The sequence below is a fragment of the Sciurus carolinensis genome, chromosome 15 (genome assembly GCF_902686445.1).
Source record: "Sciurus carolinensis chromosome 15, mSciCar1.2, whole genome shotgun sequence".
In the NCBI taxonomy this organism is placed as follows: domain Eukaryota; kingdom Metazoa; phylum Chordata; class Mammalia; order Rodentia; family Sciuridae; genus Sciurus; species Sciurus carolinensis.
The window spans coordinates 651,242-858,534 of record NC_062227.1 but is presented as its reverse complement, the minus strand read 5'-3'; the positions used below and the strand labels follow the sequence as shown (position 1 = coordinate 858,534).

At 54.6% G+C, this 207,293-nt stretch overlaps 2 protein-coding genes across 3 annotated transcripts; both read right to left on the bottom strand.

The window, feature by feature from the left end:
• Nucleotides 1-23,221: 23,221 nt before the first annotated feature.
• On the bottom strand, nt 23,222-25,511 carry Txndc2 (thioredoxin domain containing 2). The gene is made up of 2 exons (XM_047526770.1): nt 24,785-25,511; nt 23,222-24,507 (listed from the first exon to the last, which is right to left on the bottom strand). Exons 1-2 carry the CDS (start codon nt 24,867-24,869, stop codon nt 23,222-23,224), a joined length of 1,371 nt encoding a protein of 456 aa, XP_047382726.1. The 5' UTR covers nt 24,870-25,511.
• Nucleotides 25,512-39,854: 14,343 nt separating this feature from the next.
• Nucleotides 39,855-144,564, bottom strand: Rab31 (RAB31, member RAS oncogene family). Of its 2 annotated transcripts, none has more exons than XM_047526670.1 (7): nt 144,377-144,549; nt 96,623-96,702; nt 89,984-90,065; nt 71,815-71,886; nt 70,434-70,540; nt 52,004-52,113; nt 39,855-41,829 (listed from the first exon to the last, which is right to left on the bottom strand). In XM_047526670.1, the coding sequence occupies exons 1-7, from the start codon at nt 144,413-144,415 to the stop codon at nt 41,732-41,734; spliced, it is 588 nt and encodes a 195-aa protein (XP_047382626.1). In that variant the 5' UTR covers nt 144,416-144,549; the 3' UTR covers nt 39,855-41,731. The 2 variants fall into 2 exon arrangements, with proteins under 2 accessions (XP_047382626.1, XP_047382625.1); XM_047526669.1 differs by lacking the exon at nt 39,855-41,829 and adding an exon at nt 50,287-50,844 and having other exon boundaries at nt 144,377-144,564.
• Nucleotides 144,565-207,293: the final 62,729 nt, after the last annotated feature.

The window sequence follows — 207,293 nt, the reverse complement described above, 5'->3', positions numbered from 1 at the left end:
TTTTATTCACAAAGTTTATTTTCAAATGTCAGTTCTAAAGGAAAAATACAAAAATTGTACACTTATTAAAGCGGGGTCTCTGGTTTGTTTTTGAAGGTTCCGGGTGACGGTCAGACCAGAGGAGGATTTCCCGCAGGCTTAACTATGCATTGGCAACCCTGAAAGTCCTCACGAACTCCTGCTTTGCCTGCCCGGGAACTCTCTTCCCCGGAAGGCTAGCCCTAGTTAGACGGGCCCCTCCGCCCGCTGAAGAGACACCTCTCTTGCCAGGAAGCATTTGGGGATCCTGGGCACAAACTGCCAATTGGCAGGATAGCATGGGAGGATGTTCCCAGTCACTCCTGAGACCGTGGCTTAATGGGAAGCCTGAACTGGATAGATTGCGGTATCCAGGCTATATATCCTTAAGAAACCTCTGCCGTTGAAGTCATTTGCCATTGGAATAAACTGTTTTTCTCTTCACGTTATTGCTCCAAGGATCTTATACGTATAGTCTCAAGGTCTGTAAGAATTTACATAACTGATGTTCTAAGAATACGAAACAGGGCTGGGGTTGTGGCTCAGTGGTAGAGCGCTTGCCTAGCATATATGAGGCTCCAGTTTTGATTCTCAACACTACATATAAATAAATAAATAAGGGTCCATCAACAACTTAAAAAAAAAATACATGGAACATCTTGGAATTAACCCCCATTACTATTTTAGGACATTGCAGTAATATGAGTCAGAGTCCTGAATTATCTACCCCTCATCAAATAGTGCACTGTTTAAGTGGTTTGTGCTTTGGTAATTATTAATACCTTTCTTCTAGAAGTACAAGAATTTTACAAACACCACACATCACTCAGAACAACTTTTATAACAGTTTGCAAGGGTTGCTTTTGTCAAATACAGAAATGAAAACTAGAGTATTTCATGTTAGTAACAGACCAAACCATAGGAGAAAAGTGCCCAATTTTACATTCTGTTCATTTTTGCTGTTCCCACAATAAAATGACACCCCACACTGATCAAGGCAATAATTTTAAATGTGACACATGGGAGTTAATATTCATTCTGTTTGCTCTTTTCAGATTATTAATGCAACACAGTTCTCAAAAACCTGTATATATATGTATACATATATGCATTGAAGTATATATTATACATGTACACACATGCACACACATGTATATGCTTTTAAGCTTATTTCTCTAGCTATATTTTCATAAGTCTAAGAGGTATGAAGTCCTTGACATTTCAACTTGTTGAAATCACTAAGAGTATCACCATTGGTAGACAATCTTTTATGAGTTTGGCTACATTTTAAGGAAAAAATTTTAGTACAGTGATATCAACATATACCCATCTTCTTCCCTATAGTTAAACAAGTTAAGCTTTGCTGTACAAATGCGGTATAATTATGAATTTTTGAGCAATTCTGAGTAGTTCCTTCCAATGGGCATTTCAGTGGGCATACTTCCAATAAATATTGAGGCAGTCCCAAAACAACTTGGGTCTGAACCACTGAGTTCAACTCCTACTTCCCCCTGTGTGATCTTAGCAGTTTACTTCACCTCTCTGTACCTGTTTCAAGTCCTAAAATGAGAATAATCACAATGCCTACATCCTAGTTTCTTACAAGGATTAAAAGTTAGCCGCACATGAAGGGTTTGGGGTAGTGCCTGGGTTCAGCACTGTTATCTTATTAGTGTTAACTCTTTAATTTTTGCTGTGCACCTGGCACTTGGCAGCTTCTGGTGACTGGTGATAAGACATGGCTCCTGCCCTTACAGGCTCACATTCAAGCCAGAAGGACAAATGCGCAATTCCAACCACGATTATTTGATTTGAATTGTGATAAATACTAGGAACAAGTCTAGGGTGGCAAAAGAGTGGTGGTAAGTGAGCTGAGGTTTGGAGACGTCACCTCTGGAAGTGACAGGAAGTCCATTCTGAAGGATTCCTGGACATCCCAGGCAAAGGACTGTGTAAGGACCCCACTGGACCCAGGAAGGCTTGTTCTGAATCACGGAAGAAAGTCCCGTGGGTCCTGGGAATAGGCGAGAAAGCAGTACCAGGAGTTAAGGCTGAAAGTCAAGTTCTGCACATGGTTGAAAGCCATCTTAAGAATCTGGGTTTTTATCATTAGAAGATAGGAGACCACCGAGGGGTTTAGACAACAGAGCCGCATGAGCGTCTTTCAAAGGCCTCTTGGCTACCATGTGGAGATTGGGTTAGCGCAAGGGAGCTCTTGGCATCACTGCTGTGATTCAGAGGACGGTGTTGGTGGCTGGCGCTGGGCAGATACGGTGGGGTTGGATACAAATTTGGATAGATTTGGGAGATCTTTCAGTGGTGGAATCAATGGCCAATCAGTTATTGATTAGATTGGGGGAGCGAAAGTGAGGTGGTGGGGTTCACTGCCCCTCCTCTGGCTTGTGCAGGTGGGCAGGTGACGACGCCACCCACGGGGAGCACACTGAGGGAGGACAAGGCTCGGATGTGGGTGCAGCGAAGGGAGGACGGGAGGCTAGCTGGATGTCCATGAGAAACGCTGCGTAAGTGACAGATGTCCTAGCTGGAGTTCAGAGGAAGGCCATAGTGCAGGCGAGTGCCATCATCTAAGACAAGTGAAGAGAGCTGTCCTGATTCTTAGGAAACTGCAACTTTTGAATATCACATTGAGTCTCAGTGGCTCAGAAGGCAGGAGGATCATGAGTTCAAAGCCAGCCTGAGCATCTTAGCCAGGCCCTCAGTTGCTGAGCGAGACCCTATCTCTAAATAAAATATAAAAGGGTTAGGGATGTGGCTCAGTGGTCAAGCATTCAATTCCCAATACAAAAGAAAGAAAGAAAGGAGAGGAGAGAGAGAGAGAGAAAGAAAGAAAGAAAGAAGAAAGAAAGAGAAGAAAAAAAAAGAAAGAAAGAAAGAAAGAAGAAAGAAAGAAAGAAAGAAAGAAAGAAAGAAAGAAAGAGAAAGAAAGAAAGAAAGAAAAAAAAAAAGAAAGAAAGAAAGAAAGATTGCAATTAATAGAGTAAGTTAGCCTGGGTGGGAGAGGTGTGGCCAGGGAGATAGAAAAGTCAGAAGGACATGGCAAATACTGTGGATGGCCCAGTTCTCCTCTTCCCACTGCCTCCGGGAGGCCTTCTGTGTTGCAGAAGCCGACTGCTTTGCAGCTGGGATTCTGCTCGTGAAATAGGTGGAGATACGCTCGTGTGACATTTGGAATTGGAATGCTTGGAGGCCAGCGTTCTGTCCCTTCCAGCTATTTCCCTGCTGGGCCAAGAGCTTTCTTGAGGCTTTCTCAGCGACATTCCAGGCTCATTTACTAGCTTCCTGGATGCCAAGAGGCAATTAGTGCAGGTTCAACAGAAGCTGTAACCCGGGAAGCAGTGGCCCCAGCTTCACGATTTCTGGATCAAAGGTAAGGGGTGTGTCCTAAAGGTAAGGGGTGTGTCCTAAAGGTAAGAGGTGTATCCTAAAGTCACCAGTTCCAGGGCAGCCTCAGGTGGGAGCCCTGGCTAGGCAGCTCGGTCTTGACCTGACAGCCGTTCTTAGAGAACCTGCTCTGGACCCTGTTCCTCCAGCCCTGCTGACCATTTTGTGAGCACTCGTAAGTGTCCTTGGCTGGTTTAGGCCAGTGGTCCTGCCCTCTGAAACTCTAGTTTTCCATTCCCACTGAAGCCACCTGCTCCTTCCATTGAAAGGATCTGAGCACCCGTAGGTGACCAGACTCTGCAGCTGAGTCTTTTCTCCCACCTCTACCATCGTTCTTAAAGACAACTCAACCAGAAGAAGCCAAAAGATGCCTCTGAACACCAAGTCCTCATCTGACGCCTCGCCTGGCTGCTCCCATCTCTGCACAGGTTTCTTTGCACAGCTCAAGGACACCTGGAGTAGTTGTAGACCTAGCAGTGCTTGGCATACAGTCAGCTTCTTTCTTTTTTCTGGTTCTGTTTTGTTTGTTTGTTTGTTTGTTGTACTGGGAAGTGAACCTAGGGGCGCTTTACCACGGAGCCACATCCCCAGCCCTTTTTCTTTTTTATTTTGAAACAGGGCCTCTCAAAGTTTGCTGAGGGTCTCACTGAGTTGCCAAGGCTGGCTTTGCACTTGTGACCCTCCTGCCTCAGCCTCCTGGGATTACAGGCGTGCACTACTGCACCCAGCTAGTAAGCTCTTAATAAATGATTGATAAATGTCTCACAAAATTTGATTTCTATTTGAAAGATACTTTGTTAGACACTTAATTCCTTGACCAGATATTGATAAAAAATCATTTGGTATTTGTCCTTTGAGCTGTAATTTGCTAATCATTTAAATCTACAATCGAATTATGTCTCCTTAATAAAATGCTTCTTAAACAGAAGACAATTTTCCAGTATTTTCTGAAAATAATGAGGCGTTTTTAAACTACTACTGGGTGAAAGTGGAGTCAGTGATCTGTTTGGGCCCGACCAGACCCAGCCTCCATGATGCAGGCTGGGGGAGATGCAGAGACTGGTACCTAGTTCAGTCCTGAAGGAGCTGATGATCTAAATGAACTCGAGTAAGCATGATCCAACATGTGAGCTGTTCTAAGAGAAGGAAGGTAAAAGAACTGTGGAAGAATGAACACAGCAGTGATTAACTTAGGAGAGCCGGGAAGCCACAACCCCCGACCATTTCAGGATCGTTTATGTCTGGATACACACACAGGGAGATACGCTCACACTCAGACAAAAAACCTTTTCTAAGATTTCCTACAAATGCATTTAACTTCTTTTCCTTGAGGTTTTTTTTGGTTAAGAATAAACTTGTTTGAGGTTCCTAGCAGAGTTATTCACAGTGTCATGGAAGCAACCCAGTGCCATCCTCAGATGAGCAGATAAACAAGACCAGCCATACACACAACGGACAGTACTCAGCGTGAAGAGGAAGGAAGTTCTACCTTTCAACACGGACGAACCTGGAGGATGTGCTAAGCGAAATTAGGCAGCTGCAAAAAGACCAGCATGAGTCCATCCAGAGGCAGCTGCCACAGCCCGGCCACAGTGCCTGTCGGGGAGGGTGGGCGGGTTCTGACGGGTGCAGAGCTCAGTTTGTTCTGGGGCCTGGCTGCACAGCAGTGTGAGCGTGCTTGACACCGGTGCCCTGTGCACCTACACGCAGTCCGGGTGGTACTAGGATGCTGTGTGCATTGTCCCACAATAGAAGGACAAACCTGTTTAGGGCAGTGGTCAATCATCCGGTGCTGAAGGAGGCCCTTGCTCTCTCCTTCCAGCTTCCAGCTCTTCCTACCTCACTTGGCTGAGTGGTCTTGAGCAACAGCCTAGGGATCCAGAGTCCAGGGCCCGCTCAGACCTGGGTTCAACCTGTCAGTGAAACTTGTGCCTGCCGAGTGGTTGGGAAGTTACGTGGGGTGACTTCCTAATGCCCGAGCGCAGTGCTTCTCCTGTCAAAGTGCTCACTGAGCGCTGGTGGCTTGCCTTTCCTTCCTCACTCGTGGGCAGGCATGTACATCTGCTTTTGTCTCCCCTCGGAGACGCCCAGGCTGGTTAATTCATAAAGAAAGGGGTAACTGGGCTCGTGGGGTTCCGGAGGATGAGAAGTCCAAGACCAGGCCACGGGATATGGTAAGGGCCTGACTCACTGTGGTGGAGAGCAGAAGGGGAGTGGGCACCTGCAGAGACAGCAGCTGGTGCTGCTCCCACCAACAGCCCCTCCACCCTGAGGGCCCCACCTAGACGGAGGCCGGACCCCAGGCCCATGGGCCCCTCCCTGCACCCCTCTCCCCACCTGGCCCCGTCCCTCCCCAGGACTCCACCTCCCAACGCTGCCACAGTGAGGGATTCAGGCCCCGGCAGATGGACTTTTGGGAGCCACCGTGAGAGGGCAAGCTTCCTCAGGACAGAAGGGCCTTCCCTTTAGGCGCCGTTAATCGACACTAGTGTGTCACAGAAATCTGGACTACCATTTCTTAAGTATATTTAGTGAATTCTTAGTTGTTAGTTTGAGAACAGGAGTGTGGATCCATCGGTGGATTCTTTTTTTACTTTACAAATGAATACACACATAGCCCTAAACCAGAGGTTCAGGCCTAGGGGTCAAATGGAGGTGTGACCCTTAAACAGGAAGACTCCCACCACCACCACCCCCCCCCCGCCCTCCCCGGCAGGAGGCCAGCTCTTCAGTCTGAACTGGGAGAGGTGGGCAGCAGGGCGTCCTGGTTCACTCAAGCCCACCGCAGGGTGTGTGGCATGCGAGCTGGCACCACAGATGAGCTGAGACGGGCAAAGCGGGCCTTGCTGCCGCCCATGGCACTCCCGGCCTGAGGCGCCTCAGCCGCGTCTTCAGTGTTGGGAGCTTGAAGACGCCCGGTGAGCTGCTCCTCAGGCCGAGCCTTTCTCTGGAATTGGAGAACTCTGGGCAGATGCTGAGGGCAGGCCTCTTGACTCACCAGACTCTACTTCCTCAGAGGTGAGGAGGGTCTGGAACCCTTGGACACGGCCCTGCGTCCTGCAGATTCTGTTCCCTCTCGGCTCCCTTTACGTGACTGACTTGCTGACAGCACGCCTTTCTGGCAGAGAGGAAAGATCAGTGTAAGGAGCAAATTAACACGTGACATTTTGTGTGCTGTGCATTCTGTAAAACGTGACTTATAAAATAACTTGAGTGCTGGGTGCTGTGATGCTGTAGTGATGGACTGTTACCCCAAGATAAGACCGACATCGCCCCAAGTAAGACAGACGTGGGTCTGACTCCTCCTAACCAAGACCAGGGGGCAGAGTTCGATAAGAAAGGATTTATAAGGACTCATGACTGAGCCTTGTCCAGTCTCCAGCTGACATCGATAATGCCAGTGCTGCACCAAGCCTGGAGGAGACTCACTGACTTGCTCCTGTTGGCCTGCTGGAACATCCCTTGTCCAGACTGTGACCAGGACGCTCCTGTGGAGGTGACCTCGGAGCTGCCTCGCCCTCGTCTTCCACGACAGCGGACCTGCCTCGAGTGCATCCTGCCTAAGACGTCTCTGCCCAGCCTGCAGGCCGGGACCGCCCTCCTTCGCCTTCCAACCATCCTCGCCAATCAGGCCTCAGGCTGGAGGGAACTCCCCAGCGAGATATCCTGAGCTGTCTTCTTGACTGACCTCCGGGAGTCGCTGCCCGTCGACTCAAGACACGTCACACAGGAGTGGACCTCAGGAATGGGTCTCAGTAAGGAGTGAGTCTTGCTTACTCGGGGCTTATAGTATCCCAATTTAGTGATTAAGTAATGTGTGATTTTGGTGTGATTAGAGTTAAGATAATTATAATACTTGTGTGATTAGCACCAAATAAAAGCCAATTGATTTGGACCAAAATTATTCTCACAACTATACCACCAATGCTGCCCGAGGACCAAAATTATTCTCATTGACTCCTCCTTGCTGCTAGTAACAATCAGGCAGGACTCGGGACACCGATCTTTAAGGACAGCACCGGTCCTCGCCGCCACCGAGTTCCTGTTTCCATGCTCTCAACTGCTTGCACTGCTGCCACGGAGAAAACAGCACTGTGCCTGTTTCAGACAGACAGACAGACAGACAGACCCACCAGACCTGCCCCGAGCCCAGTTTCCCCACCAAGGGAGAGAGAGAGATGCACACCATTTGGACAAGTGAATTGAGCACATGGAAATGGTCACTGGAGCTGTTCCTATTTGTAATCAGGTCAATAGCTGGTAGAATCGCAGGTTTCGTGCTAGGAATGAAGTCACCATTCAGATACAAGTCATGGGCTGAAATGCCAGGAATCAGGCTTTCGGTTTCTGTAGCTACTTGTAAAGTACCACTTGGATAATCTGTGGCTTATCTCACATCAGTCTTACCAGCATGATTCCATTTCAGAAGAAGTAGGTGAAGCTGAAATTAGATCATGCCCTGCCCAGCAGACTTAGTACCCATGCAGTTTTGGAAATTAATATATAAATTCCAAAGCCGTTTGGCAATGTAGCCGACAATATCTACTCCTGGGTTATACGTCGCCTTTGAGAAATCTTGGAGCTAGAACCGAGTGCCTCTGTAACCCTGAGGTGGAATAACCCGTCTGCAGAGGACGCTATTCCTACTGCCTTTATTAAAGTGACCAGTGATTAGCCCGGGACGGCGACTGGATGCGAACCCGTGACAGCAGGGACCTCACACGCGCTTCCAGGTCCCCGGCATCTAGAGCGAGGCCTGGGGTGCGGGAGGCCCTCGACGTGTCTTCACTGTTTTCAATTTTTACTTCAAAATAATGTTAGACACATGGAAAAGTCACCAAGAGAAAGAGGAGGGTGCCGTCCTAGGCTTCCTCCAGCTTCTGCTGAAGTCGGCCTCACACAGCCGTGGGCCGGACCTCGGAAACCAGGACGCCACTCATCCGGCACCACCAGTGGGTCTGGGGAGCGCCTCACCTGGTCCAGGACACCGCGCAGGCACAGAGCTGTCCTCTCCCGCTCTGCGCTGCTCTCCGATGGCTCCTCACGTCTCATCTTTCCTGGCCTCGGGACTTTTGTAGATGTCAGAGTGATTCTGTACGTTCAGGGCCTATCGGAGGTCGTCTGAGTGTTGGGCAAGGACACCTCGGCAGTGAGGTGGGCTCCGAGGGTGTCCTGTGAGGGGCACCTGCTGCCACTTTACTCCTGGTGGTAACTCGATCATGAGGTGAGGGCGGGCTCTGCCAGGCCTCTCCACTGTTACTGTTTTCCCCTTGGGCACCAATGTCCTGTGGCAAGACAGGTGGAGACGATGCAGATAAGCTGTTTCTCATCAGCCCCCCGGTCAGTGAGTCTTGCCTGCAACATTGTTACCGAGGTGTTTGCCCCTCATCTGTGCTCCTTAATTGGAAACAACTCTCCTTCCTCCCTCATTTCTGTTTTTATTCACTTATTCATTCATGGAAACACAGACTCGTGGCTATTTATGATGTTGCCCGCTTCTCCCACTTTGGCCACTGGAAGTCCTTCAGGTTGACTGCAGGGGGCTCCCAGTGTGCCTCCATTGTATTTTTGCACACATATTTACCTCAGGGCACCACAAGCATTTCAGGAGCCTCCTGCATTTTCCTTGCTATGTCCTCAAGGCCCTGGTTCCTTTCCTCAGATAAGGTATTTAGAAACCAAAATCTGGCCAGTAGGTGTGCTCATTGCCACTGGCGTGTCTTTGCCCTTTTGGTGGAAAAAGCTTGGATACAATGCATACCGAAACATGCCTGCACACACGTGTCCATCTGTCTACATGTTAAAAACCCAGCGTCATGCTGGGAACTCCCACCTGAACCCAACGTCACACCGTTCATCCCGACCTTCCTCCCTTCCCTGTTTGTCACTCCTAGGTCCAATGAGGACCTGCTCACATCACTCTCAGTAACTCTACTCACTTGCTCAGTCGTAATACACATAGGAAGAAGTTCCAGGATGGCTGCCTCCTTCCTCTGTGGAAATCGCACATACTGACTGAGTAGCGTGTCCCATCCAGTTGGTCTTGTGTCCTGGGCACACCGTTGAAATACGTTCCCCAGTTGCTTTGGCCAGTGCTTCTCTTCGTTTGTGATACGGCTCAGGCTTGCTGCTTCTTGACTCCGTGGCCCCTCCCGACTCTTCTGTTTGCTTGGGGGGTGTGAGCATTGGCCTGGCTGGGAGTGGACACTGGCAGGGCTCTGAGAGTCCCCACAGCCAGCTTCCCCAGGGAGACACCTCCCATTCCTATTACCCTATTCTCAGCAATACTTTGTCCCCTGTTCCCACCCAACACCTGTAGGAGCTCAATCTCCTTTGTTTCGTGTTTACCCCTCTTATATTTTCTTGCCACAGATGAGCAGATGTATGCATGCTTTCTTACACTAGCCTCATTTTTCTTGAAAGGTAGAACTTCATACTCTTTCTTCACCTTGCTGCTTTCACTTAATACATATCCTGGAAATCACCATGTCAATTCATGGAGTGCTTCCCTGTTCTTTTTTCATATCTGCATAGTACTCCATGGTGTGGATGCTATTCAACTGCTTTTCTGTGTATGGCCATTTAGGTTATTTCCCATTTTACAATTAACAGCCAATGATTAGGCTGTCCAAACCCTGGTCACCCACACAGCTGCCCAGTGTCCTGCCTCTAACTCACACCCATGGTCACATGGAGGGTTCTGTACAGCCAGCAGTAAGAAGAGGAGAGAGCACAGGTTTGGTTAGCAGAGGGGTCTCTGCAATATGCAGATGCAAGATGAAGATGCTCTGGTCTCTTAGAACCCGGGTACTGCAAGGCTCCGTGTGGAGCAGTGAACAACCTTGCGGGTGTGTTATTTTCCTACTGTTTGGGCATCTCTGCAGGACAGATTCCTGGAGGTGGGATTCCTAGGCTGAACGGTGAGCGTCTGTGAGCTCCGGGCACTCGTAAATCCCCTTCCCTGTGCTTTGCTTTGTCTCCCCCAAAACTGTGTGTTTCCAAGTCTGCCCTTCAAAACAAGGATGTTTTCCATTCTCCTCTCAGTCGTCCCTCCATGAACGCTCAATAGTTTCAACCTGGAGTGGCCCGTCCTCTGGCCTGGATCCACATCACTTTGGGCCCCGTGGTAGCTGCCTCATCTCTTTCCTTGCTGTTCTCTGCAGCGGCCCTGGCTCACCCTGTTGGGAACGCTGCCCTCGTGCTGCTGGCCTGTGGCACCGTGTTTCCCCTCTTTGGCAGCGGGTGCGAGAGCAAGACGGATCCGCTAAGTTGGAGGCGGGATCTCCACACACCTCTGAGCAGCGGGCTCAAACACTACTCCTGAATGGCAGGTCCCTGAATCTCCTCAATCCTGCCAAGACTCCCAGAACACTGGCCGCCTCTGGCTTGTCCTGCCCCAGGAGGGTGCTGTCATCAGTGACCTTGGTCACTGACCCTTGACGGGAGGTCTGGACGCCTGCATACTATGTTGTGCCCAAGGGTGGAAAAGTTCACCAGGCCTTGGAGCAGAGTGGTAAACGGATGCCACATGGAAACAGACGGTTTCTCTTTGGAATAGAAAGAAACACATGTGCCAAGTCATTGGCCACGTTAAGATGTGCCCGAGGCCTTATTAGTGTTCTGCAGCAGATTGTAATGATGCCGTTGGGCAGCTGCGATGGCACTACCACCCGGGAGAGTGTGGTGCTCCAGCATCCAGGGCCTGCACTCGCGGACCAGCAAGCCAGTGGAGACGCGACCGCAAGGATCCTTCAGGGCCCTCTGAGAGGTGCCCATCTGGTGATGCAACTTAGTCCCTCTGCCGACAGTCCTTGAAAAGTCTGGGCATTCCAGGTGAATGCTACAGTGCCTTTGGGGCCATCCTGGGGGACCACGGCAGTATTAACTGACCACAGAGCTGTGGGACCCTCCCTCCAGGGACTTGGCCATCTCTTTAGTTAACAAGCTCTGAATGTGAAGATCGGCCCTGGCCCAGAACCCAGCAACGGCTCAAGGAGCCTCAGCCTCCTACCCCTCTCTCTGAACACGGTTTCACCTCTCCAGGGCAAGGTTCCAGGTCAGCTCTCACCGTGATTCTTAGAGATGCCCAGTGCTCAGATGCCACCTTGCAAGCTCTTATATTCTTAAGCGTTTGCTTCAGACCTCCATGACCCCAAAAGGCAAGGAAATTTCCCCACCAGCGAGCTAGTCACCAGACACCAGCAAGCAGACACTAGCTGGGGTGCTGTGACTCAGTTCTGACACCACCTGGTGACAGTGTCAGTCCCCACAGGTGGAGAGCTCAGTCCCTCAAACTGCCCCCCACCAGGCGGCAAACCCCAGCTGTCTTGCCTGGCTTCTGACAGAGCAGCTATACATCAGGGTTCCCATGACCCCTCTTGGGTGCAGTTAATTCGCTTAAGCAGCTCACAGAACCCAGGGAAGCACTGACGTTCACTGGTTTATAATAAAGGATATTGCAAAGGATCAGAGGAAGCACGTGGCAGTGAGGTGTGGTCCAGGGCCCTGCCCTTCGGAAACGTCCCTGTGCCCAGCTGTCCGGAAGTGCTCTGAACCCTCTCCTTCCGGGCTTGTGGAGACTTCGCTGCGTGGGCGCCGTTGCTGATAGACTGGTTGGGGGGCCAGCAAGGCCTGCCTGGTCAGTCCTCAGCAGCCCTTCTCGTGCGTATGGGGCGAGAAGCCTGGGGTGAGGAGGGTCTTGTGACCCGCTATCCGAGCCCCGCTGGCCTGCCTGGCGGGGAGCCGAGGGCCGGGAGCCGGTGGACACCCGCGCGTGTTACCCACTCTGCCTGAAAGCCAGTGTGCGCATGCGCCCAGCACACCCCATCCGCAGAGGGCCGGGCGGCCGCGCTGCCAAGGGGCACTCAGAACCGAGGCGGGGAGGCCAGGAGGCCCGGCTCTGCTCCACGCTGGCCCATTCACCTCGGTGGTCCCGGGTCACGTCCTCCTCCGCTGCCCGAAGCTCTTGCCATCACCTCAACCCGCCCTCCTCTCTCCACGCCCAGCAAACAGTTTTGGACTTTCAGACTCACTGATTGGCGCCCCCACTTCTGCAGCCGCCTCCTGGTTTCCTGTGTCTCCTTTTCTGTTTTCTTTTTCTTCTTTTTTGGGGGGGTAGGGGGAAGGGGATTGAATCCAGGGTCACCTATCCACTGAGCCGCATCCCCAGCACTTTTTATATACTTTTTTAGAGACAGTGTCTTGTTAAGTTGCTCAGAGCCTCCTTAAGTTGCAGAAGCTGCTTTGAACTTGCGATCCTCCTGCCTCAGCCTCCCGAGTTGCTGGGATGACAGGTGTGCACTACTGCACCAGGTGCAACTGCCTCTTGATTCCAAAATAATTCCTGGGATTACAGGTGTGGGCCACCATGGCCGCACTCTGTCTTCCTCTTGCTGCTTCTCTTTGGGCACAGCTGGCTGCCACAGGAGAGACCTCCCATCCTCCAAACCCCAGCTCAGCCGTGGCCCTGTTCACTTGACCTGTTGGGGAGGAGTCTAATCTCCACCCAAGGAGACAAACTAGGCATGTCAAGATCTTGGCTTAAGCAAGTCAGTAAAGTATAAGAGTCCTAAGAATTAGAAATTAATTTATTCACATGAATTCAAATTAGGACTTTCAGTGCAGGTGCACCTGCTCTCAGTTCCCCAGGGGATGGCCTGGGGGCTGCACTCATAGCAGCTACTCAGGCGGTGGGCAGGGCCCACTGCTACCCATCGGGCTTCCTCACCTGCAACTGGCCGTGCTGCCTTCAGTCTGGACCACCAACAATCCCGCACAGCATCTGAGCCACAGGGGAGAAATCCTGCTTTTTTTTTTTATTATTATTATTATTTTTTTAAGCACATAAGGAAAGAACAAGACCAGAGTGGCCTGAGGAAGCTGGCAGCTGTAGGCAACCCACGGGACTGTCGACTTCCTTTCAGCATTTTTATGCTGGACATGCACACACACTATATGAAAGTGGCAATCCAAAATAGAGTTGGATTGCAATGTGAATTCATAGATACATTTTAAAAAATCTCAGAGGCTAGGACGAATACAATCCGCTGTAAGGTAAATGTGTTCTTTTTCCTACCAAGTTCAGCAAATGCTTGTACAGGCTCTGAGTCTGTGAGTGAGCCCTTTACTTTCCTGTGCTTATTTCATAGATAGGGTTTGGCTTGAGTCAGTTCAACTCTGACAGAGTCCTGCCTAAATTTCTTAACCTCAGCTCGTTCCTGTTTCATTCGTAATTAAAGTTGGCATTTAAAAAAAAAAAAAAGAAGGAAGGAAGGAAAGGGAGGGAGGATCTTTATTCTATGAGTAAGTTCAAACTCATAGGGGGAGATCAAATTAATTAGGGAATGAACGCAGGGGCAGATCCTAGGATCCACTCATGTCGCATGCCAGTGATCAGCAAGGCAGCTCCACAGGCCAGCCATCGTCACGGCTGTGACTTGGCAGGAGTCTGTGAGGCCTTCTCTGGGTGGCAGCCACACCTGCCCTTTGTAGACAAGAATCATTAGCTAACTGGAGACTTCCTCCTCTCTCTTGCTGAGGTCAGCAATAGCTCCTGATGTCTGAGTCATTAGACTCGAGTTTAGCTTTGCCTTGGGAACAGCAAGGCTCTGCGGCTGTCCTGGGGCGCAGGAGACAGAAGCAGCTGACCTTCTCAAGACTCGCAGAACGAGTGTCTCCAGAGACCACTGGCCTTCGAGTAGGGGTTGGAAGAAGGCACCCGGAACAGCAGGGACCTCTCAGAGGAGAGCAGCCCTGCTCTTCCCCGCTCTTCCCTACGCCAGAGCTCACTCTGAAAACTGTCGTCTTACCTAAAACGCACTCCACCCGCGAGTTCCCATGGCACGCTTCTAGCCGGCGCGCAGTACCATCACCTTTTCTCCTGGTGTTCACACGAACCCTTTCTCCACTCCAATCCCTATCTGTCATGACCAACCGTAACTTCTTTGCAGTTACCAATTCCTACGGGCGACATTTTAGTTTTCAAAGACTTCCCCGTGTTTCTGTTATGGAATTTGAAAATCCCGAGTTCCCAGCCCTTCAAGCCACAGCCTTGGTGTTCCCAACCTCGCTGCCGGGAGCTGACATTTGCCACCGTTGTGCTGGCGCCTCCTGCCACAGTGTTGGAGGGCCTCGTGGGCAAAGTGCTAGGTTGTCCCTGGTTTGCACCCTACCTTCCCTTTGCACCTTTGGGTCACCTTGCTTTTTAGTTAATTTCCATCTCCATAGAATGTAGGCCGTTGTGCTTCACAGTTCCCTCACAAGCTCCAGGAAGCAAACAAATAAAATAATAAATAAAATAAATAAAAGTCACAGTAGAATCCTAAGCAACAATATACTATAGCTCCCAAGTGTTTGCCGAATACAATTACTTGAAAGGAACACTTCTGCCTCAACGAGACAGGCAGAACGGTTTGAACACGGCGGAAGCAGCAGCAGCAGCAGTCTGTGGAACCCTGCTGTCGAGTCCAGTGGGTCCTGTTGAGTTTCAAGAGCAGCGTCAGAGCAGACCCACTGCCCACTCACCCTGCCTGCAGCCTCTGCGCCTGGGCTCCTCCTGGAGGTTCACCACACGCTGGGCTCGGTTTGCCTCTTGCAAGTGTGGTGGGGCTGAGGTGGTGGAACCTTTTCATGGAAGGTGGATAGGTCGTCTGCACACGGCACTGGGGTGCAGAATGAGCTGGTTCTCAGGGGAGCAGGCTGTTGTGACAGCAGGGTCGCCCCTGTGCTTGGCCCTTCTAAGTGAGGCTGTTCCTCTTTCTGCCCCTTTATCGTGCTCTGATAGGGCCTGAACAGATGATGCTCCCCGATTTTAGACTCCTAGTCTCTAAAACTGTGAGCAAAAAAAAAAAAACCTCTTTCCTTTAGGAAATAGCCAGTGTTGGGTGTTCTCTTGGAGCAACACCAAACAGACTGACATGATGTTTCAGATTCCCCTGTGAGTCATAAACACACACCACTTTCAGTGGAAGTCACTTGTAGTTGTAAGATAATGTATCATTTGAATAAGGTATAATTATTTAGTTCCAAGGCTATACAGTCACAGACTCAAGGAAATAAGATTGGATCAAAGTATAATGAGAAGTTTGTCTTAAAAGGAATTTGAGGGGCTTGGCTGTGGCTTGGTGGTAGAGTGCTTGCCTAGCACGTGTGAGGCCCTGGATTCGATCCTCAGCACCACAAAAAAATAAACAAATAAAATAAACGTGTCCATCTACAACTAAAAATATTTTTTAAGAACTTAAAAGGAATTTGATAGATACGCAGCCTCTGAATGGGTTTGGTTTTCCGCTGTGACTTCTAAGTGGGGAGAGGTTGACTCTGACTGCATCGTTCGTGTGGCCTCTGATCTAAGGCAGTGAGGTGCACAGGCCATTTCCTGAGATCAATATGCTTGTGTGCACGGCTGCTCTTCCTCCCCCTTCCCACAGCAATCCCTTGGCTCCTATGGCTTTGCAGGGCTGACGGGGCTCCATGCATGCTGGGGTGACCAAGCCTGGCCAATGCAAGGTCTCAGCTCCCGGAACACACGGGGGCTCAGGGATGGGCACAGGTCTGGCCGACGTGAGTCTGTCCTGGAAGTTCTGCTGGGGTTGGGGTTGCTGTTGTTTGTGGTGCTGGGGACCCAACCCAGGGCCTTGCCTGTGCAAGGCCAGCACCTGCCCCTGGCTGGACCCCAGGCCTCAGGCTCACTTTTTTCCTGCAATCACAGAAGCTACCAACAATAACATCAGCAGCAGCAGCTGCAGAGGGGCAGGGCACGTCGGGTCCTGCTGGGGCGAGTCCCTGCATCCGGGTGAATCTGTCCATCTCCGTGGACTCTCCACCCCCACGTCCTCTGGAGCGGTTCACGCTGGGTTTCTGCACGACCAAAGCTTGGCAAACCACCCACCACATGACACCTGTGAGCACGCAGTCCACCTCCACGCAGGGGAACCGCGCTTGACTGGCCTCCATTCCTGGGCCATTTACAGCCCGAGGCAACAAGCACAGAGCCTCTGGCTGATGTCACCCTGGGAGGCCTGGCCTGAGCCCCTGGCCCTCGTCCACCACGCTCGGGCCCTGGCTCCAGTCTGCTGTGTGAGGCCTTCTCAGCAGTTGCGTCTATCCCCCGGCCGTGTCTCTTCAGTCAGAGTCTCCAAAGCACTCCGTTAGGTTTTTTTTTTTTTTTTCTTTTCATTATGTAAATAAGCAGAAAAAAAACAACAAAATCAGAATTGAAAAAAAATCCATACACACAACCAATCATAGTATTTTATGCCTTTGGTCCAATTTAAATTAAACAGGGGTGGTTCTGATTTAGCATTTGGACCTGCTGCTTCTTTTCCTGCCCCTCTTCTCCCACTTCCCTCCCTCCTCTGAGCATCGCCAGACAGGATGGAGGTCCTCTGTCTGGGACGGGAAGCTCCCAACTGCCCAGACCCCGGAGAGCCAGGCGACAGCTCTGGCCCCTGCTCCAGGACACAGCACGAGCTGGAGTCAGAGCAACATGACCAGCGACCAGCCATGCTCTGACCCTGGTGGGCACGCTGACAAACGGGGGTGGGGACGAGGCCAGGACCCCACTCGTCATGGGAGCAGCAGGCTTGCTGGAGGCCGCCCCGAGGAGGAAGGGCACGGCTCGGAGCATCTCTCTCGTCTTACCCAGAAGCCTCTCTCGAGGACCTAGAGCCGTGTCCAAGAATGTTGTCTTCACAAGATTAAGCCCTGCATCCCCCAGATGCAGGTGGCCTGGTCTCCCCAGCCCTGTGTCCTTTCCCTGCTGTGACCCTGAAGCCCCGCCCCTTCAAAACCACCCGAATCAGAGTGGAGTTCAGTTCCCTCCCCGACCGCTGGGTATGTTTAAACAATGTCCTCATTTCTACCTGCTGTGGGAGGACATGCTGTCCTGTAAGAGTGACCCTCAGGTACATAGGACTTCAAATCTCAAGATGGCTGGAACCTTGGATTTAGGACCAGGGGAAATGGGATTGCAATCAAGAGTAAGGGATGCTGACCATGAAATTATAACAGGACTAAAAGACCAAAACCCCTGAAAGACACCACTGTATCCCATCAAGACTCAGGACATCACCAGACCCATGGACTCTCTGAAGCCTGGGAGAACCCTCCTGGCTGCCCTGCCAGGGCAGACCAGGCATGTGCCCCCGTCTCCTTGCTGGTGAGGCTTCGATAAAGCTTTCTTCTTGCAGAAGCTGGTATAGCCATAGTCTTGGCTTCTGGGCATGATGAGCAGCAAGCCTTGCTCATGTCAAGGATGAGGAGGAGTCTGACTGGACAGCAGCACAGCAGTCCTGCAGAGTCGGGCAGCTGGGAGGGTGTTCTACAGGAGCCAGCTCCTCCTGGCTCAGCCCTGTCGCAGTCCGAGTGTGGACCCAGGCTGCAGGGAGTCCTGGAGGCTGTGGAGCGTCCCCTGGCAATGGTATTCCAAACTGAGGGACTTATGCTGCGAAGGTGACCAGTGCCAGGTGTGTCCACCGGCTTTCCATTGCTTTGACCAAACACCTGAAGCAGTCAGCTCGGGAAGAGGAAAGGCTTATTGGGCTCAGTTGCAGTCCATGGTGCTTGGCTCCTTGCTTTTGGGCCTGTGGAAAGGCAGCATGTCGTGGCAGGAGGACACGGCAGGGTGAACCGCTCCCCTCACAGCAGCCAGGAAGCAGAGAGAGAGACGGGGAGGGGCTAGGGTCCCGATGTGCCCCTGGAGAGCACAGCCAGGACCTGGCTTCCTCCCGCCAGGCCCACCTCCTGAAGTCTCCACGCCTCCCAGCAGCCCCGGGCTGGGACCCGACCTTCAACCCCCAGGCCCGTGTAGGACACTCCAGATCCAAACCGTGGCGTGAGGAAAGGCTCTGGTGGGTGGGACTGTGGGCTTCAGGAGCGTGTGGAGGTGAGAAAGGCGGTGCCTTCCCAGAGACCAGTGCAGCAGGCAGCCTGGTAGGAGCGGCCCCTGCCCTGCTCGCCAGCCCTCTGCACCCTGGGCGAGGCCCAGGCTCCACCCCATCAATGCTGAGTCAGAGTCCAGTCCAGAGGCTTACATCTGAGTTTTTTTTAAAAAATTGGGAATGCTTAATACAATTCCTGGACCACGTGGTGTGTTCAGCGCCCCGTACCCTCATGGGGGAGCAGAAAAGAACTCAACACCCCTTCCCATCCAGTGCAAGGAGCCGCATGAAATGAACGAGCTGCTGTGCATCCTGGGGTGGCACAGCCTGGTGATTGGCCCATGAGTCTCTGGGACTCCTCCCAGGATGGCGGATCCCTTGGTGAAGGATCCCAGCCTCTCGGCCATCAGAGGCCTTGAGCGTCATGGTGTCCAGCTCATGTGTCAGGGCCTCTGCTCCAGGAGGCCACGGCCACTCTGGCGCCATCCCCTTGGCCAACAGAGCAGCCTGGCCCTCACCTTGAGGCCGACTCCACAGTAGCCCGACAGTTTCCTGGGACAGCCCCTCTTACTTGGGAAGCAGCGTCGGCATGAGCACTTCAGCCGAGCCCGAGGGACCGCGGTGCAGCCTCTGAGCCCATCGTCAGCAGCAAAGGGGGAAGGGTGCGCCCCAGTTCACGTCGAAGCCCACCCCGGCACCTCGCAGTGGACTCTGCTCGCAGAGGCCCTTAAAGATTCGACTCAGTGGCCACGAGGCTGCCCCAGCCCAATGGTGTTGGTGTCAGAGGAGGGAGTAGAGAGACGGGTGCCCGGGCACGGAGGGGTGACCACGTGGGGACAGAGCACCCGCGGCTCTGAGCCAGGCAGTGAGGCTCACAACCAGACCATGTGTCTGATCACAGACTTCTAGGCCTGGACCCATGAGAAGTGACCGTCTGGCAGAGGAGCAGCCATCCTGTGGTGGACGGTCAGCAGCCTGAGCAGACCACGCACCAGCCGGGCTGCAGGGTTACCGGCACCTCCTCTGCCGTCCGAGCTCCAGGTGCTCCTCAGCACCATGCCGGTGGCTCTTCCCGTGTCCCCTCTATCCAGATCTAATGTTTGCCTTTCCCTGTTTATTCTGTTGACAAAAAACTTTCCTGTTTCCTGGGAATGTGTACTTCCTTTAAGAGGAGCAGCCTGTATCTTGCTTACTCTTCTAGGAAACAATTCTATTTTTCTTACCAATTTGTAAAAGTACTCTCTGTAGTAAATACTTAAAATCCTACGCCATTCATCTGGCAAATATTCTATTTTTTGTTTTGTTTCGTTTGCTTGTGTCCTGTTAATTTTGTTATGGAAAAGTCTAATTTTTTTTGTATGTTTAAATTTATTTCTTCAGTAATATTGGTGCTTAGAAAAATCTTTTTTTAAATCAGATACATGTTTAACTGTTCTTTTGTCTACTTTTTATGATTCCATATTTTATTTTTCATCCTTAATTCAACATCTCTCTATTTTTGTTCTGGCATGAGAATGGATAGAAACTGGTTTTTCCCCTCAAATATCCAAGTCTCACCACATAATTTTTTAAAAAGCTACTCACACTCCATCGAATTGAAATCTTTCCTTTTTCGTATATTCCTGCTACATGTCATGTTTTGCTTTTCTCTTTTGTCCATCATTAATACCACTGTCTTAGAACCATTGTGCCCATTCTCCTCCTTCCTTCTCATTTAAGCCTCCTCTGGCCCATGGTAACTGATTATTGAATACTTTGTCAAGTTCTCCCAAACAGCCCATGAGGGCCAGGTGTGGTGGCACATGCCTGTAATCCCAGTGACTTGGGAGGCTGAACCAGGAGGATCGCAAGTTCAGGGCCAGCCTCATCTACTTAGTGAGGCCCTATGTAACTTAGCGAGACCCTGCCTCAAAATAAAAAATACAAAGGGTTGGGGATGTGACTCAATGGTATGGAGTCCTTGGGTTCAATCCCCAGTACCCCAGTACCAAAAAAAAAAAAGAAGAGAAAAACCAAGCAACCCTTTGAGAGCCTGGTTGTGTTTCTCAGTCCACTGACAAAATGGAAAGATTCAGCATGTTCAGTCTTCCTCTTCCCTGAGGACAGGGAAGTTTTATCCCTTGGACCTGCTTGCCGAACACCTCAAGGGGCTGTTGCTGGATGGTCTTGTCGCCTGAAAACGCTGCCTTCCTGCATGGCGATTCCCAGTTTCCTGTTGGTGAATCGTATCAAAGTGGAGTTTTCTCGTTGATCCTAGCAGGTTCTCCATTGACCCTTAAGGCTGTCATTAGATGGCTGCCATTCATAGGCAATGTGATTTCTGGAATCTTCCTCGTCATTGAGAATGCTCCTTGTCTCTCCTGAATGTAAATGTCAGAGGTGACAAGTGAGGCTGGTTGACTGCTTCTCACTCCAGGTCTCTTTCCTGCTCAGCAAAATAGAACATCATGCTTAAGCTTTTTGCGAGAGCAGAGCTCTGACCAGCTGCTCATCAACTCTCGTGCACGCAGGAAGTTGTCCACGGCAGGCTGTGAAGGGCAGAGGTCAGGTCAGGTCTCATTCCTAACTGCTCCGTGGGCCGGCCACACACTGACCTGGTGCTGTCTTGGCCCCCAGAATTGCCCTCCCAGTTGCTCTCCTTGACTGACAAATTAAGACTATTCCTAAATCACCTCTCCATTGCGATTTTTGACATCACCTAAATGCTATAAAGATATCAATAAAAATGAGTTTGATACTAGGGTTCCAGAAAGTCATTGCTTGGTGTAAGTCAATGGTGTCTATTTGGGGGTCCCTGATCCTTCAGGTTACATGGTTTAAAGGTGTGGGCTCACTAAGAGGTCAGAGAGGACTATGGTAGCCTGAGTGGGACAAACTCCTGAAGGTCTGGGCCCGTGTGTCTGAGCTGATAGAAACATAAGAAAGCGGGTCTTCTTTGAGGGGAAACAGGAATAAATCAGAGTGCAAAGTCAGAGGACGTTCCCTCCCCAGAAAGAGAGCAGACAGGATGCGGTCTCCAGCAGCCAGAGGCCATTTACGTGACCATACGGAAGCTGCGCTTGGACCCCTGAATCTGGAATCCTCCCCCTGAGAAGAGCTTTGCCATCATGGGTTTCCCTTTTCCTTAAGATTAGGGCCAGGAATGGTCAGGTAACCACGGTTCTGGATGGATTATCAAGCACATCCTCCACCGTTCCATGTTTCACACTGAAGGACTCAGGTGAGAAATTTCATCCAGGAATCTAGTCAAGGAAAAACTGGACTCCTCATCCACCTTCCGAAGCTGGCTGGTTCCAGGTAATGACATCTGGGTACTATTGAACGTGTCTTCTTTCCCGATGGTCAAGAAGCGCAGAACAAAGTGTCCCTCAATCCGAGCAGTTACACCAGCCCTCAGGTGGACACAGTATTCATTTAATGGTTCTCATCTCCTCTTACTAGTTCATTGGCCTTATCTTTAGCACTATTTGAAGATCATTCCAAATCTTTTTTGGAACAAAGACCAAGTGTCAAGGGCATTGGTTTCCCGTTAGGGGACAGCTGTTAGTGAAGTGCAGGAGGCCTAACCCTGAGGTGTCTCTGCGGTGCACGGCCAGGCAATGGGTAGCACCACTGGACTCTTCCTCAGAGGTTGGCACCCAGCTGGTTAAACGAAGAAGCCCACAGCTCTGTGACCGAGGCCGGGTGCAGGTCCCCTCCAGGAGGGAGCTGCCCCTCAGTCCCCAGGATTAGCTCGGTAAAGCAAGCCTCTGATTGCCAGATCTGTGCATTTTTCAAGAAAAGTTAAACATTTAGATTTTAAAGGAAATCCTGATCTTTAAGATGTTGGCAACAAAGTCATATTTTTTAAAAAATATGTGGAGCAGCAGAAAAGAGAACAGTGGCTGCTGGGCGGGGCAAGGAGAAACGGGGTGACCCGGGACAGAGCTCAGTTTCGCAAGGTAAGGCCACTGGCCCGCAGTGGACGGCGTGGTGTCCGCCACCTGGGACTTGGCTAAGAGGGCAGATCTCGGGTCAGTGTTACAGAAAAGAGCAAAAAGCAAAGAAACCCACAGCAGCCTCTGGAGGTGTCAGGTGTCAGGACAAGGCTGGCCAGACTTGCCAGCTGCCCATGTTCTACGTGAGCAGCTCCTGGTAGTCAGTCATACCTCGATGAAGCTGTTTAAAAAAATTACCAGTCACTCGGGGCCCAGCCGCCACCTGTGCTCCAGACCTGGGCCTTTGGGCTTGGAGACACCTGGGAGTGGAAATCAGGAACCAGTAACCAGGGAGACAAGGCAGGAACTTTGCCACCAGGGCATTGATGTCATAGTGACACGGAGGGTTAGGGAACTTAAGACTCTGAGAAACCTGAAGTTTTGAGTTCTGTCTCAGATTTTTAAGCATGGATTAGTAAAAAGAGCCCGGGCCTGAAATCTGGAAGCAGCCTAAGTCTGCGGGCAGCTCCGCGGCAGTCTCAGCATGAGACATGTGACCACCTAAGACATCTGAGTCTTTTAAACTCTGTATTTCCAAAAGCATTTTATCAGAATCCCCAAAGGTATGTGAGTTCATGAGAAAGATCTTTCCTCTTGCCTTTCAGTCGTATTCTTGTACCGAAGAGTTATCTACGTTTTCAATGTTGCTGCAAAAAGTGAGCAGAATTTTGAAAGGCAAATTGGAAGAATAAAACTGGGATTGAAAACGAGGGGACAGGGGGACTCTGGCTGTCCACCTGCGAGACTTCTCTTTTCACCCTCCCCCCCCAGCAGCAGAAGCAGTGGGTGTGCGTCGATGCTTTGAGCTTTGGAAGGCGTGACATTCGTGACTTAGAAGCAGTGCCATTCGGACATACGCTTTGGTTACACCTGGTCTTTTTTTGTCAATAAAACACAACAAAACCACAAGCCGCCAACTCTTTACAGTGTTCCTGAAATATAGGGTCACTTTAATTCTGCGATGGTTGCCTCCAGTCTTTCTATAAGAGCACCACTGAACTCGCCCACCTTCTCTGCTTTCTTATAAAACTGGAAGGTCGGGAGAGAGAAGACCTCGCACTCTTTCACCAGTTCCTCGCAGATGTCTATGTCCACCTCCAGGAACAACACGTCCTTGTGCTTCAGCGACAGGGCATGGAAGAGCGGCCGGATGCCCCTGCAAGGCCCACACCACATGGCCGAGAACTCCACCACCACCAGCTGCTCCCCGGCCGTCGTGAGCGCCTCCCGGAAGTCCTCCGGGCTCAAGATCTCTTTGACCAAGTCCACGTGCAGGAGCTCCTGTGCCTGCTCCTCTAGCTCCAGGGTTTCGCCTTCCACGAGCAGGATGGGCTGCTCCTCTGGGGACACGGGGACGTCACCCTCTTTGGGCTGCATGGTCTCCTCTGAAGACTTGGGGACACTGCCCACCCTGGGCTGCATGGTCTCCTCTGCAGACTTGGGGACACTGCCCGCCCTGGGCTGCATGGTCTCCTCTGCAGACTTGGGGACACTGCCCGCCCTGGGCTGCATGGTCTCCTCTGCAGACTTGGGGACACTGCCCGCCCTGGGCTGCATGGTCTCCTCTGCAGACTTGGGGACACTGCCCGCCCTGGGCTGCATGGTCTCCTCTGAAGACTTGGGGACACTGCCCGCCCTGGGCTGCATGGTCTCCTCTGCAGACTTGGGGACACTGTCCACCCTGGGCTGCATGACTTCATTTAAGGTCTTGGGGGCCTTTCCCACCCTGGCCTGGATGGCTACATTTAAGGACTTGGGGACAGTGCCCACCCTGGCCTGGATGGCTTCGTCTAGGGACTTGGGGGAGTCTCCCTTCTTGGACTGTGTGCTCTTCTCCAAGGTCTTCACACTGCTGCCCTGCTGGGACTCTGGGCTGATGGCTGAACTCTTGGGGGTGTTCCTGTGTTTGAGCTGCATAGCTTTTGCCAAGAGCTTGGGGGCGCTGCCCTGCTTGGGCTGGACCGGGTCTGCCGGGGACTTGGGAACGTTCCCCTGTTTGGGGGGCACAGTTTTTGCTGTGGTCTTGGAGACAGTGCCCTGAACAGACTCGGGGGGGTTTGCTGAGAACTTGGGGAGGTCACTGCCCTGCTGCAGGACCTGAGACCTCTCTGAGGGCAGGTGGAGTGTGTTGCTGACCACAGGGACAAAGGTCTTCTCTTTGGCCTGGACTGTGTTCAAGAACTCTGGGACCAGAAGAGTCACCTTGTTGGTCAAAACCTGTAAGGGTCTTTCTGAACAAAAAAAGCAGAACATTAAATTAAAATGTCAGAGAAGAAATAATAGCGTTTTGACCGTCTGCCCTAAGAAGGCCAGAGTGTTCTCAGAGGTCCAAGTGCGGCCTGCTGACTGAGGTGTGATTCAGTGACATCAGTCAACAGAAAGCCAAGCGGCATGTGACCACTGACCTCTTACACACTTCTTTTGTTTTAGTGACCACTCTCTCTTGGTTCAACACTGCCACCTCCTCCCCAGTCCCCGAGTCCCCGGGCAGCCCTCTGTCCCCCTTACCTGTGGCGGCATCTTCAGTGGCTTCCTCTGGGTTGTCCAGTCTCATTTGTGGTTCTTCTGAGGCTCTGGTGGGAACACTTTCCATTTCCAGCTCCTGTCCACACCCTCTCCTGACCCTTCACGTGGCCTTTCCCCCACCTATCCAAGCGAGCATCGAAATGCGAGGGGCCACCTCTGCTCAGGCAGCATTCTACCGTTGGTTTTCCCACTCAGGTTCCCCACAGTGACAACCAAGAGCTCCCTGTCGGCTGGCGCGCAGGGCTGGGCCCTGTAGCAGGCCACTGAGGTAAGTACCATTATGATCAGCACTTTACAAAGGAGGGAACAGCCTTGCAGCACGTGGCTTGCTCAAGGTCACAGACCTAGGGTGGAGGGCAAGTTCCAAGTCCACACTCTGAACTATGACTCAGGGCTACTCACTGCCCAACGTCCTGTCCAGTGTGGGTGGTGTGAATCAACTTTCCTAAGATCTCTGTCCAGGATTGTCCAACTTCAGTTTTCCCTTTATGACTCACCCGTTGTATTAACCTGTTTTTCTGTTACTATAACAAAATACCTGAGGTGGGGTATTTTATAAAGAAAAGAGATTCATCTGGCTCACCGTTTTGGGGGCTCAAGGGTGTGATGCCCATCAGCTCAGCTCTGGTAAGAGCCCCATGGTGGATGGCATCACAATGGTAGGGGCACAGGCAAGAGGGAGAAGCCCATGGTGGGCAGGAAGCCAGAGCAGGAGGAGGAGCCAGAGTTGCTCTTTGGTGACAACTGTCTCACGAGAACTAACGCGGGGTCCCAGGAGAGCTGCCTTGCTCTTCTGCAGGCAGCACCTCAATGGCCAACCAACTCCCACGGGCTCTGTTTGGGAGGACACCACCACGCTGGGCCAAGCTTCCGACCCAAGAGCCTTTGGAGGACAAGCCACATCCAAGGCACAGCAGCACCCGTGGCTGTGGCCAGCGTGTTGCCTCATGGTCATGTGAGGCTGTTCCAGGTGCACACGGCAGACACAGCCTTCCCTGCTCCCGCTCCACCCGTCCCGCCGGCACCCTCCTGGCAGGCACGTCCCAGGTGCCGACCTCCCACCTCCCCGGGAAGGCACAGCCCCGTGGGAGGGCTGGTCTGCTCCCCAGTGCAGACTGCCGTCCATGCTCCCTCGGGTGTGGCTCTTGCACCCGTTCAAGCTGTTCCCCCGCACTCCGCACACACGCCCAGGCCAAGGGGACACGCGGCGAGGGGATTCTGCTATCTCAACATGCGCTTTGCGCAGATCCTCATCTCCCTCAGAAATGCAGAGGGCAGTCCAGATTGCCTACGGAGCTTCAAGACACCTGGTGGCCGTGGCCCAACCTCTGAGCTTCCACAGCGTCCTACGTTCTGTCCAGGTGGAACGGAGGCAGGGAGGCCTCGGCCTCCACAGTCTCACGTTTCCTGACGACACTGATCCTTTCTGGGGAAGAGCTCCTGCTTCCATCGGCCTCCTCACACCACCCAGCAGAGCTTTCCGCGCCCCCTGGGGAGCCCTGGGCGAAGAACTGTGGGCCTTTCTGAAGTGATGCTTTGAGGGACAAGAAGACATCTTCCCCCCGGAAAGCAACGCGCTTCCACAGCGATAGGCCCCCTCGCTGCTCGGGACGATTTCTAAGCAGAGGAGGGGATCGACGGCAAACTGTTCCTCTTCAGTGTCAGGAGAGAAGACCCAGACAGGGTTCCGGGAGATTCCGCACCTGTCACCTTCCTGTGACGACAGGGAGATGATCAACTCATCCACCTCGAGAGACAGGCTCGTCCTGCTCAGTTCTGGAAGTTTCAGGCGAGGGTCCGTGGCCTGTTGCTTTTGGACCTGTGCTGAGACAGAACACCGGGGCAGGAGCAAGTGGCTCACCTCAGGGCAGCCAGAAAGCAGAGACAGCAAGGGGACAGGGTGGCAGGACTCCATGGTACCAGGGAACCTGGGCGAGGCCCCGCCTCTTAAAGGAGCCACCACTTCCCAACAGTGTTACAGGTGGGATCCAGGCCTTTCACACACGGGCCTTTGGGGGACACTTACCCACAGCAGAGCAACCTCGTGAGTAGATTTTGTCGGTGTGAAAAAGGACAAAGGGCTGGGGTCAGCTCAGTGGCAGAGCTCTCGCCTAAATGCACAGGGCCGGGGTTCAGTTCCCCGCGCCACAGGGAAACAAGGCGGGTTGGGCAGGGTCCTTGAACTTTGATCCTTGCTACATGAATCTGGCTCCTTGAACCCTGTTTGGAACAGGGTCCCACCTCCAGGGAGGGCAAAGACCATAACAGAAGTGATCCCTAAGCAGGAAGCAGAAAGACAGCTGTGTCCCCGCCTCTCCTCCCCAGGTTGAGACGGCGGCAGGTGCTGGTAGGCGCACTTGGAAGACCTCCCAGCAGTCCCCACCGAACTGCCCATGGCAGGGGGCATCTGCCTCGTGCTGCACCTGGAAGGCCGGGAGCCCACATCCACGCCAGCAGAGGAGGGGACTCAGAGCCAGGGCAGCCTGCTGAAGGCGGGCAGGAGCTGGGGGACCCTGCACGCATCAGGGTGGGCCGAGGTGACACCTGGAGGAAGAACAGGGCCGCAGTCAGAGGCGAGGCCCAGATCCCAGCTCCACTCGTGAGGAGTAGCAGCCGCTACTGCCCTTGACGGGATGGTGGTCCTTGTCCTTCTCAATCTGGGGGCTGTGGAAGACCAGCAGCTTCTCGTGGGAGACCAGCAAGAGGCTGGGTCCTGGGCTCCCCCACTCTATGGGGAAAGGGAGGAGCCCTATGCTGCCACCATGGAAAAGTGTTCTCGAAGCTGAAATTCCACCCACGGGCACGTTTAGCTCAGGGTCCCTGCTCCTCCCCATCCCTCCCCGACTCCATGAGAGAAGGCCCCGAGAAGAGCTGATCCGTCTTAGAAAAAGCGTAAGCTAGGTTTCACCTGCACGTCTCTTGACGGTGGAGAAGTCTGCTCCATCGCACGTCACATGTCCCGCGAGCTGGCGGCAGTTCAGGTCTATTGCAACCACCTTCGTTCTTCCTTCTGCAACTCAAACAGAGTCTGAGCAACTGGAAATACTGATGCTCTGAATAACGTTCTTTCTACTTCTCAGAACGTGCACGTTTTCCTTCAGCAAAAGCATGTCTCCCAATGACCCAAAGCCCACGCGTCAGTCAGAAACGACAAGCCCTTTTAGGGCTAGGGTGCTTTAGGCAGTCATGCTAGAGAGGCCCCACCTGGGCCATGTGTTCAGGGATGAGCCCTGGAGTGCTGTGAGCTGCCAGCTTGGGGACAGCAGGAGGGCAGGCCAGCAGAGGGGAGCCGGCCAGGCCTCCAGGCCCTCCTGGATCAGAGCTAGAAATGAACCCGGGAGCCGCGCCCCGGCCCACAGGAAGGGGGCACAGGCAGGTGGTGGCCTCTTCTGGAGCAGGGTCACCTGTGGTGGACCTGGTTTCCACCGGGGCCCAGCTGCACGGGAGTCAAGGCAGGGTGGCTCCGTGTTCCCAGCCCTTGTGGCACAGAGAGACACAGGAGAAGGAGGCGGGATCCAGCCCGAGGGGAAACGGGTCTCCGCCATACCAAGGACAGCACAGGCCGGTTTTCAACACGATCCGCTGGCCTAAATTGTGGGTTCTATCATTCCAGATAGAATATGCATCCCTAAGAGGAATCAGGAAACAGACAAGCAGAGAGAAAGCCACGTCCCCCGTGGGGCCACCTTCAGGGTGACGGCTTTTCGGTCGTGCATGGCGCCAGCACCCCCTGTCGTCTTTCTACGTACGTATAGGTATTTTGAAACCAGATGATCGCCCCCAAAGGGATGCTGTTCTTGTCATCTTGTCCACTCGGTATGTTCTGTGCCCCTGCTGGCGAGGGTGCCTAGCCCCTGAGACCAAGGTCGGGAGGGCAAGGAGGCCGCCTTCCTCTCTCAGTTCTCCCCGCGCCCTGAGGCTTCCTCCTGGGCCTCACGCAGAGCGGTCAGTGTTAACCTGGTCCCGGGCTTTTATCCTGAAGCGGGGCTCGCGCTTCAGCCTGCCCCCCGACTCCCGGGCCTCTCCCTTAGTGCTTCAGCCTGCCCCCCAACTCCCCGGCCTTTCTCTTACGGCCAACAGCGCTGGCCGGGGCCCTGCGGAGGTCACGGAGCGCTCTCCACTCGCGTGGACACACCTGCGGATCGGCCTTTCACATCTTCTCCATTTTCTTCTTAGGAGGGATTTCTGAAAACGAAATCCTTTGATCAACTGGTAGACCTCTTAAAGCCTCTGGGTAGACATGGCCCACGTGCTTTCAAGCGAGGCTGGTGCCATTTATAAACACCCACAGGGTGCTAAGTGCAGTTTGAGGGAGGTGGTGTCTCAGTCCGTATTCCCTCAGTCGAGGTGGTCTGTGTCCCGTGTCAGTCCGGCCTCCTCTGTGCATCTCCACGCCGGGGCCTCCGCTGGACGGTTCTGGAGGGGCACGTCCATGTTGATCTCCTTACTGTGCCTGATTAATCATGATTCCCTGTGGCTGCCCGTGGCATAGTTCCCTCTCACCGTGTCTTTTAATTTTCTTGATGGCACTTGGGGGGCCAGATATAGGTGCTTTAGTTATTATGTGGTTAAATCCACCCATTTTCTCTGACAGATTTCGCTCCTGGAGACAGATCCGTGTACCAACTCCTGATTCCGAGAATGTCTCTCCACAGCGCCCGCCATTCACAACACCAGTCATGAAAGTCACAGTGCCAACACTTGCCAGGGTCCACGTCAATGGGGAAATGATTTAAAATGGAGTCAGTCTGCGAATCATTCCTTTTTCTTACCGTATTGAAAATGTATGTGTTAAAGAGATGTATACCACTTAGGGCTTGATTATTATTATTACAGGTACCAAAGCACCCAAGAATTTCCTGTGGAATAATAAAAATATTTTTCTATACAGATTCAGACTCTTTGGGTTCTTAATGGATGGGCAATGGGCAGGGAAACTTAATGAACAGCCCATGATAATGAACAAGCCCACTTAATGAACAAGTGTCATTCAGCACGGGACGTCTTGCGGGACATTCTAAGGAGAGCCCTGCTGGAAGTCGTGCTGCCGTTGGAGGCTGGAAGCCAGACTCTCGCCGCCCGCCCTCTGGACTAGTTAGGGCCTGTCTGGAGCAGGAGGCGTGGCCCCTGGACAAAGTCCTAGGTCCTAGGTCACTCAGGAGAGTGGACGGTCCTCCTGAGGACCAGGACAGAGCTGGGAGCTTGGTGTCACCAGCGGCAAGGAGGAGTCAATGAGAGTAAATTTGGTCCAAAATCAATCGGCTTTGATTTGATGCTGATCACACAACTGTTATAGTTATTCTAACTTAGTCACTCCATGTCACACACAACTTAATCACTAAATTATCATAAGCCCCGAATAAGCAAGACCCACTCCTTACTGAGCCCCGTTCCTAAGGTCCAGCCCTGTGTGACGGGTCTTGAGTCGAAGGGCAGCGGCTCCCAGAGGTCAGTCAGGAAGACAGCTCAGGAGATCTCGCTGGGGAGCTCCCGCCCTCCAGCCAGAGTCCTGATGGGCGAGGACGGTTGGACGGCGAAGGAGGGCGGCAAGGTCACGGCAGGCAGGCCGGGCGGAGACGTCTCAGGCAGGATGCACACGGGCAGCTCCGTGGTCACTTCCACAGGAACGTCTCGGCCACGGGCAGGATGATGGGTGGTCCATCAAGCAACGAGCAAGTCAGTGAGTCCCATTCAGGCTGGGCACAACACTGGTGGTCACTGGTGTAAAACAGGGACTGGAGCTAGGCTCATCCTGAGTCCTTTTAAACCCTTTTTATCAGACCCTGCCAGCCGGTCTTGATCCGAGGGAAGTTATCTTACTCAGGGTCAGTTGCACATGTCTCCAAGTTGGGGCAACGTCAATCTTATCTTGGGGCAACACCACATCATTACCTCATCACAGCACAGAGCACTCAAGTTACTTTTTGCAAGTCACACAGCACACAGAATGTCACACATTCAATTTTGCTCCTTACACGTGGTCCCGCTCCGACCGTGGCCGGCCTCCAGGATGACGTTTAAACCCTCCCGTGTGATCACCGTGTGAAACTCTGAGCTGCTCTGTAAGGTGCGGGTGAGTGGAGAGTCATCTTGGCGACAGAGGCTTGAGGCCCGGCCTCCGCTCAGCTTAAGGACCTGCTCTCTGCCCAGGCGACTGATGCCCACCTTCAGAGGGAAGCGGGACAGGTGGCCGAACTGACTGGGGTGCCCCAGGGAGGGGTTCGACCCACGCGGAGCAGAGCAGAGCGGGCGGCAGGCCCACAGATCTCTCGGCCCTTCGGTGGGGGATGGTGTCCAGCGTGGGCAGGCCGAGCCTGCTGGGAAGGCCAGGCGCGTCTTCACCCTCAGGGAGCGTGGCCTTCGGCGGGCACCCGACCCATGGACAGAGGCGGGGGCCACGCTGCAGAGAGGGACCCGCCCAGGCGTTTAGGCGCAGCCTTCCGCACCTCAGAGCGGCTTGGGGAAAGGTCTTCGTAGGCAGCCAGGACGGTGACCTCCACCTCGACCCCGAGGGAAGAAACGAGAGAGGCAGAAACTGCTCCCAGGAGACTCCCAGACCAGCCGTGCCGGGTGCCAGACCCGAACACGGCAGCCCACAGGTCTTGGCCCGGCCGCAGCCCACACCGACCCCGCCACGCCCCGGCCCCACTCGAGCTCCAGGGTCAGCAGCCCAGCCTGGAAACACCTGACGCCGTGGAGACGCACACCACGCAACTGAAGGGCGGTCATGCGGCTCTCGCTTCTTTTCTGACCCTCCATGGCAAGACCTGATGATCCCTGGGGTCTTGTGCTACCAACACGACTGCAGAGAACAAGAGCAGACTCACCTTGTTCAGTGCAAAACCTGTACCACCTGACGTGTGCTATTTGACCTTGGCTGCCCAACTCCGGGACACTTGGAGAGGGCAAGTCTCTTTGTGTTGCCTCTGGAGCCAGCTGGCACCAGGCCAGGCAGGCACAGTGGGGGTGGGCTTCCTATGGGGCAGGGCCCCCCCGCCGTCCAGGGACGGGGTGCGGGGGAGGCTGGGGTCCACCAGGGCTCACAGGGCTGGGATCGGCTCCACTTGCAGTGGGGTGTCACGGTCGGGGCTGAGAGACCGACATCACTCTATGTCTTGTCTGAGCCCAGGGAACCTGCCTTGGCCCTGTCCACTGTCACAGCCGACTGTCACAGATTGGGTAAGCTACAAAGGGCGCTCCTCTCACGGCTCTGGAGGTCTGAATTCCAACGGCACAGCACCGGCATCCGGAGGGCCTTTGCTCCAAAGGGGTGGGCAAGAGGAGAAGAGCAAGAGATGCCAGTTTAGCTGGGTACCATGGCACACGCCTGGAATCCCAGTGGCTTGAGAGGCTGAGGCAGGAGGATCACGAGTTCAAAGCCAGCCTCAGCAACTTGGTGAGGCCAGCCTCAGCAACTCAGTGAGACTCTGTCCCTAAATAAAGAATAAAAAGGCTGGGGATGTGGCTCAGTGGTTAAGCACCCCTGGGTTCAATCCCTGGTACGAGAGAGAGAGAGAGAGAGGGAGAGAGAGAGAGGGAGAGAGAGATGGGGGCCCACCAGGAGGCCAGAGGAGTTGGAGATGAAGGCTCTGTCTGAGGCTTCTCGAGTGTGAAGGAGAGCTGGCTCCGTGCTGGTGGGACTTGCAGAGGACTTACCCATGTGTTGCTTGCAGCAGGGGACAGTGCAGGGGGTTGAGGACGGGAGCTTTGGCACTTGGGCACGTGCCTAGAAATGAGTCAGAATTCTTCCCCAAGGTGGGGGAAGGAGAGCGCAGGCACGCACTGGTCAGCTTCTGCCACTGTCAGTCTGCCCAAGCGGTCAGCTCACGAGGAGCGGGGCTTACTGTGGCTCGGCGCTGGAGGCTCTGGTCCCGAGTGGCCCACTGCTGCTGGGGAGCAGGGAGGAGCACCCAGTGGAGCAAAGCCTCACCTCAGGGCCAGGAAGTGGGAAAGCGGAGAGAGGCGGGGTCCCCTGCCCCCTCACGGACACACCCTCCAAACTCCCACCACCTCCCAGTGCCCGGCAGAGACCAAACTGCAGCACGTTCTAGGGACTTTCAGATCCAACTGAAGCAAGATGCGTGCAAGACCCGGGAGAGCCCAAGGCAGGGGGAGCAGAGAAGGTCCCACTGACAGGCCGCCCGGCCCACCCGGGGGCACCAGCCTGGGCACCGGGTTCTCAGAAGCACATGCAGGGCCTCAGGCCCTACAGGGTTGCCGCGTGAGCAACCAGGTCAGTTAAGAATCCAGGCAGGGCTGAGCCATGGGCCAGGGATACCAAGGAGGCCGTGGGCAGCCTGGCCATGCAGTCCAGCTGTCACGCAGGGGGCGGGGGTGGACGGTGGTGGGGTCACCACTCTCTGTGGGTGGGTGGCTCAGTGCTCCCCAGTGGGACCCTCCGCCCTCCTCCCAAGGGGTGAGAACGTCTGAAGGAGGGTGGCCCTCGGCCAGGACGCGGCTTGCCCTACTTTCTCGCTGCGAGAAATTGAGAACACCACGTGAGCTCCAGGATCCTTCCTGACGAACAGGAGCAACTGCGCTCCCTTCTCAGATTTGTCTCCTGAACAAAATGAGATCGTTCACGGGGACCTTTCAGTGAACCTGACTCTCCTCTGCAGCAGTCACAGTGAGAATAAAGGGGGTGCCGCAGAAGACGGCCTCTGTCGTTTGGCCTCTCGCACAAGGTGCTTGACCCCACGCCGCAGGGTCCTCATCTGTAAAGTGGAGATGGTAAGAGGATCGACCTCCCAGGAAGGGTGTGCGGTTGAGGCCCTGGGGCTGCCTGCCGCTACCCACCAGGTGGCCCTTCCTATGCACTCGCTCACTCCAGCACCAGGGCCCGGGGACACCGCGCACGGTACGCAATGTCTTGGGGGAAGGTGTTTTGACTTCAGAATTTTTGCTCAGATTTTACAAAAATAATATATCTATCCCAGAACGTTGCAGCCCAGCTGAGGGAGGACCCTCTAATCCAACAGAGTATTCTCAGCCAAATCGCCAACCTACCACCCCTGGTTGGAGAGACAGCAACGGCACATGGCGGCAACACACCCATCCAGGTTTGGTTCTGCTACCAAGGATCCCTGCTGAACGTGGAAAACACCCTTCTATTTGAAGAACCTTTTGATTCCAGAAATGTGGATACGTGCACATGAGGATGGTTATCCATAGCTCGCGTATAAGGAAACAGGCTCAGGGAGGTTACCTGCTAAAGTCCCCACAGCCAGCACACCGCGGTCGGGAGCCAGACTTAACTGGTCGGACTCCGGACTTCTTTCTTTTCTTTTTTTTTTTTTTTTTAATGTTTTTTAGTTGTTGAGGGACCTTTATTTTATTTATTTTTATGCTAAGGATGGAACCCAGGGCCTCACATACGCCAGGCAAGCGCTCTGCCACTGAGCCCCAGCCCCAGTCCTGACTCTGGATTTAACCTCTATCCTGCATTGTCTCCCTAAGAAAGAAAAAGAAAGAGAAGAAGAAGAAGAAAGCGGCAAGTGAGAACACAGGAGCAGAGACGCCTCCCAGCTCCAGGGCAAGGGCCGAGGTCTACGTCATCATCATGGCCACCAAGTTCTCTGTCATTCCACTTCATCTGTATGTCAACCCTGCAAGGTGGCACAGTGTCTATTTGCTGGAGGAAACAGACGGAGAGAGACCAAGTAACTTGCTCAGGATCACAGAGGAGTAAGGACAGGTGGGGGGATGGATGGGTGGGAAGATGGGTGAATGGATGGGTGGGTGGGAAGGTGGGTGAATGGATGGGTGGGTGGGAAGGTGGGTGGATGGATGGGTGGGTGGGTGGGAAGGTGGATGAATGGATAGGTGGGTGGGAAGGTAGATGGATGGATGGGTGGGTGGGTGGGAAGGTGAGTGGATGGATGGGTGGGTGGGTGGGAAGGTGGGTGGGTGGATGGATGGACGGGTGGAGGCTGGGTGGGTGGATGAATGGATGGATGGGTGGGTGGGAAGGCAGATGGATGGATGGGTGGGTGGGTGGGAAGATGGGTGGATGAATGGATGGATGGGTGGGTGGGAAGGTGGGAGGATGAATGGATGGACAGGTGGAGGCTGGGTGGGTGGATGAATGGATGGATGGGTGGGTGGGAAGGCGGATGGATGGATGGATGGGTGGGTGGGAAGGTGGATGGATGGATGAGTGGGTGGGAAGGTGGATGGATGGGTGGATGGGTGGGAAGGTGGATGGATGGATGAGTGGGTGGGAAGGTGGATGGATGGATGAGTGGGTGGGAAGGTGGATGGATGGATGGGTGGGTGGGTGGGAAGGGGGATAGATGGATGGGTGGGTGGGTGGGTGGGTGGGAAGGTGGATGGATGGATGGATGGGTGGGTGGGTGGGAAGGTGGGTGGATAGATGGGTGGATGGGTGGGAAGGTGGATGGATGGATGGATGGGTGGGTGGGTGGGAAGGGGGATAGATGGATGGGTGGGTGGGTGGGTGGGAAGTGGGAAGGTGGGTGGATAGATGGGTGGGTGGGTGGGAAGGTGGATGGATGGATGGGTGGGTGGGTGGGAAGGGGGATAGATGGGTGGGTGGGAAGTGGGAAGGTGGGTGGATAGATGGGTGGGTGGGTGGGAAGGTGGATGGATGGATGGGTGGGTGGGTGGGAAGGGGGATAGATGGATGGGTGGGTGGGAAGTGGGAAGGTGGGTGGATAGATGGGTGGGTGGGTGGGAAGGTGGATGGATGGATGGGTGGGTGGGTGGGAAGGGGGATAGATGGATGGGTGGGTGGGTGGGAAGGTGGGTGGATAGATGGGTGGGTGGGTGGGAAGGTGGATGGATGGATGGGTGGGTGGGTGGGAAGGGGGATAGATGGATGGGTGGGTGGGTGGGAAGTGGGAAGGTGGGTGGATAGATGGGTGGGTGGGTGGGAAGGTGGATGGATTGATGGGTGGTTGGGTGGGTGGGAAGGGGGATAGATGGATGGGTGGGTGGGTGGGAAGGTGGGTGGATAGATGGGTGGGTGGGTGGGTGGGAAGGTGGATGAATGGGTGGATGGGTGGGAAGGGGGATGGATGGATGGGTGGGTGGATGATGGGAAGGGGGTCAGATGGATGGGTGGGTGGGTGGGTGGGAAGGTGGATGGATGGATGGGTGGGTGGGTGGGTGGGAAGGGGGATAGATGGATGGGTGGGTGGGTGGGAAGGGGGACAGATGGATGGGTGGGTGGGTGGGTAGGTGGGAAGGTGGATGGATGGGTGGATGGGTGGGAAGGGGGATGGATGGATGGGTGGGTGGGTGGGTGGGAAGGTGGATGGATGGATGGGTGGGTGGGTAGGAAGGGGGATGGATGGATGGGTGGGTGGGAAGGTGGGTGGATGGATGGGTGGGTGGGTGCAGGCTGGGTGGGTAAATGGGTGAATGGGTGAATGGGTGTGTCGGTGAGTGAATGACTTTGCAAAGATAGCTGCCGCAGGTGCTTACCCCCAAGAACTCCTGAGTCTCTTGACCCTCTCCCTGACATATCCCCCACCTTGCCAGATAAGTTCTGCTTTGCTCCTAACAACACAATACGGCAGAGTGGGTAATTTATAAGGCAAAGAGGTTTATTTCAGCTCACGTTCTGGCCTGTGGTCCAGGACCCACGTCTGGTGATGAGCTTCTTGCTGGCTGAGGCCTGAGGTGGTGCAGGGCACCAGGTGGGGAGAACAGACTCTTGGCATCTGTGTGCTCTCGCTCTCTCATAGAAAGCCATCAGCTCAATCATGAGGGTCTTCCCTGGTGACCTTATCTAATCCTAGCCACTTCTCAAAGGCCCCACCTCCGAAACACCTCTACATACCATGATAGGTTGCAGTTTCGCCTTCTAACTACCTCCCAATGGGGATTAAATTCCAACAGGAGTCTTGGAGTGGACAAGTTGCATTTGAACTACAGCCCCGTATGTCCCGGTTTGCCGGGGACTGTGCCACTGACTCCAGCTTAGTGTAACCAGCACTCATACTCTGGAGTGCCCCAGCATGGAGGAAGAGGTGTGCGCGTGCGCAGAGAACTCCCGGCATGGAGGAAGAGGTGTGTGCGTGCGCAGAGAACTCCCGGCATGGAGGAAGAGGTGTGCGCGTGCGCAGAGAACTGCAGGACTCGAGGGACCCCAGGAGGCTGCCTGAGGTCACGCTGCCTCTCCCCAGCCAGACTCGGGAGGGGCCCTGGAGACAATGGAAGAGCTCGTAGCTGGTCAGGCTGCAGAAGGCAGGCCTGGGTCCAGCTCCACCGCCTCCCGAGGGGTCGTGCCCTGGAGTCCGCAGGGGAGCAGGGCTGCTGGCAGAGCGCACCTGGGACAGCCCCTCCCAAGTCATCTCCAAGGCCCCAGAGAGACCCTAACCTGCACCCCAGATCCCTCACCTGCTGAGTAGAGTGGGACAGAGACCATGGGGATCCAGTGCCCAAGGACCAACGTGGGCATGGGGGCCAGTAGCTACCACCGGAGAGGAGGAGTCAGCTCGGCAGAGCTGGGCACATCCATAGAACTTCTGGAAACTTCCGCACACCCTTCCCCCAACCCAGGGAGAAACGGTGCAGGTTAAATCCAAACGACTGCTAAAGCCTAAGTGCTTACGCCCCTGGAGGCCCCTGGAGGTCCCTGGAGGCCCCTGCAGGAAGCAGTGAGGAGGTTCATCTTTCTGCATCAGACAGGCCTGCCACACTGCGGGGCCACGCAAACGACCGAGGCTCCTGCCTGCCCCAGCGAGTGGGCACCTCAATCCCAGCCAGGCTAAGTCTCTGGACAGTGGGCTGCAGCCCCCAGGCCACTCAGCCAGGCCGGCCCATCCCAAACGCCTGCCCAGTTTTATGCCAACTTCAGTTTTGTGTCTCTGCTTTATGCCAACTTCAGTTTAGCATTCTGTAGCAACAGACGATATCCACCTCACACACACACATATTTGGAAGTAGCTCCTGGAAACAGCAGAGAATCTGGGTTGAAGGACGCGACCCTTTCAACTGTGTCAGGTCTGGAGTGACAAACCATTCCCGAGAGCGTGCCCACGTGGGAGGTGGCCCATTTTCAGTACCTGCCAACACAGGGGTCATCTTGTGTTTTTCACGGGAGTGAGGGGAGAAGGAGGATCCCAGGTACAGAAAGCCAGTCCAACAGCTGTCCTGCAGGAGTCCAGCAACCTGAGGGAAGCCAGCCCAGGAGGACACAAACGCTCACTGGAGGACCCGATGGAAACTCCCTCCTGGCCCTGCCGGCAGGGCCTGCTCTCTGGACAATACTTGGCTGCGCAGGAAACACTGCAGACTGTTCAGAGGCCCCAGGAGGCTGAAGGACTGCCGCCGAGCCAGCCCTGAGCGGGCCCTTCTCCTCCAGGCCCCGCTGCCCACTGTCCTGTGACCACATAGCTTCAGGGAGGTCCCCAGCCTCCCGGACACCAGGCCCTATTAAATGCCCCCAATGGGGTGGGGTAAAGCGCTTCTGAGGGAGGCAGGAGAGGCGAATCTGCAGGACGCCACTGACCAAGGAGGTGGCTGCCCGCTGGCTGGTGGAGCCTCATCCCACAGATGAAAAGCTGGCACAAATGGGACACCACTCAGCAAAGGCCAGGAGGGCAGCCTCCTCAGAGACCAGGGCCCCGGGTCTCTGCTGGACCTGGTGGTTTCTTTCTTTCTTTTTCTTTTCTTTTGGTACCAGGGATTAACTGAACCCACTGAGCCACGTCCCCAGCTCCTTTTTTGTATTTTATTAGCGACAGGGTCTTGCCGAGTTGCTTAGAGCCTCACTAAGTTGCTGAGGCTGGCTTTGAACTCGCGATCCTCCTGCCTCGGCCTCTGGAGCCGCTGGGATGACAGGTGTGCCCCACTGCGCCCAGCAGCATTTGTTTGGTGCCACGTTGGAAGTAGATTCCTAGCACGTGCCTGGCAGCGCGTGGAATGCGGGGAACAAGAGGCTGGAGCTCAGCCTGCTCCCGTCTAACCGTGCATGAAGCCATGCCTGGAGATCAGGAGGCCCCCGAGGGCAGCTGTGAGCTGGTGGATGGGCAGGGGGCGCCCGGGCAAGGGGACCTGCACCTCTGCAATCCACTGGGACAGCAAGTCAGTGACTATACGTACGGAATATTCCTAGCAGGTTAAAGTCGGCCCATCCTTCCTGGTTTCTATCTCCATACTCCTACCTCTTTGGGAAAAATCGTTACAGAAGAACCTAGATAAGGCACACAGCTCGACTCTGGGTGCTGTCAGCATGTCCTGCTGGCGTTCACATCATGAGACAGATAAAGATGGCCAACAGCTCAACGCCCTGGGTCCTCCCGATCCTGTTCACCTCCCTGTCTGTACTGTGAAGCTGGTGCTGTTCCTTCCCATTCTTCTTCTCTTTCACACACACACACACACCCCTTCATAAAAGGTATATACCTCACTATTTTGTGCAGGTCAAGAGGCATTTGCACCTTAACTTTCTTTACTCACTCAGCCAGGGCTTGCTGCCCAGGGTGTGCACTGCACAGCCCGAGGCCTGTTAGGCGGAACACACAGAAGCGGCTCCCTGGATGTGCAGGATGAAGCCTGTCCTCCAGGCCTGCTTCTGGGAGGCATTACAGACGCCGCGCTCGTTTTAGTTCTCCCCGAGCTGCCGCCTGGTGACTCGACCCTTCCCGCAGCTGAAGACTACATTTTGCTCTCGCGAACGTCATCGTCACTCGGACGGTACACCCGTCTCTCTGGGGAATCACCACTCTTTGTTCAGAGTTGACCCCGTTTTCAAAAACCCGTCCTACTGACCATTACAAGAAGAGAAGGACTCCTTGGTAAACTTAGAACATTTATTAGTACGAATCAGTGTGTTAGATCCAAAAGGAACAGCGCAGGTTGGGCCCTGCGGGAGACGCTCCACTGCGGGTGCGCAAGGCGCTCGGCCGCCGCAGACGCCGGAACTGGGTCCAGCCCAGACGAGGAAGCCCTTGAGGAAAGAGCAGGCGAGGCGCCTGCAGTCAGGGCGCTGCCCTGGAGCGCGGCCTCACGGTGAGGGCGGGCAGAGCGGCCCTGGTGCCTGTCAGGCCCGTGCAGTCAGGGCCTCTGTCACTGGCTGGCCCCAGCCCCGCCCCCAGTCCTGGACCTCATCCAAGCCCCCAGCACGTGGGCACTGCCCCTGCTGCCGGTGAAAACCGAGGTCCCAGGCTTTCAGTCCGCAAGGTCAGCACCCCAGTGGCCGTCTTTAACCATCTGTGGAAGTCCACTCTACCCACATAACTCTGTGGCCATCGACTGTCCCTGGGGACGATCCCTCTGAGAGTCAGTGCCAGCCTTACAGCACCCCAGCTGTGAGCCAAGCCCAGCAAGGGGACGTGAAGGTGCTGGCACAACCAGCACCTAGTGCTACTTGCACCCAGGCACACAGCCCCGCCTGCGGGAGAGAGCAGGAAGGAGCCAGGCCCAGAGCAGGGGCAGGGGACAGCGTCTCCCACGAGCCAGTCGCGGGACAGGGAGCGAAGGTGATCTCCAGCCTTTCCTCGTCCTGTGGTGAGGCTCACTGACGAGGGCAGCCCGGCAGTGGGAAGGGTGACCACGTCCAGCAGAGCGCTCCAAGGCCTCCGGGCCTGGTGGCACACTTTGGCGGTCCCACAGCACGGCTCGTGCCGAGTCACAGCTCCCAGGCGTCAGCCCAGACCTCCTTTCCGACCTTCCCAAGGTCGGGCACCACGGGAGGTCTGCTGGCCTTTGAATGTTCAGGGCACAGAAGACCTGCTGCCCGTGCCAGCTCCCAGCAGCATGGCCCCCGGGGCACGGCTGTCCTGGTCCTGCCTCCCGATACAAGCCTGCCAGGAAACCAGCTGCTTCCTGATTCCAAGGTTCTACAGAGATGGGGTGGTAACGGGATTTGAATGTTCAAGGAAAACAGCTCTAGATCCTTTCCACGCTTCCTCTCCCTTTGCTTCCTTTGGACCCAGATCTCTTTAACCTCCTGGAAAGGAGGCCTTCAGGGCCTGTCCCCAGCTCATGGGCACTCTGGCTGACTGGGTGGTCCCGCTACCTTCCTCCCCTCGCCTGCAGCATTTAAAATGCCTTCTCTGATCTTGGAGCTTTGGGGTCTAGGATTTAAAGGTGGCAATACTTCCTTTGGCTGGCTTGGCTGTAACTCATGATTAGTGGCTATTATTAGACGTTTGTCCTACAATTTGGATTCCAATGCCCTCCAGCTAGTGCCCCCTAGACATGATCCAGAACATATTCTCTTGAGGAAATATCTGGGCACTCAATGTCTGCAAGAGAGCAGGGACATAGGCCGGGTGGTCCCCAGGGTGACACCTACACCCTCCCTCTGTTCACGTGGTGAGGACTTCACTGACTTTCAAACGGGCCTTCCAAACCTAATTCACAATCTGGTCTGATTTTGTTTCCAAAACAGGAAAATGTTCATGCCTTAGATCAAGAGAGTCCATGACACTCGCTCACACCTCCTTCTCTACAGTAGCTCACTCCCAGCTTCAGTGGTGGTCCCCTTAACTCCTCTGGTTTCCTTCAGAAAACTCATAAATGAAGGCTCGCTTCTACAGCCAGCTGAAACCTACCTCCTACAGTGACTCTGCCCTTCGGAGGAGGCCAGGGCACTGCAGAGGTTCCCCGACTCTGGCTAGGTGACACAGGAAATCAGGTAACGGTACTTCCAGACTTGGGGACAAATCCAAGATCTTTCTCATGTCATTAACCAAAAGGCAACTGTACCTATCGCCTAATAAGTATGGTCCCTCCTGCGAGCGTTTCATGCTCCCCAGGCCGCGCCGTGGTGGGCGGTGGGTGTGCCGAGTTTCCCATTCCCCTTTCAGGGCCATCTCCCGCCCGCTCCTGCGGGTCTTCCAGGTGCGAGGCTGCGGGTGCAGTTCTCCGAGCGCGGTGCCGGCCCCGGAGAGTGGGGTCCCCGGCAGGCACCGCGCGTGCCCCCGCTTCCTCGGCACGGGGTGCAGGGGCCTCTGGTCAGCAGCACCGCCGGCCCCCTTGCGCAGATGGCTTGACCAGCTTGATGGCCCCGCTGTTCCCGTTCTCGTGCGGCTCCAAGGGTGGGATCTGGCGGCCTGGAAGAGAGGAGGCCGAGGTTGAGCTCGCCCTCCCAGCCGCCCTGCACCCCGCAGCCTGCCCGCCCCGGCTCTGCACGTGAGGCGAGTCCACGGTCAGGGAGTCTGGGACAGCTGCCGGCAGCTCCCGACCTGCGGCCGTCCTGGGAGTGGGAGGACCTGCCCTGGGGAGGCGCTCCCGGCACCCGGGCCCCCGCGCCCCACTCCAGCTTCTAGGACCCACTTCCACAGTGACAGGGAGCGCCGCCTCCTCCGTCCTTCCTGCTTCTCAAAACAGAAATGGCCAGGAGCTGCCATCCCCGGGAGCCCTGCACTAAGACCTGGCCTGTCCCCTCCGCCCCCCACCCAGCTGCCCAGGCGCTCCTCATGGGAAGCCTCACATCTGCTTGATTCAGCCCAGAAATTAACCAGAATAAAGAGGGGGCGGGGGAGGGGGAGGGGGAGGGAGAGGGGGAGGGGGAAGGGAGGGGGAGGGGGAGGGTGGGGAGGGGGGAAGGGAGGGGCAGGGGAGGGGGAGTGGGAGGGGGAGGGGAGGGCGGGTCCTCTGGGGCCGCCATGCCACGGGAGCGAGCTGACGCCTCCCGGACCTGGGCTCCTGGTTCTGCCCTGGGCCGGGTGATGTGTGTGGATCCATCTCTAAACACCCGCGTTTGGTTTGTTTTTTTTAAGGCCTGAAACCTGGAAATCGACACCTTGGGACACCACAGAGCTGCCACCGGCTTTCACAGGTGCCGCTCGCGCCTGGCCCTGGGAGGCTGGTGCCACGGCCATTGTCACCACCACTTTGCTGGGCCCAGGGAGCCCGGTGACCCGCGAGGATCGCCAGGGAGAAGTGGCGCAGGTGGACTCTGACCAGCCTCCCCTCGACTTCCCCAAGGAGGCCAGGCCCTGAGCTCCCCGGGGAGCCTCCTTTACTCTCCTTTTCTGTCACCAGACACAGGCATGGATCACTGGCCTGAGAGGAGGATCCTGGAAAGGCAGCCTGTGGTATATTCCCGACTCAGTCGCCAGGACCTGAGGAGGGAGGAAATGGCTCCAGCAGGCCTAGACACAAGCAGATGCTCCCTGCGGACCCTGGAGAGGGCAGGCCGGGCAGGGACGCCCCGCAGCACGGGGACTGGGGCGCCCACCCTTCCAGGCTGCTGCTGTCCAGGCGTTGGCCTCTCCGGTTAGGTGGAGGTCTTCGTCTGACTGATGGGTGTCAGGAGTTGAAAACTGAGTGTCCATGACATTAAAATCAACACCCGCGATGACAGCGAGTTCACGTGCCGGCTGTCACCCTCTCCTTCCCACCTCTGGTGTCCTTCCCAAGGGGACAGAGAGCAGCCACACGTGGGGTGCAGGGTCCCACAGGCCCCTTTCTCCAGATGGGCTGAGCTGGCTTGGGGGACGCGATCCAAGCAGCCACCAAGCCTGGTTTCTAGAGGCGCCAGGGCCTTGCACCTTTGGATGAGCCAAGGTCTCACTCCTGAAGGTAAAGTCCAGGTGTCCCCGGCTCCCAGGGGAGGAGTCCAAGACCCCCAGTGGATGCCCGGGGCGGCAGACAGCACAGCACGCGCCTTACACCAGGCTTCGGGCTGCGGTGGCTCTGTGGTAGAGTGCCCGCCGGCACGCAGGGGACCGGGCTCCAAGCCCAGCACCACAGGAAAAGAAAAAGATACATACTATTTTTTCATAGCAATACATACATCCCAACGATGAGGTCTGACTGTAACTCAGACCCAGTAAGACACTAATTATAATAATGAATGATAATTAGACCAATTCCAACCACATACTGCGTTAAAGGGTATTAAAACTTGTGAGTTGCTTTAGAATGTTCCACTTCATATCTTCTGATGGCAGTTGACACGGGCGCCTAAGACCGGGCGCCTGAGGCGGGTCTGCTGTGGGTCTCCAGAGCACAAGCGTGGCTTTCTTCCTGGGACTTGGTTTTCCTCCTTGGGTAGAAGTTCTGAGATTAAGCAGCCAGTGTTCCCGTGGGTGAACCTGGGCCAGTTACTTAGTCTCTGAGCCAGAACAAGAGCCAGTGCCGGCCCTGCGGGCTGCATGCTCCCTGGGGACGGGAGGAGCCCAGGCTCCTGGTCTCTGCCTGGGGGAAACGCCTAGTGCCCGGCCCAGAGCCGTCCTCAGGGATCAGCGCATAGGATGGGACCACCTGTTCTCCTGCAGAACATGCAGCCTGTGATGAGCAGACACTTCAGAGTGAACGAGTGGAAAGGAAGCGTTTCCCCTTTCAGGCAGGACAGAGGAGAACCAGCAGCAGCCAAGAGGCCAGTCTCTCCAGAAGAGGAGGATGCAAACGATGCTGTGGCACACTGTGGCTCCACCACGGGTCCCAGGGACCAACAGAAGACAGCTCTGGAGAGTGGCATGGCCTTCCACCATGGCAAGCCCAAGGAATGCTGATCATGCAGGCACGCGGCAAGCGCCAAGATGCACAAACAGCTGGAAGGCTCCATTTGGACGTTTCCTGCCTTGGACAATGTCCTCCAGCAGGCAACCTCCAAAACAAGTTGTTCTTGGACATAAATCCAGGTCAGAGTGTTTAACACGGTTTGTGATGGGTGAGAGTCTGCTGGGAGAGGTCCAAGACTTCTTTGAAGTCCAGCTGCCCTGACAGTTAACAGTCTAGAGAAAAAGCAGGTTTCATAACAGCATGCTCAGGAATACAAGATGTGAAACAAACCCATGCCTATCAATTTCCTCGTGGCTCTCACCTGAGGGGAAAACAAAGTCTGTGCCCAGCAGCAGTGGACCCTGCCCTAGGGGTGGCCCAGCATTCTGGGTCAGAGCCCAAGTCCTCCCCGTGGCTTGCTGCTCCAGTCCTCTCCTTCCTTCCTGCCCGGCATCGGCTGGCTGGGCCTGCTTGTTTGGTTAGCTGTGCTGCCATTTGTGTATCGCTTCCATTCTTTTTTTTTTTTTTGCGGTGCGGGGGATTGAAATCGCTTCCATTCTTGATCCTGATTTTCCGAGTCACCCAGATCAGTAAACTGGTCTGGTTTTCCAGGACTTGGCGTACTTACTCTTGACAATGACCTGCACGTCTCTCCAGTTAGAGGGGGGCCTCTGGATGCTGCAGGGGCTCATGGTCATAGGTCACCAGGGGCCACACAGGACATGCGGTTACTCCCTGCATCCCCGGTGGCCACGGGGAAGACCTGCACATCAGGGTGAAGAGCCTGGATGTTCCACAAGGGACCAGAACGGGTGGGGAGGCAGGAGGTGTATTTGGAACAGAGCCCTGGAGAGAGTCCAGGCCTGGACGGCGAGCGCTGTGGGAAGAGTGTGGCGTGGAAGGAGGAAGAAGGCAGAGAAACCTCAGGGAGACGCTTAGAAGCGTCCCCAGCACTGAAGTCAAAGCCCTGGGCGGCTGCAGGAACGGCCACGCCTCGGGAGGAGCAAGGGGCGCCGTCTGGGCTCTGCCCCAGGTGCCTGCTGGAGGGTCTCCGGCTACCTTAAGATCCCCAGGTCCCCGCGGCTCCACTGCACCTTCCCTCTCCTTTCCTTCCTTCCTTCTTAACTGATAAGACTTTTTTTCCTAAAGCAATTTTAAAAAACTTGCAGGAAACAAAATTGAAAAATAGGTTCCCATATACCTCCTCCCCTCCTCACGCCCTGTTCTCCAGGGTGTGCCGTCTTGCACGGGTGTGGCACGGGTGTGGCACGGGCGTGGGACGTTGGTCAGTGCAGCCACAATGAACACGGTGCTGCCTGACTAATGCCCGGCCTGCACAGGGGTCTTCCGGTTGGATACGCCAGGGGCTCTGACGGACACTTGGCGATGCGGGTCCACCGTTACGATGTCGCACAGGACAGGTCATGGCCCTGACATCCCCTCCGCCCCACACAGAGCGAGGCAGCCACTGACCTTCCCACTGTCCCCAGTTCTGCCTTTTCCAGAACGTCACACACTTGGAATTGTCTACATGTAGCCTCTTCAGATCCACTTCTTTCCCTGAGTAAAACGCATTTACGATTTTTCTGCATCACGTGATCGCTCACTTCTTTTTATCCATGAATAATATTCCACTGTCTGGATGTATCCTTTCCATTTTCTAACAATTAAAAGTCAAAAGAAAAAAATACCCAACTGAAAAAGGAAAAAATTGAGAAAAATTAGAAGCTGTGTGTGTGGGGGTGGTGGCACACGTTCCAGAACTGGGAATGCTGAGGTGGGAGGATGTCTTGGGCCCAGGAGTTTGAGACAAGCCCGTACAGCACAGCAAGACCCATCTCAGAAAAAAGGAATTAAAAACCGCTGCTCTTCCAAAGACTGCTGGGGAGAAAATGTTTGAAAAACAGGTATCTGACAAATAGCATACACCCAAAATACATGAATAATCTTCAGAACTCAACAATAAGACAACCCATGAGTCAGCAGTTTCCTGTTCTTGAGATGTGGTCTCACCATGCTGCCCAGGCTGGTCTTGAACCACCAGCTCAAGTGGCCCTTGTGCCTGGGCGTCCGAGTGGCTGGGATGGCAGGTGTGTGGCACCATTACTGGCTCCCAATGGCAAGATTTGAAGGGCACTTCAAAATCATCCAGATCACAAACAGGCCCATGAGAAGACACTCAACGTTGCTGGTCTTCAGGAAAACGCCAACTGAAGTCACGTTGAGGTACCACCCTGCCGCCCACCCCTGGTTTCTCTCTCTCTCTCTCTCTCTCTTTTGGCTCTGAGGACTGAACCCAGGGGCACTTAACCACTGAGCCACATCCCCAGCCCTTTTTCTTCTTTATTTTGAGACAGGGTCTCGCTGAGTTGCTGAGGTCAGCCTTGGATCCTCCTGCCTCGGCCTCCTAAGCCGCTGGGAACAAGCCTGCACCACCCTGCCTGGTACTACCGCCGGCATCTTAAGGCGCGACCTTCCCAGAGGGCGGGAGTCCTGGGGGACCTACTAGACGTTCTCACCCGGAGCAGATGGCAGGCCACCAGGGCAACACACAAGCTGCTTCGTGCCTCTCCTCTTCCACACGGCGATGCACCTTTTTAGGTCAGTAAGCAGAGATTCCCATCATCGCTGCTAATCGCTCGATTACGCTGGCGGACGATGCGGTGGACGAGGATTTTTAAAATACGATTTCCCAGCCTGGGGACCTTCAGCCACGCCCCGTCCTCCCGTCGTGGGTGTGGCCATGACCGTGGTGTGTGTGAGACGTGACCCAGCTGAGAGCGCGTGACAGCCCTCTGCAGCCTCCCTCGGGCAGGACAGGGACGGCAGCAGTGCCCATGCACAGGGCCAGGTGCACAGCAGCAGCCGTCACAGCCGCCAGTGCCCCTCGGGCCCACCACTCCCGGGCCTCCGCGCACGGCGCTGGACTCTGCCGGCCGACAGTCAGGCCGGGCCGGCTGCCCCTGCTCTGCTCGTCAGCAGTCCCTAGCAGCCGCGTGATGACCACGGGCAACGCCTTCCCGCTGGGCTGTGTGTGCTGGTCACCCAGAGGTGACGGAAGGACACGGAGGGCACTTTCACCTCTGCACGAGCTGCATCTGGACAAGATGCCCTCTGGACAGGGGCCATGAGAACCTGCGGATGCCGGTGTCCCTGAGGTCACCCTGACGAGAAGGGACAGTGACCGCAGCACGGTTCCCAGGCCTGAACAAGATCTTCTTTCGAGCTGCTGCTAAGACAGGCCCGTCCAGAGTCTTCGCATCCCATCTGTGCAGAGCCTAAATGGCCTCGTTTGAGGACATTCCCGTGACGGCAGGGACTGCACTGGTATTTCTGGCAGCAAAGCTGGATGGTCCTTGTCCTTTCCTTGCCCCTTGCCTGCTGAGCATGCCTTCGCCAGCAGCTTGCTGCTCTTATAAAATGTGCAGACGATTTTTTGTTTTGGTTTGGTTTTTGTATGGGATGGAACCCAGGGGTGCTTAACCGCTGAGCCACATCCCCAGCCCTTTTTAAAATTTTATTTAGAGACGGGGTTCTGCTAAGTTGCTTAGGCCCTTGATAAGTTGCTGAGGCTGGCTTTGAACTCATGATCCTCCTGCCTCAGCCTCCAGAGCAGCTGGGATTGTGGGCGTGCACCATCGTACTGGCTTGTTTTGCTTTTAATTTTCTTTAATGTGCTGGGTAAGGTGGTGCCTGTGACCCCAGCGCTCGGGAGGCTGAGGCAGGAAGATTGCAAGTTCCAGGTCAGCTTTCCTTGATTTATCAAGGCCCTGTCCCAAAATTCAAAGAAAGAGGGGGAAGCTGGGGTGTGGCTCAGTGGCCAAGTGTCCCTGGGTTCAATCCCCATACTGCAAAAATTCTCCTGCTCTAAACCACAGGTGACCCCCTGGGGGGTTTAAACCTCCAGCACTCCCTGCAACACCAAGGCCCATGACGGCTGCCCTGTGAGCCTCTGCTTCTGGTCTTGCATATTAACCCCTATTCTAACTTTCCTAAACCAATACAATGTTTCTAACTGTGTTGATCACAGAACACAAACAGGCACTTCTTAACTGTTCTCAACCTCGTCAGTCGCAGTCCCGTCTCCAGGGCAAGCTGCAGGAGGCTGTGCTGTCCTCTCCTCCACCGTCCTCTCCTCCACCGCCACGAGGGTATCAACCAGAGCAAAGGCCCCCCCACCCGACGTCCTTCTGCAGGCCTGGGCTCCAGCTTGCTCCGCCCTCAGGGAGAGTTCAAACACATGTATTCAGGGTGAATGAATTACTGAGCTGCCCAGAATCCAGAACCGTGTCTACCAGGCTCACAACAATCTGGTCCCCAAGATTGTGTCCCTGTGCCAACCTTCCTCATGCCAGGAGACAGAACCCCGGGTGAGTCTCGGCCTTCCCTGTCCCAGGACCCACCTCCAACCTGCTCCCCAGGGTTCCTGGTTCTTCCAGAAGATTCCTGAATTCTGCCTCTCCCCTCCATCCCTCCAGACGCATCCCAATGGGCTGAGCCTCCTCCACTCTCCTCTGGCTGAAGTGTCATCTTTTTTTTGTACCCATTATTTTTTTGGAGGGGGGGATTGAACCCAGGGGTGCTTAGCAACTGAGTCACAACCCCGGCCCTTTTTATTTTTTATTTTGGGACAGGGTCTTGCTAAGTCGCTTAAGACCTTGCTAAGTTGAGGCTGGTTTTGAACTCTCGATCCTCTTGCCTTGAGTTTAAAAACTCAAGTGTACATTGTTTTCTTGGTAAAGAATTTTTCTTTTTACATTTTAACTCACAGAAGAACCTTCGGTAGTCCAATTCAAGGTGCAGGAACCTAAGAAAGGAGACTGGACAAGGCCTGGGAAGAAATGGTGGGAGAGAACCAGCTGCACAGAGGTGGAGCAGGTCTGAACCCGGACCTGGAAAGCGCGAGGAAGAGCGCTGGCCAGAGCGGCGAGACAGGACGAGGGAACGGGACAGCTCCCAGGGGCAGCTGGGGTCTCCAGGAAGCCACGCGCCTGTCAAACCAGGTCCAGGTAGAAAACGCCCTAGCTGGTGTGCGTGGACGCCCCGGGAACAGGAAGGAGAGGCGCTTGCCTCTTCGTCTGCGCCAGCGTGAGTTGATTTCGCATAGGCTGGCCATCTTCCAGAGCTCTCACGGTTACGACCAGCTCTCAATTTCTACCCCGTCTCTCCTCCCAGGCACCACTGTCTCTGGAATGTTGCTTTGGGAGCACAGGCATCAGCACCATTAATCCTGTCTTAAGTCCAGGGAGGAGCACAAGCCACACGAGCAGGACCAGGAAGAGGGAAGTAAATAGAAAGCCCGCTGCAGTGTTTCAGGTGCGCTTGCAATTAGACTATAAAACCCACCATGAAGAAATTCACCTGACGGAGTAAAAGGTACACGGAAGACTCCAGAGCTTACAAGAATAGGGAGGCAGGTGGGGAGACAAGAAGAACGGACAGGGACAGACAGACGGATGGGCAGACAGGCAGGTGAACAGAGGTGGATGGGTAAGTAGGGATGGATGGATAGAGACGGAAGGAGGTGACAGAGATGAAGAGGTAGAAATGGATAGATGGATAGAGATAGGTACAGAAAAATGGATGGGGAGACATAGAAATGGACGGAGATGGGAGGATAGACAGAAGGATGGAGAGAGATGGATGAGATGGATGAATATATGGATAAAGAGAAGTAGAGATAGATGGATAGGAAGGGTGGTAGAGAAACCCGGATGGACAGGATGTGTCGTGGACTGTGTACCTGCCAGCTGTTAAGGCTGTTAAAGTCTAATGACATAGAAACAAGTAATTGTCTGTTTGGCAAGGAAGATGATGAGACACAGGTATTCAATGGCTTACACAGGACTCAATTACTTTGAAGCCATAATTACCCAGTGCCTCAAGCAAAGCTTTTCTATTCCTAGATGAAGCAGACCACCAGGATCCGAGGGGTTAGTACTCAAAGTCTCACCACCATGAGCCCCCGGCTTCACACACGGGAACGGATGTGTACCGCCCGAACCACACCAAAGAACCTTGCAAGTCAGGAGAGTAACGCTTGCTGCTCAGGTTCGATGACTTTAGCGATGACTTTCACGAATCTCAGAAAGTCACCAAGCTCCTGCAGAAATCTCAAGGTGAATTCAAGGTGCACAAAGCCCGGTGCTTCCGCGGCTGGGCAGTGCTGTCTGCCCTCTGAGCCGCAGAGCTCCCGCTGGGGAGAAGATAAGAGCTGTGCAAATGGCAGGTGCTAACGTCCCAGCTGTGGTCATGGAGTAGCACCACCCAGAAAGCAAAACGCTGAACAGCTGAATACCCCAGAAGAGCCCAAGGTCACCAGGGAGGGAGCAGGTGGCTCTTGGGGAAACTCCGGGATGTCGCCTGGAGGGACACGCGCGCAGAGCACCGTCCCACTGCCCATCAGGAGACAGAGCGTGAGCCTGGGGCTTCCAGCACTCCATGCAGCCTCTGCACACGGCTCAACCGTGCGGGTCAATGAGCCGGAAAGTCGTTTCTCGGCTGAGTGTGGAGGGCACCTTCTGAGGTCAGGCGGGGAGGCAGCGGCTGCAGCCGTGGCTCAGGGGCACTCTTCCGCAAGTGGCAGGAACGTGGGTCAACCATCTCCAGTGACTTCTCTGTGAAGCCAAGGCAAGCAAACAGAAGCTCCCTTGCTGTGTGTCCTCAGTGGCTAAAGTCCTGCGTCCAAATCAGTAAAACAGAAATCTCACTGGTTCAGGGGGCCTGGGCCCCTCTCTGCCTTAGAGAGCCGGCCTCAGAGGAGAGGGCTGGTGCGGGGCTTCCCTCTGAGACTCCTGGCACCGAGATGCCTGAGGCCGGCTGCCAACCGTTCAGGGACGGCTTTCCCTAGCGAGGGCCTGCACGCTGCATTCCCATAAGCAGGCCTGCCCAGCCTCCCTGCTCACACCGCTGACCTCCCCAGGCCGGTGCCCAGCCCACTGTGGGCAGAACGGAGGGTTTCTGAGGCAAACCTGCCACTGTGGACCTGCGGGTGAGAACGTCAGTGGGGAGCTGCTCTTGGAGAAGTCATCCCTGGGAAACTGTCACAAAGACAGGGAAGCATGATGTGACCCACCCTGGGCACCCAGCCTGGACCGTCACCTCCTGGGAATCGGCGAATCAGAAGCGGAGAACATCTTTACAAAGTGACCCTCTGCTCCTTCCCAGTTTCTGGTCACATGGGATGGAGATGCTATTTTTTGTGGGCAATCAATAGGCAAAAGAAGGTCCCCTTAGTTTGTCTGCCTGGCATCGGTGGGTTTAGCCGGGAACTGGAGCTCTATGATCTCACAGTTCTCTATCTCATCGTTCCTTCCTTAAAGGTGCCAACATAAAATGCCATCCAATGCACAACTTTATGGTTATTATTTCTTTAAATATTTTTAGCTGTCGATAGACCTTTATTTTTATTTATTTTTATATGCAGTGCTGAGACTTGAACCCAGTGACTCACACATGCTAGGTGAGTGCTCTACCACTGAGCCACAGCCCCAGCCCGAATGCATGATTTTAAGTTAATTTGCATTTGACTTTGGAAACAGGACTACTTCCTTTGAATTCACAAAACGCAGATGAACAGGTGAAGATGGAAACAGAACCGAGAAGCCCAGCAGAGGCGGCTGCTAACAGGTGGCCAGCAGTGGGCCATGCGCACAGCATCAGATCCGCTCATGCAGGGCAGAGGTGCTGCCTCGGAGCTCTAGAGCCGCACCCTCTGGTTCCTCCAGCATGGGCGCATGCGCAGCACAAACCCCAAACCCGGTTCCAGGTACTTACTGATTCCTTGAAAGAGCTCCTCGATGTTAATGGCGTTCTTCGCGCTCGTCTCCACCACGATAGCACCTATGGATTCAGCATATTCCTTAGCATCCTTCAGGGGAACCTCCCTGGAAGAGGGCAAACCCAGAGAAAATGAATGCTCATTTGTAAAACACAGGTAACCCTAAGAGGCCAAAGGAACAGCTCAAGCGGAAACAGCTCCTTGATTTTCCTACAGAGTAACAATCGCTGAACAAGTGTTGCAAGCCTGACGCAGGAAGTCAAAGCCAGGTTCCTGGGATGGTGGAGGCAGAGAGGCACGTTTGAACCAGGGCTCCTTGTCCCCAGCCGATCAAGCTCCGGGCAGGCAAAAGGGTTGAGAGTGTGGCAGTGTACGTGCCAGCCTTCAGAGCCAGGGCTGCGCTGTGGTTTGAATGTCGGTCCCCTGAAAAACTCATGCTGAAATTCAGGTGCCATTGTAACAGTATTAAGAGGCAAGAACTTCATGACGAGATTAGGCCATGGGGCTCCACCCTGACGGGCGGGATTAATGCCTTTGTAAGAGGGTGAGTTTGGGCCCCTTTGCCTCTTGGACCTTCCACCTGTGAAAAGGAAGTATCTCACTAAGGGGACGAAGCATTCAGGGCACCATCTGAAACCAGACCTGCTGGTTCCTGATGGGGAACTTCCTGGGCTCCAGACCTGTGAACCACTGGGTTGTCCCATGCCCAGGCCTGCGGCATGCTGTTACAGCAGCATGACACTGCCCAGCGCAGGCTGGCCTCGGAGTCTGTGCATGCATGTGGCTTGCGGCTCATCTCACACAGTCGTCCCTCCCTGTCCACAAGTTCTGAGTCCACGAATTCCACCAGCTGCTGCGGATCCTGGACATCTGAACACACAAGAGATTCCCCTCGACGAGGCCGCGGCCTAGAGATGCCTCAGAGCGTGCGGGGGAACGTGTGCAGGTTCTTTGCAAATGTAGGAATGTGAGCACCCGCAGATTCTGGTAACCTTGGGGAGTCCTAGAGCCCAGGGGATCGCAAGGGACAACTGTATCATCTTGCACAAGCCAGAGAAACTATGTTGCACGAACTGAGAATGCGCAAGTGAAAACGGTTGTAGCCACCATGTGTAGGGCACCTCTGGACCTTTGCCTTTCAAAGGCAGTTCCTGTAAAGGTTTTAGGACATGAACTCCATCTACTTGAACAACCTAAAAAAAACATCAGATGCTTTCAATGTGAAGATACTGCTGTGGACCCCAAAATAAAAGGACAGAATTTTGTTCGCTTATTGGCTTGGTGATTTATTGAGCAGCTGTTGTGCCAGGCCCTCTTCCAGGGGCCGGGGACAACACTGGACCCTGCCTTCTGCAGCCCGCCTCTTAGAGCAAAGACAGACCAAACACCTCCCTAGGCTGGGGTTGTGGCTCAGTGGCAGTGCTTACTCAGCACGGGTGGGGCACTGGGCTGGATCCTCAGCACCTAGGGAATTAACGAATGAATTAACTAAAGGTTCATCAACAACTAAAAAAAATATTTTAAGAAGAGCAGAGGCACAGAAAGTGGGGTCTTTTGATCAGGGGAACTTGGGGAGAAGCCCTAAAGGTCACATTACGTGTGACCAAGACAGCTGAGCAGGAGGCAGGTGGGAGTCTGCCGGGGGGCAGAGCCACCTCCCAGCCACCGTCAAAGGGCCCTGCACCTGACTCTGCTGTGCCACGGTGGCTTCGTGGGTGAACTCTCTGGTGTCCGAATGGACAAAGTTCTGGGTGGCTGGTGCTGTGGAGAGGGAGGTTCCGGGGTCGTGGATGATGGCCATCCCGGCTCGTCTCAGACCCCGTGACCTCTGAAGAACAGGAGGTGACCGGGCAGCTCCAGAAAAGCAGGGGCACGAAATGGACCAGGGGGAGGCGAGACGCATCTGGAAGCTCTCCTGAGGCTGGAGGTGAGAGGTGGTACAGCTGACCAGAAGGACAGCTCTGGGAAAGGGAGACGGGCAGTCGCCAAGCCGGAAGTGGGCGGGGGCCAGGAGCCCTGCCCCTCTCTCCCCAGCACCTCAAAGATGGTTTCTGCTGGTTTACCAAGTTCCCCAGAGGCGTCCACGCAGACACTCAAATTCCTACGAACCCAAAGCATACGAGACGAGAACTTTCCAGAGAAGGGCCGCAGAGTCCGCCATGTTACCAGCAGCTGTCCTGAGACTGCAGACCAAGGAAGACGGGCCTTCCGAGTGGGTCTGTGGGATCCGTACCTCCCCACCTTGCTCTCTGAAGACACTGTGGAAAAGTCCTCCTGCACCCCGCCTCTTCATCATGTCCCTCCGCCAGTCCCAGGCCCATCTCCTGGGCTATTCCTGAGTTTTGTGGTGGCCTGACTTTCACAGCTTGGCATCTTACCTTGTTTTTAAAATGTCTTGTGGAAGTCTTATCAAACCAGAGACAGGTGGGGCTCCCTCTGCCCAAGTGCCCGGTGGATGGCCCCAGATGTCCCCACAGCTGTCCCTGGGCGGGGAGCCCTGGTGAAGGAGAAAGCCCCAGAGGACACGGGGAGGAACGACTCCCACCAGCCTCCCTCCGCTCCCCTGCCAGGGCCCAGGGTGAACACTGAGACCCCACGCGATGCCCCTCCTGAGGTCGCTAGCCAGGCCAGGGCGGATTCTTTCATGGTCCCCAACGCCAGATGCTGGAATGGAGAGGTGGGAGAAGGGCAGGCGTCTTCCATGTCTACATTGGCTCTCCAGAGATGCACGACTTTCCCCAAAGACAGGCTGCAGAGAGGGAGAGGCGGCCTCACCTAGGTCCCTCGGATCTGCCTGGGGCCGGCCAGCCCTGTAACACAGCCACACTGCCGACGCTGTTCTTTCCGTCAGCACCGACCCAGAATACGGGGCTCAACAGACTCGCAAACCGCCAGTACCCCAGGCTCAGGGAGGAGTGGGCAAGAGGGAGCTCACCCAGTGTCCACTGGGTCCAGTGCGGGCTGAGCGGAGCTCAGCGGCAGAGGGCTTGCACGGCACGTGCCAGACCCTGCTTCCAGGCCCGGTACTTAAACAACAAAACCGAATTCAGTCTGGCCTCAGGATCCCTCCCAAAGCATTTGACGCTGGGGCTCCAGCCTCTCCACGGTGTGAATGCCGCCTGCCTTGAGGAGGGAGGACAGTGGCTGGGTCTCCATCACACAGTGCTCCTGCAAGGCAGACGGGAGCTGTGGCCGAGGAGCAGACCCGCCTCACTTCCTGGTCCCTGGGGAGCACGAGGGGCCTTGCTGTGGGCCCAGCATCGGGAGCCACCTCAGTCCAACCTGCCATGTGTCTTGGGCATTGCAAACCAAGCCCAAGAAGATCTGCGAAACCCGAGTCCTTGGTATTGTCTGTGGCTTCGTTTTTGTTGGTGGCTTCCTGCGGTGTGGGGTTCAACACCTGGGCTCACAGATGCTGGCCGTACCACTGCACGTCGCCAGGCCATAATTCTGGCTTTTAAAGAACAGGCGGCTACTCAAAGAGTCGGGGGGGTCAGTGAGAGTCCCTCCTTTACAACCGAGTGGAGTCTGTCCGGATGCGTCCACTCCTACGGAACAGCACAAGCGCGGGCTATCTTTGGCCTGGTTTCCTGGTACAGAAAACTCACCTATAACTGGTGAGTTTCCCGAGTGACAGGACTGTCTTGTCATTTCCAGAGAGCCCCAATCGGCCAGACCAAAATTTCTGATAACAAGGGGACCCCCTAACAGCTGTAGAATGGGTTGGTGGCCAGAGAAACCAGCCGCAGTTAGAGGGTCCCGGCCCCAACCTGCGGGGCTGTAGATTTAATCACTCACGGCCAAGTAAAGAAGACTCAGCAAAGACCAAGTCGGAGGAGGTCACAGGAGCCCTCAGTTTGAAGCCTGCTGGGCAGTGTGTGTGCCTGGGTAATTCCCAGGGCTTGCAGTTCCAGTCTGAAACGGGCCATCGTGGGACTGAGCCCTCAGTCTGAAAGGTCTGCCTGGCCCTGGGCCCTCGTGCTGGGATGAAGTCAGAGGGCGAGCGAGGTGTTGGAGAGGAACGTGCGGCCAAGGTCTAGAGGGAGGGCCCTGGAAGGTGAGGCGTCCTCAGGAAGGATCAGCCACAGGCAGGGGCTCCTTCCCCCGCATCCAGGAGGAGCCACCCACGGACCCCAGGGTGCAAGTCACACGACTGCCTTTCTGAAGTTGGTACTTCAGGGGGCTGTGGTATCCAGTGGACTCTTGGTCACTTTTTTCAACAAACACTGAGTATCTGCTTTATGTTGGGCATTGCGCTAGACACCAAAGTAGGTAAACTGACACCAGGCAAGCCAGCGTGTGACCACAGCTAGTCGAATTTGACGTTAAAGGTTGATTTCACACTTTCTAGACCACATCACAGACAGAAATCACCAAGGAGCGTTACCACGACTAGCTGGGAAAAACGGACTCTCCAGATCCAACCCTCTTTCCAGAGTTAATCACGTTCTGCAGGACCCTTGTCTGTCTGCACTGCCTGGGGATTCTGTTCTGACGATCTGACGTCACGTTCTCCCTCTCAAAGCAGATGAGGTCTGCAGGCCAGGCAGGAGGAGGGTTCAGGATGGAGGCCGGGTTTGGCACCAGGGCCCGTGGGGGCCAGGCAGGGCTGGAGAGGTGGAGACCCAGGCGAAGCTCTAGTCCCATCAGCAGGGAAGGCTCAATGCAAGGTCCACCACAGAAACTAGTCTGGGATGGAGCCGAGAGCAGGCGGTAGCCAGTGAAAGCAACGTGGGCCATGGCCGAGGACAAGGACAGCCTCCACAATGGACGCTGCCCAGTGGAACATCCTATGGCCACAGGTCGGATCACTTCTTTTCTATGTCTGGACACACCTCCCTCTTGAACTGGCCGATCTATTCATCTGGACCTGAGGGGCAGATGGACGGCACAGATGGAACCTGTCAAAGCCGAGGACCGCCTTTCGCCTGCTGTGGACACAGACTGGTTGAGAAGCAGCAGGCAGCCCTGGGAGAGGTGGGGACCTCCAGCCTCTCTCTCCCAGAAGAACACAACTCCAAATCCTGACCCACAATATTTAGGCTGTCTGTGTCACAAATGTTCTGGTCTACCCGATATATGGTGGTACACAGGGCTCCTGGTCAGAAGCTTGTTTACAGAAGCAGAGTGTGATAAGGGGAAGAACCGGCTCTGCTTACAAGGCCTTTGATCAAACTCCAGCCTTGGGCTGGAGCCTCCACAGGGCCATTTACACTTCAAAGGGGAGTTGCCAGACTCCCGGGGGAAATTATCTACAATCCAAAAGGCGAGAGCCTGGTGAGCCAGGCTTCCTGGGGCAAGGCTGAGAGAGCGGAGGGAACTTACCCAAGTGCACAGCACCAAATCACTGGGCACTTCTGAAAATCATGATTAAACATTTAAGACAATGTGTCTTCTGCAGCCGTGCGACTACGCACAATCCTGAGGAAATAAGCTAATGTGACAGGACTCTGCTGTGACTTCCTAAAGGTCTTAATGGATATTCCGATGGGTACTTTGGCACGGGCATAAGTTCTAGGTTGTCACTGCACACCCACAGACTGCGGATTTCCCACCACCTCATCCTCTTCCGCCTCCCCTCGTGCGCCCCTTGACGCTGGGAGATGGACCTGCGTGTCCTCCTGCAAGCCCAGCCTCCGCTGCCCAGCCTCTGCCACTGCTTCCGCCTCAGCGCCCACCCTCTTCATTCCCACACAGGTTTCCTGAGCTGCCTCCACCTGCTCCCCCATCCTCCAGCAATCCACTGTCCAGATGCCCAAAATCCATCAGGGTTCCTGTGAAGAGGGTCCGTCAGTGTCTCCTGACGGCCTTGGAGTCCACCCTGGTGTCCCACCTTTCCTCTGTCCAGCCCAAAGCGGCAGCTATTCCAGACAGACAGACAGACAGACATGCCCAGGTCTGGTGCTGGGGCTGGCACGGCCTTCCTCCACCTGCCTGTCCCGGTGACTTTCCACTGGGCCTCCTGGAGAGCGAGGCCCCGCTCCCCCACTCCAGAGTCACGCTCTGCCCGCTGGTCCTTAACGGCACGAGCACACTGCTGTGGTAACACAGTGGGTGCCATGTCACCACCTCTGAGCCCCTGTTCCCAAGCAGGTGGCATGTCGAAGGCCAGGACCATGGCTCTTGGTGCCCTGGATCCTCACAAGGCGACCAGGAAACACCTACTGAATGGTGACGACTCACCCCAAGTCACATGGACTGGAAGGGACCATGCACGCTTGCAGGGAGGAGTGGTCAGTGCAGAGAATGTCAACTGGACAGTCCCACCATGCAGCTACCTGCCCCTCTAGATGGGCCAGGAGGGAGGCTGTGGGTGCAGGCGGCAGAGGCGGCTCCTCTCACGCCCAGCTCTGTGTCAGTGGAGTCCGGTCCTGGAGACAGGTAGAGGTGGAGGCCCGGAGCTGGTCACCTGCACTCTGAGGCTTCTCGGCAGGGGAGGAGGGCAGGACACGACATTCCTGTGGGATCCAGCATTTCTGACAGGCCTGTGCTGCCCACAGGGGTCCTTGTGCCCTGCATGGGTCACCTGCAGCGAGCAGCTAACACATTCTGAACGCTGGCCAGCTCAGGTCTCCACGGTCCTGCTGCACCATGGCAGGGAGGAAGGAAGCCCGGGGCCGCAGGAAGAGTTCCTGAAGTCGGCCAGGGGGCATCAGCTCGCTGGGTTACGGAGAGTCAGCAGCGTCCCCCAGGGCCCCTTGGGAGGGCTCGGGCCCACCGCGCTCCTGCACGCCATCCACCAGAGGCCCGCCGGGTGTCCAGCCCCGGTGTGGGGTCAGACGCCTCCACAGCGACCTGAGGCGGGAGGCAGACAGGCTCAGGCACCAGGTGCCGCCCCTGGAAGGTCACTCTCGCCCCGAGCAGCCTGCACTGGTTCCCGCGGCGGGTGAGTATGACAACTCCAAGTGCCAGGAGAGCGGATGTGGCGAGATCCCGCGGCAGCGCTGCCCTGCGCACAGAGGAGCGCCCAGCAGCGGCAAGCGTGTGGCGGCACCTCCTGCAGGAGCTGAAGGGCAGAGGAGACCTGCAGGTGGAGGAGGATGGAGGGGCTGGTGGGCTCTGGGTCCAGCCTCCACTGGGCCGGGGTGGGCTCAGGCTCGGTCCGCGTTCCTCAGACGCACGGGGGCAGGAGCTGCCAGCCAGCGCGCCCAGCACGCCGGGGGCCACGAACGGCCCCAAGAAGCAGCAGCATCCATGTCACCACCTTTTCTTGATGAGAAGCTCTGAAGTCCATTGGCAGCGACTGCATTGCGGGTGGCCGCCTCCTCTAGCACCCCTGCTCCGGCCCTGGAGGCCTGTGGGGTGCGCTCCTGACTCATCCACAGGTGCCCTCTGCCCAGCGAGCCGTTTGCCGGGTGTTGTCCCCTCCGTTCAGCTTGTCCTGCCCCCGGGCTTGTTCCCCGTTGTCGGGCTTCACCACGTCCCTCGCTGGCTTCTGCGTCCTGGGTCGGAGGTCAGGATGCGCAGTCTCCCGCTCCCAAGATCAGCATGTCCTCTCCAACTCTGATGGTTTCCTTATTTTACATCTGAATCTTTGTTCCATCTTGGATTCATCTTCTCTGAGTTTTTGCCGACGACCAGCTAATTATCCCGACGTTACTGATCACTCCTGCCTTACACTGATCCCAGGTATCGTCTGTGCCATAATCTGACTCCTTATCTGTTTCTCCCCATGTCTCGGTCCCCTGGGCTGTTTGCCAACCCTTCTGTCCAGTTCTGTCCAGCCTGGGCAGCACTGTTGATTGTTTTATTGCTGAATCTGATGGGGTAAGTTCCCCATCGACACCGTTTTTGGTTTTCTACGTGAATTGGAAGATCATTCTGTAAAACCTCTTTCACAAAGGTTATCTTTGTTATTTGGTGGATATATTAGTGGATTCACAGATTAATCAGAGCAAATTAACATTTTTACACTACTCCATCACTCTATCCAAGGACGAGGTACACATTTTCACTGAAGTCTTCTTTTATGTCCTATAGTAAAGTTTTACATATTTAGATCTGACTCATTCCTTGCTAAATTCATTCCTAAGATTTACAAGTCTCCAAAAACCCTTAACTCATATATATGCCAAAAGTTGATCATTGGGGGCTGGGGAGATAGCTCAGCTGGTAGAGTGCTTGCCTCGCAATCACAAGGCCCTGAGTTCGATCCCCAGTACTGCAAAAAATAAAAAATAAAAATAAAAATAAAAAAAAAGTTGATCATTGGGTCTTACAAATGTGTATTCCTAATATAATGAAGAGCTTAATCTCTACTTTTCTTCAGATTGGTTCGTGTATAGGTAAAGAGCAGACGCTCTCTTCTGTCATTCAGAGGATCATCTTGGTTTTACTAATCCAGTCAACAATGAAGGAAATTCCCATGAACACGGCGACCGCACACAGAGTAGCCAAGATGGAATGTTCACCAGGAGGCAGGCCAGAGCAGGCAGCGGGGCTTCACTGGGTGGCAGAGCCTCATGACACCAGAGCTGGTGGGAGACTAACTGCAGCTAACTGCTTCTGCTGAGGTGCTCCAGGTTCCTTGGAGCAGTGGGAAAGTCAGACACCTTAGTTACAAACCAAAACACCTTGACACTAAGAAGAAGGAGATGGATGGAGGAAGACTAGGACCCCTGTAGTCCTCCCGGACTCGGTCCTCTAGATAGCCTAGGGCCTCGTTTCCAAAGCAAGCCCGCTGACCACCCGCTCAGTGGTCATCCAGAGCTTGCGAGGCATGAAGGTCCTGTGCCCCAGACGTCTCAGGGGCAAGCCCCACAAACCTGCATTTCAGCAGCTCCCAATCGGCTTCCCACCAAGGGGGTGCACTGCAAAACACAGGGTCTGAGGGTCCACGCTCTACCCAACTACCAACCGGACACTGAAGCCAGGCGTTTGGACCTCGGTATCAAGGTGACTCTACGCAGGACATAAGAAGATACCCACTGCTCGGTCCCATTTTGCAGGGAAAAGAATAATGGAACAAAGCTCGTGAGCTTTCCCAAGACAATTCTGGTGGTTCCCAGCATGTGTATCACACTTCCAAAATTCCAAATCGGCAACAGCCATGCAGCTTACATTCCGCCACACTCCTGCAACATAACACTGAATGCCTCACTTAGACCTTCCCCTAAGCCGGGTGCGATGGCACACGCCTGTGATCCCAGCAGCTCTGGAGGCTGAGGCTGGAGGATTGCGAGTTCAAAGCCAACCTCAGCAACAGCGAGGTGCTAAGCAACTCAATGAGACCCTGTCTCTAAATAAAATACAAAAAATAAGGCTGAGGATGTGGCTCAGTGGGCTAGTGGCCCCGAGTTCGATCCCTGGTACCAAATCAAAACAAAACTTCCCCTCCCCTATATGTTTACTCTCTCCCAATCACAGTCCTATTCCAGGGCCAAGTCTAAAAGACCAACTGAGCGGTCATGAGTAACAGAGCAGCAGTGAGCAGAGACAGCTAAGTGTCCAGCGGAACCTTCCTGTCGAAACCATCCACCAGTTTAAGGTATTCCAGCCCGAGGCATCGGGAGTCTGTCAGACTTTCCGTCAAGGTCGAGTGGAGGGAGGGAGGGTGCCAGGTTCAGAGGCCGCGAGGGCCACACACAGGTCCTCCCAGCCTTCCCTCCCCAGCACCCACCACGTGAACAGAGTTCCTTACGCTTCCACCAGCTCGTACCGTCCCTAAATATGCAAAACGTGCATGTAACTAACACAGGGACGAGGCAACAAGAACAACCCAGCCTCTGTAAAAATGGCAGTCCTTACGCACATGAACTGGTTTAGCCCTCAGGTGAAATGACAACCGAAATAATTTTCTTTTAAAGATCCAAGGTAATTACCACCTTCACAGGAAAGGTCTGACTGGACATTGATCCGCTTCAGTGATCTGAGCCCTTCCGTGGAAGCACCTGTCCTGGGGAAGAAGGTCTGTTCCCACGGGGCTGCCCGGCTTAACACCGCGTCAGGGGCTGCTAATCACCTGGGGCCAAGTCCTGGTGTCAAGTTCAAGTAGGCAGAGTCAGGTTCCTGGCCACAGGCTTATGTGGGTTGTTTCTCATGGAAAACACCAGGCTCTGGAATCCAAGGATGATTCCATGAGCAGAAAATGTGGGTTTTCTTGGGGGGGTCTTGGCCATATCTTGGCATCTTAAGACCCTTTCTCCAGAGAGAAGTTCAGCTGGTCCAGAAGAGGCCCAAGAACCAGTGGAAAGAGCGGTGAGTCCCAAATTCTCCCAGCAGGATCAACCCAGCTGCTGTTTTCCCTCTTGGGAGCTTGGGGATTATTCTTGGTCATGGATCCTGTTTGTGCTTTATTTCTTACGAGAGGCAAGACCGCACGAAGGTCAAGATCGCAGGCTCTGGGGCGCATGACGGGGATTTGAAGCTGGGCCCCCTTTGTCAGCTGCTCTGCACTTGGTTTCCTTGTGGATGACACAGCAGCACAGGAGCGACCTCCTCGAATCCAAAGCAGTGGTGGACACAGCTCGGCGCACCGCATCCGGGCAGGCGGGAGGGGGTGCTCTCTGGGCACCAGGCACACCCTGACCGCCCAGCCCTGCGGCCACACGGGCTCATGGAGAAAGCGCTGTGTGTCATGACGCTCCAGACTGTGGTCACTTGTGACCTGCACCGACTGGCACCTTCCAGCATTTGGAACACATCAGGTTTTTATTACCCAGCATCTCAAATTCTGTTCTTTGGTTTGCATAATTAATAATAAAAAAAAAACTCCTACGTCCATTTTTTGGCCCGCTCTCAAGACTGGAATACATTTTGGAGTCATGTGAAAGCAGTCGAATTTATATTTTCAGCAAAAAATGTGTATTTCCAAGCATGTTTTTAATCTGTTAAAAATGTCAGCGTTACTTAAAATCGTGGAGCCACCGAGGAGCCGCCTGGTGCGGCTGCCTGCTGGCGTGCCCTGGGGAGCTGAGCAGGAGCAGGGCACCCTCGTCTTCTGCGCAGGAAACGCACGAGCTGCAGAGTTCAAGAACCCAAGCGGCCCGCGCAGCCCGCCGCAAGACTGGTAAGCGGTCTCACATCTCCAACCAGCGGTGCTTCCTGAAGTGCCGTGATGAGGAGGCCCAAGGCCATCACGGGCTCTGGGTGAAGGAGAAGCAGGGGCAGGAGCCCTCCTGCCCAGCACACGGGGTCGCTGGACACAAAGTCCCTCTGCCCTTCCCGTCTTTCCCAGGCATGTGGCCAGCGAGGTAGTGACCCTCCCTATCTCATGTACCTCCAGGCTTCCTCCCTAAGCTGCCTCCTTCTAGCCAGGGGTGGTGGTGCATGCCTGCAATCCCAGAGACTCTGGAGGCTGAGGCAGGAGGATGGCAAGTTGGAGGCCAGCCTCAGCAACTTAGCAATGCCCTGTCTCAACATAAAGAATAAAAAGGACTGGGGATGTAGCTCAGTGGCAGAGCACTCCGGGTTCAATCCCAGTACACCAACAACAATAAAACCCGAAAAACTTCCTCCTTCCTAGAATCTCCTCCTTCCCCACTGATCCTCAGCCGGCCTCTGACCCGAGTGGCCCGCCATCACCCCACGGGTGCCATGTCGCTTGCCATGGCCTCACCTGTGACACACCTGCCCAGGGTGCTCGTCACTCACACCCGCTTGACGTGTCACCCGCAGTCTGTCCACACTCTCGAGGAGTCCGGACCCCCTGCCTGAGTCCCTGTCCTCGCTGGACGGCACCGAGCCCCCGGGAGCATGGCGAGTGCAGCGACGCAGGCTCGAGGCCCTTCCCTGGCGCCTCCTGGCTGCCGCACAGAGGTGAAGTTCTCCCCGCAGCGGTGCCGCCAACAGCCACGGGAACGGGTCTGCCCACGAAAGACTGAGGGCTGGTGGACCCAGTCCCTCCCTCGACCTCTACCCTCCGAGGCCTGGGGTGGGTCGCAGCCTCTGCTCCAGGACAGGCTCCACTGCTGGCGGCAGTGGGCAGGGCTCCCGTTAGTGCTCCAGTGACTCCAGTGCTGTTGCAGGTCCTATAGACCTCCGCTCGCCTCAGGAGGACCCCCGTTCCCAGCCCAAGGCTGCTGGGAGGCCTCCCCATGGCCGCCTGCCAGTCAGGACACACCAGGCCCACCCCTGCCAGCAGCCTCTCCTGACCCTCCCTCGTCCCCGCTTCATCCACAGCCCGAAGCTGCGGAAGGAGGCAGTGCCGCAGACCTGAGCGTGGGGAGCCGCTCAGAGGGGCATCACTGACGAAGGCCAGTGCCCAGGAGGGCCCACCGGAGTCCAGGGGCCTGCGCACAGTGCAGACTCGAGGAGACGGGGCCAAGCCGGGGGCACCCACTGGGCCTGCTGGGAGGGCCGGGCGGCAGCTTCCCTGGGAGGTGGCTGACCACAGCACCAAGGGTGAGCTTGCTCACAGAGGTGGCCCTGCCCCCAGAGCACGGCCCCGGGGCCATTCTGCTTAGGGCTCAGGGAGGGAGGGGCTGCCTGGTCATGGAGAAGGCGAGGATGTTCCCTGAAGTACCTGCAGCCCCTCTCAGGGAAGCGGGGCAGCCTGGTGACCCCAATCCTGGGCCTGCGCCAAAGGCAGCCCCGGGTGTCAGGCTGCAGCAGGCTGGGCCGCACACTGAGGACGCAGGACAGCCAGCCACCTCAGGTTCCGAGGCCAGCCGCGTGAGACCCACCAGGGGAGGGCGGGCAGCTGGGACTGCCTCTCGGGACCGGTGACGGCGCAGTGTGCTGGCCCCGGACCTGGGGGCACGAGAGAGACCAGGCGGGTGTGCCTGCGGCCAGAGCCCCCGGCAGAGCTGGGGTAGATGTGAGGCCCTCACACGACTGGCCCCGTCTGCGGACCCTTGTAAAAGGATCACTAAAAAAGGGCCTCGCTGCCCGCCTCCCTCCTGTGAGTGACGACCTCTGGAGCCAGATCCTGGAACTGCTAGCAAGCGCCCTGCGGGTCTCCAAGGTAACAAGACTCCTGACGCCAGGGAGGCAGGGGACCGACTTCCTCTCTGTCAACACTCGACTGCCCTCCTTGCTGCCGGGCCCAGGATGAGGCTGTGCAGCCTCCAGCCTGCTCCCCAGCCTTTCTGAGGTTCCTCTTCCATCAGGACCCCGGGCCAAGCCGCCAGCGTGGAGCCGCAGCAACCTGCCCGTGACTCTGCCCCCCCGTCGGCTCCTCCAGCCAACCTGGCCAGGCCAGCGGCCGCCTGCGTCTCTCCCTTCTGGTGGTCCAGGTTCTGCGTGGCCAGTGCAGCTGGGTTCCCTTCAGAGCTGGTGTGTCCTCGAATGTCCCCAACTTTGCAATCCTTGCCCCTGCCTTGGCTGACGGTGGGGAGAAGGAAGTCGCCCGGTCCCACGCGCTCAGCCCTGGGAGGGAGGCCGGAGTTCCCCAGGAGAGTCGCCGGGCGGGGGCGGCAGGAGGAAGGGCAGGGAGCCTCGGACACCTGCTCCGCACACGGGGGCCGTCTTCTCCGCCTCGGACGCAGGGCGGGGACACATCGGTCCAGTTCCACAAACGTTGAGCAGGGGCAGTTTCTTCAGGGCTGTTCAGGACAGGTCAGGAAAGCCTCTCACCAAGGTGGGAAGCATAAAGAGTCAAACCCAAGCTGAAGCCCTGAGTCCACCTAGCCAGATGCCCCTCAAGGGCTGCCGCGGGGAGGGGTGGGTGGACATCAGAAACCCGAGTGCTGCCCAACATGATACCACAAGTGAAGAATTCAACACGTAAAATGGATGAGGTGCACAGGGGTCCCGCCCCAGGATACAGCTTTCAGTCCATGCAAACCTCCCAAATTCTGAAATCCAACCACTTCTGGTCCCAAGCATTCTGAACAGAGGAGACTTCACCTGCACTGTCTTCTGGGACGTGCACAGACAGGACGCACCCTGAGTCCTGGACGGGCATCTCCGCTGTGGGCAGCCCGGTTCAGAGGCCATTCCACTTCTGTTCCAGCTTTCTCTGAAACCGTGCCAGGCAGAGTTCCTCCCACCAACTGACACACTTATGCAACCAAAGCCTGCCAGAGGGGAGCCGTGATACACGCGCATGTGCGCGCGCGCACATACACAACACGCACACACGCACACGCACATACACACACACCTCTGCAGCCGCCAGTGAAAATTACTGTTTTCTGGGAATTACAGGAGAGCAAAGTATTTGGGGATTAGAGGAAAAGAAGGTCAAGCTCTGAATGAGGTCTGAGGAGGTTTAGGGACTTGGCTAACTCCCCAGAACAATCCATGCCACCGGGCGGGCGGGTCGGGGTGGGCTGGCCATTGCTGGATTCTCCTGCCATGCGAAGGTGCAAACAGGCAGAGGCCCACTAGGCTCACAGGCCTTATCATTTACTGGAATATTCCCGTCTCACCAGAGACACACACACGGGGGGGCAGAGACTGACTCAGTGGGCTTCCTGTTGCCTGGAGAGGAGGCTTTTGTTGTTGTTGCTGTTGGGTTTTTTGTTTGTTTTGCAGTGCTGAGGATCAAACCCAGGGCCTCACCCATGCTAAGCATGCACTCAACCACGGAGCCACAGCCCCTGCTCCTGGATGGGAGGTTTTTTGTTTTTTGTTTTTGTTTTTGTTTTTTGGTATCAGGGATTGAACTCAGGGGCACTTGAGCACAAAGTCACATCCGCAGCCCTATTCTGTATTTTATTTAGAGACAGGTCTGAGTTGCTTAGCACCTCACCATTGTTGAGGCTGGCTCTCAATTTTTGATCCTCCTGTCTCAGTCTCCTGAGCCACTGGGCTTACAGGCGTGCACCACTGCACCCAGCCTGGATTGAAGTTTTTAATAACGTTATCCTGCGTTTCTTGGGCACACTGGGTGTTGAGCATGATTAATCACTTGGCTCAGTATGTTTACAAAACTTCAGGCAAAGAGAACCTCTTTGTAACTTGTGCTGTATGTGTGATGTATATACAATGTGTTTGCATAGACATGTCACATAAACCAACATTCTAACATTTATCATTTCATCTAAATGAACTTTTTATCCGTTGAATTTTTAGTAAGATAATATGGATGCACATGCAGCCATCAAAAATAATACCAAGGAATTCCCTCCACACTTGGCTCAGTTTCCAACATGGTCACATTCTGCAAAACCACAGTGGGACATCACAAAGACACCAGCACTGGCACCCCGTCTCGTTCTGTCTGCCCAGGTGTCACCTGGGCAGGTGCATGTTTTTGGTGTCGGGTCTTTGACCTTAGATCATGAAGATTTTCTCTTAGGAGTTCTTCTGGAAGTTTTATGATTTTGCATTAAGATCCATGAGCTGTAAGGGTGGCACCTGTTCTCATTTTGCCTGTGAAGTCAAGCTACTTTCCGGTGGGGACAGGCTCTCCTGCCTCCCTCCACCCGTCTCCTCTACCTCTCTGTCAGACTCAGCTGAGCACAGCTGTGTGGCTTTACCTCCAGGTTTCTGCTCTGTCCTGTGACCTACGAGCTGCGTACACAGTCTTGGTGGCTCTTGGCTACCACAGTGCACCTGGCTAAGGGACAGCAGGGTCCTCCGCTGTATGTCCCCTGCCTCGGAGCTCAGCTATTTTGGTGCCTGCGACTGAACCAACAGGCATGATGCTCTCTGTGGGCGATGAGAAGGTTCTAGAATCAGATATGCTGATGACTGTACAACTCTGTGAGTACTAACACTTATTGAACAGTGCTCTTAGGCAGAATTTTATGAATTTTGTGGTTTGTGAGCTATTTCAATAACGCTTATTGTTTACAAATTTTAAAGGTAATAGGATCAAACCAGACTTTCTCAAGGACCTAATCAGAGGTTGAAGGAGAATCACAGAGCGATTTCCTTGCCGCAGGAGCCAAAAACAAATGCCATCTAAAATGGTTTTGTGCCTGAGGAAAGGTCTATACTCTGCACGGACCCATAACCGGGAGACCTGGTGGAAGGATACTGACCGGGGAACCAGGGCCGTGGGTCAGAGGCCCTGATGTCACCTCTGGAGGCAGGAGCTGGTGGCCCTGGGTCATTCCCGCAGGGATGTGGGTTGTGCGGTTATCTCCAGTCGGGAGTGAGACGGGGGTCACGTCAGCTAGGGATCCTGACAATGGCACACGCCGGAATCGCTGGGCACCCATCAGAGTGCCCGCAGAGGAGGGCGAGGTGCCCTCCACCTGAGCGGGGAGTGTCCACCGTGCTGGTGGCCAGGCCAACATGTGCTGAGGAGCTGCCCTGTGACAGACCCCCTCCCGTGGCCGCAGGTGCAGCACTCTTGAAACAGAGGATGCCGGGCCGGGCACTCTGGAGACAGGCTGGACCTCCTGGCCACCAGAGGCAAAGGCAGCCCTGTTTTGCCATGGATGCCAGTCAAGTCCTGAACTGGGTTTCAGGTGGATTTCACTTCTGTATCACCAGGAGTCCTCACCAATGCCCTTCCAAGGGAAATCGCATCCGCTGGAACCCTAGTCCTGGATCCCCCGCACCATCGGGGTGGGTCTGCTCCAGGCCGGGTCAGACCACAGGCCACCCAGTGAAGGCCAACTGTCCAGCCCACTCCCTCTGCAGGGTGGGGTGGGGCCCGGGGTTCCAGAAGAAGTGAAGACGAGACGTCTGAATGCAGTCCGGGGGTTAAGGGTTTGTCCAACCCCGGAAAACAGAGGACTCAGCGGTCTTTACAGCTGCAATTCTAAACAAACCAGACGCAACCTGATGTAAAGCTTCTGAAACCCCAAAGCAGCAGAGTGACATGTCAGATGCCATGATACAGACTTATGCGAGGTCCGTTTTCACTGCGTATTTAACTCTGGTTTGGTCAAATTTGGATTAGCAAAACCAGAAGCCTGAAGTAGCCATCCCTGTGAAAATCAACTATTGGGGTCCCTGAGATTAAATCAGGAATGGAGACGAGGAAGTCCAACACAGCAGACCACCCCCATCAGTGGTCCAGTTGCTCAGTCAACTGGGCTCAAAACCATTAAGAGGAAAATCCCAGGGAAAAGCAGTTTACGTTTGGAGTAACTTTCATCACGGTTACGACTTGCATTCATTGCCGGTCATTGTTACTAGTCTTTACTGCGTCCGACAGTATAGAAACTTGGCCGTAGGGATGGACAGGCAGGAAAACGGGGTCTGGAACTGTTTGCAGCTTCAGGCGCCCTCAGAAGGCTGTGGGAGGGCTATTGCACGTCCTTCCTTTTTCTTAATGTAGTTTTTAGCTGTCAGAGGACCTTTATCTTATCTGTCTATACGTGGTGCTGAGAACTGAACCCAGGGCCTCACGTGCTGGGCGAGCACCCCACCACTGAGCCACAGCCCCACCCACGTCCCTTCTTGATAACATTCGTTTAATGCTTGCCGGGCCAGATACAGCCGTCTCCAAACACCCCACCCACGTGGACCGGGGCCCTGCACCCCTCGTGTGCTCTGGTGTGGCTGTGGCTGCGTGTGTCCTGGGGCACGGTCCATGGCACGGGGGTGCTGAGCTGTGGGACCTTTCAGAGTCGGCAGTGCCCCTGGCGAGGGTCAGTACACTCGCTGCCCTCCAGCTGGTTCCTACAGGAATGGGTTGTTATGCAGACGGGAACTGGCTCTCAGATCAGGGTGGCTTCCTGTCTCACCAAGTGATGCCTTCTGCATGCAGCTGGCTCCCCTTTATTTCTCCGGCATGTTATGAAGCAGAGGGGGACACTTGCCGGGACAACACTGTCGCGTTCTTGAACCTCCAGACAAAGCTAAAAGAGCCTCTTCTCTTTACAGAATACCCAGCCTCAGGTGTGCTGACACAGTAAGCACCAGGTAAAGGAAGCTGCAAGACCCCACTGTCTTGCAGGGTGCTATCGCTTAAAAATACTCCTACAAAATGCATCGGCGTCAGACCTTAGAACAAGACAGCGACGCTCTAGCAGACTGTATCCTCGGGTTAAAATCTGCACCTAAAACAGGCATGGATGTCACGAAGAATTCAAATGGTCATTTCCACGTGAAAGTGTGGCTAAAATTGTTAGTAGTGGGAATGAGAATAATAACGGGAAGAATAGTAATAAAAAATCGACAAAGATACGTGGAGCCAGGCACGCAACTGTGCTGCATGTGGATTGGATTTTTTTTGTGATTTTTAAACATTTTTTGTACTAGGGATTGAACTCAGGGGTGCTGAACCACCGAGCCACCTCCCCAGCCCTGTTTATGTTTTATTTAGAGCCAGGGTCTCACTCAGTTGCTTAGGACCTTGCCTAGTTGCAGAGGCTGGCCTCGAACTTGTGATCCTCCTGCCTCAGCCTTCTGAGTTGCTGGGATTACAGGCGAGCACCACCACACCCGGCACAGATAGGACATCCCTCACTTCCCGGCGGTCAGATCTGCATTAATTCCCTGGATTTCTCTCTGGTCACGCTGACCACCACGGGGGCGTGGCCATCCACTAAGTCGTCACTCGGAGAGCGCAAACAACACAAAGCCCAGCCTCCTCACCCAGACAGGGTGCAGGGGGCGCCACCCCCACAGATGTCTCACCTGATGTCCGAGAGGTCGCACTTGTTCCCGGCGATGGCCACCACGATGTGTTCTGGGCCGTGTTCCTTCAGTTCCTTCACCCATTTCTTCAGCGTATGGAATGAGTCCTAGACCAAAGCACAGGTCAGTGGTGAGAAGACCGGTCCACGTAAGAGCTGGCCAAGCGGAAACCCAACCCCCGAAACCTAAGGAGACCAACATTTTCAAGAAACTCACATGGTTAACATTGGCCGAGCGATTCCTAAGTAATCTATAAAAGCTTCCTTTCTCCAAAAGTAAAACCTGGTTACATTACAAAAATCACCGCAGCTATTTTTTTCCCTATAAATAGCATAAATGTCAAACTCTAAAGGCTGGGAGGTGGCTGGTGGTAGGGCTTGCCTCGTGGTGTGAGGCCTTGCGTTCCACCTCAGTGCCAAAGACAAAAGGTGGCCCTGACTCCCTGCGAGCAGGGGTCACAGGGCTGAGTGAGGGACCCTTCCGGAGGAGTCCCATGTGCCCGTGCCTTTACCACCATCCCCCAGGACACAGGAGAGGGCCAGGAACTCAGGACAGTAGAGCGCCACTAAGCCAAGGGCCATGTGGGCTGAGTCGCACTTCCAGTGGTCGGGAAATAAGCCACTGCAGCTAATTGCCCACGAATACCCTGCCTCGAAAGTACCCCTGAATTACGTATCCACCGGCCCCCGTCTGTGGGGGATGCGCTCCAGGACCCTCAGGGGGTGCAGGAGAGCAAGGCAGTCCCAAATCTCGATATTTACCTGTTTTTTCCTACGCCCACATATATATGATAAACTCTGATCCATAAACTAGGCACAGTAAGAGATCAAGGATAAACAAAATGGAATAATCACAACCATGTACTGTAATGGAAGTTATTTAAAACCTAGGGAATGACCTTCTGGAATTCTCCACTTAATATTTTTTGACGGCAGTTGACCTCAGGTAACTGAAACTGGAGGCCAGGATGAACAGCTGGACACAAACACGGCACGTCCACCTGTGTGCACCCGTGCCCTTGGCACTAAAAGGAGCAAAATCGAAACGCTGCCCGAAAATAAGTCCTCAGTACTTAATGAAACATGCAGAACTTAAAATAATCTTCCTTTTCTTAAAATCTAACATTCTGGAGACAGTATCAGCAGACAACATCTGGAGACAGTATCTACAAAGGGACAGTCCATTATTCAGAAAGGAACGTTCACTGGGGTTTTGTCGGCAGGTAAATCTGAGATGCTTCGCTCCTGAGAGAGCTCCTTATCCTTGATCCTTATCCAGCCTCCCGCAGGCTCCTGGCAAGACTCAACAGAGACAGCTCTGCTGGGGTCCCTAAGACCAGGGCGTCACCACAGGGCCCCTGGTCCTGAGGAGGCGCTCTTACCTGTTTGGTGATGTCGTACACGATGACAGCAGCTGCCGACCCTCGGTAGTACATGGGAGCCAGGGAGTGGAACTGCAGAAGAGCAAGTGGGCGTTACGTGGATCAAACGTCAGAGTGCTCGTCCAGCTGCGTCCCTGCGGGGTCTGCAGATCCCCCGAGGGCGCTTCCGGGCTCCTGTGAAATCATGAACTTTCCTCCTCCCACCCCCACGCAGATGCTTGTGGTGTCTGGACCATGAAATCTCCAGTTTCACGGGGAATGTTGCCGTCCTGTGAACTGCTGCTCTCTGCTCCATGTCGCTGACCTCACACAACTGGCCCAGGGCAATCCCCTTGGATCACACGGCAGCAAGAAAAAGATGTGTCCCCAGCAGAGGGAAAAGAAGGCTGGAGAGACGGCTGGACCCTAGCGGGGCCGGTGGTCAGGGCGGCCCGAGCAGGGTCCCTGGAGCTGGCACTGTCCACCCTGGCACGCTGGGCCTGTGTGCCTCCCTGAGAGGTCAGGCGCGCTGCAGTGAGGACATCAGCAAGGCCAGCTCACTGGTTCACAGTCCTCCATCCCAGGGAGGAGAGGCCGACTGTTCTCAGAAGGCATACCCCGGGCGCATGCGTGGGGAGAAGTGGCTATTTTTTTTTAATTTGCAAATATCTCGGAAAGGTTTTGGAAGTCAGTCATAGAAAGCGAGTTGGAAAGAGAAGCGCGCACAAGACACACGTGGAGCGAAAACCACAGAAGAGGAGCGCGCAGTGGCCACGGTCAGTTCACACACGTTCCAGCCACAGAAGTGAAGTAAAAGCCACGCGGTGCTTACTCGTATATTAAACGTGAAGGGACACTGCCAGGTCGGTGCGCACGGGACGGGGACGGGAAGTGCTCTCACACAGCCCGGCAATGTTCCTCAGACCACAGCCTCAGGGAGGATGGACACTGTCCAGCCAGGTGGCCGCACAGACGTGCCCAGGGTGTGTGCAGGAGCAGCCCCAAGGAGCTTCCAGGGAGGGGTGCAGCTCTGCGCCATGTCCTGGCCTGAATGTCCACACCCCCCAACACACACACGGAACCCTGGCTCCCCATCCACGGCACCTGGGAGACCCGGGGGCTGGAGCAGCCCTGGGGACACCCAGGAGGGGGCCAGTGGCCTCCAATGAGGAGGCAGAGACCAGGCCTCCCTCCCCCTACCACGTGGGCTGCAGCTGTGCCTGACCAGAGGGCGCCTTGCCAGCCACCGCATCCGCCCACACCTCTCCCCAGCCTCCAGAGCCCTGAGGATGAACACTTGTCACGTAAGCCACAGGTCTGGGGCATGTCGTTACAGCCGCCAGCGCTGACGAAGACGCACGCGTACCACAGGAGGTTCCACACTGCCCCGCCGCTGGGGAGACGCAGTCTCGGCAGCACGTGGACAAGCCTTGGGGAGCGTGTGCAGTGACCCCTGCTCCCCCAGACCTGCCAGTGGGTTCCCAGCGACCTCCACCTGTTCCCAACAGACGTGGTGGAGTCTAAATTTCCTCAACAATTGCAAGTAAAAATGGGTTTTGAAGGGAGGGAGTGGGAGGAAAGGAAGGGAGGAGGGTCCCGAAGCTCTGCGGGCAGATGACAAGCCGTCACCGTCCGGTCACTTCCACGGGACGCTTCCCAGGGAGCCACCTCGCCCGGGGGGACAGCGAGGTCTAGGGATGTGAGGCACAGGAGCACCTTCCCCTTCACGGGGAAGGCTGCCAGGGACTCATGGGAGGGCGGGAAGGACGCAGGCCACCCCTGCCCACCTCGCTCCACGTGAGCTCCACCCTGGCAGGAAGCCCCGCAGCCTCTGCGGCATCAGAAAAGGGTCAGGGACAGGAGCAGCCCAGGACGCCAAGGAGCAGCCCGGTGCTGGCCCTGGCCTTGCCGGCTCCTCCGTCCAACAAGCATCACCCCCAAACTCTCCAGAGGAGGCCACCGTCTGCCGCATGCCTTTGCAGGCCAGCTGACGCCATCGAGGTGTCCGCTTGTCTGCCCTGGGCCGTCCGCCCCTCACCCACCAGAACAGCGTGCCTGCCCCCGGGGACCTGGAAACAGTCCCACTTTGCTGGGGGCAGGGAAACCATCAAGTGTCCTTCCAGCCCAGCCAGACGAAAGGCCCACTGCTGTCCACACAGCCTCCAGCTCAGGAAGCAGCCGGCACACACTTCATTTCTCACAAGCCCAGACACTTGCGTCTCAAGCAGAGGACAAGGGCGGCCGAGGTCTGAGGCTCCCTTCTGGCCCCCATGCGGCGAGCAGGATCTCCAACGGGCAGCGGCGGGCAGGTCTCATGAATGATTGAAAAGAAGGGGACACAGGAGGCATTACTCATTCTTTCCTTCCTTCAAACGGAATCACTTTGAAATAAATCTGTTGGTCCAGCCACTTAGAGGCTTTATTGCTGCAGACTTGGGGGTTTTAATGAGTTAAAAGTTCACATCTCACTTCCCAAACTCAATAATGCTTTGACCAAAAGGGTAATGTTTGTAGAGGACAAAAAGATAAATCACTCCTAGCAACTCTGTCCTCATACAAACAGAAAACAGATGCTCCGCAGCCAGCCTCCACGCTCAGCGACACCAGGCGAGGTCCGTGGGGTCAGGACTAGGGCCCAGGGGACGCTCGCAGAAAGACTGCTAGGAATGGAGCTCAGAATCCCAGGAGGCCGACAGAGCTTTATTTTAAAACCTCATTGAAAGGATGTTTGAAAAATCAACAATAAATAGGTGTCAATTCAAAATCCCTTCCTCCCCAGCTACCCAACGACTGGCCTAGAAGACCAGACTCCAGGGCTCAGGCAACTTCCTGGTGCCACTTAGTGGTTCAGAAGCGGCAGAGGGAATTGTGAAGCACCAGTGCACGTGCTCAAGAGTGGGCTGTTCACGGCCTCGGCGTGACTGGCCCTGTGGCTTTTAACCGCAGGTGTCCAGCACAAGGAGGAAGGGGTCTGCCAGGGGTGTCCACCTGCAAGGTGGAAGGGCAGCAGCTCAAGCACCTGAGCGTCTTAGTGCCCACAGATGGCCACTGCCAGCTTTGCATGGCTTCATGAGCAGCTCCAAAAGCAAAAGGGTTTATTCTGGCGTGCATTCTGGCAGTGTCAGTCCCGAGGGACTGTCCCCACCGCTCTGGGCCTGGGTGAGGTCGCACATCATGGTGAAGCGCGAGGAAGGGTAACGCTGCTCAGCTGTGCAAAAGACAGGAAGAGCGAGGGACCAGGCCCCCCTGCCCACCAAGGGCACAGCCCCAGCAACCCGAAAAACCTCCCACAGGCCCCACCTCCTCCCAAGAGCACCCCCTGGGGACCAAGTCTCCAACACAGGGCGCTGGGGATACTCCTGACCCACCTCCAGCAGAGGCAGAGGACAGAGGGGCACGGCCCCATAAGCGGTCACACACTGACTCAGCAATTCCGCCTCTTGAGGAAACAGTCACTCACAAGGTCACCGTGACTCACTCTCCTCGCCAGTCATGATGAAAAACTGGAAGCGATCTCAGTGTCTCGCCATGGGGGGGGGGGGGTGTGGAAACGTGATTTCGGTTGGGCCACAGCACGGAACATCAGACGGCAATTAAGCCCAAGCGTTTGGAAAACGTTCAATGGCAGGTGGGGACCCTGAGGAACACTTCGGGTGCTTTTTGGGAAAAAGGTTTCCTGGCAAAATCAGCTTGAGGAACACGAGAGAGACAGAGACGCAGTCCTGCTTCCCAGGAGGTTTACGAGGTATTATTAGAACATTAAAGGCCTGGAACGTTCTACAGTAAAGGAGACTGTTTGTCTTGGTTTTAACTCCTGATTTCCCGTAATTCCTTTACCTGCTTCAGGGAGTCCACGTTAACATCCAGGAACCTGCAGTGCTCAGAACCACCTCAGAGCCCACGACAGAGAGAGGCTCAGAGACAGTCCGTGGGCCTGGCCAGCCCTACCCTGGTTTTCAAACCTTGTTAAATGGAAATGGGGTCAGCAATGACAGGTCTCCAGTTCTGTGACAGCCTAGTCACCAGGGGGTCCCGGGCTCTGGGCACAGCCTGCTGCCGAGCTGTGCCTGTGACACACTCATGTTCCAATCCCACAGCCTGCGCGTGAGCACACGCGTGTGCGCACACACACACGCACAGACGCACACACAGGGCCCAGCCACACGGTGCAAGCGTGACTCAGGAAACCCCTCAATCCTCAGACCACCCTGTCCGCTTGAGACAAAAATCCTCAGATGCAGGTTGTGGCATCAGAAAGTTCTCAGCAGCACGATCCTGAAGTCGGGAGTGAGCAGTGGTGGAAACCAGGAAGTTTCCAAGGCGGGGCTGGGGCTGGGGATGGGCTCTGCCTCCTGGAGGAGAAGACCAGAGCAGGGCGCTCTGGCACCCAGTCCTGGACTCGGGATGGTACCGCAGCAGGCCTTCCAGAGAGCACCCTGTCCCGGTGGGAGACCAGCGGGAGTCAGCACTTGCTCTGCCACCTGCTGGGTCGGCCTCAGGTGCCACTCAATCAGAAGCCCTCCCCCTCCCCCACCCAAGGCTGCAGTCCAGAAGCCCAAGGGCCAGGGAATCAGAGAGGGAAGCAGGAGAGGAGATTCCAGACATTCCAGCATTCTCTCCAGCAAAAGCTGAATGGAAAAGCACATCCCCAGTGTTTCCTCCTGGGCTATTCCAGCGCCTTCCATTCTCACACCACCCTCCCTTCACAGAAAAGCAGAGTGCAGGTCCACAGGCTGCCCGGATGGCCCAGACCCGCCACCAAGGACACAAACAGAAGCGTCAGGGCGACGAGAGACCCAGTCCCTGCAGTGGCTGCTTCTGGTGATGTCCACAATAGCGACCCACCTGGCTCTGCTATTTCTGAATTGCTCAAGAAGTTTTAGCCTGATAGGAGACTTGTGCAATGACAGATGACTTTTTTCTTTCTTTCCTAATCACGGAAGTCAAAGAGCTTCCTCAGCATGCAGGCTCCACAGGGAGAAGCAAAGTCCCAGGAGGAACAGGGTTTTAGAGGGGTTTTTAACAGCTGGGAGCTCCTTTCTGCAGGGCAGTGTGGACCTTCTTTAGTAGGAAATGAGACAACAGGAATGCAAACATCTTTCCATGGGACAGGGCCTGGGGAGGCTTGGCTTGGCATCTTCTGAAAGGCAGTGTAATGAACTGCATGTTCCTGTCCCTACGATTAGGTGTGACACAAGCCATGGACTTGAGATTTTGTGGAAATGCACTTTCTCCTCCCTGGAGGCAGTGGGCTCAGCTCACCCTCCTGCCTGTCGGCAACGGGACCTTCCTGAACGTCCAGAACGCTGCCCCAGTCCTGCTGAGTCGTCCTCTTACCACGTCGCAGGCAGCTGCTGATCCGGGCATCTGCACAAAATGCTGTGGTGTGGGCACCCGCATCAGAGAAGGGTGGCCTGTGTGTCTCCCTGTCCTTCCCGCTCGGCTGGCTCCGGAGTCTCCACCCTGTGCAGCATGAGGCTCCCGCAGAGGGGAGCAGCAGGCCAGCCTCAGCCAGGACCACTTGAGGATGGAGGAGAAGGCTGCTCCCGGCCTCTCGTGGGCTCCAGCAGACGGTGGGCCAGAGCCAGCCGGTTCTGCACAGCCCGACGGGGCTCATGGTGACCTGATCACACAGATGCCACACGAGCGTGGGTCTGGGGTCCAGCAGCCCTAGAGCTGCCCCGGGGCCCTTCCTCTGCCACTGCCTCTTCTTCAAGCAGTCCCCCTCCTTGACTGGATGCAGGGCACCTGGACAGTGTGGTGGCCTCAGAACCGACTGCAGTCACCACAGGGATCCTGATCTGAACCGCTGGATTGTGATACTTGTTTACACAGAGCACAGAATGTATTTATTGTCCACTTCTTGTTGTTAAAGTTTCTGATAAACACGCCAGAAGAGAGCAGCATGTCAAGAACTTCCAGTTCTTGGTCCCCTCCTTCCAGGCCATCACCCACACAGCTGCCTCCTGGGTCCCAGCCCGCCTGCCACAGGAGGCTGTCAAGCAATCGCCTGGCGTCTGGCAATGCTCAGCAGAGTGGGTTTTCCTCGTATGTCAGTCAGATTGTGTCACTTCCTCTTTCAAAACCTTTTAGTTTACCAAGTGCAAACCCGAGCTCCACACGCAGCTCCCGGGCCTGGTCCCCCGGGGCCCCCAGGCTTCTCCTGTCCCTGCCTCCTGGCTGCTCCTGGAACACACTGCGCTCAGGCCTGACCTGCCCCTGGACACCCACGAGGCCACTCCCTCGCCGTTCCCACCTTCTCCGTGGCCACCACCCTGGGAACACGAGCCTGAGCCCTTATCTGGCCCACAGCAGGACTGCACATTTAATGACTGAGCCGTGTCCACCACCGGACAGCCCCGGGAAGGCGGCAGGGGAGACCGGCCAAGGCTCAGCGCCCTACGCGCACCGCCCGAGCACGCGGCTCTGACGCGGAGGGTCTGGACCGGAGCCAGGTCTCTCCACTCCGCGTGGCCAGCTTCTCCCCATCCTGGGGTGCGTCTCCAAAAGGGAACGTTGCTTAAACCATGAAATGGAGATACATCCGCGAACCCGCGAACCCACAGCGGGGACCCTGGGGTGTGGCTCGCAGCGCAAAGGCCGCAAGGATGCCCCTCCCTGGGCCCCGGAGCCGGCGCCATGTCATGTAGGAGGCAAGCGGGAGCTAAGGCTGCCGGTCAGCGGACCCATGTGGGGAGATGATCTTGAGGCATCGGAGGCCTTCGGTGGCGGCGTGAGACAGAGCGATCCCCAGAGGCTACTCTGCTGCCTCTGGACGGAGGGAGGGGCCCCAGGTCAGCACTGCCGGGGTCTCTGGAAAGGCCAGGCGGGTGGGCGCGGGCTCCGGCCGGGAACCCGAGGCCTTGCGACCTAGCGCTAGATAAGAAGGGCTGGGGACGTGGCTCGGGGTAGAGGCCCTGCGCTCAGTACCACAAAAAGAGCGGGAAAAGCAACCCAAGGGCACGGAGGGCCCTTCCCAGGCCCCGCCTCCGGGAGGGCGGCGGGGCCCCGCGCTCGGGTTCCACCCAGTGACGCCCATTTGGGGGTGCGCGCCTTCGCAGGGGGAAGACAGTGAGCCTAATTTTGAGGCGCTGGGTTGTGGCCATCACTGCAGCAGCAACAGGGGGACACCCAGCCGTGCTGAGGAGTTTAACAGGCCCTGCCCTCAAGACCAGGGCTTCCTCCAGGGTGCAGGGCGGAGCGCAGCCGCCTTCCTGTTCAAGAAGGAGATTCACAGGCCTCCCGGCCCTTCCTCCTGTTAGACATAAGTGCATAAAAGAAAAAAAGAAGAGGAAAGGAGGGAAAGGAAGAGAGAAAACCAAGGAGGTAAACACTTCCTAGCATTTGAGAGTCTTGGCAAGCTGCTCCAGACCATCCAAATCCTCCCTCCTGGGGTGCCGGTCAGGTGCCTGTGGTCTCCACTGGTCCTCTGAGCATCAGCGGAGTGGAATCGGGGCCTCAACCCGGGAGCAGACAAGGCCTCACAGGCACAGAGGCTGCCCTGGCACCCAGACCAAGGTGCACGAGGAGAACAGCCCTGCTGACGGGGAGGACGGTTCTCCCAGCGGGTCACTGTCACTCTGAGAACAGGCCTGTCTGGAGGACGGGTGGAGGGGACAGCCCCGGTGTCCTGAGGAATGGGGACACCCTCTGGGCTCTTCGCAGGCTTCTGCCGCTGACACGACCCTGAGGCACTCTGCACCTGGTCTTCACGCCTGGACAAGTCCTGCCTCTTCCGTCCAGCAGTGGCCTGTGGCACCCAGCAGGGCGATTCTGCACCTCCACTCCTATTCTAGACCAGATGCCTCGACCCTGGTGACACTCCTGGGGCCACATCTGTGAGCCGGCCGGCTGTCCTCTCCAGCACCTCTGCTCAGCCTTTCTTCCCAGTGTCTGCCACCAGTTCTCGAGGATCATCAAACGTCCTCAGCTGTGACCCTCTTCCAGAAAGGTGATTTCTGAGGCTTCTTCCAACAGGGGCTTGTGGGCCACAGCTGAGGAGAGCTAGTTACCTCGGGTTTCGCAACATGGACACAGTACTGTCACCCTGCCCAAGGGCCTCCTTCCGCCCTCCCTTCCCTGGGGACCACGGGGGCAGAGGAAGGGGGTGATTTCCCTCATCAGGATCCCAATTTGCAGAGCCAGATCAGCTCTCAGGAAAGGGAAGGAGTGGGGCAAAACCCATCCTCACCCGTGGCCAGCCGAAGGGGACACCATGAGGTCCCCCCTGGGGCTGCAGCAGGCTGGGAGCAGGACTCTGTGCAGCATCTGCTGCTGGTGTCCTGTGGGCCCGTCCTGCTGCAGGGCGAGCAGACCAGGCTGCACGGCGCTCACTCCGAGCTCCTGAGGGGCCCCCTCCTTCAAGGACTTTCCAAGGTCAAATTTTCCTCTGACTTTGCCAACTGCCTATGAACAGAGAGCCACTTTCTGGACAGTTGATTACGGGGCTGTGAAGAAAGAAGGGAAGCGGGCAGTTTCCTCTGATGTTTGGAGAGCCTGAACGTGGCCCGAGCACGTGCCGCCTCTGGAGCCCTGCGACTTCGGCAGGCGCCCCCAGACCCCGCCTTCTCACTGCAGCTCTGCGGGGAGCAGTCCTGGCGCTCTGACATATCTCCCGCCAGTGGCCTTTCCAAGGACGGCAGGAGACAGAGGCTGGCAGAAAGAACCAAAGGTGAACAAGAAGTCTGGCCCAAGTCCTGTGTGCTTCCATGAAATCCTCAGCTCCTGGGGGAGCAGGGAGGAAGGTACTCCCTCCCTGGTGTGGAAGGTCAAGGGTGAGGGAGCAGCTGGTGGTGCAGCACTTGCTGGCAGGTTTGAGACCCCGGTTCCATCCTCAGCACCAAAAAGAGACTAAGGAAGCTGGGGGTGCAACCACAGACGCTTGTCATGTCATTTCCTGTCTTTCCTGGGCTGCTCGGGTCCCCCAGCTGAAAGAAGAGCGCACAGGGACGGGGAGGGGTCAGGGGAGCCGGCCACAGGTTGTTGAGCGCCATGCACTCAGTAACGAGGCTGGTCCTGGGTTAGAATACGTTGCTGAAAACATGAAACCAGCTGCAAATAATCCTTTTTAAAAAGGATACATTTTTAAGCCTACTAATGTTTTGGTAAATTTTAAATGATAACCTCACAAACATAATCTTGTTTAGGGTTCTATATGACTTTACCATAGGGAACACATTTAAACAGAAAAAAGATTTAATTCTTTATTCAGATTATATTCTCTGAGATCTATATTGCATTTCCAATCTACGGGTAATTTCTAAAGAGATGAAAGACAGCTTTGCAACTTGGTTTATCACTTCAAATGTAAATGAACACTTCTAAATTAGGGAGTAGGTAACCCCAAATTCTCCCACAGATTGAACACAATCCCTATCCAAATCCCAGTTGATTTTTTTTTTTGTAAAGTTATATACAGACTGATATTAAAATTCATATGGAAATGTAAGAGGCTCAGCGTAGCCAAAACCACCTTGAGAAGAACCAAGTTGGAGAACTGCCATTTCCCAATTTCTAAGCTAACTACAAAGCCAGGACAGCCAGACAAGGTGGTGGACAGTCCAGACCAAAGAGCCAGACTGAGTCCAGCTCAGCTCAGCAAGTCAGCCGATTTCCAGCAAAGATGCCAAAGCAATTAACTGAGCAAAGAACGGTCTTTTCAACAAATCACATTGGGACAACAGAAGAGCCACGTTCAAGGAACAAAGGATCCTCTCCATTCAAGAGACACAGATGAACTCCAAATGGATGACAGAACGGAAAGAGCCGGAACTGTAACGCTGTTGGAGGAGAAAGCAGGAGTTCCTTCAGGCCTGGGGACCGGCAAAGGCAGCAGAGGCCAGAGCGAGCAGACCCAGACTGCTCACCGCCGGGAATACCAGGTGGGACGGGAGCTTGGGAACGCCACTCGGTCATTCCTCCCGACTGCCACTGAGAGCTAGGTGTGGCCCGTCAGTCCCGCCCCTGAATATGTAGGCCCAGGAGACCCAGAACAGCTCCACAAGGCTGCAGCACAGACGCACAGGCCACCCAAATGCCCGTCCCCCCTGCAGACACACTAAGGGGCAGGGGATCATCCTTCAGCCAGAAGGCAGAATCCAACACGGTGCGAGACACGTCGAACCTGGGCTGCAAGTGGTCACCTCTGCACCTGACCTCACTCAAGGTCAAAACACAGGGGTGCCAAACTGTGAACGACACTCAGACTGTGTGTGCAGTGCGTACCAGACAGAAGTGAGTTTTGTGTTAGACAGGAGCCCCCTCCCCAAGGTACCTCATTACGTGTATTCGAATACTCCAAAAGTGTTTAAAAGCCCAGATTCAGACACTTCTGGTGTCAAGTGCTTTGGGTGCATGATACTCAGCCTGATCCTCACAAGGCCACATTGCTATACCACAGAAGGAGGAGCCAGCCTGCTGCAGCGTGGACCATCCTGCACACGGTGGCAGATGAAGGGACCAGTCACAGACAGGGCAGATCCTGTGGTCCAACTCGTACAGACATATCTAGACAGAGAGCAGCCCAGGGCCCCCGGAGCACGGCGGAGTGAGTCTCACGTGTGGCAGGCTCTGTGTTCCACCCCCAGCCCACAAAAGAGAAAAGGAAGCCCCCCCCCGGGGGGGCTGGGGACCTGCAGGGAAGTTTGCAGAGATGCTGGTGTGGGAGGGGGATTCCAGCCTGCGGGACCCGGAGTGCACCAAGGCTGACCGAGACAGCTGCACATCCTGGGGCTGCACACACCCCGCGCGTGAAGCAGACAGAAGCAGGCGGCATGCGCACTGCAGCTCAGTGAAGCCCGCTTTTAAAAAAGAAGAGGTGGGTTATGCTACACCTGATAGGGCACAGACAGACGTGAGCGGGGAAACCCAGGTCAAGGGAATAATTCTGTAAAGTGGGCCCGCTTGTGCTGACCCTCACAGGCTTTCTTTTCCAAGAAGCAATATACCTGCATCCCTATTGGCCTAAGAGGACAGGCTATGTCACATTCCTCAGCAAACTGCTGGTCATCTGCAGGAGGAATCCAGACCCAAAATAACGCTGACAAGAGGGAGCCAAGGTCCCCTGAAAGGGGAGACTTTTGTAACCCTTTTTACAGACCAGATCCCAGAAGTCAGGGAGATAAGGATAATTCCTCCTAACCAGAAAATCTCTAAGACTTTACGGTTAAGAATCCAGTGAGAACCAGTCAGCAGGGGCCAAGGTGACCTAGAGTTGTCATGGCAATGGGGACTTGACAGTCTGATGTCACCCAGGTATCAGTCAAAAGTCAATAGGTAGACCTGGGTGGGATCTCTGGAAACTTCTCTGGGACGCCAATAAAACTGTAGTGCAGGAGAGGCATGTTGTCCCTCTCCTCTCTGAGAGGACCCACTCTCTCCCTTGAGAGTGTCCCCTTTCCCTTGTCTGATCCCTTCAATAAACTCATGCCTGTTACTCGGAGTGATATGCCTAAGAATCAGGGTCTGCCTCAGTTTCCCGAAGGCCCAGCCCTGCAGAACACACGCCAATGGTCAATGCAGGAACAAATATGGACGGAAGCATGTCTTGGTTAACGTGATTTCTAACCACTAAAACTCCAGGGTGGATTATCCAGAAAAGATGAGCAAGTGCAGGGTCAGCCGCACCCACGGCCAACCAGAAAAAGAGCACAGAAAGCCCCAGGCAGGAGCCAGGAGAGCCTGAACCGGCAGGAAGGGCCAGAGGAAGCAGGGAGACCTGGTACCTCCTGCATTTCGCATCTGCTAGAAGACTTCTGAGGAGCTGCCTCCTCCAGCCCAGAGTGACCAGCAAACAGACCCCCACGCACACCCAGCAGAAGCACTGCCCGCAGCCCTGAGCTCCCACAGACCCACACACACACCCAGCAGAAGCACTGCCCGCAGCCCTGAGCTCCCACAGACCCCCACACACACCCAGCAGAAGCACTGCCCGCAGCCCTGAGCTCCCACAGACCCCCACACACACCCAGCAGAAGCACTGCCCGCAGCCCTGAGCTCCCACAGACCCCCACACACACCCAGCAGAAGCACTGCCCGCAGCCCTGAGCTCCCACAGACCCCCACGCATACCCAGCAGAAGCACTGCCCGCAGCCCTGAGCTCCCACAGACCCCCACGCACACCCAGCAGAAGGAGGGCCCGCAGCCCTGAGCTCCCGTAGACCCCCACGCACACCCAGCAGAAGCACTGCCCGCAGCCCTGAGCTCCCGTAGACCCCCACGCACACCCAGCAGAAGCACTGCCCGCAGCCCTGAGCTCCCACAGACCCCCACGCACACCCAGCAGAAGGAGGGCCCGCAGTCCTGAGCTCCCACAGACCCCCACGCACACCCAGCAGAAGCACTGCCTGCAGCCCTGAGCTCCCATAGACCCCCACACACACCCAGCAGAAGGAGGGCCTGCAGCCCTGAGCTCCCATAGACCCCCACACACACCCAGCAGAAGCACTGCCTGCAGCCCTGAGCTCCCGTAGACCTCCATGCACACCCAGCAGGAGGGCCCACAGCCCTGAGCTCCCGTAGCCCTGAGCTCCCGTAGACCCCCACACACATCCAGCAGAAGGAGGGCCCGCAGCCCTGAGCTCCCATAGACCCACACACACACCCAGCAGAAGGAGGGCCTGCAGCCCTGAGCTCCCATAGACCCCCACACACACCCAGCAGAAGGAGGGCCCGTAGCCCTGAGCTCCCATAGACCCCCACGCACACCCAGCAGAAGCACTGCCTGCAGTCCTGAGCTCCCATAGACCCCCACGCACACCCAGCAGGAGGGCCCGCAGCCCTGAGCTCCCATAGACCCCCACACACACCCAGCAGAAGCACTGCCTGCAGTCCTGAGCTCCCGTAGACCCACACACACACCCAGCAGAAGCACTGCCTGCAGTCCTGAGCTCCCATAGACCCCCACACACACCCCAGCACGAGGGCCCACAGCCCTGAGCTCCCACAGAGTCCCATGCACACCCAGCAGAAGCACTGCCCGCAGCCCCGAGTTCCCACAGTACCTTTGCAATTTTTCTATAAATATGATTGCTGTACAATTAAAAGATTTAAAACAAAACGACCTCACACACACACGCAACAAGGTGCCGGTTTTCAGGATGACTGTTCTGCACTCTGAGGTCCCGTGTCTGAGACTGCACCTGGAACTCCCCAGCCTCGCTGGGTGTACTGGAGGAAAGCAGCCTACTCAGGCCACTGGGCAGCGTTCAGTTTGTTATCATTCAGCATTTCTTTCATATTCCTTGTTTCACCAATTTTTGTTAAATACCACAAGAGGACAAGAGTAGCAAATGATGTGACTTCCTATACACCTCTCCACACCCTGACCAGTTCTGCTGGACGTTGGGGGAGGCACCAGTTACACCCGTATGTGTGCTCTACAATTTCAACTTCAAAAAGCACTGTAACAGCGCCGGGGTGGTGGCTCAGTGGTACAGCACGTGAGGCACTGGGTTTGATCCTTAGCACCACATAAAAATAAATACATTAAATAAGCGTATTGGGTCCACTTACAACTCAAAATGAAACCAACCAAAAACCTCACCCGTGACGACTTGAAGAGTCTGGCTTCAGGAGCCAGCCCTGTCAGCTCCAGATGGCTGCAGAGCAGAGGGTTCTGGCTCTAATCGCAGATCTGTCCACGGGTCCACGTGGAATCCTAACAGCCCTTCCCGTGAGTCCCGGACGCGGGTGGACCCCCGGGGAGACAAGGTGAGACCTCAGTCAGGGTGAAGCCGAAGGAGATCCACCCATAATCTGGAAACCTCCCCCGCCAGGTTCTCGGCTGAACCGGATGCACCAGAACAAGAAAGCAGGCTGCAGCCTCCCCAGCCACTGGGGTCCTTGCAGAGGATGGTGGGACGGGCTCTTTCTCAGGCAGAGCAGAAGGAGCTGAGCACTTCTGGAACGCCAAGGTGGCACCTCCCACGGACGGTCATGCTGGGAAGGCCAGGGCAGCTCAGCCAGCCCCACTCCCGGGGAGGCGCTTTGCTCCGGGCAGGGCTTCTGTCACCATCAGGCCTCACCCACCTGGTTTAAATTCTGAGGAAGGACAGCAGAGGTGCAGCCGTGACCTGCCACGCGGCTCGTCACATGACCACCTTCACCAGGTCCCTCAGGGCCCAAGTTCTCCCAGACACAGGGGAGGGTGGCTGTCTATCATACTGGACGTGTGGCAAGACTTTTTAAAAGCAAGGACGACATTATCCCCAGTCTAAGCCGAAAAGTCAGGCAGGCGGGTCACAGGGCACTGGACGGGGAGACTTGAGGCGGCAGGGCAGAGGTCTGCGGCCCCATCACGCCTCCTGTCGACGGGCACGGAGGGCGGGGTGCGGCAGCCGCACCCCTCTATCCCTCTGTCCCCGGGGGCCACTCAGGTGTGGCTCCCCCTACGTAGGACGGGTGAGGCTCCTGTCCAGACGCCTCCCAAGTCGCTCTTTCCCGTCCAGCTCCCTGCAAATGTCCTTCTTTGGTGTTCTACTTAGGCAGGGGACGTGGTATTAAAGTCTCTTCACACGCACCACGGAATGACCCTCCAAAGTGGCAGAGGGCACCAAAGGAACCCGGGGCACCCCTGCCTCTCCCTGCCCTCCTGGGAAGCACGCTGAACGCACAGATCTCAAAAACGTGGAGCTGCTAACGCGCTGGATTCAGGGGGCAACTGAAAAACAGCTGACTCTACAAACGCTTTTCCAGAGGCGGGCTGCGGATTCCCGAGCAGCCACCGAGGGGACAAGACAGGAAGCCCGCAGCCGTGGCTGGTGAAGAGGGCACCGTCTGGACAGCAGGTGAGGCTGAACTGCCTCTTATACAAAGGGACAGAGGAGGATCCGTTCACATCTGCAGCGCTCAGAGGAAAAATAATACTGCAGCGGTGCACAGATCTGCACCACGACCGAAGGAGAGCCGGGCCGGGCGGGGAGCTGGGCGCCCTCGGCTGCACGGCGCCAGGCCAGCTGGACCCTCTGCTCCGCGCCTCAGCACTGAGGCTCCGGGCTGGGCTGGTCCCCTCCAAGGGCCCAGAAAGGCACCTTTACATGGTCACGCCATAAACCCAATCACCGTGGTTGTGAAATCAGGGAGGGAAGTAACAGACTTCTAGAAAGATAAGGGAAGATAACACCAGGCTCCAGTAATCGCGGAAGCCGACCTTGCAATGGGCAGGCAGCCGGGGCTTTATTTTTAGCTCAGACGTCAGGCCAGGCCGTTAGGAGCGCAGTTAAAGCCAGCAAGGAGCTGCCAAAACACCTGAAAAGCTGCCTCCCCGCCACTGCTGACTCCCAGAGAGCAGCAGACGGGCAGCCCCAGGGGAACCAGGCCAGGCCTCCCGGCTCCACTGACCAGATGACCACAGGCCTGCAGACACAGCTCACTCTCTCCACAAAACGGGACTCTGAAGACGTTCACCTGGAATTGTCACCCCAAATTAAATCCTCTTCCAGAAGCACCAGGAGAACGGCACTGTGTGGGGCCAAGCCCGGCACACAAAATCCTTTCAAGGCTGGAGGTGCAGCTCAGGGTCAGAGCACCTGCCGAGCAGGCAGCAGGCCCTGGGTGTGATAGCCAGGCTGCAAAAGGGAAAGAAGCTTTGTCACCGACGTCTGCAACCCAGAGTCAAAGTCAGGGAAAGCGGCAATTATAATAAGTAGAAATAAAATCAACTGAAAATTTTGGCAGAGTATCAAGTTTCATCAAAAGCTGTCACCCTTTCAATAGTGTATTAAAATAGGTAAGTAAATGTCACACACTGCTCAGAAATCTCTCCGTGTGACAGTGTATTATCAAATGAAAATAGTGCAGTACAAAGAACCATGATCTCACTGACAAAAAGAACACACAGAGAAACAGATGAAAAATCATCATCTAATGCCAATATTGGAACTATCTGGGTGGTGGGAGTTTGGATGAGTTTACTTTCAAACATAAGGCTTTTGTGTGGTTTTTATATCAAAACAAAACTATAATGCTCAGGTCCCAGACTGCTGGGACTCAGATTTCAGCTTTAGGTCTTACTGGTCGGGCAATTATGGACAAGTTACTTAACCTCTCTGTGCCTCAATGACCTCACCTGCAAAGGGGATTGATATCCACACCTCCTATTGCTTTTGTGGGTGCACACAGGGCTCGGAACAGCCTGTGGGAGCACAGCAGTCACAGCAGCCTCAGCCAGCAGCTGAAGCAGCAATGCTAAGCCAGCTGTTTCTACAATCAACTTATAAAGCTCTGGAAAAGCAGTTGTGAAAGCAACTATTTCATGGCCAAAAGTGAAAGAGGAGCAAGAAATCATTCTAGTTAAGTTTATACAACAATCCAAAGAAACAAACCAAAAAAACTAGCAAGGCAACTTCCAGGAACACAGAAGTCATGTGAAGAAGTGAGATTCCTAAGTAGCCTCTTCCCTTGAGTCTGGAACCTCCTTCAGGAGTCAGCACAGCAGATAATGGACAGCAGAGTTAGAGGGGCCCTGGGCAGTGACCGACTTAGAGGGGGAACAGGAAGTGGCAGTGAGAGGGACCCTGGCTATGGCTTCAGGTCTGCAAGTCTGTGTCCTCAATTTAGCAGCAAAAGGAGAGAACTGTCTAATGAGGTTAGCATTTTAGGCCAGAAGGCTTAGTCTTTAAAAAAAAAATTCTTTAATATGCCTTATCCCACAAATTCCAGAACTTTAGTTTTAAAAAGGGGATTAGTATAAAATGAAAATCATAAAAACTAAAAACTAACATGATTAATACAGAGCAGAAGATTGGGCATCGTCATGAACGCCGATTCCTCCTGGAGAGTGAAAGCAGCCTGCAGGATCACGAAGTGAACTGACTAGAACGCTGGGCGGTGGGAGCGCCGGAGAGGACAGGCGGGACATGAGCGGAGCGGGTGGGAAGTAATGCACAACAGGAAGAGGCGACAGAGCGGGCATCAGACAAGGAAGCGAGACCAACGCTCCCAGTAACCCTGGGCTCTGACACGGGTGGATCAGGCAGAAAGCTCCGGGTGAAGCCAAGGTGCTGGCCAGCTCTGCCTGTTCACCCAGCCACTCCCTCCGCTTTGGTAACATGCACTACGGTCATTAAAAAATGCCCTCTGCTGGTTTATTTCCCTTTCTTAAACCCTAAGGGCACGTGTTTTTTAACTATGATCTTCTCCGAAGATGTCTTCAGCAAAGAAAGAGAATTAAGAACAAACAGCAAGTCGACCGCTCTTCCTGGTAACTGAGCATCCACTCACCCACTTTCCAGCAAGTCAACCCAGCTTTCCCTTGGAAAACCAGGCCGCCCCACTTCCAGGGGCTGATGGCAGACCTCCCAAGGCTACTGTTACCACCTAGCCCGGCCAGCGGTGCCAAGTCTCCCGGCAGGTGGGATGAGAGGAGCTCCTCCTGCTGGGGGGGCGTGTATATGACCCCAGTCCAGCCAATGAGAACCCAGGAGTGAGAGGCGCGCTCCTCCTGCGGGAGTACGAACACAGGACCCCAGTCCAGCCAGGGAACCCGGTGCGCACGTGACCCCAGTCCAGCCAATGAGGACCCAGGAGCGAGAGGTGAGCTCCTCCTACAGGGGTGAGCATGTGACCCCAGTCCAGCCAATGAGAACCCAGGAGAGGGGCTCCTCCTACAGGGGTGAGCATATGACCCCAGTCCAGCCAGGGAACCCCGGTGTGCACGTGACTCCAGCCCAGCCAATGAGAACCCGGGGTGAGAGAAGCGCTCCTCCTATGTGACTGTGAACACGTGACCCCAGCCCAGCTACTGGAACCCTGGTGCACATGTGACCCCAGTCCAGCCAATGAGAACCCCGGGGTGAGAGGCTCGCTCCTCCTGCTGGACGTTGCCCACGTGACTCCAGCCCAGCCACTGGAACCTCCGGCAAGTTGCAGGTTGTTCTGGGTGCAGGTGCGCCCTCCTGTGGGGTGCCGAAGGTGGGGAATGCAGGTCTGGAGTGGCTTGTGGACCAACCTTGTCAAGTTTGGAGAGGAGCGAGGTGGTGCTGTCTAAAAATGAAGATAGTGGAGGACGCAGGCGTCCTGACAGGGGGGCCCCTCTGCAACTCGGGGGGGCCCTGAGGACCCGTAAGCGCCACGCAGCTTAAGTTTCCCTCTGCTTGAGTCCCTTGGCGCAGGGCTTCTGTAATTGGCAAGGCCGCCAGGGACCCTCAGAGCCCGTCTGTGTTCCCCAGAAAGCCACCTGGCAACACTCACCCGCTCCTGACCAGCAGTGTCCCAGATGAGGAACTTGTGAAGTTCATTTCCGCAAGGCACAGTTTTGGTCATGAAGGACGCCCTGAAAAGAGAGAGGACACCCCGCATTACTCGTTTCTTCAGAGACCCCAGGCCAGCGGTGGGGGTCCGCCTCAGCAGGACCAGGGCGGGGGCACAGCGCAGGAGGAGGGGTTCCGGCCTCCTGTAGTTCAAGCACGTTTCGGAACAACAGAAGGGTGCCCTCAGACTTTGCAGGAGAGCCAGCTTCAGCTGTGCCGAGATAACACTGTGCTCTGGGGCAGGAGCATGAACATGATCCTGGGCGCTCAGCACTTACTCTTGTAACAATTAAGAGTAAAAAGGAAGCTTACGTTTTGGCATGCTTGGGCTTTGACCTGGAAGTGGCACAAAAGGAAAGCTGTCTTACGTGCTGGCCCCTTCTGACATGCACCCACTGCTCCCTGCCAATAAGAAGGCCATGCCTAAACCCCAACCTGTGGGCACAGTGCAGGGGAGAGGTGGGTAGCTTAAAAAATTTATGTTTTCTCTGTTAAAAAGAGGGGGAGGATTTTAAAGTCCTTAGATGATGAAACACTTGCTGTTTTCTTCTTTGCATATTCTCTCTTACAGGTTTTCTTTGTGCTCAGGATAGGGTAAAAATTCAATATTTATTAGCCTTGACCCTTCTGTGAGCCAAAATTTCTCATTCAAAAAATACCAAGCAACCAGGTAACACGGTGCACCCCTATCAACCTGGCAACTTGGGAGGCTGAGGCAAGAGGATCACAAGTTGGAGGCCAGCCTTAGCAACTTAGCAAGACGTCCCAAAAAATAAATAAATAAAAAGGTCTGGGGTATAGCTCAGTGATAGAGCACCCCAGGTTTGATCCTTAGTATTCCTCCCACCTCAAATAGCAAGCATCCCCAGTAGCGGGACAACCTAACATGAGGCTCTTCCCAAAGCGAGGGAATAACAAATACTCATCTACCTCTGGTCAACAGTGTTTAATCCGAATTCAATCACAAGAGGGAACCATCAGGCCGCTGGAGTATGGGAACTCTAATAAGACACCTGGCCTAGACCCTTGAATAAGTCAATGCTGCGAAGAGCAAGCAAGACAAAGAGGCAGGGAACATCTTCTAGACTCTAGGTGGAGAGGAAAGGGGCAAAACAACAAATGCAGCACATGAACTGGACTGTATCCTGGATTAGGGAGAAACAGCTGTAAAAGTATTTAAAGGGCAGCTGGAGAGGGGCTGGGAGCAGAGCTCGGAGGTAGACAGCTGGCCTGTTATGCACCAGGTTCTGGGTTTGGTCCCCAGAACTTCAAAGAATAAAAAATAAAAATAAGGACAACTGGAGAAATTGAGATTTGGGCTAGCTGTGAAACATCACCATTGGATCAGCTTAGAGTTTGAGGTCTGATCGTACGTCCTCGTTACGGTCTGATCCTCGGGAGATGCGGCCTGGGGTCTTCAGGGGTACAGAATCAGGAGATCTCCCCCTGTGACCTCAGCCCCAGCTGGCCAGAGCCCAGTTTCACCCCCATCAGGACTCAGCACAGCAGGGGTTCCCCACGGACGTGGAATTCCCACACAGTCGCGATCGACCAGGACACAGCAAAGGTCGAGGTCCTAGTTCTCAACCTACCCTTGCACTGAGTGGAAGTTCTAGTGTTTTTCTAAGTGATGTGATCCAGTGATACCAAAATCACGTCTTCTCCTTTACTTGTTTAAAAGTGTTTAAAATAGACGTTCCAGACTGCTGGTGAAAGTAAACATATTCCAAAAGTGGATCCTTATTTTTCCACTAAAAAAGCCATGTGTAAACTTCAAAAACGATTCTAAACACAAAGAAGGAAATAAAAACTCTCATTTCCACCCAGCCGGTTATTGCTAACAAGACAGCAATGTCCTTCCCAGGTTTCATACAACTTTCACCCCAAATGGAGCACATTCTGTATGACGTTGGTTCCCCACTGATATTTCATAGATAGCTCTCCATTCCATGAATACAAGTCAACGTAATGACTGGCAAGACAGAGAGCTGAATCCACATTATGGATCCACTCAGGAGCCGGGATGGACATTTGTGAGGCCTATCTTTCACTGCTATGCCAGAGACTGAATGAGCTGCCTTATCCGTGCATCTCTAGTTCACAGCCTCTGCCCACTTTCCGGCTGGGATGCTCATCCTTTGCTTACTCATCTTTCAGGTATTTTATATTAACCTTTTGTAATCATGTGCTTTAAACAGTGTTTTTCCAGTTATACATTTGCCCTTTAACACTGCTCATGGATTGTTTTCCCATAAAAGCATTGGAAGCTTTTATGTTCACAACTCTATCAACGTTTTTATTTTTGCTTTTACTTTGATATAAGGCAGAGATTTTTATTTATTGTTCAGTGTAGTCTAGCATCTGGGATAAAATATCAATCTTGCCCTTCCAAAGTTCTCCTCAGGCTTAGAAAACCAGGCTCATGCCTTTGAAATCTTACCATCACAGACTTTTAGAACTGAAAAATTTTAAAAAGCATAAAATATCCAGTCCACTCCTTCCATCCAGATAAAGATGAGGAAAGGTCTAAGAAACCAAGACTGCCTCTCCCCTGGACGAGTCTGATGGCACCATGAGGCTCAGAATCCAGAGGCCCAGCACTAGTCTGCACCCCTCGGTTTCATGTGACGCGGGGCCAGGCCTAGTCCCCCCACAGTGCTGAGGCTTGAACTCAGGGCCTCATCCCGCCAGGCAGGTGCTCTTCCCGCCCCCACACCGACCCTAACATGGAGGGTCCCATGGGTATGGGCACAGGCTCAGTAACAGGAGCGAGGTGTCTCAGTCGACGCAGGCCCCCGGTTCCTATTTCTTGCCACTGGGGAAAGGACACCGGTTTGGGAAATGAGGACTCTGATGGTCATGGCTGTCCTGTTTGGTTGTGATGGCTTTGCGGTGGACGGCCTCTTTGCCGACCCCTACCCTGCAGAGCCTCGGCCATCCTCTGCTGAAGAGATGCAGGGAAGACTCCTCCGCAGTGCTGAGCTGCGTCTCTGCCTGCACCGGAGACCCGGGCAGGGAGATGCACACCATCTGCCTGGGCAGCAGAGCCGAGGCCTTCCAGTGGGTCATGGAGGTGATGAGGACCCACTCTCCTGTGTCCCAGGCTGTGCCCCTCCCAGGGGACTGTGACTCCGAGGGAAGCACGAGGTGACCGGCTGGGTGCAACCAGAGCCCGGAGCTGCACCACCCAGCGGCCCTGCCCTGACCAGCCTGGTCACCCTCCACTGGTCACCTCGCTGCTCTGAGCTGCGGGAGGCCAGTGGTGTTCCAGGAGAAGGCACTCAGGCCAAGGACGTGGACCCAAGTGACAGAGGACCAGGCAGAACATACCAACCAGAGAGCAGGCCAGGCGGAAGGTGAGACTGATAAGAAGGAGGCGATGCGGCCGGTGGGACCGCCCACACAGGCGGTGCCAGGCTCCGGATGCCCCTGCGGCCACCGACCGCAGGAGAAGCCGGAGCTCCAGAAAGCGTGTGGGAAGCGCAGGGCCACTGCTGCCCTGCCGAGGTGCTCGGGCTTGAAGTTCAGAGGAAAAGAACAGGATTCTGACTCATCTATGCAGATTCAGAAAATAATCCCTAATGCTGGCGTGGACAGGGACGCGAGGACCATGCTTCGGAAACACGGCCCGGACACCCATCACGAGCCTCAGTTCCACTAACATATTCCAGGGCTGCGAATTTAACCTGAAGGAATAACTGGTGCCACGTACACAGATGCAATAAAAAAATGTGTGAACGACCTCAACGTCTTAAGTGGAAAATGAAGGTTGAAAAATCTGTGTTTTTAAAAGGCCGTTCAGTGGCATAAAAGTCACAAAATGATGCTGAGTGGGAAACAACACACACCCAGAGGGAAGAACTGGCGGGGCCGGCCGGGAGCTGCCTGGCGGAGGCAGGTGCCGCAGCGTCTGTGTTCGCGTTCATGGCTTTCTGCATCTCCCATCACTTATGAATGTACAACGCTTGCATAATCGGAAAAAGTATTGCTCTCACCATGTTCATGAAGATAATATGACATCATAAAACACGTTCAAAACATATTCAGCAGCCAGGTGGGGTGGTGCACACCTGCCACCTCAGTAACCCTCTTGGAATAGGATAAAAAGGGCCGGGGCTGTAGCTCAGTGGTGAGCGCTTGCCTGCCACAGGAGGCTGTGGGCTGACTCCCCAGCACCACCAAAAAAAGACAAGAAAGCCAAATGACAAAGAGGGAAAAATGACTGCATAGGTGCTGATTTCTATTTCTATGATTTGGGGTTTTTATACTGAATACAAATGTTCTCGATCAGAAAACCTAGCTTTCATCGGCTCTGTGAAGGAAATGCGCAGGCCGCCAGGAGGAAGGCGGAGGAAGAGCCACCTGCACCAGGACGGCGTGCTGCGGCAGGCACCTCAGGGCTAGTGCAACAGCTCCGATTTGTGAAAACTCTCTGAAGACCTTTGGACGCAGAAAACACTCACCATGCATGCACTTTACACACTAAATACTGGTTATATAAATTGAAGAGTCAGGCATGGTGGCTCAGGCCTGTAATCCCAGCTCCTTGGGAGGCTACGGCAGGAGGATGGCAAGTTTGAGGCCAGCCTCCGCATCTTAGCAAGACCCTGTCTCAAAATAAAAAACAAAATAAAAAGGGCTGGGGACGTAGCTCAGTGGAAGAACACCCCTGGGTTTAATTCCCAATAGTGCAAGAAAAAAAAAAAAAAAAAGAACAATATGGGATTGGAGAGCAAGTAAAGTCCTTTAACTTTACTTTTCATTTTATTTTATTTATTTTTGTATAGGCTGAATGTTTTTATAACGCATTATAATTTCAGAGACTAATAATAATTAGTAATTAATACTTTATTTTTAGAGCAGTTTTAGGTTTTTAGGAAAATCCAGCAGAAATCAGAGTTTCATATAATTGGTTTTGGTACCTGGGATTGAACCCAGGGGTGCTTGACCCTGGAGCCACATCTCCAGCCCTTTTATATTTTACTTAGAGACAGGGTCTTGCTAAGTTGCTTGGAGTTTCTCTAAGTCACAGAGGCTGGCGTAGAACTCACCATCCTCCTGCCTCAGCCGCCCAAGCCTCTGGGATCACGGGTGTGCGCCACTGTGCCCAGCCACACAGCGTGTTCTGTGAACCCCCGAATCCCAGACACACCTAGAGACACAACACCGTCAACTGTGCTCCTGGCAGAAGAGCCCCTCACAGCCAGCAGCCCTCCGGGTGCACCTGCCACTCCTCCCACTGAGGCGGGGACACCCCCGGTCCTTGAATCTGGGCTGGCACTGCACCGTGGTGACCAAGATGACGTGCCCACACAGGTGTAGTGACGCTTACACCCGCTCGACACTGCCTGACTCCTGTAGTCCGGGACAGTCTGCGGCGCGAGCGTGCACCACCTTGTCACTGAAACAAATTATTTCAAAGGAACACAGACTCGTTAAGAAAACAGTTGGAACTCTGTCCTCCACCTTCCAGAATCACGATTCACAGCCAAGGTCAGGTTTGCTTTATTATCAAGAAACATAAAATGAAAAATCAAGGGACAGGAAGAGCATCCCCGGGGAGAGTGACAAGGGTTTCCCTGTAGAGCGCCCTGTCACACAGTCCCCTCAGGCCCTTCAGAGCACAGGCTCTTTGCCGCCGGCTGCTGGCGAGGGTGTTTGAGTGGCAGGCCGCCGGGGAGGAAAGGGACAACTCTCCCCTGGAGCTAAGGACAGACATATGCAGACCTGATGCATGAAAAAGGTCTGGGTTCCCTGAGCCCAGGATCCTCTCCAGTAACTCAGCCCCTGCCTGTGCAGTGTCACCTGCCCCGAGCAGGCTCAGGGATGACGGGATGCCAGCGCTCTGGCTACTCCTGTCTTTAGCTGGCATCCGTGAAGCCGGGCAGGCTAACCTGTTGGACTGCGAGCAGGCGGGTCACAGGCCTGACCCACGTTCTCAGGAACACACTCCTTCAAGCCGCTTCTCGGCTTGCGCGGGGGGCTCCCCCTCAGCGGCTCCAGAGCGCCCCTTCCTCCACACCATCGACCTCTGAGGTCCCCCTGCCAGGGACCCTTCCCCCTCCTCCTGAGGAGAACAACACCTGGCCATCAGGTACAGTCTGATATCTTCAGGGGGAGGCTACTCCTTACGGGGAGGAGCAGCAGAGCACCTGGGGCAGAGTCCACCAGGAAAGGAGCTACTGCCCCAGCCTCACCCGCCACGCTGGGCCAGAAGGGGCATCTGCTCCTCCTGGGAGAGCAGAACCAGGCTGCGGGCTGTCCTGAGGTCCCTGCACAGGTGCCAGGTGGAAACAGAACTTCTGGGAACTGGCCGGGGGTCCTCTCTGTCTGGAGGTGTGGGCAGTGTGGTGTGCGGAATCACGCTTCTGGAGATCCAGGAGATGGTTTGCAAAAATACAAATCATTGCCAGGGACAAGAGGCCGGACGTACATGGCTTGGAAATCCCTGAGTCTGGGGCAATCCACACGGCTGGGACAGACGTTCACCACGGTCCTGCTGGAGGCTCAGCCACAGAGAAACTGACCTCTCTGAGCAGCCCCAAGGGATCAAAGAGAAAGGGGACACACAGCAACTTACCCAATGGTAGGGCTGATGTTATGGTCGAAGTGGTCCTGGACGAACCGGCACACGATGCTCGACTTCCCAACCCCCGTGTCCTAGAAGAGAAGGAAGACGGGCCATGAGGACCCAGGAGCCAACAGAGCCCGCAACTGGTCATCTTGGCTGACAGGACGGGGGAGCGGAGGGACACAACTGCCTCTACCTCTTACCAGTGTTTCCTAATGCAATTGTGTTGCTTTCGTAGAGAGAAGAGAAACAGGGTAAAAATGAGTGTAAGAACCATGTTTCACATGTGAACAATAGTCAGCTCAGAATGAGCATGTCACAGCACAAGAACTTCTAGAAATTTGGAAACTGGAAGAGGGGCCTAACAAAGACCTGTGGCAACAGCATTTAGGTTGAAACAACTGGTATTGTTCAGAATCTTATTAGCACTCAAGAGGGAAGGAAGGAGGGCGAGGAAGGAAGGGAGGGAGGGAGGAGGGAGGAGGGAGGAGGGAGGGACGGAGGGAGGAAGGGAGGAAGGGAGGGAGGGAGGGAGGGAGGAAGGAAGGAAGGAATGAAGGAAGGAAGGAAGGAGGGAGGAAGGAAGGAAGGAGGGAGGAAGGAAGGAAGGAGGGAGGGAGGAAGGGAGGAAGGGAGGAGGGAGGGAGGGAGGGAGGAAGGAAGGGAGGGAGGGTGGAAGGAAGGGAGGGAGGAAGGAAGGGAGGAGGGAGGAGGGAGGAGGGGGGAGGAGGGAGGGAGGGACAAGAAAGAAGAGAAAAAAAGGAAAAGAAGAAAGCCGCCGTCTGCTTCCCCAGGAGTCGCCCTTTAACACCCTGAATTCTGATTTCTACATTTCTGATGCTTTTGCTTTCCAATGTGATGGCTGGATAGTAGCTTCCACTTGTACTTAATTCTAGAAAGGTCTCAGCTCAGCTCTTTCTCTGCTAAACGATTGTTTAAAGCTGATTGAGAACGGTGTCCAGTTGCACATTGCAAATTGAATATGCAGTGTTCAGGTCCACTCCCCTCCTGAACCACTGTGAGGTAGACTCACAAGGTCAGAGAGACAGGATGAGACAACCCCAGACCAGTGACATCAGCAAAATCCCGGAGGTTGTGCTGCCCGAGAAAGGAGTTGCCACTTAGGTGCCCGCAGGGAGGGAGGCTGGACGGCAGCAGGCCAGGTCATGCCAGGGAATCCCAGAGGCCAGCCAGGGTCGAGGCCAAGGCTGAAAGCAGGACCCACTGAATGACCATGCAAAAACACACCCGCAGACCCCAGGTCACCTGGAGTCCTGGGGCAGGGGACACAACAGCCTGCAATCCAGGAGGACATGGGAATCCCCCTGCAGGACCCTGGGAGCTGGGGCTTGAGTCACAGCAAAGACAGAGGCCACAAAGCGTTCTCCTGACTGTGTGAGCCCAGGCAGAAGTGGAGAAGGTCCCCTCCAGTGAGACCAAAAACCCCACAAATTCTGACACTGGGGTCCTCTAAGTAAAGGCCCTGTGTGCACCATCCACAAACCCCAGGACCGAGCTTTCAATTTATTTAATCTTTTTAAAATAAACATGGAAAAGCCAGACATTGATACCCACCTACAAAAGAACAGGATGCTATCTTAAAAGACCCTTCAGAGAATAAGAGCAATTCTTAGAAATTAAAATGGCAAAGGAGGAGTTAGAAGATAAAGTCAGAACACTGCCCAGAAGGCAGGACTGACGCCCTCCGTGGGTAAGACCCACTCTGCCAGGCAGCAAGGAGATGCCAGGCTCAGCCTGTGCAGAGAGCTGGGTGGGCAGCAGTCTGCTCCCAGGGCAAAGGATCACGAGACCCGTCCAGGTCTGTGAGCAACAGGGGAAGAGACTCAGCAAGGGAAAGAACGACAGTGAGGGGATCTTATATTAAAGGCGGAACTGCCCAAGTCAAGAGATCAAGGAGACCATGTTGCAACTTCAGGGAAGCGTTTTCTCTTCCGACGCTGCTGTGAAATGGGCGGCAGTCTGAATCACTTGTGTTCCCGCGTGCTCCTGTGTCTGCGGGACCAGTCCAGCCAGCCCCGAGCAAGAGGGGCCTGGGCTTGCGGCCCTCCTCAGACAACCCGCTTCGGGGGGCTGGCCGCCGGCTCAGCCCCGGAGCCCCGCACAGCGCAGCGCCAAGCTCCTGGCAGCGCGGGACCGTCCATGCGGAGGGTTGGCCGCCGGCTCGAGCCCCGGAGCCCCGCACAGCGCAGCGCCAAGCTCCTGGCAGCGCGGGGCCCGTGCGGAGTCCACCGCGGTGGGCGGGCTGACGGCCGCAGCTCCTGCATTCCGGTCGCTGCAACTGCTGTTTCTGAACCGCACCTTCCTGAGGTCCTGGCTCTCGTTCCCTCTCCAGCCGACAAACCGCAACCCAGTTCTTTTCATCCCAGTTGCTTTTAAGCCCCCCTGTGGATAAGCCCATCCTTCATCCTGGACAGGTGACGCCTGCCGCCCTGAGGACCAGGAAACGCCCCTGGGCCCTCCTCCAGGAAGCCCACTGCTTCCTACACACTGCCACAGGCAGGGTGGGGACCCGCCCGTGCTGACCACGCTCATTTCTATTTCCCTCCATCACAGTTTAGGAATCCCCTGTGTTAGGCTCTTCCATCGTCCTTCTGTCCATTCCTGCATCCCTACCCTGCCTTCTGCGCGCTACACCCCACTGGTGGGAGGTCAGGGGCCACCCTCCCTGGAGTGTCCCAAAACAGTGCTGGATGCCCAGCAGGGTAAGTGCCAGCAGAGGCGGGACTGCAGCCAACCCAGCCGCCCAGGGCTCAGGAACCAACTCCTCAGCCCTCAAGTCACTGTCTGGCCAGTGTACACCCTGGCTCACCTGCTGGGCCACCCCTGGAAGCTCTCGCCAGCGGCTCTCCGTGCTCTCATGGCCCTGGGTACACAGGGCTTTGACAGGTGCTTCGTCTCCTCAGTTGAGATGCTGCTCTGGGAAGCATGGCTTCCAAGGGCTCTGCTCAAACTCACCCAGTCCCTAAGGCACCCCAGAGGCTGCCTGCAAGACCAGCCTGCAAGCTGCCTTCACGGTGAAAACAGAAAGACACGTTACAATCATGTAGCTCTCCTCCTTGCCTTCTGCAAAGGCTCACGCCAAAACGCCAGCTTCCCTGAACAGAGCAGCAAACCTACCCAAATGTGCACACAACCACCGGTTTGTCTTGTCGGTGGAATGCACTCAGTGTGTTCAGCTGCTACGTTTTTAACAACCCAACTCTCAGCATTGCTCTTGCTTATACATTTCATAGGAGATCGCGGGACAAAAGGGATAGGGAGATTTTTAGTTTGTTTCAGGAAAGGCAACAGTCTTGCAAAGAACAGCACCAAGAGGTCCTCTCTGGCCAGTGCTTCTGTGACAGGTGAAGGACCTTCCAGGACAGCTGCTGTTCCCCAGCTGGCCACAAGGGGAAGACCTGCCCACACCAGCTGCAGGCTGCTGGGCACTCCTCTTTCCTGCTGAAACCTCACTAGGACAGTGACACACACAAGGAGTTGGCCCCCTGAGTCATAATGCTTACACATGGAAACAGAGTGGGAACAGGAAACAGAACAGAGTCCCCTAAGAAGAGAGGCGGAGGGGAGGGTTCTGGTGGCCCACCAGCTTTAAAGGCCCCTTTAGTTTTAGCGGACTTACCCTGATGGAAACTTTTCTATGTGTAACTTTTCCATCTTGTAGGGCCCGACTCACCCAGTCCTCGGCTTTGGCTCTACAGAGGAGGAAGCCGAGGACTTCCTCAAGGTCACACGGCTATTGGCGAGTCAGAACCAAGTGTTTCCAGTCCCCACTGCATCCTCTCAAGCCACTGTCAGTGGTTAAATCAGCCTCCCCAGGAAGTCGAAACTTCTATTAACGATGAAAGTGCACTTCCTGGGGCTCAGAAGGACCACTCTCATTACTGCTTTCTAGTTTCACCCTGCACAGCTCGAGTCATTTGCGAGCCTCATTCCCAAGATGTAACTGCTGCTATTTTGACAGTAACGAAAGAGGACGCGTTCGAATAAAACGAGTTCAGGTTCAGTGACACCCCGACGCCCTGTGCCATCCAAGCCATGGTGCGCCTGAGCCCAGCTGGGTCTGTCTGCTTACTGGGAACCAGACACCTCATCTGATGTCCCTCCCATTACTCAGCCCTCTGGGAACAAGCACTAACTCTGAGACGAGGATCTCCACCATTGAACGGTCACAGTGAGTGACCACAGGTAAATCTACAATCATGAAATGAGGAACCAGACTTTTAGCCGCGGTCCTGTAGAACTCTAGGCACCCCAACCTGTGAAAACCAACCACGATCCTTTCTTCTCTCCTGGATTGTGGCAACGGGCTTCCATTTCCAACAGCAGGAGACAGAGAAGGGCAAGTCGGGCAAGGATCTCCCCCCACCAGCTCCTGCTCTTCGGCAGACATCACCCGTCAGTCCCCCACCATGGACTCCCGGAATCCACAAAGGGCCTCGGCATCTTCTTAACTCCACTCCGCAGGGAATCAAGATGATGTGGTTGAGGGGACACTGAGAAGCAACTGCTGTCCTCCCTGGTCACCCTGACCTTCCAACACACCCCTCCACTCCAAACCCAAGAAGCACCATTCCACAGGTGTTATAGAAATCTTCACAAGTGGTGTAGGAAACTAATAAGAAATATACATTGTTAATAACTCTATAAACCAACATGCCTCTTATGTGAAGGAAATCATTAAATGTTAATAAGACCAGCAGATGCAGGAATCCCATTCCTAAGAATGCAGCTAAAAGAAGAACACTTTTAGCAGCTGAGGGTGTGGCTCAGCACTGAGCACTTGCCTCCATGCCTGAGGCCTTGGGTTCAACTCCCAGCACTGCAAGAAAAAGGGGGGAAAATGTGGGTTCTGTTTCTAGACAGGAGGAGGAACAGAGGAAAAGGGTGTGGAGAGTCACTGCAGTAGCTGTGCACAGTGGTGCGAATCTACAGTCCCAGCACGCTCGGGACCCTGAGGCAGCCTCAGCAACTTAGGAAGACCCTGTCTCAAAATTAAAAATTAATCCCCACCCAAAACATTCACTGCTTGTACAATTTATAAAAATAAGAAATGACCTAAAATTTAATTACAGGTCAGAAAAATTACAGCACATACCGTGATCTTTTAAACTTTGATCTTACTCCTATCACAACGTTAAAGAGGCGGAATACGATTTCCCCGTGGTGTACTGATGCCTCCTGACTTACCACGGGACATGTCCTGATAAGCTCTGGAAGCTGCGATCACCGGAAGTGGAGAATGCTTGGAATACATCTCACCCACCCAACACCGCGGGGCCGCCTGACCTCCTGAATGTGCTCACAGAACTTACGTGGCAAAGCCACCGGACACAGAGCCTGTTGCGTACTAATGTGTTGGACACCTCATGTGATTTGGTGAATGCTGTACTGAGGGTAAAAAAGAGTGGGGGTGTCGTACTTCCACACCAGGGTAAAAGCACAAGCCAGGCCATCCTAAATTGGGGACCATCTCACTCTGCAGGACAAACTAAGCATCATGGTCCCTTCTGGAGCATCCCAATCAGACTTCAACTGTGCAGAGGATCCAACCGTGGGCGTAGGGTGACAGTGACGGAATTAACTGCACGGGCCATCCCTAGCACATCAGCCAGACTGCAGGTGGCTGTGATCCAGAAGGGCATTTGTTGGAGAATCACTTGAAACTCAAATATGTGTTTTCCATCGAAATAACGCTGTAAATAGTGATGATTTCCCCAGCAATCCCTTCACCACACGGTCTGCAGAGGAAAACCTTCACCGGAAGCCCCGCCCCTGTGAGCCCAGCCCGGAGCCCTGAGGGTGAGCTGAATGCCCCAGCACTGCAAGGAGACAGCTGGTGAACCCAAGGCCTGGGGATGTGGACTCCAGCAGAATGGCCAAGACGAGCAAACGATAATGTCAGCCGTGGGAAAGGCAGTCAGTCACCGACCACACCGAAGGTTCCAGACACTGAGCTAAGCACTTACGTGGAAAAGCATCCGTCTCTTCAAGTACTGCATGTGAGTGAGTGTGTGTGCCCCTGTGTGTGTGTGTGCGAGTGTGTGTGCACCCCTGTGTGTGTGCCCATGTGTCTGTGTGCTCGTGTGGTGAGCGTGTGGAGACGGGCAACACACCCAGCTCCCAAGATCTGACTCCCCTCCCTCCGGCTGGGACCCCTGCGGTGCCTGCACTGAACTTTTTCACCTGACCACAGACATTTTATATTCTTTATCTTTCATCCTTCTGAGTTTGGAGACTGTCTTTTGGGCTCGTTCCACAGTTTCTGCAGCTGTATCTAATATGATGATAAAGCTATATGCTTATCCCTAATATTGATTACTATATTTTTTCAGTTGCGCAATTTCCATTTGAGTCATTCTATAATTTTGAATTCTTTGCCAATTCCTGAAATCTCTATTTTCACTTCCTTGAACATACTGAACACTCCTGCCTTCTTTAGGTTCTCTGGGGTCTGGTCTGTGGTCCAGTGGAAGGCTTTGGCGAACTTGCCTGTCTCCTCACATCTCTGGTCACCTCGGGTCAGGCCTCAGCATTGTCATTTTAAAGAGGAACCAGAGAAGCCAGTCCAAGCATATGGCAAAGCTGGGACTCCACCCAGCGTCTTCTCGGATGCTGGGATGACCATCTAAAAAGAGACTGTCCGGTTCCAGGAAGCAGCCCCTGAAGAAGCTGTCCTGGTAAGAAAACGTGTGTGACACCCGGCCGTGCGTCCCTTCCTGCTGTCAGCGGTTTCCCCGCCTCTGGTTACTCCAGAGCTGGCAGATGCGGCCGGTCCCTGTGCTGCCCCTTCAGCCGCCCACACTGCACCCTGCTGACGGCCAAGGGCATCCCCGCGCATTCTAGGAAAGCCTACCAGGAGCGAGAGGGTGTGGGTGCCCAGCGCTCCGTCCCACTCCTGTCCCCAGCCTACCCCTCCTCCCCTGTACCTCTCAGACCCGAGAGAGAAGGAATAGGTGGTGTGCAGAGGGAAGAAGCAAGCCCTACAGTCGCTCCGCTTCCGTTTTCTTATAATAGCTCTGGCTGCTTCATGGCACCTCCCAAGAGCAGTCTGTCCCCAAGTGCAAACTGCAGCTAAGCAGAAATCTCGGTTTATCCAATGGGTCTTAGAAAGTGTGACCTTAACTGTTGAAAAAAAAAAAAAATCACTGATTTCTACTTCAATCACACTTCCTGCCACAGAACTAGCTGTTCCTTTGTGAACGTCTCTTTCTGCACAAGCTCTTGATTGGGCAAGAGGGTCCTCTGACAAGGACACAGCCCCCGCCCCCCGGAGGGCAAGCCCTCTACGATGTATGGAACACCTGGTTCACAAAAGCACCAAGCTCCAAACTTTGGATTTGTACTGTTCCAGGCTGAGGTTTTTTTCCAAAATAGTATTCATTGCCCCTGAGTTGCTGACCTAGCAAGTGAGGGCCAGTGCTGATCCCAGCTGTCACAGGCAGCTCCCCAACGGCTCCCGTGAACCCCATCTCCCGCACTGGCTCCTGGTGTGGCCGTGCCTGACTGACGGCTGAAAACAGGATCCCAAAAGTGATGCGTGCCTTCCGCGGTCAGGTATGAGACAGTGTGGCTGAGCCGTCTTCCACGCCCCTGCCCCCTCACCCCCTGGCTGGCATGAAGCCAGCCGCCCTGCGGGGAGGCGACAAGGAGGGGAGCGGCCCCAGTACACATCAGCAATAGGCTCCCAGGCCCCGCACCCTGCCAACATCGGGGGAGCTCAGAGGCAGACTCTCTCCTGGTTCCATCCTGTGACTGACTCCAGCTGACGCCTGGTTGTGACCCTGTAAGAGACCCTGAGCCGGAGGACCCGCCAGCCATGCCCAGACTGCCAACCCACAAAAACCATGAGAAAGAAGTGCCTGCTGTCTGAAGGCACCAGTTCAGTGCGGCTGGTTACGCAGCAGTGGGTGACCCAGGGACGCGGTGGGTGACTTTATCAAGCCCTGGCTCCAGTGGGGCGGCTGCGTTTCAGCCCATGCAACAACCCAGGGGGAGGGTCATCCCCACTTTACGGGTCAGGAAACTAAGGCTCAGGGCAGGTGAGCCATGGGAGAGGCTGGCGAGGGAAAGTCTCACGGGACTTACAGGCCCTGCCCCGAGAGCCATCTGGTCTGGGGAAAGGGAAGCTGTCACACGCCACTGACAAACCCTGCCCAGAGTGACTAAGCGCCAGTGATAAACCTAACGTGAGCCAAGGAGGCTACGTGGGTGAAGAGCTACCAGGTATAGCAACGCGTCCTCTGAGGGTAAACCCCTGGGGAGACATCACAGAATCCAAGATCAGAGAGCAGAGAAGTGCAGATGGCGGCACCTGCCTCAAGAGCGCATTAGGGAATCTCAGAGTGGCCTGGTAACCTCAGCAGCCCTGTGAAGCGCCCGTGGTGCTATTAAGGCTCTTCATCTCACTAGAAAACACCCTCACTTGGGGCCATTCCCGGGCACTGGGGCTCCGTGGGGAACCCAACACCAGGGTCGGCTGTTCTGTACTCCCACTGTGCCCCCCCCCACGTCCTCGGAGGGGCAATGCCAGCGTGGGTTTCAGGGACAAAGGAAGCTCTTCCACCCCGCAGAGCAGTCACAGCCAGAACCAGTGCAGCATGGACCTGGGCAGGCGAGGGAGGGGCAGGCGGGACACCCGAGGCTGGTCTCCTCACTCGGGGTTTGGATAACCGTCAATGCTGCTCCAAGGCTCTTAGGTGTCTCAAGGCACTCCGGAGAGACGCGGAGTCCCCAAGTCTTAGAGGCAGCCAGGCAGACAGGACCCAGCAATTTTCCCGCCTGGTTCTCCCTGAGCAAGCTCCTGCAGTCTCTCAGCCTCTGCTCCCACCTCGCGTCTGCCAGCCCTCCGATTAGCGTACCAGAGCACGGGCGCCCAGAAGCACGCGCGGGCTCGGCCACAGGGGCAACCTGGTGGCACTGTTGCCGCCTCTGCCCCCCTGAGGAGCAGACGAGGTCAACCTCTCTGTTCAAGTGCAGGGAAAGAGCTGGAGACATCTTGCCTCTGCTGACCCATCTCAGGCAAGCGCATGCCTCTGGGGTCCTGTGTGTGAGCGTGGGCAGTGCTGGACAAGCCTCCTCCACTGAGCTACACCCCAGCCCTGTTTTTTATTTTGAGACAGTCTCATTAAGTTGCAAGCACTGGCCTCGGGCTCTGGAGTAGCTGGGATCACAGACATGAGCCACAGCACCTGGCAACCTTCTATGGTCCTGGTCACTGTATCTCTGGGATAAGGGTCAGATCAAAGCCCGCGAGGCATCTCATCTGCTCCCCAATCCTATGGAAGACTGTGAGTGAGCATTCCGGGTGAAAAGGACCTTCATCAGACCCCTGTGAGTCGAGCGGAGGCCCAGAGTGCCCCCCATTCTGGAGCAGAGCTTCCCTGCTGCGGACCGCTGCCCTGGCCTCTGCGTGCCTGTGTTCAGAGCGACACGGGGTCCCGCCCTGGGACAGACGCAGCTCCTGTTCACCCGTCCCAAGTCCATGCCCTGCTTCTTCTCGACAGCCACACCTGCCGCCTGGTGTCCCGCCCTCCTTCCTGCTCCTACCCGCCAGGCTCTTCTGTGACACCGTCCGGAGGGCCCACACCTGACGCTGAGCAAAGATGCTGGCAGAGAGGCAGGAGGACCCATGAGCGGTGACACACATGTCCCACTGTGGCCTCAGGAAGGGCAGCACCGGCCAGGCTGGACGTGCCAGCAAGGTCCTCTGCCTCGACGCTTCCAGCACTGCTGGTCCAGGGAGGGACACAGACAAGCAAAGCGCCATGCGCCGTGACAAGTGCTGTGAAGGACACAGGGACACCTGGCCCAGCTGAGTGACAGGAGCAGAGAGCCTCAGCCAGGCTGTGAAGGGACAGGGACACGTGAGTGACAGAGCAAACGCCTCGGCCAGGCAGGGCGGAGAGGAGTTGGGGACACGCCATCAGAGAGTGGAGAGGAGGCGGTCCAGTTAGCAGGAGTGGGAGGCTCTTCCCTGGGGGGCAGAGATGCCAGCACCCGGGACTGGGGAATGGAGGCCCCAGGGAGCGCCTCGCCCCACCTTCCCTGCCTCTCCAATGCCAGCCCCACTCCCACTGCAAGGAACTGGCCTGACCAGGGCCCCTTGCCCTCCGCCCTGACCCAGAGACCCCACCTGCTCACCTCCAAGGTGCCCGCACATTCCCAGAGGGGGCCTAGAGCACACGTGTGTGCACACATCCACAAACGCGTGTGTTCACACATCCACAGGCACATGCACACACACACACATGCACCCACATGTCCACACATGCACACACACTGTGCATACACACACCTACATGCATGCACTCACGTACATGCGTGTGCTCACACAGGCACTGTGCACACACATGCATTCACACGTGTCCATGCATGCACACACTGCACACACACGTACATGCATGTGCTCACAAGGCACTGCACACACACATGCATTCACACGTGTCCATGCATGCACACACTGCACACACGTACATGTGTGTGCTCACACAGGCACTGTGCACACACATGCATTCACACGTGTCCATACATGCACACACTGCACACACGTACGTGTGTGTGCTCACACAGGCACTGTGCACACACATGCATTCACACGTGTCCATGCATGCACACACTGCACACACGTACGTGTGTGTGCTCACACAGGCACTGTGCACACACATGCATTCACACGTGTCCATGCATGCACACACTGTACACACACATGTACGTGCGTGTGCTCACACAGGCACTGTGCACACACATGCATTCACACGTGTCCATGCATGCACACACTGCACACACATGTACATGCGTGTGCTCACAAGGCACTGTGCACACACATGCATTCACACATGTCCATGCATGCACACACTGTACACACACATGTACGTGCGTGTGCTCACACAGGCACTGTGCACACACATGCATTCACACGTGTCCATGCATGCACACACTGCACACACACGTACATGCGTGTGCTCACACAGGCACTGTGCACACACATGCATTCACAGGCACTCCAACACACGCACATGCACGGTCCGCACACCCAGCTACGCTGACACGGTGTGCCTGCCCTGCGCTCCCCCCTTCTCAGCTTGGCTAAAGCTGGGCACACACTGTCCCAAGGAGCGCCTTCTCTGCAGGCTCTGGGTCAGCGCTGGCCAAGGAGCACCTGCTAGGAGTAGAGCCTGGCCAGTGCTCTCTGTGTCTGCCCCCAGTCCCCACCAGTCCCACGTGGGGCAGAGGCAGGAGCTGGGCAAGGCAGTGCCGCCCCCAGGTGTCGCCCCAGCCCCCGCTGCAGGCCACTCCACTGCTGGGCCCCTGGCTGCTCGGCGCGTCCCGAGGGCCCCCATCCCGGGCTGGAGCTTCTCTGTCTCCAACCTTCCAGCACCTTCTCCCAGGTCCCCATCCCCGGCTAAAATATTACTCAGAGTCGAAGAAACCTTCCAAGGAAACGCGAGAGAGGCTAAGTGCAGCTAGAGAAGAATCCACCCCATAGTGGCCTCTGAGCAGGGCTGCATCCTCTACTCTCCATACGGAGCGGAGAAAAGGAGATGTGGCTGCTGAGACTGAGGATGAAGCCAGGGATAGCAGATGTGGGCAGATTTCCCAATACAACTTAAGTCAGTGTCCGGCTGACAGTGAGCAGTAAAGCCATGGGAGTAGATACTCTGACTCCTGGCCGGTGTCCTCACTACGACCCAGCTGAAGATGAGCTGAAGGTCACGGTGAACTCCAGGGACTGCAGGGCCTTTCCTGGTGGCTGCTTTGGACAGTATACCACAGAGCTAACCCCATGTGCTAATCCTGAAGTCCACCCCTCCAGCACAGTACACCAGCCAGAGACCCTGGCGGAGACAGGAAGCTCCTGCTGACAGAGGCCAGGACCAAGGGCACTGGTATGAGCCTGGCTGAAAAGCAGGTGCATGCGGCCAGCTGGCCTGAAGTTGCAGCCAAACATGGAAACCAGAGGAAATGAGAGAGAAGGTGGCCAGAGTGCCCAGGCAACGTGGGGCCACGGAGCTCCGGTTCCTGGTCACCCTCACCAATGAGCTCCGGTGAAGCCAGGTGTGCTGTCGGTGGTGACAACCGTGACACTGCCGAGCTTTAACCCCCTAGGCTCTGACTGTCCTTTAATCTCCTCAGTCCCCTGGGAGACGCGCTCCTGCCACCCTTTCCGGTTGGGTACGCAGTGGAACTGGCGGGGCCTCAGCAGCCAGAGCTCCTGGACTCTGCGCTGCACCTCCTCGGGCCTCTGCGCAGACACCCCCAGCTCCGACCCGCCAGGAGTCCCAGGGACGCAAGTGCGCGACCGGTGCGCGGGTCCTTGCACTCCGTCCGCGCCCTCGGCCTCCGCCGGCAGCGGACCCTGGAGGCCCAATGCCTCCGCCTCATCCTGGAATCAGGGGAGGTACAGCAGGGGTGGGCGCACGGCGGATCCTATCTGCAACTCCTCTCCGCTAGGTGACGGGTACTGCACCGCAAGGGACCACCCCTCCCGCGGAGCGGGGCCGCTCAGGACCGCCCCTCCCACGGGGCCCTGGGGCTCGGGACCACCCCTCCTGCGGGGCGGGGCGACTCAGGACCACCCCTACCGTGGGGCGGGGCCGCTCAGGACCACCCCTCCCGCGGGGCCCTGCGGCTCGGGACCACCCCTCCTGCGGGGCGGGGCGACTCAGGACCACCCCTCCCGCGGGGCCCTGCGGCTCGGGACCACCCCTCCTGTGGGGCGGGGCCGCTCAGGACCACCCCTCCCGCGGGGCTCGGGACCACCCCTCCTGCGGGGCGGGGCCGCTCAGGACCACCCCTCCCGCGGGGCTCGGGACCACCCCTCCTGTGGGGCGGGGCCGCTCAGGACCACCCCTCCCACGGGGCTCCGGACCACCCCTCCCGCGGGGACCCTGCGGCTCGGGACCACCCCTCCCGCGGGGCGGGGCCGCTCAGGACCACCCCTCCTGCGGGGCGGGGCGGCTCGGGACCACCCCTCCCGCGGGGGCTCTAGGGCTCGGGACCACCCCTCCCGCGGGGCGGGGCCGCTCAGGACCACCCCTCCCGCGGGGGCCCTGCGGCTCGGGACCACCCCTCCTGTGGGGCGGGGCCGCTCAGGACCACCCCTCCCGCGGGGCTCGGGACCACCCCTCCTGCGGGGCGGGGCCGCTCAGGACCACCCCTCCCACGGGGCTCCGGACCACCCCTCCCGCGGGGACCCTGCGGCTCGGGACCACCCCTCCCGCGGGGCGGGGCCGCTCAGGACCACCCCTCCTGCGGGGCGGGGCGGCTCGGGACCACCCCTCCCGCGGGGGCCCTGGGGCTCGGGACCACCCCTCCCGCGGGGCGGGGCCGCTCAGGACCACCCCTCCCTCGGGGCCCTGCGGCTCGGGACCACCCCCCCGCGTGGCGGGGCGACTCGGGACCACCCCTCCCGCGGGGGCCCTGGGGCTCCGGACCACCCCTCCCGCGGGGGCCTGCGGCTCGGGACCACCCCTCCCGCGGGGCCCTGCGGCTCGGCCCCCCCGGCTCTTCCCTAACTTGAACTGGGTTCCTGATGAGTGACGTGCTGGACCCGCCTCGGGCAGGAGCTTGTGGGATGCTGGGACCACGCCCGCTTGACCTGGCCGGGTCCTAAAGGCGTCGGGGCTCACGGAGCACCAAAGGTGCTCATCCCGCATGAGCTCTTCAAGGGGACCATGGCGTCACCGTTCCCACCCGACTTATGGAGGGCCTGAGGCCCCGCACAGTTCTCTGTCCTGCCGCTTGTAGACCTCGGGTAGGGCTGCTTCCCAGGCCTCCACCCCGGTCCTCTCTCTCCCACCATGGGGAGACCTGAGGGGTCCTCAAGGCCTTACCGAAGCTCAGCGTGTGGGTCCTGGGGCCTTCAAAAGCCAGGGAAGAAACTGCCACGGAATCTCCAGGCAAAGGAACAGGCAGCTCATTTCTTGTCAATTAGCAACTTTGCTTAATTCTGATATAAAAAAATCAATTTTAGTTGGGTGCAGTGGCCACACCTGTAATCCCAGAGGCTCGGGAGGCTGAGACAGGAGGATCACAAATTAAGGCGTGCCTCAGCAACTTAGTAAGGCTTGAAGCAACTTAGACTCTTATCTCAAAAGATAAAATAAAAATAGAGCTGGGGATGTGGCTCAGTGGTAAAGTATGTAAATCCCCAGCATCAAAACAGTAATAATAATAATAATGATGATGATGTCACACAATTGAGAACAGACGACTTCAGAACAATCCCATGGGACAAGCACCTCCTTATCACAGCAGCGTGACAAGGATCAGGGAAACTCTGAACTGAGAAATCCCGCGTGCGCGCCTCAAGATCGACAGATACACGGCCTTCAGAAGTCACTTTAAGCTTAGGAAAGAAAGTCACAGTGTGCTTACCAAGGTGTGTTCTCTCTGTCCCACTGAGTCACTGCGTGTTCCCAGCACGCTCTGGATAAGGGTCTAGGAGGGGGGTCAAAGGCCCCTCGAGCAGGGACGCCACACCAGACTGCACAGCCCAGCCATAAACAGAGTGTGTCTGTGTACCTGCCCTCTGTGTGCCTGCTCTCTGTGCCTGCCCTCTGTGCCTGCTCTCTCTGTGCCTGCTCTCTGTGCCTGCCCTCTCTGTGCCTGCCCTCTGTGCCTGCTCTCTCTGTGCCTGCTCTCTGTGCCTGCTCTCTCTGTGCCTGCCCTCTCTGTGCCTGCCCTCTGTGCCTGCTCTCTCTGTGCCTGCTCTCTGTGCCTGCTCTCTGTGCCTGCCCTCTGTGCCTGCTCTCTGTGCCTGCCCTCTGTGCCTGCCCTCTCTGTGCCTGCTCTCTGTGCCTGCCCTCTCTGTGCCTGCCCTCTGTGCCTGCTCTCTCTGTGCCTGCTCTCTGTGCCTGCCCTCTGTGCCTGCTATCTGTGCCTGCCCTCTGTGCCTGCCCTCTGTGCCTGCCCTCTCTGTGCCTGCCCTCTGTGCCTGCCCTCTCTGTGCCTGCCCTCTCTGTGCCTGCCCTCTGTGCCTGCCCTCTCTGTGCCTGCCCTCTGTGCCTGCCCTCTCTGTGCCTGCTCTCTCTGCCTGCCCTCTGTGCCTGCCCTCTCTGTGCCTGCTCTCTGTGCCTGCTCTCTCTGTGCCTGCCCTCTGTGTGCCTGCCCTCTGTGCCTGCCCTCTCTGTGCCTGCCCTCTCTGTGCCTGCTCTCTCTGCCTGCCCTCTCTGTGCCTGCTCTCTCTGTGCCTGCCCTCTCTGTGCCTGCCCTCTGTGCCTGCCCTCTCTGTGCCTGCTCTCTCTGCCTGCCCTCTCTGTGCCTGTTCTCTCTGTGCCTGCCCTCTGTGTGCCTGCCCTCTGTGTGCCTGCCCTCTGTGCCTGCCCTCTCTGTGCCTGCCCTCTGTGCCTGCCCTCTCTGTGCCTGCCCTCTCTGTGCCTGCCCTCTCTGTGCCTGCCCTCTCTGTGCCTGCTCTCTGTGCCTGCTCTCTCTGTGCCTGCTCTCTGTGCCTGCCCTCTCTGTGCCTGCCCTCTCTGTGCCTGCCCTCTCTGTGCCTGCCCTCTCTGTGCCTGCCCTCTGTGCCTGCCCTCTCTGTGCCTGCCCTCTGTGCCTGCCCTCTCTGTGCCTGCCCTCTCTGTGCCTGCCCTCTGCCTGCCCTCTGCCTGCCCTCTGTGCCTGCCCTCTGTGCCTGCCCTCTCTGTCCCTGTTGTGTGCCTGCCCTCCTTGCCCACTCTGTGTGCCCACCCGCTGAACTCAAGCTCTGCTGGCCACGACACGCAAGCACACACAGAACACACAAAGTGGAAAGAACCCTCGTCAGACGGGGTCTCACTGCTGCACCTCCACAGTCCCGCTGGGTGCCAACACCCGCCCACTGGTGTGGATACGAGGAGCATCACCAGAGGACCATGTGCAAAGCCTGCCCTGGTGCTGTGGACCTTGGAGAGGAGCCCTGTGGAGGTCCCTCGCCAGTGCCCTGCGGAGGGGCTGTGGACCCTGGCCCCTCCGCCCGCGTGCCCCAGCTGGGTGTGTGACCACTGCTACGGCATGGGCTTCCCATCCACGCCCTCACCCGAGGCCCAAGCCACAGGGCGCCCTTGCACCTCCAAAACTGTGAGCTCAGAAGAGCCTTCCTACATCCTGTGTGTCCCTGTGTGACTGGGAAGCAGGTCAACACTGATGCAGGCGACACAGTGCGACCACAGCACCAGATCGCGCTCTGCTCCTGCCGAGTCTCACTGCAGTCGAGGACGGGCGTGTTCCAGGTGACCGCAGCACGGTCGGGAGGACTCCAGAGTGTCCTTCACACAGGTGGGACAAGGCTCTGACGTGAGTGGAGGCCCTCAGACCCCCATGGAGGAGCCGTGAGGGAGAGGAGGCTGGTCCACGCCACCCCAAGACAGCAGCCCCAAGCCACCAGCGGCTCCCTGCACGTCTGTCCTCCTAGGCCCTCTGGGTCCCCGCAGCACCGGCGCAGGGCTGCCTCCCGGAGGGGAAGGTCAATGCGGCATAGGTGACCCGGCCAGCCGCCCGGCATTCGGCACTGCCCGTCATCATCACATCATCAAACGCACCAGCTTCTACACCAGCACAATCAAGCTTCTGCAGAAGGTGCCGTTTACCCCGTCTGGACCACAGTGTGACCGCGTGCCGCCCTCCCACCGGGACGAGAGCGCACTCAACAGGGTGACTTCTAACTCGGAAAGGCGGAGGCAGAGCCCGGGATGCCGGAAGGCCGCCCTGCCCGCCCCAGCCTGCCTGCTCGGGCTCAGGCCTCAGCAGCGCTCCCTGCACCGCCGTCCAGGCCTGAGTCTGGCCTCGCTGCAGGCCACGGGCACAGTCTGCAGGCACAGCTCCAACACACCTCAGTGAAGTCGCAGAACTTAAGTGGCAAGGTTTCCTGCGCCGTCCCATCTGTTGGAGAAAGCTGGTTCCTACATCTTAGCTTTGCAGAAGCATCACGTGCCTGACTTTATAAATGGGGTGGGGGATGAGCGGTTCCAACACAGAATCCTTCTGGTTGTACTCGGACCCTCTGGTCTGTTCCCTTAGGATTCTGGGAGCGTCGGTGGGCTGCCCCTCCCCCACCCCCTCTCAACAGGCAGGAAGAGAGACAGTGACAGGGAGGTGACCGGCCAGAACCCTTGCTCACATGAACCAAAGGAAGTGTGTTTCTTCACCTGGTGGTTTGGACTTCAGGGCTCAGAGATCTACTGCAGATCTCCCCTCAACTCGGCTCACACTCCCGCTCCACCATGATCTGACCGTGACCTCAGCAGCTAATTTGGAACTTTGGTGTCCTCCCCCTGACTCTCAATCTTACCCATACTGGCATAAAGGGACTTTCCAAAGAGTCTGCCACCCACGAGGACATGCTGGCACCTGCCCCAGGAGTCTGTTTTGTGCTCAAACCCTGCCTGGTCCCAAAAGACAGTTAGTACACCAGGAAAGAATTCCCAGAGTCCCAGCGCCTGCCAAGCCTGCACTTCACCACAGGCTCCTTCTAGATGAAAATCCCTTTCTGTCAAAAGGATCCAAGTGGCAAACCGTGCAGCTGTTCGTGCCAGGTCAGCCAGAACACACGGACCACGGCCGCATCCTGCGCTCCGCAGACTGCAGGGGAGGAAGCTCGCGCTCCGCTCGAGGTTTCTATTTGCTTTCTCTTGATCCCAGGTCCAAACCAGTGGGTTGTCTACGCCTTCAAACCAGGAGCAACGAACGAGGCTGTTTCTGCAGTCGAGCAAGTCTCTCCACTCCCGTTTCTACAAGATCCCCAAACAGACTCCTTCCCACAGCTCTGGAGGGTTCAAGTGAAGCCATTTTCCTTCTGGGGCTTCAGATACCTTTCAACAAAGAGCTGAGTCAGGAAGAACCCCCGCCCCCCTGCCCCTCGCCCTGGGGAGATGCAAGACAGACAGGCCGGCCAAGAGCTGGCTCCCTCCCGGGTCGCCCTCTGCACCTGTTCACTCTCCGGTGCAGGGTGACCCTTGCATCTCAGGATGCTCCACTCAGCATCCCCAGAAAGGACCCTGACCCGCCTCCTCGCAGGACACAGGGCAGCCTGCTGAGACACTTCTGTGCACACTCCATACTCCAAAAACTGCCGACCCCTCTGCTCCCGGCCAGGAGACCCAGACCTGCAGCCATTCTTGGGAACGGTTTCGCAGCCCTTCGCCGTAACTGCTTGGTCCTTCCTAGTGATCCCCGGCTCTTCAGGTGTGTAAAGAGAACTCTGGTAAGGCAGAGACCCCAGCGGGTCACAGAGACACGTGTTCTTAGACATGACTGTACGTAACTGAAACAGGAGAAGCATCCAAAAGTAGAATCACACCAAGTGAAAGCCGCAAACTGCAGGGAGCCGAACTTTCCGGTGGTCGGGGCGTGACCTCCAGGATCAGACGACAGAATCCAGACTTCCTTCTGGGTGCTTCTGTGTCTCAGTTCCCTCTTCTGTAAAAAGCGGGCAAGAGCAGCCCCCCTCCCAGGTTATCAGGCAGGTTGACCAGGTGTGCACACGGCACTCCGAGGTGCTGGCGGAGCAGAGGGTCCACAGCAGCTGATCCTCGGGATGCTGCTGCGGCCAGGTAGAAGAGCAGAGTGCCTCTCTGGGTGCTGGGTGCTGGGTGCGGTGGAAAGAGCCGCGATGCACAGTGAAGGCAGCCCCTGCAAATCTGCAACTACCTTTTTTTTTTTTTTTTGTACCAGGGATTGAACCCAGGGGTGCTTCACCACTGAGCCACATCCCCAGCCCTTTTTATTTAGAGATAGGGTCTTACTGAGTTGCTGAGGGTCTCGCTAAGTTGCTGAGGCTGGCTCTGAACTTGCAATCCTCCTGCTTCAGCCTCCCCAGCCCTGGGATGACAGGCGTGTGCCACTACACCCAGATGCAGTGACCTCTTGATTCCTGCACACCACGGCCACCGCGCAGTGCCCGCCCTCGCAGAGTGCAAGGCGCCTGGGCATTTTCTCACAAGTCAACAGATGTGATCCGGTGGCGGGAACGGGAGGCTGAGGCTCTTCTCCCAGCTGCTCTAAGCGCCTGCACTTCTGACGCTGACGTCCTCTCCCACGCTCCTGTCCCGACCTGCATGTCACCCGCAGCACGGCCTCGCCCCCGGACCTGGCCAGGCCCAGAGCAGCTGTCCAGGAGGCCCACCAGGAGCTGCGCAATCCTGGGGGATCTGGGGGGTGCCTGCTGGGTGGCCACCACTGACCGTAGGCGTTAACCGTGCTGTGCTTTTGGTAGGAAATAGTTAATACTGAAGAAACCCTCTTCCCCGGGACACTGAAACTACCTCAAGCTTTCGACCGATTTTGTTGGTCCTGGGGATTGAACCCAGGGGTGCTCTCCCACTGAGCTACACTCCCAGCCCTTGTTTTATGTTTTATTTTGAGAAAGGATCTCACTAGTTTGCTGAGGCTGGCCTCAAATTTGTGATCCTCCTGCCTCGGCCTCCCAAGTGACTAGGATTATAGGCGTGTGCCACTGAACCCAGCTCAGATTTTTTTTTTTTTTTTTTTTTTTTTTTTTTTTGGGTGCTGGGGATCGAACCCAGGGGCTTGTGCTTGCGGGGCACTCTACCAACTGAGCTACCTCCCCAGCCCAAAATTTTTTAAGATACCATTCACACAATACGAATAACTATTTTAAAGTGAACAGCCTAGAGGCATGTGGGACCCTCATGGTGCTGTGCAACATCAAGTTCCCAAACACTTGCTTCAGCCGTAGTGACTCCACGCTCTTTCTCCGTGGCCCCTGACAACCACCGATGTTTTTCCCCATGAATTCTCCTCTTACAGAGATTTCTTAAAGATGGGATCATACAATATGCAACCTTTTCCAGATTCTTTTAGCACAAAGGGACTCAAGGTTCATCCCCAGAGTAGCATGTTATCAGTATTTCATTCCTTTTTAATGACAGCATAGTGCTCCACGGTGTGCACACCACCACTTGTTTATCCGCTCATCGTTGGTGGACCTTTGGCTTACTTCCACCTTTCAGCTATATGAACAGTGCTGCTATGAATATTCATGTGCAAGCTTTTTTTTTTCCAGTACCTTTTCTTCACTTCTTTGCAGATCTTCCCAGGAATGGAATTGGTGAGTCATGTTGTTCTGTTTCACCCTCAGGGAGCCGTGAAACCCTGTTTTCTAAGCCAGCTTCCAAGACCCCCGTCCTCGCCAACATTGCTTCCTTTCAATCATGGCCACGCCAGCAGATGTGAAGTGGAACCTGGTGGTGGTTTCAGTCTGCCTCTCCCTCGTGGTGCTGAGCATCTCTTCGTGAGCAAGTGGCCTTCTTTCGTTCCTTGGAGAAATGTCTGTTCAAACCCGCGCTCACTCTTGACCGGGTGGTTCTCCTTCCCGTGTTGAGCTGGAAGTGTCTACGTTCCTGGAAACGCAACGCTCACCGGACGTTTGATTTGCAAGCACTTGGTGCCGCTCTGGAGGCTCTCTTCACTTAACCCTGCCTTCGACACACGTCAACTCCAGTCTCCGTGGTGCACGGTTGACGTCAGTCTTGTTACGATGCTGTTTTTGTCGTATCCAGGAATTCACTGCCAAGGGCAAAGCCATGACGTCCTCCCCTGTGCTTCTCCTAGGGGTCCTGTGGCCACCAGCTCGTCCTGGGTCCCCTTTGTGGGCGCTTGTGGGCAGGAGCCAGGCGTACTCAGTGATCTGCATGTTGCCAGCCCCGTCAGCTGGAGGGACTGTTTCCCTATCGGGTGATCATGGCATTCCGGTCGAAAACCACCTGGCCATACGATGGCTGGGTTTCTTCCTGAAATCTTGAATCTGTTCCACTGGCCTTCCTGTCCTACCGTGATGCCGGACCCGTGCTGCTTTGACGACGGTGGTTTTGTGGACAGTTTTTGGCTGGGAGACACCAGGCCTCCAGTCTTGCTCTTCTTTTCAGACGACGCTGGCTACCCGTGGCCCCTTGTCTTCCTATATGCATTCCAGGATTGCTCTTCCTGTTTCTGCCGAGGAGGGCTTTGGAATTCGGGTAGTAACTATATTAAGTCTGTTGATCCCTTTGGGTGCTCCCAACTCACTGACAAGTCGAACGAATCACAAACGGATGCACTTCCGTTGCTTGGGAGCTGTGTGAGTGCTCCCAGGAACACGTGGCTTTGGTGCGCAATCTTCCCTCGCGAGGTCGGACACCCCAGGGTGCTCCCCTGGACCTGCGGCCTTGCTGACTTCCTCGTTAGCTGGGGTAGGGACTGCGGTTCTTCAGCCCGTCCACACCTGGGGCGTATCATCGGCAAACACAGTCAATTTGGCTTCCACCCTCCAACAACCTGATGCTTCCTTTTCCTGCCTGGCTTTCCAGGGTAGGAAGGGGTCATTTTCACCATTGCTAACAGATTTTTTTTTTTTTTTTTTTTTTTTTGCCTGTGTACAGACAGTAACCACTTTGCACAGCTGCTAATGACACACCACTTACAGGGGTGTGACGCTGACCCACACCAGATGAGGGTGGAACGGGGCATCCGGGAAGGGTATCTGCACAGCACGCTTTTCCACTGGAGACATGATCTTTTCTGCTTGTTCTAAATTTCCTCTCAATATCATACAGAAAATAAAAAGAGAAAAATGAAAGGTGTGGGTGAGAAAAGGAATTCAATGCAGCAAGCCCACCACCAAATTAAAACGGGAAATTGATTAAAGACCAACACACGTGGGAGGAGCTGCCGAGGAGGGGGGGCTGGGCTCTGGAGGCCAGGTGCAGCCCGGCCACCCGCAGGAGCCAGGTGCAGGGGCCACGTCCCTCAGTGTGGCTGTGGGTGTGCGTGGCTGCACGGGACTCGGCTCTCCCAGCAGCTCCAAGCACACCCGACAACTAAAATCAGGTTTTGCAAGACAGATGCCTGGAAGCAGGCCGCAGCACGCCCATCCTGACAGTGTAGACCCGGGACATCCCGACCCACCAGCCCAAGTGCAGCGTCAGTCCAGGGAGCTGCAATCAGGTGCCCGGCTCTGCTGCTCACCAACTGCCCTCCTGTGCTAGACATCCAGAGGACGACAGGGACTTTTAAACACTTTCCACTTACGCCTCACATAAACATGCAATTGTTTAGCTGAAGGCAACACTTCATTTTCCAGCAATCGAAAGACATATAACTCAAGATATCACATCTATCCTGTTTATTTTCAGTCACCTTGTTTTGTGGCTTTCAAGTATATTAAAATGATCTGTCCGTCTGTTGATCATCCTTCATCATATGCTGGTAATGCTGTAGAGAAAAAGTCACGAGACAGAACGGAAGGAATAAAAATCACAAAACTCAAGGAAAACAAATTATTTCAGGGAAGACCATTTCAAGCAAACAGGGGCTGAATTCTTACAAGCCTTCTCCCCAGCCTCCCTTTAGCCAAGTAAAATTGCACTTCAGGGCCCGTCTGCGTTGCACTTTCAATGCAAACTATTCCCACCTGCAGTTATGAATAAAGACACAGTTTTTCAGAAGACAAAAAGCCACCAAGGAGAACCGTGCATATCAAAGCCCTTGCACGTGGAACCCCAGAGCCCGCCTGGAGGCCGCTCTGGTCCCTCCCAGCCTGTGCTCTCCAGGGGCTGCCAGGCAGGATGGAGGTCCAGGACCAGAACCGGAAGCCATCGGCTCTGCAGCGGGTGCACAGTCTGCCCCGGGAGCCTCCGACCCCTCAGGCCTGGCCTGGCTGCTCCCCCAACCCGTCCAGGCTGCCCAGTAGGACTCTGCCAGACCCCACAGCCCCTGCTCTGAAACACAGCCCTAAGCCAACCTGCCTCTCAAGGAAATCGGAACTTGCCTCCTGGGACCTGCACTGCCTTGCAAGGTGGCGTGGACGCAGGGACAACCCGATTCAGCTCCACTCGCCATGCCGAAGGGCTGGGGACAACTCCGGGCAGCACAGAGGCAGGCAGGAGCCCACGGCCTCAGCCACTGCAGCCACGTGGGAGGTCATGCCTCGCTCCCACCGCACTAGGACATGCAGTTGACGAGGAAGGGGCTCCACTCGCAGGAGGGACACAGGAGCACTTCCAAATGAACCTAGGTCCCCACGCCCTCCCAGCAAGTTCCTGGTCCACTGGAAACTCACTGCCCCTGGGGAACCAGGGAAACAGGCTGGCCGCAGCCTCGCCCCACCCGGGGCCCTGAGAGCCAGCAGGTCAGGTGGAGCTGCCGTGTGTGCACGCACGCACCAGCATGTGCAGGTCTGTGGGCACGCGTGTGCAAATGCAGGGGAGCAGGCCCTCAGGGCAGCATGTGGCTTCCTTGTTTCCTGCTCTCCCTCCTGGCCTGGAAGGGAGCCCCTGGGCAGGGCATGTGGCAGGAGTGGCCTCCTCCAGCTCTGACCCTCCCAGTGCTTGTGATCCACCCATGATGGTCTGTCTTGGTGGCTCAGTGCTGGTGCCCATCCTAAAGTCTGTCACGTCCAGGGGTGCCCAGGGCAACCACCTCTCGCCATTCACAGCACACGAGGCCCGGCATGAATTGCCCACCTCTGCGAGACTCTACCAGGGTCTTGCTCAAGTCCAGCAGCCTACGTAGTAAGGCCTGGGCCTAAGCACGCAGGCCAGCTGCTGCAGGCCAGGAGGACAAATGCACAGTGTCCCCCGAGGTCACGTGCTGCCACCGAAGACCCCTGTCAGCACCTGCCACTGCCATTTCCCAAGGAAACCTGACTGTTTGTCCCCTTGAATCTAGTATCGGTACCATGTGGCCAGAGACAACAGGGCCTCTGGGTCAACATGAGCCCAAGAAGAATTTCAACATTTGCATTTGGAGGGGGAAAGGTACCCTTCCCGTATAGTGGTGTCCTCTGGAGCAGTAAAGGGAATTAAATCAAGTGTCCAGGTGAGTCAACCTGCTTTTCCTGCAAGGGTGAGTTTAGGGAAGTGGATGGCTTCCGGGGTTCTTCCTCGAGAGGACCGAGCGGACAGCTCCCAAGTGACCCTCCCACCCGACACGCTGGCACTGCTGTGCAGCGACTCCGTGAGGTGACCCTCCCCACTCTGCAGGATCTGAGGAGCTCTGGGCCCCACTTGGACCCCTGGGAGCAGCAGCGATGGAGCCAGGCTTCACCAACAGGCGCTCCCCAGGACCCCCGCTTCTCCCACTTAGAGTCCACGTCAAGCCGGCAGCCGAGGCGCTTTCCCTGTTGGAAAATAAAAGGTGTTCATGGGAAAACCCGCTTAAGATCCCCAAGGCTCGCCCTGTCCTTCGCCTGAACGCCTGGGGTTTTAGAAGAGCCCTCAGGTGCCCCGCTGACCACCACATTCCCCACCTCGCGTGGAAGTGTGGTGGCAGGTGACTCGGTTCTGGCAAACAGGATGGGGGTGGGCAACGAGCTAACCCACCAGCCACCAAGCCCGGGCCCACCAGCCACCAGGACCCACAAAGGAAGAAGACGAGTTTACCCTGGTGACACGCTGTATTTGGGGACCTCCTGTCTCATCAGCTGAGCCAAATCGGAGTCTCTAGCACCAGGCACAGCGGCACCTGCAGTCCAACAGTTCAAGACCAGCCTGCCCACCGAGCAAGACCCCATCTCAGAAAGAAGAAAAACCAGAGCAACCTGGACCTAAGAAACTGGAAATGTGCCCCGCAGGTCAGGGGTCAGCGGCTGTGGACCTCCTGACGGACGGCTCGGCGCACCACGTCCCACTGGAGCAAGCGCACCCAGACGTGTCCAATGCTCAGAGTCTCAGAGCCAAGACGTGCAGATCCGTGATGCCTCCTCATATGGGACTCACGCACCGGCCATGCGTCACTGTCGGTCCTCAAACCCCTGTTCTTCCCCAAACCTGTATTTGGAAAATGCCACCAGTGCAAAAAAAGGTCTTCCCTCATCCGACGCTCGCCACCCAGAACACCGTCCAGGTGCGTGGCACACTCCACACACCATCCTGTCCGCAGCAGACGCCAGGTGCACGTCTGTAACTGGACGGTTGGCACTGTCCAGCTGGGGATAACGCAGTCCCACGCTGAGGGCTCAGTCCACCGACTGGTCCCCCATCAGATGCCCGGCACACTCGACCAAGTGGCTGCGGGCAGTTCACCATCACCCCCTCCGTGGGGCCAAGGAAGGCGCTGGAGCAGGACGTGGGAACATGCTGGCCAGCCTATCACAGGGACGCTCTGGAGGATCCAGACAGAGAGACGTTCAGGGCAGGCTGGGAGAAGGTGTGCAGAGCCCTGTGCCTCTCCAGGTGTGCTGCCCCCAGAAGTCCCAGCTCCCCAGAACCCTCAAGCCCCCGGACACATCGCTACCAGGCGTGGCTGATCAGGTCGCAGGCGCGGTGACCAACTCCGCCTCCCAGGGGTCAGGGAAAGCCTCCACCCTCCACCACATCTTGGTCCTTCCAGGACCGGCCCGTGTCCTGACGTAATCTGGGGGGCTTGTTAGCATAGAGACAACACTCCACATTGGAGAACCTGCGCTCATTGCCAGGAAACAGAGATGAAGGCCAGATCTGTATTTCACAATGTCACCCCATCCAGCCCAACTGCCCAGCAGGTGGCCTGGGAGCCACCCTGGCCTGCCAGCGGCATCCCTGGGACTAGCCCATGCTCCCTGTCTGCTTCGGGTTGCTCTACTTGGGCAACTGTGTCTACCGTGACCACGAAAGGCCCAGTGGGGTTGCCATGGCAGCGGGCATCGCCTGAATGGCAGCAGGTGGCCACCAGCCAGCACCACGCTGTTGGTAATCCTGTCTTGTTGCTAGACAAAACTCCTCTTTTGGCCATTCAGGAGGGAGAGCTTTGAACAGAATCAGGGACGGGCAGGGTGCCTGTGGGGACCCCTGACCTATTTAGAGACCCCTGCTTGGCTGCCCTAGATACACCTCGGGGACCGATCAGCCATCATCACCGAAGATGGTATAACAGGTATAGGAGAGTTGGTTCTCACCTGCAATTTCCTGCCTTCACAACAACCCACTACCAACCCCAGACCGATTCACTCTGGCACCCGGTGCTAACCCAGGACCAGAATAACAAACACAAGCAACTCACTTTGCAACTCACTTTGCAAAGACACTTCTGTAGAAGAGCCAGTGTAGAGAAATGACAGTGACTTCCTCATTAGTAGTAATGCAGAAGCAACAGCATTACTGGCCACCCAAAGCCCCGAAGTTCACGGAAAAACAAAATATTTCACAGAGAGAAAACGGCTTGATGGCTCTCCATATTGAAATTTTTCTACCACGCCATCCACTGGGTCTCTACCACTGCCCAATAAAGATACTTAATAGCTATGCTACACATAAGGACACATTAACGCTGCATGGTACAGTTACACGTCATATAAGGACACTGTGTGTCACACAGGCAGGACCCGAGCAAACTCAGGTGGAGACAGATGGGATGGCCAGCCACACGGATGAGAGACTGCTGCAGAATTAGATGGACATATGGGACTTGCCTTTACTGGTGCCTGATTGGAATTTTTATGTGCTTGACCTTGTCACAATAGCAGAATCCGTCATCTATGGAAAGTCACAAAGTTGAGACATGACCTTGGCATACAATTCAAAACTAATTAACCGATCCTCTGATAGACACAAAAATCTATTGATCCAGGATTAAAATCGGTATATAAAGCACTTATAGGTGCAAATAAGTTATAAATTTACATAGCTTTTTGAAAGAATAAATTGGAGATGATACTGATTTAAGAACAAAAATAATAAGTTCTGACCACCAACATTCAATAGTATCTCAAACATGGGCACCAAAACATTTTCAAGTGTTACAGGAAAACGTAGGAATTGACCATAAAAGAGCACTGTGTCTTTAAAATAAGTGTATTCTACTACAAACTATACATAATTTTCTAAGAAAATTTATTCTCACCACAGTCTGAAGGTCTTTTTAGAAACTGAACACATTGCTCACTTGAGACTTCTCTTGCTTGACCAATCTTATTAATAAAGACACCAAGGGCTGGGGTTGTGGCTCAGTGGTAGAGCGCTTGCCTAGCACATGTGAGGCACTGGGGTCGATACTTAGCACCATGTAAAAATAAATAAATCGAATAAAGGTCCATCAACTACCAATAAAAATATTTTTTTTTAAAAATTCACTGAATTGGCTTGGGATGTGTGCAAATATTTACCCCAAATTCCCTGGACAAATGTCACTATTTGATGTCCTGAGTCATGACGGGGTTTATAAATGAGCAAAACCCAATTCACGCACTGGGAAGCTGCAGCTCTCTCTACCACCAACAAAGGAGCTGTCCCAGGTGTGGCTCTGGGCTGCCCCACCCTGCCTGTCCCCAGAGGGGCCCCAGGCCAGTCCCGGTCCCGGATGGTCTAGACCTGGAGAAGGACAAGCAGCACAGAGGCAGCTCTGGGCTTAGGAACGAGGTGCCAGAATCAAAAGAAAAGGTTCTCAGGTTGAAAAGAAGCCGCCCGCTTCCTATATCAAGGTGGCAAGGAGAAACAGGTTTGCAGAGGATGAAACCGCGCCAGGTCCCTGGTGCACAGCGCTGAGCAGCAAGAGCACCGCCCTCCTCACAGGCGCGCGGGGGCAGCCCGGGTCCCAGCGCCCAGCAGACCCAGGGGCCTCCAGCCTGGGCATCCAGGCTGCCCGAGGCTCTGTGCCCTCCAGGACCCCGCCCTCATTGACGGGTGGACGGCCAGTGGGCCAGGGAGCCCTTCAGAGCCCAGGCCTGCCAGGTGCTGCCATGGGGCCTTTCACAAGGGGTCCCCCGGGGCGGTCCCCGGCCCTGCCTTTATCTGTGGCCCGTCTTCTCCTGTCTCTGCAGGCGGCTCCTGCCTTCCCGCCTGCTGGCTGTGCCTCCTGAAGCCCACCAACACCAGCACGTTGCCCACCTGCCTGGCAACCTCCTTACACACGCAGCTGGGGCGGAGGCAGGAGGTGCATTTCAGCAGCAAGGAATTCACTGAAAGGATTTCAGCAAAGAAACAAAAAGAGGCACAATGAACACACGGAATGAGAGCGGGGTGAGGGTCGCAAGGGAGGGGCAGACACAGGGGGTCAGCTGGCAGCCTAGAACAGGGCTGGGTGCACCGGAGACAGACTGTGAGCTCACCGGGTCTTGAAAACGTCAGAGCCGGGCTGATTAAGAAGCAGCCTCAGCAGAAATGACCCTGCCATCAGGCTGGCAAGGAAGGCCCACTCAGCATGTGACGGGGCGGCCCAGGCACGGCCGTCTCTGCCCACCCGGGAGAGGCATCCTCGTCCACCCCAGCCCTTCAGGCACCCCCGTCCGGGCGCTCTCGTGGGTCACTGCCCAGATCTCAGTTGCAAAAGAAAGAGCTGGCCTTCTTAGCTTCCCTCTGAAATCAACCGTCAAGGACTTCTTTAAATGAAAGACAAACATCTAACACACTCAACGCACCAATTTGTTGGTTTGTACAGTTCCGACCTGGTTCTGTCCCCACCCCCGGTCACTTGAGACAAGCTCAGCTGAACCCAGGGAAGCCGCGCCTTTGCCCAGCACTGAGCGCTCGGTGCTGAGACGATCCCCACACTCCCTCTGGAACCCAGCCACGGAGGCCTCACACTCCGTGATTCCAGAGGCTTGGAGGCAACAGCCAGTGTTCACCTGACAGCTAAAGTGAGTTTTCTCCAGTCAAAGAGTAATGAGCCCACTTCCCATCACATGACCTGTCACCGGTCACATGCTTGAATTCACACATGTGGACGGTGACACTGACTGAGGAAGTGTCAGGCTCCACACTGGAGCCAAGTGATGCAAGGTCACGTGACTCCATTTCCCAATCAGTGTGCGAAATGAAGGAGTTCCCTGTAAAGCAAAATTACAAAATCAGCATTTCAATACACATTTGGCAACCAAAGTTGAAAGAAAAGCCCCAACCCACATCCTTCCTTGGGGCAAGCAAGGACCCTGGGCAATCATTGCTATAAACAAGTAGGCAGGTCCTGTCCGTCCTGATCTGGCTTCCCAAGTGCCACCACTTAAAACTTACATAAAAAGTCTGATCACTGCAAACTATTGTTTTCAGTAAATTTGAACACACACATGAGGTTTAGATGTACCTTAAAAAAAAGGATGTTTCAAAATACCTTCAACATCTCCCTTCAAGGTCCGGAAGTCTAACTCCTTGTGTTAGTCAGCTTTATGTCATTGTGACCAAAAGACCTGACAAGAGCAGCTTAGAGGAGGAAAAGCATATTTTGGGCTCCCGGTTTCAGAGGTCTGAGTCCATGGTCAGCAAAGGCCATTGCTCAGGAGCTCAGTGAGGCAGAACACCGTGGAGGAAGGGTTTGCTGAAGGAAAGCTGTTGGCTCATGGTGACCAGGAAGCAGAGGGGGGGGATCCAGGGACAAGAAATCATCCCAAGAGCATGCCCCCCGTGACCTGCTTCCTCTAGCCATGCTCCATACCTGCCTGCAGCCATCACGCTAATCCACCCAAATCACGACTCCACCCGACGGACTAACTCGCTGATGAGGTCACCTCTCCCACGACCCACTCGATTCACCTCTGCATTCCTGCACTAATACATGAACTCTCGGGGACATTTTAGCTCCAAACCATAACACTCCTCCAAGCAGGTTACGTGGGGCAGGGGGTTACTCAGTGGTAGGGCACTTGCCCAGCATGCAGAAGGACCATGCCTAGCCCCGTGCAAAGGAGAAAGAGGGAAAAGAAAGAAAGAAAGAAAAAAGAGGTTAGACCGGGAAGGGCGAAGCGATCCGTTTCCTAGTTAGCGCTTAAAAGGCCGCTTGCGTTCCAGGCAGCAGTGGCAGGGGCCGCAGGGCCCGGCAGGCATTGCTCCGCCCGGCCTGGCCATCTTCATTCTCTGCACCAACCGCAGTGTGCCCGTGCAAGCTGCCACCCTGGGTTTTGGGAAATGCCTAGTGACCATGTGCGCCACCCGGCATCCTCACCCAGCTCTGCTTAAACACCTCCCGTGACAAAATATCCAGTGGTTCCATCCTGGGCTTCCTTCAGCCATTCCTCAAACGTCACCCAGCACGGGGACAGCCCTGCTTCGGGATGACGACGTGCCCTTCCTGCTCCATCAGTGACAAAGCCTGCGAGTCCGGCAGCTGTGGCCACTCTGGTCCCGGAGGCTTACCCTGAGCCCTCGACAACTTGCCCCCCAGCTTTGCCCACACTCCCGGGCAGGCCTGGAACCGACCGTCCTTCACAGGAAGCAGCCTGCTGACCACGCAGTCACCGAAGGCCACGGGTCCTGCACTTGCTGACCATGGGCTCCCAGAAAGCCCCCATCTTGTCTCTGCGAGGGTAACACTAAGCCTCACTGGCCTGTGTCAGGGACACGCTGCCCAGGGCCCAGCAGGCAAGCGGGGGCAGACTCTGCTTCTTCACTTCCCGCCACAGGCGCGAGGGTCCATGCACAACCTTTCTCGCCCTCCTCCTTCCCCAGCCTGGGTGTCACGGATGCATGTGGGTCCCTGGCGTGGCACGTAGCCATCCTCATGGAGCAGAGCAGACCCAGGCTCTCCCCAGGCCCCTCTCAGTCAGGCAGAATGGCACCCCAAACCAAAATCCACTCAGCTCTGTCAACAGGTGCAGGAGACAGAAATCTACTTTTAAGTAATTTACATATTTTTATAGAATAGCTTCATCAATGACACCTCCACCGCACCCCAAAATCTGCTTTGACTCTATTTTAGTCCCTTCTTTCCAATACTCACCATCTCAAACTTCAGGAACCTCGTTTATCCAGGGGAACACCAAAAAACATGGTGTGAGGTCCCTCTGTCCACACGAGGGCGAGCCAGAGTGTGAAGACAAGCTGACAGAGGCCAGCAGAGAAGGACGGGGCGGGAGATGGTGCCCAGGGCCCAAGGCCCTGGTCAAGAGAGCAGCGAGCAGTGGCCGGGCAGGCAGTAAGTCACATCCCCAGAGTTCTGAGCACACCCTGCCAGAGGAGTCCCAGAGGTGAGTGTCCAGGAGAAGGGATGGGCCTGGGGTTCAGGGGGGCTCCAGGCGGAGGACAGGAATTGGAATCCCAGGCCAAGCACTTAATCACAGTGAAGGAGAGCTGGCTCCTGGAATCCCTGTGGGTACTGATGGGTGGACAGCTCTGGGGACCAGAAGTGCCATCTTCCTGACTGCAGTGTGGGCCTCCTTTCACCCAAGTGTGGATCCGAGACCCTCTGTGGTGCACGTTAGGCTCACAATTCCCACCGACTTAGCAAGCTCTGCACTAACTCCAGTGGAAGTGATCCCGCGCACACAGATTTATAGCATGGAAAATACCCCGGTGCCAGGGACAGTGGAAACCGTGTACAAATCGCTCGGCTTGCTTGTTTCCCCCACTGAGCCAGACACGGCCACAGCCACACCTCTGAGCCTGGGGCCAGCTAACACTCCGTGCACCACTCTGGCTCTGAACGCATCAGAGTGCCCAGGGTGCACCCACTAAGTACAATCCAGGTCATCTTCCAGATTATTCTTCTGAGTAAAATGAGCACATCACAGACGGACAAGCCTTGCAATCCACACAGTACCCAGCAAAACTCTTGCATGTTAATAGTGGCTCAATAAATCTTTATTGAAGGATCCACCAACACGCTAAGAGAAGATTGGAAAAGAAAGTCCCGCAGTCCCAAGAACCTAGTGCAAGGCACAAGGAGAGGGTCCAGAGATGGTTGTGGTGAAGTCTGAGGCCTGTGGATTCAGACAGGTCTGGGTTCAAATCCACACCTCACCTACCTGCTGAGTGCCAGCGTCTGACCCAGCCAACAGGGCCCCCCGCTATGAGGACGAGAGGTCACAACAGAGGGGCCCAGAGAGTGGTCTGCTAACTGGTTCTGCACGTGTCCAGTGGGGACTCTGCCATCTCTCACCCACCTACAGCCCAGATGCAGTGGGCTGGGCCTCCCTCACAAGGAAGTTTCTCTGGAGGCCTCCTTGCTGACTGTACAAACCAGGCCTGCGGACAGCTTCTGCTGGGTGTGCCCAGAGGGCTCAGGGGAAACCTCAGGGCAGCCGAGGGAGGCAGGAGCCACCTGCACGCAGGCTCGCTCTGACGTCACAAGGTGGTCATGACGTACAATGGTTTGACTCCCAACTCTGCCACATGACCATGGCTCCCAAGTCACATGCATTGATGGAAACTTGGGATTCTGGGTCTGGATCATTCCTGGGCCTAGGGAAAACATGCGGTGCAATCCACTCGAACAACGTGGGGTGGTGGCAGCACCCAGGGACCACCCAATAACAAGGTGAACCACGGGACTCTACAGTGTGCAGCACTGCTAGCCTGTGATGCTGGGCGGATTCTGTATCGCAGACCTCGGGTTATTCCAGCTTACAAATGGGTTCATCAGAAGGAAGCCCACGTCCTAAGCTGAGGAGCATCTACGAAGAAATAAAAGGAGGGAACAGAGCTTTGAGCTACCCTTATGAATGTGAACACACTAAAGCTCGAGGTCAACTCCCGTGTTTGCAGTATTATTCTAGATTAAAAAGCAAACTCACCTTCCCATCACACAGGAACCATCCCATAAGATCCACTAGGAAGAACGGATCCTCAATACAGTGGGTCCCTGTCACCCTGATCACCGGAAAACCAGCACACACAAGTAAAACACGGAGAATTGCACAATGTCCCGTAGGACTTGATTTTCCAAAGTAATTATTCCCTCTGTCCATGTCCACTACTTAGTAGAGCTAAGAAATTATTTAATGTCCAAAAAAATTCCCCAAATGGAATAAAAGCCCAGGGAAAGAAAGCAACAGGGTAGATCTGGCCTTGCCAACTGTCCAAGCTGCCCCAGGTAGGAAGAGCCGGCTGGGCCTGCAGCTGCGGAATCAGCAGGAGCCCAGGAGCAGGAACAGAGCCAGACACAGTGGAGAAGCCACCATGACTCTGATTCCTCTTCTTCTGGGCTCATGTGCAACTCTAAAAATCCAGAGCTCCCAGCTCAGTAACCCTCGATGCAACTCTAAAAATCCAGAGCTGCCAGCTCAGTAACCCACGATGCAACTCTAAAAATCCAGAGCTGCCAGCTCAGTAACCCACGAACGCAACTCATGGAAGAGAGTAAATGTCGGGACTCCCTCCTTCTCCCCACCAGTCTCGGATACAGAGCGCCCCCAACACCAGATCCTTCCCTGCCATCTCTGCAGATCATGCCGCCTTCCTGTCAGGACAACTCAGGACAATGCTGCCAACCAGGAAAGGGCATTCACATTTAGAATGCTGCCTTCTCCAAGTGCAACTCATTTTATAACATGTTTTCAAAGAGTGAAGTTCAAAACATTATATTTCTAAAATACTAAGATAGGGAAAATGAATATCTTTTAACTTGCCCGTTAAGTTTGGGGCTGGCTGAGAGATTATGTAAAAAAAAAAAATATTTCCAAACAACATGCAGAAGTTCTGTTTTTAAGCTTAAAAATCTCACACTAGCAACGCCCCCCACAGACGACATGCAGATGAGCTGCATTTCATCAGTGTCTGAGAGTTGAGTGTTTCCTCCCAAAGGGAGTCTCTCACTGCAGCATGTGAAAAGTCACACAGTTCCTACACAGACAAACGTCCTTCGGATTCGTCATTCGAAACTGTCTTCCCTCTCGAACAGCAGGATGCAGTGAGCAAGAGGCCAAGACAACACTAAATACGACCAGATTCTACTGACTGCGTCTCTAAAGTTCAGAACTAAAGGGATGATCGCCAGATCAATATGGAGCCCAAAATAGACCCGCATACACATGGGGATCTATTTAGGGCAGGAAGGTAGATCAGATCAGCAGACAATGATGAATTAATCATCTGAGGCATTAAAACAACCAGTTAAGCATTTGAATGGGGGGAGGGGAGCCTGAATTCCTACCTGGTTCTTATTCCCAAATCTTCAAGATCAAATAATTTCTTTAAAAAAATGTAAAAAAGAAAAGAAATGAAAATACGAAAGCGAGATACAGGTAAAAATGTTTATGATATTAGAATACAGGGCTGGGGTTGTGGCTCAGTGGTAGTGTGCTTGCCTAGCACAGTGAGGCCCTGGGTTCCATCCTCAGCACCACATAAAGATAAAATAAAGGTATTGTGTCCACCTACAACTAAAAAACAAAAATATATATAAAAAATTAGAAGACAGAAGAACTTTCTAAGCAATATATAAACATCAAAGAAAGAAAATGGGCGTATGGGGCTAAATAGAGACTTCTAAATATTGGCAGATTTTTTTAAATACAGAAAACAAAGTAAAATAGCAAGCACCACTCTGAGGAAGACACCGCAATACAAAGGACAAAGGAGGCCGGGTTGTGGCTCTGTGCGGAGCGCTCCGGGCATGCCTGAGGCCCTGGGTTCAATTCTCAACACCACCAAAAAAATAAAGATAGTGTGTCCAGCTACAGCTAAAAATATTTTTTTTAAAAAAAAAGACAAAGGGCTTTGTTTCTTAATGTACAAGTGTCCTCATAAATCAATGAGAAAAATAACAATGTATGCAAATGAAGTGCACAGGCAGGAAAAGGAAACCAGCTCAAACTCAGTGTCCTCCACTTTACCCACAAAACGCTCAGGACACAGCTGAGGGGTTTCCTCCTACCGTGAGGCAAGCCCGCTGCAGTGGTGGACACGGGCTGGGTGCCCTGAACTTCCGCTCGGCTCTGATGCTATCCTTACCCAGTCCTGGTTCGCACTACCCAGGTGACCTAGCTGAAGGACACTGCAGGACAGGAGGACTGAAGGCCAGAGTCCCTCCTGGGGTGCTGGTGGAAACCAGCTGGATCCCAGAAGGCCAGGGACCGCTGATTGCAGTACACCCCAGCGCCATGACCAGGCCACCACCACGCAGTCGAGAATGCTCCACGCCTGGGTTCGTGGTCACGGAGGCCTCGCTGCACAGGCACCAGGGGCTAACCCGGGGGCAACGGGTGGGTGACTTAAGCTCAGCTCCTCTGCCCCGCTGCAGGCAAGGGCTGGTGCTCTGGGGGACCTTCAATGACGACCCCACTCTGAAGCCACCCGAGGGCTGCGGCCACCAGTCAACTCAGGGGCGCACAAAGGGCTTGTATCACTGAAGAGTTCCGGCACCGCGTGCCAGGAGATGTGGCCGAAGCTAAAATACACAGACCAAGACCAAATACAAGATCACAGAGGGTGGCAGACAACAGTCCAAAACACGTGAAAAGATGCTCACTGTCGTTAGTAAAGTCACCCACATCAGTTTTTCAATCTGCGGTCAGCGCTGAGAATTCTGATTGCATCCAAGGGCGGCAAGTTCCTGAGAAACTGGCCGGGCGCGGACTGAAGGCCGGCTCTTCAGGGCGTCTGAACACACAGTCCTTGGCCCCAGCACCCTGTTTCGTTTTGTTTGTCCAAGATAGGGTCTGCTAGTTGCTGAGGCCGGCCTTGAACTTGCGACCCTGCCTCGGCCTCCCTGTGTGCTGGGGTTACAGGCGAGGGCCACCGCGCTGGGGTGGCGTTCTATCCCTAGAAGTCGTCCCACAAGGTGCACCTACACGTCCCTTAAGACCCAGGTGCCAGGACCTGCACTGCAGAGTGGCCTGGAACAGCCCCACGTTGAGTCACTCCGCGCAGATCCTGGGCGTCACTGTGCAGGTGGAGCCGCGAGCAGCACCCGACGGGATTTTAAACACCTGAGACGAGCCACCTGCACCGCCAGCACAAGCTCTGCAGGAGGGAGTGCAGAGCTGGCGAGACACGCGGGCGCAGCGGGGTCTGTGTGCACGCTTCGTTGGTACCTTTCCCGATGGCTTTATTCTTCTCCGGGAGGCAGTTAAGTCTCGCCATTAAAAACAACTTCAAGAAAGACTGATCGACTTGCTGGGGGGAGTCTTCACTATTCTCACAGAAAAGGGAACCCTCGGAGCAGCCAGTGTTGATCAGCTTGATCATGGTACTCTTCTCAGAACATGTCTGGGTACATTTGTAACATGAATATCATAGTGCACACCTTGAACACAATTCTTTTTCAATTATACCTCAGTAAAGCTGTGGGAAGGGGACTGATCTTAACAAATGTTTTCTTTAGGGGCCACAGTTGCTGGGTGTTGATTATATAGAGACTAGGTTGATTGATTTTACATGCTTTTGAGTGATCGTTGGAAAACTAATCACACGCAGTTTCTAAGCCAAAAATTGACATGTTGTAAGAGGTCAAAAGAAAAAAAAAATGAAAACAAGTTTTCTGTGTGTGTGTGTGTGTGTGTGGTGCTGGGATTGAACCCATGAACACTCCCCACTGGGCTACATCCCCAGCCCTTTTTATTTATCTTGAGACAGGGTCTCATGGAGTAGACCAGGGTGGCCTTGAACGTGGAATCCTCCTGCCTCAGCCTCCCAAGTCACTGGAATTGTAGGCAAGCATCACTGTGTATTTTTAATACATGGGATAACTTTAAAAAGGTTAACTGATGATTCATATCTTAATGAACTGAATGGTTCAGGAATTATCAGCTTGTTAATGGGATCAGTCAGGAAGGTCAGCCTGCGGCAGGGTAAGCCTGCTGGATCTAGAAGTTCCTTGTCTGCTGGTTCCACTGGGGAGCACAGCTGCTAGTGTGGCCCAGGGGTGTGGCTTCCTAAGACCTAACTTGCAACCCAGCAAACAGAAAAGGGTATTATGTGTACAGCACCAGGGCACATGGGCGGGAGCGGCGACAGCCGGGGAACTCAGGGCCCAGCATGCCCGCCCCTCTGCCGAGGCGGCATCTGCATCTCGGCACACCTGTGCCCAGTGGCACTAGGCATTAGGTCACTAGGCTCCTGCCCCAGGAACTACTCATAAACATCACTTTCATAAAGACATGTAAAAAGAATGGAGACCTTACAGTCAGCATATACTACAATTTAAAAACAAATTCAAAAATAAGTTTTCTGGGAGCTGGGCATGCTTGGTGGCACAGGCCTGTAATCTTAGCTACTGAGGGGGAGGCAGGAGGATGCAAGTTCAAGGTCAGCCTGAGAACCTGTCTCAAGATAAAATATCAAGAAGGACTGGAGAAGTAGCTCAGCGGCAGAGCTCTTGCATAGCGTGGTCAGGGGCCTGAGCTCAATACCAGGCACCAACTAGTAAATAAATACGTGAATACATGTTCTGGTGTTAAGTCACCTTAAGGGGAACAGGGTGAGCTTCTGGGGGCAGGCAACACTGTTTCTTGATTTGGGTTGTAGTTGTGTGAAAGTCCATTGCCCGCTAAACTTAATTTGTGACTTTGCTCTATATGGGATAAATAGGTAGTGTGTGTGTGTGTGTTTCATACTTCAATCTAAAAACTTGGAGTATGTTATAAATTTGGTCAAGTGAATGAAAATAGTGGAGTCCTTCAGTATCCACACAGTCAAGCCAAAACTAGTCACCGCACCTTGTACCTACCAGAACCCACAGCAAGGTAATGACAGAAGAGGCCCTCACAGGTCCTCTGCGGGGAGAATCTGCTTAAACTCCTTCAGCCTCAGGTTGTCGCAGGGGGCGGCCCGTCAGGGAGTGGTGTTGTAGGACATGCCCAGCATGTCCCTGAGGGAAAGCTTATCTATGCAAATGGCAACATTTCCCAAGAAGGAAACCAGCCTGAAAGATGGCACTTGACAGGGCGCTTAGCCACACCCAGGCCACGCCCACGCCGCGGCCACGCCCACGCCGCGGGCCACCAGGCAGCTGTGCTTCCACCGTCGCACCCGGCAGACCAAGGAACATCTAGATCCAGCAGGTCGCCTTCCTGATGGATCACAGTGCTTAAAAAGAATCCTAGGAAGGAGTGAAAGAAACAAGGAACTGAAGGTCAGGGCTGGCTCCTAGCCCAGGAGCCCAGAAGCAGGAACAGACTGGAAGACCCAGGTCACCCCAGCACGCCACCCTGACCTGGGACAGAGCATTTAGCACTCCTTGCCTCAGTCTTTCACACCCGCCAATCAGAGAGGAAAGGCCCACCACGCAGGGTTGTCCGAGGGTTACAGGAGACAACGTGCAGGCGGCTCCCAACCAAGGGCAGGCCTGTGCTGCTGCCCTCAGGGCCACTGTGAACGCGGGAGCCTCTTCCCGCCTTCCCAGGTCAGGACACCCATGGAGGCTTCATCTTTTCACACCTCGCACCTGTCCACAGAGGGAAATAGTCGTCTTTACCTCTCCCGGGGCTGACAGGGACCCTGACCTTGTGGCAATTCCCCTCTCTTCCTTCCACAGGAGTATTTCAAACCTGGTCCAATTGTTCAGACTATTTTCGAAATTGTTTTAATGCAACCCTTCCCCCTTTTTAATTTCTTTGTGGAACCCAGGGCCCCGCACTTGTGAAGCAAGAGCTGCACCCCCGAGCTGCATGCCAGCCCAAGACCCCCTCTTCAGTGGGGCAGCGGGTCTCCCCCACACAGGCTGGAACAGTGACAGCCGGTTGCACAGGAAAGCAGTTGCATGTTTGGGCTTTGAGCCCTGCAGAGCTAGCTCCACGGCTGAAGCATCGCTTATGAGCACAGCCCCGGCCCCCGTAAGCAAGGTCAGCACATGGCTGAGCACCCTTACCAACCCCGTAATGTCCTTAGGAACGTGAAGCACTTGCGCAGTGGGAGGATCGACGGGGACCACAAATTCCTGCTGTTCCTCCCCTAGGAGGTGAACTCCATGCTCCACCCCCTGCTTCTGGGCTGGCCTTAGTGACACACAGTCAATGACAGGGGACAGAGATGACGTTCTGGGAGGGAGGCAGCTGGCCAGAAGTGTCCACTCCCCCACCGCTCTGTGGAGCAAGCAAGCCTGCCACCCCGACTCCGGGGTAGGAGGAGCCGCCTGGGAGGGGCCAGGTGGAAGGAGGCCCCTGATTTGCAGCCAGCCCAGGCCCACGTGTGGGTGACAGAGCCCTCCTGGGTCCTGGCCTGGCCACCCCCAGATGGAACCTGCATGAGAAGCTCAAATGAGCAACCCGCCATGCCCAGTTCACCCACAGAGCCGTGAGAAACAGCAGCTGACATGCAGGGCCACCCCCGTGGGGCACTCATGAGGACAGGCGGGTGACCACACCTCGCAGCAGGCACCTGGTCACTGTGGTGGGTGGTCTCGGGATGTCACTGGAGTAGACAGCGGTGATCCAAGCTCATCAAGGATGAGCCATGACGTTCCAATCAACACTGGTTTCAAAGTACAATGACAGCAAGTTCTCTTACTGAAACAATAAGGTGAGTTATCTTTTTACATCCAGGTCTTCCTTTAAAAGTCATCTACAGTGCTTCCCAAAACAGCCTCCACTCTGGAACACTTGGTCGTGGAGCCTCCTGCGACCTCCTGTGAGGTCGAAGGTGTGGTTGCTCAGCTCTCCCCATGCACACCCCATCAGGACAGCAGGACCCCAAGGCAGGCCTTGGCGGGCCCTTGTCACCGGTGCACACTGGTAAGAGAAGATCTCCGTCTACCCTCCCAGCACTTCACTGTTAATGAACCTCGCTCACTTTCCCGACACTCTGAAGCGTATCTGGTCTTCGTTCCCAATTCCTGGCACACAACTCCTGAAGTCCTCGGGATCTCTGTAGGTGCGCTCAGTGGCCGGAAGCCACCGGGTGGCTTCAGGATGGGGCTGGTCTCCTGGAAGACTAGAGGTGGGGACTTCCAGTCCCACCCCAACCTCGGGGGAGGGCAGACCCTGTCTCTAAATGAAATCTTAAAAGGGCTGGGGCTGTGGCTCAGTGGTTAAGCATCCCTGGGTTCAGTCCCTGGTACAAAAGAAAGAGAGAGGAGGGTGGGGAGGGAGAGAGAAAATGGAAAGGATCATTCCCCTGTCTTCCGCCTGCCTGCCACAGGCCCCACTCAAGTTCTGACGGCTCGAGTCTTCCAGGTACCTCTAGGGGAACTGAAAGTAGCTGAAGACGTCTTCTCATCTTCTGGGTTAAACACAGAACAAACAAGTCACATTCCTGACCTCCGGAGAAGTCCAGCAGGCCCCAGGCACCAAGAACAAAAATACATCAGACAGCCAGGCGCCGTGGTGCACCAGCGACCTGGGAGCTGGGCAGAAGGATCCCAATTTTGAGGCTGGTGTGGGCAACTTAGCGAGACCCTGTCCCAAAATAAAAAATGAAAGGGGCTGGGGACGTAGCTCGGTGGCCCTGGGTTCAATCCCCAGTGCCTAAGTAAAAAATAAAGCTTCATATACCCTACACATGTGTGTACACGTGTGCATGACACAGCCTCTGAAGCGGAAGACGCCACAGTGGGACCCCAGCTCCGTGACTTCACTCCTGCTGACGGGCAGCCAGAATGCAGCTCCTCCTGGCAGCTCAGCAGCCCAGGCTGGGGCGGGAGCCGCCGACCAAGCCAAGCTCCGGCTCCCACCTGGCCCGGGCAGGGCCTTGCCTGCTCGCCCTGCAGCACACCTCTGAGTGGCCCACACACAGCCCACACACGGGCCTGGCCTCCCACCCAAAGTCTGAAGGGCGGAGGACTCTGAAATTCACCCCATTAGAGGGCCAGCCTGGCACTCAAGAAGGTTCAGGTTTTGGATCATGTTGGCCTTCAGGTCAGTTGGTAATTTAGGCAAACATTCCATGATTTGAAGAACTCCAAAACCTGGAACTCTTCTGCCCCAAGCATTCCAAGTCAAGGATGCCCCATCTGTCACTTCCTTTCCCGCCTTCCTGTTAAAATGCAGGCTCCACAACACCCAAGTCCTGTATCTGTTCCTCTAGACACACTGCTGCCTGCACGCTAGGGAACACTGTTGAATGGAGGCCAGATAGGAGAGTGGCGAGTATGTTAACATGGCCCATGACCACACGACCAGGGAGAGCCCGCCTCACCGGAAAGGAGCCACAAGGAAGCCATCAGACCCATCCAGGGTCTGGGGCTTTCTACAAGACCCGGGCCAGGATTCCTCACAGGTGCTTGTGTCAAAAGACAAAAAGGAGGGCACTTGCCCTGGATGCAAAGCAACTAAAGGGACATGACAATCCAATGTCTTCCCAACCTCCAACTGGACCCTGGGTGCTTTCAATCGGCTGTGCAGGGCACTCTGGGAACAGCTGGAACCATCGGAATGGGACGTTCATTTGATACTATTGTAGCTGTGATCACTGTGGGGTGAGATAATGGTGCCAAGCTTAGGCAAGAGAACACCTTTTTCCCTAACGGATACATGCTCTTTAGGAGGCAAGTGTCCAGTCTGGAGTTATCTGGACCGGTCTACGGTACAGGAGAAACAGTGTCGTTCATGCTCACAATCAAAGTTAAAGGAAGGGGGCACCTGTGTTCCCAGGCTGCCTCCAGGGGAAGGGAGACGCAGGCTCACTGCACCTGTGGGAATCTGCTCCAAGACCCCCAGGGAAACATGTAAGCTTGTGACAGGAAGACGGGAAAAGTTCACACAGCTTGAGTGTCCCATGCCCCAGACCCCACAGACTGCCCTCTCCTGTGCACGCTCACCTGTGAGCACACTTAACTTGTAAGTTAAGCGCAGCAAGAAACTGACAACCATAACTAGTCACAGAATAATCAAAACCACATGCCGCAATACAATTTCTGTGGATGTGGTCTGTCGCCTTCCACATATCTTAATGTCCTGGGCTCACCCTTCTTCTCTCAATGGTGTGAAGTGGTATTTAAAGGAAGTACTTGGTGGCCTCTCTACTGCATGACCAAACTGCCCACCACACTACTTTTGTGCTTCCGGGTCCTTGTTAAGTAAAATAAGAGCCACCAAAACACAAGCACTGTGACTCTGGGTCGGTGGATCTGAGAACCACCAAGTGACTGACAGGTGGGTAGCTCATACAGGATGGACACAGTGACTCACGGTCAGAGTGGCGCCAAGAAGGACAGGGTGAGACTCCATCCCACCACTCAGGATGTCACACTCTGGAAAACATAAGTTATTTCCAAAATTTTCCATTTAATATCTTTGAACTAGGGAGGGACTATTGTGGGATTCTTTCAACAGTTTCATGCATTTGAAATTCTTCAAAAAGAAACACAGGAGAAGGGGAGTGAAACACAATGACAACGACAAACCCTTGCTAAAAGGAGGGTGGGATCAGTGCAAGAGGGGTCAGGCTGGGAGCGGAGGGACAGAGCCTGGAGCCCACGCTGCTCCCTCTCCCGCAGAAGCCCTCCAGGAAGGCCTGTTGGAACTCTGCACCCCCAGGGACCTCCCCATCCCCCTCTCCCAGGGTCCACCGCCTGTAGCGCCCCCAGCGCCCATCACACCATCAGCCGGGGGCCTCTCTCCCGGTTGGGGCAGGAACCCGCCTTCCCTGCGTCCGTCTCCAGCAGACTGGCACCGCACCTTGCAACAAGAGGTGCTCAGAACAGACCCGGCAGCGCCCATCCCCGCTCACCACGCCACTCCTGCGGTGCCCGCACACCACGGTCAGTGCCAAATGAGAAAGGAGAAACGTCCCCCGACTCGCCACCGAGAGTTCACGTCCCCGGAAAGGCAAGGGTCCCAGCCACGCTGTCGACCTGAAGCTGCCTACAGCTCCCGGCACCAGAGACGCTGGGTGAATGCCGAGCACTGAAGGAACAGACGCCTCGTCCACCTTCCAACAGCGTGAAGATGGAAAGGGAAGCAAAGGAAGGGTCCCCTCTGCACTGACAGGCCGGCTCTGGACGAGTTTAACCTGCCGGATGGCTGAGACCTAAGGCCCTTCCAACCAGGGAGTTCAGGATCCTCTTAGGTCCCAACACCTTACAGTGCAAAGTTCACTGTTTCCCAAGGGCCGTGGCCCTGGGTCAGACCTCAGGGATCCAGTGGACTCACTGAAACGACGAGACTGGCCCCAACCGTGGGCCCATGCCTGAGGGCCCCAGGCTGAATATCTGTGCCCCCCACTCATACTCTGAAGCCCCATCCCCAAAGTGAGGGTGTTCAAGGTAGAAGCTGCGGGAGGCAACAGGGTCACGAGGGGGGGGCCCTCATCAATGGGATTAGTGTCCTTATAAGAAGGGCCCTGGCCTCTCTGCCTCTCAGGGACACAGAGGAAGGCAAACCAGAATGTGAGCTGGCACCTGTCCCCCTCGGCCTCCAGAACCCCGAGAAATCAACGTCACTTAAGCCACGAGTCTGTGGCATCAGCTGCCTGAACTGGGACGCGGGAGGAGAGAGGGGCCAGGAGGAGTCGGAAAGCGTTACACAGACGGTTCTGAGACACGTCCAGAGACACACTGCGTCCCGAAGCCAATGGAGGCTGCGGCCAGGCTGGCCCTGAACAGAAGAGGGACGGGGGCAGGAGGGACCGGCCCAGCCTGGCCGGGTCATGGCGCCAGCCACATGCCAGGCGCTGCTGGAAGGACAGCCCCCACGCCAGCTGTACCAGTCCTGAGGACAGCCCCCACCCAGGGTCACCCGCAGTGCGCCACACTAACAAGTAACAAGGTTCGAGTCAACAGAGGAGTCAGACGTGGCCCCAACTGCTGGCCTCCCTGCGCCCACCCAGAGACACGCAGGATTCTCAGGAAGGAAAAGAATGAGCGAGCTACCGAAATCCCAGACTGGGAAAGCACATCTGATGGTCACTGTCCTGGCCTCCGTGTGGCCCGCCCTCAAGGTTCATGGGCTGGAAGCCTGGTCCTCAGCGAGACGGGGTGGAGGTGCTGCACCGCTAAGAAGCGGGCCAGCGCAAGGTGGTCACATGTAGGGACAACCTCTGGGAAGGGGTGGACGCTGCTCTCCTGGACTGAGTCCTCACAAGGACCCTCTTGGCCCCTTCCACACAGGGCCAGTCGCCGTCCTTTCTCCACCAGGGTGTGATCAGCTGGGAGCCAGTGCCATGCTCTTTGAACCCTCCAGCCATCAGCATCTGGAGTCAAATAAACCTTTCCATTTTAAAAAGTACTCATTCTCAGGTATTTTGTTACAGAAACAGAAAATGGATTAAGATGCCTACCCCAACCCACTGTCCTGCACGTTAGTTCCATCTGCAAATTTATGTAACCTTATTGGAGGTTTTTGGTCAACAAGGAGAGCTCTCTGTGGCTCAGAGGAGTCCACACGAGGATGTGCAGCTCTGACACTCTGCCTTACGGTAAACAGAAACCCATTCCACTCTTGAGTCCTAGTGTCCAAGGGATCAAAGAGTCCTTCCACTGTGCAGCCCCGGGCGACTCTGAAATCTCCTCCACCCAGATGTCTCACCAGCCACCAGGTGTGTGACTGCTCTTTGATGAGCCAGCATAAAGCTACTAACAAAGGCCAAGGAGGAGAGTCCCAGAAGCTCCTACCAGGAGCAGGGAAGTCCTCGGCTGTCGCAACCACTCACTCAGCTGTTGAGGAAGTGGCAGAAATCTCCAATTGTTGTCAGGACAACCAAAGTACAAACAGAAACCTTTTTGGGATTCCATCCGGAAGCAGTTTTTAAGAGCACACACGCGCGCACAGACACACACACACACACGCACACGCCCAGAGGAAATTATAAAATAGAGATGCGCCTCCTCCCCTCTTCCTCCTCCCGCGGTCGCCACGTGGCCATGCGTGTTAAAAACGCATACTGGGAAGCTTTCCACCTTTGGGGTTGAAACAGCTGCTGCCTTGATATTGTTTTTTGGTTTTGGTGGTTTTTGTAATGCACTTGGCTGTTTTCATGGGTGCTGTTTTTAAGCATTCCATAGTGGGATGATTGGCACTTTATTGGCAGGACTGAGACTCATGGGGTGCTGGGCATCTGCTGAGCCCTGCCTGGTGTGCTTCCCTCAGTCAGATGCACCCGCGGCGTATCTAGCATCCACAGGCAGCCTGGCTTATCCCAGGAAAGAGCATTCACAAAGGCATGCTCGGCCGCGCCGTGAGCAGTAAACAGGAGAAAGTCCACATGTGGAAAACTCGAGCCAAGAATTTATAACAGGTACTGTAAGTAAAACCAATGATCCTGAGTCCTGGGCTTTTTAAGAGCACAAAGCATTCAGAGAATGTTCCAAGGTCATTACCCATCCCACCTGGGAGCATTCCCCAAGGGACAAGAGCAGACACACCTAACAGGCCAAGAAAACAGCAGCGACAGGCTCTGAACGGCACTGCCTCAGGCCAAGGAGACCATGCCTTCCACCTGCTGCAACACAGACCCTTACGTCAACAGAACCTCCAACCCCAGGAGGGAGCCCGCAACTAGAGCAGAGTCGCCAGCTGGGAGCCGGGAGTCAAGTTGGCACTGCCACGCGTAAGCCAGCGTGCCCCGTGGGAAGCATGACCCCAAAGCATCACTGAACAAGTGTCAGGCACAGAGAGACTGGTCCCTCAGCCTCTCCAATGAGACAGCAAGCCTTCGGTGTGAGGTCCACATTCTCTGTCACCTTCTGGGCAACTGAGGGAGGAGATGCCAAGGTCTGTCTTGATCAGACTGAGACTTCAGGCCTGCCTCAGAAACAGGAAGTGGAGTGCCAGCCACATGCAAGACTTCACCCAGAAAAGACAGACCTCCTACACAAAGAACAGGGCGGCCCGAGGTTCCTGATGAAATTCTGAAAGGACTTCTGGACTTGGCATTGACCCTCTTCCCTACCCTGAACCACAGGTCTCTCAAGTCAACATGGAGTAACTGGGAAGATAAGAGGACTTTGACCTCCCTCAGGCACTCACCCAGAGAGTCGGCCTGCTTGGATAAGCAGCTAGAAAAACAGCCCACTGCACACATCTGGTCCAGGACAGGACCAGCAATACCAGGGACTTAGCAAGGACTACTCCGTGTGGATAAGGTCACCAGCACTTTTCAAATAAGATATCCTCTGACCTCAATGAGACTAAAACGGATGGCCACCCTCAAAAACAAGAGGCCATGGATGTGATGTGATGTGATTGATGTTTCAAAACCACCTGCACAGAAATCTCTGCTTTAGCACTATTCCTTCTGCTTCCAAGTTCAAGTTCCTACCAACAGAGCCATCAAAAAGAACAAGCAGTCACAAGTGAGCAAAGGTGAGGCACTGTCTCCAGGTAGCCACTGAAATCTTGTGCTTTGTGCTTTTATTTTTTAAGAACCGGGGATTAAACCCAAGGATGCTTTGCCACTGAGCCACACCCCCAGCTCTTTTTATTTTTATTTTGAGACAGGGTCTCACTAAGTTGCTGAGGCTGGCCTCCAACTTGCAATCCTCCTGCCTCGGCCTCCTGAGTTGCTGGGATGACAGGTGTGTGTCATAGTGCCCAGGCAGAGTGTGTTTCATTCTTGGAGATGAAGAGAAAAAGAAGTAAAATTCATCTCATGTTTTGCTGGAGTCACAGACTGACAGGAAGTGACCATGTATCTTAAGCGTTCATCTGGTACAATTCTCTGCCTTAAAGGGAAGATGTTATTATGTCCATTTACAGATGACGCAACTACATTACTCATCCAAAGCTGCACAGCTAGTTGGTTGTACCGCCTGCAGGTACAAGGCTCTTGCCACGTGATCACTGTCCTTGCAGAAGGATATAAAGAGTCTTGCTTAAATACTCATATTGAAAATAAGGAGGCATATGCATTGGGGCAGGGGCCTGTGCCACCTGAGTAGATAGCAAGGGAGACGAGATAGCGTCCCAAAAAAAGGCAAAAATATTTCCCCCCAAGGCCAACTGACACGCGCAACTCACGTCAAAGTTGCCTCCGTAGGCCACAACTTTCCTGCTAAGTCTCTGGAGCCCTGAGGCTGAAATGGCTTCTTGGGGAGCAAGGAATTCCTGAAATTGAGGTCTGAACAGCCTGGCACACACAAAATCCACTCCTGCAGCACAAACAGTTCAGCAGAAAAGCCAGAACAGCATCCTACCCAGATCCCCCTCTGGCTGCCAAGTCCAGGGACTGGGAGCACCCAGCAGGGAAGTTAGGGACAGAACAGGAGAGACGGCCTTTGCCGGTTCCCCTGGAATTATCAGCCACCCAACCAGCTAGTCAGCGAAGCAAAGATTTTGCAGAGGACAGTGGTAGGGCCAATCAGGAAGCCTTGACCCAGAGGACCTAGAAGGGCCCGACACACCTTGGTCTGGCACAACCCGATGCCCACTTGCCATCCCCTCTGCACACTCTGTGCACATCGGTCCTGACCGTCCACTTAGCGTTGCTTTGAGAGGGATAGGAATGGGTCTACCTTTCCCTGCTCCTTGACTCAGGAAATGGTTTTCTTGGGAAAACAAAATTAGCCGGCCTCCAGGGTACAACAAGCATAGATGCCAAAGGCTATTGGAGATACAGCTTCGGACTCGTCTTCTTTTGGAAGAATTCTGGAACTTGTCGAGGACACAAGGAAATGGCTCTCAATATTATCTGAACTCCCGGGGAGCTGGGGCTCCCGGGTCATGGGGCAGTTCGCACGGATTGGTGGCTGTTAGATTCTGGCTGCTTCCACGTTTCTTTGAGCTGAGAAAGACCCAATTTGGTCGTGAAGTGAGACCGGGCCGGGGCTTTCGCGTCATGCTTATTTTCACCCGCGGCACGAACGTCTGCTGGGCGCCCTGGGCGCACACAGTACTTCCTTTCTTCACCTTCCAGCCCGACCATGCCCTCGATTTTCTCACCCTTGGTTGGGCTTTTTTTTAAGAGAAAAAACCAGTTGCTCCCAGGAGGCGAAAGAAAACCGGGGCCTCGGCCGTTTGGGGAACTTGAACATTCCTCCGAGAGGAAATTACCCAAAGCCGTTCCTGCCCCGCCGAGGGGTCCGGGCCAGGCCGGGGCGGCCCGGGTCGCTTGGCGTGCGGATGGAAGGAGCGGGGCTGGCGCAGGGCGCACCGGCCAGGGACGCGAGACCCGGGGCTCGGGGCAGGGGCAGCCGCGCGGGCGCACGGGTCTGGGGCGCGGGGAGGGGACGGGGAGCGGAGGGGCGCACGGACCGGCGCCGGGCCGGGGATCGCCGCCTCCCGGGGCGCGGGGACAAAGGGCGACGGGCGGGCCCGCGGGCCGGGCCGGCGGCCGAACTCACCCCGAGAAGGCACACTTTGAGCTCCCGTATCGCCATCATGTGCGCGGGGCCGGGCCGGGCCGGGGCTCTGCAGCATCGTCCGGGCCCGGGGCCCGCGCCGCGCCCAGCCGCTTCCAGCCGCCTCGGCCGCGCTCGCGCCAGCCCGCGGGCGGAACCGCCGCGCTGCTATTTCTGGGCCGCCCGCCCCGCCGCGGCGTCACGTGGCCCGGCGGCTCCTCCCGGCGCCGGGTCCAGCCGCGGCCGCCCACTCCCTGCGACGCCCGGACGGCGGCGGCCAGCGGGGCTGGAGCCGGGACCCCGCACGGGGTGCGGCCGCGACGCCTGCGGCACTGGAGGTGGCTCGCAAGTCCGCGGGCAGTGCCAGCAGGAGATGGCACCTGGCTTGGACAGAAGTCAAGCCTTTGAGGACCGCTGGCCATGGAGACGGGGTGAGGACGAGAAGGGGTTAATGTGAGCCGGCCCTCTGCCTGTCCCGTGCCGGGCGTCACATAGCCTCGGGAGCCCTCCACTCTCGCCCTGAGTTCATTTTTCTGTATGTAGCTAAAGACGATTCGAGAAGCAGTGGTCTCTTTCTCCCTCCAAAACTGACATTGCAGGGTCTGAAAAGGGAAAGTTGCCTTCTGGAGAGGAAGCTCCTTTTCTCGGTGTAGAAAATCCTACAGAAAAAAGGTCCCAGAAGAGCTCCAAAATGCAGCTCCCACACACTCCAGAACCTTCCTCAAGTGGGAAATAAAAAGGCTGGCTTCAGAATGCAGCTCTCCTCCTCTCCCGTGGCCTGGTGCATTTCACCCCCTGCTGCCAGGGTCAGCCTTTGGATGGAATGGAGTGATTCACTGGCTGTGTGGATTGGAAGTAGTTCCTTCCACTGTAAACCCGACTTTAACAGTTTGTCTGCCTGCCCAACTCCTGGGCCTCTGGGCTGCCGTCCCTCCTGCCATCAATGGCCCTCCCATTTGCTCAGCAAACACCCACCTCCTTTCTTTGGCTTCCTTCCTATTGAAGCCAGGTCCAAGCTCCCTAACACCTGAGTAGCCACACAAGATGGGGAATCACCCAGCATGCGCTCCAGAGAGAACAGTTCCAGAACTCGGGACCTACATGAACCCCAAGACAGACAAATGGCAAGTGAGCTTCCCCGAGCGGCAGTTTTCCTCCCTGGAGGTGCAGGCTTGTAGAAGGTGGCTTATCTGGACTAAGTGTTCCAAAGTAGCCACAGACAAGTCACAGGTCCTATCCAACATCCCCACTGTATCACTCTCCAGCCTTGATTCAGTGTCCAAAGCACAATCTCCTATGTGGGCAGGGTGGAAAGAGAGGCCAGCCCAGAACAACCCAGCCCTGGGCACAATGCCTCACTGTCCTCAGGGGCGGGAGCAGGGAGCAGCTGCTACACAGTTGCCGAGACACCTGCTGGGGGCTTCCTGGGGCTCCTCTGGCACCCAGGCAGCCCTGCCTGCCAGTGGGTTCAACCCCATCTAGAACGTGTCCCACCCGCCATCCTGCTGGCTTCCCAAAACCATGCAGCCAGGGTGGGAGCGGTTTCCACCGTTGACTTCCTGTGGAGCTGGTGAGGATCCATGTCACTGAACTGCAGAGTGTAGGGCCACCCCAGATGGAAGTGAGCAAAAATCCCTGCTACCCCCTTACTCTTGGCTGCTCTCTCTCTGCTCTCTTGCCCACTCCCTGGGTGTCTGGGATGGCGTATGGTTTGTAGACTCTGTCCTGAGAAGGTCCCTATGCAGGCCTTCCTCCCCAGCTGACACGCCCTCCTCCTGCTCCCCGTCCCCTTGAGAGTCACCTCTTCAGTGGCTCATTATGATCCAGCCTTACTCTCTGCTCAGGTGGCACCCAGTCTGACAGCCAGATCATGTTCATGGATCTATGTCCCCTCAGCAGACCACCCTGGAGACTGCAGCCTGGCCTCACGGAAGCCAGGTCCTGGGATCAACCCATGGCCATGCATGCTGCTCTACACCAAGGGAGGGATGGCTGTGTTTAGGAGTGACCGTCCTGGTGGCTCTCAACTTTTTAAACTCATAATGTTCTCTATTACTGTACTCTGTGTTTACTGTACAAGGGCTTGTTGTATTTGTCAGATTTTTATTACCATAGCAAAATATTTAAGGCAGGCTCACTTTTTATAAGAAAACAGGTTTATTTGGCTAATAGTTTTGGAGGCTGAAGGTCCAAACTGCTTGGTGCAGGCTGCCAGCCCTGGAGAGGACCTCATGGTGGGTGGTGAGTGCCAGTGTGTGTAGGAGGGAGGGAGAGATCTCAGCATGTGAAGCTAGGAAGCTTTTCAGGGGTCAGGCCTCTGTGGGCTGAGGGTGCCTGAGAACCACCTACTCCCCTTGGGGGACACACCCCCAGTGACCTGGGACCTCCAGTAGGCCCCACCTCTTCCATGTTTCACTGCCTCCCCGCACCACCACACTAAGGACCACATCCCACACACCTTTGGGGGACACACTCAAACCACATCCCACCCACAGCACCCAATAACTCCTCTGAATTTCCTGTAAACATGAAGAGGTTCTGATATAAACTTAAGCACGAATAAAAATTCAGTGCGACATAACTGACAATTTATCAAATACAAAAATTAAAAAGTGCAAGTTTTTCTCATGAGCACCAATTCAGACTTCCACTTTTCTGCTGCGTCCCCATCTCCGAAGGTGCTGTACCACCTACAGGGTGAACCCCAAACTCCTCAGCTTGATTGCAATACCCTCTCCAAACTAGCCTCTTCTCCATGCATCTGGTGAAGTCTGGTTCTTCAAGTCCCCACTCAAATTTCACTTCCTTGATAAAGTCATCCCTGAGCTGGCATCCACTCTCATAACTCACTCAGCCTTAACTCAAATAAAGTTATTAGAGACTAAATCCCTTGTACAATAAATCAGGACGAACCGACCCACAAATGTAGTAGTTATCTGTCTATATGAGAAGTTCAAGAGTCATCTCTGAATTGCCATTGTCTAAATATGACTAGAAATTTGTTTTAAGTGACTAGAAATGAACCTTTTTTTCCTGCAACTTACCTAGGACTACGTTCTTCTTTTTTAACTGGGGATTTAACCCAGGAGCGCTTTACCAGTGAGCTACATCCCCAGCCCTTTTTATTTATTTTTTATTTTGAGACAGTGTCTCACAAAGCTGCTTAGGCCCTCACTCAGTTGCTGAGAATGTCCTGGAACTTGTGATCCTCCGGTCTCAGTCTCTTACCCAGAATTGTTTAAGGCAGGATCTTCAGCCATTTTATGCTGTTCAGACAAGGCTAATGCTTTGTGGATCTCTGGTGTCTGGGAGACCTTAGAGTCATCTTCACAACAGGAGCTGCCCACACGACAGGATCGTTGAGGCTGGAGAACTCCCAACCTTCAAAGATGCTTCAATCTCAGAAGAATCTATATGGAAATTTCTTCCAACAGAAAAGAGTAATTCACCAGCAAATGATTACCATAAATCCACTGGAGAAACTCTCGCTCTTTAAAAACTGGCAAAAGGCAGTAACAGTCATAAAACTGATTGCGCTTTTTTGATTGGAGACATTATTTGGGGGACCATAGCAATGACAAAAGTTAACAAAGCCCGACTGTGCACAGATCCATGCACACAGGTACATCAGAACAAGACAAAGTCGCCTGTATGGGGCAAAGAGAGTATCATTGCACTAATTTTAACATCCAAGGGGTGAAAGCGGCTCAGATCTCTCAACACTGGAGGACAGGCTCAGCCGTCTGTGGTCTTCACTGGGAATATTTAATGGCGTATCCCAGTGCGTGCTCTAGGAATTAGTGGAAATGTGAATGCTCTGTACACAGAGAGAAGTTTGTAGCAAATAACATTCTGAAAATAATGGAACACAAGGTGGGTTCTGCGTGCGAAACAGTGGAAGCAGTGCAGATTGGTCTGGGCTCCCTAGGGCACAGGATGAGCCCTGTCGGCCAGGGGCTAGCCATCTGGTCTGCTCAAGGGCTAACTAAGGGAAAATAAACTAAGGGAAAATAAACTTATGTTTAGATCTTTCGCATGGACTTGTTTCTGCAGCCTCAGATGACTCCTTTCTCATCTGCACAAGCACACCCTCCTTCCTTCCCTCTCTGCTTCCCTCCTTCTTCAGCTTCAGAAACTGTCTAACTAGCAGGTGCTGCCCTACCTTGTTTGTAACTCAAGACCTTTCAACAAACCTTGAGGAGGTCATCTCGGACATACCAGGGTGGAAGCGCAGGCGGGTACAGCCCAGGGCTAGAGCCCAGTATGACGTGGCCCTGGCTTCGTCCCCAGCACCAAAAATAAATAAATAAATACATACATAAGGAAAAGACAAGCTGAAGTGAGTGAACCCCACAGTTTGCCTACAGTCTTGGGACAGGTGAGAACTGGGCAGCGGAGCAGAGAAGTGCCCAGGGAAGCCCAGGCCGGGAAGACCGGGAAGTGAGAGGATTCCATACCCCCGTGAAGGGCCACCTGCTCTTGCAGCTTCGCCTCCAGGGGGAGAGCACGGCGTGTCCCTTAGGCTCTCAGAAACATGGGAGCAGCACCCAGAGAAGTAGCGAGTGGCTGCCCCATGCCCGACAAGGGAGGCCCCCGCTTCGGGCGCCACCAGCCTCCTCCAAGGGGCCTCCACAGACACCTGTGCACACCGCTCGTCCCTGGTGGAACTGAGCGCTTTGGGCTTGGAGAAGGTGAAGCAGGAGATCTGCATGAGCACCGCCCATGGCGGGGAGATGGTCGATCTGTTTCTACCTCCTGAAAGCAGTGGTCACACACCTCCCACCTGTCCTGTCACCCCGGGCGGTTCCGGTGTGCCCTGCCAGAAGAATAAGAAAGAGGCACAGCTGAGGCGGAGCCAGACTCTGCTGTGCCGCTCGCTCGCTGTAACGGAGGACAGCAGCCCCCGCTGCTCTGACAGGGAAGAGGGGCAGAGCTCAGGCACCTGTGCAGTGGGCGGGGACTGTCTCCAGGCACGGCTGGCAGCCTTCCCTTCCACACCCCTCACCTGATGCCTGTCCCATCACCAATTTGAGTGTCTCCTGGCGAGCCTTCTCCTATGCTGCTAAAGTGAACTTCAGGTTATTTTGGTGGCTGTCCTGCCCGCTCCTTGGCCCTTCACCAGCTGAAATGTGCCCCTTATCATCTGGGAGAGTCCCTGACATGATTTTCTGAACAGGGAGGACTGTTGTCCTGTCTCAGTGACCTCGTCTTCCTGGCTCCAGCTTCTTGGTATCTCTGCTGACCACACGGTCTTTGAAGGCTGGGCAGACTTTCCAACCTGTGTCTCCAGGTGTATTATCTAAATTCCATAGCCTTGAAGGCTGGCCCACTTTTTAACTTCTGATTTTCTGGAGTTTGCCTCATAAGACTGAAAGTTAGCCAGATGGGCGGTACACACCCGGAATCCCAGCAACTTGGGAGGCTGAGGCAGGAGGACGGCAAGTTCAAGGTCAGCCTTTGAAACTTAGAAAAACCCTGTCTATCCCCCTGCCAAAAAAAAAAAAAAATCTGTGGCTGTATCTCAGTGGTAGAGCATCCTTGGATTCAATTCACAGTATGGCTAATAAAAATTTTTAAAAAGACTGATAGCCAGCGTGGCTGCCCCTCTGAGAGGTTTTGCTCCCTTAATCTTAAGGAGTCCTGTTTTGTGTGGTGGTCCCTGTCTTGTTCTTATCATTGTTCACTATAATCCTGGGAAATTAAATTACAGTGATGCAGACCACACAGGGTTTATGTCTCAGGCCATTCATGACCTGTTCTCTCTGACTGGTTATGGAAGTTTTGCAATTTCTCAGAGTAATTCTACAGAGGATTTTTTTTCTCTTGAGAGGTCGTATTTCAGTTTTTCATACTTTAGCATTATTTGATATCAAACTAAAAGCTAACTTAATTTTCTTGCTGGCCACCGTTCTCTGTCAGGAACCTCTGCTGTTCGTGGTCCTGCCATCCATTCAGCAAACAGCAGGTGCCAACTGTGTGCTAGACATTGGCACACAACCAGGTGAGAGAGAGGACACTGACTGGCTTGCAGCCAGCAAGGGAAAGCAAACAACCAGGCAGCTGTGCTGTGCAGCCACACGCCAGCATCTTCTTGTGTTTGCTTCTCTTCGGTTACTCTTCCCATTAAGGAAATGGGCGTAGCTTCCCGAATCCACGAAACGCGAATGCAATTAAAACCAGCCCCCAAGTGAAGAGGAAAGTCCTCAAGGTGACAAATGGCCAGAGTCGGAGTCTCCAACACAAGCTGGAGGGGTTGCAAGTCTGTGTGGGTAGGTGTGGAAGAGTTGTGTAAGAGTGAGTGTGCAAGAGTGTGGTGGGTGCATGTGTATGTGTGTAGGGGGTGCATGAGGATGTGTGTGCAAGTGTGTGAGCGGGTGCATGAGTGTGTGCACGAGTGTACAGAGTGTGAGCGTGTGCCTGCATGTGTGCACAAGTGTACAGGAGTATGAGCGTGTGCCTGTGTTGTGCGCGAGTGTACAGAGTGTGAGTGGGTGCATGAGTGTGTGCCTGTGTGTGCGCACGAGTGTACAGAGAATGAGTGGGTACGTGAGTGTGTGCACGAGTATTCAGGAGTGTTAGCGGGTGCATGAGTGTGTGCACGAGTGTACAGAGTGTGAGTGGGTGCATGAGTGTGTGCGCGAGTGTACAGGAGTATGAGCATGTGCCTGTGTGTGTACACGAGTGTACAGGAGTGTGAGCGTGTGCGCGAGTGTACAGAGTGTGAGTGGGTGCATGAGTGTGTGCACAAGCGTACAGGAGTATGAGCGTGTGCCTATGTGTGTGCATGAGTGTACAGGAGTGTGAACGTGTGCGTGAGTGTACATGTGTGTGAGCGTGTGCCTGTGTGTGTGTGCACAAGTGTACAGGACTGTGAGTGTGTGCCTGTGTGTGTGCACGAGTGCACAGGAGTGTGAGTGGGTGCCTGCATGTGTGCACAAGTATACAGGGTGTAAGCAGGTGCCTGTGTGTGTGCATGAGTGTACAGAGTGTGAGCGGGTGCATGAATGTGTGCACTCTGCCTGAATTCCCAAGAGCCCCAGACGGGGACACGCCTCTCGCTAGTGCTCTGTAATGTGAAGTGCTTTCAGAATCTCCAACTATCGTACTCTACCAAGAACCTTGACGTACCAAGTACTTAATGGTTGACCAAATCCCCTTAAGGTTCCAACTATCTTGGAACTCTTGAGAAAAGCTTGTTTCCACCACTGTATCATTATTAAAAACAAAATCTCAACAAATTTGGTTTAAAGATATTATGGATTCACAAATTAGGCTGATCCCATCTGTGTTAGTCACCGTGAACGAAACGCCTGACAAGAACTTAGAGGAGACGTGTACTTGGCTCGTGCTTTCGGAGACCTCAGTGCATGGACATCGGGCTGCAGTGCTCGGGGCCCGAGGTGAGGCAGACCATCCGGCCGAAGCCCACGGGGAGGAAAGCTGCTCAGCGCTGGCTCCAGGAAGCGACGGGCAGGGAAGGCTTGGGACCCGGGGCCAGGGAGGAAATGCAATCCCAAGGGCAGACCCAGGGACTGCTCCCCTGGTGCCCTGCCCGCCGCGGGCAGCTCCGCTGGCTGCAGCTGCCACCGTCTGAGTTGAGCCGCAGGCTGTGAGACCCAGCTGCTTTTGTGAGGTGGGTGGCAGTCGGCTCAGTGTCAGGTGGGCGGCATTCGCAGCGTGGAGACACCTGCAGGGACAGCCTTGGCAGACAGCTCTAGGCGGGCCCAGCAGGCTCCCTTGGTTCTGCTCTCGGCGTGTTCAGAAGTGGGGTGCCTGCATTATCTCGTTCTTCTGAGTAGGGGCAGGGAGATGCACATTTACATCCAGAAGTCCCAAGGCGGAGGGCTGATGTGGCCACGTGGAATCAACACCTGCTTCATGGAGGAGATATCAGACGCACCATTTTTTAAACCACAGTCTGGGAGAATGTTTGGCATTAGTGCGACTCAGCTAATGATCTTATACAGGAAAATCTAATAGATTCATTTTGATAAAACCACTGCGATCCACTGGGAAGAAATGAACAGACACAATCAGGCCATTCACAAGTAGCACCTGCACTTGCGAAGAAAGCGTGCAATTCCACCCTTAAGCAAAAACACAGAGGAAGCATCGAGACCCGGCTTTCCACTCATAAACAGGCAAAGCTGCGAGACCTAAAGCTCAGTCAAGGCTGGGGCGAGGGGCACGGGAGGGGCGTGAGGCCCCCCTGCCCCCACGGCCGGCTGGCCCATGAGAGTCACACTTTCTCTCTCTGTTATGTCCTCAGCCATTCTGTCCTGTGGAGACCTTCACAAGCGTTTCCTCCAACGCAACATTCATTTCATTTCTTATTTTCCATGAGCAAATTTATACTCATCTTAATATGAATTCTAGGTTCTGAGGGACAAAGAACCTGAAAGCTCTCAGCTTCCCTACGGAGGATAGGGAGGGGAAGGAAGGAGAACCGGGGACACGTCTCTTGAAGACGAACATCCGGGAGGAAGAATGACGGGCCACAGTAAGAGCTCACCCTTACTCAGCCTTAGTTGCCGGCCAGGTGCCAGGGCCACCTTCGCCAGGGCCTGGAGGAAGGTGCTGTTCCTCTTAACACTGAGGCAGAGGCCCTGCAAAGGTCACCCTTGATGGGCCACAGCCAGGGCTCAGGCCCGGAGTTTCAAAAGGCATGGGAACTGCCACCCCACGTGGTCGCTGACTTTAGTTCAGCTTTAGTTGTAGTGAGGACAGGAAAACGCAGGTGAAATTGCTGAGCAGGGTGGGAGATGAAATACCAACGCCAGCCGCAGAGAGCGAGGAGCCAGCCGCAAGACCGTGAGTGGCCAGCTGGCTTCCAGGCAGGAAGAACAGCACCCCTAAGGCTGTGGCGTTTCGGCAGGGTGAGGAATCTCTCCTGTAGAGTAAAAATAATAAATAGTCACTGACCTCAGGAAACATTTCCCGCTCAACTGTCTATTCTCAATGCCCCAGAGTTCTTAACAGCCCTAAAGAGAAAATAATAAACCCAACAATAAAGTTCGTGATGGTTAATTGTACCTGTGAACTTGGCGAGGCCAGCACAGCAAGCCTGGCTCCCAGCTTCCCTGGGTGCTGCACTGGAGCACAGAGCAGATGCTCAGTAAGCACCGTCTAATAGATACCCAGGGGTACTTAACCACTGAGTCACATCCCCCGCCCTTTTATACATTTTATTTAGAGACAGGATCTCACTGAGTTGCTTGGGGCCTCGCTGAGTTGCTGAGGCCGGCTTTGAATGTGTGATCCCCTACCTCAGCCTCCAGAGCCGCTGGGATGAGAGGCATACGCCATCGCACCCTGCATGGGTTACATTTTTAAATTCCATTCTTCTGCCCAAAAAACCTTGTATGGCTCCCCCTTGCCCATCCAGATGAAGTCAGAACTCTTCAGCGTTCAGGGTGCTATGAAATCATACCTACCCCTGGGTCCTGCACCATCTTAGTCTCCTTTCCTACGTCTGTACCTTTGAAGAAGTCCCAAACCACTGAATCTCCAGATCGGTGGTTCTCACAGTGTCTCCCTGCACCAGCGACTCTGGGGTTGTCTGGAAATTGCTGCTATACACCCCAGTTCTCGAGCTCCTGCCCAGACTACTGACAGAAGCCATGGTGTGTGTACACTGGAGTCTGAGGACGCTGGTCTCCATCCGAGCAGCTCCCAGATGTCATTTGTGGGCTTCCTCCTGGGACCTTCCTGCCTTCTCCCTCTGCCTGAGAGGACTCCCCTGCTTCCCCACGGGGCAGTCCTACCAGCATTAGGAGACTTTGGCCGTGCCATTGACGTCCTCCAAAGGCCGCGAAGGAAGTTGGGCAAGATGATGCTGAGGGTGGCCTCCACTCCCGAGGGGTGCCTGGCACCTCCTACCACCTTCCAGAGCAAGGCAGCTGGGACCATCAGGGAGGGAAAGGCCACAAACCCTCCCCGGCACTCAGTGCACCTGGCCCTGTTACCTGAGGACATGGCTTTCCTGCTTGGTGGGGTGAGTGGACTTTCTTTTAAGAATGACTTAGCCTCACCCATGCTTATAGCGGCATAGTGCACAGTGGCCAAGCTGTGGAGCCAGCCCAGGTGCCCATCAGCAGGCCGAAGGATTGAGAAAATGGGGCGTGCGTGCCCAGTGGAGTTCTCATCCATAGAGGAGTGAAATCACAGCATTTGCTGCTAAGTGGACGGAACTACGTGAAATAAGCCAGACTCAGAAAGTCAGGGGCTGGATGTTTTCTCTCATGTGTAGAAGCTGGAGCAGAATCAGGGGGAAAGGGAGGAGGGAATCCATGAAAATGGAAGAGATGAGTGAATAGAGCAAGGGGACTGAGAGGGAGGAAGAAGGGAGGAGGGGTCCACCTTCCCTCCACGGCTGGGGGAGTTCCAGGTCTTCACGGGCGTGCCTTTGGGTTGACTGGTGCTCCCAGCGGACTTCACCGGAAGGGCGACCTGTCCCCCCGCCTCATGGCTGTGGCATAAGTGGCATAAGTCAGGCGTCCTCTGGCAGACCACCTGTGGGAAGGTCCCGTGAGACCCTTTCCCTGATGAATGTGCTCCTTCCACCCCAAAGAGAGGGAGGGGCAGCTGTGGACTCACGGCCTCCAACTCACGGCCGCCACTGTTGTGGGCTTGGGTGGACGTGGGGAGAGGTCTGGTTGGGGGGAGTCCAGCAACAGCCTTGCAGGGGTGTGACCAGGAGGCCCCGGATTTCACTTAGCATCTCTGTGCTTCCGGACTTCGGTTCTGTAACCTCAGGTGCTGGGGGTCAGCCACAGGCGGGAGGTGGAAGCCAGCTGGTGGAGAGGGACAGGATTTGACCAGGGCTCAGGGGCCGCAGCTCTCATCAGCCTCGCGGGCCTGGTCCGCCTCTCGAGAGAGCAGCCACATCCTCTCCCTGGGACCCAGAACTCTCCAGAACCTGCTGACACATTTCCCTTCCTGCGCAGGTCACCCCGCAGGACAGGGCCTCTGTGGGTGCTGTGGTGTGGGTAGGGCTGTGTCCCAGCTCCAGGGGTTGGGATTTAGTTCCCACCGTGAGGCAGGAAGTCCAGAGTGGGGCCTCTGGGAGTGAGTGGGTCAGGCTGCCCATAGGAGGGACCCAGGACCGAATCCCGCGGCCTACTGAGAAGAGGGAGCTACCGGAAGCCACCTGCGTGCTCCTGCCTGTCTGCACTGAGGCGCTGCCTCGGGCCATGCCGGCGGAGCCACGCCCAGACGCAGCCCTGCACCTGGGACCAGCCGGCCAGCGGAAGTGGCCTCCTTGCTCCATAACTCATCCAGGCCGGCGCTCTGTCACCAGCAACCTGAAGCGACCAGTGCAGGGGGGCCCTCGGGAGTGTCAGCTGACAGCAGCCCCAGCAACCGGGGTAGCTCGAGAAACACGGAACACATCACGTGACCTGCGAGCGCGCGCGCAGGACGGGGCAGAGGCCGTGTCAGACCTGGAGACGATCAGGGAAGACAGGGCGGCTCGTTCAGAACTGAGAAGTTCAGACGCGGGGAAGGCCGGTGCCCCTCGCTCCCTCCTGTGATCGGACCTCACCTCATTCCAGGGGCCGCGCATTCTGGGGTGCTCCAAAGGGCGAAGCAGAATTCCGGGGTGCAGCACCTGGGGCTTGAGCTGAGGCCCGGGCCACTGCCCGAGCATTTGCCACGGATTTCCTGTGGGGAGTGGTGGGTCCTGCTGCTTATCCCCAGGGCCACCACCTTGTTCACCACGGAGCAAGGGCAAGGTGCTGGAGAAGTGTTGTGCACGTGACCATCGTTTAGCAACGGTGCGTGTGTGTGTGCATGTACCTGTGTGTGTGTGCATGTGTGTGTGCATGCACGTGTGTGCATGTGCATGTATGCGCGTGTGTGCGTGTGTACGTATGTGTGTGCATGTGCATGTGTGTGTGTGGTGCTGGGATGGGACCCAGAACCCTGTGTGTGCAGGTAAGTGCTCTGCCGCCGAGCCACACTCCCAGCCCTGCTGAGTAGAGTTTAAATGCTCTTAAAACAAAAAATGTATGTGCAGTCGTGCATTTGTTAATCAGGTTGATTTCATCATTCCACTGCACACATGTAGTTTATTTATATCTGAACTATACATATTTCCAAATCTGTTGTACACTGTGAATATTTACATTCACGGGGGAAGGGAGGGATAGAACGAGGGGCACGTGTTCATGACTGAACTGAGTCCATTTTTTAAGAACCTCACCCTGAGCCAGGTGCCATCGCACACGCCTGTAACCCCAGTGGCTCGGGAGAATGAGGTTAGGAGGATCGAGAGTTCAAAGCCAGCCTCAGCAAACTAACAAGGCGCTAAGCAACTCAGTGAGACCCTGTCTCTAAATAAAATGCAAAAAAGGGCTGGGGACGTGGCTCAGTGGTCAGTTACCCTGAGTTCAATTCCTGGTACCCAGAAAAGAAAAGGACTTGGTACTGAGATGATAGATGGCCTTCTTATTTGAGGTAAAAATGGCGTTTTAAGCCACATCAGTGTGAGAGCCGGTGGGACAGTGGACGAGGTTTGGATCTCCCTGTCGGCTCTTACTGCAGACGTGACTGTACGTGCAGTTCCTTTCCCCAGGGGTTGCGGGTCCAGGAGGTTTGGGAGGCGGGAACCTCTGGACTCCACGGAAGGCTGCTGTGCTCCAGTTGCTTTGCCTCTAACAGACTTCGCACCACCTTCCAGCCTCCCCTGGTCACGCAGGCAGCCTGCCCACTGGCTCTGGTGTGCTGCCAAGTGGCTGCTGCCAGAGAGGCCACTTCCCTGGGTGGGGCAATGGTACTGGGCTCATGCTGTAGTTTGCCCCTGATTTTTTTGTTTTGTAGCAAGGATTGAACCCAGGGGCACTTAACCCCCGAGCCAGGTCCCCAGTCTTTTAAAAATATTTTATTTAGAGACAGGGTCTTGCTGAGTTGCTCAGGACCTCGCTAAGTTACTGAGGCTGGCTTTGAACCTGAGATCCTCCTGCCTCAGCCTCCCGAGTTGCTGGGCTGACAGGCGTGCGGCACCTCACGCAGCTGCCCCAAACATTTTCTTTTAAAAACTTTCTAAACTGTGGAGGAGGTGGAAGAATAGAACGCACCATTCAGACCCCGAGACCTACACTCACCAACTGATAGGGATTTGCTTCCTCCCTTCCTCTCTGCTCCCTCCCTCCCTCCTTTTCTCCACATCTCCCTCCTCTCTCTCTACATCTTCATCTTCATCTTCATCTGAACGATCTGAGAGCAGAGGTCGCATCCCATTTCACCCCCAAGATCTTGGGCATGTGAGCCAAGAACGAAAGCACCAACAGGAGTGTCCCTCGAGATCCTCGCCGCAGACGCTCTGATCCGCGCGGTCGGGGGCACACTCCACGCTCGCCTTGCGCTGCTTTGGCCGTCGGGTGGAGCGCAGGTGCGGCAGCTTCAATCTCCGCCACCTGGGGCCTCGCTGCATCACCCGAGGCTTCCGGGCGTTGGAATCACTGGTTCTCCTAGAGTGCCTGGAGCGTGGCCCCGTGGGGCTTCCCCTGGGAGACGCAGGCTTCGCCTCCTGCCCCGCCCTTCACTGTTGCGTGGCGCAAGTGCCCATGTAAATATCCCATGGCTGCCTGGCGCGGATGGACTTGGGCTCCCCAGGGCCCCGGGGGTGCGGGAATGTCGGAGGCTTTGCGGGTGAGAGCTGTGGCCTACGGCGCCCACCCTGGTTGGAACGCCCCGGGGGTGGTGCTGGAGGTGGAGGCGGCCTGGGTCTTCCAGAGGCCACTTCTGCCCGCCCGCAGCCCTCCTCTGCTTCCTGGCTGCCAGGAGCCCAGCGGCTGTCCTCTGCTGGGCCCTTCCTCCAGGAGGTGCTGCTCACTCAGGCCCCGCATGGAGTTGGCTGCCTATGGACTGAACCTCTGAAACCGTGAGACCCAGGAAACCTCTTCCACCCCTGAGTTGTTCTTGTCAGAGACTTTGGTCGCAGTCACACAACAAGTAACACACTGGAGAAGCCAATTTGGTTGGGATGGTGACCACTGGATCTCCCAGGGTAGAGGCCTCCTTCCCTCCTGTCTGCTGGGTGACCTGATGCAATGAAGTTTCAGGTTCACCTCTTACTTTTGCCTGGCCTGCAATCAGACCGCCTCTGGGGAGCAGCAGGGGCTGAGGATGTACCAATGAGACGACACCTATTTAAGGTCCTCAAGCTTGGACAACCTAGGCAGGACCTTCTCCTGGTGGTTGCTTTAAAAGAAGTGCTGCTGAGGGCCATGGCACACGCCTGTAATCCCAGTGACATGGGAGGCCGAGGCAGGAGGATTGCGAGTTCAAGGCCAGCCTCAGCAACTTAGCAAGACCCTGACTCAAAAAGGTTGAGGATGTAGTTGAGTGGGAGGGCGCTCCTGCATTCAACCCCTAGTACCAAAAACATACAAGAAATAAAAGAAGTGCCACACTTGGTCACAGATCCAGGAGACAGAGGAACTTAACTAAGGCGTCTGGGTTCACGGCTGCAGGTATCCCCTGGGCAGGTCACCTTTGCCTTTGCCCAAGGTTAGCAATAGAGCCAACAAGGTTCTCCTTTGGCTCATGTTGGTAACTGCTGGGTTTTTCACTGGCAGGTCCCCCCAGCGGGTAGCTATATCACGCTAGACCCCTACAGCAACCCCCAGGAAGCCAGCAGCATTAGTGTTTGTGGAGGAGGAAACTGCATGTCGCATACCTTAGGAAATTCATTTTAAGGGCAATACTGCCCCCCTCCCAAGCGATCGCGCTATGCCTTGGTGGAGATCGCGCTATGCCTTGGTGGAGATCGCGCTATGCCTTCGTGGAGTCCACCAAGACTGTAGAAAATCTCAGACAGAAAACTGCATCTGTGAAACACGTAGTCTGCTCCCCTGTTAATATGCCCCGGTCAACACAGGGTGACCCTCTGCACATAGCATGCACATCTAGAGGCGGCAGGGTACACGGGAGGGGGGCTAGGCTCTTTGAAATGCAGTGGCACTGTACACGGTGGACTTGAGTTTCTGCAGGCTCTGGTATCCACAGGGCTGGAGCCAGGCCCTGAGGGGGACGCCTCACTTCATAAACGGCAGGCAGGTCCCGACGTCAGGTCACTTTTCACCAGACTGTGCCCCTGAACACGTGACATATTCCCATTAACAAAAACTTCACTGAAAAACTATGGATTCTGTTTTTTCCTCACTTCTCCATTAAGATGAAAGAACAAGAATTTTGTTGATGTCTACCACGTGGTCAGTGCCTTCAAATATGTGAGGTCGTCATCTTGGCCAGCAAAGCAATGATCGTCCACACGTCTTAGATGAAGAGACGGAAGTTCAGAGGGTGTGATTAGTAATTACCTGCAGATCACACTGAAGAAACCGGACTAACCTTCCGCAGCTCCTTCTGATAGAATTCCGGCGTTCCCTCTGCTCCACTGAATTCCCTCTTCCAGGGTATGGCCGGCTACTCCACACGGGTGCACCAAGGGCCTCTCTCCAGGGAGCGAGGAGAGCGTATGAGAGGCCAGCCCGCTCCAGGGGACAGCGTTGCACTTCAAGCCTGGTTCAGCTGGAGACCAGGGTGGTGTTTCTCAGCACTGCCTACAGCCCAGCTGCAGCTGCTGCTCGGGAGTTTCCTTAACATTCACAGCAGGGACGAATTTTAACACCAGAGCAAGAGCTGAGACAAATAAGCCATCTCCTCTGTATGTTACCACGAAATGTCCTGGAGAGAGCGCTGGATGGCAGAGCTCGGCCGTGCGCCCAGGTGCCGGATGTCACCCTGGTTGGACATCCTAAAGCTTTTCCAGAATGTCTTTACCCTTGCTCGGCCAGCAGGGCTCCTGCTATGATGGGTCAGGCCCCGGGTTAAGGCACCAGCATTCAAAGTGTGTGGCAGGTTGTCCTGAGCGGCGACGGGAGCGGTGAGCCCAGCGGGCTGGCTCCCCCCGGCTCTCGCCACGGCCCACAGACCCTCACTCTTCTGCACACCGAGGGGCTGGAGCAGAGGTGAGCCTGCCAGCCGCTCTGCTCCTCCCGACCCCGTCCTCTCGAGACTCCGGCCCTCTGGTGGCCTCCGCCTGCACTTCTCTGTCACGCCTGGGCCCAGGCCCTGGGATGGTTTCCTCTACTCAGCCATCGGAGGAGGAGCCCCAGAGCTCGGTCCTGCATGCCGCACTCCGCACTCCCCACGTGGATCGCCAGGGCTTCCCACGGCGGCAGTTCCAGGCCACCGACCTGTGCTCTCTCCACTCAGTCAACGGTCACTGGACTCCTGCTGGTGTGCTCCTGGACACTGGGCCACTGGAGGCAGCGAAAGAGGGGGAACACAGGGAACCCTAACTCCACAACAAGGAAACGAGCGTCCACTTTACACAGGGGCAGAAGATCCACCCCAAGTCGTGAGGAGACGTGCAGGACACGTAGACACACATCTCCAGTGAAAGCAGCCAGTCTGCCAAGGGCGCAGCCTGCAGGACGCCCCCATGTGACATTCTGGAAGAGGCAAAACCATGGGGACATTTGGAAGATCGCTGCTTGCCAGGCGTCGAGAGAGAGAAGGGCGACTGGGCAGAGCACGGGGATCTGCAGTGCAGAGACCACTCTGCAGGATGCTGCACAGCACGCTGCATCTGTGCAAGCCTGCCGTCCAGGAAGGAGCTGCCGTGAGCTGCGGGCTGTGGGTGACAACGGTGTGTCTCTGTTACAAGTGCAGCACCTGGGGGGAGATGCGTCAGCGGGGGGCGTGCGCATGGTGGAGGAGGGGCAGGTGGGAATCCCCCGGACTTCCTGCTCAATCTCTCTGTGAACCTAAAATTGCTCTTGGACATAAAGTCTACTTGGAAAGGAAAAAAATACTTGTTCCTGTTCTTCCATTCTAGTGACAGAGACAGCTGTCAATCAAACCAGGACTCCAGTGGGTGGGAAACCACACTTGGCCGCTGCTCTGAATGCCAGAAGGCCAGGCAATGGTGCACAAGGGCCACCACCATCCGGGGCTCGGGAAGGGTCCCCAGGGAGCCACGGTCCATGTGGGGCTGAAGGAGGGGCAAGGATCACCCTGAGGCAGAGGGAGAAGGCCTGAGCAGCCAGAGCTTGCACGCAGCCTCCAGGCCAGGAGGCCACGCAGAGGGCAGCGCACACTGATGCTCTCAGGGGTCGACCTCTCCTCTGAGCTCCAGACCGCGTATTCAGCTGCCTCCCGCTATGATTCGGATGCGGCTTGTCCACCTGGGGCTGGTGTGTGGGAAGCTCAGTGGCCGGTGTGCGGGTGTGGGAGGTGATGGACCTTTAAGAGGCGGGACATAGCGGGAAGCAGTGAGGTCAGCGCGGTGCTTCCTCAGAAGGAATCAAGGTAGCTCATGGGACCCATGAGACAGGCTGTTTTAGAAGACAGAGGCTGCCCTGCCTTGTGCTGACTTCCATTAGCATCGTGTGATCTCCCTCAGGGCTCCCCCCTTAGTGCCATCTGCCGGATGTGAGGCAGTCAGGGGGCCAGCCACACTGTTTGGATTTCCAGCCTCCAAAGCTGTGTGCTAAATGGTCCTCTTTTATCTGTAAAGTATCCAGGCTTGGGTATTTTCTTCTAGTAGCAGAGCACTAACTCATACTCTCCCTGACATTTCCGCTGGGATGTCTGTTGGGCCCTCAACACCCTGTGCGACCTTCCTCTCCAAGTCTGGTCTTCCTTCGGCTTGTTCTAGTGTGATGGCTGAACTCCCCGCGGCCCCCTGGCAAAGCCCCGTCTGTCTTACCTTCCTGCCTTTCTCCAGGCTGCCTGCTTCTCTCCATCTGTCTGGTCACCACGGTCATGTGGGCCACCAAGCTCTCTTGTAAAGAGCACCTCGCAAGTGTGCTGCTGGGGGTCCCCATGGAGAGAGGGGCAAAGCCAGCCTCTGCCACCCAGGTCACATCTCTCTCTGGGTCCCATGTCCAGAGGCGGTCCTCAAACCCTGGGGTGTGCCGTAGTTCCCGCCGCCTTTGCTTAGGAACTTCCTTCCCCTCAGAAGCGTCCCCCTCCCCTTTGGCAGTAGCACCTACACATCTTCTAAATCAGCTCAAAATCCGCCCCAGGGAATGTTTTCCTAAACTTCACACTAAGTCGAGCCCGCGATTCAGCTCTCGCACCTGGCCACCTTCCTCTGCAGCACTTAGCACGTCTGGTTGCGTGGCTCTGTTCGATACCTCGCTCCCTCAAGAGACAGCAGTGTCCTGGGTGTGGAGAAGGCGTCTGTGTTTATGACCCAGCTCCTGTCCCTGTCCTTGATGAGAAACGTAATTGATGGGTTTTGAGCCAACAGTGTTGTCATTGCTACCCTGTTACCATCGCAACTTTGTGTAAGTTCCTCCAAAGAACCCACCTTATAAAGGATTGAATGTCTTCCTTCGCAGTATCTTTTCCTGGGAAAGTTACCCTAGAACCCCACAGGACCTTGAAAAAGGACATAACTGTGCTATGCAATTTTATTTTCCTGTTGGTCAAATCCCACCCACTAGAACTGTGTTGTCTGGTAGCTGCCAGTCACACGTGGCTGTTGAGCTCTTATAATGTGGCTGGTCCAAATTGAGGTGTGCTGCAGGTCTAAGTACCCCAGACCTTGAGGACTTAGTATGGGTAAAAAATAATGCAGGGTGTAGGGATGTAGCTCAGTGATAACCTAGCATCAGTGAGACCCTGGATGTGATCCCCAGCATCACAGTGGGGAAAAAGATACAAAATATCACATTAGGGGCTGGGGAGATAGCTCAGTTGGTAGAGTGCTTGCCTTGCAAGCACAAGGCCCTGGGTTTGATCCCCAACACCCAAAAAAAAAATATATATATATATATATATATCACATTAACTTTTAATTTATTCTGTATTACTCAGCTTTCTGATACGATAACAAAATACCTGCAATAACTAATTTATCAAAGATTTATTTAATTCACTGTTCTGAGGTTCTGATCAGTGACTAGGTAGATCCTTTCTTTGGGTCCCTAATGCGGATGCCAGATGGCAGTGGTGGTAATCACCCGAGAGAGAAAATAATTCACTTTGTGGCCAGGAAAGAAGAGCAAGAACAGGAAGAGACCAGTGTCCACAACCCTTTAAAGGGCACAGCCTCAGTGACCTCAGGACCTCCCTCTGGGCCCCAGCAGTCCCTCCCAACAGAGCCACCCTAGGTATCAAGTCTTCAACACACAGAATTGGGGGGACATTGAAGATTCTACTGCAGGTTCCGTGTTGAAATGATAATATCTTGAGTTTAAAATATATATTATTAAAATAACTTTAACAAGTTTCTTTTCACTTTCTCAAAAGTAGCTAATACATCATTTAAAATTATGTAAGTGCTAGCCGGGGACAGTAGCACATGCCTGTAATCCCAGCAACTTGGAGGTTGAGGCAAGAGAATTGCAAGTTCAAGGCCAGTCTCAGCAAGTGAGAGAGACCATTAGTAACTTACCAAGATCCTGTCTGAAAATTAAAAAAAAAAAAAAAGTACTGGAGATGTAGCTCAGTGGTAGACCACCCCTGGGTTCAATCCCCAGTACCAAAAATGAAAAAATAAAATAAAATAACGTATGCGATTCACATTATGTTTCTGTCAGATAGCACTTCTCTAGCACATGACTTTCAAAAGCATTTCATAACTCTACAAAGTATTATGGCATTAAAAATCTCCAAACAATTGGCACAGACACAAAAACAATGATTCATGATCACACTGAAGCACAGCAGATCTGGGAGCGATTTTGTGGCACATAACAGAGGTCTGCACCAAGACCCGCGTCAGCATTCAGAGCTGAGGCCCCACAAACAGTGAGTGAGCCGTCCCATAGAAAATGCAGGAGAATGCTCCGTGAGCCTGGCGCTGTGTTTCCTGAGACGCCTCCGGCAGGACCAGGCCACTGTGGAAAGAGTCAGGGAGACACATCTTTCTGGACATAGCTGGGAAGAGGTAAGGAGCCACGGAGGGCCTCCAGAACATCCAGGGCAGGCCAGCAGGGACTCAGAAGAGCACCAGGAGGGGAACCAACAAGTCTCAGCGGCCTTCATTACTTCCAGAGGAGAGGGCCGGGTCAAGAGCAGCCCAACAGAGGACCAGCAGTTAAAGGTGGCTCCTAGGCCTGCCTGCCTTTTCCAGGAACCGACAGTGAACTGTTGGTCCGCCCACATGGAGCTGTGGTCAGGAGCGCATTTCTGAGAGACTGGTTTGGTTTCCCTGTTCTCCAGTGTCTGGTCAAAACAGAACTAGGGAAGTTGAGTCTTCAAAAGAGGCTGCTTTGGTTTTGAAATAGGAACATTTTGAAATACTGAATGTGTTATTCTTTCATATTAGTATTTGACTTAAACAGAGACTCTTTAAGTGAAACCAAATGTTCAGCTACTAACATAAACACGTTAATAGTCTCTCTAACTTTAAAGCCAGACCCAGCTATTGCAATTTTAGAAGGAGAGAGAGAGAAGGAACATGCCACAAGTTAAGAGGAAGTTTGAGACTATTATGCACATTCCTGCCCCAGGAAATCACTCTATCTCTTTTCTTTCTTTGGCTGTGGAGATCTTTCCAGAGGGTACAACCTCTCCTGGAAGAGGCTAGAATTTATCCAGGACAGCTAACTGCGTTTGACTTTTGATGTCTTGAAATGCCGTGCCTGTTCAACTGCTTTTATTTGTTTTAATTAAAAAATTATACACAAAAGTCTTACTATATATGTTTTTTAGGTTTTCTCACTAACATGTAGATCTAATACACTTTCATTTGCTGGAATCAGAGAAAAATATAGAAACTTAAAAGGGAGCCCTAGACTTGTGCTTCTGGCCAAGATGGAGTAACAGGGACCAGATTTATGCTCCTGCCTGAAACAATGAATGGATTTAAAAAAAAAAAAAAAAAAAAAAAAAACTTCCAAGACACTGGATTTAGGCAACAGAGGGTGGTGATCCCGAAGAGATGGCCCCATCTTGTGGCCTTGACACAGCTCCCGGCTGGTGCAGAACAGGAGGCAGTTCCCTGAGCTGCAGAGACAGAGATGAATATCCAGGGAGAGGGAGGCCCCTGGACTGCAGAGGCCGAGTCCCAGGGAAGAGAAGCTTCAGACTGAGAACTATGGAGATTGCAGAGGACTCCCTCCAACGAGCACAGGGAACCTACCCACCAGCACATTCCCATGAAGATGTCTTCAGAGACCAGGAGCGAGCCACCTGAAGGGTTAGGGGTCGACCATGCTCGCTTGCAGCTGCTGTTCAGGTCCACCAGCCATGCTGGAAAGCCTCACAACTCAGGGACACGGGTGACTTATACAGGAAACAGGAATAATTAGACCACTAGGCTGGTCCTGCCGAGTTGATCCCAAAAAGCAAGACCCAAAAGGGCCAAACAGTGTCTATGCAACTTGACTGTGAGCCACAACAAAGTGCAGAGGTATTTATAGCAAAAAACTTCCAGCACCCAAAGCTCCTAAAGCCTGGCATCCAATCAAAACTTTCTGGCTAAGCAAGAATTGGGGAAATGCCATCTGTGAGGCAGAGAAAAATCAACTCAAAGTGACCCAGAAGCAACGTAGACCTTAGATTGGAGACAAAGTCACTAAGGAAGGTGTTACAACCGCATTGCCCACGTCCAAAAAGTTAGGTAGAGACTTGGAAGAGATCAGACACCTGAGTCCCACGACCACAGGTGAAAGCTGCAACGTCCGAGGTGAAAATGTACTGAACAGGGCGACGGGAAGATTAGACGTCACACGAGAAAAGACCTCTGACCTTGCAAACGTCCTAGCAGAAGCTATAAAAAAAGAGGCCCGGAGCAACAAGAAGCGTTTTTAAATGAATAGAGGGGGTGATGCCCAGCATCACGCAGCTTCCCCAGGGAAGCAATGCGGCTGGTGAGCCGGATGGAACAGGGACTGACTGGTCTCTGAAGATGTCCTCGGGCCACAAACGAGGAAACATGGAGGAAAGTCCGCCAGTGAGGTCCAGGGGCCCCTGAGCCACGCCTGTTCCCTAACACACGGAAAGGGAAAAATGTGCCGAACACAGAACTCTCTGCCAACAGTGAAGGGAGACACACGTGCTCAGACGCACGGAAGCAGGCGGGCACCTGCCACACCGGGAACTCAGCCCCAGGCCTTCCACAGAGGGAAGCGCGCTCACTGGACAAGCACTTGCCAAAACGCAGATCCCTGGCGGGGCTGGAGCGCTGGCCTCCAGCGTCCTGCTGCTTGGCGTGCAGGACCATGCGGCTTTTTGTCTTTGTTTTGATGTGTAAAGCGTGCGCGTGCTAGAAAGCATGAAAGGTCCAGAGCTGTCAGTGGCCGCCCAAGCCAGGGAGCAGGCACGGGGACTCTCGTGGTACTGTTCCTTCTACTGTTGTCTTCTCTGAAATTTTCCATAATAAAAAGCCTTCTTAAGGTTAAAAGAATGACTGATACAAGGTAGAAATTGCAATCTACAGCAAAGAATCAATAGAACATTCGTTCTTATTATAAGGGCAAATATACGCTATTTTTCTTACTATTTTAATATATTTTAAAGATAATTGACTTTTAAACAAAAAAAATCATAATGTATTGCAGCGAATATAACATGAGTAAAAGCAAAGGCCAAGAAGGAAGAAGCAGGATGACTCAGGTCGCTGCAGCTGAGAGGAGCGCTGTCATTCACAGGCAAGCGGAGGCCAGTTAGAGAGGAGAACAAGGACCCTGAATCCATCGCCGAAACACCCCCGGAGGGCCACAGCCGATGGACCAACAAAGGAGGTAACCGGGAATCTCAGAGAACAAGGAATCCAGACGAGGAGGAAAGAAACAATGGAAAAGGGGTCACAGAGAACACAAACAGCAAAATAATAGGGGTAATGAAAACACTTCAATAACCACATTAAATACAAATTGTCCGAACACCCTGATTCAGAGGGTAGAGACGCTCAGATTGAAATTTAAAAAATTACGTTCTGCGCGCAAGAAACACACTTTAAATTTAAAACCATAAAGAGTAAAATGAAAATCATACTGTGCTAGTCAAAAGAAAAGATGGAATAGCTATATTAATACCAGAGAAAATAGGTTGTCAAAGAATATTGCCAGGGATAAAGAAGTTCATCTCGTAATGACAAAGGAGTTAACTAATAAAGAGTAAAGAATAAGACTAAACCTTGAGGCACACAACCACAGAGCCTAAAGATACACGGAATAAAAACTGAATAGCAATGAGAAATAGGCAAATCTGCAATTACACTCACCGTAGTTGGTAGAACAAGTAAACAGAGAATCAGGGGAGGTTATGGAAGACGAAAAGTCCAACCACCCAACTTCATACACCATATTCATCATAGTCTGCCTCCAAGCAATGACACATCATATGCACTCCTGATGAGAACTCACGGTGAGCTAGGAACACAGCAAGGTCCCTGGCCTGAGGAAGGACAGCCACAAAAACCTAAGCAACATTGTACCTAGTGGTGAAAACTAAATTCTTTTCCCCCAAGATTAGGGTCAAGATAAGAACCCCTGCTTTCACCAAAGACTCTATTCAAGCATATGGAGATTTGTTGAGATTTAAGCCAGCATGATAGTGGAAAAATATGAAATAAAAATACACATAAATAAAACAACATCAGAATTGGAAAGAAACCAATGAAACTCTTTATAGACACTTTGTCTATGTAGAGAATCAGAGGGAATCTACTAGAACTGGCAATTTTAATAAGTTTGTAAGGTGAAAGATCAATATTTAAAAAAATCTATTATTCTGTTTTAGCATTAAACAGTCAAAAATTAAAATTTTAAAATACCATATGCACCAAAAGCTGTTAAATGCTTATTGATAAATCTGACAAAAGATGTGCAAGACTTGTATGCTGAAAATATAAAATAGTGATGAAAGAAATTAAGACCTAAATAAATTGAGGACCTAAAGATCGTAGACTGAAAGAGTCCATATTTGTAAGATGGCAATCCTCCCCAAATTGATTTGTAGACTCAACACAATCCTAACAATCAAAATTCCTGTAGACTTTTTTGTAAAAAAAAAAAAATTGACAAAATGAATCTAAAAGACATATGGAAATGCTAAGAACCAGTGTAGTAAAAAAGTCCTGGAGAAGGAGGTAGAAGGACCAGCACTGCTTGATTTGAAGCCATCTATGCCCAAGAAATCAAAAGGGTACTGAGATAGACGGAGACAGACACAACCAACAGAACCAACAGAGACCAGAAATAGACCAACACATACACAGACAACTGACTCTTTCAGAGATACAGAAGCAATTCTAAGGAGAAAATAGTCTTTTCAGCAAATGGTATTGAACAACTGAATATCCATATTAAAAAAAAAAAAAAAAAGAACTTTGTTCCATGCCTCACACCATATAAAAAAGTTTTGGGGGAAAAATGGATCATATACCTATTAAACACAAAAGGAAAATTATTAACTTATAGCAAAAATAGAAGAAAATCTATGTAACTTTAGGTTACTCAAAGATTTATTTTTAGATATACCCAAAGCTTGATGTACTAAAGAAAAAAATAAAAAATATTAAAATTCATTGAAAGCTTTTGTTACTCCAAAGACACTCTTAATTGAATAAAAAGAGAAACTTCAGATGGGGAGAAAATATTTTACAAATTGTATATCTGAGAAATGACTTCTGTGTAAAATATATAAAGAACTCTCAATCCAATTTTAAATGGGCAAAAGATCTGAACAAACATTCCCTAAAAATATCTGAATAGCAAATAAGACATGAAAAGATATTCAACATCACTACATTAAGGAAATGAAAATTGAAATAAGATACCACATTAAGACTGGTCATTGGCTGGGTGTAGTGGCACACACCTGTAATCCCAGCAGCTGGGAGGCTGAGGCAGGAGGATTGCAAGTTCAAAGCCAGCCTCAGCAACTCAGCCAGGTCCTAAGCAACTTAGCCAAACCCTGTCTCAAAATAAAAATATCAAAAAAAAAAAAAAAAAAAAAAAAAAAAGACCAGGGATGTGGCTCAGTGGTTAATTCCAGTACAAAAAAAAAAAAAAAAAGGACTGGTCATGCAAAGTGTTGGTCACGTGTAGCAACTGGCGCTCAAATCCTACGGGTGGGAAAGTGCCACAGCTCACAGCTCCTCTGGAAAGGAGCATAGCGGTGTCTTTAAAATCTTAGGGACGAGGAGTGTGCCTTGATGGTAGAGCCTATGCCACCAGAAAATCCCCAGCACCAGAAAAACAAAACAAACCTCGAATGCTCACCTACCACGTGGCCCAGCGTTCCTGGCTATCAAGAGGATGAAAGCACGTGTCCATGGCTTGCTATTTGTAATCGCCCCCAGTGAAAACAAACGAAATGCCCATCAGCCGGGAGAAGATACACAAACGCACTACATCTGCCAAATCCACTGCCCATCCCCTGCCCCAAGTACAAGCCACCCAGGTCAGTCATTCACCCAATGTAATTCACGGGCGCCCACCTTGTCCACCAGGCCGTAAATCAGGAGCAAACTCTTTTGAGGCCTTGATGTGGGGAAAGTGGGTATTCAGGCAGCACCAGGGTGAGCCACTCCGGGCAACCATACAAGCTGCCTTGAGTCCCTGGGCCTGCACACTGGTCCTCCTCACACCTGGGCAGGACTTGCATCCCTTCTTAGCATCGGGCATTTCCATCTATGCCTGGACTTTGGTCCAAATAGCCCGCCAGCCCTTGGCTCAGATAAGGGCCTTCCATTGCCCGGTATCATTAAACATGGAAGAGTCTGGTCTAGATACCCAAGACAAACCTGGTCACCTTGACACTGAGATTCTCTTGCTGAACTTTTTTCGAACTTTTTTTTTTTTTTTTTTTTGGCGGTACTGGGGATTGAACCCAGGGCCTTGTGATTGCAAGGCAAGCACTCTACCAGCTGAGCTATCTCCCCAGCCCTCTCTTGCTGAGCTGAAGAGCGAGGGTGGTGAGGAAAATAGAAAACAGGTTGTCAAATAGGCCAGGGCTTAATTTATTTAGAGCTCTGTTGAAGCAAACGCTTTCCACTTCTAAAGAGAAATCTCGGACAAGCTTCGGGTGGCAGAAAAGGATCGTCTGGGGAAGCCTCAGCTGCCCCTCGTCTCGATCACCGTGTGCTGCTGCTTCTGATGTTTTAGTATGGAAACCTGACCTATTTCCCAACATCGTACAAATGTCAGGAAACCTGTGCAGACTCAGTCTTGAGGCGGGGAGGGGGCTGGAGGGCAGCCCCGGACATCTCTTGAGTAGAGGCTCTGCCTCCACCTGCTGGCTTCCTGGGATGATATTAAAGTGCCTGAACCCAGCAGAGACTGCTCTGCTTTCCTTACCCTTCGATCCTGGGAACCCAGAGATCCACTGCTGTTGAGGTGCTGAAGATCCCAGGTCAGAAGTTTCTAGAAGCTGGAGTCTGTGTTTACCAACTGTCATTCACCCATGACTGTGCCGAGTGAATTCCACGTCACGTCCTTCATCTACTGGGGCCCCGGCCTGACAGGTGAGGCCTGTGGGGCACTGGAATCCTCTCTTTCCCTGACCCCTGTGACCTTGGGCAATGCTCCGGCGCTTCCTTTGCCAAGGGGCTGGAGCAGATCTGGGTGGTTTCCAACCTCTGACGCTAGATGGCAGTGACCCTGAGCTCGAATGCCCCGTTGGGCTGGCCGTGCTCTAAGCCGGCCGTGAAAAGGAAGTGGCCATGGTGCAGAAACTCAGCTTTTACTGCTGTGTGACCTGCAGGCGTGGAGGGTCCTTCTGGTGGAGGTGCCCTGGCTACGCAGAGAAGTGGCTGAACCGATGAGGAAGTGCACCGGCCCCTCCTCGGGAGGACGCTGGGTGCCCTCTGGCCACTGTTGGTGTGGGAACACCTCTCCTGGATGCTGGGGAGCTGCGTGACCTCACCAGGGCGGGTCGGGGGTTCTGAAGACACAGTGAGAAAGCTGTGGCCAAGGTGTGTCAGCACCACACCTGTGAATAATCAACCCCAGGCCAGGGAGCTGCCCTCCCAGGGAGGGGGACCGCGACCAGGGAAGCCAGCCAGGTGGTGACGAAGAGCCAGGGAGGAGCCAGCGCCTGCCACGTCAGCTCTGGAATGTTCCAGAAAAGCAGTCCTCAGACTCGGATAATATGTATGTGCTGGCATGAGTTCTTCCTTTCCTGTTAAAAGAACATTTTTGTTTTTCTAGAAAACATTAAGAGCAATTCAATGAATGGATGAGAAAATACCTTTCCTTTACCCTGAAGGCAGATATTTCTCATGCCCGATCATTTTTCTTCTCATTTCTTTTTCCCTGAGGAGATCGAAAAGAAAAATTAGAAAGTCAAAAGAAAAGTGAACAAATCAGAAACCATGAAACAGCGCATTCGATGGACAAATGACTGAAGAAAACAGAGAATTTGTGGGAAATACACCAAAAAGAAGGGAAGGATCAGCACATACTCCACTGGGAAGAGTAAAGGAATATAACCACAGTTAATAAGTTGCCATATGTACAAAAAAAATGTAAAATGTATGGAGTAGATAATTTTCTAAGAAATCATGGATCAGTACTGATGGTGCTTGCCTTGTAAGCACAATGCCCTGGGTTCAATCCCCAGCACCCCAAAAAAAAAAAAAAAAAATAAGGTGCCATATGTACAAAAAAAATGTAAAATGTATGGAGTAGATAATTTTCTAAGAAATCATGGATCAGTACTGATGAAACTGATGAAAATATCAACAATTTTTAAAAGTAATTTGATTCTTAATTATTCATTAAGTGCACATTTATTTGGGGAAAAAAAAGTGAACAGATTCTAAATTTCATAGGAAAGATAAAACCTGGGCGTGGGCGGAGGGTGGTCTCATTAGAGAGGGAAATACTAAGAGCTTCGAGCACCCAGATGCTGGGCCCTGGCTCGCCGTAGGAGGTGATTCCCTGGGACTTGGTGATGTCCAGAGGGGTCTCGAGGGAACGTGAGTCAAGTGAGGATGGACACCTCACGCCGCGTGCAGCTGGCAAGAAAACCGTCACCAAGTGCCAACTAGGTTGGTCTCGATGGCGACCGTAGAACTGTTACCTTGAAGTCGTTTCGCACACATACACACATGCACACTCCCGTGCATCTCCACACACACGTCTGAGCTGTGCACACAGGCACGGTCCAGACACACAAGCAGCCCGGCCCCCAGGACACAGCAGGAAGGTGTACTGTGGGCACTGACCCCAGTGGCCGAAGGAGGGACGCATGTGGGCTGAGGCGGAGCAGGGGTGGCCGCGCCAGGGCCACCTCCCCGGGAGGTGGAGAAGCGGAGGACAGGGGTCCCACAGGCCCTGTGGGCTGTGCGACCAGATGCGGCCACCAGCAGTGAGCTGGGAGTCTGCCCCTGGCCGCAGGCTCAGAGAGGGCACACCTGCGGTCACAGCCCCCTCACAACTCCCCAAGCCGCTGCTCGCACCCTCCCGGAGACCACCCGAGGGACGCCGACACCCGACAGGCACCCTCCTGAGCATTCATGGGCGCACACACTGTCCGCCTACCTGTCCATCCTGTGCATCTATCCACCTGTCTTTCTATGAGATCATTACGTCGATTATGTTAATTTTATTAGAAACCAAGTTATTTCATGTAGAAGGAAAAAGATACAAAAATACAATTAAGAGGTAAAACCTACTCCCTATATGCATAATATGTCAAAATACATTCTACTGTCAAGTGTGTCTAAAAAGAACAAATAAAAAATTTTAAAAAGGGGTAAAAACCATGAGCTATTTAAATTGAAAAATAAGTATGAGCTCATGGTATTTAACTCCCCATTTGTTACTATGAAAGAAGTTTTTAAATGTATTTTGTTTTCATGTATTTTTGTTTTTTAAGCTAATGTATTGTGGTTATGTTTTGAAACAGAAGAGTAATTCTTAGAAATTATTTCTTAGAAATACATACCCCAGTATTCCCCGTGGAGCACTGTGTGTTCCTGAGTGGCGTCAGGGTCCGAGCTGGAGGGGAGGCCGAGGGGATGGAGGATGGGTCAGATATCGACCACTGTCAAACCTGGGTGACGGGAGCTCTTGTTCTGTTCTACGTGCAGGAGCTTCTTCGTGGATGATGTCGCCATCATGCCTAGCTCCACCTCAGGCAGATAAATGCTTGGCCCTTTCCCTTTAGGTATCAATTTTAGAAACAAAGAATCTGGCCTCTAGCAGGTGGGCACAGAGGCCCTGTCTGTCATCCCAGCGGCTCCAGAGGCTGAGGCAGGAGGATCGAGAGCCCAAAGCCAGCCTCAACAAAAGCAAGGCACTAAGCATCTCAGTAAGAACCTGTCTCTCAGTAAAATACAAAATAGGGCTGGGGTGGGGCTCAGTGGTCAAGTGCCCCTGAGTTCAATCCACGGCACAAAAAAAGAGAAAAAAAAGGAGAGAAAAATCAGCACCCCAGCAAACTTAGGACTCTCTTCTTTCTTCTCAACCTGTCTTCTTCTAATTTGACTTTTCTTTATCCGTTGGAGAAATCTTTCTAGTGGAGTCTACAGACCAGATTCCCCACCAAGTCCCTCTACAGCACCTGCTCGCTCTTCTGTAGCGATTAAAAAGAGTGTAAATTACAATGAACAGAATCCAACCTCGGAGGGCCTTTTTAAACACATCAATAATTGATTGGAAAGATGTTGGCAACTGCAGGGTCAGAGGAAGGGAGCGGGAGGGAGCAGCCCAGCACCCCTGCTTGCCTGGCAGAGCGCTCCGGGACTTTCTCCTCCCTCGAGAGTCAGCACTTCCCGACTGGGCGACTCCAGGCCCAGAACTGGGCACAAGCACCGCAGCGGCTGGCTGACCTCTGACACCACCTGCAGGCTGGTGGGCTGTGGCTGGATGAGGTGGGGCCCTGCCCAGACTCGTGCTGAAGTCTGGTTGCTGGTGCAGAGACCCCGGAGGGGTTGATGGCTTCTCCACTTGCTCCCTTGGGCAGGGGCCAGCTCTCCTGGGAGCAGGCTGTGGTGACAGGGTCCGCACCCGCTTCCGTTCTACTTTCCGAAGCAGCAAGAGGCCCTCACCAGATGCAGCTGCCAGACATTGGAACTTCCAGCCTCCAGAACTGTGAGCTAAGCAGACCTCTTTCCCTTCAAAATCAAACCGCCTCAGGTGCTCTGTTACAGCAACAGAAAGTGGACCTGCCGCCCACCTGGGCTTGATGACTTGCCGGCAGGATTTCACAGATTGACGGAAAGCTCTTCTGCTCATCACAGGGTTTCCTGCAGAGAAAGGAACAGGGCAGAGGGCATGGGGCACGCAAGGTGGGGTGTCCCCAGAGCTGCGTTTGTCCTGCATGGCCCCCACTCTTCCCAGCCAGGATGCGATGACACACATAGTGTCCTGCAACCAGGGCGGCTCGCCAGAACCTTCGGTGCCCAGGGCCTTTGCTGGGGACCATGTGCTGCCCACATGGCTGGCCTTACAGTCTCAAGCCCCTCCTACGGGTCAGACTGGTACCTCAAATCTCTTTCTGGAGGCATAAGTGACATCATGTAACCCAAATCTCCCAGCATGAGTCCTTTGTGGTCAAAGCCCCCAGGCAAACAAAGACCCTATCAAACAGGACTCTCCAGGACCTAGAGACTACCTTCCTGTAGCCAAGGCCTCTTTTTGGGTGAGGTTCATTGCACACTGTTTCTCTCCATTCCAAGTTTAAAATGATAAATGTAGCCAGGTGTGGTGGCGCACACCTGTAATCCAAGCAACTCCAGAGGGAGCAGGGAGGCTGAGGCAGGAGGATTGCAAGTTTGAGGCCAGCCTCTACAACTAAGCAAGGCCCCAAGCAATTTAGTAAGACCCTGTCTCAAAATAAAAAACAAAAAAGACTGGGGATGTAGCTCAGTGGTTAAGCGCCCCTGGGTTCAATTCCCGGTCCCAATAAATAAGTAACTAGATAGATAAATAAAATAACAGGAGTAGCTTAGAAGTGAGTGGGTGCTTAGAGAAGAACCAGTTGTAGTGAATTCAGTCCAGACATGACCAGAGACAGACCATGAGGAAGCCTTGGTAGGTCATTGTGTCCGACCTGCCCCTTCTGTTCAGAGGCCCCCTGTCCCTGCACCTGGACTTCCTAGGCAGCCTCTCCCGGCCGGAGGGCGCACTCTGGATGAACTCCGCAGCTGCGGTGGTAGTGGGCTCACAGGGCCCCTCCTCAGGCCAGGGTCACAGGCAGGACCACGCTCCCCCACTTCTGCCAAGACCGGGGTCAACGTTCTGATACTGTCCACATCCCACCCAACAGCAAGGAGAAGGAAGGAAGGGACCCTTCATAGCCACGGCCTTCAGAAAGAGGGAGGGGCCCAAGGCCGAAAGTCACACAGGGAAGACTCGGCCCCCCGTGGCAGGGAGGACGCGGCCCGGCAAGAGCCCAGAGGTGAGAGCCACCCAGTCTCCACCAGGGGCTGCTGGGTGGTTGCGCAAGGGTGTGACGCAGAGGGCGACCCTCGCACGGGGAGGCAGCAAGGTGGGGACGGCAAGGCGGCTGCGTGGGAGCCAGCCAGCCGGTCAGACCCTCAGCCCTGAGCCCACTGAGGTGAGAGCAGGGCTGTGGGAAGAGCAGAGGATGTCGGGCAGGGGGAGCACGCCCCTCATCCCAGTGGCTCCGGAGGCTGAGGCAGGAGGATCGGGGGTTCAAAGCCAGCCTCAGCAATGGTGAGGCCTTGTCTCTAAGTAAAATACACAAAGGGGCTGGGGGTGTGGCTCAGGGGTTAAGCAGCCCTGGGTTCAATCCCCGGTCCCCAAAACAAGGAAAGCAGAGGCGGTCGCAGGCTGGGACTGCAGGACCTGTTTTTTAAAGGACATGAGCTTTGGTCTGGGAAGAGACAGGTCCTGGAGACGGTGCGGCTGCCCGGCAGTGTGAACATACTCAATGTCGTCGACTGTCTGCGTGGAAGCCGATCAGAGGCGCCTGTGTTCCCAGCGCTGCAGCCTCAGTCCACTTCCTGCTGCACCCCACCGGGTCCTCGCCACGCCCTGTGAATGAGCTCTTGCCGCGTTGGGGGACGCTGACCCTTTCCCCTTCATATTCACTTGAAATTTGTAACTTATTTCCTTTTTCATTCAGAAAACGGGATGCCTGGAGACTTGGAAGCTTGTCACGCTTATGTGATCCTCTGTGAATCTTCCCTCGCGACTCCTCCCACGCTTCAGAGCTTCTGAAAAAACTCTACCCTCTCAGTATTTTGATGCTATTCTCCAGCTTTTTCTGTGGTTATTTTTAACATTGAATTCTTTAATTCATCAACCATCACAGCACAATTAATGAATGAACTGCCTTTCCCATTGACATGAGACGATTCTATAATCATAAGATTAAATTTTAAACATAGTAGGTCCAGAGCTCGAGGAGGGAGGATGAGAGTTGGAGGTCAGCCTAAGTCATAAAATAATTTTTATTTTATATAAAATATATTTTATTTTGTCATAAAATAAAACGTGGCTCTGGGTGCAGCTTGGTAGAGCACCCTGGGCTACATTCCTAGTACTGGGGGGCGGGGGGAGGAAAGGGAAAAATTCACAATTACAGTCTTAATTAAGAAAATACTGTAAGTGAGAAAAAGAGTATTGCGTCAGGGCTCTCTCCTCTAGCAAGTACACCTCTGTGTTGCCGAGGGAGGGCTGTTAGCAGGCCTCACGAGCCGTCTCAGCTGTTTACTCAGGACCGAAGTTTCACACAGGAGCAGGGGACGCAGGGATGAAACGCATTGGCGGACCCACTTTCCTGGTGGAAAATGAGCCCCTGAACAAGGAAAGGGGCTGGGTCTATGCAGATTATTGTGAGGGGTGGGCTAGTGAGCGTCTCAGTTTTTCTTGGGCACTCAGGGTTTGGGGGTCTATTCTATGAATCAGTGAAATGGTCAGTTTGAGGGCTTAGGAGTTTGACCTTCTGGGTGGAGGGTGCAGTGTCTGTAGAGGATCTGTTTTTGAAGGGAATCGCTGCCTTTTAGGGACTGTCACTTTAAGGGTAATAGGACACTTTCTCCCTGTCTGCAGTCGGCATCCAGAAAACCTTTGTCTCGGGAGAGAAGGCTGTTGGCGCAAGGCCTTCTTTTTCACTCTCCTTTCCGGGTCCACAATATCTTGGGGATTTTTCATTTTCCATATCTAATAAGGATAATATGCCTTTTTAAGATTTTTGTGGTACTGAAGACTGAATGCAGGGTACTCTACCACCACACTGCTTTCCCAGCACCCCCTTTTAAAAATGTTTGAGACAGGGTCGAGGCTGGACTCCAACTTGAGATCCTCCTGTCTCAGCCTCCCGAGAATAGCTCTTTAACACAGGGGAGAGAGTGTTCCCACCCAGCATGAGCTGAACTCGGAGCCTCAGCACCGGTACCATAGTGGTGCCAGCCAAGACCGTCTCCCCAGCCGTCTCTCCCCTCGGCCAGTGGGTGTTTCACTTGTGCATTTTCCCCTCACGAGTGCTCAGGGGAAACGCATCTATAACTTTTCCCAACTAGAATCTCTGGACGGGTTTGCATGGCATTCGCACGTTGGACGCCTAGGTGTGGCCTAAAGGACCCCTGTCTCCAAGGAGAGGACAGCGTGCTCTCCAGGAGGTGGCGCCCTGGGGGAGCTGGGCGGGGTCTGCTGGGTGGGGCCTGTGGGGGGAGGTCCCGTGGACTGAAGCGGGAGGACCTAGAGCCGCTGGGTGGCCACCTCTGCTGCCCCTTCAGAGGGGCCTCTCACCAGCGCCGGGACAGGCTGGTGGAGGGCATGTCCCTGCTCAGGGTCTCCTGTCTGCCCAGGCACCTGGCGCGTCTCACGCGCCTCGGCGCCTCTGGGTCTCCAGTACCGAAACGCACGTGGTGCAGAGCTCGGGGAAGGTGGCCAGGTGGGGCCTGGCTGCAACCTCCGGTAGCGCGCCCCTTGCGCTCAGCCTCGCGTGCGAGCCTCCCACCCAGGAACTCCGCCAGCTAAAGCCCCGGCCTCCCGGTAGCCGCCTTTCCCCCGGTCGGTGCCTCCTCTTCCTTTCCCATCCACCTCCCCGGTTCTTGGTAGCTTCACATCCGCCTCCCGCGGAGTCAGCGATGCTCAGCCGCCTGTGCCTGGACGTGTCCGGCCTCCTCCTGGCGTCCTCAACCGGCGCTCTCCCCGCCTGTCTGCGGCCCAGAAGAAGACAGCTACAGCCCGGGGTGCGGGCCGGGCGATTTTTGCGGTTCTGCATCTTTGGTGTTTCCAGATGGTTGGAGGAGGGTCAGCCCCTCTAAAACCATGCTGAAACTGCGTCCCTTTGTGGTAAATATGAAGAGGAGGGACGGGTAGGACCTCCTCCTGGCGAGGGCTCTGCGCCAAGAATGGGACAGTCCATCCCCGCGGGCAGGGTAACGGGCTAAGGGCTGTCCCCAGAGAGGGTCCACTGTGAAGCCCTGGACAAGCCTCTGGCACACTGCCTGCCTCACCTGCGTGGCTCTGCACTGCCTTGGGACCCCGCCAGCAAGGGCCGTGGCAGATGCCATCCTCCACCTTGGACTGGGACTAGAGCCAAAATAAACATCATTTCCATGTGACTTACCAGTCTGTGGTGACCGGCGATTAGCAACAGAAAGCAGGCACCAAGCACGTACGTTCCAGATTAGTCATGGCTACCTCTTCACTGTCCCCTCTCCGTGTCTTCTCCCAGCAGAGCTCTCCCCCAACCCTGGCCGGCGTGCATGTGGGCTCCCCGTGCTAACGGGTTGGTCCACTCTGACCCAGCTATGTGACCGTGCCCTTCCAGTGCCTGGCACTGGTGGGAACCAGGCAAAGGAAGTCCCCAGATTCCTGAGTGACCCAACCACACGCGTTTGATTCCCCCTGTGCAATCGCACAGACACATTCTCACTTCTTGCCACCTTTGGTCCCTTCTGTGACTGCTGCGTGAGCTTGTGGGGGGTGGGGCAGCTGTCCCCATGGCTACAGATGTCCTTGAGGAGCCCCTGTACCCAGCTAGAGGAGGGGCCTTTGCTGGGACAGTTGGCGATTCCCTGGGAAAGTGGCAGCATGCTTGTGGCACCCGGAAGGCTCGAGGGCCACCCAGTGTCTGGCAGAGGCGTGGCTCCGGTCCTACGCCAGGACCTTCAGCGTTCTTCTCCAAGACCCAAAGACAGAGCCCTGCTCACCCGGGTCAGGCACTGTGTCCAGCCCAGCCCCTCCCGACTTGCCTGGAGCAGGCTCAGCAGCCTGCGGAAGCCCAGCTCCGGACTTTCCTAGCAGGCTGCCCCAGCCTGGGCAGCCAAGAGAAGGCCATTGCCAGGCCCCGTCAGCCCTGTGCCGGAGGCAGGGCCTTGAGCGCTGCTGTGGCTGGCGTCCGCCCCAGGTCTCCAGCCCTGGTAGGGTGTCTTGAGTGGACACCACGGGTTGTCGGTCACTGCTTCTCCCACAGTATCCGTCAAGCTGAGCCCGGGTTGCCCAGACGGAGGCCTTGGTTCCAGGTGCCCTCGAGGACAGGTGTGGCCAAGTGACTAAGTGGCTAAGTGACTAAGCAGCGAGCAACTTCCGTCTCCTTGCTTAAGAGGAAATTGCTTGTCCGGACTTCTGCTCTTTGTCCTTCCCTGGAGCTGGGCGGCCCAAGTGCCCAGGCGCAGGAGGACATGACCTACCGAGGGCGCCTTGGAATCTTTAGTGGCATGAACTCCTTAGAGAGTTATAGTCACCAGGATTTCACAGCAGTGGTCAATGAATGCTATTCAAAGATAAGTGTGCCTTGGCGTGAGATGGCCACTCCCTTTGGTGATAAACCCAGGAGCACTGCTAAGTGTACAGTCACTCACATCTGCAACTGAAGGGACCGCTAAATACAAAGCAGGTCGCTGTGCTCTGAATGTCCCTCCAGCGCTTAGGCTGAGCTTCAGTCGCACTGCAGTGCAGCAGGGCGATGTGACCCGCAGGGGTGAGTGGGGCTGATTGGCAGGACTGGGCTGGTCGTGGCGGTGGGCTCCTGAGGCAAGGGTGGTCCGCCGGCCTCCTGCTTGCTCACCTTCTGCCTCGACGTGAGGAAGCACGGAAGTCTCTGCCAGGCACACAGCTGCTCCTGGACTCTCTAGCCACTTTTGTCTTTCCCCAGGTGGGGTCTTCTGTGATGGCAGCAGGAAACGTCCATCCAGCGTGTGGACACTTTGGAGATCTGGGAAGCCCCGAGGGACAGTGGAGCAACCACAGAGAGGAGCCTGAGCCACAGAATCGCCGTGTGAATCAGCCTCCCTGTCACTCTGGTTGGTCTGGCACCGGGTTGTTAGGCGACGGTGACGTAACCCTCCATTTTTGATGAGCCACTCTGGACTTGGCCTTCTTGTCATAGCGGCCCACTCTTCACCCTGCTGACGCTGACCACTTCCTAGGTGGATCCAGAACTCCGCAGCTCTCCCTCTGCAAATCCAGATGGACCACTTCTCGGGGCCTGTTTGCTGGGGATTGGGCTCCCCAGTCTCCCTTCTGGGACACTCCCCTTGGCCATCCCCTCCTGGAAGGCAGGCTTGCCAGGCGAGTCCCCTTGTCCCACCCTTTACCCTTCTCTCCCCTGCGTCCTGGCCCACCATGTCAGAGAGCTCCGGATTACAGTGAGGGTGCCACTTCGGTATGCATGCCTAGCATCATTTCAAAATAAAAAGACAAAATACATGTGATTCTGAAAATTCTAAACCCACCTCTAACTCTCTGGGTCCTAAATCGGGCAGTTTGCCATTGCCCACGCTGAGATGGAATGTCCGACCTGGGGCTTCGAGCGTCCATCTTCAGGCCAACACGTCCACGGTCAAAGGCACTGAGGCGCACTGGCAGGCCCACCCTCAGGCCCATCCCTCAGGCCCACTCTCAGGCCCACCCTCAGGCCCATCCCTCAGGCCCACCCTCAGGCCCATCCCTCAGGCCCACCCTCAGGCCCACCCTCAGGCCCATCCCTCAGGCCCATCCCTCAGACCCATCCCTCAGACCCATCCCTCAGGCCCATCCCTCAGACCCATCCCTCAGGCCCATCCCTCAGGCCCATCCCTCAGACCCATCCCTCAGGCCCATCCCTCAGGCCCATCCCTCAGGCCCACCCTCAGACCCATCCCTCAGACCCATCCCTCAGACCCATCCCTCAGGCCCATCCCTCAGGCCCATCCCTCAGGCCCATCCCTCAGGCCCACCCTCAGGCCCACCCTCAGACCCATCCCTCAGACCCATCCCTCAGGCCCATCCCTCAGGCCCATCCCTCAGGCCCATCCTCAGGCCCATCCCTCAGGCCCACCCTCAGACCCATCCTCAGGCCCATCCCTCAGGCCCATCCTCAGGCCCATCCCTCAGGCCCATCCTCAGGCCCACCCTCAGGCCCACCCTCAGGCCCATCCCTCAGGCCCATCCCTCAGGCCCACCCTCAGACCCATCCTCAGGCCCATCCCTCAGGCCCATCCCTCAGGCCCACCCTCAGACCCATCCCTCAGGCCCATCCCTTAGGCCCATCCTCAGGCCCACCCTCAGGCCCACCCTCAGACCCATCCCTCAAACTCATCCCTCAGGCCCACCCTCAGACCCATCCCTCAGACCCATCCCTCAGACCCATCCCTCAGGCCCATCCCTCAGACCCATCCCTCAGGCCCATCCCTCAGGCCCACCCTCAGGCCCATCCCTCAGGCCCATCCCTCAGGCCCATCCCTCAGACCCATCCCTCAGGCCCACCCTCAGACCCATCCCTCAGGCCCATCCCTCAGACCCATCCCTCAGGCCCATCCCTCAGACCCATCCCTCAGGCCCACCCTCAGGCCCATCCCTCAGACCCATCCTCAGGCCCATCCCTCAGACCCATCCCTCAGGCCCATCCCTCAAACTCATCCCTCAGGCCCACCCTCAGACCCATCCCTCAGACCCATCCCTCAGACCCATCCCTCAGGCCCATCCCTCAGACCCATCCCTCAGGCCCATCCCTCAGGCCCACCCTCAGGCCCATCCCTCAGGCCCATCCTCAGGCCCACCCTCAGGCCCACCCTCAGACCCATCCCTCAAACTCATCCCTCAGGCCCACCCTCAGACCCATCCCTCAGACCCATCCCTCAGACCCATCCCTCAGGCCCATCCCTCAGACCCATCCCTCAGGCCCATCCCTCAGGCCCACCCTCAGGCCCATCCCTCAGGCCCATCCCTCAGGCCCATCCCTCAGACCCATCCCTCAGGCCCACCCTCAGACCCATCCCTCAGGCCCATCCCTCAGACCCATCCCTCAGGCCCATCCCTCAGACCCATCCCTCAGGCCCACCCTCAGGCCCATCCCTCAGACCCATCCTCAGGCCCATCCCTCAGACCCATCCCTCAGGCCCACCCTCAGACCCATCCCTCAGACCCATCCTCAGGCCCATCCCTCAGGCCCATCCTCAGGCCCATCCCTCAGGCCCATCCCTCAGGCCCATCCCTCAGACCCATCCCTCAGGCCCATCCCTCAGACCCATCCCTCAGGCCCACCCTCAGGCCCATCCCTCAGACCCATCCTCAGGCCCATCCCTCAGGCCCATCCTCAGGCCCATCCCTCAGGCCCATCCTCAGGCCCACCCTCAGGCCCACCCTCAGGCCCATCCCTCAGGCCCATCCCTCAGGCCCACCCTCAGACCCATCCTCAGGCCCATCCCTCAGGCCTATCCCTCAGGCCCACCCTCAGACCCATCCCTCAGGCCCATCCCTTAGGCCCATCCTCAGGCCCACCCTCAGGCCCACCCTCAGACCCATCCCTCAAACTCATCCCTCAGGCCCACCCTCAGACCCATCCCTCAGACCCATCCCTCAGACCCATCCCTCAGGCCCATCCCTCAGACCCATCCCTCAGGCCCACCCTCAGGCCCATCCCTCAGACCCATCCCTCAGGCCCATCCCTCAGGCCCATCCCTCAGACCCATCCCTCAGGCCCATCCCTCAGGCCCATCCCTCAGACCCATCCCTCAGGCCCACCCTCAGACCCATCCCTCAGGCCCATCCCTCAGACCCATCCCTCAGGCCCATCCCTCAGACCCATCCCTCAGGCCCACCCTCAGGCCCATCCCTCAGACCCATCCTCAGGCCCATCCCTCAGACCCATCCCTCAGGCCCACCCTCAGACCCATCCCTCAGACCCATCCCTCAGGCCCATCCCTCAGACCCATCCCTCAGGCCCATCCCTCAGACCCATCCCTCAGGCCCACCCTCAGGCCCATCCCTCAGACCCATCCTCAGGCCCATCCCTCAGGCCCATCCTCAGGCCCATCCCTCAGGCCCATCCTCAGGCCCACCCTCAGGCCCACCCTCAGGCCCATCCCTCAGGCCCATCCCTCAGGCCCACCCTCAGACCCATCCTCAGGCCCATCCCTCAGGCCCATCCCTCAGGCCCACCCTCAGACCCATCCCTCAGGCCCATCCCTTAGGCCCATCCTCAGGCCCACCCTCAGGCCCACCCTCAGACCCATCCCTCAAACTCATCCCTCAGGCCCACCCTCAGACCCATCCCTCAGACCCATCCCTCAGACCCATCCCTCAGGCCCATCCCTCAGACCCATCCCTCAGACCCATCCCTCAGGCCCATCCCTCAGGCCCATCCCTCAGGCCCATCCCTCAGGCCCATCCCTCAGACCCATCCCTCAGACCCATCCCTCAGGCCCATCCCTCAGACCCATCCCTCAGACCCATCCCTCAGACCCATCCCTCAGGCCCATCCCTCAGACCCATCCCTCAGACCCATCCCTCAGGCCCATCCCTCAGGCCCATCCCTCAGGCCCATCCCTCAGACCCATCCCTCAGACCCATCCCTCAGGCCCACCCTCAGGCCCATCCCTCAGACCCATCCCTCAGGCCCATCCCTCAGGCCCATCCCTCAGACCCATCCTCAGGTCCATCCTCAGGCCCATCCCTCAGGCCCATCCCTCAGGCCCACCCTCAGGCCCACCCTCAGACCCATCCCTCAGACCCATCCCTCAGACCCATCCCTCAGGCCCATCCCTCAGACCCATCCCTCAGGCCCACCCTCAGGCCCACCCTCAGGCCCATCCCTCAGACCCATCCCTCAGGCCCATCCCTCAGACCCATCCCTCAGGCCCATCCTCAGGTCCATCCTCAGGCCCATCCCTCAGGCCCATCCCTCAGACCCATCCCTCAGACCCATCCCTCAGGCCCACCCTCAGACCCATCCCTCAGGCCCATCCCTCAGACCCATCCCTCAGGCCCATCCCTCAGACCCATCCCTCAGGCCCACCCTCAGGCCCATCCCTCAGACCCATCCTCAGGCCCATCCCTCAGACCCATCCCTCAGGCCCACCCTCAGACCCATCCCTCAGACCCATCCCTCAGGCCCATCCCTCAGACCCATCCCTCAGGCCCATCCCTCAGACCCATCCCTCAGGCCCACCCTCAGGCCCATCCCTCAGGCCCACCCTCAGGCCCATCCCTCAGGCCCACCCTCAGGCCCATCCCTCAGGCCCACCCTCAGGCCCATCCCTCAGGCCCACCCTCAGGCCCATCCCTCAGGTCCATCCTCAGGCCCATCCCTCAGGCCCATCCCTCAGGCCCACCCTCAGGCCCATCCTCAGGTCCATCCTCGGGCCCATCCTCAGGTCCATCCTCAGGCCCATCCCTCAGGCCCATCCCTCAGGCCCACCCTCAGGCCCATCCCTCAGGCCCACCCTCAGGCCCATCCTCAGGTCCATCCTCAGGCCCATCCTCAGGTCCATCCTCAGGCCCACCCTCAGGCCCATCCCTCAGGCCCATCCCTCAGGCCCATCCCTCAGGCCCACCCTCAGGCCCACCCTCAGGCCCATCCCTCAGGCCCACCCTCAGGCCCATCCTCAGGTCCATCCTCAGGCCCATCCTCAGGCCCACCCTCAGGCCCATCCCTCAGGCCCACCCTCAGCGCCACTCCTCAGCATGTCCTCCTAGGCCGGGGGTGTGCTCTCCGGGAAGGTTTTGAATCAAGCAGAAAAATATTTTCAAAAATGTCATAAGTTTAAAGCATGCATTTTATGTTACGGCATCTGAGTCTAAATTTTATATATTTGCAAGGTTTTGGATAATTGCATTGTTAGAGTCAGAGGGTTGGTATAGTACTTTACATTTAGAACGTGTGACTTGATTTGATTTCATTTGTGATTCAGTGAAAATTTCACTGAGCTTTTATACTATTATCATACTGAAAAGAAATGTGGATCTAATTTTTTATGTTTGATTAGGAATTGAGATACTTGAGAAAGGTCTGTGTCACTCAAGTTTGAGATGCCCTTCCCCCAAGAGGCAGTCCTTTGAAATTCCTGAAGGAAATGAACCATGAAAGCCCTTCATGCGGATGCCTGCAGGGCACCAGATTCGTAGGTAGAGTGAGATAGGAGACTTCTGCTTGGATGCGCAAGAAAGAACCAAGTTTCCGTGAATTTTGATTAATGGCATAATAGTTTTTGAAGTCGAAGGAAATTCCTGGAAGACCAAGAATGCTGATTTAATCAAGGCAAAACTAGGACACCGTTCCAGAAACTTCTGAGTACACCCCATGAGGAGGCGCTCACTCCCGGCAAGCCCTAGGCCCCTGCGCAGCTGAAGTGAACACGGCGGCCCAGCTCCTGGTATGCTCTGCCGGGAACTGGGACTGAGGCCGGGGCAGACGGTTACTCCTCCTGCAGTACCAGGGGCCAGGAGCCCTCTGTGCACCCACGGTGCTGAGTAGCATCTCATCCAGCACAGGCCTCCCGTGAGGAGCTTAACGCCCACACGCAATACCCGATCTGTGCCAATGTCAGAATGTATGGTGGCGACTCCAGCCGTGGAGGATTGACAGAGGTCTCCATGGTAACTACTCACTCTCTGTCTCCATGGTGGGGTGCATAACGACCCTCAAATTTACTAAACGTCAGATTCCAAATGATTTTGCTGAGCAGACGCACGTGAAGAACTGTTTTTAAAGCCACTCTCTGGTACTGTTCTGGGAGTCCTGGTTCCGGGAGGGGGACCAGATGACAGGAAGGAAAGCGGCAGCAACAGATCGGCACCGACCGTGAAAGCCCGTTTTATGCCGAGGCCGAGTGACGTGAAACTGAATCAGGCGCCTGCGTGGTTTCCTTATCTGACACCAGGTATCAGAATTCGTTTTTGTATCCTTTACTACAGAAGCGAGTCTTCGCTCAGTGGGGCATTGTGTTCATGAACTCAAAATGCACACGTCATCGGATCCTTCATCAGGGAACACCTCTCTCCACGCAGCACCGGCTGGCTCGGAAGGCACCGAGGCCCGACCACCTGACAAAGAGCTGCTGATCAGACTGCCCTGTCCTGCAAGGGAGGACGCTGGACATCCAACGCCATCTAAAGGAGAAGTTCTGATGCTGATCGACCCTTCAGAAACATCACCAAGTGCCTGGTGCCCTGGCACACGCCGGCCATCCCAGCGGCTCAGGAGGCTGAGGCAGGAGGATCACAGGTTCAAGTTCAGCCTGGGCAACTTGGTGAGGCCCTAAGCAACTTAGTGAGGCCTTATCTCAAAATAAAAACTAAAACTCAGGAGGACCGGGCACACAGCTCAATGATAGAGTGCCCCGTTTCAATCCCTCCACTGCAAAAAAAAAATAAAAATGTCCCTGAGCGGCTCCTCCTTTCCCCTTCGTGAGGATGTGAGCTCACCTACAAACAGAATGTCCAACAGGACTCACTCCACACTCCCACCTCAGAGCCCAACAAGCAACCAACACACCACTGCTTGACAGAAGGAGGGCAGAATCCACCCACGAAAGCCTGAGTTAGGACAGCCGTTTTCAAGGGACAACCTGATAACCCTGAGCCATCTGGAGCACTGTACCGTGGGCACCTGACCCTGCCGGGCGCCGTAGCAGCTGCCTGGAGGCCGAGGTGGGGGGTTGCCAGGTGGCCTCCCGGAGGCCGTCCTGCTGACTCGGGCCTGCTGCTCACGCCTTGCTAGGCTGCCTTGGCCTCCGGGTGCTGGTGGGCAGCACTGGGCTGTCTGGAAGCCGAATGTCCTGAGAGGTTCTACTGGTCAGAAACCCCCTCAAGAGAGGCCACCGTGTGAGTGTTCGTCCCCTTCCTTCCCAGCCGACTCAGAGCAGGTGATCACCACGGATTTGTTGACCGAGAATGAACCGGTGAGGGAATGAGTCTCCACAGGCACCAGCGAGAGAGCCGGGGGTGGGTGGGGGGTCCAGGAGGGTTCCTCCCTCCAGGAACCGGTCTGTTGCCCCTGTTTCCCGGGACATGCCAGGTGCCTCTGCTCTCATAAACCCCAGCTCCCGCCGGGATCTGTGGGGCGCACCCCTTTTGGGCTCCAATACCACACCTGGGAATAGTTCAGACCTACTACCCCTAAACTTGGCCCGAGCCCACAAAAGTGGCTTATTTCAAACCTATTATCTACACTGTTACTTTATTTTATTTTACCACATCTTATCCTGTGTGTGCTTTTGGAACAAAGGACTTCATTCTTCTATCGCGGAGCTCGGGTCTGGTAACCCAGGCGACACTGGCCTTATTAAAAATAGCTACTGTAGGTCTGGGGGTGCATTTCAGTGGTTAGCACTTGGCTAGCATGTGAGAGGCCCTGGTTCAATCCCCAGCACTGCAAAAATCAACATAAAAACGGCTGCTGGGCTGGGGCTCAGTGGCGGAGCACTTGCCTGGCACACGTGAGGCACTGGGTTCAAGTCTCAGCACCACACCGAAATAAATAAATAAAGGTACCGTGTCCATCTACAACTGAAGATATTTAAAAATCAATAAGTAAGTAAATAAAATCAGCTACTCTTGCCAGGCCTGGTGGTGCTTGCCTGTGATGCCACCTATGTGGGAGGCTGAGGCAGGAGGATGGCAAGTTCAAGGCCAGCTGGGCAACTTAGTGAGGCCCTGTTTCAGACAAAAACAAAAATAAAACTACTCTTCTAAAAGAATGACAGATGTTACCAGTGGGTCCTTGAGGAAGAAAACAGGGCACGTTCCGTGCGGCCTCCCAGAGACCTGCCCGTGTGCCGCTGTGCGTCTTCTGAAGTCTCTTTCGTCCTCAGGCCTCTTTTCCTTCTTCTGTAAGATGATCTGGAAACGCAGATGTCCTCCAACTCCGCTCCCACCTTCCAAACCCCGTCCTCCGCCTGGGCGTCTGCCATGCTGGTCAAGCACCAGTGGCTTGTTGTGTCGGACACTGAGCCTCGCCGGGGGCCTCTGGGTCTCGTGAGCTGCGGGTGAAGTCTTGGGTGGAGTGGAGGACAGGCCCAGCGGCGCTGGAATGAGGCTGCACATCCTTCAGCCTCTCACGTGAGAGGCAGCGCTTAGGATGGGGCTCGCTGGAGTCCGGGAGCACTCTTCCTGGGCAGCGCAGGGAACCTGGATCCTGCAGAACCAGGCTGGCAACAGGGTGAGAGAGCAGGCGGGGTTCATCGCCAGCATGCTTAGGCAAAGTTCACCTGACGGGTCGGGGCCACCTGCATGCTTTCTTAGGCCAGTCCCTCCATCCTTGGGATAACATTGGTTTTTTTTAGTTGTAGGTGGACACAGTACCTTTATTTTATCTTTACGTGGTGCTGAGGATCAAACCCAGGGCCTCACACATGCTAGGCAAGCACTCCACCACTGAGCCACAGCCCAGCCCCTTGGGATAAACTTTGCCCTAGGTCTCCTTAAATGTGGCCGTCAACTGGGTCATTAATATGGTGTGTGGCCTGTGGAACAATGGCCCCAGAGACGTCCACCTCCTGATCCCTGGACCTGTGTATAAATCGTGTGGCAGGGACACCGCAGAGCTCAGACCTCAGGGCCGGATCGCTCTGGCCGTGTGCCTCCCCAGGACATCCTTCACTTCAGACTCTTCTGAAACATAATGGCACTTGTTAAAAAGAAATTCCACACATTTCTAATAAGATAAGAGCTAGACAAACAACGGTCCAGTTCAGATTGCATGAATAGCACTCCAGGGATTACAAATCGGTGACCCAGAAAGTGTCCCTGGAAATCTAATGAGAACAAGAAGTCCCGACAGCTCCAGAGTAGAAGCCTGCAGCTGGAGCACCCCACCCGGGCGGTCAGCCCAGCGACAGGGTTCTTGTCTGTCAGTGCTGCTGTGCTCGCCTCAGGACCTCCTGCACTCCCACAGTGGGAGTTGGGCGTGCGGGGGATCTCGAGATCGTGCCGAACGCTTTTGGTGGTAGACAGGGAACGGAGGAGGCAGGGGTGCAGGAGGACCGTGAGGGCACTGAGGCTTCACCTGCACTCTGGAGTAGGGCTGGAGGCCTCCTTCTTGCCCATCACCCTCACGTGCTCCTCCTGGTTCAAGCCAGGGAAGGCTCTAGAATCCGGCAGATGTGAGTCAGAACTGGGCTCTAACTCTCGCCAACTCTGCAACCCTGAGCGAGTTGCTCAGCCTCCCAAGTTTCCATTTTTCTGCCCAATTTTCTACCATCGGAGAGAGTACTTCCTCACAGGATCACTGTGAGCACTAAATGTAGCATGTATAGAGTCTGAGGTACGATGGACATGTGATAAATGAAACCCCTATTCCTCCACATCCACATTCCAAAACAGTAGTCTCCTTTGTGTGGCTGTGACCAAAATACCTAACAAGAGCAACTTAGTGGAGGAAAAGTTTGGTCTGGGCTCTTGGTTTCAGAGGTCTCAGCCCATGGTTGGCTGACTCCATGGTTTTAGGCCGTGGCGACACAGAACGTCATGGTGGAAGGGCAGGTGGAGGCAAGCCGCTCAACTCAGGACAGCCAGGAAACAGAGAGAAGGAAAGAGTGGCGGCTGCCAGGAACAATAGAATCCCAAAGGACACACCTGCTGACCTGCTTCCTCCGGCTGCACCCCCGCCTACGGTCACCACCTGGCAAGCTGTTCAAATTATTGACCCATCAGATGGATTATTAAGCCATCAAATGGATTAATCCACTTACGAGGTTATGGCTCTCATCATCAAATCATTTCGCCTCTGAACATTCCTGCATGGCCTAATGTGAGCTTTTTGGGAGACACCCCACATCTAAGCCATGACAACATCCAGGACTGTGCATTACTTATTGAGTCTTGGGGAGGAGTTTGGTTTCAGGATCAATTCTTTGCACTAGCCCAAGTTGCCATTTGTCAGAGCCAAGAGGCTCCTGAAGTGGCTGTGGCCACCTCCCCTTGGTTCCTGGCAGTTCCTTCAGCTTCTCCAGCCTCGTTATTGCTCATTGCCAATTCTGAGCCACCTTGAGTTTGACTTTCTGATAAGGATCATTGTGTGTTCATATTATTTGCTGTGGACCTTGAGATTGCCCAAGTGTGACTCACGCACGGCACATGCCAATAGCCTGCGGTGCTGCTCCCACGCAGCAGGAAGTTCCTGGCACTCGGAGCCGGGCTCGTACATTCTCCTCACTGGTAAAAACGAAAGGGGCACGAGAGATACCCCAGAAGACTTCTGCACTTCAGTTAGCATGAGGCTCAGGCAATCGCGCAAATCAACCAGTGTCAAAAAGAGACCAAGATGCATGAGCAAGTCCAATAGGTCGAAGAAAATAACTCCATGCAGAGGACAAACCAGGAAAAGATCATAAGATGCCAGAGGTGTCAGGCATGCACTTTCAAGGGACAAGAGTCAGTATTCTTTTTTGCAGGGTATAAGTGACTGTCTTTGGTGTTCCAAGTTACAGAAGTCTGGTGCCAGCCCATATCTGTGAGTGTGCTAGGTTTTACTTTACAGAGACGGAGACTGTCCTATCTTGCCTAATTTCTTGATCTGTCATTTGAGACAATCTTTTATTAGGACCTTTCATTTTGTAACATTCCAAAAGATGGGAATCTTGAAATTACCCAGGTAACTACCAGAGAGTACAGTTCTGACATTGTTGGCCCCAAATTCTGGAAGCAGAGACCGGGGGCTGGTCAGTGAGAAACCATGGTCACTTGGAAGAGGCCCCTGAGAGCGTGGTGCCTGTACCAAGAGGCTACAATGGTTCGAATCTGTATTCAGTGAGGTGAATTGTCAGGAAACACAGAGTGGGTTTCCAGGAGGTCCATCCGTCAGAGCAAAAACGTGGTATGAAAGGAAGAGGGAGGGGCTGCACTGGGCTCAGCGGTGGAGCGCTTGCCTCGCATGTGTGAGCACTGCGTTTGATCCTCAGTACCGCACAAAACTAAATGAATAAAGATATCGTGTCCACTTTCAACTAAAAAAAAAAATTTAAAAAAGAGGTGTGAGGAAAAAAGCTATAAAGGGCAAGAGAGAACCTCAAATACCTGTGGTTTTGGGCAAGTTGGAACATGGCAAGACAGCTTCTGCACCAAAATCGTTTGAAATTTTTAAAAGATCTTATTGATTTGTTGATTTACAACAGACACATAATTCTGTGAGTGGTTTGTCAGGCTTCTAGGATGCATAATTTCTCCAAACGAAAGAGAATCGTCTTAGAGGAGAGAAGAGTTGGGTTTCTGCCTGGCAATGATGTTAATCATACTAGTTAATAAGCAAAATTGCTTTATAGGTGCACCTTGAACCTGAGCACAGAGTGTGTTTCTGTCCTATAAAAGGGCAATAAGACATGTGATCACACTACAGAGTTCAGCACAGAGGAAGGGAAAGGGTTTCAGTCTCTTCGTGGAGAACTTTTTAATAGATTTGATTTGATTTACAATATAAACACAAGAAAACTGCTTGAACTGTAGTAGCAGAATCTTGCCTGATTCATGACAATTTCCATGCATGTAATCACATTCTGCATGTGTCCTTACCTTTTCCGGTTTTCCCCATGTCTTTCCAAGTCCCCTAGGATAAGCAGAGATGCTCAGGCTCAGGTCCGGCTCCCTGTGCTGGGGGCATTGACACCTGGCCACCTGACTCTTGCTCCAGGGAACACAGGAGAGGCTGCCGGGAAGAGTGAGGGTACTCTGCTTCTAGATGCCCCAGAGAAAAGGCTCTCAATTCTATCCATGGATTCCCAGCATCTCTGGGACTAAATAGATCTAGGGGATGAAAATTCTTTTCTCAGGGAATAGGACTCTATCACTGGTAAACCATGTGTGTCTTGGGAGACTTTCTTTTTAATTTTCGTGGTTGTAGACGGGCTGCATCCCTGTATTGTATTGTTTATTTTTAGGCAGTGCTGAGGATCTGGTGCCTCACGTGTGCTAGGCAAGTCTCTGCCACTGAGCTACAGCCCCAGCCCCAAGAGACTTTTAAATTAGCATACTATTGTCAAATCTCAACTGAAGAACCCCATCCATGGGTTACCTGTCAAAAATTCAGTTGTCACCCTTCCTCCCGAGGTTAGGACTTGAACTACAGGCATTACCAAGTAGATAGAGTCACAGCAGAGTCTAACAGCCTGGTTGAGAAGGCTCAGCTGTTCCTGCAGGGTTTGGCTTATTTGTTTTTAAAACTACATTTCGCAGTGTAACGTTCGCCCTAATGAAGATGCTCTATCAAGCTCTAGCAGCACGACTATTTACTTACATAACTGTGTCTCGGTCATGTTTTCTGATAAGGAATGACTCTGGCCGGGGAAGGCCCGGTGGGAGAAACGTCTTCTTGTTCTGTGGACGCGACTGCCGCAGCTCTCGGGAGACTGGTGCATCCCTCGGTGCTTAGCTGGTCTTCTGCACGGGGATAACCGCAGTGAGCACTCCCTCGACCACGAAGGGCTGTCCAAGGAAGCTCCCTCGGCCTTCCGCCGCCCTCGCTCCTCCCGAGTATCAGGGGCTTAGAACTTGTGCTTCACTCACGATTGTGCAAATGACGGCATTGTTTCCAATCTAACCAAGTGCATCATGGGGAAGAAGAAAACTCTGAGCGCTAACCCAGGGGCTTTTGCCAGGGGTGTGTCCTCTCGGTCGCAAGGGCAGGACTGATTGTGAATATTTCCAAATGATCAGAACAGGAAACGGCCACCACCCAGCAGCAGCCAAGGGGACATCCAGCCAAGTGACGGTGGACAGAAGACTATTCCGCCCAGACATCCACCGGTCAGTTTTATCCCTTGACGTTTTGACTGAGAATTCTGGAAACTCAAGATTCCCCAGGACTCAAAGGCATACAAGCACATGGTGGCACTTTGGTGGCCTGGTGCCCTGAGAGGGCATCAGGCAGAGCTTTGGGGAGCCAGCCTGGTGTGGATTGCTGTGCCCACTGAAAATCCCGAGGGATGACTCCTCTGAGAATTCTGGGTGGGAGCAGCTGGATTAGTTCAGCATCCTGCACGTCAGTCCATAGGAAAGGTTCCACCCCGATACGTTTGGACACCATCTTTGTATTTTACTTACCAATGGCTTCTTTAATAAATCTCATCTCCAAATGTCCGGCAAAAAGTGAAATGTTTCAGACTGAACAGAAAAGGAATTTCTCCCGTGCACGTGGCCCAATGCCAAATTGTATCATAGAAGACACACATGCGACATCCTAATCACACTCCCCTGAATGTGCTTTCTGTATCCGCGTCCCTTCCTGCAAATTCGTCCATTCATTGACATTTCCTTGGTCCCTAACCTCTGCCAGGCAGGGCCCTTGTTGCCAGGGCTACCGCAGTCAAGGGACAGAAGGATCCTTGTTCCCATGGTCCTTATATTCATGTTATCATGGAAAATAAGGAACTTACCAATTCTTTTTGAGGGTAGATTTTACACTAAAAGTTAGTCACCAATAACATTAATTTTTATTAATTAAAAAAGGATTTTTTAAGCCCCTAAATACTTCTTGCTGGTTGGAAGGCGTCACATCAAATGACTCCAAAAGGAATCAGTGGCAGGCCACGTTGGTGCAGCGGCGCAGGGTTCCCCAGAGGGAAACGAACCCCAGCCACCTCACCCGTCACTGATCTTCGGCTAAGCTCCAGGATGTCAACTCTAGGTTAGCATGGCTAGGCGTGTACTCAGACATGTGGTCACAGCTGACTTTAGATGTTTCTGTGGACATCGTTTTTAGATGAGATTCACACTTCCATCTGCAGACTCAGCGGGGCAAGTCACCCTCTGTGCAGTGGGTCAGCCTTGTCCAACCAACTGAAGACCTCAATGGAGAAACACTGGCCTCCTGCTGCTAGCGGACACCTCTGGACGGGAACTGCTGCAGCCTGTCTTCCTGGGTCTTCAGCCTCCGCACCTACCCTGCAGACTTGGTGCTCAACAGCCTCTGCAAAGCATGGTCCGATTCCTTAAAACAAACTGGTTTACCTACCTGTCTACCATCCCGATAGCTCCTGTTTCCCTGGGGAACACTGACATATGCGCCTACATTACTTTGAGAGAGAACGTGTCCCTCTGCACTCTGGAGTTTCTACTTCTCTGTGTTCGTTTTGTTTGCTTGTTTGGTTTGCAGTGCTGGTTTTCCACCCACCAGGCAAGAGCACACCTACCCTGAGCTACGCCTTCTACTCTCTTCACACTCTAGTATTTACTTCAAGACTTTAAAAAGTCATCTAGATAAACAAAAAGGAAAGACACAAGCTTTGCCCACGAAAGCAGCGCTCCCCAAACAGATTACCGCCTCTCCACACAACTTTGCATTTATTGTAAGCATCCCCAACTTTACAACTGAAGACTCAGAGGCTCAGAGAACTTAAATGACTTGCTCAGATTCACAAAGCTTAGAACTGAGAAAGCAAGAAGACGGCTTGAACCTAAACTTAAAAATCTTACATCTAAACCTCTTATTTTGAAAAAATTGTAAACATCAGATAGAGAGAATGTAATGAAATGTACCCATTTCTTGGATTTCACGGTTAATATTCAACATATTTGATTCATATTTTTCTGAAAATCGCATATTCTAGATGTACTGTTGCACTCTTAAATACTCAGAATGCATCTCTGAAAAACAAGGGCCCTTGCTGACATCGCTGTAGTAGGAGCCCTGTCACACCAACCTGAGTTCCAGTGATTCCCTCTCAACTGATACCCCTCGGGTTCTCATGTTTCTCCAGTTGTGCCAGTCACCTTTGACAGCTGGTTGGTCAAACCAAAATCCAAGTAGGGATCGTGTTAGCTTTCTATGACTGAGACCGCCACCTGAGGTGATCAACTTAGAAAGAGGGAAGTCGGGTTGGGGCGATAGCTCAGTCGGTAGAGTGCTTGCCTTGTAAGCACAAGGCCCTGGGTTCCATCCCCAGCACTGCAAAAAAAAAAAAAGAGGAAGGTCGATTTTGGCTCTTGGTGGCAGTCCATGGTCGGTTGGCTCCATTGCTTTTCTCAGACCTGGCGAGGTAGAACGTCATGGCCAGCAACCAGAGCGGGGGAGACTGCTGACTGGGCAGCGGGAGGTGAAGCTGCAGGCTGGAGCTGGGGTAGCCCCCTCAAGGCCAGCCTCCGGTGGCCGGGCTTCCTCCCACCAGGCCCTGACTCCTAAAGGCCCCACCGCTTCTCAGTAGTGTTCACCACCTGAGCTGTAGTGGGATCGTGCCTTACGTGTGGTGGTTTTAATTTTCCTAAATTTTCTTTTGATCTCCAACAATACTCCTTTTCTTGCTTTTGATGTTGATGTTGACCTCACTTTTTAGAATCGTCCGTTTCCCTGAGATTCTTGCTCCTCCGTCCCCACTACTGCAGTAAACTGGAAGTAGGGTTTCACAACTTGAATTACATTCAGGTTAAGCACATTCTCTCTAATCTCTCACCCCGAGTTCTCCATAGATAAATCTTACTGGTAATAATTATCTATTTAGCTTTGTCGGTGATGTATTGGGTTTGGAAAGTGAAGAGCCAGGACATAGATTCTTAATAAGGACTTTGGGCATGCAGAGGCAGGCTTTAGTGCGGCCATGGATCCCATCGAAGGGCTTTCTACTTCGTGCTGCTTCATCTGTAATGCTGGAAAACCTACTGACAATTCTAAACGCTCGTGTCCCGATCAGATGGTGTGATAAAGGAACAAGGCCTCTCTTCAGAGCACTGAAAATGAAGTGCTGCTAATCTGCCTGCAGAAGGAAATTCCGTCCTTTCGCCAAACATTCATGGTTGGTTTGCCCAGAAGCCCCGGTCACCTGCCCCTCTGGGGACCGGCAACTGTGTAGGGTGAAGAGGAATCTGAAGCACAGCTTAGATCAAACCCCGCACCGGGATGAAATCTGCCGTCTGGCTTCACTGGAAGTCAATTCCAGTTGAATTGACTGCTATTCACAAAAGACTGCTGGAAAGATAACACTAGAATCCAAGGATTTGGGTTTCCATGTTTTTCTCCTCAATTCTACCTTTATAAGTGTTGTCTTTTTTATAGAAATAAATTGCAATTTTACTCTGGATGATAGAGTTAGCCTGAGATGGAAGGTGTTCATTTCATGTTAATTCAGGAGATGTTGTTGTTCTTTTAAAAACCAGGGGAGGAAATACAGCACCCTCTACCTCTATGCAGGGATCAGCCCCACCTGGGATTGTAGCACCCGGGGGGGCTCCCCGGGGCCAGGGGACTCCTGTATCCACCTTCTTCCCCATTGTGCACTCCTCCTGTGGTACGGTCCCACTGGGCTGCTCAGCAGGGAGAAGGGCTTGCCCAGCGTGCCCTGGCCAGATCCGGGAGCTCCTTCCAGCCTGGTCCCGTCCCAGGGGGCTGCTTAGTAAGGATTCCAACAGGGACGTGCTGGTTGTTGCCCATTTTTTTTTTTTTTTTAACACAAAGGTGTCTTCTAGGTAAATAATCCTAGACTCCCATTACACAAAACGTTGCAAACATCTCGATCTGTTTTTAGAACTTGTCCTTGAGTGGTAAGGTGTCTTCTACTTCAGAAGAAGAATGTGAAAACGAGCAATTGTTACTTAACGCAGACTTGTGAGATGATCCCATGCTTTGGCCACAAGCTTTCTGTATGTCAGGGGTCTCCAGAGTGTGACCTCTGGGCCCCAGGCCCACAGGAGCAGTCTGAGCTTGAGACAGCTCTCCAGAAGAAGAACTGCTGGCTGCAGCTGGAACCGTGCATCCTGGACATGCCAGCTTGCTCAGCAGCAGCTAAACCCCTCTCCCGGGCAGGCAGTTACATTCCTGGAAAGCTCGAGCTGCTCAATCGTAGAATATCCCCAATATGATACTTGTTGATCATGTCCTTCAATAAACACCACCTCTTCCCAACAGAAGAAGGATGCTGCAGAACTCTTCCCCACATTCTTGTGCTTAGACGGAACCAGGCAGAACGGGAGAGTCAGTGACAGGAGGCGCAGACCGAGGGCTGTGCGCAGAAACACAGCCACGAGCTGCAGTGCCCACTTGCCAGGCGCAGGAGCAGATCCGGCAAGCCCTCCCAATGGGCCTTCCCCAAAAGCGTGACAGCAGGTCCCTCTGTGTACATAACGTAACTGGAACGTGTTTGAAGGGAAGCTGTTCATCCTGCCAGTTGTGGAATCCCGAGATACACCCACAGGCTGGCGAAGAACGCAGGCCCTGAGTGAATTCCACTGAAGGAAATCTCTTTAGGTTAGTGCACGGCGGAAATGGTTGTGTAGAATTAAAGTGGGGGCGGGGGCCACGCTATAAAACAGAGGCACAACTGAGCATGTACCGCAACACAGATTGGGATGTGAAATCAAAATGCTGATTGCTTAAGATTCAAGATTTATCAGAGTGTGTGTGTGTGAGTGTGTGTGTGTGTGTGAGCTGGGAACCGAAGTCAAGGGTGCTCTTCCACAGCTCTTTTAATTTTTCATTTTGAGACAGGGTCTCACTAAGTTGCTGAGGCTGGCCTCCAACTTGTTATCCTCCTGCCTCAGCCTCCAAGTCGCTGGGATGACAAGGTGCATCACCATGCCCAACTTATTAGGTTCCTCTTATCTTCATTGTTGCCCAAATGCCTATTTAAAAATGTTTGTACGTACCTTAAATTAAACCATTCACTTGAAAACTTCTGACTGAGTCAGGAGTCCTACATTTTGAATCTGCCATAGCCCACTGTATGGCTTAACTGCAAGAGTCCATCCACGCGACCTGCTGCCCCTCATGGTGGAGCGGAGCTGACACTGGTCTCCGTCTCACAGGACTGTGCTCTAACAGGCCAGGCCACTTCCAAAGAAGCTCCAGCAACCGTAAAATGAAAGAGTATTCATCTGTTGGGTGTTGGTAGTTCTGAACTCAGAGGTGGTATTTATTAAATGTTCTTGGAAGTCAGTGTGCAGTAACAACTACTGAGGTCCAGGCACAAAGTGGCACACCTGCCACCCCAGCTACTGGAGAGGCCGAGGCAGGAGAACCCCAAGTTCCAGTCCTCTCAGCAACTTAGCGAAGTCCTACCTCAAAATAAAACAGTTAAATGAAGGACTGGCCTTCATGTAGCTCAGTGGTGACATCCCTGAGTTAATCCTCAGTAACCAAAAAATGAACAGGTAAATCATGAGGTGAGGGAGCTGCACCCCAACAGCAGTCTTGCTGAGCTAGGTGCAAGCCCTGGGTTCCAGCAACACTAGGGAGAGATACCATAATGACGCCCTGGGGCTCAGACCCCTGGCCACAGGAGCAGAGCGGCGATGAGGGGGTGGGTGACATTCCAGGAGTGCTTAGTCTGGGTCAGGTACCGCATGGCCGCTCTAGGGAAGGGCTCATTAATCATCACAGCTGCCCAGCTACCCATGCGTTCCCGTTTCACAGAGGACTGAAGTAAGCAAGGTCAAGGCTGGTGCTTCCGCAGGGAAATGGGACTGGAATCTGGGTGGGGTCCCTCCAGGCAGCCCCGTTCGCTCACCCAGTACCCCCACCGACCACCCAGTACGCCCACCATCAGCTGCTTCTGGTGGCTGGTGGCTGCCATATTACGAGGCATACGTTTTTGGTTCTTCCTGGTTCTTGGCTTGCAACTCTAGTCTTGGCTCAGTGGATGGTACGCGTCTGTAATCCCAGCAGGAGGGCTGCAAGTTCAAGGTCAGCGTCAACAACTTAGTGAGACCCTGTCCCAAAATAAAAAATACAACGGGCTGGGATGTAGCCCGTGTGAAAGCACCCCTGGGTTCGAATCCTAGTACCAAAAAGAAAAAAAGAAAGAAAAGAAACTATTCTTCCCCTGCCTTAATCTGGCCATACAGAAACTCCCTGACCGACCCTGTTGACAGTAGGCCATAAAAGCCCCCCCAGAGCAGAAGGGTCCTGCCCTCTGCCGTGGAGCAGGCAGGCCTTGCAGGCCTCCCCACTACACGATTGCAACCTTGCCCACGAGACAGGGTTCGGAGCCCTTCCAGACGACTGAACCAGTGGCGGTCAGTCGCTGGGGGGGTTCACCTGGACCTGGCCTCTGCGTGTCCTCATCTGTATTCTTTCTAACATCTCCCCGTCTCTGCCACCCCCGATCCTGGGGATGTTTTCCAGAGCCTCAGGCCTGCCGGGCCAGCACTGCAGCATCCTTTATCATCAACCAGAAAACAGATTTCCCTGAGTTCTGAAACCCACTCAACAAATTAATGGACCCCCCAGTAGGAGGTTGTGGGAACCCCAAGTTAGAGCTGGGTAAAGCAACCTGGGGTTGGGCCGGGAGGCACAGTGTGCGTGGACCGAGTCTCGGGCCCGAGCCCGCAACCCGTGGGACCCAAAGCTGCGTGCAGTCCTGCCAGAACTGATACGTGAGAGGACACCTACCAGTGGGGTCACAGAAACCTTCCCTGCTGACCTTGACCACACAGGAAGTTGGTTTCTGCAACACACATGGACAAAATGAAGATGTGACTCCAGGCACCCTTCTCGGTGGTCTTCAGAACCTTTCCTGTCCTCATCCCACTTGATCATCTAATCAGGCTTGCGGTCCTCGGTCACCTCCCTTGACCCTGTTCAGAAACTTTGGGGGACCGCGACTCCAGAGAGCTGTGTAACTTTTCGTTGCAGCCCTGTGTCGGCACCTGGGTCATAACTGGAGGTCCCTGATTGGTGGGACTTTCGAGTGTCATTTTTGTGCGGTGAGAGAAAGATCTTGTGCAACCAGACTGCAGTGCTCGGGGCAGTGGCCGACTGCAGCTGCAGAGCCTCGGGCCTGGCTCAGCGAGCTCTGTTTTCTCATTTGCAAACAGAGGCAACCCTGGTCTCTGCCTCCCTGATGCACCTTTGCTTCGTTATTAATGACACTGACCCTAGCAGGTTTCAGAAGGATCTCATGAGAAAGCTGCAGAGCGAAGGGACCACTCCCAGTGACCGTGGGCTTGGCACAGAGGATGGGCATATTCTGGGCCACTCTAGGGTCACCAAGTAGAGGGAGGTGACCAAGGCATGATACACTGTGCCACCAGCCCAGAGCTGAGGCAAGCACCCAACCTCTCCCCAGAGGGACCCAGCGTCTGACACCTGCTCCCCGGTAACACCTGCTCCCCTGCATGCCACAGGGAGCTTCTCCTAGGGACAGAAAAGCGTGTTCACCCTGTTCCCCTCACTTATCTTCATTGTCCCGACTCTGAGCTCCTCAAACGTCTTTTTCCCCATAGGAGCCTAATGCTGGAGCTCATGGAAGGCACTCAATAAACACACTTCTGAATGAGAGCATGCTTTATGTCCTGAGCCTGGTTCCTTGGCCTCCATGGAGGGCCAGGACTTCCTGAGAATAAACCAAGATAAAGGCGAAGGTTTATTTGTAGCCTTCAGAGTGTCCAGTGAGTACTGGTACTCTTTACCAAGAGTGACACTAAACCCTCCTCAAGGGGACAAGTAGGGCCTGGCCTGATGGAGCAGGTGTGGACTTTCGGGGCCTGGGCCAGGAGGCCTGCATAGACGGGAGCCACAGCATCCTTGGGAGCTGACTGTCTTCCACCCCGAGCTGAGCAAGAGAGGAAGAGTCCAGGGGAGGAAGAGAAGGGTCAGGCAGAGGGTGGGCGATAGCCTGGAGGAACTCACGAATCTTAAAGGGCCGCTGCTTTGCGCTGGTGTGGTGGGATCCCTAAGAGACTCAGCCCAGCTCTGCTCCCTACAGACACTGATGCGCCTGTCGGTCATGTTAGGCGCTCGGCATGCTCTCCTGGTCAGAAAGAGTGAGCGGCTGCATTCACCCCTGGACGGACCACGCCTGAACACAGGACCACAGTAATAAGCAGAAGTCTTTCAGATGCACTGACCACGAGTCTTGATGAGCCCCAGGCATGCTGACCATGGTCCCCAATGAGCCCCCAGATGTGCCGACCATGCTCCTCGGTGAGACCCAGACGAGCCGACCATGCTCCTTGGTGAGCCCCCAGGCATGCTGACCATGGTCTATGATGAGACCCAGATGGTCTGACCATGGTCCTTGGTGAGACCCAGACATGCTGACCATGCTCCTTGGTGAGGCCCCAGGCATGTTGACCATGCTCCTTGGTGAGACCCAGACGTGCCGACCATGGTCCTTGGTGAGCCCCCCAGGCATGTTGACCATGGTCTATGATGAGACCCAGACGGTCTGACCATGGTCCTTGGTGAGACCCAGACATGCTGACCATGCTCCTTGGTGAGCCCCCAGGCATGTTGACCATGGTCTATGATGAGACCCAGACGTGCTGACCATGCTCCTTGGTGAGACCCAGACGTGCCGACCATGGTCCTTGGTGAGACCCAGACGTGCCGACCATGCTCCTTGGTGAGCCCCCAGGCATGTTGACCATGGTCTATGATGAGACCCAGACGGTCTGACCATGCTCCTTGGTGAGACCCCTTTCCTCACAACACTCCATCTCTGTTCCAAGAATGACCTCAGTACCTTCCGTGTTCCCAGGACTGTGGAGAAGTCACACGGTAAACACCTCGTGGGCCTAACCCCAGTGTGGGAGGGTTGCTGCATCTTCAATCTTCTGTTTTCCAGTCAGTCTGGTGTAGCCACTCCTCCTTGATGGCTGAGACTGTTGGGTCAAACGCATGTGGCTCAGCTGTCAGGTGGAAGTCTCTGGCGTGCACGCTCCCTCGCCTCCCTCAGACTGTCCAGGCCAGGCAGCAGCAGCTTGTTCTGGCCCATCCTGGGCCCTGTCACTGGCCAGAGCTGTGCCACTGTGCAGGTGTTGCAGGTCCCAGGAGGCCCTTTCCACTGTCTCCTGTGACGTCCGACCCTGCTATGTTCTTTTTCCCTTTTATATCTGCTGTCTGCGTCACATAAACATATTTCCTATATACGAATTTTTAAAATACAAAATAAGCTCTCCGTGGTGGTAAATATATAGAGCCAGCACAACAGTGAGCATTTTAGAAGTTCGTAGGTGTACAGCTCAGGGCATAAGGCACACTCACATGGCTGAGCGGCCACCACCAGCCACCAGGATGTCTTCATCCTCCCTGTGAAACTGTGCCTGCGGAGCAACCCCAATTCCACCTCTGTGAATCCGACTTCCCCTGCGCCTCTTGGCAGCAGAGTCATTAAATAGATGTGTTTTTTCTTTTTCGTTGCTGGGGATCGGACCCAGGGCCTCACACCTGCTAAGCACAGACTCTACTGCTGAGATAGGTCCCCAGCCCGGGGTTTGTCCTTTGGGGTCACCCACAGGGTGATGTGATGCGCCACAGGGAGGGTGTATCAACCCTCCCTGGCACGCTGGCAGTGTCTGACGTGTTTGCTTTCCAGTCGCCATGGTGGACCCTGGGCTGCATCTGCCTTTGGACCATCCTGACTGATGCTGCGGTGACCTCGGGTGCTGGCCCAGTCCGTGCGGGCGCATACCCAGAGTGCTGGCTCCCGTGCAGATTCTCTGCTGGGGTGCTTGAGGAACCACTGACCCGTCCCCTTCACATTCCCAAGAGTGCACTAGACTTTCCATTTTTTCACATCCTCCCAACCACTCATTATTTTCCTTTGTATGTTTGTTTCAAAAATAGCTGTCCTGATGGATATGTGGCAGCTCATTGTGGCTTTGATTTGCATCCCTTAATAATGGATGGCATTGAGCCTTTTGACCATATGTATGTGTCCTTTGGAGAAATGTCTATTCAAGTCCTTGGTTCCTTAAAAGTGAGAAGAAATTTTGACTGTCATTAAAGGGAACTCACTTCTTATAGTGCTGAACATGTGTGTGCGCGTGTGTGTGTGTGTGTGCATGTGTGTGTGTGTGTGTGTGTGTTCCTCTCACGGCTTTGTGTCTTTTATCAACCCAGATTCATTTGGGAGTTATTTAAGAGAAATATAAAGGAACTATAGGTAAATAATGTTATATGTATGTAAATGAGCACATAAGTACTATGTTTATTCAATCTATAAGTTGAACATACCTAGTTCTTACATGTCCACATGTGATCTGAGCAGTGTGGGGAATATGTATCAGAGCCAGACCATTGACGGATGGATTGATTGATTGGTTTCATGGTATTGGATATGGAACCCTGGGCCTCACATGGTAGGGAAGTGCTCCGCCACCAGTTACATCTCTTGTCCCCCAATGACGACATCTTAAAAATAACCACTCTAAGAAAGGTCCAAACTCAGCCGAAGTGGAAGTCGAATATCACCATCCCGAAGCCAAAGCCATCGCTTTCCTCACATGAGCACCATTTTATTCTAAAACAGCAGAAAGACGAGAACGGGAGGTTTGCAAGCAGGCGAGTGCCCGTCCGTCCCTGTCCATCCTGAGCACTATAAATCTGGGGGTGTCGCTGCCATTACTCAGGAGAGTGACAGCTCACGCCACAAGGCCAGGTGACTGGGTCCCCTGGAGCCTGCTGGGCCTCTGGTGTGGCCCCTCCCACTGGTGACTCTGGACGCTGGGAGACACCTGGTGACCTGGACTGAGCTCACCCTCCGGGGCCAGCGGCAGGCTCAGCACCACACAGGCTCTACCTCCTCCCAACCTCCCGATGCGAAAGGCCCTTCGGTTTCATCACCTCCACTGCATGAACGGGGAAGCAGATCAGAAGGGTGGGGCGATGGCACAGCATCCCCAGGGCTGAGGGGCAAGGCTGGGTGGTCGCAGCGCTGGCTGCGCAGGGCAGGCCCCTGCCAGCACACCACACCACCTGAGCGCCAGAGCCAGGGTCACTGGAGGTGGCCGAGACGGACAGGGTCTCAATGGGCAGGAAGGACTTCCCTCTTCTCGAGTGTCAGGTTTGGGGCCTAAGCCATCCCACCTCACCAGGGCATTCTGCCCAGGGGGCTAGAGGCTCAGGAGAGACTGAATCATCAACTTGCCCAGAGGGAAGGCAGGAAGAGGGAATGGAAGGAAGGAAAGGTAGGAGAGAATCCGTGGGGAGGAATAAAGAATGAGACCACCTGTCGTCCCAGACTCGAGAGGCTGAGGCAGGAGGATCACGAGTTCAAAGCCAGCCTCAGCAACTTCACAGTTCTTCCCTATTTCAAAGGACCATGTATACTATACACAATTTTTATCAATTGAAATATTTTGGCCAGGCGTGGTGGCATATGCCTGTAATCCCAGAGGCTTGGGAGGCTGAGGCAGGAGGATCACGAGTTCAAAGCCAGCCTCAGCAACTTAGTGAGGTGCTAAGTAACTCATTGAGACCCTGTTTCTAAATAAAATACGAAATAGGGCCGGGGTGTGGCTCAGTGGGCGAGTGCCCCTGAGTTCAATCCCTGGTACAAAATAGAAAAAGAAAACAACACAAAGCGCACAATTTGCCTCAGGAAAAGCAAAGTTTACCTCGTTTAGAGACCAAGTACAGTAATTATTAAATAAACATAAAATTCAGATAAACTTATTTTTCTTCTTCTTCCTCTTCTTTTTCCCCTTCTTCTTTTTCCTCCTCTTCCTCTTGTTCATTTTTTCCCCTAAAGATATTAAAGAAAGGGGCTGGGGAGATGACTCAATTGGTAGAGTGCTTGCCTTGCAAGCACAAGGCCCTGGGTTCAATCCCCAGCGCCAAAAAAAAAAAAAAGGTGTTAAAGAAAAAACTCAGAATATCTGAAATTCTTAGGCATTGGTGCTGGGTTATATAGTATGGTAAGTTTTCTGTAAAAGGAAAAGTCTATTTATTTATTCGCAGTACCAGGGGCTGAACCTAGGGGTGCTCCACCACTGAGCCACATCCCTGCCCTTTTCACTTGATTCTGAGACAGGGTCTTGCTAAGTTGCCCAGGCTGTCCTTCAACTTGTGATCCTCCTGCCTCAGCCTCCCAGGCAGCTGGGATGACGGGCGAGTGTCACCAGGCCTGGCCAGACTGTGCTCATTTGGAGCTCCATTTTTCTGCTTGAAATACGGAAACAACTCCTAAAACTCCTAGGTGGCGCACAGCTGTTCTGATGACCTGTGACCGTGGGGACTGTCAGTCTCAGGTGGTGACGTCCCTTCCCCCGGTTAGGCTTACGGACTTCAGGTTCGTGGTCCGGGTCCTACCCGGGCGCACCACAGACAGGACCGCCCTCGTCCCTTTAAGGCCGGCTCACCTCTGGGATGTGCATGGATGCTCAGCAGCGGTCACTCCTGGGCTGGGCTGTGCCGTGAGCGCCTTCCGACTACCCTGATGGACTTGTTGACGTGGTCAGATACCAGGACTTGGTTCTGTCCAGAGGGCAGCCCTCCCCTGCACGGTCACTGGGACCCTGGTGGGATGCGTCCCTCAGTGGGGCGGCACGTCTTTCAGGCTTTGCTGGAGCTGCGCAGTGCTTGAGGTCTTCTCTGGCCACGTGGTACTGGAGGTCCTGGGAGCAGCGGATCCAACTCTGGCCTTGGCAACTTACCATGTGACTTTCATTACCAACACTCGGGGGCTCTTCTCGGGTCCCTTCTGACCACTACCCCTCCCCAAGGTAATGTCTAAGCTATCAGTACTAAGGATTCATTCTGCCTGTTTTTAAGTTTTGAGCAGATGGAATCATACAGAAGTAGTTTCCAGGGTCTGGCTTCAGTTAACATTTTCTGTAAGACCTGGTTTTAGAGCATGTGGCAGTAGTCTGTTCCTTTTCATCGCTATGCAGTTTTCCACAGTATGAATATTGCACAATTTTATTTATCCATTCTACATGTTGATGGACACTTGGATGTTTTTCTAGTCTGGGGTCTTTTACAAATAATGATGATATATATGTACGTATTTTTGAAGTGGAAGCACTGGATCATAGGTTCTGCTATAACCAATGCTGTGGTCATTAATTCAGAACCCTGCAAGGGGCCATGGAGGATTGAGAAAGACAAACAAACATAAATAGAGAGAGAGCTGGGACCAGGTGGGACCCCATCTTCTGACGGAACAACACTGACCCAGAGCCAGCTCGGCACGTTTATTATGTCGGTTTTATCATCAAAAGGTTTCTGCAAAGCAGACGGCTTGAAGTTTGTGGTCACTTGGGAGACACTGCAGTTATCTTATTATGCCCAGCATTCTCTCTCCTGGGCAGCTGGTGCTGGAACTCAAGGTCCAGACTGATGTAGCTCCGTGCCTGGGCACAGAACCTCCTCAGGCTGGCTATCACTACAGTAGCTGGGCAGTCTTGACCAGCACCTTTGCACAGGAAGTTCCCAGTGCAAACACAGCCACCAGGCAGTCAGAGACCAGGATCCAAGTCACTGCTCTCCACCAGGTTCTGCATGTCTTGGGTCTTAGGAGGTATTGTCGAATATTTTCTAAATAGATGGTACCGATTTACACTCGCAGGAGCATTGCCTGAAAGTCGTGTTGCTCCTTGAGGCAGGCAGAATCATGACCCTCAAAGATGTCCGAATTCCCAGAGCCTGCGAGTGTATCACCTTATGTGCCAGAAGGGACTCTGCACCACGACTGATGATCTGGCGATGGGGAGAGTATCCTGGTTTGTATGGGTGGGCTGACGTGATCATGAGTGTCCTGAAAAGTGGCGGAGAGAGAGGAAGAAGAGAGGTAGACAGGTGCTGCGGAGGAGCCGTCAGAAATGCAAGGTGGCTGGCCGTGAAGGCAAAGGCAGGAGCTGTGAGCCAAGGAGGCAGCTGTTCCTAGAAGCTGGAAAAGGATGCAAGGGACCCTTCCCCAGGCTCCAGAAAGGAGCCCGGCCTGCCACCATCAGCCCAAGGGGACCTGCCCCTGACTCCGAGCCACAGGACTGGAAAATAAGAGACCCACTGTAAGCTTTAAGTCTGTGTTCATTTTTTACAAAAACAAGAGAAAACCGACAGATCCCACATCCTCACAATACTTTGTATGATTTGCCTTTTTGAAATTTTGCTATTTGGGTGTGTGTGGCATCTCATCACGGTTTTAACACACGTCTCTGATGGAAGTGTGCTGAGCATT

Bases quoted from the DNA above. Each gene is read 5' to 3' on its own strand.
- Txndc2 (XM_047526770.1), bottom strand. From the start codon at position 24,869: ATGGAAAGTGTTCCCACCAGAGCCTCAGAAGAACCACAAATGAGACTG. The intron at 24,508-24,784 runs GTAAGGGGGACA...TTTTTTGTTCAG, and splicing joins CACTGAAGATGCCGCCACAG to AAAGACCCTTACAGGTTTTG.
- Rab31 (XM_047526669.1), bottom strand. From the start codon at position 144,415: ATGATGGCGATACGGGAGCTCAAAGTGTGCCTTCTCGGG. The intron at 90,066-96,622 runs GTAAGTTGCTGT...CTCTCTTTTCAG, and splicing joins AACATCAGCCCTACCATTGG to GGCGTCCTTCATGACCAAAA. The intron at 70,541-71,814 runs GTAAGAGCGCCT...GCTTTGGTCTAG, and splicing joins TGTACGACATCACCAAACAG to GACTCATTCCATACGCTGAA.